Source organism: Vulpes vulpes, chromosome 3, assembly GCF_048418805.1.
Source record: "Vulpes vulpes isolate BD-2025 chromosome 3, VulVul3, whole genome shotgun sequence".
NCBI lineage: Eukaryota > Metazoa > Chordata > Mammalia > Carnivora > Canidae > Vulpes > Vulpes vulpes.
The window spans coordinates 15329967-15594855 of NC_132782.1; the positions used below are offsets into that span (position 1 = coordinate 15329967).

Consider the following 264889-nt stretch of genomic DNA (forward strand, 5'->3'; position numbering starts at 1 on the left):
GTCCTCTCCGACGTCAGAGGTCATCTCAGAGCAGAATTCCTCCAGACGTTCTTTGTATTCAAATAATTGTTTTATTTTCATTACGGAGTAAGCAGACAGGACGAACCCGGGGAAGCAAAGACGGGGTCCCCAGCCGCCCTACCTGCAATGTGCGGCCTGGTTGGATACTGTTCTAGAAGCAGCTTGGGCTTTTCGAATCCATCCACTTGTTGCAGGCGACTTTCTAGTTCCTTAAGCTTTAATTTCTTCATTGTTTTCAAAGTGTGAGTTCGCAGGACTTAATGGCACTGGATCTGCAGAGAAACCCAATGAACCTGCATCTGGCATTTTCTGCACCGCCCCCCACCCCGCACCCCTACCCCCACCCCGTTTCCCGGCTGGGGGGGCAGCGAGCCGACGGCACACCTAGCCCAGGCGGGTGCCTGCTTTCCTCCCAGCTCCGGCAGCAGGCGGAGTCCCCCGCCAGCCTCCGACCCGCCTCCAGGGTCCCCCGCGCCGACCTCGCGCTTCCCCGATGCCCGCACAGGCGCCCGCCCAGGACCCGGAGGTCGACGCACGACTCCTCGCGCAGCGTCCGGGCTCCGGAGGACGCCGCCCGCGCCAGGAGCGGGGCCGGAAGCGCTGCCACGCACGCGCGCCCCTCTCCGCCGCGCAGCAGCCCCGCGCCGAGCTGCAACCGCGGCCCCGCGCTCGGGTTCCGCCGGCGCCCGCGGAGCGTCATCCGCCCGGGTCGCCGCCGCGTCTGCGCGACCGGTGGCGCCTCCCTTGTAGCAGCGACGGAAACGGCCCGCCCTGCGGGTCACAGGGCCCAGACCCGCTAGCACCTGCAGGCCCTGGAAGGATGGGGGAAGAAAAGAGGTGACAACGAGGGTAAAAGTCGCGGCCACTTGAGGTGAACGGCTGGTGCGGCCCTTTCTGTGTCCGGCCTCACGAGGCCCCTCTCAGGGAGTGACCTTCTCCTCTCACCTTCGTCAAGAAACACTTCTACTACCCCATCTTCTAAACCCAATTCAAATGGCTTTTTAAAAATTTTTAAAAAGATTTTATTTATTTATTCATGACAGACAGAGAGGCAGAGACACAGGCAGAGGGAGAAGCAGGCTCCATGCAGGGAGACCGACGCGGGACTTGATCCCGGGACTCCGGGGTCACGCCCTGGGCCGATGGCGGCGCTAAACCGCTGGGCTGCCCATAGGCAGGCGTTTAAGTTACACGAAAGCTAGGGGTGTCTAGGTGGCTCAGCCTGTTAGGCGTGGGACTCCTGGTCTCTGCTCAGGTCATGATTTCAGAGTCCTGGGATCGGCCCCCCAGGGCAGGCTCCACGGTCAGTGGGGAGTCTGCTTGAGATTCTCTCCCCCTCCCACCGCCCCCCCCCCCCCTACGCGGGGACGTGCCCAAGTTCTCTCTCTAAAATAAAATCCCTTTAAAAAATAACATACAAGGAGGATATTGGAAGGAGTTAGGATCCTGTGCCTAAGTAGAAAGATTGCCTTTAATCTGGAGAAGGGATGTTTTCCATTCTTACAGGAAGAAAACAAGGAATGATGGGACAAGGATCAACTACAAAAAGCAGTGTCTGAAATCCAAAGTTACCTGTTATGAAGATTAAATGAGTTAATGCATATAAAGGTCTTACTGCATAGAGCACATAATGTTGTCACATAACAAATGCCCAATAAATGTTAGTTGTTGTTGTTGGTGGTGGTGGTGGTGGTGGTCTCTGTTGAGGAGGAGGTGGCTGGAGTAAGGAGATGGAGCCATATGGACGATGGAAACTAGCCAGGTTTACTGAAGGATAGTGAATTCGTCTGGAGTTGAAGGCAATTTTTTTCTATCTTTTTTAAGATAAAGATTTATTTAGAGATAATTATAAATCCATATGTAACTATAAAAAAATAGTGTATCTTTTCCCCAGTTTCCCCCAATAATTGCATTCTGCAAAACTCTAGTATAATATCACACCTAGAATATTGACACTGATACAGGGAAGATAAGCATTTCCATCACCACGAATATCCATGATATTACACTTTTGTAGCCATACCTACCTAATTCATTCTAGCCCTGACTCCCTCCCTAACCTCCATCAGCTACTAATCTGTTCTGCATTTCTAGAATCTTATCATTTCAAGAACTTCATATAAATGGAGGCATACAGTATGTAAACTTTTGGGAATGGCTTTTTTTTTTCACTCACCATAATTTTCTGGACATCCTTCTAAGTTGTGTATATTAACAATCTGTTCCTTTTTATTGCTATGGCATGGATGTGCTAGATTTATTTGAACATTCACCCACTGAAGAACATCTGGGTTGCTTCAAATTTTTGTCTATTACAAATTAAGCATGTACAGTTTTTGTATGAACATAAGTTTTAATTTCTCTGGGATAATTTAATTGCCCAGAAGCACAATACCTGGGTCATATGGTAAATCTATGTTTAGTTTTTTTTTTTTTTAACATTTTATTTATTCATTCACGAGACACACACACACACACACACACACACACACAGAGGCAGAGACACAGGCAGAGGGAGAAGCAGGATCCACGCTGGGAGCCTGATGTGGGACTGGATCCCGGGACCCCGGATCACGGCCTGGGCTGAAGACGGCGCTAAACCGCTGAGCCACCTGGGCTGCCCTAGTCAGTTTTTTTGTTTGTTTTTTTTTTTTTTTTTAAAGAAACTCCAAGCTTGTCCATAGTGGCTACACTGTTTTCTTTCTTTCTTTTTTTTTTTTTTTTTTTTGCTACAGTTTTCAATTCCCATCAGTCACATATGAGTGACCCAGTTTCTCTGTACCTAGTGAACATTTAGTGTTGCCACAATTTTTCATTTTAGCTATTCAGATAGGTGTGTAGATGGCTCATTGAAGTTTTCATTTGCATATCCTTGATGGCTAATGATGTTAAACACTTTTTCATGTGCTTATTTGCCATCTGTATATCCTTTTTGCTGAAATATCTGTTCATTTCTTTTGCCTATTTTCTAATTGAATTTTTTTACTGTTGAGTTTTTGAGATATCTTAATATATTCTAATTACTAGTCATCAGATATGTGGTTTCCAAATATTTTCTCTCAGTCTGCAGCTTGTCTTTTCATCCTCTTAACCATCTTTTGCAGAATAAGTTTTCAATTTTGATAAAGTCCAGTTTGTCAACTTTTCATAGATCAATCCTTTGACATCAAGTCTAAGAACTCTTTGGCCCTAAAACTCAAAACTATTTGCTCCTATGTTTTCTTTGTAAAGATTTTATAGCTTTCCATTTGATTTATTTATTTATTTATTTATTTTTTATTTTCAATGACGCTTTTATCTATTTTTTTAATTTTTATTTATTTATGATAGTCACAGAGAGAGAGAGAGAGGCAGAGACACAAGCAGAGGGAGGAGCAGGCTCCATGCACCGGGAGCCCGACGTGGGACTAGATCTCGGGTCTCCAGGATCACGTCCTGGGCCAAAGGCAGGCGCCAAACCGCTGCACCACCCAGGGATCCCTTTCCATTTAATTTTTAATCTGTAAATCCATATCAAATTGTTGTATAAAGTTTGAAGTTTTGGTGGAGGTTTTTTTCCCCCTATGAATGCCCAATTTGCTATAGCACCATTCATTGAAAAGATTATACAGTCTCCATTATTGCTTTTGCACCTTAGTCAAAAATCAGTTGAGTCTGGATCAATTTCTGGATTTTTTACTCTGTTCTATCAGCTTGTATGTCTATACATCCTCCATTACCACACAGTCTTGATTACTGAAGCTATAAAATAAATCTTGAAATTAGGTCCTCCACTTTATTCTTTTTAAAAATTGTGTTGGGGTGGGGGTGCCTGGGTGGCTCAGTTGGTTAAGTACCTGACTCTTATCTTAGCTCAGGTCTTGATCTCAGGGTCATGAGTTCAAGCTCCACAGTGGAGTCTACTTAAAAAAAAATGTGTTGGGGTGCCTGGCTGGCTCAGTCAGTAGACCATGTGGCTCTTAATCTTGAGGTCTTGAGTTTGAGCTCCACATTAGGCATAGGGAAAAAAAAAGAAAAAAATCACTTTATTCTAATTCCTTGTCAATATTGTAGAAATGTTGGGATTTTGATAGGAATTGGGTGAAACCAATATTAGTTTTTGAAGAATTGACATCTTTACAACATTGATTCTTCCAATCCATGAATACAGTGTCTTTCCATTTACTTAGAACTTCTTCTATTTCTTTCATTAGTATTCTGTAGTTATCTGCATATAATTCCTGTACATATTTTGTTAGACTTACACTCAAGTATTTAATTTTTATTTTGAGCAAATGTAAGTGGTATTATGGTTTAAATTTCAGTGTCCAAATGTTCATTGATAACGTATAAAAATACAATATATTTATCTTGTATCCTGTAATCTTAATAAACTCACTTGTCAGTTTTAGGAAGTTTTAGTTTGATTTTGTTTGGTAGATTCCTTAGAATTTTTCTGTGTAGAAAATCATGTCATCTGAAACTAGGGACAAATTTATTCCTTTCTCATTTGTATGCCTTTTATTTCCTTCATTAGCCTACTGCACCTGACTAGAACTTCCCATGCTATGTTGAATAAGTGGTAAGAGTGGACATTTTTGCCTTGTTTTCTGTTTTAGGGAGAAACCTTTCATCCTTTCATTCCCTGTAAAGTATATTGTTAGATGTAGGTGTTCTGTAGATGTACCTCATCAAGTTGAGGGGTTCTTCTCTATTCCTGGTTTTCTGAGAGTTTTGAAAATTAGTGGGTGTCAAATTGTGTCAAATGCTTTTTCTATATCAATTCAATGATCAATATGATCATGTGATTTAATTTGATGGGAAACATTGATTGATTTTCAAATATTAAAGCAGCCTTGCATTTTTGGATTTTCAAATATTAAAACAGCCATGCATTCCTGGTCAGGATGTATAAGACCTTTTATACAGTGTTGAATTCTGTTTGTTAATATTTAGTTAAAGGTATTTACCTTTATATTTTTGAGGGATATTTATAAATTCCTTTTGTGTACTCCCTTTGTTTTTTTTTAATAAATTAATTTTTATTGGTGTTCAATTTACCAACATACAGAATAACACCCAGTCCTTTGTCTGGTTTTGTTATCAGGGTAATACTAGCTTCATAATTGGAATATGTTCCCTTCTCTTCCATTTTCTGGAAGAGATAATATACAGTTGCTGTTAATTCTTTAATGTTTGGTAAAATTCTAGAGTGAAACGATCTGGACCTGGAAAATTTTGAGGGAGGGAGTTTTTAAGTTACAAGTTTAATACTAGAAGTTAGAGGGATATTCAAATTAGTGATCTCATATTGGATGAGTTGTCGTAATTTATGTTATTTTTAAAAAGAAATTGGTCATTTTGTCTAAATTGTCAAGTTGTGTGTATAGAATTGTTAGTAGTATTTTCTTATTAATCTTTAGGGTCTGTAATGGCATCTTCTGTTATATCCCTTATTATTGTCAGAAGGGGGTGAAAGTGTGGCTCCCTATGTGGTCTCCACTGACATTTGTGGGTTGGAGGAATGGGGGAGAGCCTTGGTACAACCCGAGGAAGGTAGAAGTCTAGGCTTTGCATTGGGCTTTTGCTAGTGTGGATGTGGATGGGACCATGGTAATTTTTGTGGTGTTTGACTAGAGTAGAGCAGTTATTGTCTTAAAGTTTCCTGTCTTGCTGAGATACTTCTTCCCCTGTGTTTGTGTTCTTCCTTGGATCTTGAGATCCCTAGCTGGTCTGTCTTCTTCTCTGCATCTCCTTATGTTTGTGAGATAGTTAGACATAGATATAGATATAGATATAGATATAGATATAGATATAGATAGATAGATATAGATATATAAAGTCCAGGGTTTTCAGTTGTACTCCGGGATGAATAGGGAAATGTTCTATTCTACCTCTTTGGCAGCAGAAGGACTATAGGATGTATATAGTTTCATTTGAAAGTATAAAGTTTAGTGATTTTTAAGTACATTTACAGGGTTGTAATGACCAACAGCACTATCCAATTCTAGAACATTTTCATTACTGCATAAAGAAACCTCAAACTTAGTAGGAACTTCCCATTCCTCCTCTTCTCCTAGCACCTGACAAACCACTAACCTGCTTTCTGTTTGTATGGATTTGCCTAATTGCAAACATTCCCTATAAATGAAATGATGTGCTTTTTGTATCAGAAAATTCTAAAAAGCACAAGAATACAAAAGGACGTATTCATTAATTGTCAGAATGGTGATGTCATCATATATCATGCAGCATCTGGAAAACTCCACTGTGTGCCCCTAAAATAATAAGAGTGAAAAAAGCAAATAATGTTTTAGTATTGTCATGAAAATAATCTTGCCTTTGTAGATATCCTGAAAGGTTCTTGGGTACCCCCTGCCTGAGTTTCTGCAGACATACTTTGAGAATTGATTAATGAATATTCAAATATTGAATGTTTGGAATTTATAAGAGACTGTGTTATGTCCTGGAAAATAATTAAGATATGCTTCCTAGTTCTCAAGAAACTCAGGTTATATTATCAAATAGTATTTGATGAATTGCTCAAGTCAGTGTGATTGAAAAAGGCAGTGAGATTGAACAAGTCAGTGTGAATTGCCCAAATACAGTGCATATGTGCTGGGAGGTCAGGGGGATTCCATCAGGACTCTTGTAGTAGAAAACCTACCTTCCTGACCCTGCCCAAACATCCTTTTACAAATTCTTATTAGGGCCTTGTTCTACATATCTTACTCCCTTTCTCTTTTTACACTAGTCCAGTAATTTGATATTCTTTCCTTTTCTTCTTTTAGGGAACTCTACCTGTTTTCTGTAGCAGGCAAAAAGTACATGTTCGAGTATCTTTATGCATATGTCCTATAGGGAAGCACTGGAGACGGAAACTCTTTTTGAATTCTCATTCTGACTCTAGATCAATTGTGTTGTTATGAAATGAACTTTAAAGTTTCTCCTTCATGTGTGTGGAGGAAAGGCAGAGTTTCAGTGAAATTTAAGTGTAAACTATTATATTTTTAATATTAGAACATATACTTAAAGCATATTCTAATATTTCAATTTAAATAAACTCATAATCACATTTGACTTTTAAATTTCAAGGTTTCTTAGTCACTGGTGAAGATTCACTTATTTATTCATAAATTATTAAGTGTAAAGTATATATCTTCCTCACTAATAGTACTAATTTTAAAAAACTTAATTGATATATAACATATATAAACAAATCATAATTTGTTCATTTATAAATGAACAAGTGAATACAATAAACAAATCTGTAGAAACACCAACCAGGTCAAGAGTAAACACCATCAGCACCCCAAAAGCATCTACCTCATGCTCCCTTCTGTCACTCCCTGCCCCCGTTTCCAAAAGCAATCACTATCCTGACTTAACACTAGAGACTAATTTTGCTGATTTCTTTTTCATTTATATAAGTAGAATCATACTATGTCAGATTTCTTTTGTTCAATGTTATGTTTGTAAGATTCATCCATGTTTGCTCATTTTCATTGTTGTATAGTAGTCCATTATATGAATATACTATAATTTATTCTACTATTGATGGGTATTTAGTTTGTTTCAGATTTAAAATGAGGATTTAGTTTACATAAAATACACAAATCTTAACCGTACAGTTTGATGAAACATGAATAATATATATCATATAAACATCACCTCAAGTAGCTGATCCTAAAAATTTCCCCTATTCATCCTAATAATTTCCCTTCTACTCCTTATGAGTCATCGCACAGGCAACCACTATTCTAATTTTGATCATCATAGCTTACTTCTGCCTCTTAAAAACATCATATAAACAGAATTATGTATATGCAATTTTTGGGGGTTTTGCCTTCTTTCATTTACCATAAAGTTTTTCAGATTCATCCTTGATGTATCTTTTTATTGCTTAGTAGTATTTTACTATATGAATATACCATAATTTGTTTATATATTCATTCGTTAATGGAGATTTGAACTGTTCCTAGTTTTTGGCTGGTATGAATAATGCTACTATGAACATTCTTGTATAAATATTTTTCTGGATACATCTCTTCTTTTTTCTCTTAAATTTAATTTTTGGATTATTAAGTAGGCATATGTTCAACTTCACAAGAAACCACTGAACTCTTTCAGAGTGGCTGAACCATTTTGTACTCCTGCTGGCATTCATTGATAGTTCCAGGTGCTCAGCATCCTCACCAATATTTGGTATTATCAATCTTTTATTTTATTATTTTTAAAATATTTTATTTATTCATGACAGACACAGAGAGAGAGAGGCAGAGACACAGGCAGAAGGAGAAGCAGGCTCCATGCAAGGAGCCCTATGTGGGACTTGATCCCAGGACTCCGGGACCACGAGGTGGCTCAGTGGTTATCAATCTTTTAAATTTTAGCCCTTCTTTTGGGTGTATAGTAGACACTTAATACAATTTTGATTGGTATTTCCCAGATTACTAATGATTACTAATTTCATATGTTTATTTGCTATAATGGATATCTCCTTTATCTCCTTTTATGAAGTATCTGTTGAAGTCTCTTCTCCATTTTTCTATTGGGATGACTGTCATTTCCTTGTTGCTTTGTAGGAATTCTCTCTATATTCTAGATGCATATCCTTTTTGGGTTAGACGTGTTGCAAATATTCTCTCCAACTCTCCAACTTGCCTGTTTTACTCTTAATGTTATCTTTTTCTTTTATCAGCTTTTTTCAGATTTAATTCATCAATTTAAAGTGTACAATTCGGGATCCCTGGGTGGCGCAGCAGTTTGGCGCCTGCCTTTGGCCCAGGGCGCGATCCTGGAGACCCGGGGTCGAGTCCCACATCAGGCTCCCAGTGCATGGAGCCTGCTTCTCCCTCTGCCTGTGTCTCTGCGCCTCTCTCTCTCTCTCTCTCTGTGACTATCATAAATAAATAAAAAAATTAAAAAAAAAAATAAAGTGTACAATTCAATGGTTTTTGGTAGGTTACATTATTAATTTTAAAAATTGTGGTAAAATGGGATCCCTGGGTGGCGCAGCGGTTTGGCGCCTGCCTTTGGCCCAGGGCGCGATCCTGGGGACCCGGGATCGAATCCCACATCGGGCTCCCGGTGCATGGAGCCTGCTTCTCCCTCTGCCTGTGTCTCTGCCTCTCTCTCTCTCTCTCTCTGTGACTATCATAAATAAATAAAATTAAAAAAAAATTGTGGTAAAATATATATAATGAAGTTTGCTGTTTTATCCATTTTTAAGGGTACAATTCAGTGGCAATAATTATATTCATAATTTCATTCAACCATCATCACTATTTCCAAAACTATTTTTTTTTTTAAATTTTTTATTTATGATAGTCACACACAGAGAGAGAGAGGCAGAGACACAGGCGGAGGGAGAAGCAGGCTCCATGCACCGGGAGCCCGATGTGGGATTCGATCCCGGGTCTCCAGGATCGCGCCCCGGGCCAAAGGCAGGCGCCAAACCGCTGCGCCACCCAGGGATCCCTTTCCAAAACTATTTTATCACTTCAAACCAAAACTTTGTAACTCTTAATGGTGTTTAATGAATAGAAATTTAAAATTTTAAGTTAACCAATTTTGTCAGCCAGTCTTTTCTTTTTTTAAAAAAATATTTTATTTATTTATTCATGATAGACATAGAGAGAGAGGCAGAGACACAGGCAGAGGGAGGGAGAAGCAGGCTCCATGCCGGGAGCCCGACGTGGGACTCAATCCCGGGACTCCAGGATCATGCCCTGGGCCAAAGGCAGGCGCTAAACCACTGAGCCACCCAGAGATCCCCCAGTCTTTTCTTTTGTGGTTAGTATTTTTTGTGTCCATTAAAAAATGTTTTCTCACTCCAAGATCAGAAGTAATAATAATTATAGCAATAGTAATAATGTGTTAGATTAGGTTGTAATTTATTGTATAATTTTATCAGTCTGCAAGCTCCTTGTCAGAAGCATTTTATTCTATGTGAATGGTACCTCTGGAGCTATGCTACACCAGGCCATGACTGTGCTACATAGACCATGTTTGTTTTGTTCACAGTGATATCCTCAGCTGTTGCAGAGAGCAACTGGTAAGGGCTCAACAAATATCGAATTTGTTTTTTGCAGAAAAATGGCAGTGGGTGAAAGTTTTCTGTTCTTCATTGGAGATGCAGAGAAGGAAATGTTCCTTTGTTTTTTTTTTAAAAAAAAAAGGAGGGGAAGGAAATTAAGACAATGTGTAATGATATTAAATGAGAATGAAAGGGGCGCCTGGGTTGCTCAGTGGTTGAGCATCTGCCTTTGGCTCAGGTGGTGATCCTGGGTCCTGGGATCAAGCCCTTATAACAGACTGCCCTCGAGGAGCCTGCTTTCTCCTCTGCCAATGTCTCTGCCTCTATCTCTATGTGTCTCTCATGAATAAATAAATAAAACCTTAAAAAATGATAATGAAAAAGACTCCAGAAGATTGCTAAGTATAACTTTGGGAAAGTTGCAAGACAAATCTGTAGAGGAGCTAATATAGGTCAAACCCTTAATGCACTGTCATGCTTTTTTCCCAAAAATATTTCTAAAGCATGAGTTGAGAAACTTACTAAAAATGTCCTTCTTCAATATTAAGCAAATGAGAGAATCACAGTAAATATAGTTGCAAGATTTTAAAGGACTCATTTGGGACGCCCAGGTGGCTCAGTGGTTTAGGGCCTGCCTTTGGCCCAGGGCATACGTAGTCCTGGAGTCCTGGCATCGGGTCCCACATCAGGCTCCCTGCAGGGGGCCTGCTTCTCCCTCTGACTGTGTCTCTGCCTCTCTCTCTCTCTGTGTCTCCCATGAATAAATAAACAAAATCTTAAAAAATAATAAAGGACTCAGTTATTAAAGGAAGAAGGGAGAAAAGGCAGAGGGAGGGAAGGGAAGACAGAGGGAGAGAGAAAGGAGGGGATGGAGGGAGAGAAGCAAGAATGGCACATATATGAACAAGAAGTGATTTCTCTTCCAGGGTTTGTTCTTGCGTTTTGACACATGTGAAATAAAGAGTATCATTCTACTTATAAACTGGGGCTAATAATAATTATGTTTCAGGGTTATTATGAATCTTAAATGGCAGAGTTTCTTGGCTACAGTAGACACAATGTTTCTTATGGCATGAATTTTAGCAGTTGTGATTAGATTGGGTGAACTTGCTGTGCGCCTAGAGAAAGTCTGGTGTGTATACCTGGAAGCCAGGCAGAAATTTAGAAGTTAATATTGTGGTAGGCATCTTGTATGTTTCCAACAGGTATCTCTTCCTCTTCTGGTACTAAGGGTGGCAGGGGCCACCACCTAGGTCACTCAGAATTCTTCCTCAGGTTGTTGTTGTTTTTAAGTTTTTATTTATTTATAAAAAAGAGAGAGAGAGAGTGTGTGTGTTTGAGCATGAGCAGAGGGGAAAGCAGACTCCCTGCTGAGTCAGGAGCCCGATGAGGGGCTCCATCCCAGGATCCTTAGATCATATCTGAGGCGAAGGCAGACACTTAAGCGACTGAGCCACCCAGGTGCCCCCTTCCTCAGGGTTTTAGGTGGATCTGGCAGAGAAGAGACCCCTTTTCTCTATTGTGAAGTTGTGGAGATATGGTCTAGAGCTGGGGTTGTGGAGGCCCCATGCATAGAAGCTTTTGGAGATAATGGAGCCCATCCTGAAAGCAAAGATGAGGATGCATACGCATACAGGTTCATCTCTCTCTTCCCTCCATTGTTTATATGACCTAATATTTTCCTTTTCTCAGCTTAAGCTAGTTGAAATTGGTTTTGTTTCTTGCAACTAGGAAGTCCTGATAAAAACAAAAGCAACTTTGGAGCGTTTCCATTACGTTGTTAGTTCTCTTAAGAGTCTAATTTTGGATACAGTTGTGTTATCTATCATTTATAGCTTGTTACCTTATCTGTGTGGCTTATTTATTTATTTATTTATTTATTTATTTTAAAGATTTTATTTATTTATTCATGAGAGACACACACACACAGAGAGAGAAAGAGGCAGAGACACAGGCAGAGGGAGAAGCAGGCTCCATGCAGGGAGCCCGACACGGGACTCAATCCCAGGTCTCCAGAGCCTGAAGGCGGCGCTAAACCACTGAGCCACCAGGGCTGCCCCTGTGTGGTTTATTTTAATTTGAAAAGCCAATTTAGAAGTGTCACAAGATTATTTTTCAAATTAATTAAGATAGAATACATAAAAATACAGTATTTTAGGTTCTATTTTGTAGCTTTCTATTACAGCACTATGTAGAATTATTTATTCCTCAGTAGAGTAACAGTAACATTTTGAGGTATATCATTGAAGGAGCACAGAGTTTTCAGCTGAATTTCAATCTGGCTTTCCCTCATGGAAATATGATCCTTGTAGGAATTCCCCGTGACACAGCACAATGATTTGAGAGGTAATTTAGAAGAAGAGTTTTTATAATACACTCATGCATTGAAAGCGAAAAATGTCAGACTTCCTGAATCCAAATGATAGAAGCCCCAGACATTCTAGGAGAAGCAAATATATGAGAGCTTGTCATATTCATTTTAAAAACTAAAGCAGTAAACTAGTTTGTACCTGGACAGAAACTTGATTATTTCATTTGTCTCAAACAATAACTAATACTACTGATTACTATTAATATATATTTTAAATTATTTTATTGAGGTATAGTTTCATACCATAAAATCCACCTGTTTTTAGAGTTGAATCAATGATTTTTAGCAAATTACATAGTTGTTTAACCATCACCCCAACCAACTTTTTTTTTAAAGATTGATTGATTGATTGATTTATGAGAGAGAGAGAGAAAGAGAGGGAGAGAGAGGCAAAGACACAGGAGGAGGGAGAAGCAGGCTTCATGCTGAGAGCCTGACTCAGGACTCCATCCCGGGACTCCAGGATCGCGCCCTGGGCCAAAGGCAGGCGCTAAACTGCTGAGCCACCCAGGGATCCCCCACCCCAACCAACTTTAGAACATTTATGTCATCCTAAAAAGATCCCTTGTACCCATTTGCAGTTACTTCTTGTTCTTACCCCAGCTCCAGACAACCACTTTGTCTCCATAGGTTTGTCTTTTCTAGACATTTCATGTAAATGGAGTAATATAATAATCATTTTTTGTTCTGACTTCCTTTATTGACAAAATATTTTTAGTTGATTAATATCATAGCATGTATAATACTTCATTCTTTTTTATTGTTAAATGATATATATTTATATGAACATGCTACAGTTTGTTTTTCCATTTATTAATTCATAGGTCATTTCCAGTTTTGGGGGACTATTATGAATAATGCTGGTATGAATATTTACCTGTAAGTCTTTATGTGGATATATGGTGTAGATTCTCTTGCGTAGATTCCTAAGGGTAGAACTGCAGGGCTGTATGGTAAATTTATGTTTAATTTTTATTTTTTTAAAGTAGGCTCCATGTCCAATGTGGAGCTTGAACTCAGGACCTTGAGATCGGGAGTCACATGTTCCACCAGCTGAGATAGATATATATGTTATTAGTTTGAGTATAGTTGACACACAATGTTACATTAGTTTCAGGTGTACAAATTAGTATTTGATTCTAGTTTATACATTATGCTATGTTCACTACAGGTATAGCTACCATCTGTCCCATGACATCAGTATTACAATATTGTTGACTGTATTCCTTATGCTCTGCTTTTATTCCCATGATTTACTCATTCCATAACTGGAGGCCTGTGTCTCCCACTTTCCTTCACCTGTTTTGCCCATCCCTTCACCTCCTCCCCTCTGACAGTCATCACTTTATTCTCTGTAGTTATAGGTCTGATTCTGCTTTTTTTTTTTTTTTTTAGGTTTCACTTATGAGTGGAATCCTAATGGTATTTGTCTTTCTCAATCTGACTTATTTCACTTAGTATAATACCATCTAGGTCCATCCATGCTGTCTCAAATGGTATGCTCAACTTTTTGAGTAACTGCCAAACTGTTTTCCTGAGAGACTATACTATTTTACATCCCGATCAGTGCAGTATGAGAGTTGCTGTTTTTACATATTCTTGCCAGCATTTCTTATTGTCTATCTTTTGATGCTTGCCATTCTAGTGGGTAGTATAGTGGTATCTTATAGATGTAAATTTCCTTAATGACTGCTGAGTATCTTTTCTATGTCTATTGGCCATTTATACATCTTCTAAATGTTCACATATTTTGCCCATTTTCCAATTTGTTTACTTATATTCTTGTTATTATCAGTTATTTTTAACAGTTCTTTGATTTTTGAACTGGTCTGATATCATAACCAGAATAAGTGGGAAATCTGTATGTATACTGCAGTGTCTATGTAACTGAAGTACAGGGTAGTATTTAAATTTTGTTGTTGTACAGCAAAAAAAAAAAAAAAAAAAAAGGAAGCAGTGGTGGGATTTTGTAGACATTTGTAGAAATTTCCCAATGAAAAAAAAAAAAAAAAGAAATTTCCCAATGGCCTTAATCCATAGACATTGACTAGTGTTCTACCTTAGTTGGAAATGTTCCTGGAATTTACTTGGTTTATAATTTGGTGATTCATAAAGAGAATTATTGAGCAACTTTTGAATTATCACTGCTTAATGATCATTATGAAATGCTTTGTTAATGTAGAGATCAGAGTATGTGAAATAGTGTGTTTTAATTATGTTCAATTCATTTATAAAACAGGGTTATGGATTAGAAATACTCTTATTCTACTTCCTTGGATTATTTCTCCTACAGTATTTTCATTCTTGGTTGTCCTCTGTCATGTGTTACTAAGTTATAACACAGAGAGCTGTCTGGAAACTTTAGTAAGCTGTAGATTTTTAGTTCTGGAAGGATCAGTAATGATAATCTCCCTCAAGATTCAGATTTTGTTAGGGTAGGATTACCTCTGGAGATTTTTTATTTTTATTTTTTGATAGAGAGCAAGAGAATACAAGCAGGGGGAGTGGTAGAGAGAGGGGGAAGCAGGCTCTCCGCTGAGCAGAGAGTCCAATGTGGGGCTGTATTCCAGGACCCTGAGATCTTGACCTGAGCCAAGTGGGCTTGATCTTGACCCAACCAACTGAGCCACCCAGGTGCCCCTGCAGTCACAGGCACCCCACCTTTGGAGATTTTGATTCCTTAGGTCTGAGATGGTGCCTGGGAATCTGTTTTGTGAGAACTTCAGGTGATTCTTAGGGATCAGGTGGGTTTGGGAAATATTGATGTCGTAGTTAGGAGCAGGGTTTTTGAATCAGATGGATCTGGGTTCTAGTCATATTTCATTTAATTGTCAGCTGTGTGTTTTGGGGCACAGAAATAATCTCTTTAAGTTTGTTTCCTCTATTAACAGAATTTACCTCATAGAATTGAGAGGATTAAAAGAAATAACATATATAAAAAACAAGGCCCATAATTAATACGCAACAAACATCTAAGTATTTAACGATAATCCGATAAATATTTGAGCATTTATGGCCAATGATGAAGACTCATTTTTTGCCCTCAGGAAATTTACCAATTAGTAGTGGGGTGGAGATGAGATTTTATGATAAGACAATAGGTTACATCACCAAAGGGGGCCTGGCTGGCTCAGTTGGTGGAACATGTGACTTTTTTTTTTTAAGTTTTATTTATTTATTTGTTAATGAGAGACACAGAGAGAGGGACACAGGCAGAGGGAGAAGCAGGCTCCCTGCAAGGAGCCGGATGTGGGACTCCATCCCGGACCCAGGGATCATGACCTGAGCCAAAGGCAGATGCTCAACCGCTGAGCCCCCCAGGCCTCCTGAGCATGTGACTCTTGATCTTGGGGTGCTGAGTTCCAGCCCACTTTGGGTGCAGAGTTTAACAAAAAGTATCATAAAGTAAGTTAAGGGCCATCCTTTTGAAGAAAAGAAGTTACACAGGTAGACTGTTCCAGATTAGGCTGTGGGTGAGCAAGTGGGATGGGGTAGCGTGGGAACGAGGAACAGTAAAGATAAAGCCTCATGAAACAGTAAACAGTCCCACTGGTCTCTCTCATATGGCAAACTTGGAGTAGTATCAGGAGATAAGGATAGGAAAATAGGTGAGTTTTTGAGAGAAGATTTAAGGAGCTTGTTTTTTCCACTGAAGATTTTGAACAGGAGAATAATAGAACAGAGTGCACTGTAATAGCCTAAAAAAATGTACTTCAGATTAACTTGGTAATAGTGTGAGGGTAAGAATTAATTCAGGGGGAAAATGAGCTTGCTTCAATAGGAACAGGGATTCGGTGGTCATTGGGGTTCGTAACGCTGGGAACCTGCAGCTCAAAACGAGATGCGGATCCTTAGGCTCCATCTGGAAGATGCTGTAAGCCCTATAGTCCAGGCAAATAAAAGTCCATGTTGAAGTTGTCTCTGCCTGTCTGTCTATTCTCTGTGTATTTTTCGAGGCGGGCGGCTCTTTTCCGTACTCCCGCCTCTGGGCGCCGGGAGGCGGGGGAGCGACGGAGGAGCGCGCGGGGAGCAGGCCCGACGCCCGGGGGGCGTGTGCAGGGGCGGGGTCGCGGCGGGGACGCGGCGGCGGTGGCGGCGGCGGCGGCGGCGGCGGCGGCGCGCGGCGGTGCGGGGTATCGCGAGAGTTGGGCGGGCGGAGCGACCGCGGCAGTCGGTTCCCCCACCCTCCCGGGAGGAGCCGCCGGCCCTGGGCTCTCCAAATTCTGAGCTCTCATCATGGCGGCGGCGGCGGCCGCGGCGGCCGTCGGGGGGCCGCAGCCGCCCCAAGCCGAGCTGCCCGCGCCCGGGCCGGGCCTGGACAAGGCGGCCACCGCGGCGCACCTGAAGGCGGCCCTCAGCCGGCCGGACAACAGGGCAGGTGCTGAGGAGCTGCAGGCGCTGCTGGAGCGGGTGCTGAGCGCCGAGCGGCCGCTGGCCGCGGCTGCGGACGGCGAGGAGGCGGCGGCCGCGGGCGGCGGGGGCGGCGCGGGGGCGGCGGAGGAGGAGGCCCTGGAGTGGTGTAAGTGCCTTCTGGCGGGCGGCGGCGGCTACGACGAGTTCTGCGCGGCCGTGCGGGCCTACGACCCCGCGGCGCTCTGCGGCCTGGTCTGGACGGCCAACTTCGTGGCCTACCGCTGCCGGACGTGCGGCATCTCCCCCTGCATGTCGCTGTGCGCCGAGTGCTTCCACCAGGGCGACCACACCGGACACGACTTCAACATGTTCCGCAGCCAGGCCGGCGGGGCCTGTGACTGCGGGGACAGCAACGTGATGCGGGAGAGTGGGTGAGTGGGGCCCTGCTCCGGGGCGGGGGCGCCGCGGGCGGGCGGCCGGGCCGGGCCGGGCCGGGGCGGGGAGGGGGCGCCTGGCGGCAGGCCCCGCGCTGTCAGGGGACGCGGTGGGGGAGGGCGCAGCCGCGGGGGGTGGGGGTGGGGGTGGGGTGGGGTGGGGGTGGCTGAGCTTGAGCTGTCAGCGCCGCAGGGGGAGTGGGGACCGGGGAGCGCGGAGAGCGCGCGTACCCAGGACGGGGCAGTGGGTATTCGGGGCAGCCACGGGAGAGCCGTGCGCGGGGTGGCAGGAGGAAGGGCTGCTTGGGGAACCCGCTGCCGAGCTGTCAGTTGTGTACTTGTCGGGAAGAGCTTTAAAAGCGGCCTGGTTCTTGGGAAGGAGAGGCTGACGACGTGGTTTGGCCCGGCTGGGAGGGGGGTGGTCCTGGGGGCTGCATTGGGCCGCAGGATGCTACGAGTCGGGGAGGTGGTCCTGCGGCTGCCGGGTGGAAGGGCTGCTGAACTGTCAGTGTGTCCGTCAGCGGCGACGGAGGAGCCCGAGAGCTTGTGAGAGTTGAGGGAGGAGGGAAAGGGGAGGGGCTTGCATGAAAAGCGACTGTTGAGCTGTCAGTGGAGTATTCGGCGTGCTGGAATGACATCTAGAACCGGGCTACTGAGCAGTCGGTCGCAGAACGCGCTACGGACCAGAAGAACAAACAGAAACACTGAGCGAATGAGGAATCAAGTGTTAGGTCTTCTGCTGCAGTTAAAAGGGCACTTTATTCGTTGACTAATCTGTGAACCTCTGTCTAAGAGGAGACAGTCAACAAATGCACATTCGATAGGAGCAATGTAGCCGGGTGTTGGGACTTAGGACAAAAGGCATTTCAGAGACTGCAGCGAGTTAAAGAGTTGGTACGTTGTAGTGTCTTGGCTTGGGACGTGATATCATATCTGGGGAAGCCCTGGGAAAAGAAAGAACTTGGTGGAAGAGAGGACGTTTTGGCTGGGGCAGTAGTTGAAAGAATGTTAGCAAGTCCAGTTATTCAAGTTTTAAAATTTTCAGGTGTTGTAATTAATGGTAGAGCACACATCCTTTAGAAAGGGTCACTGTTTTTTTTTTTCCCCCCCTTTGGAGTACTTGTAGCTTACTGTTGCTATAGAATGTTCAATCTATCAGGTGCAAGCAAGGCTCCGAGGATATGCAAAATGAACAAGACATTGACCTACCCGGTTAAGCCTCTTACACTAGAGTAGAAAATGATAAATTTTTTAAATAGTCCGGGAGTTAGAGGAGCCTTCTGTGCAGAGGAAGTACGTAAAAGACTTCAGAAAGGAGGTATTTTGAGCTTGTTACTATCACTGCAACTATTAACAACAACGGCGATAGTAATTGCAGCCAACTTTTGAGACTTAAAGTGTATTCCTGACATTTAAAAAATACTTAAAAAATTAATATTTGAATAGGTAAAATATTCATGTAGCCAAAAAAAAGCAAAAGAGAAAAAATTAAAAGATGCACAGTTTGAAGTTTCCCTCCCATCCTGTCTTTCATCTGCCCAGTCCTTCCCACCATTACTACTTTCTCTTAGTACAAAAATAAACGAGGATGAATATGTATTTTGATTATTCAGTTTCTTTTTATGCAAAAAGCAACATAACATCTTGCATTTTTCACTTACCAAGAGGTCTTTTCATGTCAGTAAATCAGTGTATTAACTTTACTTAAAAAAAAATCTGTAATGTGTTCCATGCCACAAATTTGCCACTCTATTGATTTTTTTTGTTTTTGCTTTTTTTTTTTTTTTTAAAGATTTTATTTATTTATTCATGAGAGACACAGAGAGAGGCAGAGACACAGGCAGAGGGAGAAGCAGGCTCCCTGCAGGGAGCCTGACATGGGACTGGATCCTGGGACCCTAGGATCACACCCTTGGCTGAAGGCAATGCTAAATTGCTGAGCCACCAGGCTGCCCTGTTTTTGCTTTTTAAGAGAGAGAGAGAGAGTGCATGGACGGGGGAAGGGACTGAGAAAGAGAGAGAATGTTAAGCAGGCCCCCCTGCCCAGTGAAGAGCCCACTGTGAGGCTTGATCTCACAACCCTTAGATCATGACCTCAGCCAAAATCAAGCTGGGCATTTAACCGACTGAGCCACCCAGGCGCCCTGCCACTCTTCATTTGTCATCACTTTTGCTGTTTGACATTTGGGTTTCCAGTATGAAATAAAAAATGTGGTATACCTGTCTTTTCACCTATGCAAAACTATCAGGGAGATATATTCTCAACAGTGGGATTCTCAAGTTGCCCTCCCTCCATTAAGTCTGAGTACTAAGCAGAGTATCAGACTTTCTGCTTTCCAACAGCCTCATCAAAAGAGTGTTATTAACACTTTGGATTTTTATCTGTTTGGTAAATAGTGGTCAAATATTAACTGTGTTACATTATGTAACTCATTTATCTTCAACAAACCTGAGATTGTTACTGTCATTATTCTCATGATACAGAAGAGGAAAGTAGGGCATAGTTTTAAAAAACTTGCTCAGGATTATACAGGTAGTAAGTTACTGCTAGTCTGCAGGCTCCAGAGATGACAGCTCAACATTTCTCTCTACTGCCTCTACAAATAGCATTCCTATTGGATGTTTCTGTTCAATACTGTGTTTTTGTCTTTTTTTTTTTTTTTAATATGCCATTCTTATTTGGGCCTTTTTTTTTTCTTTTTAAAAACTTAAAATAAATTTTAAGAGGGATTTTAAAATGGAATTGGAACAATCCTTTACAGGTATTTAGACATTTTTACTTCTTAGACGAGGTTAGCATTTGGGATCCCTAAAGAAGGGGAAAGTAGGAAATGTATTTGATTCTTTCCTGAATTTTGGAACACAGTCATAATCATCAGGTTGATCTGGATGAGTTGTAAGTCTGATCTCTGATTGTGATGCTTCGGTGCAGGAGCGGAAATATCTCTTTATTTCTTTGAAGGTATTCGTACAGGGCACATTCTAATCTTACAGCATTTGCCTTTACTGACATCTGGTAGATTCTTATTCCTCTGGCAGCCCTCTGTGAGTTGTTGATACATAGTGTTAAATAATTATTATTGCCTTTCTGAAATGCAGAACTGTTGCCTGTAAGTGCCAGCAGTTGCCATGTCCAGTTTCATAAAGGGCAAGAGTAAACAATAAATGTGTTGTGGCCATGTGAAAATTCTGATATTTTTACAACTCTTTGGGATAGAATAATTCTGGGCTACACACCTAATCTAATGCCTGGAGAGACATAGGTGACGTTAGCCAACAATACAGGTTAAAAGGCTGCCTCTGGAACCTTTTCAGAACTGGAAATCTACAAATTATAGCAGTGTTCCTGGTGGGCAAAGCTGGACTACGCTGGCATAGAGAAAATATATTTAACTTTTTTCAGTTTTTGATACTTCTTAAAATCCTTTTAGGTTACTAAAAGTTTAAGATAAGTTGTGTTTTAGTTTGTAATTGTAACTACAATAGACATGTATAAATACCATTGTTCAGTACATTTTTAAACGATTCTATTTTCTCTGTATCTGCTTTCTTAATAAAGAGAAGAAACCCTGCTGTGCCTTAATCCTTTTCCCAAGTGTCTGTTTATGGATAGGATATTGTATTGGAGATGGGGAAGGATCTTGGATCCATCTCAACCTATATTGCCAATTAATTTTCAAATTTATAATTATGAAATTATGAGGAGAGAATTCAGTTATTTTTGATGAGTGGTATTGATATAGTGTGGCAATATTAACAGGTGTACAAACCAAAGGAAGAAAACAACAGAATTCATTTGTGGGATGAAATTACAAAAGCATGGGACGCCTGAGTGGTTTAGCAGTTGAGTATCTGCCTTTGGCTCAGGGCATGATCCTGGTCTCAGATCCAGTCCTGCATTGGGCTCCTTGCAGGGAGCCTGCTTCTCTCTCTGCCTGTGTCTCTGCCTCTCTCTCTCTGTGTCTCTCATGAATAAATAAAATCTTAAAAAAAAGAAATTTGAAATTACGAAAGCTATGGAAACTAGATATTAATAACTGTATGTATAACAGCATAATTTTGCCACTAATGAATAAAATGCACTCATTGTAACAAACGGTTGAAGGATGGGTAAATTTTTAAAAAAAGTAATGAAAAATATAAAATAAAGTCTGATTGGTTTGTGGTGCTGATGGTGCTAACCAGAAGTTGGAATTTTAAATATTTAGTTCCCAAATTTTGGTGCAGAGGATGACCATTTTCATGTTCTATCCTGTATTTATAGATTTTTTTTTGCCCCCTTGTTCTTCCTCACAGATTCTAAGCTCCTTAAAAAATAGGAACCTTATCTTGCTATATTTATCAGAGGCCAGCATAGTCTCTTGCACTTAGTAGGTGCTTAGTAAGTTGTATAAATTAAAGTACGTTGAGTTAAATTGGATAAAATAGTGGCTGTTACGCCTGAAAATTTGCCATGAGATTCCATTGGTTTAGTTATTCAGGTGGTGGCATTGATTATTAAATCCATAGCATCTTTTTTGAGATTGCTTTAGGAATAATTTCTTTCTTTTTCAATTTCAAAAGTAATACATATTGGTTACAACATAAAAATAACCAGAGGGGTGCCTGGGTGACTTAGTTAAGCTTAAGTCTGCCTTTGGCTCCGGTCATGATCCCTGGATCCTCTGGCTCTCAGGCTCCCTGCTCAGCAGGGAGTATGCTTCTCTCTTCCCTCTACCCTTCCCCAAGGCTCATGCTTTCTCTCAGATAAATAAATAAATAAAAATGGATAAAGTAAAAAGTAAGGGTTCCTTTTCCTCCGTCCCACTTCTCAGTGATAGATTTCCCTTATTTTCTTTTAAGCTTAGCCATACATTTAAAAGATGCTAGTTATAATTTACTCTGCAATTGTAGCTGTTTTGTTGTGGGAAATTTTTAGGTTTATTTGGTCTGTGGCAGTGCCAGAAATGGAGGCAGTCAATGTCTAGTTAAATAGTGTCATACTCTTCTGTAACTGGCTCTTTTTCCTTTAACACATTTCTTGGACACGGTCTCTTATTAGTGCACATAGAACCATTTCATTTTTTTTTACAGTTAAATTGTATTTCATTGCACTTTTATATTTTTTTCCTGTAATTTATGCTGTCATTTCCCTACTGATACACATTTAAATTGTTTCCAATCTTGGACTATTAAAAATGTTTGTTGCAGTCAGTATGCTTGTATACACTTTTCTGTGTATATGTGTAAGCATATGGGTGAGACAAATTCCTAGAAGTTATATCTTGGTTAAAGGAAATGTACATTTTAAACTTTGATAGAGCCTTCCAAAGACATGAATTTACACTCTACCAACAATGTATGAAAGAGCATGTTTCCCCACATCTTGGCCAATATATATAGTGTTATCAGTATTTCAATCTTTGTTAATCTGTTAAGTGAGAAGTGATACATTGTTTCATTTATTACTCCTCCCCGCACCCTTTCTTTCCAAACTTGAGTATTTTGAAGCAAATCTCAGATTTCTTATAATTTAATTTATAAATATTTAAGTATGTATCTCAGTAAAGAGATGTGAACTCTTAAGAATGAAACATAACCCAAATGTCCTTTGGCAGATGAATAGGTAAGCAAAATGTGGTTTTGTACATAAGACGGAATGTTACTTAGCCTTTAAAAGGAATGAAGTTTGGACACATGCTGCAGTAGGGATAATCCTTGAAGACATTATGCTAAGTGAAATAAGCCAGATACAAAGGACAAATATTGTATGATTCTATTTTTATGAGGTATCTGTAATAGTTTAATTTTAGAGACAGAAGATAGATTGGTAGTTGGCAGGGGCTGGAGGGAGGAGGGTAGTGGGGAGTTATTGTGTAATGGGTACAGAGTTTCAATTTAGGAGGATGAAAAAGTTCTTTAGATGGATTGTGGTGATGGCTGCACTACAGTGTGAATGTTCTTAATATACTGAACTGCACACTTAAAAAATGTTAAAATGGTAAGTTTTGTGTCATGCATATTTTATCATTAAAAGAACAACCACTGTACCCTAATCATACCTAAAATATTCACAATTCTTTTTTTTTTTTTTTTAAGATTTTATTTATTTGAGAGAGTGAGCAAGAGAGTAGGGGGAGGGAGAGGGAGAAGCAGACTCCCTGCTGAACAGGGAGCTTGACGTGGGGCTCAATCCCAGGGCCCCAAGATTATGACCTGAGCTGAAGACAGATACTTAACCGAATGAGCGACCCAGGTATCCTTTCACAATTACTTCTTAAAGTCTTCAAATATCCAGTGAATGTTCAGATTTTCCCAGTTTCATGAATGATTTCTTAGGGTTGATTTAGAATTAGGATTCAAACAAGGCCCTCATATTGCGCTTGGTTGTTACATCTCTTAGGACTCTTTTTGTTATACCTCCAACCCCCCTTTTTGGTTCTCTGCCATTTACTAGTTGAAGGAACCTGCATTCTGGGTATTACTGATTGCATCTCTGAGATGTGATGTTTAACTTGTTCCTCTGCCCATTATTTCCTGTAAACCAGTTGTTGGGATCTAGAGTCTTGATCAAATTTTATTTTTTTTTTATTTTTTTTATTTTTTATTTTTTATTTTTTTTAATTTATGATAGTCACAGAGAGAGAGAGAGAGGCAGAGACACAGGCGGAGGGAGAAGCAGGCTCCATGCACCGGGAGCCCTTCGTGGGACTTGATCCCGGGTCTCCAGGATCGCGCCCTGGGCCAAAGGCAGGCGCCAAACCGCTGAGCCACCCAGGGATCCCCCTTGATCAAATTTTAGATGCTATTTTTTAAAAAAGATTTTATTTATTTATTTATTTGACAGAGAGAGAGATGGAGAGAGCACAAGCGGGGGCAGTGGCAGAAGGAGAGGGAGAAGCAGGCTCCCCACTGAACAGGGAGCCTGACATGGACTCAATTCCAGGACTCTGGGATCATGACCTGAGCTGAATGCGGAAGCTTAATCAACTGAACCACTCAGGCACCCCTTAGATTCTTTTTTTTTTTTTGTTTTGTTTTGTTTTGTTTTGGCAAGGAAACTTACAATAGTTTTATACTTCCTGTTGAATCATATCAGGAGCTAGAGAATGTTTCCTTGTCTCTCCTTTACTAATGTTAGGGTTAATCAGTGGGCTTAGACTTGTTAGTGTGATCCATTTGTTATAAAGTTACCTATCTTGTTAAAGATTTTAGTATCTAAATTATTATTATTGTCCAGATCCATATTTTTATTAGAGATTGCAAAATGGTAATATTCTAATTTTAGTATCCTTTTATATTCTAATGAGAGTTCTTTCTAGACTACTTTTCAAGTTTCAAGGATCACGTGTACTCATATGTGGTCTCTACCTGTACTGCCAACCTTATAACCTCCATTGCAGTGGGATCCTCTGTTATTTCTTTAACTCACTGTATATATTCTTGTCCTTGAAGTTTCATGTTGTTTCTGCTCCTGCAAAGTCCAGTGGAAAGTTTTCCTTTGACTGTCAAGCTCATCTGTAGGAGCAACACTCCTGTAACATAGGTACACTGTGAAACCATATTGTAGGATTTGATTTTCTGAATTATAACAATTCTTTTGTCATCTCTAGGTTTTATCTCTACAAACTTTCAATAAAGATTTGATGATAAAGACCTGTGCCATATCTACCTCTTATTTATATCCTCTCACATATATTTAGAGTTTAGTAAATGGGTTATTTTTTAGTAAATTGTATCATATGTTGTGTTTTACTGATTTTGTAGGGAGGGTATTAGAGCTAATCTCTTAAATTATTTATTTATGTATGTATCCATGTATTTACATGTGAAATTTTCTTTCCTATGAATCTGTAATTTTCTCTACAGCAGTACCAATCTAACTTAGGTCATGAATTCAAACAAGGGAACATGACACCTCTCATGATCCAAGAACTTGGAGGAAAAATAATTGAAAAAATTTTTTTCTCATTTCTGTGTTCATTTTACTTTTTTTTTACTTTCTTTTTTTTTTGATTGCTAATTTACCAGAAATAGTATAGACTGATTCTTAATTTAGAAGAGTCTACTTGAGGTGGAAGTATAATTTCTAGTCATCTTCATTATAGTAAGGTTTAACTACAACACAGCAATTTGGAAGTCTTATTAGATTGTAATTATTTTTTCTAATCATTTTTATGTCATATAAAACCCATTAAAAAAAAACCCATTAAAACTTTTTTCAACTATGAGACATTTTCAAGATATAGAAAAGTAATATAGAAAGTATGTTTTTACTCACCACTGAGATTAATAGATGTTAACCTTTTGCCCTACTTGCTATAGAGCTTTTTTTTTTTTTTTAAAGATTTTATTTATTCATTCATGAGAGATGGAGAGGGAGAGAGAGAGAGAGGCAGAGACACAGGCAAAGGGAGAAGCAGGCTTCATGCAAGGAGCCTGATGTGGGACTCTATCTGGGGACTCCAGGATCATGGCCGGGGCAGAAGGCAGGGCTAAACCGCTGAGCCACCCAGGGATCCCTAGAGCTTTTTTCTGGGGGGGGGGGGGGGGGGGGGGTAAAAAAACTAAAGGTCATCTTCTCCCTTCCTTTATCTTTCCCTCCCGAGGGATTACCATTATCCTGAAATTCCTGTGTGAAAATCCATGCATGTTTTTTACTTTTACTACATTTAAACAATATATGGTTATTTTAGTGTTAAAATTGTGCTTAAATTAGAATTTCTTTGAAACTTGCCTTTTTCACTTACCAGGTTACTAATATAAATGAGTTTATTGGGCAACCCGGGTGACCCAGTGGTTTGGCGCCACCTTCAGTCCAGGGCGTGATCCTGGAGACCGGGGATCGAGTCCCACGTCGGGCTCCCTGCATGGAGCCTGCTCCACCCTCTGCCTGTGTCTCTGCCTCTCTCTCTCTCTCTCTCTCTGTGTGTCTCTCATGAATAAATAAATAAAAATCTTAAAAAAAAATAAATGAGTACATTTGTATCTAGATGCTAAGTATTCTGTGGTGTCTTTAAACCGTGATTTGCCAATCTATTTCTTTGCTATGGGACAATTATATGCTTTATATTTTTTCATTGTTTTTTCAGGGCTGCAGTGGACATTTTTGTATATGTCTCTTTGTGTAGGTATACTAGAATTTTTTTAGGATAGATTAGGAGAGGAACTGCTAGGTCATAGAGTGTGCTTGCTATTCTTCATATGCACGTATACAGTTTTGTGTCTTGTGTGTTAGTCTGTTGGATATAAACATATTTTTTAAATTTGCGTTTTCCTGACTACTAGGAGAGTTGAACATGTTTTCTGTTTTTAGGCCATTTGAGTTCTTCCTTTGTGAATTGCTAGTTCATATTCTTTGCCTGTTTTCTGTTTTATATTACTGAGTTTTATGACTATATATATATATATATATATATATATATATATATATATATATATATATTCTAGATACTGATCCTTAGTTATGTAGATTCCTAATTTCATCTTTCAGTCTGTGGCTTGTCTTTTCCCCTCGTTATGTATAATAGTGTGGCAAAACGCTTTAAATTAAAAATGTAATGTTTCTTCTATAGTTTGCATTATTTGTGTCTTTTTATTTATTTTATTTTATTTTTATTTATTTATTTTTTAAGATTTTATTTATTTACAAGAGAGAGAGAGAGGCAGAGACAGAGGCAGAGGGAGAAGCAGGCTCCATGCATGGAGCCTGATGTGGGACTCAATCCCGGGGCTCCAGGATCACGTCCTGGGCCGAAGTCAGGCACTAAACCACTGATCCACCCAGGGATCCCCCTATTTTTATTTTTAAAGGTTTTATTCATCCATTTGGTAGAGAAAGATAGCACAAGCAGGGAGAGTGGCTGAGGGAGGGGGAGAAGCAGACTCTCTGCTAAGTAGGGAGCCCAATGTGGGACTGGATCTCAGGACCCTTGCATCATGACCTGAGCCAAAGGCAGATGCTCAACTGACTGAGCCACCCAGGCGCCCCAATTTGTGTCTTTTCAAAGCACTCCTCTCTACCTTAGTTCATATGGCAATTTTCTGTGTGTGTCCTAAGCTTTCTGTTGTATTGGTATGTGTCTTACAACAATGTCATACTGCTTTAATTATTATAACATTATAATAAGTGTTGGTATGTCAGGATTTCCATTATTATTGTTCTTCTAAAGGATCTTAGCCATTCTTGTCCCTAACACTTTCGTTTGAATTTCAGGATCAGCTTGTCAAATTCTGTGGAAAATTTCTGTTAGATATTGATTGAAATCACATTAAATTTGAGGACATTGCATAAGGAGACATTAAACAAGGATATTCATTATAATACCATTTGAAATTGGGAAAAATTGGTAACAGAGATTAGTAAACTGTGGTTTAATCATGCAGTAGAATACTTTAGGGCAGCCCCGGTGGCGCAGCAGTTTAGCGCCGCCTGCAGCCCAGAGCGTGATCCTGGAGACCCTGGATCAAGTCCCACATCAGGCTCTCTGTATGATGCCTGCTTCTCCCTCTGCCTGTGTCTCTGCTTCTCTCTCTCTGTCTCTATGAATAAATAAATAAAATCTTAAAAAAAAAAGAATACTTTATAGTAGAAAACAAATATTGTTATCTTTATAGTATTTAGTATGCCTCTCCATGAGAGTAGTATAAATTGTTTTTGCTTCCAATAATTTTCTCCATAAGTTATATATCTTTTGTTAGATTTGTTCCGACATATTATTTTTGAAAAAAACTACTTTTTCCAATTTCTTGTTTATTGCTTTTTATCCAATATTTTATATTACAAACATTTTCAAATGCTTTTGAATTTTTTATATGGAGCATCCTTAACCAACCTTCTGAATTTTTTTTCTAAAATTAATCTGTAGATTTTCCTTTAATAAGTGCTTATTTTGGGCAGCCTGGGTGGCCCAGTGGTTTAGCGCCACCTTCAGCCCAGGGCGAGATCCTGGAGATTGGGGATCGACTCTCGCGTCTGTCTCCCTGCATGGAGCCTGCCTCTCTCTGTCTGTGTCTCTGCCTCTCTCTCTCTCTCTCTCTGTGTGTGTCTCTCTCATGAATAAATAAATAAAATCTTTGAAAAAAAAATAAGTGCTTATTTTATATCAGGCATTTACATGTATCTCATTTAACATTTTCTTTTTTTAAAAAATATTTTATTATTCATTCATTCATTCATTCATTCATTCGAGACACAGAAAGAGAGAGAGAGAGAGAGAGAGAGGCAGAGAGGCAGAGACTTAGGCAGAGGGAGAAGCAGGCTTCATGCAAGGAACCCAATGTGGGACTTGATCCTGGATCCCAGGATTATGCCCTGGGCCAAAGGCAGATGCTCAACCTTTGAGCCACCCAGGTGTCCCTCATTTAACATTTTCAACAAGCCCCTAGGTATTGATATTATCATCTACACAAGTAAAATATTGTCCTAGAGACGCAACTTGACCAAACTTACACAGCTCTTATTCACAACCATTTTTTGTCCACATCCAGAACCTGTGTACTTAACTCCTAGTGCCTCTGTTGTTACTGCATTTTAGTGAAGGTTAAGGAAAAGTTTACAGAGAATTTGAATTTGATCTGCAGGGAGGTTGGGGGGTGAGGGAGAACTTTATGGATAAAAGGAACAGAACACACAAAGCTTCACAGGCATGAAAGAACATAATGCAATCAAGTGCTAGTGTACTTTTCACCTTCTCTCTTGAATAATATTTTAACTGGGTGGAGAATTTTAGTTACATTTATTTCCCTAGCACTTGAAAATGCTATTCTGTTGTCCTCTGGTCTCTTGTTGGGAAGTATTTTAATCTAATTGTTCCTTTGTAAGTAATCTGCTTTATTCATTAGTTGCTTTTAATGTTTATTTTTTGGTGATCTGTTGTTTCCCTATGATGTGTCTAGGTGTGACTTTATTTGTTGCATTGGCTCTAGATGAGGATTGTCTCATCTCTTCTGGAAATTCTCAACCATTGTCCCTTTGATTTTCAAGTTTTTCCCATTCTTTTCTGTTTTGGGACTGCTGTAATATATTTGTTAGATCTTCTCATTCTGTCTTCTAAATACTAGACCATACTCATTTTCTATCCATTTATCTTTTGGGGGGGCTGTATTGCGGGTGATTTCCCCAGATCTGTCTTATAGATAATTCCTTCTTCAACTCTATCTCATCGTTGTTTAGCTTGCCTATTAAGTTTTTAATTTGAATACATGTATTTTTCAGTCCTAGGAAAATCTTTTCATATTGACTTGCCCTCCCATCCACCATTTTTTTTAACTTGCCCTTCTTAAACAAAAGTCTTATTCTTTAGTTAGGGTTTCAATTCCTTTTATGCTTGTAGTAATTTTATTTTTCATTTTTATTTTTTAAAAAAGATTTTATTTATTTATTTGACTGAGAGAACGCGAGAGAGCACAAGCAGGGGGAGTCGCAGGGGGTGGGGGAGAAGCAGGCTGTGGGCTCCATCCCAGGACCCTGGGATCCTGACCTGTCCCGGAGGCAGACCCTTAACTGACTGAGCCACCCAGGTGCCCTACAAATTGTACACATTTAAAATGTATTTAAGTTGTCACATATGTATACCTCTGTAAAACTATCACTGCAATCAAAATAGTAAACATAGCAATGACTCCCAAAAGGGTCCTTGTACCTTTTTGTAATCCATCCTTCCTGCCTTTTCTTGTGCCCCTTCCCCCAGCAACTACTTATCTACATTCCATTGCTATGGATTATTTGCATTTCTAGAGTTTTATATAAATGGAATTATATAATGTACATATATTTTTTGATCTGTTGTCTTTCAGCATAATTATTTTTTTTCAGCATAATTATTTTGAGGTTCATTTATAAAGTTGTGTCAAAAGTTCATTACTTTATTGCTAAATAGTATTCCATTATATGATAAACCACAATTTGTTTATCTGTGCATCTGTTGATAAACATTTGAGTAATTTCTAGTTTTGGGTTATTAAAAATAAAGCTTCTATCAACATTTGTATTCAAGTTTTTATATGGATATTAACAAATTTTTGTATGGATACTTCATTTTTTTGCGTAAATACCTAGGTATGTAATGAGTGGATCATATGGTAGAAGTATGTTTAATTTCTAAGAATTTAAAAAGCTAAAAAAAAAATTTAAAAAGCTGTGATTTTATATATATGATAAAAGTTTACATTTCAATTATTTTTAAGTGTGTAATTCAGTGCATTAATTGCATAATATTTAACTTTTAAAGAAACTTTCAAAATGTCTTCCCACGTTTTTCCATTCTATATTCTTACCAGCAATATCGGAGAATTCCAGTTCCTCTGTATCATTACTAACACTTTTATGGTCAGTTTTTTAAATTTTAGGTGTTCTAATAGGTATGTAGTAGTATCTTCTTATAGTACTAATTTGCATTTTTAATGATTTAATGATCTTTTTTAGGGGGCTTTCAAATATATTCTTTTTAAAATTTAAATTCAGTTAATTAATATATAGTATATTATTAGTTTCAGAGGTGGAGTTCAGATGACTAATCCTTTAAAGCATTTTTTTCATTTGCTGATTTGTCATCTGTATATCTTTAGTCAGGTATTGATTGGTTCAAATCTTTTTTTTTTTTTCAAGATTTTATTTATTCATGAGACACAAGGAGAGAAAGGCAGAGACACAGAGAGAAAGGCAGGCTCCCCACAGGGAGCCCCATATGGGACTCAGTCTCAGGACCCCGGGATCACAGCCTGAGCCAAAGGCAGATGCCCAACTACTGAGCCCCCCAGGAGTCCCTTGGTTCAAATCTTTTGCCTAATTTTTTCCTTACTGGTTTATTTGTTTTCTTTGTTTCTAATTATTAACTTTTTTCTAGTTATTTTATTTAATTATTTATTTTTAAAAGTAGGCTCCATGCCCAACATGGAGCTTAAACTCATGACCCTGTATAACCAAGAGTTGCATGTTCCACTGACAGACCCAGCCAGACATCCTTCTAATTATTAACTTTTGATAGTTCCTTATCTATTGTGGATAAAAGTCCTTTATCAGATATATGATTTGCAAATATTTCTTTCTGCTCTGTGACTTATCTATTGACAATATCTTTTGAAGACTAGAGGGTTTTAATTTTGGTGAAGTTCACCTTATCAATGTGTTGGTCCCTTTTGGATCCTACCTTTGATGTTAGAATTAAGAAGTATTTACCTAACTCAGCATTAGGATTTTCTTGTGGAAGGTTTATAGGTTTAAGCTTTTGAGCAGTTTTGAGTTAATTTTTACATATGGTATAAGATATAGATCAAAGTCCATTTTTTTTTTTGCATATGGAAATGTAGTTGTTGAAAATACTGTCCTTCTTCATTGAATAGCTTTGGCACCTTTAACAAAAATTAGTTGTTCCTCTATGTGTGGATCTGTTTCTGGACTTCCTTTTTTTTTTTTTAAAAAAAAAAAAAAGAGAGAGAGAGAGAGGCAGAGACACAGGAGGAAGGAGAAGCAGGCTCCATGCTGGGCGCCCGAAGCAGTACTCGATCCCAGGACTCCAGGATCGTACCCTGGGCCACAGGCAGGTGCTAAACCGCTGAGCCACCCATGGATCCCCTGTTTCTGGACTTTCTATTTTTATGCCAGTGCCTAACTATGGATTACTGTAGTAAGAATATAGTAAAATAGTATTAGCCTTCCAACTTTAATATATATATTTTAAAGATTTATTTATTATTTTAGAGGGGGATGGGACAGGAGAGGGAGAGAAAAAATCTCAAGCAGTTTCCCTGCTCAGCATGGAGCCGGTCTTGAGGCTTGATCCCTCCACCCGGAGATCGTGACCTGAGCTGAAATCAAGAGTTGGGTGCTTAACTGACTGAGCCATCCAGGTCCCTGCTAAGATTTTGACTGGGATTGTGTTGAATCTGTAGATCAGTTTGTAGATAATTGACATCCTAACATTAGTAAGTCTTCCAACTTATGGACATGGTAAATCTATTCATTTTTTAAGGTTTTCTTTAATTTCTCTCAGCAGTGTTTTGTAGTTCTCAGGGAACACATCTTGCACATTTAAAAAAAATTCAATTTCTGATTGTTGCTAGTAAATAGAAATCAATTTTTTTGTTTGGTGAAGATTATGTATTTTAGAGAGGGAGAGAGAGGGAGTGTGCATGTGCACTGCAGGGAGGGGCAAAAGGAGAGGGAAAGAGAGACTCTCAAGCTGACTCCCCACTGAGCACAGAGCATGATGTGGGGCTTCTTTCCATGACCCTGAGATCATGACTTGAGCCTAAATCAAGAATTGGATGCCTACCTGAGGCATCCAGGCACCCCTCAATTAAGTTTTGTATATTGATCTTGTATTTTGCAGCCTTGCTAAACTTACTTATTCTAGTAGCTTTTTGTAGACTCCATTATGTTTTCTATGTAGATGAGTATGCTGACTCTGAATAAAGATAGTTTTACTTCTTCCTTTCAAATCATAGTGCCACTTATTTATTTTTGATTGCATGGAACAGAATCTCCATTACACTATTGAGCAGAAGTGGTGAATGTGGACATTCTTGTACTGTTCCTGATGTTGTATTATTAAATATATTAGCTGTAGGATTTTGTTAAATGCCTTTCATCAGACTGAAGAATTTCTCTTCTTAGCTGAGAATTTTAAAAAAAATCACAAATGAGTTTTTATCAAGTGTTTTATTTTTTTGCTTCTATTGAGATAATTAGATGATTTTTCTTTTTTAATCTATAGATATGGGGAATTACATGAAATAATTTTTGAATATTGAACCACTCTTGTATTCTTGGGATAAACTCTACTTTGTCATGATGTATTATCGTCTTTTTTATGTATTGTTGGATTCAAGTTGCTAGTATTTTGATGTAAGGATTTTTGTATCTATGTTCACGAGGAATATTGTATTTCTTTTGCAGTATCTTAGTTTTCTTCTTTGGTAATATCTTTGTCTGATTTGGGTATCATGGTAAAGCTATTTACATAAAATGAGCCGGGAAAGTTTCCTTCTTCTTTTTTTTTTTTTTCAGAGTTTTTGTAGAATATAACTATTTCTCCCTCAAATGTTTGGAGGAGTTTCACAGTGAAGCAATAAGTTTGGAGTATTTACTGTTGGAATTTTTTTTAAGTTTATTTATGTATTCATCCATGAGAGACACAAAAAGAGAGGCAGAGACAGAGACAGAGGCAGAGGAAGGAGAATCAGACTCCTGCAAGGAGCCCGATGTGGGACTCGATCCTGGGAATCTGGGATGAGGCCCTGAGCTGAAGGCAACCGCTGAGCCACCCAAGTGTCCCTGTTGGAATGTTTTCGAGTACAAATGGAATTTCTTTAATGATGTAGTACTTATTCATTAAGTGTATGCTTTGGCAGTTTTAATCTTTTGAGGAATTTGTCCATTTCATCTAAACTGAATTTATGGGCAAAATGTCCTTTGTAATATTTTATTGTTCTTTCAATGTCTTTAGGGTATCTAGGGATACTGTTTTTCATTCGTCAAAATTATTGGTGTTTCCAAGAAATCAGCTTTTGGTTTTATTGATTTCTATCTTTTTTTTTTCTTTTCTATCTGTTCTTCATTGTTATGTGCTTTTTATTACTGTCTTCCTTCTTGTTTGGTTTTGTCATTTTTTTTTACAAGGTGTCATTTTAGAGCAATGCTTTGTGACCTTTTTTCTTTTCTAACATAAGTTTTTGATGTTATAAATTTCCCTCTATGTACAGTTTTAGAGGCAACCCATAGATTTTGATATATTTTTACTTTTATTCAATTTCAGCTGTTTTCTGTTTTCCATGATTTCCTCTTTGGCCCATGGGTTATTTAGAAGTTTTAGAGATTTTTCCCAGATTATGTTTTTTAGTAATTTCTAGGTGAATTCTGTTATAGTCAGAGGGTATGCGTATATATCAATTTATTTAAAAATGTTAACTTTTTTTTTAAGTTTTCCTTCATAATCCAGAATATGGTCAGTCTTTGTGAATGTTCCATGTGCATTTGAAAAAAATATGTGTTGGGCGCCTGGATGGCTCTGTTAAGTGTCTGTCTTCAACTCAGATTAGGATTATGGGATTCAGCCCCATATCAGGCCCCCCTGCACAGCAGGGAGTTTGCTACTCCCTCTGCCCCTGCTCTACTTGTGCTCGCTCTTTCTCTTTAAATCATTTTCTCTCTCTCAAATAAATAAATAAAAACTTAAACCAAAGATTTAAATCTGTCATTTTGGAATTTGCTTTTTATTTATCCCATCTATCTTTTGTTTTTTTCCCTCTCTTTTCTGCCGCCTTTTGGATTTTTTTTTTTTTGTTTCCATTTTATCTCCTTTGTTGGTTTATTATCTTCTTATTATCTTGTTATTTTACTGGTTGCTTTATGGTTTATAGTATACATCTTTAACTTTTCACAGTCCATTCTGAATTATATTATGCTAATATATATATATTATATATATATATATATATATATGGGAACCTTATGATGGTGTGTTTCTGTTTTTTTCTCTCCCAGCTTATATCCTATTGTCATGTGTTTTATTTTTATGTGCACCATAAACCACTGAATACATTGTTCTTATTTTTATTTACACAATCAATATGGGAACCTTATGATGGTGTGTTTCTGTTTTTTTCTCTCCCAGCTTATATCCTATTGTCATGTGTTTTATTTTTATGTGCACCATAAACCACTGAATACATTGTTCTTATTTTTATTTACACAATCAATAATTTTTGGAAGAGATTTAAATAATAATAATAATAACAATAATAATAATAATAAAATCTTACCCATTAGTTACTATTTGTAGTGTATTTTGTTTCATTGTGTAGGTCTGAGTTTCCATCTGGTACCATTTTCCTTCTGCTTAAATGATTTCCTTTAACATATCTGATAGTGTGAGTTTGCTAGTGATAAATTCTTTCCTTTTTTGTATGTCTGAAAATGTCTTTCATTTGTTTTTTTTTTTGCATTTGTTTTTGAAAGATAATTTCTCTGGCTCTAGGATTCTAGTACAGTTGACCCTTCAACAAACCAGGGTTTAGGGATATGACTTCTGCATAGTTGAAAATCTACTTAGTGAGGGATCCCTGGGTGGCGCAGTGGTTTGGCGCCTGCCTTTGGCCCAGGGCGCGATCCTGGAGACCCGGGATCGAATCCCACGTCGGGCTCCCGGTGCATGGAGCTTGCTTCTCCCTCTGCCTGTGTCTCTGCCTCTCTCTCTCTCTCTCTGTGACTATCATAAATAAAAAAAAAAAAAATTAAAATTAAAAAAAAATCTACTTAGTGAAAAGTTATAAGGAGATTTTCAGATTTAATAATAGTAGCCTGTTGTTGACTGGAAGCCTTCCTGATAATGTAAACAGTTGATTAATACATATTTTCTGTTATATGTATTATATGCTGTATTCTTAAAGTAAGCTAGAGCAAAGAAAATATTAAAATCAGAAGTGGGGTGCCTAGGCTCAGTCAGTTAAGCATCTGCCTTTGGCTTAGGTAATGATCTCAAGGTCCTGGGATTGAGCTCCATTTTGAGTTCCCTGCTTGGCAGGGGAGTCTGCTTCTCCCTCTCTCCCTGCCCCTCTCCCCTGCACATATTCTCTCTGTCTCCCTGGTTTTTCAAGGGCTAACTGTATATGATTGATTCTTAAACTAAGATAATTTATCATCATTTAATCAGAAGGACCATGCAGCCTGGATTCCACCCCCCTCAGCTTTATTGAAGTACAATTGACAAATAAAGTTGTATAAATTGAAGGTATATAATGTGATGATAAATGTATGTATTGCAAAACGATCACAACAATAAAATTAGCTAAGACATCCATCACCTCACATAGTTACTTTTTTTTTGTAGTAAAAACTCTTAAGATCTACATTCTTAGCAAATTTCAAGTATATGGTGTAGTATTGTTAACTATAGTCACCATGATAGATGTAAGATCCTCAGAATTTATTTACCTTGCAACGGGAAGCTTGTACCCAGTCATTAGTAATTCCTTATTTCCTCTCCAGGCTTTGACCATGAGCATTTTACTCTGTTTCTATGAGTTTAGCTTTTTAGATTTCACATATAGGTGTGGTCATACAGTATTTGTCTTTTTCTCTCTAATTTATTTCACTTAGCGTAATAATGCCTTTTTGGTTCATTCATGTTGTCACAAATGGCAGGATTGCCTTTTTTTCTTTTTGTAGCATGTTGTTTAGACTCCATATGTTTGTGTTTTTCCAGTTTTCTTCTTGTGATTGGGATTTCCTTTTTTTTTTTTAATGGCTGAATAACACTCCATTGTGTGTGTGTATCATTTTCTTTATGCATTCATTTGTCAACTGAGAGTTGTTTCTATGTTTTTGCTATTGTGATAATGCTGCCTTGAACATTGGGGTTCAGCTATCTCTTTGAGATAATGACTTAATTTCTTTTGGATATATACTCAGAAGTGGGTTTGCTGGATTGTATGCTAGTTCTATTTTTAATTTTTTTTTTTTTTTAATTTATGATAGTCACACACACACACACACAGAGAGAGGCAGAGACATAGGCAGAGGGAGAAGCAGGCTTCATGCACCAGGAGCCTGATGTGGGATTCGATCCCGGGTCTCCAGGATCGTGCCCTGGGCCAAAGGCAGGCGCCAAACCGCTGCGCCACCCAGGGATCCCCTATTTTTAATTTTTTGAGAAACTTCCGTACTGTTTTCCATAATGTACCAATTTACGTTCCTACCAACAGTAAACAGGAGTCTTTTCTTCTTATCTTTGGCAACATTTGCTAACTATTGTTTTTTTGATAAAAGGAATACTAACAGAGGTGTGGAGATTTTGGAGTGCATGGGTGGCTCAGTTGATTAAGCTTCTGCCTTTGGCTCAAGTCATGATCCCAGAATTCTGGGATGGAGACTCATCAGACTCCCTGCTCTGCGGGGAGCCTGCTTCTCCCTCTCCTCCCCCACTCATGCTGTCACTATCTCTGTCTCTGTCTTTCAAATAAAATATTAAAAAAAAATGATGTGATCTACCTCATTTTGGTTTTGGTTTACATTTCCTAATGATTATTGATGTTGAGCATGTTTTTTGTCCATTTTGTCCATTTTTATGTTGTCTTTGGAAGAATGTGTACTCTATTCCTTTACCCATTTAAAAATAAGGGTTTTTTTTTTTGCTGTTGGGTTATATGAGCTCTTAATAAATTTGAATATTGACCCTTTATCAAATAAATGGTTTGGAAACATTCCAATGCTCTAATTCCTTAGGTTGCTTTTTAATTTTGATTGCTTTCTTTGCTGTGTAGAAACCTTTATTTTTTATTTATTTATTTATTTATTTATTTTTTTTATTTATTTATGATAGTCACACAGTGAGAGAGAGAGAGAGGCAGAGACACAGGCAGAGGGAGAAGCAGGCTCCATGCACCGGGAGCCCGACATGGGATTCGATCCCGGGTCTTCAGGATCACGCCCTGGGCCAAAGGCAGGCGCCAAACCGCTGCGCCACCCAGGGATCCCGAAACCTTTATTTTGTAAAGATATTTATACTTGTTTATTTTTGCTCTATTTGCTTATATTTTTGGTATTATACCCCAAAAGTCATTGCCAAAGTCAATGTCAAGAAGCCTTTTTTTCTAGGAGTTTTATTGTGTCTGGTCTTGGAGTTAAATCTTTAATCCAGTTTGAGTTAATTTTTCTGAGTGTGTAAGGTAGGGATCCAATTTTATTTCTTTGCATGTGAATATCTAGTTTTCTCAGTGCCATTTATTTAAGAGATTATCCTTTCCATTGTTTATTCTTAGCTCCTTTGTTGAATATTAGTTGGCTATATATGCATGAGTTTATTTCTGGGGTTTCTGTTTTGTTTCATTGATCTGTGTATTTTTTTTTATGGTAGTGTCATTCTGTTTTGATTACTATAGTTTTGAAATATAGTTGGAATCAGGAAGTGTGAAGTCTCCAGCTTTGTTCTTCTTTCTTAAGGTTGCTACTTAAGGTCTTTTGTGATTTTATATGAATTTTAGGATTTTTTTCTATTTCTGTGAAAAATGCTATTGGAATTTTTATAGGGGTTACATTGATTCTATAAATCGCTTTGTCTAGTATGGACATTTTAACAATGTTAATTCTTCCTGTCCATGAACATGGGAAATCTTTCTTTTCATTTATTTATATCATCTTCAGTTTCTTTCATCAATATTTTATAGTTTACAGTGTACAGATCTTTCATTTCCTTGGTTAAATTTATTCCTACATATTTTAGTGTTTGGATACTATTGTAAATGGGATTTCTTTCCTTTTTTTTTTTTTTCAAGTAGTTCTTTGTTATTATATAAAAAGTAGTTGAGTTTTGTATGTTTTTTGCATCCTGTGTTTAGTAATATTCTAATAGTTTTTTGGTGTAGTTTTTAGGGTTTTCTGTATATAATATGTCTTCTGTAAACAGATAATTTTGCTTCTTTTTTTCTGATTTGGATGCCTTTTATTTATATTTCTTGCCTAGTTGTTGCAATTAGGACTTCAGTGCTAAGTTGAGTAGAAGTGATAATAATAGGTATTCATATATTGTTCCTGATTTTAAAGAAAATTTTTTGGGACTCCTTGGTGGCTCAGCAGTTGAGCATCTGCCTTTGGCCCAGGGTGTGATCCTGGAGTTCCAGGATCGAGTCCCATGTCGGGCTCAATTTTTCACCATTTATCATGATGTTAGCTATGGGCTTGTCATATATAACTTGTATTATGTTGAAATATATTTCATCTGTACCCAGTTTGTTGAGTTTTTATCATGAAACAGATGTTGACTTTTGTCAAGTGCTTTTCTGCTTTTCTGCAAGATTATTGTCTGATCTTCATCCTTCATTCTGTGAATGTGGTGTTATATTGATTTGCATATTTTGAACAATTTTTATATACCAGGGATAAATCCCTCTTGATTATGGTGTAAGATCTGAACTTTTCATGTGCTATTGAGTTCAGTTTGTTAGCGTTTTATTGAGAATTTTTGCATCCAAATGCATGAGTCATATTGACCTGTAATTTTCCTTTCTTTTAGTTTTGGTATCAGGGTAATGTTAGCCTTGCAAAATGAACTTGAGAGTGTTCTTTCCTCCTCAGTGTTTTTGAAGAGTTTGAGAAGGATTGGCATTAATTCTTCTTTAATGTTTGGTAGAATTCACCAGTGAAGCCATCTGTTCCTGCAATTTCTTTTGGCTGGGAGGTATTTGATTACTGATTCAGTCTCCTTAGTTGTTATTGATCTGTTCACATTTTCTATTTTTTTATTGATTCAGTCTTTAATAATTATATGTTTCTAGGAATTTATCCATTTCTTCTAGTTTTTCCAGTTTATTGGTGTATAATTGTTCAGAGTAGCCTTTTACGATCCTTTGTATTTTTCTGGTACTGGTTGTAATTTCTTCTCTTTCATTTATAATTTTATTAATTTGAGTCATATTTCTTTTTTGTTGACTATCACTCTAGCTAAAGGTCAGTTTTATTTATCTTTTCAAAAAACCAACTCTAAGTTTTGTTCTTTCTATTGGTTTTCCATCTTTATTTCATTTATTTCTGCTCTATTCTGTTTTCTTCCTACTACTAGCTTTGGGCTTAGTTTGTCCTTCCTTCCTTCCTTCCTTCCTTCCTTCCTTCCTTCCTTCCTTCCTTCCTTCCTTCCTTCCTTCCTTGATGTGCCAAGTTAGGTTGTTTAAGTTAGGTTGTGTAAGCTTTCTTTTTCCTCAATGTGTAGGCATTTATAGCTATAAATTTTCAGTTATAACTGCTTTTTTGGCATCTTACAGGTTTTGGTTTGCTGGATTTCCATTTTCATTTGTTTCAAGATACTTTTTTGATTTTCCTTTCTTCTGTGACCTATTATTGGTTGTTGAGGAGTGTATTGTTTATTTTCTCATATTTGTGAAATTCCATTTTCTCTCCTGTTTTTGATTTCTAGTTTTATAGTTTTCATTGTGTTCAGAAAATATGTAATTTCAGTCTGCTTGAATTTGTTAAGACTTGTGTAGTGGCCTAACATATGATCTTTTTGGGAGAATGTTCTGTCTTGAGATGAATGTGTATTCTGCTGCTGTTGGATGGAATGTTCTATATATGTCTGTTACATCCATTTGGTTTATAGTGTTGTTCGTATCTGCTGTTTCCTTATTAATTGCCTGTTTGGATGACTTATCCATTGTTGAGAATGGAGTATTACAGTCCCTTATTATTGTATGCTTTTTTTTTTTTCCCAGTTGTGTTACTGCTTACTTTACATATTTAGGTGCTCTGATGTTTAGGTGCATAAGTATTTATGATTGTTATATCTTCTTGATCCCTTATTATTATATAATAAGTTTCTTTTTCTTTTGTGACCATTTTTGACTTAAAGTTTATTTTATCTGATGTAAGTGCAGCCACTTAACGCTGTCTTTTTTTTTTTTTTCCAATTTTTTATTTATTAAAGAGAGAGAGTGAGCCTGCGTGGGGTGAGGGAGAGATAGACTCCTTGCTGAGTAGGGAGCCCGATGTGGGACTTGATCCCGGACCCCTGGATCATGACCTGAGCTGGAGGCAGATGATTAACTGACTGAGCCACCCAGGTGCCTCCGCTTTTGCTCTTTTAACTATCATTTGTTTGGGATATTGTTTCCATCCATTTCAGCGTATGTGTGTCCTGTAAAGCTAATGTGAACTTCTTTTTTTTTTTTTTTATATATATATATATATTTTAAATTTTTTAAAATTTATTTATGATAGTCACACACACACAGAGAGAGAGAGAGAGAGAGAGAGAGGCAGAGACACAGGCAGAGGGAGAAACAGGCTCCATGCACGGGGAGCCTGATATGGGATTCGATCCCGGGTCTCCAGGATCGCACCCTGGGCCAAAGGCAGGCGCCAAACCACTGCGCCACCCAGGGATCCCCGCTAAGGTGAACTTCTTGTTAGATTTTTAAAATCCAGTCAGCTTCTCTAGGACTTCTGATTGGAGAATTTAATCCATTTACATTTAGAATATTTGTTGATAGGTAAGGGCTTTTTGTTGCTATTTTGTTAATTGTTTTTGACTCTTAGAGTTTCTTTTTTCCTCTCTTCCTTTGGATTTGATGAGTTTTTGTGATGACATGTTTTGATTTGTTTCTCTTAACTTTTTTATATACCTACCACTTCTTCTATTGTGCTTACCATGATGATGGCATAAAGTATCTTAGAACTATTTATTTATTTATTTATTTATTTATTTATTTATTTATAAAGATTTTATTTATTTGAGAGAGCAAGAGAGAGCCAGAGTGTGCACATGAATGGCAGGGAGGGGCAAAGGAGAGGGAGAAGCAGACTCCACTGAGCAAGGAGCCCAATGTGGGACTTGATCCTAGGAACCCAGGATCATGACCTGAGCCAAAGGTAGATGCTTAACTGACTGCCTAACTGAATGAGTCACCCAGGTGCAGCCTAGAACAACCTTTTTAAAGGTAATAACAACCTAAGACCCCTGTGTTTACATTTCTCCCTCTCGCATTTAGATTATTGATACTACACTTCATATTTTTTTATATTTTAAATTATTATAGTCATTTTTAGTGTGTTCATTTTTTAACTTTTATATGGGAGTTGAAAGTGATTTGCCTACTACCTTTGCAATATTAGAGAATCTTCCTTTGTATATTTATTTTTGCTGGTGAGGTTTATGTATTCCTATATTTTCACATTTTTAATTGCCATCCTTTCATTTCAGCTTTAAGAATTCTCTTTAGGATTCCTTTTAAGTAATGTCTGGGTGTGATGAATGTTTTCAGCTTTTTTTAATTTGGGAAAATCTTTATTTCTCCTTCATTTCTTTCTCTCTTTCTGAAGATTTTATTTATTTGAGAGACAGTGAGCATGAGAGTGCATGAGCACTGGGGACGGTCAGAGGAAGAAGTAGACTCCCCACTGAGTGGGGAGCCCAAAGCGGGGTTTGATCCCAGGACCCAGGGATCATGACCTGAGAGCTAAATGGAGACACTTAACTGATTGAACCTCCCAGGCACTCCCTCCTTCATTTCTGAAGGGCAGTTTTGCTGAGCATAGTATTCTTGGTTGGCAGTTTTATTCTTTAAGTATTTTGAATATATCATCCCACTTTCTCCTGGCTTGCAAGATTTCTGCCAAGAAATTTATTTATAGACTTAATGGGGGGCTCCCTTATGTGATGAGGTATTTTCTCTTGCTGCTTTCAAATTTTTCTTTGTCTTTGACTTTTGATAATTATAATATGTCTCAGTGTAGCCCTTTTTGGGCTGAACCTATTTAGGGATTCTAAGGCTCCTGAATCTTAAGTCCATTTATTTCCCCAAATTGGGGGTGTTTTCAGCCATTATTTCTTTAAATAGACTTTTGGTCCCCTTCTCTCTCTTCGCATTTTGTGATTACTATAATGTATGTTGTTTGTGTGATATCTTAGGAGTCCTCTAGCTTTCTTCACTCTTTCTCATTCTTTTTTCCTTTTACTCCTCTGATTGGATGGTTTCAAATGACATGTCTTTGTGTTCATGAATTCTTTCTTCTTGATGAAGTCTGCAGTTGAAGAATTCTGTTGAATTTTTCAGTTAAATTATATTCTTCAGCTCTAGAATTTGTTTTTAAAATAATTTTCTTTTCTTCTTAGACTTACTTTATTGATGTATTTTCCCTCATTTTTGCTTATTTGTCTAGCTGTGTTTTCTTGTAGTTCATAGAACTTATTTAAGTGGATTATTTTAAATTCTTTGTTGTTTAGTTCAGCTCTATTTCTTCATGGTCAGTTGTTGGAACTTTATTGATTTCCTTTGATGGTGTCAGCTTACCTGATTCTTCTTGATCCTTCTGTTTTTGCATTGGTATCTGTGCATTAGAAGAAGTGGTCTCCTCTTCCAGTCTTTATAGGTTTACTTTGTGTGTGTGTGTGTTTAAAGATTTATTTATTTATTTGTTTATTTATGATAGAGAGAGAGAGGCAGAGACACAGGAGGAGGGAGAAGCAGGCTCCATGCAGGGAGCCCGACGTGGGACTTGATCCCGGGACTCCAGGATCACGCCCTGGGCCAAAGGCAGGCACTAAACCGCTGAGCCACCCAGGGATCCCCTGTGTGTTTGTTTTTAAAGATTTAATTTATTTATTCATGAGAGACACACACACATACAGAGGCAGAGACACTGGCAGAGGGAGAAGCAGGCTCCATGCAGGGAGTCCGATGTGGGACTTGATCCTGGGTCTCCAGGATCACACCCTGGGCTGAAGGTGGTGCTAAACCATTAGGCCATCAGGGCTGCCCTGTAGGTTTACTTTGGCAGGGAAAGATTTTCTTCAGTAAGCTCAGCCTGGGATTCTATATAGGCCATCTGATACTGTCCACTGGCAGGCAGCATTTGCTTTCTGAGTGTCTGGGTTGGGTGGAGCCACTGCCTGTGCTCTGAAATTGGGAGGGGTCCAATGGCTGGGTTCTACTGTCAATTGAGTCTGTATTCAGGTGGGGCTGCTGGCTGGGTTTTGTGGTCAGGCAGGGCCATTGACTGGGCTCCATAATCTCCTCTGGTTGGGTAGAGTCACAAACTGTGCTCCCTGGGTTGGTGGTGTAGCTGGTTGGACTCTGTGATTGGGTGGGGACACTTTTTAGGTCCTTAACCAGCTAGATTAGGTGGGTCCTTAGGCTGTGCTTCCTGGCCAAGTGCCAGTCTTTGCTTCCTTCTTGGTAGGATTTTTTGAATTAGCTCTGATTTTGATTTTCTCTTTGTTCAAACTATTGAAAACTATAGGAGTTACAATATTTTATTATCTTGGCTAGACTACATCTTATAGCTTATCTCTTTCACCTGGATGCTATATGAAAGTTCTTTCTTTGTGCCTTGAGAAAATGTTCTCATAGGTATCATGAAAAAGAGTGCTGGATTAGAAATTAGGGACTCCTGACTCTAATCCCTTGAAATTACTGGGGCAAATGGATATGCATTTATACTTTTGATATATTTTTACAAATTGCCCTCACTTTGGTATGTTGTTAATTTACACTGTTTCTGTTGGTACAATGAGAATATCCATTGCTTTAGTACCCAGCCAAGATAGTATATCATCAAACTTTTTGTCTTTGTGAACATGATAGGCACAAAAAAAAAATTGTCACAGGATACTTTTACTTATTCTTTGTCCATGCATTATTTACAGGTATGTTATTTAATTTTCAAATTGTAAAGATTTTTAAACCTATGTTTGGTATTGATTTCCATTTTAATTCCTTTGTGGTCTGTGAACATAGTTCACATAATTTCAATTTAAAATGCTTCAATATCATAAAGTTGATAAGATCTATATTCATTATGGGTCCATAAAATCCATATCATTCTTTGATATTTTCTGCTTGTCAGTACTGAAAAGCCATCAGTCTGGTCTGGACTAATTTCAGTGCTATCCATAAGGCTGGCTTCATTGTGTATGTAGGCAGTCATGTCCTGCTGAGGGACTATATTAGTCAGCTTGTTGTCATAGCATAATACCACAGACTGGGGAACTTAAACATCAGAAATTTGTTTTTCATGGTTCTGGAGGTTGAAAGTCCAAGATCAAGGTGCTGGCAGGTTTGGTTTCTACTGAGGTTTCTCTCCTTGGCCTGTAGATGACTGCCTTCTCCCTGTATCCTCACATGGTCTTTCCTCTGTGTACCTGTGTATCCCTGATGTCTCCTTTTCTTCTTATAAGGATACCACTTGTATAGGATTAGGGCCCCACCATATGACCTCAGTTATCAGTTAACCTTACTTACCTCCTCAAAGGTCTTATCTCCAAATATGGTTGCATTAGGGGTTAGGGCTTCAAGAAAAACATTTTTTAAAAGGATTTATTTATTTTAGAGAAAAGAGAGAGAGAAGATGCACACAAGTAGGGGGAGGGGTAGAGGGAGAGTATCTCAAGCAGAGTCTTTGCTGAGTATGGAGCCCGTCATGGGGCTCCATCTCACGATGCTGAGATTATGACCTGAGCCAGAACCAAGAGTTGGATGCTTAACCAAGTGAGCCACTCAGGCGCCCCTGGGGTTAGGGCTTAGATGTATAAATTTTCAAGGGCTACAGTTTTGTAAGAGAAGGCATTGCAGAGAGTGGGTATATCAAGGTGTATGTTGATAAACATACAGCAAAGGTTGTTTGAAAAGGTCTCTATGTTTGACTATATAATTCTGTGAGTTAAAAACATCCCAGTGCTTTTTAAAAATGGAAAAAGAACTTTATTGGGACGTATTTTATGAAGAATAGAATGAGCGTTCAGCTGTTGTACAGTGTAATGTTCTATTGTCGGTTAGGTCTAATTTGTTGATAGTATTTTCAGCAGTTATCTATCACTGTGTAACAGATCACTCTGAAACTTTGACGTTTAAGACAACAGAGATGATTATTTCATAGTTTCTGTGGACCAGAGATTTAGAAATGGCTTACCTGGGTTGTTCTGGCGTAACATCTCATCAGGTTGTAGTAACGATATTGACTAGGGTTACAGTCTTCTGAATGTTCACTGAGACTTGAAGATCCACTTCTGTGGTGGGTCACTCACATGGCTATTGACAAAAGGATCAGTTTCTTGCCATGTGGGCTTATCATAGGCTGCTTGAAAAGCTTCCTTTAATATTTCTTATAGCACAGGTAGGATAGCAGTGATTTTTCTCAGATTTTTCTGAAAAGTTTTCATTTGTCTTCATTTTTGAAGGGAATTTTCTTTGAGATGGAATTCTAGAGTCTTTGCTTGCTTGCTTCTAGCACTTTAAATGTTTCTACATTGTGTTCTCATTGTACAATTCCTGGTGAAAAGTATGCTGTCATTTGTATCTTTGTTCCTTTGTACATAATGGATCATTTTCTTCTGTTTGCTTTGAAGATTTTCTTTTTATCCCTGTTTTCAGCAGTTTGATTATGATGTGCCTTCATATGGTTTAAAAAAAAAAAAGTTTATTCTGCTTGGGGTTTGATGAGTTCTTGGATCTGTGATTTTACGGTTTTCAGCAAATTTGGAGAAATTTAAGCCATTTGTTCTATCTCCCCTCCCGTTTTTGGGTTTCTAGGGTAATGCAAGAAAGCTTGTTATTGTCCCATATCTTATTTAAATTCTGTTCATTTTCTTAGTCTCCATGCTTTATTTTAGATAGTTTCCTACTGTTAAGTCAGTTCAATCACTGATCTTTTTTTTATCTAGTGTCTACTTTACTGTTATTCTGTGTGGTGTATTTTTCATTTCCGATACTGTATTTTTCATCTGTAGAAATTCGATATGGGTCTTATTTATTTATTATGGTATAAGATGTGAGGAGATTCCTCCTTCCCTGAATCTTTACTGGTTACTCCATCTCAATACCATTTCAATGAATAAACCATGTTTTATAGATTTGAAATCCGCCATGTCATAATTAAATTCCACATGAATTTGATTCTGTTTTTGGACCCACAGTAATTAATTTGTCCATTGATATACCTTTTTATGTACCATAACCACATTGTTTTCTGCCTTCTTGCATTCAATTTATAATTTATTTACTATTTTAATAATTGAATAACTGTATATCTCTAATTTGGCTTTCAAGTCTTCTGATCTTATATGCACCCTATAATTAATTTAGGACTTACGGGTTTCATGTTTTGTTTTTGTAGTACTTTAGGTCTCACCAAATAATATTAAACCTATATTAATGGAATTTTGTTTCTTTTCTTAACTATTCATGTAAGCTAACAGTTTTAGATATGAGATGAATCTGTACCTTAAACCATACAAATTAGAAATGTAGAAACGTATATCTAGAAAAATAGCACAAGAATACATTAGATTATAGGTGAATTTGGATCTAAATTTCTGACCCAGCTACCTTTGCCTTACAGTATATTTAATTTTCATTAATATTGATATTTATCATTAACATCTATTATGCTCTAGAATATAAGATTTCTTAAAAAATCTCTAACACAGTTTTGATTATTTTAACTTTAAGTTTTAATACAGGATGAAAGTATTCTACATTCATTACTCTTATTTTTCAGAATTTTCTTAACTACTCTTACTTTTCCTTAGGAACTTCAGAATCACTTTGTTTATTTTTTATTGGTATTTTTACTGAGGTCATATTAAATATATAGATTAGTGAAGATCATATATCTTTATGGTAAGTCTTTTGTGGTCATCAGAAATTTTTTCAAAATTTTACCAGTTAGGCATGTTGTTTAGTATTTCTGAGATTTCTCCAACTGTAAGATGAAGAGAACAAATTATTTCAAGAGCTTTTAATCTGGAATGCGTGACTTTTCAGGGATCTCTGTGAATTACTTTAAATTATACGCAAAAATAATGTGTATGTATGTAATTTGTGCAAAAGTGGAAATGGGATGTATATGCCCACGCTAATTTTTAGGGGCATTTATTTTATTTTATTATTATTTTTTATTATTATTATTATTTTTTTATGATAGTCACAGAGAGAGAGAGAGAGAGAGGCAGAGACACAGGCAGAGGGAGAAGCAGGCTCCATGCATTGGGAGCCCAATGTGGGATTCGATCCCGGGTCTCCAGGATCGCGCCCTGGGCCAAAGGCAGGCGCCAAACCGCTGCGCCACCCAAGGATCCCAGGGGCATTTATTTTAGATACTTTTCTGTTTTTTGAAATATGTGGTTGGGTTATTTGAGTTGGCCTCCTCTTGCACTCCTACCCACCCCATTAACAGAACAGAATATCTACAGAACAGTTTTAGTAATGTGCAAATGGACCACCAAGAATCTTTGGTCCCTTTTCTCTCTTTCTTTTCTTTTCTTTTCTTTTCTTTTCTTTTCTTTTCTTTTCTTTTCTTTTTTTTCTTTCTTTCGAGGGAGAGATGTGGGGGAGGGGCAGAGGGAGAGGGAGACAGAAGATCTTTTTACTTATTCTATTTTTATTTTTATTTTAGAAGATAGAAAGAGTGTGCCATAGCAGGTTGGGGGTGGAGAGCAGAGAGAGAGGGAGAGAGAGAATCCCAATCAGGCTTCATGCACAGTGTGGTGCCTGTTGTGGGGCTGAATCAATCTCACAATCCTGAGATCATGACCTGATCCAAAATTGAGTTGGAGGCTTAACCAGTTGAGCCACCCAGGTGCATCCTCCCACCCCCAGGCCATTTTTCTTTCCTTCCCACTCTCCCCTCTGGTCCTGTCCATTCCCTTCCCATCCTGTCTCCTCCTCTCTCCTCCCAGAGTCCTGGAATTCTACTTTTAGTTATCTAAACTCAGTATCAGTGGAGTCTCAAGGAGAATTTCTGGGATGCAGATATTGTTTTGTTTCTTGATCTAGAGGATGGTCACATAGGTGTGTTGTTTGTCATACTTCACTGAGCTGCAGTTATTTTTTTTGGCAATTTTCTATCAGTTATACTTCAGGTTTTAAAAATTGAGGTAAAATTTGGAGAGGTCATTTTAGGTTGTAATTCTATTCAACATTTCTATTATTGCCATAACATTCTGCTCCACTAAGGAATATTTAGTCTTCTTAATTATTCAGAGCTGTAGGTTTCCTTGGAGAAAGTATTTGTGACCCACGAACTGCTATTATGAACACATTACTTCTGCCTAATTTTTTTTTTTTGGAGCCTTACTAGTTGTCTAGAAAGGCCTCTTCCTGTTCACTTGGGGAAAGATCTTTATTATTTTTATTTTTAAAGATTTTATTTATTTATTCATAAGAGACAGAGAGAGAAGCAGGCTTCTTGTGGGGAGCCTGATACAGGACTTGATCCCAGGACTCTGGGATCATGACCTGTGCCGAAGGCAGACGCTCAACCATTGAGCCACCCAGGTGCCCCAGGGAAAAGATATTTAATACCTGTTCGTATACGGTGGCCTTTGTCAGATCTCTTGACAATATACCTACAGAGCTTTGCATGCTTAACCTAGCTTCTCCATGTCATTTGGCTGGTAGCCGAAATACCACCTCTTTAGAAGGGCCTTCCATTTTAAGCCCCTTGTATAAATCATGCTGTTAGATTATTTTTGTAGAGCTTACACATATTTGTTTTTTTTGTTTTTCTTTCTCTCCTTCTAGTCCACTCCACCCCAATAGAAAGATAGCTCTATGAGAGCAAGGCCCCTGTATTCCTGGGGCCTCAGTGCCAGGCATATAGTGGTTCTTCAAAATGTAGTTAAAAAGCAGATATTATTAAGTGGATGTCTGGTTCTTTTCTGTTGTTTTTGTTCACAAGAAGCCTGGGTATTCTTTACCTGAATGCCCTTGAAATAATTTTGGTGTTTTTTTATTCTTATTAGATTCAATCTTTGTTACTCAAGTCTTTATTGAACACTTGCTATGTAATATGTAAGATGCTTTAGTTCCCACACTGTGTTTAGCCTGGAATACAAAAACCAATTTTGTTTGTCTATCTTATCATAAATTATACCTGTATTGCTTAGTACTGCATTATTTAAACTAGCTCACAGAGCTTGCTTAAGTCTTTTGGCTCTTAATTTTTTTAATCAACAGCCATCTGATATACTCCTGTAATCCCAGACCCTAGGTTGCTTAGACCACTCTTGTTCCTTGGGCATAATTCCAGGTTGAAATTTCACTCTTTGATGCTGCTGATACTCTATTCAAATTGTTCTTCACTGTCTGCCCAATAGCACTTTGGAATTCATTTCTTTTTTTTTTTATTTTTTATTTTATTTTATTTTTTTTCATTTCTTTTCTATGTGGAAAGTGTCTAAGAGTTTTCTGTGCCCTTATTTATCTAATGTTTTCTCTTTTCCTGCTTTTCAACTGGCAAGCTTTTCATTGCATCCTTTGGTGTATCTATGTTCTCATTCTTCAGGAGTTCCATTCATCTGTTTTTTGTCCTTTATATTTATGCTTGTAGATAGTGCAATTAAATTATCTTTAACCACACAATTTTTTTTTAATTTTAAAGCCTTTTAAAATAGAAGTGTTTCCTTGATTTTGCTTAGATTTTGTGTGTCACAGCTGAAAGAAGTTCTTTTTTTTTTTTTTTTTTAAATTTTTTTTTTTTTTTAATTTTTATTTATTTATGATAGTCACAGAGAGAGAGAGAGAGGCAGAGACACAGGCAGAGGGAGAAGCAGGCTCCATGAGCCGGGAGCCTGACGTGGGATTCGATCCCCGGTCTCCAGGATCGCGCCCTGGGCCAAAGGCAGGCGCCAAACCGCTGCGCCACCCAGGGATCCCTGAAAGAAGTTCTTTAATTCATATTTACCTTTATGAAGCAGGTACTTGACTGGTGCCTTAGACCACTTGGCCATCCTGACACTATATTTTCGAAAAAAGAGATTTACTTATTTATTTAGAGAGAGCATGAGCAAGAGGAGGGGGAGAGAGTGAGGGAGAGAAGCAGACTCAGTACTGAGTGCAGAACCCGATGTGGCACTTGATCTCATGACCCTGAGATCATGACCTGAGCCAAAATCAAGAGTCAGATGATTAACTGAGCCAGCCGGGCAGGTGCCCCACCATATCTATCTATCTATCTATCTATCTATCTATCTATCTATCTATCTATTTATCTATCTATCTATCTATCATCTATCATCTATCTATCTTTCTCTTTCTTTCTTTCTTTCTTTCTTTCTTTCTTTCTTTCTTTTAAAGATTTTATTTATTTATTCATGAGAGACAGACAGACGGGAGAGAGAGAGAGAGAGAGAGAGAGAGAGAGAGGCAGAGAGGCACAGACAGAGGGAGAAGCAGGCTCCATGCAGGGAGCCTGATGTGGGACTCGATCCGGGGTCTCCAGGATCATGCCCTGGGCTGAAGGCGGCACTAAATCACTGAGCCACTCGGGCTGCCTGATATTTATCTTTAAATAAAGGTTTGAACCTTAAGATATAATAGTTCCTTATCTGTTTCATAATATGATAGATGTGGAAATGTATTTGGATGGGACAGAGAGGGAACCGAGGAAGCTGCTCAGATCCTGCCTTGAAGACTAAGGAAATTCCTATATCTACACTGGAATATATTGACCTAACGTTTGGAGTCTCTGCCTTAAGGCTAGATAGACTTCAGCAATGCATAAACATTCTGAATGTTTTATTTTTTTTATGTTTATATATTTTTCTTAAGAAAGAGTTATAACTTTTGCTAGATCCTCAAAGGGGTCTATGAACCAAGAGAGGTTAATAATTAATGCTTTAAATTGTGGAACTAAAGCCAAATGAATGGCATAACTTGTTGTTTGCTTTTAATGTAAAGTTTTTTTTTGATTAAAGTTATGCATATTTGTTATACATAATTCAAACATTATAGGTAGAGTTAATGTAGATAGTGAAGTATGCTGTATCATATTCCTATTAATTTCCATGAATTTGGTATACATCTATTTGGTATAAATATTTCTTTCTTACATATATTAGCATTTTCCTTCCTATTCTTTCTCCAAAATTTTCCTTACTGAGATATTATAATATATATATATTGTTATATAGTTCTTTTCTCACTTAATTTTAGATATGATTCTATTTCAGTACTTGTTGGTCTTTCTCAAGTTTTTTAACGAAGTATTTTATGGCTCTACCATAATGTAACATTTATTACTGAACACATGAGCGGTTTCTAGTTTTTTTTTTTTTTGCATTGCAAACTGTGCCATAGTAAATATCTCTGTAGATACAGTCTTAAAAATTTAGAATTAGCTTCATTAGAAATAGAAATGTTAGAGTAGGATATGAACAATTATTAACATTTTTAAAAATAATGTTTTTATTTTAATTCCAGTATACTTAACATATGGTGTTATATTAGTTTCAGGTGTACAATATCGTGATTCAGCACTTCTGTACAATACCCAGTGCTCATCACAAGGAGTGTACTCTTTTTTATTTCTTTTAATTTTTATTTATTTATGATAGTCACACACACAGAGAGAGAGAGAGAGAGAGAGAGAGAGAGAGGCAGAGACATAGGCAGAAGGAGAAGCAGGCTCCATGCACTGGGAGCCCGACGTGGGATTCAATCCTGGGTCTCCAGGATCGCGCCCTGGGCCAAAGGCAGGTGCTAAACCGCTGCACCACCCAGGGATCCCAGGAGTGTACTCTTTAAATCTCATCCCCTATTTCCTCCATTCCCCCAGCCGTCTCACCTCTGGTAACCATCAGTGTGTGTTCTCTATAGTTAAGAGACTTTTCTTGGTTTGTCTCTCTTTTTTAAAATTTCCTTTGCTCATTTGCTTTTGAACATTTAAAGTTTTAATAGATATTGCTAAAACATCATCAAAAACTGCATCTACTTACACTTCCATGATATAAGATAACAGAAATTTCTGAATGTGCTTTCCAACAAAAAATTAGTAAAATGAATTTCCCCAGTCCTCAAGATGAAAAAATTTTTTTGTATTATCAAAATTTTCAAACATAAAACAATATGAAGACAAGAGAACATTGAACCTCCATATACCCATCACTGGATTCAACATTTATCAAGATTTTTGCCACATTTGCTTCTTATATCCTTTTTTCTCTTTTGCTAAAGTATTTTGTTGTTGTTGAAGTATTTTGAAGGAAATCCTAAACATTGTCATCTAACCCTGACTTGCTTCAGTATTTATCTTTAAAAAAGGCTAGAGGGCAGCCCTGGTGGTGCAGCGGTTTAGCGCCGCCTGCAGCCCGGGGTGTGATCCTGGAGACTGGGGATCGAGTCCCACGTTGGGCGTCCTGCGTGGAGCCTGCTTCTCCCTCTGCCTGTGTCTCTGCCTCTCTCTTGCTCTCTCTGAATGAATAAATAAATAAATCTTAAAAAAAAAAAATAAAAAACAAAAAAGGCTAGAGCAGGGGATCCCTGGGTGGCTCAGTGGTTCTGCGCCTGCCTTTGGCCCGGGGCGCGATTCTGGAGTCACAGGATCGAGTCCCGCGTCGGGCTCCCTGCATGGAGCCTGCTTCTCCCTCTGCCTGTGTCTGTGCCTCTCTCTCTCTCTCTTTCTCTGTCTCTGTCTCATGATTAAATAAATTTTTTTATATATAAAAAGGTCTAGTATTTTTAAAAAAAATTAAAAAGGCTAATATTTCCTTCCTTTAAAAAATTTTTTTAGGTTCTTAGTACAGAAAATTTCACACATACATAAAAGCAATTCACATAATGAACCCAACTACTATGATCTTTTATTAGGAAAAAAGCTCCTTCAGTGACATTTTTTTGTGTAAAGACCAACTAAAACTACAGTCTTTTTTTTTTTTTTTTTTTTAAACTACAGTCTTTTGACTTGGTGCTTTAAAAATCTGAAGGGAATACTTTATTGGCTTTGATATTGGCCCACATTTTATTTAATGAGTACAACATAGTGAAACCCTGTGTATCCATCTCCCAGTTTCAACAATTAACAACTCATAGTTGGTATACTCCTACCTATTTCAGTTCAGCCCACCAGATTATTTTGAAGCAAATTCCATACATTATAGCATTCCATTTGTAAGTATTTATATTGATGTATCTAAAAGAAAAGGCTTCATTTTTTTTGTTGATAACCGCAATGCAGCTGTTACCAACAATAACAAAATAATTCCTTAATATTATAAAAACCAATGAACCTTCTTACATAACCATACCATTATCATACCTAATAAAATTATTGAATGAACTATTACCCAGTTCATAATTATATTTTCCTGATTGTCTAAAATAATACCTTTATAAAGTTGGTTTGTTAGAATCTTTTTACACATTATATTTATTGGGTCTCTCAAGCTTTTTTACACCCAGAGTGGTCCTTCTACTTTTTTCCTCTTGCTACTGAGAGAGGGCAGAAATTGAGTCCATTATCATATATAATGGTCTGCATTCATGCTTTGTCTATTTGCTTTTTTTGTGGTGTTTTTAACTTTTCCTTTAGTACTATACTACTTATAATTGGAAATGAGCTCTAGAGACTTGGTGTCAAATTCAGCATGTTTGGTAAAAACATTTTTTTTTTTTTTTTTTTTGGTAAAAGCACTTCCTAAATGGTGCTATGTTCTTCACAAGCATCATGGTGTCTGATTTTTACTCCTCATTTTACTAAGATTGATAAGGATGTGATCATTTGATCTCAAGTGGAAAATTTCCCCATAAGCCTTTCTCTATAAGGGTTCCATTGCATGGGTCGATTATTTCAGTAGATAACACAAAATGATAATTTTCTCGTTACTCACTTTTTATTTTAATAAAATTCATTGCTTTGATTATTAGAAAACTTGAACATCTTTTCATGCATGTTTACTGGCCATTCAGCAATTTTTCTGTGACTTCTTCATGACCTTGGGTGATTTTTCTATTGAATTGTTTTCTTCTTTTTTCTTTTTCTTATCCATTTTCAAGTGCTTATAAGCAAAGATATTAATTCTTTTTCTGTTTTACCTCTTATAAATATTTTTTTTCAATTTTTAATTGTCTTCTGAATAGAAGCTTGACTTATATAGTAAATTTTTATCTTACATTTATGGCTTTTGGTTTAAAGTTTTACTTAGTTATGTCTTCTATACTTTGAGGTAATGGATGGGGGATTGTTTTTTTCCCTGGTAACTTTTTTCACTTTTGATCTGTTGGAATATTGTATATGGTGTAAGATAAGAATAAGATTTACTTTCTGCATAACAATAATCAATTGTCCTAAGGCAATTTGTTGAAAGTCATCTTTTTATATATTTAGTGTGGTTATTTTGTATTGTCACGAAATATCTTATTTGTGATTATTTGGATTGTGCATACAGAATAGTTTACTTCATTTTTGTTCAGATTCACCAATCATACTTTAAAATAAGTATAAACAAGATTAGAAGGAATGTATGTACTTATGTGTACTGTATAAACTTTTAAAATAGGCTTTAGGTATTTCTGTCACATACTCGCTAATATGATAAGTTAGAAATAGTTAAGGAATAGAAAATGTGAATTCTTAAGAAATGATCAATTTCTACTTAATGGTTTGTAAAGGGTAGAAGTAATAAAATAATATATGAAAGTAATAAGTTGCAGCTAAAAAATATTAATTCCTGTGATGAGATTTTCTTTAATATTCTAGTTGGCACCTATCTAGTATGGTCTTTTATTAGGAAGAAATCCCCCCTCAGCCACATTTTAGATTTAGACTGATTAAAACTATAGTCTTTTAACTTGGTGCCTTAAAAATCGTAGAGAAGTAATAAATTAGCTTTCATATTGGCCTGCTTTCTGTTTATGGATATTATATAAAGATATAATATGTTCCTGGTAGATTAGACATCACTGTTAATTTTTTTCTTTTTCATATTACAGGTTTTGCAAAAGGCATCAAATTAAATCAAGTTCAAATATTCCCTGTGTCCCCAAAGACTTATTGATGATGTCTGAATTTGTTCTTCCAAGATTTATTTTTTGTCTTATTCAGTACTTAAGAGAAGGCTATAATGAACCAGGTATGTTTAATCTACTCTTTGTTAGTACTCTTTTTTAAATTCCCAATTAACAGAGTTTACCATTAATAACAAGGTGAATTTTTTTCAGATAACATTTTTTTGCTTAACATGTTTTATGAGATGACTGAAATTACAGAGACTAAATAAAAGCGTATTTTAAGTATGCGTCAATTATATAATCTCATAGATACCTTGGAGTAGGGCATAGTTTGGGACTTCCTGCTCCTGAGATCATAGATGTTTAGGATCAAACTTACATGGCCTTTTGCAAATGAGGAAATAATAATTTTATGGGGTTAAGGTGACTTTATTTATAATTATAATAGAATTAAGTCCTGCCAGTGTGCAAAAAAGATAAACTGCCATTTTACCATCTCTCTCCCTCTCTCTCTCTCTCTCTCTCTTTTTTTTTTTTTGTAGATGTCTGTATTTTTATTCCCCTCAGTATATAGCAACTTACGAGAGAGGTTGCTCACTCCCATATTACAGATAGAATGTAGGGGTGTAAGCATCATGATATAATTGAAAAGAAAAACCTACAAATTATATGCTTCTTGCCTTTTATGATTTAGTCACAATCTTGATTAATGTACTTCAGTTAAATATTTTGGATTTAGATATTGTCTGTTAAAGGTATCAGTCTCACCTGATATTGTAAATTATACATACCAGTTAGTGTGGTATGAAACAAATTTATTAACGTTTTATGATCTTTTACCTTTCTGATGATACATATATATTTATCATTTAAAGAACTACATTTACTTTTAGAAGTTTTGAGTTATTTATTTACTGTAAGTAATTTTAAATCCAATTGGAAACTATGGCTCACATTTTTATCTATTCCCCCATCATTGAAGTGTGAAGAAATACAAAGCAGCTTCATCATAATTAAAAGTACCATATTATTTTTACTGTGAACAAACACTTATACTTCCTTATTTCTACATTTTAAGCAAAATATACAGTCCTTTGTTAACTGCTTCCTCTCCTCTCAGAGTATATGTCTTAAAATACAGGAAGAAATATTATTTTGATTCAGCCCCCACACTACTCTCTCTTTGGAATAAAGGAACTAGAGACCAGCTCGGTTATTCAGCTTGCCTTTGTGCTCTTTCTCATATACTAATTAATGCAGTTTTTGGCAGTTTACATTTTGTATTATAAGTGTCCTATTTTAGAAGGGTAATAAGTAGAAATCATTTATTATGAGAACTTTAAAGCCGTTAGTTTGATCAGTGTAATTCACACAAAAATGAATTGTTTATTTTTTCTTTAGTGACATTTAGCGGTTATAATAGGTAGATGATTTAAGTACATAGCTTTGATAATTATTTGTTGCCATTATCTGAAAATACAAAGGAGTGAATAGAAGCACTTTTTGTCTTAAGATGAGAGTCATGAACTTAGGTTCATCAAATTTTCCTTTCTCTATTACCACTTATGCTCAACATTCATTTCTCTTTTCTGTGCAAGAAAAGTTAATACATTACTTTGTGTAGAGATCACTGTTTAAAGGAAGGACTTGAAGTCATCTAACCTGAGGTAATAGAAGCTCGGAGATCTTGTTACTGCTAGATAACAAGCAATAACAAAGCAATAACAAAAAATAAAAAACAAAATAATAAATAACAAAAATGTATTTTTATATTTTTATATAAAATATATAAAACCAAGAACAAATGTTAAATATTTGCTATGTTACTACATAAGTCATTGGCGAGGATATAAAGATGAATAATATACAGTATTGGTTGTACACTAAGAAAGTAAGGTTTTTTTGGTTTGGTTCCCAGAACTCAGAATTATCTAGAATTTCATTCACAGATCATCTTTTAACTGGGTTGTGAGTTCCTTGGGAGTAGGAATTAGTTTTTATTTGATTTTACTTCCCAGTGCTTGTCATGTAGTAGATGCTTAATAAATGAAGTTGTTGTTCCCTTTCCTGGGCACACAGGCCCTCTGTTAGCTCCCTTATATGCATCCTTTTAGCCAGTTATGTTGGAACTCTGAATCTCATTATTCATTTCTTCCTTAAGACCTCAGTTTACTCCCCCTCTTAAATATTCTTTTTCAGTTGCTATGCAAATTTCTTTTCTCTTCTTCCAGCTCTGCTAGGCATTCTTTTCTGATATTTAAAAACTACTTTAGTAAAAACATTAATGTTTATGAAAACAGTTATTTTTCAATTTAGTTGCTTTGACCTCCAGCCAACATGAGTCTGTATTTTTAGAATATGATAGAGGATGGGTTATTTGCTACACAGATTTAAATTTAGAACTGACGTAATTTTGTTCTAATATTCTTAGACTAGTCTCAATATTATTTGATTTCTGTTGTTTTATTTTAGGAAGCGATCTTAACTTTTTCTTAAACACGATCTAATTGTGAAATGATGTTATGATTACTTTTATATATTTGAAAATATAGGACCCTCAAATTGAATGCTTTTTAACCAAATTAAATGCTTAATATTATGAAGTTACCTCTTTTTCCCATCTACCTTTCCTCAGAGGATTGAATTCCTGAGCAAGCCTATTATTCTAGGCTGGATGATGGGTGAATAACTGCTTTCCAAACTGAGTTCTTTCTTTTATTTTTTTAAAGATTTTATTTATTTATTCATGAAAGACACAGAGAAGCGGAGACAGGCAGAGGGAGAAGCAGGCTCCCTCTAGGGAGCCCCATGCAGGACTCGATCCCAGGACCCTGGAATCACGCCCTGAGCCAAAGGCAGGTGCTCAACCACTGAGCCTCAGGCATCCCTCCAGAGTTCTTATATTAATTTTTTTATTATAAAATACTGTTACCCAAGTTGCTATAATTTTAAAAGAATAAAATATTGTTACTCTTAACAAAATACTTGAGAGGAAGTTAATTACATGTTTTTCAGCAGCTGATGTACCATCAGAAAAAGACCTTAACAAAGTCCTTCAGCTTTTGGAACCTCAAATTTCCTTTTTAGAAGATCTAACTAAAATGGGAGGAGCAATGCGGTCTGTTCTTACTCAGGTTTTGACAAACCAACAAAACTACAAAGATCTGACTTCTGGTAAGTAAAATATTGGAATAGCAGAAAGTTAAAATTTACTTATGTCACTGTAATCATAAGAAATTGTGTATTTTCAAACTTAAATTAATAAAATGTAGATTTTTTTTTTCATAGAGTGCTAAAGGTGGAGGTAATTAAAAGTACTTATTATTTTATGGACGAAGAAACAGTCCTAGAAAAACTAATTGATCAGTTTAAGGCTTCACAATCAACTTGTTTTGGAGTTTGCAGTAGAATTCAGTCTCTGTTAAGATTTGGTGTGACATATTCATAATTTTACTCCACCTCTCCTTCCTCAAACAGTAGCAAAACTACTATTATGCCTTCATTTTTGGTATTCCATACTTTTTGGTTGTGGCATAGGATTTTATTATAATGTAGGGTTTAAGTTATAAAATTGTCAAGTATGTTTGTCTATGATGTACTGTTATGTAAAATAGCTTAAAATTCTTCAGTTTAGCTCAGTTTTATAGTACAACAGATACTTTAAATAGCATTATTTTTGTTGGCTCCTGAATAACATGTTTTAAAAATTGAAGTGTATTTTCTTTAGAGTGGTGAAATTTTCATGTGTATTGTGAACCATATGTTATTCAGAAATAGTCTATCTCACATTTATTTTTAAATTTTTTTTAGATTTTATTTATTTATTCACAAGAGACAGAGAGAGAGAGGGGCAGGGGGGCAGAGACACAGACACAGGCAGAGGGAGAAGCAGACTCCATGCAGGGAGCCTGATGTGGGACTTGATCCCGGATCCCTGGGATCATGTCCTGAGCTGAAGGCGGCACTGAACTGCTGAGCCACCTGGGCTGCCCAACATTTATTTTTTCAACAAATATTAAGTTCTATGTGCTATGAGCTTGGGGTAGGGAATGCAAGTACTAACCCAGGTAATCAATCCTATTTCTGTCCTTATAAAGCTAAAGGTCTAGTGAGTAGGATGGTATTAATACAACTCCCAAACAAAAAAAAACCATGTATAATTTATAGTAAATGATATGAATAAGGATAGGAAAAGTGTTTATAAAAGGGAGACTTGGTTTCACCGATGGGGAAGGTGATACTTAAACCTGATGGTTGAGAGAAAGTCATTTAGCTAGAGGGAGAGGGGAGTTGGTGGTAATGGGATGGAGTTATATCCAAGGTTGAGGACATCTGCTTTTGACTGCTGGGCTAGCCTGTATGTCATAACATAGAACTGGAGAAATATGAGGCAGCTCTTATCAGGCATTGGACAAGAGGCAGTACAAGACTATAAATCTTTGAGAGAAAAGAAGAAGCATGAGATGAACCTCACAATTGCTCTGAATCTCTGTCTAGGGATAACGTCCTGACTGTGGTACAAGAGGTGGCACTGAAACAGCGTGGTGGTCTACCTGAGCTGAGGAGGTGGAGATCACAGTTTAGAATAGCTGAAGCAGTTGGAAACTGGAATTGTTGGGGGTAGATACGAAAAGGTAGTGGGGCAGATATATGGGGGAGCCCTGAAAGTGCTTGATTGAGGACAGATATACATTTACAGAATGAGACTCAGGCTTACTAGAGAGTGACTGCTATGGGGTTAAACACAGAGTAGAAATATTAGAGGTTAAGCACTTTTCAGAGACATTGGAGTTTTCAGGCTAACCAGACTGGAGACAACTTGTTAATACCCCAGACATCTAGTTAAGAAAAGTTTAGAGATTATTTCTGTCAATTTAGAGGGCCTTTTGAGAACCTTAGGCTTTCTATAGACTTGCCCTAATTAAAAAAAAAAATTTTTTTTTTTAAATTTTTAGGGAAGGAGAGAGAGAGAAAGGCAAGGGGAAGGGAGAAAGGGAGAGAGAGAGAGGGAGAAAGGGAGAGAGAGACGGAATCCCAGGCTGACTCCATGCCCAGCGCAGGGCCTGACATGGGGCTCAATCTGACAATCCTGAGGTCATAACCTGAGCCAAAATCAAGAGCTAGATGCCTAACCACCTAGGCTCCTGTACAGACCTGCCCTTTACAAACCTTTACCAAATCTCTGTGAGTGTTTAGGTGACCAGGCTGTTAATTGAATGGTCTTCTAGAGTTAAAATGAATACTCTTTCAAGGAAGATAATAGAATCCAGAATCTTCTATAATGTGAAATTAGAACGTTCAGCATACAATAAAAACTACTAAACATACAGGAAAATAAGAAATTATACCCTATAACCAAGAAATAAGATGGTCAATAGAAATTGACCTTGAAATGACCCAGATGTTGGATTTAGCAGATATAGACATTGATACAGCTATCATGGGGGCACCTGGGTGGCTCAGTTGGTTAAAAATCTGACTTTTGATTTCCACGAAAGTGATGATCTAAGGGTTGTGGGTTTTTTTTTTTTTTAAGATTTTATTTATTTATTCATGAGAGATGAGAGATGAGAGAGAGAGAGAGAGAGAGAGAAGCAGAGACACAGGGAGAGGGAGAAGCAGGTTCCATGGAGGGAGCCTGATGTGGGACTTAATCCTGGGACTCTAGGATCACACCCTGAGACAAAGGCAGACACTCAGTCGCTGAGCCATGCAGGCATCCCTAGGGTTGTGTTAGGCTCTGTGTTAGGCTCCATACTGGGCATGGAGCCTGCTAAAGATTCTCTTTCTCCCTCTCCCCTGTACTGTCTCCCTTTCTTAAAAAATAAAATAAAATAAAAAAGCAAGTACTATAAATATGTTCAAGAAATGAAAGGAGGATCTGTTCAAGTAAATAAAAGTAAATATGATGTTGATGAATGAAGAGATAAGGAATCTTAAAAGAAATATAAACAATAACAAGCAAATTCTAGAGCTGAAAATTCATGTTGAGTGCAATAATTAAATTGAAAAAATTTACTGGATAGGCTTAGCAGCAGATTGGAGAGAATAGAAGAAAGACTTAGTGGATTTGAAGAAAGTTAATAGGTTATTCAATCTAGAAAACAGAAAACACAACAGAGTCTTAGGGATCTGATCTGTTAGTCAGAACCAGATGATTTAACATGCCTGTGATTGGAATCCCAGGAGGACAAGAGATTATGAATGTGACAGAAAAAAACATTTGAAAAAAATCATGACTAAGATTCTCCAAATGGGTGAAAAACATTGACTTATAGATGCAAGATGCTTAAGGAACCCCAAGCAGGATAAATATAAAAAATATCAATCACACCTAGATACCTCCTAGATTCCATGTTAAATATTTATGAGTGAGAATGAGCTTACTTTTTTTTTTAAGAGATTAAAAAAAGGTGTAGTGTTGAAATAAAATGAATGTAGGGTGATAGTGGCACAAATAAGGTTACCACATCAGACTAGATCTGTGGCTTTCATGGGCCATGTAATATATATATTTTTAAATATTTTATTTATTTATGAGAGAGAGAGAGAGAGAGAGAGAGAGAGATCGAGGCAGAGACACAGGCAGAGAGAGAAGCAGGCTCTATGCAGGGAGCCTGACGTGGGACTCGATCCCAGGTCTCCAGGATCAGGCCCTGGGCTGAAGGTGGCGCTAAACCGCTGAGCCACCTGGGCTCCCCGCCATGTAATATTTTATATCTTATATCTTATCTTGAATGTATTGGGAAGTTATGGAAATATTTTAAGCTTTTTTTTTTTTAAGATTTTATTTATTTATTCATGACAGACACACAGAGAGAGGCAGAGACACAGGCAGAGGGAGAAGCAGGCTCCATGTAGGGAGCTCGATGTGGGACTCGATCCCGGGACTCCAGGATCACACCCTGGGCTGAAGGCAGGCGCTAAACCACTGAGCCACCCAGGGATCCCGAAATATTTTAAGCTTAAGAGTGACGTGATTAGATACATGTTATAAAAATATGACTTGCTATTTTGCCAAAAAGAGATTGGTGGGGGCAAGAACAGAAAAGCTCAACTGAGGCCTAGGATAAAGATGATGGTAACTTGTATTTGAATTTTGGTGATAAAGCTAGAGAAAGATCAAATTATACCTGGTGGTCTGTTGTTTCTTCAAACCTTATTCAGAAACTCAGCTGTTGTGGAAGAAACCAGCACGTTGTTCTTAATTATTATAAGAACGTATACTTTAGGAGTGATTTATGGTAATTGTCTTATTTCTACAATTCCTTTTTAATTATTTCTTGAAATAAAAAACAACACAACAAAATATTTGGCTGACTTTTAGTGATGGAAATCACATTAAATTTTGGTTCAGAAGTTTAAAATTTGTAGTCTAGCTGCCCTTCTTATTACTGCTTGCTTATTCACTGACTAGCCATGTTTGTAAGCATCCATTTCTTTACTTTTAAAAATGGTGATTTTAGGGACACCTAGATGGCTCAGTCAGTTAAGGGTTCAACTCTTGATTTTGGCTCAGGTCATGATCTCAAGGTTGTGAGATTGAGCCCCCTGTTGGGCTCTGTGCTGGGGGTGGAGCCTGCTTAAGATTCTTTCTCTTCTTCCCACTCTGCCCCTACAGCCCCAGCCCCCCCCCCCAAACATTCATGTTTGTTATACATTAATTTTTCTGAGGCTTGTTGTGAGGGTTGGTAAAATATATTTTCTTATTTAAAAAGTATTATAAACTTCATCTATCATGATTGAGATAAATACATGGCTTTTATTATTTAGGAGGCATTTAGTCATTTTTATATAGGATGCTTAGAAAGCATTTTTTATAAACAAGGTGTAATTTTTATTTATTTATTTATTTTTATTTAATTTTAATTTTTCTTTTTTTTTTTTTTAATTTTAATTTTTCAAAAGATTTTATTTATTCATGAGAGACCGAGAGAGAGAGAGAAGCAGAGACACAGGCAGAGGGAGAAGCAGGCTCCATGCAGGGAACCTGATGTGGGACTCGATTCCCGTCTCCAGGATCAGGCCCTGGGCTGAAGGCGGCGCTAAACTGAGCCACCTGGGCTGCCCTGTAATTGTTTTTTAAACTAAGTGTAATTGTTTTTAATATTGGACTTAAATTGAAGGATAGATGTATTCCTGACTGTTTAATAAGTGTTTTCTTTTTTTTTTTTAAACCAGCTTGGAGAGACAGACATTTAAAAAACAAGCTGTTCTGTTGCAATTATTAGACTAGCAAAGAGAGGAAGTACAGAAAAGCTCAACAAATACTAAATAAGCTCATTTATATATTTTTATAATCAGAGAGCTTGAGACCTTAATTTAAGATATGTAATTGGCCTAGGAGGTATCAAATGCCATTGGAATTTGGCTTTCAGACAGAATAGTTTTTATTTTTAAAGAATTCTCAAAATAAATAGTAATATTTCTTTTACTATTATTCTCTTCTCCATAAATATATTAAAAAAGAAAACAAAAATTGGCAATAATTAAAAAGCTGCAATGCTAAGTGAAAGTTTAGGAGTATGTAATTCTAGAACCTAAGCTTTTTTTTTTTAATTTTATTTATTCATGAGACACAGAGAGAGGCAGAGACGCAGGCAGAGGGAGAAGCAGGCTCCATGCAGGGAGCCCGATGTGGGACTCGATTCCGGGTCTCCAGGATCACACCCTGGGCTGAAGGTGGCACTAAACCTCTGAGCTACCTGGGCTGCCTAGAACCTAAGTTTTTTGGTATTTTTTGGAATAAATTAATTTTTACTGATATTTCTATAAAAATTATGCTTTTAATTCTTTAAATGTGATGGGAAAAGTTTGATAAATCAGGAATTAAGAGTAATCTCAGTTATAATATTTGAAAATTCCACTCAGGCATTATTTTATCCAGGAAGCCTTTCCTAAGTACTTTGCTTTGGGGACGTTTACCTGCATAGTGTTATGAAGAGCACAGATTGTCAAACCAAATGGTGACGTCTGCTATACAACTGCCTTTTACCATATTATCTGCCTTTCTCTACCATGAGTTTTCAAGTTCCTTGAAGGCAGGAATCATACTATTATTAAGTTCTGTACCTCCTGTGACTTGCATGTAATCTCTGACATATTTTAGATATTCACTTACCTAGTAGATTTTATTATTCATTATAAACATGCTCTGCAATATTGTCTGAAGCTGTTTTATATTTATTTTGGGGCTCTACTGCCATTAGAATATAAAACTATATTATATATATGTTAAAATATATAATAAAGTATAAGCTCATGTATATAAAATATAAAATATATAATTATTTTGTACATATAACATTTATATAATATATAAAAATATGTATCAAATGACTTTATATATACATATAGCTATTTTATATATAAATATGTAATACTTATATAAAAACACATATATGTATATTTATTAATTACTGAGATTGCTTTACTTATATTTTCAGTGGAATATTTTTTCTGATTTTAAATTTGTTTTAAATATTAGGTCTTGGAGAAAATGCTTGTGCAAAGAAAAGTCATGAAAAGTACCTTATAGCTTTGAAGAGCTCTGGACTTACATATCCTGAGGATAAACTTGTATATGGCATACAGGAACCATCAGCTGGCACTAGCACTCTGGCAGTTCAAGGTTTGTGTATTTAATTTGAACAGTGGTAACTTTTCTGTAATAAAACAAAAAGACCCTCAAACTTGATTTATTATTGAAGAAATTTAAATACCCTGTCAATCTTTGTAAGGAAAGTAATAAAAATGTAGAAGCAAGAAAGAATAGATTGGCCAAAGAAGAGAATTCATTTTTCTTAAATGGAATTCAGTTAGTTTATTAAGGTTCTATTTCTATCTTGTGAAAAAATTGGTATTTAAGAGTAGCCCAAAACTTTAGTATCTCAATATTTTAGGCAGCCATGGTTTAAAACTGAAAAGAAAGAGATCTTTCTGAAATACCATTTGGGATGATTGAATTTAGATTTTCACTAGAGATTTCCTCTGAATTATAAACCTATTAGGCCTGAATTTATTAGATAAATGTTGAACTCGGCCAAGATAACTGTTGGAATGAGTTGTCTTAAAAACAAAACTTGGCTTTTAGTTTATGTCTCAAAATGGTTTTAAAGTAAGGCAATATGTAACAATTATGAAGGAAACTTTTTTTTCCCTTTCTAAAGGATTTTCAGGTGCAACAGGAACTTTGGGACAACTAGATTCTTCAGATGAGGTGAGATTTAAAATTTTAAAACTTTTTGAAAATAGAATTTAAAAGTTTTAGAGCTTTACAGATTTGTGGATATTAATTTCGTTTAAGTTCCTCATTTTGGAGACAAAGACACTGAAGCCTACAGTGGAATAACTTAGCCATCCAGGAGTACAGTTACTAGATTTTTACTACTTCTTTATAATTAATCTCTTTCTTCTGGGAGATAGAGATCTTTCCAAGGAAGATATCCCCACATTGACCCAAATCCTCATATATTCAATGAAATTGTTTTTAAGAAATTTAGCTAAGTCTGGAACAATGTATTAAAAGAATATAAAAGGTAACTGCTTTTCCAATCTCATAATGTAAGTTTTACCTTACATGTTATACCTTACTTAAAAAAGCAATGTACTGGCAAGTAGACTGTCAGTTTGAAATTTCAACTTTTATAATCTTTATTAGACAAATAGTAATGTTTATTAAATATTTCTGATAAATCCTTTATAGCATTCCTAATTCTATTAATATACAATCTATAAGGGAGAATTGCATTTTTGCAAATATTTGTGTATAATCTTGATGCTTATGTAAATTTCATATTTTTGTCAAGTTTAATGATTACAATTTTAAAAACCAAATTGTTACATTAAAACATACTTTTTTAATGTAACTTTTTTGAAAATGCATTTTGATAATATCACATGACCAAAGCAAAATATCCTCTTTTTGAAAATATGATTTATGTTATTGATGCCTTGTAATTGATTGAATGCCTTATATTTTAAACTTCCTACTAGTATTTTTCGCCTCTAAAAAGGCTCCCACAAAATGCAACATTTTCTGGAGTTTCTTTTTGGACAAACAGTTTTGAAGAGTTTTCAACAAACTAGAGAGGAAGTTTCATATGCTGTTTGCAAGTTTGGCTCTGAATTAGAGTGCCTGGGTTTGAAACTGGCTCTTGTACCATTTAGTAGTGTGATTTTGGGCAAACGTTTTAATTTCTTCATGCCTCAGTTTCCTCTTCTGGAAAATGGAGGTAATAATAATATTATTGCCAGGGATTATTGTGAGGATTGAATGAGTTTATATATGAAAGCACTTAGAGAACTAGTGCCTGGCATATTGTAAACATCATATATGTGTCTATTAAATAAATTAAAGTAAAATCATTAAAAAAATTACTAAAAAAAAATAAATTACCTAAAATCATTAAAAAATACTATGATTAGCTAAAACTATTGTTTATTTATTTATTTATTTATATTTATTTTTATTTATTATTATTTATGATAGTCACACACACACACACACACACACACACACACACACACAGAGGCAGAGACATAGGCAGAGGGAGAAGCAGGCTCCATGCACCGGGAGCCCAACGTGGGATTCGATCCTGGGTCTCCAGGATCGTGCCCTGGGCCAAAGGCAGGCGCTAAACCGCTGCGCCACCCAGGGATCCCAACTATTGTTTTTTTAACTTCAAAGAGTTACAATGTTGCTATAATGATGAATGGGAAAAGTTAGTATTTAAAGTAGACTTAAAAATAGACTTTAAAAAATACAAATAAATGTTATTATTCATTATTTCAACCAAAATAGTATTAATTCCATTTTGAAGCTAGGGGAGGGGAGTGATGGAGCTAAGAATACCAATTCTTTATATGTCAGAGTGGAAGAAATTTAATAATAGGCATCTGGTTTTATTTTATTTTTTTAGGATTTATGTATTTATTTTAGAGAGAGCATGCACACATGAACGAGTTGGGTGGTGGGGAAGGGTAGAGAATCCTTAAGGAGACTCCCCACTGAACGTGGAGCCTGACAAGGGGCTCGATCCTAGAACCAGACCCTAATATCATGACCTGAGCTGAAATCAAGAGCTGCACACTTGACTGTCTGAGCCACCTGAGTGCCCCTAGACATTTTTTTTTCAGATTTTATTTATTTCTTTATAGAGGGAGAGAGACAGAATCTCAAGCAGATTCCACACCAAGCAAGGAGCCTGACACGTAGTTCGATCTCATGACTGTGAGATCATAACCTCAGCGGAAATCAAGAGTCAAATGCTTAACAACTGGGCCACCCAGACACCCCTAGATATATAGTTTTAAATAACTTATTCTGCTTCATTATTATGTTTTTTCAGTGTGAGATGGGGGGGGGGGGGTGGTGGCTGGGAGGAAGAGGGCAGAGGGAGAGGGAGAAAGAGAATCTTACCCAAGCTCTATACTTATCGCAGAGCCCAGCGCAGGGCTTGATCTCACAAACCTGAGATCATGACCTGATCCAAAATCAAGTCGCTTAACTGACTGAACCACCCAGGCACCCCTATTCTGCTTTCCTTAAGGGCATTTTGTGGGGAAGCAGAATTGCCTCTCACAAGGCAAGATCTGGGAACACTTAGACATTGAATATGAGTGGGTGCACAGGCACATTTTTTGTTTAAAGCCAGCCAGACAGGAAAGGAGCCTTGTATCTGTTGTCAGTAAAAACTTAGAAAATGATTTCATAATGAAATGGTTTAGTGATGTTATAGAAGATTAGAAAAAAATAAACATCTTGATGTGATCTAGAACAATAAAAATCTATAGTTATGTTTGTTTATATTTATATGGTAGGTTAAAACCTTCATATTATTTTAGCATACTTAGCATTATGCATCTAATAGCTGTGATAACAATTTTACTTTATTGTCATGAGTTGAATCTGATTTCTGGGCATTTAGAAAGCTGATCTTCAACATAAATGCTTTCTCCTCTGTCTAGGAAAGAACCAATAGTCATTTTTGTCTTGGCCTAAACTCCCCAGATTACCTTTTAAATTGCTGGGGATTTTATGGTAGGGTGCTAGAAGGAAGTCCTTTTTTTTTTCTTTTTTCTTTAAATGATTTAATTAATTAATTTAGAGAGTGAGCTGGGCAGGAGGGGGTAGTGGGAGAGAGGGAGAGAGAGAATCTCGAGCACACTCTGTGCTGAGTGCAGAGCCTGATGAGAGGTTCACTCTTATGACCCTGAGATCATGACCTGAGCTGAAACCAAGAGTTGGATGCTTAATTGATTGAACCACTCAGCATGCCTAGAAGAAAATCCTTTTGTGTGTGTGGGAGAGAAGTAATTTCTGTGTGGATATCAGAGGATTTGAAATATGGCTTTTCTGGGGCGTTTGGGTGGCTGAGTCGGTTAAACATCTCAGGTCATGATCCCAGTGTCCTGGAATTGAGCCCTCTTTGGGCTCCTTGCTCCACAGGGAGCCTACTTCTCCCTTTCCCTTTGTCAGCTGCTCTCCCTGCTTGTGCTCTCTGTCGAATAAATAAATAAAATCTTAAAAAAAAAAAAGAAATACGTTTTCTTTGTTCATTACTGTTGCTTTTAATCTTTCTTACGTTTTTTTGTTCTGTTCCTTCCTCTTGGATTCTTTGTTTCAGCAACTTTTGTATATAATATTTTTTATAATAATTTGTTCCTTAATTATGAGTATGTCTCAGTATGAATATCATCTTACAAACTTTTTGATGGTGACAAGTTTAAAATACTTCATTTATCCTCAAAATACATCATTTTTTGAGAGTAGCTGAGAATTATTGTTAGAGCATGTGATACATATTTAAGTTAACGTATTTAAAAATAGATTGCTCTTTGATTTTTAAAATCATTTTATAATTAAAATTTTAATATATTTAAAGGTACTTTTTATAATTTATATATTTGTTATGTTTTCTAGTTGGAATAAAAATGGGGTTGTTGGGGTGTTTGAAAACTTAAGAATTTGAAGTAGAGTTGTTTAGAGTTACTTTAAGTAGAGCTAAACAAGAAGTCGTTTGAAGGGATACCTACTTTAGTTTTTTTTTTTTTTTTTTTTTAAGATTTTACTTATTTGAGAGAGAGAGAGCAAGAGACTGAGAGATCATGAGTGGAAGGGCACAGAGAGACTCAAGCGCCCTATTGAGCAGGGGACTTATACAGGGTTCAACATGGGGCTCAGTCCAGGACTCTGGGATCATGACCTGAGCCGAAGGCAGGTGCTTAACCAATGGAGCGGAGCCACCCAGGCGCCCCAATTTTAGTTTGTCTTAAAGAGAAGCTTGAGCTTTTTAGAGTTAGGCAGACTTCAGTTTGAATTTTGTCTCATAATATTGCTGTGTTTTTTTGCCAGGTTATTTAACTTCTGAAAATCTATTTTCTCATGGAAAAATGATGATAATTCTGTTAGGATTAAATCGGATAATATATAATGTACATATAATGGATTAGACACAGATTATTATTATTATGATTATTTTTAAATAATTTATTTATTTATTCATGAGAGACATGGAGAGAGAGAGGCAGAGACACAGGCAGCAGGAGAAGCAGGCTCCATGCAGGGGCCTGATGTGGGACTCGATCCCAGGACTCCGGGATCACGACCTGGGCTGAAGGAAGGCGCTCAACCGCTGAGCCACCCAGGTGTCCCTAGACACAGATTAGACTCCATAAGTGTTTTTCTCTTAGTACTTTATATCAGAGTGATTGAGATATTTGAGTTTTTGAGCTATTGTGGGCTATTTTGAGCTATTGTGCGTCATATTATACATATTTCTACTCATCTTTCCAGAGGAAATAGTTTACTAAAACATGTTTTAAAACAATGAAGTTTATTTTTAAAAATTTAATTGAAATATTACCTAAGTAATGCACAAATACACTGTAGTTTTTGCCAGATAATTCAGATAAAATAAAAATCCTCTCTCTGCTCTCCTTAGTACCAGCTCTTCTCTGGGTAACTATAGTTAATAGTTTCGATGTCCTTGATAGACCTTCTTCTGTGGAGTTAAATAACTATGTGTTTATACAAAAGTGTTGTGTCTATGTGTGTATTTGTGAATAAAGAATATTATGCCATTCTGTGTTCTTTTATTTACTCCATAATGTGTTGTGAAGATCCATCTTTGTCAATACTTTTTTCTTTCCATTTGCTGTATAGTATTCTGAAATATGAATTAAACTACAATTTACCTAATCATTTCCTTAATTTGCAGGGTTTTTTTAATTGAAGGTTCAGTGCTTACATTTCTATTTGTGTATATGTGCAAATAGTTCTCTAAGATGTGGAATTGCTAGGTCACAGTATGCATATCTTGAATTTTATTTTATTTTATTTTTTTTCAGTATATCTTGAATTTTAATAGATTATAAAATTTCTTTCTGGTTTTAAAAATCACACATTTAAAATGAAAAGTATGGAAAATATAAAAATATGCAAAGATATAAAAAAGTATAAAAATGAAAGTACAGAAAAGTATAAAAGTAAAAACATAAAAATAAAAATGGCCATTACCTAGGGCTGATCATAGAAGGGTTTTAGTGATAAAGGAAATTTTCTGTTTTAAGATTGTGATCATAATTTTTTTATACAAAAACATATTCATTTATGGTTTATTAATTTGTGTACCACTAGGTCTTTGCTTTTTGTTTGTTTTTTTTTAAAGATTTTATTTATTTATTTAAGATAATGCGCACCGCAACACGAGGTGGGGGCAGGGGTAGAGGGAGATGGAGAAGCAGGCTCTCCACTAAGCAGGGAGCCCAACTTCAGGGCTTGACCCCCGGACCCTGGGTTCATGACCTGAGCTGAACACAGATGCCTAACTAACTGAGGCACCCCAGCTTTTTGGTTGTGAACACATTTTCGAAATCTTGAGTTAGAAATAGAAAAATTACATACTACAACAAAAACAAATACGAGAATTAGGAGGAAGCAACTTGAAGGTTATAAAAATTATGAATACTAGAGCTAAGACAGACCTTAGTATATGTGCTGCCGTAGCGAGCACCTAAGACAGACCTTAAAGTTCATTTTGCCAAATTTCTAGATGAAGAAGCTGAATTCCATGGAAATAACAGGATCACTCAAGCTAGTAAATTTCATTTACTACTTTGTGGTAGAGTGGGAAATGGACACTAGGTCTCTTACCTTGTTGGTTTAGAGTGCTTTCTGTAAAGTGAATAAATGTTTATTACTATTGCTGTGCAGTGCACTGGTCCTAAGCTTTGTTCTTTAAAATTACCTTTTTATTCTCACAACTTTATGACTTAGGAATTTGGGGCCCACAGCTGGGCATTTCTCACTTGGGTACCTTCATGTAGTTCTAGTTAGTCTTTGGCTGCCACTGCAGTCCTCTAAGGCCCAGCTGAGGTGGAAATTTAAGGTGGCTTACTGACAGTACTGATTGTTGATTGCTTACTGTCCACAAGAGCTCCATCTGGCTTTTGACCAGAGTACCTACAGGTGGCTTCTCCAGTATGGTGGTCTCAAGTTGTTGCATAGTTACTGGCTCTTGCAGATTGACTGTTGGAGAACAGAAACTGGAGAGTCTTTTTTGAGCTGTCCTTAGAAATTACATAGTGTCACTTCCAACTACATTTTATTCCTTGTGAATTGTGAAGGTGGGTGCAGATTCAGTGGGAGAGGACATAGATCCCACCTCTAGAAGGAGGAGTGACAATTTGTAAACAAATTTTAAAACTTCTATAACCAAGATGTGGCCTTTGCCATTGTTTTCCCTGGATTCACCTGATACCCAAAACGATGACTAGTGATTATAGCTAACTAACATAACAACAATTGATGATAAATTTTTCCAGCTATTTAGTGACATTTTTTGGTTGGAAAAACTATCACATGACAATGAAATAACACTGCAATCAGAAATGGCTGTTGTAGGGTTTTAATTAAAATTAGAGTTTTCCTTAAATGTAATAGTTACTATTGTACATGAAGAAAATGAAAACTTAAATTTCAGATGTAAGATTTTTTGAAAAAAGATTTATTTATTTATTCATGAGAGACAGAGAGAGAGAGAGAGAGAGAGAGAGAGAGAGGCAGAGACATAGGCAGAGGGAGGAGCAGGCTCCATGCAGGAAGCCTGATGTGGGACTCAATCCCGGGACTCCATGATCACACCCTGAGCCAAAGGCAGATGCTCAACCGCTGAGCCACCCAGGCATCCCAAGATTTTTTTTTTTTAAAGTTTATCTTTACCTTTTGAACTTTCTTTTTAACTCTGTAAAGGAGAAAGTTGATGAAGGGATAAGATAGAGAATGATAGAAGAGTACCTAGATGTAGATGTTCTTGAATAAATATATATTTATGCCATTTAAAAATGTCATTAAGGCTTTTAAAGCTGTATTGATATTTTTATAACTTTTTATGTTTTTACAGCTATAGGCACAAATAGTATGTTTGCTTTTAGTATTAATATTTGAAATTTAATGAAAACCTGGGTATGGTTAAGGATGGTAGTTTCTACACCCTTATCCTACAGGCCCATGGGATTATTGAGCTAACTCTTTTCATGATTTCTTTCTTTTTTCTTAAAAATTTTTAAAAAAAAATTTATTTGAAAGAGAGAATGCACACAAGTCGGGGGAACAGCAGAGGGAGAGGAAGAACAGGACCTCTGCTGAGCAGGGAGCCTGATATAGGGCTAGATTTCAGGACCCTGGGATCATGACCTGAGCTGAAGGCAGACACTTAACCAACTGAGCCACCCAGATACCCTTGTGATTTCATTCTTATAATTTAACAAATGATACAAAAAGGATGAGAAGAGGGCCGTTACATCTTAATTACTACTGTAGAGAAGTGATTATAACAATTAAAAAATGTTGTAAGAATTTAGAATTGGAGAGACCCTAGAGGTAATCTATTCTTTCACTTTGTTTTAAAAAAGAAGAAATGGATTTGAAACTATAATAACAAGATTTCTATTTGTAAAGAGTTTTATTTAAATGAGGGCACATACTGCAGTCTGCTTAATTTTATTCATACAAGTTGTGTCAGATATTTGTCCTCGCTGTCCCTAGTACATTATGTACTCAGCAGTGCTATTTATACACATGACATTCTTCATACTACTACTACTTATTCTTTTTTTGTATAGCTCATATGAAATAGGAGTAGAAAATGTTGTTTGTGTTGTATGGAACCAAAAAGAAAATAAGCACATTGAACTTGAACTTTACAAAGTATTTTCAGATTTATAGTTATATTAATTTTTTGTTTAGATTTATTTATAATCATCAGGTAGTTCAAAAGAAAATTATCTCTAGTATTATATGTATATTTTTCTAATTAGAGTTTTTCAGAGAAATAGGATCTTTTTTTTTTTTTTTTAAAGATTTGTTTATTTATTTATGATAGACATGGAGAGAGAGAGAGAGAGAGAGAGAGAGAGAGAGAGAGGCAGAGACACAGGCAGAGGGAGAAGCAGGCTCCATGCTGGGAACCCGATGTGGGACTCGATCCCGGGACTCCAGGATCGCGCCCTGGGCCAAAGGCAGGCGCTAAACCACTGACCCGCTGAGCCACCCAGGGATCCCCGAAATAGGATCTTTTAAATCAATATAACTTTTTAAAGAAAGGTTATATTCACTGTGGCCATTACCATACCAGTGTCCATTTATCCGTGTGTCATTAATTTCTGTGACACTGATGTACTTAGCTGTTAATACAAATGAAACATTTAAGACACTTTTCCCTATGTGAAACTATAAAAATATGAATGTCCATTGTGCAAAAATTGAAAAATAGAAAAAAAGGATAAAAAGAAACATTTACCTTCAGCCATTATTGAAATTAGAAGTTACAGTTGCTTTTCATAAATCAAGGATAAAGGAAAAGTTAGTTTTATTTTTGGAGGTATAAGACTTAATTCTAATTATAAATTATATTAATGGTTAAGAATGGGGTAGGGAATCATAGAAACTTTTGGTAGGAGGGTCTTAGAAATGTCTAATGTGTTTCTTTTCCAGTGCAGGAATTGATTTTACAATATTTCTAACAGTTGGTAAGCCTTTTCATAAACACTTCCAACAATAGGGAATTTACCTAGTTTCTGAGGCAACTTATTCTTTTGTTTGATAGCTCTAATGGGACATTCTTCTTAATGCTATGTAAAATATTATAGTTTTCACCCATTTCTTATTTTTTTCTTTAGAAAGATATTTATTAATTAAGAGATTTATTTATTTAAAAATTTTTATTTATTTTTTCATGAGAGATACAAAGAGAGAGAGAGAGAGGCAGAGACATAGACAGAGGGAGAAGTAGGCTGCAGGGAACCTGATGCAGGATTCCATCCCTGGACCCCGGAATCATGATCTGAGCCAAAGGCAGTCACTCAACCACTGAACCACGCAAGGCGTCCCAGATTTATATTTATTTTTAAATATGTATTTATTTATTAGAAAGAGTGCATGCATACACCAGGGGGGAGGGCAGGGGGGAGGGAGCAGCACACTCCCCACTGAGCAGGAAGCCAGACACAGGGCTCCGTCCTAGGATCCTGAGATCTTGACCTGAGCTAAAGGCAGATGCTTAACCGACTGAGCCACCTGAAAGATTTTTATTTTTGCTTCCATAAGACACCTCTTAAATATTTAGCTTTAGTTATTTAATATTCTCTGCTGTACATGCCTTTTCATCTATTCACTGCCTTTTAAATGTGTGATCTGATTCAATACACAGACATGGGCTATCTTTTGAGAAGCAGACTGTCAAGGTCCAAGTTTTTTGTTAGCCTTTTAGCAGCTATGCGGATGGTTGGCAGGAACCCTGTGGTCAAAAATGAAATGCCTAGGTTTTGATCCTCCCACCCCCCAGCATTGAACAGTTGACAAGTTAGAAGTTCCTCTCTGCTTTGTACTTGTAAAGTTGGTTTAAAGTAAACAATCTCAGATTATAGAAGTTTACTTAAATCTTTGTTTCATTTTATTTTTCTGGTCTTCAAGATCTTCTTTGGATTTTGTTTTTATAACCTGATATGTTAAATATTCTTTTTAGCCTTGTGTATTCTGTATTAACAGCCTTTGAGTATTATTTTAACCATCTGTGAATTTACCTGACTTCTTTTTATGAAGCTAACATTTTTTTCTTGTGTCTAGTAAGTTCATTAAAGAATATAAGACCTGGGCTGCCCTAGGATTTTTTTTTAGAAAAGAATAATATTCTTTAAACATTTGGGGAATGGGGTGCCTGGGTGGCTCAGTGGTTAAGCATCTGCCTTCAACTCAGGTCATGATCTCAGGGTCCTGGGAATGAGTCCCATGTTGGGCTCCATGCTCAGGGGGGAGCCTGCTTCTCCCTCCCTCCTTCTCCCCTGCTCATGCTCTCTCTCTCTCTCTGTGTCTCTCAGCTGATTAATAAATAAAATATATATTTTTTTAATTTTCAAAAAATTAAATCATGGAAGGGGAGGTGGGCGGGGGGTGAGGGTGACTGGGTGATGGGCACTGAGGGGGGCACTTGATGGGATGAGCACTGGGTGTTATTCTATATGTTGGCAAATTGAACACCAACAAAAAACAAATTTATAAATTAAAAAAAATTAAATCATGAAAAAAAAATAAAGAATATAAGAAAGGTTAATTTGTCTGAGAAACCATCTATAAATTTTGCAGACTGGGAATTCAAATCTAGGTTTTTGGGATCTTATCAATAATCTCATTTTGGACACTACATGTATTTTGTGCCTGAAACACATGTAGCAGTGTGTCTAGTTCCCTGCCTACAGATTAAAGTATTTCTCTGGGCTGCACAAATGCTGTCTGGATTGAAGTTGTACTTGATTTATTTCCTTCCTTGTCCTTTGGATTATGATTTTCTCCCAGGGTTCTGTACAGCTTCTTCGTGGATAAATAGGGAAGAACTACAACTTACTGTTATGGATTTGGGCTCAGGTGTGATATTGTGGTCATGATAACTGTATTTTTATCCTCTTTAATTCTTAAATTCCCACCACTGGGAGTCCTTCTGGTTGTTAAAAGTGGTGTTTTTTCTCAATATAAAAATCTGGGACTTGTAATAGATAACACGGTAATGAGTTGTCTTGAGCAGATTGTCACAGGATTGGAAATCAGAACTGTATTTAACATTTATTTATTAACTTAAAACTATAATCCATATTCATTGTTGAATAAATAGAAAATAAATATTAACAAAAACATAAAATTATATATCTATCACTTAGAGGTGGCTTATTGTAAACATCTATATTCTAACAGATTTTATATGTAGTATATTTTAATGGTTTAATGGTTTCATGTTATACATGCTATTCCATAACCTGCTTTTCTCACTAATGCCAGTTTTGAACATTATAAGGAATATATTTTAACAGTTTTTATGTGTACATTATCAATACTTAAATGGTTTCATACTTTTTATGCTATTCTATATAGCATACTTTTTTCGTTTTTAATGTTTTTTGAAGAAATACCTGGTCACAATGAAAATAGAGCTCTAGGGGATCCCTGGATGGCGCAGCGGTTTGGCGCCTGGAGACCCGGGATCAAATCCCATGTCGGGCTCCCAGTGCATGGAGCCTGCTTCTCCCTCTGCCTGTGTCTCTGCCTCTCTCTCTCTCTCTGCGTGACTATCATAAATAAAAAAAAAAAAAAAAAGAAAAAAGAAAATAGAGCTCTAGCATTGTTTTTCTTTGAGTAGAGGTATGCTATAATTTATTTACTTAATCCTCTGCTGTTGGAAGCCAGAGATTCTTTTATTTTGCTATTATAAATAACATTGTGATACATACTTGTGCATAAACTCCTTATTCACTTGTCTGTTTCTTTAGGATAAATTCCTATAACTAAAATTTCTGTTACAATGATAAATAAATATACTTAAAGGCTTTTGACATGTATTGATAAATTGCCATTCAGAAAAATTATACCACTATACCCTCACTAGTAACATACTAGAGTATGCATTTTCCCAATTTCCTATAATCTCCCTTCCTAGCTGTATTTGATAATCTATCATGGTGTGAAGCCCAACTCCCTGGTCTATTTCAAGACTTCTGTCATTGTGCTTTTTGTTCATGCTGTCTTTTCTTGGAATGGCTTTCCTCTCCTTTGCTTGGTTAATTTTACTTGTTTTTTAGACTGGAAGGTTGGGAAATTTATAGAACTTTGTTATGCCATGACCATTGCTTGATCTAGGATACTCTTTTTTTTAAGGAAGTTTATATTTAAGATTATGAAGTAATCCTAGCCTTGGTTATAAAATATTTTTTTCCAAATTTGTCTTTTTTCTCAAGATTGGGAGAACAGTTTCATAAATGGCTGTTAGCTAGATCTCATAGTTTTGAACCCTCTGGGCTCTATGTCAAGATTTTATATTCTTGTGTCTGTTTTTTTGTCTTTTAAGGCTCAAAATTTCATTTTGGCTGAGTTACTCCTAGAGAAAGTGAGCTTGGTAGAAGAGGAGGAGAGTGTAGTTTGGCTATTAGTACCACTGCCAGGTGTTAGATAGAGAGTACTGGCGGGGGGGGGGGGAGTTCATGGGGAGAGCATATGGAAGGGTTGAGGAAATGCTCATTGACTAAGCTAAGTGGTATGTTTGGAAAACCCCAGCTCTGAGGAAGGATGCTAGGTTTGACAGAAACCTGAAGTGAAGGCTGTGGTGTGTAGGCCAAGGAAGCCATACCAGTAGATAAAATGGCATGAAGCTGAGGCTGCTTTTCTGCTTTGGAGATCTGATGGGCTGTAATTGAGAAAATACCTGGGAATTTGTACCACAGTTCTAACTGCCACCACCTGCACAACACTATTGCTGGTACAACAGACTGTATACAGAATACTACCACACATATCTTTGTAATATCATTTGGCTCATAGATATTTGGAAAATAGGAAAAAGATGTCAGTATAACATGGAGGTTTGGGAATCCTATTCAGTCTTTCCTAGTTCAGAAGAACTAGGATAATGGGGTAGAATCATATCCTTTCGTTGGAAGGGGAAATACCTGATTTCTGCTGTGAAGGGAGCAGGAACTTTTCCAACAATATTTTAAAAAATTAGAAAGGAAAAAAAAATTAGAAAGGAGCACTTGCGTTCAGGGCTCCTTCCCCAAGAGGCACACCTCTAGCTTCACAATTGGTTGCACTAGGGGCAGGCTGCTGCTTCCTCTGCTCCTTTTCCTTCTTTGCTGTCTTAGCTGACTGGGTTTCCTTTCTGGTTGTGATGCTGTGTTAACATCCCTTGAGATGGCCTCAAACCACTCCAAGGGGTTTGGGCATCCAAATGATATCCCCAGGTACAGATCATTGCTTTTGTTACTTCTTGGGTTACAAACTTGAATAGGATGTCAGTGGTCTGCCCCTCATCTTTTTTCCCCTATAAGCTTTGTTATTTTTAGTGTGAGGTTTTTCAGGAATGAATATATCACTTATAAGCAGAAATGCCTATATTTCCTTCCTGAATTTTTTCCCTGAAGTATCTTAAAATTTGTTATTATTTTTAACTGTCACTTGTAGTTTGTAATACGCTATACTTATTTTTCAGAATTTGATTTCTTGAACTCATTTTTTCCTTTTAGATCCTTCAAAGCTTTTTCTCTATTCATTGTTTTAGCCCTCTTCCCCTGATCTTCTTTCTTCCTGTGTTAATCTGCTTCCTCCCCTTTATCTTCTTTGTGCATGTGATATTATAGGTTAGGAAATGTTTTTAAATAGGAAATTTTTAATTTTGGCATTTTTGATTTTTACAAGTCTTCCATTAAAAGCACAGGTTAAATTTAAGAGCTTTTGTATTTTAATACTAAGGATTTTCATTATATATTTTAATTATAATGCTAATTTAAAAATAAAAAATATATTTTATTATACTGTATGCATAGAAGTGAAATGTGTTGATTAATACTATGTAAGCGTGCCTGTGTTACATATTTAACATAATTTATAAGTATATTTATATTTAGGCAAAATGTATAAATTCATGAATAAGACTGTATATGATTTTGTTCTCTTTTTTTAATTCTCTTCCAGGAGGATCAGGATGGGAGTCAAGGTCTGGGCAAGAGAAAGAGGGTCAAACTAAGCAGTAGCACCAAAGGTATTTATATTTAATTTTTTCCTTATATAAAAAGCTAAAAATGAAAACTAAGAAACAGATTTTAACCATGGAGAACAAACTGTTGGTTACCAGAGGGAGGTCGGTGGGGGATGGGCTAAATAGGTGATGGGGATTAAGGTGGACACTTGTGATTAGTACTAGGTGATATATGGAAGTGTTGAATCACTCTCTTGTACACCCCAAACTAATATTACACTGTATGTTAACTAACTAGATTTAAATAAAAACTTAAAAAATAAGCTAAAAATGTTTACTCATTAAGAACACTTGGTGGGAAAAAAAAAAAAAAGAACACTTGGTGGGTTAGCCATTTTGAAGGGAGAGTTATGTTCTTAGATTTGTCTAATGATGGAGAAAGTATTGTTAGGGAGTGATTGTGGGGTATCCCAAAAGCAAATGAAACTCTTACTATTGGAATTTCGTTTATTGTTTTTTTCATAAGATGTGAATTATTATTATTGTTATTTTAATAATAAATTTATTTTTTATTGGTGTTCAATTTGCCAACATACAGAATAACACCCAGTGCTCATCCCGTCAAATGCCCCCCTCAGTGCCCGCCATCCAGTCACCCCCACCCTCCTCCCTTTCCACCACCCCTAGTTCATTTCCCAGAGTTAGGAGTCTTCCATGTTCTGTCTCCCTTTCTGATATTTCCTACCCATTTCTTCTCCCTTCCCCTCTATTCCCTTTCACTATTATTTATATTCCCCAAATGAATGAGACCATATAATGTTTGTCCTTCTCTGATTGAATTATTATTTTTGAGCCATAAAAAAGTAAATCTTGTCATTGATGCTTTGATCCAGTGTTTTTGGCCTAACGTTATAGTTTGATTTACATCTTTTTGTAATCTGAGATACGTAATTTCTAGAGTGAAAAGGGTGAGTATGGGAAAGAAGGTGAGAGAGAGAGGTCGGGGGGAGGAAGAGAATAAAAATGAATGGCACTTATTTAGGGTACAGTAAGGATTCAATATGTGGTTGCTCAAAGGAGGAAGTAGATATATAGTGAGGGAATAGATTAGTAATAATGAGTAATATTTATTGATCTTTTTGTATATGCTACACATTGTGCTAGGCACTTCACATATGTTGTTTCTTTTTTTTAAATTAATTAATTAATTAATTAATTAATTAATTTATGTATGATAGTCACAGAGAGAGAGAGAGGCAGAGACACAGGCAGAGGGAGAAGCAGGCTCCATGCACCGGGAGCCCGATGTGGGACTCGACCCCGCGTCTCCAGGATCGCGCCCTGGGCCAAAGGCAGGCGCCAAACTGCTGCGCCACCCAGGGATCCCTGTTGTTTCATTTAATTCTTAAAGTCATCATACAAAACAGTTATTACTATTTTATGAATGAGGAAATGGAGACATGTTAGACATCACAGCTAGTGAGAAGTAGATCCTTAATTCAAATCTCCGAGCCTCAACTGTTAATCGCTGTGTTTTCTTGACCCTCACTAGAATCTTTCCAAGAGCCCTTGTTACTAATTGACAGCCCATGCTCTGTGGATTTTTGCCATGGATTTCCAAATCTTAACACGGTCTATATCCTGGGGTAGTATGGTCTGTTAGAGTCTCCAGAAGTTAAATTATTATTTTGAATAATATTTTGAATAATAAGATTATAGTTTCTGGTACTGAGTGTGTCTTGTGGAATATTTACAACTGCTTGGAAAGGTGGAGCAAGTGGACGGTTTCAGTTGAGGCTCATTTTGTAAGTCTGTTCTGAGTTCTTTTGTGGCTGCATTTAACTTGGAGAGCCTAGTGGTGGAGACCCCTCAAGGTCCTTCTAACCAGACGAAGATGACATGAGACAGATTAACAGGAGAAAATAAAATTTAATAACGTACATATGGGGAATTCTTACAGACATAGAAATTCCTAAAACAGGTAAAATAAAACATACAGGTCATTCTGAACTAGTGAGAAGGGGGTAAATGATGTCTGGGTCTTCATAGGGAAGATACGTGGTTCACAGGAAGATGAAAAAAGGTAAATATTTGATAAACACATGATTCCTAGTCCACTTAGAAACAGTGAGAATAGAGGACTTTGATCAAACAGGTCTTGCTAGGTTCCTCCCTGCCTACTGTACTTAGTTTATATCATAATGTAGTTATCTGTAGTGATAGTTTTTTTTCCTGGAGCAGGTCCTCTATGTAAATTCTTTTTAGGCAGTTGATGGAGAGGATAAAGAGCTTTTCCTGAATCTGCTGGGTTTTGATTGCTTTTGTTTGTTTGAGTATAGTTGACACACAATGTTACATTAATTTCAGGCACACAACTTAGTGATTTGAAATTTTGTACATTATGCTGTGTTCACAAGTGTGACTATCATCACTATTACAGTATCATAGACTGTATTCCATATGGTCTGCTTTTTTTTTTCCTGTAACTTATTCCATAACTGGAGGCCTTTATCTCCTCTCTTCATTCATTTTGCTCATCTCCCTACCTGTTCTGTTCTGTTCTGGTAACCATCAGTTTGTCCTGTGTATTTACAGGCCTGATCCTGCTTTTTGTTTATTTATATATATGTACATATATTTTAGATTTCACTTATGAGTAGAATCATATGGTATTTGTCTTTCTCAGTCTGACTTACTTCACTTGGCATAATATCCTCTAGGTCTGTCATGTTGTCTCAAATGGCACAATCTTGTCCTTTTTTATGGCTGCCTAATATCCTATTGTGTATATACATCATATTTTGTTTATATATTTGTCTATTGATGGACACTTAGGTTGTTTCCATATCTTGACCATTGTAAATAATGCTGCAGTAAACATTGTAAATGATGCTGTACATAATATATCTTTATGAATTAGTGTTTTGGTTTTTTTTGGTAAATACCCTATAGTGGAATTATTGAATCACATGGTATTTCTATTTTTGATTTTTTGAGGAACCTTGTGATCTTTATGCCAAAGTGGCCCATCTTGGGGTAGCCTACTTTGGCCCCTACACTAGCAACGTTCATGAAATTTGATCTGTGGTCCAGGATGCACACGTGTACACGTGTTCCCCTTCTTCCTTGCCTAGCAGGAGAACCTATAATGCCTGAAGGAGATTAGAACTCCATATGGCTACTTGGCCCTTTGACTTACCAGAGTTGTCTGTGTATTTATCTGAATCCTTGAGACACATCTGAGCTGAAGCAGATTGTTAGGTACACACTTGAGTTTAAGCTTTAGGGATGCCAAAAAAATACCTATTATGGTGTCATTATTTTCCTTCAGCTTGGTCAAACTTTGACTGATGATACTTTTTATGGAGACTTAAGGTTGAAGCTTATTTTATACTTGATTTTTTTCATATTTAAGATTGGATTATCTTCTCCTCTTCCTCCACTGGTGGGAAGTGGTACAGAGATTTAAGATTTGATCAGTTATCATTTTGCTTTAAGTATATGCATGGAAGAAATGGCTTTTTGAATTAGTAGAATCCCTGTTTCCAAAAAAGTGATAGTTGCTTTTGAAAATATTGAAAATCCAGGGAGTGGTTTAGTTTTTGTAAGAATTTGGTTTAGCACTTTGAAAGTGAGCCGAAAATAAAATAGGTAATGATAGGCCAGAGGTTGAGGTACTGTGCTACATTCACCGTCTATTCTCAAAACCTAAATTTTAAGGATGAAGAAACTGAGGCCTACAGGGCTTTAGCCAACACGCTGAGATTATTGGAGCTCCTGAGTTACAGGGTCTAGACTCTGCTGTCTAATGAAATCTTTACCTCACTCATGCATTTGTACCACGTGCTGATTGCTCAGAAGTCTCTTTTTACAGTTTGGCTTAAGGCAGTTTAGGCATTGTAAAAATCATGACAATTTAACCCATTTTTTAAAGGTAAATATGTAGTCATATATAATTAGTGGAAACATTTCTAACCACATTTCCATAACACACAAAACACATCACACTGTGTCTTAAATATCTTGGGGAAACTGACATCACCTATTTTAAGAACAACAATGAAGACATTGTGGGGTTTTTCTTTGCTTTTTTGTCTGAAGATGAAAAAATGGAATCGTACACAACTGTAACTAATTTCATTTTCGTAGAAGCCATAGCTTTTCTGGTTCACTTGGATTGTTTTATTTATTTAAAACAAGGGGAATGTTTCTTTCTCTTTCAGGACATGATACCTAATAATTATGGTAGCTTCAGGCTTTCAGTTGGCAAATGCAGACTTGCAGAGTTGTAACTGAATTCTGAGAATACTACAAGTTCTTTTAGTTTTGTAAATAATTCTAGAAACACTTATCTGTAAGGATTTTATTTTTCGATAGTCTAAAATTTTCAATCAGTGTTAAATTGTAAGAATTAAGTTGACATCAGCAATAGGTTCTGGGTTATATTCTAATTTTGAATCATAATCCATATGTTCATGTCACCTGATTCATTTGGGCCCTAATTTTATTACTTTTTGGCATTGAATCTGTCAGTGTGTGCCTTTGAATATGTTTTACCTCATTTTTTGCAAGACTGGTTTATTTCTATTTTAAAATCATTATCATATCCTGGGAATGATCTAGTTCAGGAAGAAGAGATTTCTGTTTTACAAGTAGAAAGTTCTGAGATTTAGAAAATAAAGAATATGTTTCCACTAAGGAGATGTATAGTATAATTGTATGTATATTTTTATCTCTATTACATACTGCTTATGTATGTAAGTGCCTTTTAGTAAAAGGCACATTGAAAGGGAGTTAGGGAATTGGGACATAACTTTTGCCTCTCTGTAGTTAAAATCATAATGTCTCCAGAATAATAAAAGTGTTATTCTGAAAATAATGAGTTATTAATTATTAACAGAAAAATTTTGTTAAAGTTATGTCTGAGAAGTACTGATTCAAGCCTATTAAACTCACACTGTTTTATAGAAGAATCAGGAGAGTAATGGTATGCTTCTTGATGGCATGTTTATTGAGATTATTGTTACATTTAAAAAATATTTATTTATTTTAGACAGAGAAAGCATATGTACAAGTGCAAGCATGGGGAGGAGCAGAGGGAGAGGGACAAGCAGACTCTGTGCAGAGCCCGATATAGGGCTCTCAATCTTAGGACCCTGAGATCATGACCTGAGTCAAAATCAAGAGTCGGATGCTTAACCGACTGAGCCACCCAGGTGTCCCTATTGTTATGTTTTTAGACTGATCCATGACCTAAGGAGATGTGGTGTGATTGCATTATTCAGAGTTAGTTGAGAGTAGAGTTAGTTGAAAAAATGCTTCAGGTTACCCTGCAAAACAGTTTGAACTGTAATGTACTTAGGGCTATACCTGAGTATTTTGGTGTATGTGATACTATTTTTTAAAATCCCTCATCTAACTCTAGTCCTTCAGTAAGCATCATCTCTTAACTAGTCCGTTCACATATGACACTTGCTATATCCTCTTAAATGTCGTTATATAGACCTGATGATCCAGAGTAGCCCAAGATCATTTGCTCCAACAAAGATCAATAGTCAGAATTTTGTAGTTCTTTTTTAGGGAAAGACATTAAAGAAAGTGAGAGAAAGAAATAATAGTCAAAGTATTAAAAATAGTTCATTATATACCTGTTGAGACCTTTCTGTTGACTAAGTGTGACAAAGATGTAGAGATTAGCAGGAGACAAAGTGGACCTCAAGGAGTGGCTTAGAAATTGGCTGTTTAGTAATTTTATCCCTCTTTGAATACTTTTATTTAAAAGGGGCATCCATTTTCTGTTTTCCCTATGCATGAAGAAGGGCGGCTTGAGTCTGTTGCAAGTTAACAATTTTTATAATTTTCTTGGTATATTCTTACCAGATAAAAGTAAATTCTTCTGTAGACTAGAGTAAGCAATAGATTAGTAATTACTTCCTGCAGCAAAGTTAGTGTTTAATTTATGAAGAACAATTTTAAAGAAATAAATTATTGAATCTTATAACAATTTCCTCCCTTTCTTTAAAAACTAAAAATTAAACGATTTAATAACTTTGCTTTATGGCCTTAATATTTTGTTATTAAAGTTATTACTATTGGGGCAGCCTGGGTGGCTCAGTGGTTTAGCGCCACCTTCAGCCCAGGGCCTGATCCTGGAGACCCGGGATTGAGTCCCACGTCGGGCTCCCTGCATGGCGCCTCCTTTTCCCTCTGCCTGTGTCTCTGCCTCTCTCTCTCTCTGTGTGTCTCTCATGAATAAATAAATACAATCTTAAAAAAAATAAAGTTATTACTATTAATATTAGTACTAAGTACTGTGAATATTATTCTTGTAAGATAATTATTTTGAATCTTAGTAGAAATTTTAAACACCTTATGTTTAAGGACAAGTAATTACTTATTTTTTTAGTAACTGCTTTCTAATAAAATATAAAGTATTTTATTATTTATATATAAATATATATTTATATGTAGTATTTATTATTTATACTTATATTTATACATTATTTTATTATTTATATATTTATTATATAAATATATTTATATAAATATATTATATGTTTATATTTATATATATTTATATTTATTTATTATTTTACTATTTATATATATTTATATATTTATATCTATTATTTATATACCATTATTAATATGGTATATAAATTGATGATGTCATTATTATCATTGAATTATTGAAATGATATCCTTAATTTGTAGAAACATTCAAGTATTTGAGGTTGATAGATGATTAATTATAGTAAGGCTTAAATGAGATGAGCAACTTAAATCATTAGGTGATAAGTTTTCTTTTTTTTTTATGTAGATCAATCTATAATGGATGTTTTGAAACATAAAAGTTTTTTAGAAGAACTGTTGTTTTGGACTATAAAGTATGAATTCCCTCAGAAGATGGTAACTTTCTTACTCAACATGCTTCCAGATCAAGAGTATAAGGTATCCATATGTTTTTTCCCTTCCTTTCTGAACTTTGCTCCCCTTTCTTTGCCTTTTCATTATGAATTTTTTTGGTTTGTTTCTCAGCTGTGGCTTATTGTAGCTTTGAAGGTTGATATAACACTAATAAAAAGCATTAGCTTCTTATGCAATCAAAACAAGGTTTGCACAAAAAGCAAGGGATCATAAATCTGAAGCAAAGCAGTTTTACAAAGCAGTATTCCTAAGGGTAGTCTCTCTGCACGGAACCTGGTCCAAAGAGAATGCTGAGGGACAAACAAAAACATAATTGCAGAAATAAATATGTACAATAAAATTGTGGTAGGTTCTCCAAAGGAGAGGTACAGAGTGCTATGAGAATGTTTAAGGGGGCAGCTAAATTTAGATTGTGGGATTAGAGGGATGTCTGGCTGGCTCAGTTGGTAGAGCATACTACTCTCGATCTCGGGATTATGAGTTCAAGACCCATGTTGGGCGTAGAGATTACTTTAATAAAAGAGGATTATGTAGTTAGTCTTGGGAAAATCATAGGGTTAGTTGTTGCTGGCCATAACCGTTAAAGACAGAGCAGTTATTGACCTATATACACATGTAGATAGGTGGAGGCTCTAGTTCCAGATGGTCTGGACCCTCACCTATGACCACCATGTGGTCATGGCAAAGTGACATAACCTAGTGTATAAAAAGAAAATAAATTATGCTGTCCTTCTCCCCCCCCCCCCCCCGCCCCACTTTTTTTGACTGTAGTTCTTACAGTTTAGGTAATAAAGCCTCCTTAGGAGTTACATTTTGTTTTTTTTAGGAGTTACATTTTAATGAATAATGCCATTGTTTTGTGTCTATACCCACTTAAGGAAACAAGAAGAAATGCATATGTTACACAGCAAGAGTATTTAGTCAGATAATGGTCAGCTTTCCAATCAAATAGGAGAAGACATTTCTTTTGTAGTAATCACATTGACTCCCTTGATTTTGGAGTTATATTAAATCCTCTGATATGGTTTTTAATCAAGATCTTAGATTTTGTTGTTAAAGCAGATAGCACAAAGCAAAAAGACACCTACTTTGATGTTAGTTAATTGACATATCTGTAAGCAAAGTGAAAACTGTATTTTAAAATCATGGTATTTATAATTGTTCTAAAAGTTTAATAATTAAAAATACCTATTAAAATTTTTCTTAACTATCCAGGTATTTTGCTAAGGTTCCAAAAAAAGAACGTGACTACTATCATCATTGAAATTACTTTAAAAATTACTTTGGAAAAAAAAATAAATAAAATTACTTTGGACGTCATCATAAGCTAAGAATAGCTTTAAAATGTTAATATAATGTATTGGAAAATGTGTTCTAAAACTCAAACTAATGTGTTTCTTTCTTCCTATTTAAAAAAATTTACAGGTTGCTTTTACAAAAACTTTTGTTCAGCATTATGCTTTCATTATGAAAACACTGAAGAAAAGTCATGAATCAGATACAATGTCTAACAGAATTGTGCATATTAGTGTTCAATTGTTCAGCAATGAAGAGTTAGCCAGACAGGTAACAGAAGAATGTCAACTGCTGGATATTATGGTCACTGTGCTATTGTACATGATGGAAAGTTGCCTTATTAAAAGTGAGCTACAAGGTAAACTCAGGGTTATTTCACTAGTTTTATTATTGGTATACTTGTGTAACTAATCTTAAGAATCCTTATATGCTTAAAATAGCTTTAAAATGTTATAGTATATCTTTGTTAAAGAATTTTTTGAAAATTTTCATCTAAATTTAAGAAACTTTATTTTTTTCGAGACAAACTTTAAACTTTTAGCTTTGTTATTCACAAATAACTTGTTGAGATTTTTGGATATTTCTTTTATGTCTTTTTGCGTGATATGAGCATATTTACAGATTCAAATAATACTTTAAAAATATGCCACTGTGTTGTATGTCTTGAAAACATGTTTTTTAATGATTGCAGTATGTCATATGGCTTTACCATAATTTAACCCATTTCTTTATTAGACATGTTCCTATTTTTTTATTATAAATTTGTTATCTGCCTTAGATATTTTTATATGCCTATAGTTTAATAATTTAAAAATTGAAATCTTGCTGTTTTTTGTTTTTCCATAGTAATATCTTTAGTTTTTTTCTTTTGTGCCCACTATATGGTTGATACTCCTCAAACTGCCATAATATTTCTAGGGCTTCCTCCTGTTCTCATTTCACTGTGGTGTTTCATCTTAACTTTATCTCCTTGTAATAATTTATATGGAGTATTTGCTATGTATGGGGCACTATATTAACACTATTCATATGTTGTCTCAGTTAAACTTCTGAATAATTCTCTGAGATTGATATTATTATTGTCCTTATTATTCCCACTTTAAAGATAAGTAAATTGAGGTTTAGAGAAGTTAAGGCATTTACCATAGATAAGATAGCTAGTAAATGACAGAGCCAAGGTCTTCCTGTCATCCTGATGTCAGAATCTGCCCTTAACCATGACACAAAGCAAGCCAACATCGATAGTACTGTGTTTTCATTTGTTGGCATATGGAGCTAAACTTTAACACCAAACAATACCTGAGATTAAATCTCAGGACTTCCATTTTCTTTGGAGGAGAGATCTTGTAGTTGAGACTTTTTTGTTCCACTGTTACTTCCTTTTGCATATTAGCTACTATTTTCTTTCTATTCTGATAGTCTTGTCTATTCTCATGTGAACCATAGCCTGAAAAATAGTGTATACTCAACATAGAGTGCACTGCCTTATATATGCTAATAATAGCTAGCTAATATAATATCTGCCATCTTTTGAGCACTCACTATATGCAGTACTCTTTTCTCAGTACTTTGTATTATGTCATTTAGCCATCTGTAGATGCTGTGTTTTTTGTTTTGTTTTATTTTTTTTCCAATTTATAGGGGAGGAAACTGTGACTTAGGGAATTGAAGTTAATGATCTATGGTTTTTAGCTATAAGTAGTAAGGCTAGGTATCTGACTTAAACCTGTACTCCTATTTTTAGTATATGTGCTGCTGAAGTGAGCACTTAAACCTGTACTCCTGACCACTACGTGACTCTGTCTTTCCATTGTAGGTATAGTGGGAACATAATACATTATTTACATTAAACCATATACTTTCTCACTTTTTTAAAGGAAAACTTAAAAGCTGCTTTGTATTATATAGTTCTTTTATCTTCATGTAAGATGACCCTTTTGTTTAAAGATTCTGTATTACATGTATTGCTTATTCTTTTTTGAAATAGTATCTATCATTCAGGTATATCGGTGATTTTCTTTTATATAGAATTACATATTTAGAGAAGGATTTTTCACAAAAAGTATTTTTAATTTATAAACTGGAAAACTTTAATTTTCAAAAGTTGTTTTAAATTTTTAAAGATTTTATTTATTTGAGAGAGTGGTGAGGAGGGGCAGAGGAAGAGGGAAAGAGAGTCTTTTTAAAAAATTTTTATTGGTGTTCAATTTGCCAACATATAGAATAACACCCAGTGCTCATCCCATCAAGTGCCCCCCTCAGTGCCCATCACCCAGTCACCCCCAACCCCGCCCACCTCCCTTTCTACCACCCCTTGTTCGTTTCCCAGTTACGAGTTTCTCATGTTCTGTTTCCCTTTCTGATATTGCCCACTTATTTTTTCTCCTTTCCCCTTTATTCCCTTTCACTATTTTTTATATTCCCCAAATGAATGAGTCCATATAATGTTTGTCCTTCTCCTATTGACTTATTTCACTCAGCATAATACCCTCCAGTTCCATCCACATCGAAGCAAATGGTGGGTATTTGTCGTTTCTAATGGCTGAGTAATATTCCATTGTATACATAAACCACAGCTTCTTTATCCATTCATCTGTCCGTGGACACCAAGGCTCCTTCCACAGTTTGGCTATTGTGGACACTGCTGCTATGAACATCGGGGTGCAGGTGTCCAGGCATTTCACTGCATCTGTATCTTTAGGGTAAATCCCCAGCAGTGCAATTGCTGGGTCATAGGGCAGATCTGTTTTTAACTCTTTGAGGAACCTCCACACAGTTTTCCAAAGTGGCTGTACCAGTTCACATTCCCACCAACAGTGCAGGAGGGTTCCCCTTTCTCCACATCCTCTCCAACGTTTGTGGTTTCCTGCCTTGTTAATTTTCCCCATTCTCACTGGTGTGACGTGGTATCTCATTGTGGTTTTGATTTGTATAGGGAAAGAGTGTCTTAAGCAGACTCCATGCCAGGCTCTGTCTTAGGACTCTGAAATCATGACCTGAGCTGAAATCGAGAATCAGATACTTAACCAACTATGCCACACTGTGCCCTAAACTAGAAAACTTTTAAAATTTAGAAGTGTCTGCTCTTGTGGAAACAATCTGGAGTCTATTTTCTTGATGAAGTGGTTTAGCAATACTTATTAGTTATATATAGTTTGCACTTGATCTTCAAGGAAGAATGTTTGAGAAGATGTGTTTGAATCTGCCTCATATTTTTTTCTGTAGCCAGATTTCCTGAAAGAGTTTGTTTCCTTGCTCTTCCGTCATTCAGTAACCAACCTTAGTCTAGTGTCTACTTTCATAATTCTGTTGCTCTCCCCGAAATTGTCTATGACTCCAGTGGTCCCATGTTCTACTTTCCCCAAAATGGCTCCAAGCAATGCCTATTGTTTTTTTTTTTTTAAGATTTTATTTATTTATTTATTTATTTTATTTATTTTTTTAATTTTATTTATTTATTTATGATAGGCACACAGTGAGAGAGAGAGAGAGGCAGAGACATAGGCAGAGGGAGAAGCAGGCTCCATGCACCGGGAGCCCGACGTGGGATTCGATCCCGGGTCTCCAGGATCGCGCCCTGGGCCAAAGGCAGGCGCCAAACCGCTGCACCACCCAGGGATCCCAAGATTTTATTTATTAATGAGACACACACACACACACACCACACACAGAGGCAGAGACATAGGCAGAGGGAGAACAGGCTCCATGCAGGAAGCCTGATGTGGGACTCAGTCTCGGGACTGCAGGATCACGCCCTGAGCTGAAGGCAGACGCTCAACCACTGAGCCACCCAGGTGTCCCTCTATTGTTCTGACATAGTTATTATTTTTTTTTTTTTGACATAGTTATTTATATTCTTTTACTCTCATCAGTATCCCAGTTCATATAATAAATTATATGATCACTCTTTTCATGACATACATGATGGGGGAAAACTGTGACCACTCTTTGGAGAGTGGTCTTTCCTCTCTTTCCTGATTTTCAGTAGCATTTTACACTATTGATTGTCTATTCTTTCTGTGGCCCCAAACTCTTTTCTGATTGTCCTGTTGATGTTGGTGTTTTTTGGCACTTTGTCACTTTTCCCATATTTTCTGAAGTCATATTGCAAAGTCTTATTTAGCTTTCTGTATATACTTCCCTTCTAATGCAGGTTGTCTGTCCTAGAAATTCTTAAAAAAATTGAATTTTCCAAAAGCTAAATAGCTGTTGGTAGCATTGCTAAGATCTTTAAGTACAATTTTTTTCCAGAAGTATATCACATTATTTCTAAGCCAACGTCTAAAATTATCTTTAGCTCTCATGGTGTTTTATTCCATTTTCAAAAGTTAGCATAATGTTTCATGATACATATTTACTGGTTTTCTAAAGACACCATAAACTTATCTGTTTTTACATCAAGTTTATTAGAATGGGCTTTAAATATTTTGAACTACCTATAAGTAGCTACAGATATTACAACAGGATCTCTGTGCTTTGTTTTTATTTTTTAAACGTATTTAGCTTTTACAGAAATTTTTGTTACATAGGTCTTGAAAATTTTTTCTATATTATTAGTAAATACAGAAGCTGAGACAATGAGAATTCACATGGCCACAGCAGTAGCTAAAGATTAAAAGAAAAAAGCCTCTAGTAGTATGTAATCCCTACCTTATACTTTTACTTTGTTGTATTTATGTTTCCACACCGTATTACTTTTGTGATTCAAGACATAACTCATAACTATTCATATCCCTGAAATTTTATAATTTGTCTTATGAAACAGTCTGTATAAAATGAGAACTTAAAACCATATGTCACAGAGATGCCTAGGTGGCTCAGTCGATTAAGCATTTGACTCTTGATTTCAGCTTAAGTCATGATCTGAGGGTTGTGCACTGGGCCTGCTTAGGATTCTGTCTCCCTCTGCCCTTCTCCTGGTGTCTCTCTCTCTTTCACAAAAAAAGCCAACCCCACCCCCATCCCCAAAACCAAATGTTGCATAACATAGGAATGTTTGTATATGGTAATAATCCCAGACTGATCTATCCTGAATATGAAACTGTTTATTGAACTATACTCTTTGGATGTTTACAATACCTCAAACACACAATGTCCACACCAAAAATTCCTTCTTATGTCTTTATCAAGCCTGCTTCTCTTCAGTTATTGTGTGTGTGTGTGTATGTGTGTATGTGAGTACACAAGTGTGTGTTTTGGTACCACTGTCCAACCACTTAACACAGCTGCCCAAATTAGAAACCTAGGAGTCATTTTTGACTTTTTGCTTCTTGTAGATACAATGAACATCGCTGAGTCTGTCATTTGAACCTTCTAAACATCTTAAAAGTAGCCATTTCTCTTCATCTTTACATCTTCACGCCACCACCATAATTCAAGCCATTGTCGTCTCTAAGACCTTATACCGCTAGCCATCACCACCCTCTCTTAGTCACTTTCCACACTACACATCTGATCATGTTCCTGTCTCTCAACCCTACCCCCCCCCCCCCAAAAGCTTGTCATCCTCTTCACATGAACTCCAATCTCCTGAAGCTGATTTTTTAGGTCCTCTGGCTTCATTTGTGCCACCCTTCTTTCTCCTAGCAATTCCATTTTTTTTTTTTTTATTGCTGCCTCTACCTAGAATACCATTTTCCTCTCTCATCCCTAGTTTGTTTGGTTGATCCTAATTCCCCCTTCATTCTGTAGGTCTTAGTTTAGACATCTATTCTTCAGGAAAGTCTTTTCCTGAATTGTAGACTAACTGTATTTTTCCCTATAACTTCTTGTGCTTTGGCTATCATAGCCCTTATCACACCCAGTCTTCTTTTATTAATCTCAGTGGAGAGAGATACTATATAAGTTCTGATTGATTTACCTCCGTATTCTCAAACTTAATAGAATACCTGGCCCTCAGTAAGTGCTCAATGAATATTCGTTGCTGAGTGAGTCTCAGGGAAAAATAGAAGTCCTAGTCCTTTTATTTCACTGACGTTTCCAAAGTAGTTTTCACAAGAACAGTAGTATTTAAAGCAGTGCCAGGAAAATAATAATTTTGATTAATTGTATTCTGCATATTCATCTTCTGGTTTCAATAAAATAGAACAGTGATTTTCATGTTTAAAAAATTTTCAATTCCAGCATCACTGAGCACTGTCCCGTTAATAGCAACTGCTCATTAAGTCTGGTGGCAATAGTTGTCACTCAGAGAGGGTTTTCTAATCTTAGGTATGGGTATTTGTAAAAGTCCCAACTTCGTTCAGTTATACCTCTCATCCTATTAGAGGCACTAAAAGAGAGTATGATTAACATTGTGGGTCCTGTTCTTATATATGTTTAAAAGTTAAGAGGTGGGTAAAATAATTTCATGGACTAAAACGTAAATGTAATATATGGAAAGTAAGTGCAATAGAAGCCTCTCCACTGATGAGTTTAACAAGTAGATGGTTAGTTGAAAAAGTTGGTTAAAGTGAGGAATCATAAAAAGGATACATAGATGTATTAAACAATACACTTTAACTTAAAATACAGAGATGCATATTCATTCTCTAACCTGTTGATTTTGGGCAAAGCATTTTTAAGATATAGTTTCCTTGATTGGAGTTCTCCTTCATCTTTCTTATATGTACCACTTCTGCAAAGCATCATCTGTGATTTCCAGTTTCAGTTTCTTTAGAGTTAGAACATAAAGATCTTTGTGAAACAATCTGAGTGTAAAATTCTAGGTTTTTATGATTTTTCTCCAAGATTTTTTTAGCATTTTCTTAGGCACTTTTATTGTCTCTCAAACTTATGACCCAGTTTTTGTAATATTTGTCTTTATGTATTCATAATCATCAGTTTATGTATGTACTTATAATTTAAATTTTAAAATAAAAAGAACAATTAGCATGAACAGAAACAAAAAAAGACTCTGGATAAGTATGTATTTTGGCTTTTATGTAGTAGGGAATAGGTTAGTAGCTTTGAGCACTCTGTATACTATAAATATTAGTATGTTTTATAGTAGGAATGGGGGGCTCATTTGTCCAGTGAATCAGTTAAGTTGGAATAGGTTAAGAGAGCTAATGCATATACACTCTAATTTCTAATAGTAAAGATTTGTACATGCCTAATCTTTCACCACCCACAGTAATGTAATTAAACTTTAGGATTTTTAAAAAAGGATTAAGAAGTTTAGTTACATGTATCTTTAATTTTTGAATACTGTGTTTGCCATAAAATTATATTTATATATTCTTTGAATAGAAGAAAGCAATTATATAATCCATATCTTACAGATTTGTTTGATAAGGTGGAATGAGATTAACCTAGGGATAAAGATATTTTACTGATTGGAACTGAAGATATTACATTATGTTGTTAAAATCAAGGAAATAATAAAGTTTTATGAACATATACTTAGCTCAGTGTCATGTAGTATGTTAAACTAATGTGGTAATAATAATTTTAATAATGTAATGTTATATGTTATGTGTTATGTTAATGCTTCATTTAATTCCCTTAAGATACATGTCTTTTCCCCATTTTATGGACGGGGAAATTGATTCAGAGTCTAAGTAACACATCATATGGCTGTAGTTTGAATTCAGATATCCCTGTTTCTAATGTGTATAATGTGTATCATTGGTTTGTTTTTTTTTTTAAACTTATTACTGGGCTGTGTCTGTCTGTTTTAGATGAAGAAAATAGTTTACATGTGGTAGTGAACTGTGGAGAAGCATTACTGAAGAATAACACTTACTGGCCTCTTGTCAGTGATTTTATTAATATCCTTTCTCATCAAAGTGTGGCTAAGAGATTTTTGGAGGACCATGGTTTGTTAGTTACATGGATGAACTTTGTATCTTTCTTTCAAGGTATGAATTTTACTTTTTTGGTTAATTTTTTTTAGTTTACAAAATGCGTAATGCAAAATGATCAGATATACTAATTAAAAGATAGCACATTATTTGGGTTACATGTGAAATGTTTCATTTTAATTAAGATTTGTAAGTACTTTAATCAGGTGTTCATGAAGATATGTTAGAGTCATGCAAAATATCAAATTATTAAAAAGGAAATGAGTGTAGTATTTTAGCACTTTAAATCATTAATCCATAAATTTCTAATCTACTCAAGAAAGATTTATAGCACTTGCATAAAATTTCAAGTAGCATCAGTTAAATAGTTTTGACTTTCTTGTTTAACATATTTAGTTATATAACAGATAATTCACAAAGTGTAAAAACTTCTGAAAAGACTATTTTATTTTAAATAATTTATTTATTTTTCTAGATATTGTGTCATTTATGCTGTTTGTGCGCATCAGAGTCTTTGGTGCTAGGAAGTATTTTACTTGATTTTAATTTGAATACTTGCTCCCATTTGGCAAGGTTTATATCTGCTTTAATTTTTGCAAGGTATGAACTTAAACAAGCGAGAACTAAATGAGCATGTGGAATTTGAGTCTCAGACCTACTATGCTGCCTTTGCTGCTGAACTTGAGGCCTGTGCACAGCCAATGTGGGGGCTCTTATCCCATTGTAAAGTTAGGGTATGTTGAAAATATTTTTGTTAATTTCTGTCTTTACCTTTAAAAGAGTGATTTAAGAAAAAGATTTGTGAAAACATTGACTTGTTTACTCATATATAATAATGGGCAATGTTTAATTGTGAATTCAGTTTTGTGACAGCTGACCTCAGACAGTAATTATTATTCTCAGGCAGATTGGAGTTCATTATATTTGTCAGATCCTTGTAGTCTTCTCTTACCCTGAATAGTGTTTGGAGCTTTATTAGAAGTCTCCACATTTATCTTTGTTGCTTCATTTTATCCATTATGTTAGTTAGTTGCCTGATGCTTTTTGTCTTTCAAGGAATGAGAATAGTTCTTAATAAAGTTTATATTTTTAAGATTCCAAGCACAAAGTATACACTTCATACAACTTCCAGTTGTCTACAAAAGGAATCTTGAGTAACATAGCAACAATATTAATCTTATAATTGGTTAAGAAAATGATCACTTGTAATTGCATGTATTTGTGTCCGTATACAAATATATTTTTTTACTTTTGCATTTTAAAGTATTGGTTTGATGGGTAGTCTCCACAGTCTTGGATGATCTAGAAAAATGAAATGCCCTGACTGAGGTTTTGCTATATGGATCCTATGAAGACCAGCTGCCAACTGTATTAATAAGGATGCTGGACAAGATTTTATAGTGGAAATATTTAGAAGTCTTGGATTTTGACCTTATCTCTGCATTTTTCTACTTAAATTGCTTGGTCAACTCATTTAAAACTATTTGAACGTCTCCGTCTTTCTCCTTAGTTTTTTAGAAAACAAAGCAAAAGAAAATGGGACACTAAAGCCTGCCCTTCTTCACAGGGTTATTATGAGGCCCTCCTCCGTATATACTTTAAATATATGAATTCCTTTAAGCAGATTCATATTTTCTTTCATGAGTTCGACTATTCTCCAAATGCATGTGACTTACAACTTTGTTAGTGTAGCCAGGTTCAGATTTTCAACAGCTCTGGCTATTCATGTCTATCTCCTTAGAGGTACATTAATTTTCTCAAGCCCCTAATTAATGTATTAAATTCATCTGCCCGTACTGTGTCCTTTACATCATTTATGGTATCTGAAAATATGTAGTTATCTAATACAGAAACTTTCTCTCATGTGCCAGTTGCATTCAACCTGTAATCAGATACTATGAAATTTCGTTTCTGTTCTAGAAAGTCTTCCTCCCACTTCCTTCCTGTGTTTTAATTTATTTCTTTATATCTTTAAAATCTGGGTTGTTAAGATAATTTAACTGGTTTTCCTGCCTCTAGATTTTTTTCTACTCTAACGGGTCCAATACTTAAATTACTTTTCTAAGCTCTGTGCGTATCTCTCCTTTGCTTAAGAATCATTACAGTTCTCAACTGTCTACAGGGTAACATCTGTGTTTTCTATAGAGACATTTAAGATCCTCTATCATTTGCCCGTAACTTGTCTCTCATAATTCATCTTCCATCTCTACCCCTTTGTTTATCTATATCTTCACTGGATTAAATATCATTCTTCAACATGTGGTGTCCTCCCTTGATTCCTGTGCTTTTGTTCAAACTAGTCCCTTTTTGTATGGTCTCTCATGCTTTCTGCCTAGTCTTATGTGAGAATTATCTGGGAAGCTTTAAAAATATATATGCCTAAGCTCCACTGTCAGAAATTTTGATTTCTTTGGTGTGCAGAAGGACCTCGGCAGTGATTCTAATCAGAGTGAAGAACTACTTGTGTTAGCTCTTCAAAAATGCTACTCAGCTGATACGTAACCTGCTCATTTAAGTTCTTTCAGTCAAGTTTATGATTCTAGTTTCAATGTTTTCATAGTATTTTGTTTAATTTCTGCTGTAGCATTTATAAAAAATAAAAAACCCTGACATATGAGGTTCATTTGTTCATTCACTAAAAAAAGTATTTGTTGAATGCTATTCTTATGCTAGACACTATCTAGATACTTGGGTTTTGGGTGTTGAATTGAAGAGACACGATTCTTGTTCTCATGGGGCAGTCTAATAAAGGAGACAGATGTTAAGTGGGTAAACACACAGATTTATTTTGTAAGTGCTCTATAGGAAAACAGGTTGCTGTGAGAGTAATGAGTGTGGGGACTGATTTGTCTTGTGCTCAAAACATAAATCAGGGTTAAGGTTATAAATTTTAGACCCTTGGTAATGTAAATGATATTTATCACCAGGGGGTAAGATAAGATAAAAAAAGGAGAGAAGTGGACCCTCAAGAAAGAACTAACATTTTGACATCAGAGATAAGGATGCGGAGAAGAGCCTTAGGAACATAGTATCATAGAAGTCAACAAAAGACAGTGATGCAGCAGGGAGGTTGATAGGATATTAATATGAAAAGATCAGTATTTGAAGAGGATTATTCTGACAACTGTGTTTAGGATGAATTTTGATTATGAAATTGGGGTTATGTTTATTTCTGATAATGAGAACTCATTGTTCCTAGATAGTAGTTTAATTTTTAGCTTTGAAGGGCAAGATTGCAGTGTGTTATAGTTCCATTAGCCTAAGAAGTGAAGACAATAGAAAAAACAAGTTTATATTGTCCTGATAGAATTTGAAAGTAGTTTCTCAGTTAAGTAGTATTTAGTTCCTAAAATAAGACATTTTCTTGATGAGCACCTACATTCTGCCAGACGTTCTTTACACTATATTCTTCGCATCATATTCTTATCTAATCTTCACCTCTTATAAAGTAGATACTATCATCTCTTTCTTTCAGAAGTTAATAAGTTGCCCATGTTCACACAGCTATTAAGTAGAAGCTGAATTTGAAATCATTTGATTTCAGAAATTGTGCTCTTTCCCACTTTGCTGTAATTGTCTGTTAAAAGCAAGAATGTCTAGAACTTTTTACCAGTATTATTGTTGGATTTTAGAAATTTAGGCTACATGAAAGACTATTAAAGTAAAAAAAATTAGCTATTTTCTTGTTTCTATTCTCTAATTATCAAATACAAAACTAAAGGATTACTGATAAAAAAAACTTATGAGATAACTTAACTTTCTTTGTATGATTGCCCTTAATGCTGTTTGGTTCTTGAAAATGTTAAGGGCTAGATAAACAATTAATACCAGATTGATAACAGATATATTGAATAAAAGGATGGCACATTTCCAGAATCTTACTTTTTGCCTTCCTAACGGAACTGATAAGCTGTAAAATCTCCATCTAGTGGCAACGTTAGGTTACTGCAGACTACAGAAGTGTTTGGCCAGGACCCTTTGGAGCACTAAACTGCTTGTCACACATAGTGCTAGATAGACTACGACACAGGGCATTTTACGAACATTATTTCACCTGCTTCTTTCGCAGTGCTAGGAGGTAGATAGTACTATGTCCATTTTTACATATGGATAAACAAACTAAAAAGGTTATAAAACCAGTAAGTAGTACCAACATGCACACTGAATGTTTTTGGGTGGGTCTGTTAGTGGTGGGAGATGGGAGAGCGATGATCTGCACATGATTATTAAATATGCTGTATTTAGGAATGTAATTAACTTGTCACCTTTTTTAAAGGCCCTTGATACATGCTTTTCAAATTTTTCTCCAGAAAGCTCGTATCAGTTTATACTTGTACCAAGAGGATGTTATGATACACATTTGCCCAAACCCTTGATAAATTGGGAAAACATTTGATTTTAAATGTTTTTTTATCCAGGACTTATCTGCCACGTATTTTGGTTATGACACAGTGTTTATGGTAACTTAAAAGTGCCATTAAATTTTTTCAGTAAGAAATAAGGAAACATAATCTGTAAAATAATATTTTTGTAAAGATAAATTCATATAGGATAGATTAAAACAGTGAGACTGTTGGCAAGGAAACTAGATAAGTGATATTTGGTCTGGAGGGCAGTAGAAATAAGAGTGGATTTACATGATAATATTAAGGAAGAATTAACAGGATAAGAGACTGAGCAGGGTAAAGGAGAAGGCAGCAATGGGAGACTTTTAGCTTTCTTGAAAGGCATTGAGTAATTTATATGTACAGCTAAAGATTTTAACCTGTTGATGCTGCCTGTACTTTTATTATACATTAAGGCCCCCAAATGTCTATTTTTAAAAACTTTTAAAATTGAGATCAGATTTATACAACCTAAAATTCTCTATTTTAACCATCTTAAAGTATACAGTACAGTTGTGTAGGATAGTCACAAAGCTGTGCAACTGGTACCACAAATTCCCCACCACTAATCGCCCATCCTCTAAAGGAACCTCATACCTCCCAGTCCCAACTTCCTCTTATTCCCTGGAAACCACTGCTCTCCCATCTGTCTCTAATTTGCCTGATCGAGTCATTTTATGTAGGTGGAATCATGCACTATATAGCCTTTTGTGTTTGTCATCTCTCAATTAGCGTAATGTTTTCATGGTTCAACTATGTTATGGCCTGTATCAGTACTTCATTTCTTTTCATAGCTGAATAGTAATCCATTGCATAGATATACCACATTCTACTTCTTCATTCATGGATTAATGTCATTTTTTAGTTACTATGGATAATGCTGTTGTAAACATTTGCGCGTAAGTTTTTGTGTGAACATGTGTTTTTAATTCTCTTGGATATATGAGAGTAGAATTGTTTGGTCATATGGCAACTCTGTGTTTAACTTAAAGTGGCTGTACCATTTTACATTTCCACCAGCAATGTCTGAGAGTTCCAGTTTCTCCTCATCCTTGTCAACACGTTTTATTTTGTATTTAAGAAATTAGAACCTTCCTAATAGGTGTGAAATGATATCTAATTGTGGCTTTGATTTGTACTTTCCTAATGATTGATAGTGTTGAGCATCTTTCATGTGCTTGTTAGCTATTTGGAGATCTTTAGAGAAATGTCTATTCAGATCCTTTGCCCGTTATTGTTACTAGTATTTTTTTGAAGAGAGGCTATCATGATTTATTGTGCCATTTAACTTAATAGTTGCCTATGTCACTGGATTCATTTCTCTATACAGCATTATATTTTCTTTCAGAGTATGTTTATTTTAAGTGGCACACACTTATCCTTTCTTCTTCTTAGTTAAGCTAAGATATTCACAGGTTGCTTATAGTGCTTAAGTGTTCTGCGTTCGTTTTTTTTTGTTTGTTTGTTTTTATTTTTTATTGTGGCAAATATGCATAATGTAGAATTTAATTGTGGTTAGATGTGCGATTCATTGACATTAGATACATTTCTGTGTTGTGCAACCATCACTGGCATTCATCTCTAAGACATTTTTGTCATCTCCAAGGAAACTGTACTCATTAAATAGTTAATATTAAGGAACTTATAATATTTTTGGAATGTTTTCAAATGGAACTTGATATGCATCCCATAGAACTATTTCAGTTTTGATTCATTTTCAAGAATATTATATAAAACATAGCATGTTCTCATAATTTTCATAATTGTCACTGGTCATTACTATTGTGAAGAATTTCTTAAAATGGCAAGTGTGGTTATTTTGATAATATATATTTACCATTAAATATATAGTTTTTAGGTATTACACATAATTTTGAAGTTGAAAATATGCATATTTATGTAGTGTAAAATTTGTATAACTTACTATTTTAGGAAACTCAAGAGTACACCCGAAATGTTGTTAGATATTGTCTTGAAGCTCTTCAAGATTGGTTTGATGCTATTAACTTCGTAGATGAGGTATGTATATTTTTGACATACGTACAGATACTTAGAAAATCTCATTTAACACTGAAAATAATGAATATCTTTTCATGGGGTATGGGAAAAAAGTCAGAATGAACATAATACCATTAGGTATTCTCCTTTTTGAAAAAAGGAGAAGTGGTTTATCAGTTCTTTGATGTTTAGGAGATTCTAAAGCATACTAATCACAATTGCTATTTCCTAGGGAAGAGTATAATTTCTTTTTATAAGTGTATATGTCTCCATATTTCTCAGGAGCAAAAATTAGTTTCATTTGGAGAGGTAAAAGTGACAGTGTAAATGTGAATGGGTTAGGGGAGATTAATGGAAAGGATGTTACAGCTTCATTAATTGATCAGTTTCCTCTTGTGGGCTTGAACAAAGGTGATTCTTATTAATAATGAGCTGAGAAGAGTTGGCACAGAACATAGTCTGTATAAATTAAACAAGGGTTTGCTTGTAATTAGCCAAGTTTCCAACCAGAAGTGCCTTTTACTCCACTTATGAAGCAGGTTCAGAATATGCCATTTGCATAAGGAAGACCATGTTTCAGACAACTCCAGCTCCCCCATCTGATTTCTGAATCCTGGGGAGATGGAACTCCTGCTGTCCTTTTTTATTTTTTTAAGTTTTTAAGATTAATTAATTATTTTTAGTAAGGTAGGGGGATTTTTCGTTCTTTTTCTTTGTCTTTCTTATAAAAATTTTTTTTGATACAATCACAAACTTAGTGAAAAGCTAGAAGTGCAGTACAAAGAACTTTATTTTCTTGAACTGTTTGACTTGATGCCTTTTACTCCCAGATACTTTGGTATGTATTTCCTACAAACAAGAACATTGTCTTAACAACCAGATACAACTACAAAAATTAGGAGGTTAACATTAATATATTATTACTGCCCAGTCCTTAGAATTCCTTCATGTTTTACAGATTGTCCAGTGTTGTCCTTTATAGCAAAAGGATCCTATTCTGAATCCTATGTTACATTTAGTCATCATGTCTTTAGTCTTCTTCTGGAACAGTTTCTCATTTTGAAGAGTACAGCTAGCTCAGTTATATTGTAGAATATCCCTCGGTCTGGATTTATCCCATGGTTAGATTCAGATTATGCCTCTGTACTTTCAACTTGCTTTACTCCTTTGCCCCCTCTAGGGTTAGTCACTCAGCTGGAGCTTCTCTTATACCAGTTCTCATTGGTATTTGAAACTTATGGAGGGATTATTGAAATGGTAGCATCACTAAGACAACACTTACATAAACTTGACTGTCAGGCTCTATTCTTTGTGTGATGTGGTATGTGTGTGTATGTATATGTTTGGGAGATGGAGTAGGGAGGGATGTTCTGAGATGAAGAGAGTTGTAAGCTAGGCAGATACCACAAAGGTGTCTCACAGAGTTAGAATAGAAGCAGGGACTACCATTGAAATCTAGGCACTAAATGTTGAGGGCCTGAGCTAAGGTTACTTACGGGCAGTGTGGAAATAGAGAAGGAGGTAGATTTAAGAGATACCTAGAAAATCACCCAGAAGGAGAAGAGTAGAAAGCTGAGAATGGCATCTGACAACCACCAGTATGTATGGCAGCAGTGGAAGAAGAGTTTGGCAAGTGGCTAATCTGTGACATTAGAAAAGGAGGGGTTATGGAATGTAACACTGCAGAAGAGTGCGAGTTTAGGAAATGCTAAAGCCTTGAAAGACAAGATAAGAGTCCATGACTTTGTAGTTAATAGCACTATGTTGGGTACCATGTTAAAGATAATCCTCACAGCTATCCTGCTTATTATCCCTACTTTATAAGTCAGGCATTTGGGTACAGAGAGTTTAACTTGCTCACAGTTTATAACTAGAGGTGGCAGGGTCAGGGTTTGAGTTCATGAAAATCTAGCTTTTAGGAACCTACTCTTTTTTTGTTGTTAAGATTTTAACATTTTAATTTATTTGAGAGAGAGAAAGCAAGCATGAGAGAGAGAGCTAGTGAGCACGATCAGGAGGGACGGGCAGAGGAAGCAGCAGACTCCCCCCCTAAGCAGGGAGCCTGATGCTGGACTTGATCTCAGGACCCTGGGATCATGACCTCAGCCGAAGGCAGATGCTTAACTGGCTGAGCCATCCAGGCACCCAGGAATCTGTACTCTTAACCACTGTTCTTAATGCCTTTGGCGGAAATTGATGGAGATCTTTTTTTTTTTTTTTAAAGATTTTATTTATTTATTTGATAGAGAGCACAAGCAGGAAGGGCAGCAGGCAGAGGGAGAGGCAGAAGCAGGCTTCCTATTGAGCAGGGAGTCCCATGTGGGGCTTGATCCCAGGACCCTGGGATCATGACTTGAGCTGAAGGCAGATAGATGCTTAACCAATTGAGCCACTCAGGTACCCGAGGGAGAGTCTTATTTAGCTAGTTAGTATAAAATATGTTGCTCAAATGATTATGGTAATGGGAGCAAACTTATTTTTATTTTTAATTGTAAAATAAAAGTAACAGAATTTACCATCAACTGGGGGTGCTTGGGTGGTTCAGTTGGTTGAGTGTCTGTTTTCGGCTCAGGTCATGATCCCAGAGTCCTAGAATCGGGGATTTGCATTGGGCTCCCTGCTCCTGCTGGAAGCCTGCTTCTCTCTCTCTCCCTCACCCTCTGCCTGCTGCTCCCCTGCTTGTGCTCTGTCAAATAAATAAATGAAATCTTAAAAAAAGGGCACCCCCGGTGGCGCAGCGGTTTAGTGCGGCCTGCAGCCCCTGGTCTGATCCTGGAGACCAAGGATCGAGTCCCGTGTCAGGCTCCCTGCATGGAGCCCGCTTCTCCCTCTGCCTGTGTCTCTGCCTCTCAGTCTCTCTCTCTCTGAATAAATAAATTTAAAAAAATACTTAAAAAAAAAGAAATCTTAAAAAAATTACCATTAACCACTTTTAAGTATATAATTCAGCAGTGTTAAGTATATTCACATTGTTCTGCAGCTGATCTCCAGAACTTTTCATTTTTCAAAACGGTAACTCCTTATTTTCTCTTCCCTCCCAGCCCCTGAGAACTACCATTATATTTTCTCTCCATTATTTTGACTATTTTATGTACTTTATATAAGTGGAATCTGTATCTTTTTCTGACTGGCTTACTTCACTTAGCATAATGTCCTTTCTTAGATGATGTTGCATATATCAGAAATTCCTTCCTTTTTGTGGGAGGCATTATTTATTAGAACAAATTTCTGTGGCCATTTATTCGCATATTGAGGAGGTTGTTACTATATTTGTTTTGAAAAAACCTCAGGGATGGTGACATATTGCAGTTCTTTTAAACTCTAAATTATAAATTTATACCAATATTACATTAGCATAATTGAATGTTCTGGATAGTTTTTTTTTTAACTCTACCCGGAAAATACTTGTAAAAGTATTTAAAAACAAATAATACTTTTTTCATTTTTCTTATTTGTTTAAGAAGGACAATGGTGGTGTAGTTTTTTTGCCCTATAGTGATAGAACAATCCATGGGATTTATAGATTTAAAATACAGTTTTGTAATATTCACAAGAATGCTAAAGTTCCTTGATATATACTGGATACGGAGACTGTGTTTAGTGTGGATATGGGGAACATCTTACCCAGCTTGTGAAGGAATACAGGGAAGCCCTTCACCTGCACCCCACTTTATGACTGTGATCAGGGTCTCTTACCACTCTGAATATAACATGGAGTCCAGACTGGCTCTTCAGTTCACTATTTGTTAAATTTAGGAAGATATTTAAGTTTCTAAGCTTGAATTTCCCTACTTATAACATGAGAACATTAATAGTTTCTGTTCCATAGGGTTTTTCTGAGGATTAAATGAGGTAATATGAATAAGGTCAGCTGTGATTATTGTTCTTATTATTATCATCATGTTTGATATGCATGCTTTTGAAGATTCCCAAATAGACTACGGTAAAGGGAAATCTGTTCCATCCCTTGTTCTGTGCTAGATGCTTCAGAGAATTAAGGGTTGAGAGTATATAATTTCTTCCTTTAGAAATTTGCATTTAGATATTTAAAATGGAATTAATTTTACCTATACAGTAGTTTTTTAAACCTATATCTTCTAAAAGTTTAAGTTTGGATTAAAACTTACAGGAATAAATCAGAGTGAAAGTATGGTTTTAGCATTTTGAAACTTTTGAACTTCTGTAAAACATTCTTTGACTTGTGGATTTCGTTTGTTTATTCCAGCCAGCACCTAACCAAGTCACTTTTCATCTGCCCCTTCATCGTTACTATGCTATGTTTTTGAGTAAGGTAAGACTATAATCAAACAATTATTATTACTTTTTTAATATTGGGAAATAAGTATTGAATTAGTAATTTTTTCCCCCATAATTTTTAGGCTGTGAAATGTCAAGAACTAGATTTGGATTCTGTTTTACCTGATCAGGAAATGTTAATGAAACTCATGATTCACCCACTCCAAATTCAAGTATGTATTCAGGCTTTTAAAAAGTTTTGAATTGAATTTCTTAGTTATGTGATTCTTCTTTTATTTTATTCTTATGCCTTTACATTGTTGTTATAGCCAAAATGTTTGAAAAGTTTTTTTAAACTTAGATATTTTTGCTATATTATATTTTGGTGTTTTTTGTTCTTTGAAATTTACATTTAGCTATAATTTCCCCAGGAATTCTTTTCATTGTCTTGACTTACAGGGAAGTTTTTAACATACTATACAGCACTATTTTTTTTTTTTTTGATAGGAGACCCAGCAGATTTTTCTAGTGTTAGTACTATTTCGATTTAATTATCCATTGTTGTTTGGGGTAACTTGCCTACTTGATTCTTAGTTTTCCCATCTGGAAAATGAGGGAAAAGAGGATTTTTGTGCATAAGCACTATTGTTTCTTTCAGTTCAAGTACTATAATTTTGTGGGCCAACCTTTTATGTGTATAGAGGGACTTGCACTTCAGTTTGTTTTTCTTGGCAATTTTATTTATTTTATTTTTTAAAAAGTTTTTATTTATTTGAGTGAGAGAAGGGTGAGCACACATGAGCAGGGGGAGAGGCAGAGGGAGAAGCTGGCTCCCGGCTGAGCAGGGAGCCATACATGGGGCTCTCTCCCAGGACCCTGGGATTATGACCTGAGCCTAAGATAGTTGCTTGACCAATTGAGCCACCCAGGCATCCTCTCCTTATTTTTTAAGTAATTAAAAAAAAAGATTTTATTTATTTATTTGAAAGAAAAGAATTAAACATTAACATAATAAAACATTTTTATTTGACTTTCTTACCTGCTCATTATTTGAAAAATGGCTAGTCTGGAACAATTAGCTTTGTTTTATGCTTATTCCTGTGTTTCTTTAAGCATTATATAGGGTTTTCTTTTTTGAGAAGGAAAGTTAATATGTTATTGATTCCTCCTGAAAGATTTCATTGAAAATTGTTATGTTTCTAGGAATCATCATGGAAAACTAACGAAGGGGGATGCCTGGGTGGCTCAGCAGTTAAGCATCTGCCTTCAGCTCAGGGTGTGATCCTGGGGTTCTGGGATCGAGTCCCACATCGGGCTTCTTGAATGGAGCCTGCTTCTCCCTCTGCCTGTCTCTGCCTCTCTCCTTCTGTGTCTCTCATGAATAAATAAATAAAATCCTTAAAAAAATAAAAGAAAACTAACTCAGGTATTAAAAAAATCCCCCAAGAGAAGAGATTGTATAAAGCATAATGAGCATTTAAAAATTTCGAAGTATGTATTTGAATTGAATATTTTAAACTAACATGGGACAGAATGTTAGGCTCATGCTACAATCAGGTTATAAAAGATTTTGAAATGATTGTTCAGTCTAACATATTTTTTATAAAGATTGAAGTTAGAAAACTTCTTTGTCTAATTTATTTTTATTTTATTAGGCAAGTCTTGCTGAAATCCATAGTAATATGTGGGTAAGAAATGGTCTACAAATCAAAGGACAAGCCATGACCTATGTCCAGTCTCACTTCTGTAATTCTATGATTGACCCTGACATTTACTTACTACAGGTAAGTCAACTTGATAATGCAGATACTCTACTTTAGAAGTGTCTCATTTTTATCCACGGAATTTAGTTTATAGAGGTGACTCAATGATGACATGAAGTTAGTGCCACAGGGGAAGCATTAGATCTTGGTCAAGAGGCAGGAATAGGAGCAAGGAGAAATCCTAAAGCAGAACCTTTTTTGGCATTTGCATAGGAAGGGCAAGGCATGGCAAGGCAACAGTTTAGGATTGGTTAGTTTGAATAATAATAATAATAATAATTATTCTGGTGGACTTTGGGGCATCAAGGCTGTCCCCAGCTATCTGGTACCTGGCCCCAGTTTGGTTTAGGGCAGGGGCAATATTGCCTTGGTGTGTGAGAGTTAGATAATAGGGGTGATTGACTTGCCTGTAAGAGGTTTGCTCCTAGGTAAGTTGTTTACTGTCTTTAGGAATATCGTTAGTATTTACTGTCTTTATAGCTAAAGAGAGGGTTAGTCTCTCCCCATGTCTGTAAGGCCGCCCAGGTGTCAAAACATGGTAAGATACAGAACTCAAGCAAACCACATGATTAATACAAGAAATAAAACAATATTGAGAAATAAAGTTTCTGGGTTTTCTTTTCTTTTTTTTTTTTTTTTTTTGTCTTTTAAAGGTTTGTGCTTCTAGACTTGACCCAGATTACTTTATTTCATCTGTCTTTGAAAGGTAAGCATAATTTATTAAGACAGATATTAGGAAGTATTTGGAATTTAAGTTGATTTTGTTTTAACTTAAAAAAATCTGTCTCAAATATTTCTTATTATAGATTTAAGGTAGTGGATTTGTTGACAATGGCATCACAACATCAAAACACAGTACTTGATGCAGAGCATGAGAGATCGATGTTAGAAGGCGCTCTTACATTTCTTGTGATTCTTTTAAGTCTTCGTTTACATTTAGGTAAAAAGCACTCATACTAATGCTTGGATATTAACTATTCTCCCTGTCTTCCCCTCTCCCTGTGGTAGTAACTGGCTTATGGAAAAGAGAAAAGGATTTGGATATATTTAAACATTGTTTGAAACTCTTTACATGTTGTACAGTTGTTACTCTTTTTAGAATATCGTTTAAAAAATCCTTTACTTAAAGGGAGCTGCAAACAGCAGGTTAGTTAAACTGGTTATATTTGGGGCATTACAGTCTTTGTTCTTTAATTTTTGAAGCACCTCATTTTTGGTAAAACACCTTAATAAAAAGTATGGTAAGTTGTTTCTTTATAACTTACATATATTCAGATTTATTAATTCTCTTTTTAATTGTTATAGGGATGTCTGATGATGAAATTCTCAGGGCAGAGATGGTAGCCCAGTTGTGTATGAATGACAGGACACATAGTTCATTGCTGGACCTCATATCCTTTTAAAGTTTACTTTTCTGTTAATTATAGAATCTAAATAATAAGTAGTTTTTGCCCATTTAAAAGTATATCACTTTTGTGATTGAAGAATATTTTTGGAGTTGAAAAATAGTAAGGAAAAAGAACATCAGTTGTTCAATTCTGCATTCAGGGCTTATGGCAGATATTTTTGTCTCATTGTTAACCTCTCAGGGAGCTTGTTAGCCTTGGTTATTAGATTTCAGAACCGATGGCTCTGGGCACCTGAGGATCTGCCCTTGCCCTTCTAGGATGATATTAGTGAAAGGAAGCTGGACACTTTGTAAAAAGCAGTTAGGTCTACTTTATCTGTATACTTAGGTTGGAATTCATGGTTAAAATTTAGAGGTATACCGTAATTATTGTCAGGGTTTTAAACACTTTAAGGATTTTCTTTTTGTTTCTTAGAATTCAGTCTTAAACCAAGAGATTTTTTAAAAATTTATTTATTCATGAGACACAGAGAGAGAGAGAGAGAGAGAGGCAGAGGCAGAGACACAGGCAGAGGGAGAAGCAGGCTCCATGCACGGAGCCTGACCTGGGACTTGATCCTGGGTCTCCAGGACCACGCCCTGGGCTGAAGGTGGCGCTAAACCGCTGAGCCCCCTGGGCTGCCCAAACCAAGAGATTTTTAAGGGCAAAGACTATCATCTATGAACTTCAAAAACTGTGTTCTTTGAGACAGAGCATACAATATACACTTTATAATTTTTAAGTTATGAAAATTTTAGACAAAGATTGTGTTATTTTGTGATAAAATTTATTTTGTAAATTTTGGACTAAATTTACTTTGTATGTTATGAATATGTTTGGAATAATTGGCAAAAATTTTGTGAAATAATTCCTATGGAATGCCTATTTGATAACCTTGAAGATTTTCATAAGCAGTACCAATTGATTTTATTTGATTTCATTCAACTATTATATAATATGTATCAGTGCTGTAACAGAACAAAAGTATTCCTCTGTAACTTTGAATGAAAATTAATTGATTAATTGATGTGAAATCAATGGGAAAGGATCTTTATGGTTTTCTGATTTTCCTCTTTGTAAAAATTGGTTTAGCATCTTTTTCTTTTTTCTTTGAGGATGACATTTTGTGTTTTTGGAAAAATAATCTTTGCTCATAAAAATCTTGGCTAATTTTTAGCATATTGTTTTGATTCTCTAAGGGAAAGTATAACATTTGTAAAATGATGAAAATGGAGATTAATTTTAAAAGATGTTTTCATTTTCTGAAATTTGGTTAATTTTGGTGGAAATAAACTTGGGAACTATTTTAGCATATAACTTATTAATAGGCTTCTAGATTAAATATTTTAAAAATTCACAATTAAAGTTATTATTGAACTCTTGTATTATATAGCCCTCTTGTGGTCAATTTTACATATTACAGTCAATTACTCGAAGCAAAAGTAGTAGAAACTGGAGTACCTTGGTAATTTTACGATTAAAAACTGGCTTTTTGGTATTATTTTTTTTTCTTGACACATAAATCATATTCCAGAAAACCCAAATCCCAAAAGTGGCATTATTCCAGGCAGTTATAGCTTTGAATCAGTTCTATCAGCTGTAGCTGATTTTAAGGCTCCTGTTTTTGAACCTGGAGGTTCAATGCAGCAAGGCATGTATACCCCTAAAGGTACGTTTATATACTTTAAGATACTATTTCAAAATTGGTTTTCTGAATATAAGTTGTATACACTGAAAGGAAAATGTTTTGCTTTTTATGTATTCAGCTTTGAGTTTTTTGGTATATAGTGATACTGCTTCCATTTATTTACAAATCTATGGTTTTATGTTACAGCAAGCTTTCTTAGATGACTGTTTTAGAAAAGGAACTTTATATATGAATTCTAGTTCATTTTTATAAGTGGATGAACTCTAAATGAACCAGAAATTATAAAACTATATACTTAAAGTTTTTAAAAATGTATTTGCTCTCTAAATTTCATTTTAAGATAGTTCTCACTACCCCAGATTTAACTTGATACCTTTAAAATTAAAATCTGTATAGAAGATTGATTACATTTTCTTAAATTTTTTTCCTTAAGTGGTTGGTTTTCCAAGGTTTTCTCCCTGGCTTCATAGATGATATGCTTGATAAGAGCCAGAAGTAGGTGAAGTCTTCATTCAGTCTTGTCTTTATCACTTCCAGGTGTTCACTAATCTAAGTTAAAATTTTGAAGGAAGTAGCACTTACATGCTTCTTGACTTCTTTAGCACGCATTGTGTAACTGAAAAAACTGATGCCCACATTGAAGTTGTAAATAACATATACTGTGTTTGGCAAAACAGCAGAATAAACCTGATCATGTGGGATTTTTTTCGAGGAGTCCACAAAGGTGAATTCATAGTCTCTGGTTGCAGTGTGTATTCCATTAAAGGAAAAGCACAGTGTTTATTGTAGCGAATACTTTGTATCTAAAGTTTAGTTGAATTTTTGAAGTGGAGCAGCATTCTAGTATAGTACAGCGCTTAGTAAGGTATAGTGTGAGGATTACCTCTGTCATACTCACTTGTGGTCCTTATTAAAAGCACTGGGTCCTATGCCTCAGCCTCTGCTGCTCTCATCAGGACCTCTGGGGATGAATTCTGGAAATCTGTTTTTTTTAACAAGCTCTGTAAGATGATTGTTACGCACAGTAATGCTTGAGACATTGAGATGGAGTACTGGGCTTTTGAAGATTAGAGTCAAGAAATTAGTTTTCATATTCAAATACAGCATTGAATTTTGTTAGCTAGTATTGAGAAAAGCAATTTCTTAATTTTGGATTTTACTTTTATTTGTAAAATGAAAGAGTTGGAGTAGATGAGAGTTTTTAAATTAAAGCTTTTTAAAAGTGGTTGAAATAAGACTTTAGTTTTGAGAAACTAAATCTTAAGTAAATCTGTTATATAACACCAATAAAAACACATTTGCTCTTGTTAGAGTCAATGTGGGTAGTGGACATCGCATTTCTCATCTTTTTTGTCATCTTCTTGCTCCTGAAGTGGCCCCAGTTAAACTTCTGTGGAAAACCACAGAACACTAAAGTCTGCTAAACTGGTTAATTGCTGAAGTTTTCTTCTATTGTTATGGTTTTATAATTCTGATAAAAGTATTGGCATTTTAATTGTACAAGTTAATAGATTTAAAAATGAAGGACAAGAAATCATAATAGAAATAATAACAAAGGTCTTTTTCTTTGATAAGGCCTGTCTTAAGGATCTTGTGTCATACTTATAATCGATAATTTAAGATGAATGAATAGTCTGTTACATGAAAATAGGGACAATTGTTAATTGTTTCTTACGCCAGGAAGTTGAAATTACAGTAGATGTATAGGAGGCTTAAAGTTTCTTGTTTTCTGATGTTAAGAATTTTGCTAGAATGAGTTAGGAAAAACAATCTAGGAAAGATACACTTTTTTTTTTTTTAAGATTTTATTTATTCATGTGAGGCATGGAGAGAGAGAGGCAGAGACACAGGAAGAGGGAGAAGCAGGCTCCATGCAGGGAGCCCAATGTGGGGCTGGATCCTGGGACTCCAGGATCACGCCCTGAGCCAAAGGCAGGCGCTTAACCACTGAGCCACCCAGGCGTCCCACGTACACTCGTAAAGCAATGGTTTCTAAAATTATTATTCTTAGGCCATGTTGTAGATTTTTGCCACATCTAAATAGTATCTCTATTATTATATCATAGTCTGTTGTGTTTCCTTAAATGGATTCACTTTTTTAAACTTCACCTCATGCTAAGCATGATTATTAGTGAGATCATGGGTTTTATATGCAATGTATAATTTCCTAATACATGTTAAACATGATTATATAATTATTAAAATAAAAATCTTTGTATACTTAAAATCATCTTTGTACCACCAGTTGTACACATACCACACATGGGATAATGGTTCCTAATTGTGAAGTTGGTAAGGTGATCAGTGATCAATTTTAGCAAAAAAACAGAAAATCTTTTATAAGCCAAAAATATTACAAAGTAAGACTCTTGAAAATCAATAGCTCATTAAGTTTTTAATATAGCTTTCATATTTTTATCTTTGAATATTTTCAAAGTTGTTAATGCATTGCGTTTCTTAAATTCTATTGGCACTTTACAAAAAAAGATGAACTAAACTTCTATGGTGAAGTCTTATCACATTATAATGCCTTTTTTTCATTGTTAATAGTTTTTGCTCACTAGTTCTTACTGAACTTAAAAGAACATTCATCATGATGAAGTTATGATTTTTGAATTAGGAAAGTAGTTATAATATCAAGCTTATTAAAGCAAACATGTAATCATCAAATCAAACTATCCCATATATGAATTTAAAATATACTTAAATGTAATTAGTCATCAAATATTGACTTTATTCCTAAGATGTCAGTGTTTTGTTTCTACTTTCTTTTGAATAATAGCTGAAGTCTGGGATCAGGAGTTTGACCCTGTCATGGTCATTCTTCGAACAGTTTACCGTAGAGATGTGCAGTCTGCAATGGACAGATACACAGCATTGTAAGTCTGTTATATTAGTATAATGATGTTTTGTCTTTATGTCGAAAAATTTCAATTATAACACAAATGTGATAAGCTATCATTAAAGTATACTCTTAGTCTTTAGGGCAGAAAATAATATTTTGAAATTTTAAAAAATCTGCCATATATATTTGTTCTCAATATCCTTGATCCAGAATCTTATAAATTTTATAAAATGTCAGAAATAGACATAAATAAAAAAATAACAAACTTATTTGGTTGCTATTGACCAGTGAAATGCCAAACCTAGTTTTTAAGTTGTTCTGCTTTTAAACCAGTAGAGGAGGCACAAGTTAAGAGAATGAAATTGTCTGTTATCAGAGGTGATGGGTACCTAAAAAAAGTGTGGTAATGTTGCTGTGTTTTTCACAACTGGGAAAATAGCTGAAGCAAATTGAATTTTACTTGTAAATATTTAACAAAATGGTTTAAAATGTTGATTGCAGAAAAAAGTTTTGAAGAATATCTTTTCAGTGAAGAATTCATTTTTCTTTGCTGTTACAGACTATTTTTTAAATATTGTATTGCTGAATATCATATATCTTTTATCTGCTTTCTAAAGTATGTGTTAAATATTTTATTTTATTTATTTATTTTTATGTTAAATATTTTAAAACATGTTTTAAATGATACTGATGTCTTAGCTCTTTTATTCCCCCCCGATGTCTTAGATCTTAAGAAAATATTTGTCTATCAAAGTATAAATATAAATATTGGGTATAACTGAAACTTTTTATTTGCCATGACATTGCACTAATACGTTGAATTTATGATCTATCACAGAAATATTTGAAATAGTTTGTAGTGTAGAATTTTAGCATACTTCTCCTTCACCCAAAAAAACGAAAACAAAAAACAAAGCCTAGTTCAGCCATCAGCATCTCTACCTTTCTCTAAAACTCTTGGAGAGATAGTTTGAAGTTCTTTGTACTGTACTTTTTTTTTTTTTTTTTAAGATTTTATTGTTTTATTTATTAGAGAGAGAGAACATGCATGAGCAGGGAAGAGGGGAAGAGGGAAAGAGAAACAGACTTCCCCGAGGGAGCTCGACCTGGGGCCCTGTTGCAGGACTCCAGGATCACGACCTGGGCTGAAGGCGGCACTAAACCACTAAGCCACCCAGGCTGCCCGTGATCCTTTTCTATTTGTAAGAAAACAACAAAAAATCCTTTTGAACAATTATGGTGAAAAATGATTGGATAAATTAACAGTTGTTTCTTCAAAGTCTAGCTCGGGGCTAGGCACTTCATTAGGTAATTTGTAATTGCTAAATTAATGAAAAGTAAATTTCTTAAATTTTTATGCTGAGTGTTTAAGTGAAAATAAGCTATTTGCTGTATGTAATGTTTAGATGTGTAGAATCTTAGGATCGTGTTGTCAGAAAAGGCCTTCAAAATATACTATCCAGGTTCCATTGAAGTATCTCTGAGGGCCAGAGCAACAGCTGTTGTTAGGCAACAGCAAGAGAAGACAGAGGTGGCCTGTACTGCTTTCCTCACTCTCAAGTACCCTTTAGTAGGCAGTTCAACTTTTAAAAGGAAAACAAAAACAAGACTACAACAATAAGGAACAAAACAATAGTTGGAAGACCATCCATTTAATTCAATATTATATTTTATATATGAAGACATTGTGGCCCAGAGAAGTTTAGTGAAAATGTTTGTTAATGAAACTTTTGTTTAGGCCATTTCCAACATGCAGATGTGATTTTTATATAGTGACTGTTTTAAATTCTGCTGGAAAGTAAGTTTTTTCAACTATAATTTTGATATTTCTGTTGCTTCCTGTCTCCCATCTTGAAGGTTAACGACTGCCGGGCCACGTTTGAAAAGTATGGTGTATGAGTTTATGTACATTTTTGTCTCAAATTAGTCAATATTTATTTAAGTGTTGGTTTGAATCACTGAAAAATTTTTGCTCTCGTGTAGCTTTTCATTTGCATTATCCTACTAATGCTTTTGAAAAGAGCAGTCAGAATGATGTATCATTTGCTACCTTGAACTAATATATAAACTTTATTTTGGAATACTTCATTACTCTAGGTGCTGCATATTTAGGGGCTAGTGCTTAAAGCAAACAAACAAAATAGGCACTGAAAATGCTTATTTATGCTAGTAGGATAGTTGAAATATTTTATCATAAGCTGTTGGGGTTTTGAAAAATATGCTTGTATACAAATACTACAGTATTATGCAGAAACCAATTTGTTTTCTTATTTATTTTTTAAAAGATTTAATTTATTTATTCATGAGAGACACAGAAAGAGAAGCAGAGACATAGGCAGAGGGAGAAGCAGGCTACTCACAGGGAGCCTGATGTGGAACTTGATCCCAGACCTTGGGATCACTCCCTGAGCCACCCAGGCATCCGATCAATTTATTTTTTATTTTTATTTTTTTAAAGATTTATTTATTCATAAGAAAGAGAGAGAGAGAGAGGAGAGGGTGGGTGGAGAGATTCTTTTAGCAGAGAGAGGCAGAGACACAGGCAGAGGGAGAAGCAGGTTCCATGCAGGAAGCCTGATGTGAGACTCGATCCCGGGACTCCAGGATTACACCCTGGGCCAGGGCGCTAAACCGCTGAGCCACCCAGGGATCCCCTATGTTTGTATGTATGTATGTATGTATGTATGTATGTATGTATGTATGTATGTATTTATTTAAAAGAATTTTTTTATTGGAGTTCAATTTGCCAAAATTTAGCATAACACCCAGCGCTCATCCCGCCACGTGTCCCCCTTGGTGCCCATCACCCAGTCACCCCAACCCCCTGCCCACCTCCCCTTCCACTACCCCCTTGTTCATTTCCCAGAGTTAGGTGTCTCTCATGTTTTGTCACCCTCACTGATATTTTCACTCCTTTTCTCTCCTTCCCCTATTTTTTTTTTTTTAAGATTTTATTTATGATAGAGAGAGAGAGAGGCAGAGACACAGGCAGAGGGAGAGGCAGGCTCCACGCTGGGGACTTGATCCCGGGGCTCCAGGATCGCTCCCTGGGCCAAAGGCAGGCGCCAAACCGCTGAGCCACCCAGGGATCCCCCTTCCCCTATGTTTTTGTTTTTATTTTTATTTATTATTATTATTATTATTATTTTTAGATTTTATTTATTTATTCATGAGAGACACAGGGAGAGGGAGAAGCTGGCTCCATGCAGAGAGCCCCAAGTGGGACTCGATCCTGGGTCTCCAGGATCATGCCCTGGGCGGAAGGCAGCACTAAACCACTGAGCCACCCGGGCTGCCCCTCCCCACAGAAACTTAGTTTTATGGTATTCTTGAATCATAGATGCAATTCATTTCTCTGGAATCTTAATGGTAATTTTTTAATTTTAATTTTTTAAAAAGGATTTTTATTTAAAAAGGATATTTATTTTTATTTTAGGGAAAGGGAGTCTGTGCACATGTGCTTGTGAATGAGGAGTGGGGAGGGGGAGAGAGAGAGAGAGGGAGAGAATCTTAAGTAGGCTTCATACCTAGGGAGGAGCCTAGGTATGCAGGCCTTGATCTCACAACCCTGAGATCACAACCTGAACTGGAACCAAGATTTGGATGCTTAGCTAATGGAGCCACCCAGGTGCCAGATAATTTTTTTTTATTTTTAAGATTCTCCCCCTCCCTTACAAATATATTTCCTCTAAATTAAGTTTTTGGTTTTTTGTTTGTTTTGCTTGTTCTCTGGCTTCCATGTTAGAGGCATTTTTTTTTTTTTTTGGTTTGTTTTATTTTGTTTTGATATTTTGGCTATTCTCGATACTTTGTGGGTTTTTTTTTTAAGTTATTTATTTATTTATTTGAGAGAGCACAAGCAGGGGGAGCAGCAGAGGGAGCAGAAGCAGACTTTTTGCTGAGTAGGGAGCCCAATGGGGGGCTTGATTCTAGGACTCTGGGATCATGACCTGAGCGGAAGGCAGATACTTCGATAAGCTTCTTTCCGTCATGAGCTATAATGCTGTTGACTTGAGTTCAGTGGTAATGAATCAATAGAATGGTACATCCAGAAAGAGGTAGAGGAAATTCACTGATCTATGCATGAGGTCATTCCAAAAAGTACTGAAATAGCAATTGTAGTGTGTGATGAAGCTATGGAAAGGTTAAAAGCTAAATTTGTGGACTTTTGAGATGATGACTGATAAAAAATGCTATACGCATAAAGAAATTCCTGTCACATTTAGCAAGGGTCAGGAAAATGTTAAACTTTTTTCCACTAGTGCTGGCTGGCTTGCATGTTTCAAAAAATAATATAATGTGAAAATTTTTAAATTTTCAGGCAAGGCAGGTTCTATAGATCCTGAGGTAGAAGAATTTTAAAAATACTTGCTAAGAGTTATACAGAAAAGGGTCATGTGAAAGAGCAGGTTTTCATTGTTGATAGGACTGTCTTGATTTACAAGGACATTGGCAAATATAATGCAAATGGAATTTTGATTAACAAAATGACCCAGACTTGCAGGAACCTAATCTTGTATTTCTCCTAGGAGCAATGATTTTGTTTGTGGTGACTTTATAGAACATAACTACTTGAATAAAGGCAGTTGACTGTATCAGGTATCTGTATATATAGATCTGTTTCTCTTCTGTTCATTCTGTAAATTAATCCCATACTATCACAAATATTGTTGTTTCTCTCTCACCTTTCTCCACATCCTCTTTTCTTCCTTCTTCTCCCTCTCTTCTTTCTTCTATTTATAATATTTATTCTTGGCTCTTTGCCTAGAACTTTATGATGACCATGTAAACTTAATGATGAAACATGTTGGATTTTGATTGAAATTGTGCTGATTGAAATTAATTAACAGCATCTAGATTAATTTAGTAGAAATGCCATCTTAAAAAAAAATATTTTTGTTTATTCATTTGACAGCACAAGTAAGGGGAGTGGCAGGCAGAGAGAGAGGGAGAAGCCAGGCTCGGTCCCAGGACCCTGGGATCACAACCCAAGCTGAAGCCTGATGCCTAACCAACTGAGCCACCCAGACTCCCTGAAATGCCATCTTTTTAAGTTTTTATTTTAATTCCAGTTAACATACAATGTCCTATTAGTTTCAGGTGTACCATATAGTGATTCAGCAATTCCATACATCACCAGGTCCTCATCACAACAAATGCACTCCTTAGTCCCTATGACTCATTTAACCCATGTCCTTCCACAGTTACCAGAGGGGATGGGTTAAATGAATGATAGACCTGAAAAGCATTCTTGTCTCGTTTCTAACACCTTTCAAATGTGTCACCAATATATATAATGTTTACTTTAGTGGTTTTGTATCAGATTGAGGAAGATTTTTTTTAGTGCAGCCCTACTAGGAATTTTTATTATGATTGAGTTTTTAATTTTATCAAATGCTTTTCTTGCATCTGTGTAGATGATGGTTTGCAATCCAGATATCTTTGCATTATTGGGGAAACCCAATCTTGTGATAATGTACTTTTAAAAAATATTGCTTGTTATGGTTTACTCATTAAAATATTTTTCCCCATTATACTCAGAGGAATATAGTCTTAGAAATTTTTTGTATCATGTTGTCTTTATATTGGTAACAATGTATATTAGCATCAGGAATTATTTATGTATCTTTTACCTTTTTGCTATTTTCTAAAATGTATCTCAGGAGATTAAGATTATTTATTTTTGAAATTTTTTTAAGCAGCTTTATTTAGATATAATTCACCTACAATACAATTCACCCATTTAAAGTGGACAATTTAGTAGGTAGTTTTTAGTATATTCACAGAATTGTGCTATCACTATAATAATTTCTTTTTTTAAAGATTTTATTTATTCATGAGAGACACAGAGAGAGAGAGAGAGACAGAGAGAGAGACAGAGACAGAGAGAGACAGAAATACAGGCAGAGGAAGAAGCAGGCTCCATGCAGGGAGCATGACGTGGGACTTGAGCCCGGGTCTCCAGGGTCAGGCCCTGGGCTGAAGGTGGCGCAAAACCACTGAGCCACCTGGGCTGCCCCACTATAATAATTTCAAAACATTTTCCTTACTCTAAATTAAGAAACCCCATATTCATTTTCAATTAATTATGCATTTTCCCCAGCCCTCCAGTTGTAGATAACTATCAATCTGCTTTCTGTTTCTATGGATTTACCTATTTTGGACATTTCATATACATAGAATCAAATGCATTCTTTTGTGACTAGCTTCTTTTACTTAGCATAATGCTTTCAAGGTTCATCTACATTCTAGCATGTATCAGAACCATTTTTTTTTTTTATTGCCAAACAGTACTCCTATAGTGAGGATATCCCACTTTTATTTATCCATTCATCAGTTAATGGATACTTGGGTTCTTTTCCCTTTGGGGTTATTTTGAATAATGTTACTATGACCATCAGTGTATAAATTTTTATATGATTATATTTCATTTCTCTTGAGAATATGCCTATGAGTGGAAATGCTAGGTCATATGGTAACTCTATGTTTAATTGTTAAAGGAACTACCAGATTGTTTACCAAGGCAGCTTCAGCTTTATAAATTCCTGTGAGCAGTGTATGAGGTTCCAGTTTCTTCTTCTCCTTACTAACACTTATATTCTGTCTTTTTGATTACAGCCATCCTTGTGGGTATGAACTGGTATCTCATTGTAGTTTTGATTTGCATTTCCCTGATGGCTAATGATGTTGAGCATATTTTCATGTGTTTATTAGCCGTTTGTGTATCATCTTTGGAGAACTACCGAGATTTTTTGCCCATTTTTAAAAAAATTTTTATTTATTTATTCATAGAGACACAGAGAGAGAGAGAGAGAGAGAGGCAGAGACACAGGCAGAGGGAAAGCAGGCACCATACGGAGAACCTGACGTGGGACTCGATCGGGGTCTCCAGGATCATGCCCTGGGCTGCAGGCGGCGCTAAACCGCTGCGCCACCGGGGCTGCCCTTTTTGCCCATTTTTAATTGGATTAACTTTTTGTTACTGAATTTAAAGAGCTCTATATATTATGAATACTAACATCAGGCATATGATTCATAAATATTTTTGCTATTCTGTCATCTGTGGGTTCCTAGAAAAATAAGGTATCATTATTTTTGATAATGATATCACTTTTTGAGTATCTCTTGATGCACAAAAGTTAACTTTAATGAAGTTCAATTTATCTAGTTTTTTCTTTTGTTGCTTGTGCTTCTGGTATCTTATCTATTGCTTAATCCAGGGTTACAAAGACTTAAGCCTATGTTTTCTTCTAAGAGTTTTATAGTTTTAGCTCTTATATTTCAGTTTTTGATACATTTTCAGGTAATTTTTACAGATGATGTAAGGTGGTGGTCCAACTTCATTCTTATTTATGTGGATATTTCTTGAAGATTTGATAACTTTCCTATTTAACTACCTGGGCCTCATGTAATTTCATTTATTCATTCATTCATTCATTCATTCATTCATTCATTCATTTATTTATGTGAGAGGAGTGTTATTTATTTATTTTATTTTTTTAGGAGTGTAATTTAAAACTAACTCACTTTTTTAAAAGCTTATAGCCTTACTTGGGATTTTTATTTCTTTTTGAGAAGGACAGTCAAGTTTTATTTTTCTAGGAAAGATTTTATATTGTCTCAAGTAAAGAATAATAAAAAATTATCTTTGCCTTTTTATTCCTATTATTTATTAGTTTGCTGTTTCTTATTCTTGATTAGTTTTCTCAGAGGACAGCCAGTTTTACTATTTTTTTTTTAAGAATAAACCTTGATTTTGTTGTTTCTTTTCTTCCTTGTTTTCTATTTTGTACCTTTTTCTTCTTTATTATTATCTTCTTTCAATTTAATTTGGATTTTCTCCCTTAGACACTTAGTTTTTTTTTTTTTTTTTTTTAAGATTTGACTTATTTATTCATGATAGAGACACAGAGAGAGGCAGAGACAGGCAGAGGGAGAAGCAGGCTCCATGCAGGGAGCCCGACGTGGGACTCGATCCCGGGTCTCCAGGATCACGCCCTGGGCCAAAGGCAGGCGCTAAACTGCTGAGCCACCAGGGATCCCGACACTTAGTTTTTGACTTTTTACAAAAACACATGCATTTAATACTGGGGTTTTCCCACGTACAGCTTTAGTTGTATTCCACAAGTGTTTCTATATAGTTTAGGTTCTGAATTTAAAATTCTATTATTATAATTCTGTATGAATTTCTAAGAACATCATGTTATAAAATGTCTACATGTCTGAAGTTTTGCATTATCATTTAGTGGATTTCTAGTTTTATTTATTTTGTGACAAGTGGTCAAGGCCCATATATCCATCCATTTTTGGGGTATTTTTTGAAATTTACTTTCAATCTTAGTATTTTTAAAATTTTCATAAATATTCTAAGTGCGTTTAAAATTATATGTATTTTCTAATTATGGGATGTTCTTTATTTGTCTTTTGGTTCAAGCTTATTAATTATGTTGTTAAAAATCTTCAAAATCCAGGGGCTCCTGTGTAGTTCAGTCAGTGAAGTGTCTGACTCTTGATTTTGGCTCTGGTCATGGTCTCAGGATTATGGAATTGAGCCCTGTGTTGGGCCCCATGCTCAATGGGGAGTCTGCTTGAGATTCTCTTTCCCTCTGTCCACCCCCTCATACACGTTCTGTCTTTCTCTAAAATAAATAAATCTTTAAGAAATCATCAAAGTCTTTAGCAATTTTTTTTTCCTTGGGCTTTCTGTTAGAAATGTGTTAATATCTTCTGTTATGATTGTGAATTTGTCAGTTTCTCTGTGTAATTCTCTCAAATTTTACCTTTTGTGTTTTGAGTCTGCTTTTACTTGTACATAAGTTCATTATCATTATCTTCCTGGGGAGCCTGTTGTTCTTGCACCACAGAAGAGACAGATAAGCTTTCTTATTTTTCCTTGTGAATTATCCTTTCACTGAGGGTGAAGCTCTTCAAAGGTGCCAGCTTTATGTGAGATCTCATTCCATCTCTAAGCCTTGTGTGAGCCTCTTACTTTGAGATATACTTGTTCAAGGACTTTAAAACCATTGGTAAACCCATGTTAGTGCTTGTTGTTAATTCCTTGTTCTTTTTCTGGTAACTGGGGAACTTCACTTCCTGTTTTGTGAGTTCAAATATGCATTCAGAGGATTACATTTTATGTTTTGTCCAGCTCTCTAAGCCATTGGTAGGTGGGAGAATTTTTAGATTATCTATTTTTTTTCAATTATTGCAACTGGAAATTTCTTTGTTTAGTAGTTTACGTTGTATTCTTTGTTTCTTTCCTTTTATTAACATTTCCTATTCATATAGTTTTTTCTAGTTTTCAGCTTAGGTTTCCCTTGTTTTTATCTAATACAAAAAGAAATAATGTTTATTGTGAAAGAATAGATATGTGTTTGGCATTTTTGAGCAATTTGATTAAAAATGGTACTGCGTAGAAAAATATGACAAAATTATGTACAAATCGCTACTGTTATTTTTAAAAGATTTTATTTATTTGTTTATTTATTTATTTGAGAGAATGAGCAAGAAAGAAAATGCAAGCAGGGAGAGGAGCAGGGTGGAGAGGGAGAAGCAGACTCCCTTCCAAGCAGGGAGCCCAGCGTGGGGCTCAATCCCTGGGCTCTAGGACCATGACCTGAGCTGAAGGCAGATGCTTAACCAACTGAGCCAAACAGGCACCCCTATAAATCACTACTTAAACCACAGTTTAATCTTGAGTCTATCATCTAATTTTAGTTTTGCTTTATTTTTACAGTTTAAAACAGAGTGGAAAATTCCCTGGAAATCCCTGGCCTCCCTATAAGAAAAGGACGCCACTCCATCCCAGCTATAAAGGTCTTATGAGACTTTTGCACTGTAAAACTTTACACATTGTGCTATTCACTCTGCTTTACAAGGTACAGTAGTAATTTGAATAGAAAGACTCAGATTAGAATTTATTTCCATATTTTTCAAATAAAAATGTTAACATAATATTTATGTAAAAGTACTACTTATAAAGCAAAGTGTATTTATTCTTTTTTTTGGTATTTATATATTCTAAGTTGAAAATGGAGTAGCTACACCATTCTTTGTGGGAAACTATTCATCTTATCCAGTTTCAGATAGAAATATCTATTTATGGCTCTTATAGAACAAAAAGTGAAATACTGTAAAACTAGGAGAAATGAAATGAACAATAGGGACCAAACAGCCACCAGAATCCATTAAAAAGACCAAATTAAGCCATGAGGGCCAGTGACCTTGTGTTTCAGATTATTTTCTTCGTTTTTTTCTCTCTGATCAGAAATGTGACATGGAGGGATTTGAATGGTTTTCTATGTGTCAGTCTTAAGAATTTGCTTTAGTAAATACCTCAGAAACTTTCTGAAAAGATAGATGCTTTTATTTTTTTGCTACCTAGACTTTGTTTTATTCTTGGGTTTTCTTATTGTAGAGCTGATTTATTTATTTATTTATTTATTTATTTATTTATTTATTTATTTGACTAACATTAGCTGTGTACTCAGAAATTGCATACATAATATTGTAGAGTATATGTAAATATATAACAGGCATATTTATTATCTAACTTGGGTAAGAGATTAAAGACAAAAAAATATATAGTCGTATCATATAGATAAAATAACTATAGACATCAATAAAGTAAGTATAGACATGATAAATGTTACACAGAAAAGAAAAACTGTTTCTTATTCCTAATTACAATTAGAAAAATTAAAAGAAATTTTAAAGAGCTTATTTATTATGCAGATTTCTAATACACAGTTAGAAAAGAAAAACTATTGCTTCTTATTCCTAATTAGAATTTGAAAAATTAAAAGAAAATTTTAAAGAGCATATTTATTATGCAAATTTCTTATTTATTTATTTATTTATTTATTTATTTATTTATTTATTTATTTATTCATGAGAATACACAGAGAGGAGAGAGAGAGAGAGAGAGAGGCAGAGGGAGAAGCAGGCTCCATGCAGGGAGCCTGACGTGGGACTCGATCCCAGGTCTCCAGGATCACGCCCTGAGCTGTAGGCGACGCTAAACCGCTGAGCCACCGGGGCTGCCCTATTATGCAAATTTCTAATGGCGATATACACATTTTTTTGATTACTTAAAAAAGATACATTGCATTTAGTTAGGTAGACATTTGGTTGTTTTCTTTAATGTTTGCTTTGTAATGAAATAATACTTTTAGATTTCTGTACCCCTCATTCTTTCAGCTTTACCCCATGACCACTTTTTCATCTTACTTATAAAAGTTATTCCTGTTAAGATTTTAGACATCTGCCTCAAATTGAATTATTTTCATTAATTTCTGAGATGATTATTCAGTAAAATGAATTAAAATATTCTTCATCAAAAAAGGTAGAATTTTTTTGTTAAATAGATATTTGTATTTACAGGCTTTTTTAATTTTTTTAATTTTTTAAAGATTTTATTTTTTTTATTTATTCATGAGAGACACAGAGCGAGAGAGAGAGAGAGAGAGAGAGAGAGAGAGGCAGAGACACAGGCAGAGGGAGAAGCAGGCTCCATGAAGGGAGCCCAATGTGGGAATCCATCCCGGGTCTCCAGGATCACACCCCAGGCTGCAGGCGGCGCTAAACCGCTGCGCCACTGGGGCTGCCGTATTTACAGACATTTTTTGGATGCTTACATATACAAGATTTTTGTTTTAAATACTACTTACATACTTTGTTTAATTCTAGCAAAAATCTTCATGAGTGAAAGCTTTCTTCTTACTTACCAGACATAATTACTGAGTTTTAAAGGTTAAAAAACTAGTTCAGATGGTGAAGCTGAGTACTGTGGTAACAGTAATAAGTAATAGATCAATAATTCATGATATAAAAAATTAAAGAAGCCTTACTGCAAATAATTTGTATTCTTTTCAGTTATATTTTTCAGTCATTTCATTTGCTTAGTGTAAAAATAGTGTATTATCAAAAATAGAAAAGCAGTGTTTTAGTTGTTATAAGATTATTATGAACAATTTTTAAAAATCTCAACTTTATAATTTCTTAATTCTAGTGATAGAAAAAACTTCTCTAATTGACATTGCATTGGCAAGTCAACTTTCTAAACATTAGTGTCAGGACAGCATCTCATCTCCCATGTTTAATGTTAAAATCATTAATATAGAACATGTTAATAAAACTTAGAAAATCATTCTTAGTCAATTTTTTCCTTAGCTTTTAAGTTACTCATTTGAAACTGCAAGATGTACTGCCACAGAATTTCAAGCCAAAATTTGAGTTTAGTTAGTAATGTTTTATTTATCAAGAGGAGGCATAGTTGGGAGTCTGAAATCTGTTCTAGAATTGCTTATACTAGCGGGGTGTGTGGCCAAGCCTTAGTTTCCTTTCTGTAAAGTAGTGGATTAGAAAGGGTGAACCTCTATGGCCTCCCAGCCTTCAGTCACCTCCTCCTGCTGCATTCCTCCTACCATCTGCCTACTGTTTGTCGAACACCAATTGATAAATACTGTACTACATAAATTACAGATGTTAACTTGTGTAATCCTCACAATAATTCTGGTCTATTATTCCATTTTTTAAAAAAGATTTTATTCATTCATGAGAGCCACAGAGAGAGGCAGAGACATAGAGGCAGAGGAAGAAGCAGTCTCCCTGTGGGGAGCCTGGTGCAGCACTCAATTCCAGGATCCTGGGATCATACCCTGGGCCAAAGGCAGATGCTCAACCACTGAGCCACCCAGGTGTCCCTATTATTCCAGTTAAAGATGAAGAAAACTGAGGCCTCTGAGAATCTGTTGTTCAAGGTCAAAAATCTAGGTATATACAGAATTTGTATAAAATAGATTTTTAAAAGGTTTTTGGAGGTTTACTCTCCTCACACAAAAGATGAACAGAAAAAGAAAAGCCTTCTTAATAGTCAAAATAAACATTAGAAAGGCAGCTAACTGAAAGTGTTTATTCTTTAGTCAGAATAAATTAGCTCTTAGGTGACTAAGTCCTTTTTTAAGCCCACTCAGCCATTTGATCAGTTTCTATGAGGCCCATCCTACAGTGTCCTCTTTTGTACTCTTGACAGTCTCACCTACTGCTGGCAAGGAACCTCATCCTTTTACCCCTTCCATCATTTGGTCAGATGGCTTCCTTATAATGAGGAGAACATGATGGTTGCCAGGCGATTTTTTTCTTATGGTGTTTTAGGTATCTTCCAGTTTTTGTTGTATCATATTGAATGAATGATTGTTGTAGGCTAGTTCTGAAATCCTGCATAAGATGTGTAAAACTTGCAATGTGTAATCTATATAAGGTCAGATTTCTCGATGTTTCCTCAGAGAAGCCTCTCTTTTAGTTGCATCCCTTTTTTCTTTCTCACCCATATAAACCATATACTAACACATACATTTACTCAACTGCACAAAATACTCAGGCCAAGAATTTTAATTTTAGAGACATTTTAAGAACATTAATATTCTATAAATATTTATTGGGCTTGCAGTTACATGCCAGGTGCTATGCTAAACACATTTGCATGAATTATCCTATTTAGTACACTTATTAATCTGGTATTTTTGTCAGGAAAAGAATATCAGCAAATGAGAATGCAAAATATTCTTGTTAAATTATTTTATTAGATACTAGCATATAATAATGAATTTAGTGGACTACTTAACATGGTACCTTTAGAAATCCATGAACCCAGTATTTCTAGATATTGCTTCTAATTCTGTGTGATCTTGGGAGGGAACGTTTTCTTTTGATTATAGTTTGTCCTTTCACCAAGATGTAGCTTTACTTATTTTTTGATCATGCTGTGTGTGTGTGTGTATATATATATATATATACACACACACACACAGATATATGGTTATGTTATTTTCATCTATAACAACATGTCTTTGGATACTTAAATATATTTATTGAAAAAAGTAATTATGAGGCATTTTTTCCCTCTTTAAAGATTTTGATGGATCATCAAAATCTGTCAGAACACGTACTCTGCATGGTTTTATATCTGATCGAATTAGGACTTGAAAATTCAACTGAAGAGGAATCAGATGAAGAGGTAAGTAAATTTCTTATATTTTTAAATATTAAAGTTACAAAGTGCCTTAACAAAGGTAGTGTGTCATCTGTAAACTTATTTATGGATTCATTAAATGTGTAAGATTTTCTTAACTACTGGAAAAGGCCCTTTTTGATTTTAAATACGTATGTTTTAGAGGTTTCACTCTTATGATATTGAATTTGTGATTTGTAATTCATAATGTACAGATCTAAGAAAAATGGCTAATGCAGTTGGTGTTATGCTAAAAACATTGATTACTGATAAATAATTGTGTTAGGACTTATTATGTCTGGAAATCCTAGTAATTTTATCAGGGATTATTTTTGAGTATCAGATTCTCTCTGGAAAGGTTTTAAGTTAATGAAGTAATATTGTAATATGGGAGAATTTTTAAAGTACTTGAAAATACAAGTTGTTAATATGTTATAGGACTTTAGAAGTATCTTTTCCATAAAAGCCGTTGTTACTACAGATTGATTATACAAGTTCCCCTTTCTCCAAAAAGACAAAATACAGCACAGCACAGTAACAGCAAAAAACAAAGTAAAAAGACTAGGCAATATGTTGTCTAAGTTGAATCAACATATATTCTTTCGTAGATATTAAAAGATCATTAATATTTCTGACTAGGTCAGACTTTTGGTTGATTTTTTTTCAGACTTCCTACAAATATAATGACTCATAATATAGTCAAGATATCATTGATTGTATTATGTATTATGAGTTATTATGAATAGATGCTGAAAAATATTCTGTACTGTTAAGTATTTCTAGATTGAAAAATGTATTTTTTTTTTTCAGGATAAATTTAGTTGACTTCTGTTGAACTTACCCATATTAGTATTGAGAAATTTATTCTTATATTCTATGTTTGAATTTGGGTTTATTAGCACTTTATAATTTGAAGATGAGACTATAAAGGATTCAGAAATAAGACAAATGGTGGGTGATTATTTAGGTTAGCTACAACTCCTTTGTACATTAGACCTGACTTGGCAAGGTTTCATATTCATTATTTTCATGTTTTAGGTATCAGTATGTGGACCAGAACGTTGTCATGACAGTTGGTTTCCTGGCAGTAACTTAGTGTCAAACATGCGACACTTTATAAACTATGTTAGGGTGAGAGTTCCAGAGACTGCTCCCGAAGTAAAGAGAGACTCACCTGCAAGTACCAGCTCTGACAGCTTGAGTTCTTTACAAGTAAGTGTAGAAGAGAGAAAGATGAAAAGGAAAGTCTCCATGTCATGTTGGAATATATTGTTTAGATCATCCTATGATACTAAAAAGCAAAATGTGGTTGTACGTAACTTTAAGTTGTCTTTTGTTTTCTCTGGTACATCTAAGCAACTTTTGCCTCACACATCTTTTTCCTTTAATCTGCCAGAGTTCACGAAGGCCAAAAGTTCTTCAAAGAGAGGTAGATGTATTTGATATTTGCATTAACTAGCAATATGGCTTTAACTGGAAATCGGAAAACACTTTGAAGTATTTGTGTGTATATGTGTGTGTTTAATATGGTTAAATTTTTTAAAAAGCTTAATGTGTGTGTTTAATATAGTGATTTAGGCTTAATTTTTAAAGAAAATTCATATTGAAGTAATACTTAGTATTTAATAGTGGGTTTTTCTTAGGATTTTGGATGAATTATAAGCAACACATTTGGGTCTGTTTGCATTTAGCATTGTTACTAACATCTTAAAAGTGAATGTTTCCTAAATCAAAATAAATTTAATTGCTGGTAGCATGTCCATTTTTAGATTTTTTTTTTTTTTTTTTTTTTTTGCTTCCTATGGCAATTAACTTTGATAAAATAAGCCCACAAAATCTCAATATATTTATATTTGGATTTAGTTTGAAAACCAGCCTTTTCATTGCATGTAGCTTAATTAACTATTTTTTAAAGGCAGAAATGAAAAATCTTGAAATGACATGCCAGGTAACTAAACTTAAACATGTCTAATCCCTACAATCTATTTTGGTGAGTAGAGAGCACTGAATCAGACCTTTCTCTTAGTAGAGTCCATTTATAGGATCTTTCTTTGCCTTTAACAACATATTTTTGCTGTGAACACCATAAAGAATTTTGATCAAATTGGAATTTTAATAAGAGGCAGCTTTTGCCTCTACTGGTGGTACAGAATACTTTGAAAATCAGTTTGGATGTTAAAAAGCAGCATATACTATAATTTACCTCATAAAAGCTCAACTGATATTGGAGCACCCTTTCTATGATTGCTTAAAAAATTAAATCCGTTAAACTGACTCAGATCTTAATTAAAAGATGATTTCTATGAGCTCTGATGCAACTTGACTGCTTTGACAAAAGGCTATTTAGAAGATAAATTATTGAGGGAAATATTTTAAAAATCTGTTCAAATAAATTATAGTGATATTCAAACATGAAGAAGATCAGTTCGATTTTTTATCATTATATTTCATTTTAGTGAAACTAAAGCAAACTAAGCATTTGTTAGAAGTAATTTTCAAACTTTGAATTTCTTTAAAAATGAAATTAATTAACAGTTCAGATTCGTTAATTTAGGAAAAAATTTATAATTTACTAGAAAATGTAGCAGTCTTGTAAAAGAATTCTTTACAACTATAGAAGTATAGTTGGCACATGATGTTTTATTAGAAGAGTATAGTATTCTTGATGAATATTGAGTGAAACATCTTTTTTTCCTGTAAACTGGTGAGGAACTTAGTGTATGATTCCTCTTTAATATTGGTATTAATACTATTCAAGCTTTGTTTACTTTCTCTGGTAGATAGACCTAGGTGGGTGAGAAAAGAGGTATTATCATGGATAACCACCTTTCTCCCCAGAGTTGTTTCCAGATTGAAACTAAATGTATTTAAGAGAAGTGAAGGGACAGATTTACTTAAAGGGCAAATCTATTGAATAAATCTTCGGATGACTTTGAACATTCCCTTTGGAAAATGTAGTATTAATATGTTTTTACACTTAATACTGAATAACTTCTCTTGATTTTTCTTTCTTTTTTTAATGGTAGAATTCTGGTACAGCTCAAGTTTTCAGCTTAGTAGCAGAGCGTAGAAAGAAGTTTCAAGAGATCATCAATCGCAGTAGCAGTGAAGCTAATCAGGTGGTTCGTCCCAAAACTTCAAGTAAATGGTCTGCTCCTGGTTCAGCTCCACAATTAACTACGGCCATTTTGGAAATTAAAGAAAGCATATTGTCTTTGCTAATTAAACTTCATCATAAACTCTCAGGAAAACAGAACTCCTACTATCCTCCTTGGCTTGATGACATAGAAATTTTAATCCAACCAGAAATTCCTAAATATAATCATGGAGATGGTATAACTGCAGTAGAAAGAATTTTATTAAAAGCCGCACTGCAAAGCAGAATGAACAAACGCATCATTGAAGAGATATGTAGAAAAGTGACCCCTCCTGTACCACCAAAAAAAATCACTGCAGCAGAGAAGAAAACACTGGACAAAGAAGAAAGGTAATTTTTATTTTTCATGTTTTAAACATGTATGGTACAGTTGAAGATTTGATATATCCCCTTTTTGGCCATCTGCGGCTAATCACCAGAGTGTTTAACAGGTATAATCATAGCTGATTAGTTTGTAAGATAAAAGGAGCCAAATACAGTCAGTGCTTGTGCATGTATTATGCTGGAGTTAATTGGGGGGGGGTGAGAAGACAAGAGTTAGTGACCCCAACATTAAATTACTACCCTAAACTTGTAGGCAGGCCCCTTTACAAAATTACTACTTTTGTTACTACTGTAGGTTATCTAATTCTGCTATTTTCAAAAACTATTGTCAGTTCAACTTTAAATGAGAATAGAAAATTAAAAAATATTTCTCAGAGTAAAAATTTGATTTAGTTTTTTTGATCTTTTCCAGTCATATGTTTTCAACGTGTGATTACTATTTATTAAACAAGTAATATTTTAAAGACATACTTAGGGGGCAGCCTGGGTGGCTCAGTGGTTTAGTGCTGCCTTTGGTCCAGGGCATGATCCTGGAGACCTGGGATTGAGTCCCACATTGGGCTCCCTGCATGGAGCCTCCTTCTCCCTCTGCCTGTGTCTCTACCTCTCTCTCTCTCTCTCTCTCTCTCTGTGTTTCTCATGAATAAATAAATAAAATCTTTAATCTGTCTCTAGTTTTTGGAACTTTAAGTTTCTTTTATTTTGTTGTTAAATCATAAAGTGCTTTTAAAAATTTTAAACTAAAAAAATTTTATTTAAGTGAACTCTTAACCCTCAATGTGGGACTCAAACTCATCACCTTGAGATCAAGAGTTGCATGCTCTACTGACGTAATCATCCAGACACCACTGTTAAATCATATTTGTGAATTAAAAAAAAAAATCTTCGTTTCTGTTTACCAAGATAGGGGAGGATGGGGAGAGGATACTGGAGGACCAAGATAAGAGAGGCTTAGGCTTAGGGTTAAAGTTGATATGCCCAGTTTTGTACATTACTGAGTTTAAAGAGGACATTTGGCTGGAGATGGGTTTGAGACTTAGGGGTGAGTTCTGAGTTAGAGCTATAGATGTGGGTATACAGGTAGTAAAGGCTTACATGTGGAAGACTGTGTACAGTAAGAATTGAGAATACTTAATATAGAACTTTTATAGAATAAGAAAAACATTAAAGGAAATGATTGAGGGAGTCACCTATAAAGGTAACTGAAGAGTGATGGCTAGAGTGGAAGAGGAAGAACACTGTAGAAAGCAGTCAAGATGGTTTAGAAAGGAAGAAATGTAGTGAGATTATGCTACACAAGTTCAGATAAGGTTGGCAGTTCTCTTTGATTCAGTAGTTAGAAGGCCAACTTTTGGTAACTGTACCAGGAGCAATTTAAATCACATATACAGTTGTACTTTATTTATGATGTAATTAAATTTGTTATAGTATATGCAAAAGCCTTTAGTATATTAGGAATGTAGGAGAAGGGTGCCTGGGTGACTCAATTGGTTAAGTGTCTGCCTTCAGCTCATATCATAATTCCAGGGTCCTGGAATTGAGCCCTGCATCAGTGACTCCTTGCTCCTCAGAGAGTCTGCTTCTCCCTCTCCTTTTGCCTCTCCCCAAACTTCTGCATTCTCTTCTCAAATAAATAAATAAATCTTAGGGGAAAAAAAGAATGTAGGAGAGTTTTATTTCTTACAGTACTTCATAAATAGTTGTTATAAATAACTAACATATCATTTATGTGACAGTTCATTAATTTTGAATTAGTAATTTCCTAAGATTTAATAGATCTACTGATAAAATTAGAAGGCTGAAAACTGGGTAAAATTTTAATTTTTGTTAACCTCTTAAATTGATATTTTCTTGGTTATGGAATAATGTCTTTTTTTAAAGAAGATAAACTTTTAGTGAATCAAAGTTTATTTTATTTTGTTATTTTGGTTTGTTTTGTAATTATTACTCATACTAAATGTGATACTGGAGTAGTTCAAATGCTATTTTTATAGAGGCTCTAATGCTGTTGTAATAAATAATACTCTGAAAAAATTTAAAGGTCCCCCCTCCCCTTTTGGGCTTTGTTTCCTTTGAGTGGTGATAATGATATTGACAAGGCCTTGAAGCTAATTCTGTAGCAGAAAACTAAGGATTAAGATGAATTTATTTGAATTTCACTATGCTTCTCACAGTATCTTTTCTCAATTTATTTTGGATTTTGGATTAAGTTTCATCAAAGAGGCCAAAGAATTTATAAACATTTATTGGTGATCCATTCCCAATTACCTCATCTCTGGAAAAAGTTGGCATTACTTTTATAACAGTAACTCCATAGAAAACAAGATACAAATAGGAAACCTTTAGATGGTTTAACAATACGAGACATGGGATGCCTGGGTGGCTCAGCGGTTGAGTGTCTGCCTTCAGCTCAGGTTGTGATCCCAGTCCCAGGATCGAGTCCCACATCAGGCTCCCTGCATGGAGCCTACTTCTCCCTCTGCCTGTGTCTCTGCCTCTCACTGTGTGTTTCTCATGGATAAATAAATAAAATAAAATCTTAAAAACAAACAAACAAACAATGTGCAATGTCAGTGTCTCCACTTTTGGGAAAATAATGGAAAATTCCTGAGTTGTACTGAGTCTGGCCATAACTTCCTTGTCTTTTCATTTTTATTCACGTTTATGCCCAATTTTAGAAAATAATTACCTAAATTAATAAAAAATTCACAAGGGAAAAATAATTGACATTCTTTTTCTGCAAATCATAGAAAGTTGGTATAGAATTTTTTTGTCGTTAAGCAGCTTAAAAACAGCATTCATTTATTTACTCACATTTTCTATATGTTGAAGTGTAGGTGGGGTGTGACTGGGTTCTCTACTCAGAGTCTCACAAGGCTGAAATCAAGGTGAAAGCCATAATCATCTGGAGCTTACAGTCTTTCAAGCTCATGTGGTTGTGGGAGAGTAGACGTGCATTTTATTTTATTTTTTATTTTTATTTATTCATGAGTGAGAGAGAGAGAGGGAGGGAGGGAGGGAGGGAGAAACACAGGCAGAGGGAGAAGCAGGCTCCATGCAGGGAGCCCGATGTGGGACTCGATCCCGGGTCTTCAGGATCTCGCCCTGGGCTGCAGGCGGTGCTAAACCGCTGTGCCACCCGGGCTGCCCTAAACGTACATTTTAATGCTGGTACCAAGCAGTTACATTTGAAGTTTCCTAATGTTTGGTATATGGATTTTTTATGTGAAGTGCTCTTTTATGAATATACTTTAAATGCACATGTAGGGATCCCTGGGTGGCTCAGTGGTTTAGCCGCCTGCCTTTGGCCCAGGGCTGATCCTGGAGATCCAGGATCAAGTCCCACATTGGGCTCCCTGCATGGAGCCTGCTTTTCCCTCTTCCTGTGTCTCTGCCTCTCTCTCTCTCTGTCTCTCATGAATAAGTAAATAAAATTTAAAAAAAATAAAAATAAATGCACATGTAAAGGTGATTTATGGAGTGGCATAACTCAATGATTTAATTAAAGAAACTTAATAAAACTAAATTTACAGAGTAGTGATATAGGGGATCAAACATGTATTTTGTCAATGCTGTTGTTTCTTGTAGCATTTTTTGAGGCCCACAGAATGCTTTCAGCATCTATGGCACATTTTTGTTTCCGTTTCTTTTATGGTGGCAAATTTTTGTCCTTTGAAGATGGATTTAATTTTTTTAAAATTTAAATTCAATTAGCTAACCTATATTACATCATTAGTTTCAGATACGGAGTTAAGCAGTTCATCAGTTGCACTTAAAATGCGGTGCTCATCACATCACATGCCCTCCTTAATGCCCAACACCCAGTTACCCCACACCCCTCTTTCCCTCCAACAACTTTCAGTTTCCTCTAGTTACTAGTCTCTCATGGTTTGTCTCTCTTATTTCTTCCTTTTCAGTTTTCCCTCCCATCCCTTATGAGCCTCTGCACTATTTTTTATATTCCATATGTGAGTGAAGCCATATGATAATTGTCCTTCTCTGATTGGCTTATTTTGTTCAGCATAATACCCTCCAGTTCCATCCACATTGAGGTAAATGTGAAGATTTCATCTTTTGTGACAGCTGAGTAATATTCCATTATGTTATATACCACATCTTCTTTATCCATTCCTCTCTTCTCTGTTGATGGATACCTGGGCTCTTTCCATAGTTTGGCTGTTGTGGACATTGCTGCTATAAACATTGGGGTGCAGGTGCCCCTTCAGATCACTGCATTTGTATCTTTGGGGTAAATACTAGTGAAATTGCTGGGGTGTAGGTAGCTGTATTTTCAACTTTTTGATGAACCTCCATACTATTTTTCAGAGTGGCTGTACCAGCTTACCTTCCTACCAACAGTTGAAGAGGGTTACCCTTTCTCCACATCCTTGCCACACATTTGTTGTTTCCTGAGATGTTAATTTTAGCCATTCTGACGAATGTGAGGTGGTGTCTCATTGTGGTTTTGTATTTCCCTGATGCCTATTGATGTTGAGCATCTTTTTATGTGTCTGTTGGACATTTGTATGGCTTCTTTGGAAAAATATCTGTTCATGTCTTCTGCCATTTCTTGACTGGATTATTTGTTTTTTTGGGTGTTGAGTTTGTTAAGTTCTTTATAGATCTTGGATAAAGGATGGATTTAATTCTTAAAACCTTTTTCTTTTGAAGAAATCTCAAAGTTACTGAAATATTTCAAGGATAACACAAAGAATTTCCTAGACCATTTCAGAATAAGTTGCTTTACCTTGGAATACTTTAGTATTCTGTAGATAAAAGGACTTTTTAAAAATATATATAATCACAATCCAGCTTTCAAAATAAGATAATTAACATTTATTTGAGTATAAGATTCTTAGATCCCAAGTTTTGACAGTTGCCCAGTAATGTTTCTTCTAGCAAAAGAAATCCAGTACAGAATCACTCATTGAATTTGGTTGTTTGTCTCTGGTCTCCTTCAATTGGAATTAGTTTCTTCAGTCTTTCATTTTCTTAACCTTGTCACATTTTTGAAGAACACAAGGCAGTAACATTGTAGAATGTCCCTCCATTTGGGCTTGTCTACGTCCTCTTATGTTTAGATTCGGGTTAAGAATTGTTGTCAGGAATATCAAGGAAGTGATGCTATTTTCTTTTGATTACAGCCCTATCAGGTGTCACATGATTTCAGTTTGTTTTATTTGGGGATTAATATTGATTACTTGGTTAAGGGGTATCTGCCAGACTTCTTGACTGTCAAGTATCCCTTTTTTCTCCTTTGTAATTAATATGTAATTTGTGGAGAGGTACTTTGAGATGCTGTAATATCTGTTCTCACCAACTTTCATTTATTTCTGTCAGTTTGGATTTATGGATTCCTATTTCATTTTATGGGTTGCAATCTCATATGCTTGCTATTCATTTTGAAGCTCAAATTACTCTGGATTTGGCCTGTGTGATTGCCTTCCAGCTGTGTTCTTTTGATGTATCCCCAGAATTCTTTGAGTTTTCTTTTTTTCCTGGGGCAAGAAGATAGCCCAGCTTCATCTTGAATTTGGAACTAGACATTCTCTAAGGAGTTTTGGTTACTTTCTATCTAGAAACCACAATCCGTGTGTTCATTTTAAGGGATATAACTATTTTCAGTCGATCTTGGTAGACAGAACTAGGAAAAGATGTGTGTTTTTGTGTGTGGTGAGGGAGCGGTGGTGGAGGGAACAGGGAGAGTGGTATTAAGTTCACTGTGAGTTCACTCTGATAATTCCAATTCCAGTCCAACACCAGAGAAATCATTCTTACTTTATCTTTTTCCATACTTCTTACCCTGCTCCCACAGTGAGAAACCTGGCAACCATAATTCTCAGAAGATACTACTTTTTAAATCTGTACCCTTGTATGCTAATCAATTTTTTTTAACCTTTTCCACAAGAATGCTCTCTTACATTAGACTGTTGGATCATGGCACCAGGCGCTAGGCCATTGTCTGCACTCCACCCTCCTCCGCCCCACCAACCCCTGACCCCAGGCCTTTCAGGAAAGGAACAGAGGTCAGAAGTAGATTTAATTTTTTTTTGAAATGGCCATTGTCCTTTGAGAGTTAAGTTTGATGAATAAGGTGAATGATCAACTTGGATAAAAACACTTTGGCTCAAAAACAATGTAAAAATAAGAGTTGTAGTTATAAAATAATAAAGTAAGTTTTCTTAAGTAGACCAGATCCTAAATTATGTTTAAAGTAAATATTAGAAAAGCATTATTAAATTTTTTTTGAACATTATTGGCAAAAATATGTAATTTCTCATGGTAAGGTAGACCACAGTACTTTATACCTGTTAATGATTATCTCCACCAATTGGATGGGAACGGTATGTGAATAATCTAAAAATTATTATTAGCATTCTTATAATACTGTGTTCTATATCCTTGAATCATTTCAGGTTAATGAAGGAATTTTTTTAGGTTTCCAATAGAAATAACTTCTTAGAATCTCAGTTTAATACTATCTTTGACTATTATAGTATATCAATATAATAAATAGTCACTAAAAGACTGCTATAATGTGCTCTATCCATTATGGTTCTTTAGATTTTTTTTTATTTTTTAATTAAAAAAAGTTTTTATTTAAATTCCAGTTAATGTCCAGTATGATATTAATTTCAGGTTTCCATGATTTTTTTAATGTCCTTTGTATCACAGGCCATGATAAATCCCTTTTTGAGTTTTATTTAAGTAAAAAGTTTGTTTCTTTTGTTGAACTAATATATTACTTATATTTTTAACATTTTTCTTTTTCTTCCTCCCTTCTTGTTTTAAATTACTATTTTAACCCTTCTTTTTGGGGGGTAAAATTTTATGCTTACTAGTATTGTTAGCATCCCCAAATCTAGGGAAGCCTTTTTTCTTTATTAGTTTACTTTTATTTTCTTATTCTTATGTTTTAGTCCTTTGTATTGAGTTTTGTGCGTGTGGTTTGGTTTTTTTATTTTGTTTTGTTTTACAACCAGCCTTAAATTAAAATACACTTGGGAAGTAGGTAAAAGGTAAATAATAAGTAATTCATAATTGATGAATTAACTGAAGAGAATGTTTATGCTTAGGTTTGAAATACAATTTATTCTTTATGTTGTTTTTGAGACTCATATTTTTGTACTTGAAACAAACTTGGAATATTTTTTAGTAGAAACTAGGAAATTTACTGGCTCCTGCTTGTTCTCTTTTAGGAAAGACGCTATTCTTAATGTAACAGTAAATCTGACTATTCTTATCTTTTAGATTCTGTTTATATCCACACATCCTAGCTTCTTCTAGTAACTAGTTTGCTGTTATTTGTGCTTGGGGTTAAATTGTGAGTTCCTTGCTAAAAAAGATTTTTCTTACTCTTGCTACCAACTGACATATAATTAGGAAATTTTGTTGTTGGAAATTCAAATCTTCTATCTACTTTAATTATTTCACATTTTGGGCAGCCCCGGTGGCGCAGCGGTTTAGCGCCGCCTGCAGCCCGGGGTGTGATCCTGGAGACCCAGGATCGAGTCCCACATCGGGCTTCCTGCATGGAGCCTGCTTCTCCCTCTGCCTGTGTCTCTGCCTCTCTCTTCGCTCTATCTAAATAAATAAATAAATAAATAAATAAATAAATAAATCTTAAAAAAAATTTAATTATTTCACATTTTAAAGTAAATATTGGCTTTTTCTTACCTCTTTAAGCCAATGATCTTCAAACCATTTTAAAACAGTGGAGGGGTGCCTGGGTGATTTAGTCAGTTAAGTGTCTGACTCTTGATTTTGGCTCAGCTCATGATCTCATGGGTTGTGGGATTGAGCCCCACATGCCACTGCTGAGCGGGAGTCTGCTTGAAGATTCTCTCAGGTTGTCCTCTTCTGTATGCCAGGGACTTTTCATACAGTATATACACTCTTGAAATATAGTAAATCCTAAAGACATCTGATACTTACCACTTTATTTCTGTTTAGGCGACAAAAGGCTAGAGAGAGGCAGCAGAAATTGCTTGCAGAGTTTGCTTCACGACAGAAAAGCTTCATGGAAACTGCAATGGATGTTGGTAAGTTAAAATTTACTAGTTTAGAACTCTTATAATGACACATATTACTATAGGGATTATCTAGTTCAATTTTTACCAGTTTTTAACATTACAGACAGATGATTTCTCGTCTTTATTTAAAACAGTAGAGTGATGGGGGATCCCTGGGTGGCACAGCGGTTTAGCGCCTGCCTTTGGCCCAGGGCGCGATCCTGGAGACCCGGGATCGAATCCCACGTCGGGCTCCCGGTGCATGGAGCCTGCTTCTCCCTCTGCCTATGTCTCTGCCTCTCTCTCTCTCTCTCTCTCTCTCTCTCTCTCTCTGACTATCATAAAAATAAATAAATAAATTAATTAATTAAAACAGTAGAGTGATGGAGGAGGATCAGACTGTTATTACAGGCAGTTTATTTGGTTATTGCATAGTTGTAATTATTAGTTCTTTCGGATGGTAGCAATATGATATATCCTCTGCTATTTTCCTCTATTAGATTGTCCTTTAGATTTGTGAGGTTCACCAATATGATTTACTTCTTTTGATTTTTTTTTTCCTGTTAAATTATCCTGAGATTTTTAAAATAGCTTTCAAATACTTTTAGTGCCTCTCTTTCTGCTACCCCTTCAATATTTCTTAAAAACTGGTTCCATTTACTTTACTTCCATTAGGATTAGCGTTAGCATTTGTACAGTGAGAGGGGATGCCATTTTCCTGTATGATAGTAGATTGTTATGAGTAATTTATTTTACAAACTTTTCCTACCTCTTGCATTCCAGTGATTTTTTTCTTTTTTCTTTTCTTTTTTTTTACTTTTAGACAGAAATGCTGAAGTAAAGTTGTGTATGTAACACATATACACATATGTGCAAACATGCATACATTCTTTCACAACTTAATCTCAGAAATGACATAGTATTTCTGTACAAAATACATTCTCATGCACTTTTGTGCACATAAGCACACATAATCAACATCCAGAACATCTAGGTGTGGTAAGGGGGTTAGTCCAGATATAGTAAAATGTCTTCTAAACATCAACAGGTGAGTTTATGTTCATGACATAACTTTGATGTGTAAAGAATCTGTTAATCAGATTTAGTATCAGTTGATGTTCTCAAATGAAAGATGAGGACTTAATTCATTGATACTTTTCCTTTTTCCCCTCTTCTTTTCCTTCTTTTTAGAAATTCATAATTAATATTTTTTTCTTTACATATCAAATATAATTATAGTGTATATTAATTGTTCACCCCTATAGCCAGTTTCTTCATACCTCTTCATATAAAGTGAATTAGTAAGCACCCCTGTTTTTCTCTTCCTCATCTCTACCTTCTGCCTTTTATCAGTTATTTACTTTTAAATTGTTAGGATTGGTATCATTTTCTTTTGCAGTCATAGTCAAGTGTTCCATCCAAAGGTTGACTTTAAATGTTGAGAAATAATGACTTAAAAAATTTATTTTTTGAAAAAATTTTTAAAGATTTTACTTATGTGAGAGAGAGAGCACACATGTGTGAGCAGGAGCTGGAAGAGGAGCAGAGGGAGAAGCAGACTACACTGAGCAGGGAGCCTGACTTGGGGCTCCATCCCAGGACCCCAGGATCGTGACCTGAACCGAAGGCAGACACAACCGACTGAGCCACCAGGTGCCCTGAGAAATAATTGACTTTGAACGCTGTTGACTACAGAGCTAAATAGTGTGCTAGGATTCATTTCCTTTTTTTTTTTTTTTTTTTTTTTGAGTCTAGTGGCCTGACTCCTAGATTACTTTAAGGATATTGTATGTAAAGCATATAGCCCCATTTCTTACAGTTTCTCAATTACTAAAACCATACCACTAAACATTTCTACTTGGGCCATCACTTTGTTATACTGTTTTTTGTTTTTCCTGAAGTTTTCAACTGTTGTTTTTTTTTTTTTTTTTTTTAAACTCATGTATGCTTAAGATATCTCTGTTATTCTGCCTCCTTGTTCATACCGTCCTCGACATGTTAATTCTGTTCCAGCCTGGTCCATGGTCCAGTTGCTCTGGAGGCATGCTATATAGCCATTACCTTTAGATTTTCCTCTTGCAGAGTTTCCTCTTGCAGGGGTTTCCTGCATTTATAGCATCTCTCTTTTTTGGGTCTTGTTTTATTGGCATTTAGCTACCAGTGTATTCCTAATAATGCCTATGGATAGGATTCTAGTTTGCTCTCATGCTTGATTTTTCATTTGGATGGGTGTATAATTCTAGGTTGATACACTCTCACAATGTAAAAGTAATACTTCCTTGTTTTTTAGTATTCATTTGATGAGAAATCTGTTGGTAGTTTGATTCTTCTTCCTTTGTAGTTGAACTCCCCCCACCCCCAACACTTTTATAATTGATCCTTAGACATCTGAATTTTTTTTTAAGATTTTAATGGTTTTTAATTTTATTTTAAGTAGACTTCATGCCCAATGTGGAGTTTGATCTCACAGCCCTGAGATCAAGAGTTACATACTCTACTGACTGAGCCAGCCAGACATCCCAAGAGACCAGAAATTTTATGATTTGTATGTAGGCAGATCTTTTTTCATTTTTCTTAGTACTTAATGGGCCTTTTCAGTCTGAAGATTCATGTCTCTGAAGCTCTGAGAAAAAAAAAAATCCTTTTATTTATTTATTTCTTTTTTTATAACTAGTCATCCTCCAATATGACCATCAAATGATCCATGCCTTCTGGTATTTATGTCCTGTGTAGTCTTCTCTCACATTGCCCCAGAATTGATGTGCATGACCACTGGAATATGGCAGAAATAATACCATGTCATTTCTGAAATTAGGTTATAAAAGATATTTCAGCTTCTGTCTTAATTGTTTTCTCTCTCTCTTGAATTACTCATTCTGGAAGGAAGCCAGCTGCCATGTTGTGACCAGCCCTATGGAGAGGCCTATCTGGAAAGAGACTGAGGCCTCTGGTCAACAATCATATTAGTGAGCTTAGATGTGAAACTTCCACCTCCAGTTAAGCTTCCGATAGATTGTTAGCTTGACAACAGTATCATTAAAAATCCAGAATCAGAATCCTTTGGCTGAAATGCTGCTAGGTCCCTGATCCTCAATAACTATGTAAGATTACAAATGTTGTTGTAAGCTGCTGGTTTTGGGGGAAACTAGTTCTTACTAGTTCTCTTACTAGTTCTTAGGTAAGAACAGGACACTGAAGAGGGGACATCTAAAGCATGCAAAGTAAAAAGAACATATCATATACAAGATAAAAAATATAAAAGATTAAAATATCAATCCAGGAGTTTCAGCATTCAACTAAGAAGAATCCCATAAAAAAAAAGAATAAAAAATATATAAGGAGAAAAGTATTGTAATAGTTTTCTATTGCTGTTTTTTTTTTAATTTTTAATTTATTTATTTATGATAGTCACACACAGAGAGAGAGAGAGAGAGAGAGAGGCAGAGACACAGGCAGAGGGAGAAGCAGGCTCCATGCACCGGGAGCCTGACGTGGGATTCGATCCCGGGTCTCCAGGATCGTGCCCTGGGCCAAAGGCAGGCGCCAAACCGCTGCGCCACCCAGGGATCCCTCTATTGCTGTTTAATAGAAGTTCCCTTTTGGGTTTCTGCCCCATTTCTTCTCAGTAACTGTTAATACATATTAGATATGTTTACTTGCATCAATCCTTATTAAAATGTATCTGACCTTGACATGTTTCTCTTTCTGTTTCTCTCATGTATTTTTACCTATTTATTTAGATATGCCTCCATCTTTTAAATGTCACATATCACTTCCGTTTTTCTGGTCTTCCCAATTCCCTCTACTTATTTCTTTGTCTCTATGGACAACATCATGATTTTCATAGACTCTAAGAGTCTTTATCATAATAATATGATATTATTATTCTTGCTGTTAATGACATTAATACCAGAGGATTGCTGTTATTTTCTATAGTGGTTTTGCTTTATTAACATATATAGTCATATGTAAATGATTTCCCTACATAAATATATATTGATTATTATTATTGCTAAGATATCACTAGAATTCAAAATACAGGAGAAATAGTTTGTTCCTCTTATATCTCTTAGTAAATATTGCCATTTCCCCCTCAGGAGCTGTCATGTTATTATAAATTTCCCTCCTCAAGTGCCTCAAAAAAAAAAAAAATTAAAACCATCTCATTTCCTTTCCTTCTTTGTTTTTCAGTTTTTTAAATGTGAATGGTAAAAAACAATTTGAGGTGTATTTAACCATATAAATTAAAATCTTTTCATTATAGGGGTACCTGGGTGGCTCAAACAGTTAAGCATCTGTCTTCGGCTTGGGTCATGATCTCAGGGTCCTGAGATTGAGCCCAACATCGGGCTCTGCTCAGTGGGGAGTCTGCTTCTCCTTCTGCCTCTGCCACTTCCCCTGCTGATGTGCACATGCATGTGCACTCCTTCTCACTCTCTCAAATAAATAAATAAAATCTTTAAAAAATAAAATATCAACTGCATTTTTTTTTCTGAGTGAACATTACTTCAGCAAGGTTAATTTTTTCCAGAGTTTTATTACTACATAACTTTATTGGTATTAAAGTTGTGCTTTAATTTTTAAACTTAATTTTTTTCCCTATATTTGCAATGAAGAAAGATTTTTCTCCTGAGGAATTAAGAGCTGTAACTTTTTTTCTCCTCAGATTCTCCTGAGAATGATATTCCTATGGAGATCACAACAGCAGAACCACAAGTTTCTGAGGCAGTATATGATTGTGTTATTTGTGGACAGAGTGGCCCTTCCTCTGAAGACCGACCTACAGGATTGGTTGTACTATTACAAGCATCTTCAGGTAAAATCAAAGTAATTTTTCAGTGGAATTATTTTAGAGCCAAAGTATACACATATTAATAAATATTTGTATTAATTGGAAGTTATATCTTTGGATATAACTATAGATCTGTAACTATAGATCTGTATACAACAAGGATCAGTTTAGATCTGTATAGCAAAGTTTTTTTTTTTTTTTTTTTTTTTTTAAGCAAAGTTTTAAAATCTGGTTTTATCTGATTTTCCTGGACATGAGTGTTAGAAGAAGTGTTTAACAGAGAAGTCTCTCTGTATGTTACACAGTCTTTTTCCTTAAAGTGTGATGATGGTATAATATCATGCTAGATGGCCAAAAACAAGTTCACTTTTCTTGACAATTTAATTGTTTTAAAATTGGGAAGCCTTTTAAGCCCAGAAATATTGTCAGTTTAAATATTTTAGCTACATAAGTCACATTCACGTAGCTTTGCCTTTATTTTTTGAGCTACTAGAATCAGTAATTCTTCAAACAGCCTGCCAGATGATTTGCCAATGTATAATTTAACAATTTTTTAAAAAAGATTTTATTATTATTTTTTTAAGATTTTTATTTAGTCATGAAAGACAGAGAGAGAGAGAGAGAGAGAGAGAGAGAGGCACAGACAGAGGGAGAAGCAGGCTTCACACAGGGAGCCCAACGTGGGACTCGATTCCGGGTCTCCAGGATCTTGCCCTGGGCTGAAGATGACACTAAAACCGCTGAGCCACTGGCGTTGCCCTATTACTTCTTTTTGAGAGAGAGTGCACGTGCAGGAGCAGGGGAAGGGACAGAGAGAGGGAGAGAATCTCAAGCGGACTCTACACTGAGCATGGAGCTTGACATTGGGCTTGATCATGACCCTGAGATCATGACCTAAACCAAAATCAGGATTCAGACACTTAACTGACTGAGTTACCCGGGCACCCCTAAGAACGTTTTTGAAAAAATTTTGAAGGATTTGTCTGAGTGCTCTCCATCCTTTCCCATACTAAAATATTTTAAGGTGTGATAACTCTTACATGCTCTAGTCCCAATGAATTCAATCCATTTTAAACAGAGGAATTTGTGTGAAGCAAAGAGAAAATAAAGTTCTTACATATTTCTCCTGAGCATTTTTTTCTAGGCTGTTTATTCTCTGAATTAGTGTAGTAAAGTGGAAAGAGATATGAGACCCCCTCCAAGTTCAAATACAGGTATTGCTTGACATAATCTGGCCAAGTTTGTTGCTTTCTTTCTTTCTTTTTTTTTTTTTTAATTTATTTATGATAGTCACACACACAGAGAGAGAGAGGCAGAGACATAGGCAGAGGGAGAAGCAGGCTCCATGCACCGGGAGCCCGATGTGGGATTCGATCCCGGGTCTCCAGGATCGCGCCCTGGGCCAAAGGCAGGCGCCAAACCGCTGCGCCACCCAGGGATCCCAAGTTTGTTGCTTTCTTATGACTATAGAGATAATAGACTTCGGAGGATTGTTATGTTGGTTAAATACTGTAATATAGGCGAAAGGGTCTAATATGGTGCCTTGTAAATTAATTTCTCCTTTTGTTTCTTTTCTTGCTTAAAAATAAATTTCATGGGATCCCTGGGTGGCGCAGCGGTTTGGCACCTGCCTTTGGCCCGGGGCGCAATCCTGGAGACCCAGGATCGAATCCCATGTCGTGCTCCCGGTGCATGGAGCCTGCTTCTCCCTCTGCCTATGTCTCTGTCTCTGTCTCTCTCTCTCTCTGTGTGACTATCATAAATAAATAAAAAATAAAAATTAAAAAAAAATAAATTTCATTTGGGAAACCCCAATTGAATAGGACATTGGAGTAGAGCTGTCAAAACCAGAAATGCCTACTAAAAAGAAAATATGTGTGGCTCCTGGGTGGCTCAGTTGGTTGTGTCCAACTCTTGACTTTGGCTCAGGTCATGATTTCAGGGTCTTGAGATCAAGCCCTGTGCTCAGCGGGGAGTCTGGTTCCCTCTCCCTCTATTCCCTACTACCCTCCACCCCGCTCCCCTGCCGCAACTCCAGCTCATGCATATGTGAGCTCTCTCTAATAAATAAATAAATGTTTTTTAAAAAAATAAGACGGAAATATGTGGGAGTATTGACTGATTTTGTAGCTATATTTCTCTTTTCTACTACTGTGACAAAACTAGCTTATTAAATTATTGCCACTTAACTTTTTATAACTTCACCAAATACTTTATAATCATGAATGTAATGTTTTGTTTATTCCTTCATTCCACAAAATTTATTTATTTATTTATTTATTTATTTATTTATTTATTTATTTATTTCTACAAATATTTATTGGGAACTTAGGTGCCAGATACTGTCATAGTAAGAAAGAAAACAAAACAAAATCTCTGTCCGAATGAAGGCAGAGTTTTTGTTTTTGTTGTTTTAATCCTTATTTGTTTGTATTTTTAAAGTTGCTTTGACCAAGTTGTCACTTCATTTAATCCCCTTTTACAGTTTCGTACACTAGCTAAACTTATTAATATTAGATAATTCCACTGTATGTAACTCTTTTATCTTTTAGAGATAGAAGAAATGAATAAGAAACTAACATTAAAAGTGTTAAATCTAAAGGATGATTTTAATTGGGGACTGTAGTAGGTGAAATCTCTGGCTGTTTCCTTCCTTTCTTCCTGAGCCTCACATACCTACTTACATCTTGCATTTTACCCCTTTCTTTTTCTTACTTCTGACATCTTTCTTTATTTTGATCAGTCTCTTCTCTTTTTCTTTTATCTTTTTATGTTTGAATATGGAACATTTTAGTTTATTTTTTGTTTCAAGTTTTTATTTAAATTCCAGTTAGGTGACATATGGTGTAAAGTTAGTTTCAGGAATAGAATTTAAGGATTCATCACTTACATATAACACTCAGTGCTCAGCAAAACAAGTGCCCTCCTTAAACCCCATCATGCATTTAGTCCATTCTTCACCTACCTCCCCTCCATTCAACTCTTAGTTTGTTCTCTATAGTTAAGAGTCTCTTATGGTTTGCCTCTCTCATTTTTCCCCTTCCCCTATGTTCATCTGTTTTGTCTCTTAAGTTCCACATATAAATGAAATTATATGGTATTTGTCTTTCTCTGACTGACAGGTGTACTTATACAGCTCTTTCCACATTGTTGCAAATGGCAAGATTTCATTCTTTTTGATGACTGAGTAATATTCTATTGTGTGTTTTATATATACACATATGTATAATATGTATATTACATATACATATTACATAATATGTATATCATATATATATATATCACATCTTTTTTATCCATTCATCAGACATTTGGGCTCTTTCCATAATTTGGCTGTTGTTGCTAATGCTGGTATAAATGTGTCCCTTTGAATCAGTATTTTTTGTATCCTTTGAGTAAATACTTAGTAGTGTAATTCCTGGGTCGAAAGATAGTTCTATTTTTAACTTTTTTAGGAACCTCCGTACTGTTTTCTAGAGTGGCCCCACCAGTTTGCATTCCCACCAATACTGTAAGAAGCTTCTTTTTTCTCTGCATCCTCTCCAACACCCATTGTTTCCTGTGGTGTTCATTTCAGCCATTCTGACAGGTGTGAGGTGATATTGCATTGTAGTTTTGATTTGCATTTCCCTGAAGATGAGTGATATTGAGCATCTTTTCATGTGTCAGTTGGCCATTTGTGTATACATCTTCTTTGGGAAAATGTTGAGTCATGTCTTCTCATTTCTTAATCAGATTATTTGTTTTTGGGGTGTTGATTTTGATAAGTTCTTTATAGAATTTGGATACTAGCCCTTTATCAAATGTCATTTGCAAATAACTTCTCCCATCCCATCAGTTGCGTTTTAGTTTTATAGATTGTTTCCTTTGGTGTGCAGAGCTTTTTATCTTGTTGAGTTCCCAATAATTCATTTTTGCTTTTGTTTCCCTTGTCTCAGGAGATGTGTTTAGTAAGGAGTTGCTACAGCTAATGTTGAAGAGGTTACTGCTTGTGTTTTCCTTTAGGATTTTTTATGGTTTCAGGTCTCACATTTAGGTCTTTAATCCATTTTTTTTTTATTTTTTTAATTTATGATAGTCATACAGAGAGAAAGAGAGAGAGGCAGAGACACAGGCAGAGGGAGAAGCAGGCTCCATGCACCGGGAGCCTGATGTGGGATTCGATCCCGGGTCTCCAGGATCGCGCCCCGGGCCAAAGGCAGGCGCCAAACCGCTGCGCCACCCAGGGATCCCTTTAATCCATTTTGAATTTATTTTTGTGTGTAATGTAAGCAAGTGTTCCAGTTTCATTGTTTTGCATGTTGCTGTCCAGTTTTCCCAGCACCATTTGTTGAAGAGGCATTTACCCACTGGATATTCTTTCCTGCTTTGTTGAAGATTAATTGACCATATAGTTGTGGGTCCATTTCCAGGTTTTCTCTTATGTTCCATTGATGTATGTGTCTATTTTTGTGCCAATACATTACTGTCTTGATGACTGCAGCTTTGTAATACAGCTTGAAGTCCAGAATTGTGATGCTTCCAGTTTTGCTTTTCTTTTTCAGGATTGCTTTGGCTGTTTGAAGTCTTTTGTGGTTCCGTACAAATTTTAGGATTGTTGGTTCTAGCTCTGTGAAAAATGCTGTTGGTATTTTGATGGGGATTGTATTAAATGTGTTGATTGCTTTAGGTGGTATAGACATTTTAACAATATTTGTTCTAATCCATGAGCAATAGAATGTTTTTTCATTTCTTTGTGTCCTCTTCAATTTCTTTCATAAGCGTTCTATAGTTTTCAGAGGACAGATCTTATACCTCTTTGGTTAGGTTTGTTCCTAGATATGTTAACGATTTTTGGTGCAATTACAATGAAATTAATTCTTTGATTTCTCATTCTGCTTCATTATTGGTGCACACAAATGCAACAGATTTCTTTATGTTGATTTTGTGTCTTGTGATTTTGCTAAATTCATGTATTCTAGCAGGTTTTTTTGGTGGAGTTTTTTGGGTTTTCTGCATAGAGTATCATGTTGTCTGCCAGTAGTGAAAGCTTGATTTCTTTCCTGCCTATTTGGATGCCTTTTATTTCTCTTTGTTGTCTTATTGCTGAGGCTGGGACTTCCAGTACTATGTTAAATTACACTGGGGAGAGTGAATGTTCCTGTTTTGTTCCTGACTGTAGGGGAAAAGCTCTAATTTTTTCCCTATTGAATATAATATTAGCTGTGTGGGTTTTTTTGTTTGTTTTGTTTTGTTTTTGTATATGGCCTTTATGATGTTTAGATATGTTCCCTCTATCCCTGTTTTGTTGAGGATTTTCATCAAGAATGGAAGCTATTAAAAAAAAAGTGGAAGCTATTTTTTTCAGATGCTTTTTCTGTTTCTATTGGGAGAATCATATGGTTATCATTTCTTTTATTAATTGGCTGATATGTGGATATTGAACCACCTTGCAGCCCAGGAATAAATCCCATTTGATCATGACGAGTATGAATATGGAACATTTTAACCACATAATGAAATACAGAGACTAGTGAAATGAACTTCCATGTCTCCATCAGTCTTCAATAGTGACTAACTTGGGCTAATCTTATTTACCTTCTCTTATTTATCTTCCCCCCACACTCTGAATTATATTGAAGCACATTCCAGACATCATTTCATTTGTAAATATTTCACTTTTTCAGTTAAAAAGAAAGTTCTTGTTTTTTAAACATAACTACAGTCACCGATAAATAAACTAGTCCCTCACCTAGGGGGGGAATTGTGTTCACAATTCCCCAGTTGTTTCTTATTTACTTTTCTTAATTAATTTATAGTTATAGGGTCTCCTTGTAGTCTTTTAGTTAGTAGTTCCTTTTTCATCTCCTCTCTTCCTCTTCCCTTTTCTCAGGTAGGGGTCCTCCTACTCCCATACATTTTATTTTCTTGAAGAAATTAGGTCATTGAAGAACATTTTGGACTTTGCTGAGTACATCCCCAAGGTATTTAACTTGTTCCTGTGTCTACTATGTTTTCTCTCTTTTTGAGATATTAGTGGTGAATGATGATTATTGCCTGGATTCATCATTTCATTAGAGATCACAAATCTTCCATTTTTTTGGTTTTTTATTACTTGAAATATGTCTATAAAAGAAATATTACGGGATGCCTGGGTGGCTCAGCAGTTAAGCATCTACCTTTGGCTCATGTTGTGATCCTGGAGTCCCGGGATCGAGTCCCACGTCGGGCTCCCTGCATGGAGCCTGCTTCTCCCTCTGCCTATGTCTCTGCCTCTCTCTCTCTCTGTGTCTCCCATGAATAATAGATAAAAAAAAATCTTTAAAAAATTACTTTATTAACTATTTTGGTTGCCCTGACTTCAGGGCAACCAAATTATACATGAAAGACAGTATAAATACTATATTCTTCCCTTTATTTAATAGTGCTCAAAGTATTAAGGTAGTGGTTCTTTAGTACCTTCTCAAAATAATTAATTAGTACTTTTGGTATCATTATGATCTGTTGCAATTAATTTCTTGTTGATGATCACATTTTTCCATCTTTCTTCAGTGGGAGCATCTTCAAGCTATTCATTTCTTTTGACACAACTTACAGACTTGGGAGTTTACATTTTCTGACATGGCAAGTTACACCTTTCTAGTCCAGAAATCAGCCATTTCTCTAAGAAGCCCTAGTTTCTTTTATTGGGAAATGGTATTTAGAGACCACAGTATGGGTGCTAGTTATGCCTATTGCTCTAGACCTTTATTATAGCGACTGGTTCTTTATTGGCCTATCTTGAAACCATGAATCAAAGAAAAAAAATCCTGTGAGTTCTCCCATTAGTTTAACACTTGAGTTGTGCTGAATTAGACACTTTTGATAGAAACTCTTTAGAACACTGCTTAAGTTAAGGGCCTTTGTAGCAGTTCTATAAAGATCTAAAGGTGTTACTTCACATGCCATTTCACTATTGTGTAGAATGCCTGTTGTAAATATTATTGACATGGGAGCTTCAGTTCTCCATAGAAGGATGCAATATTATATAATCTTTTCCATTTTATTAATCACCACAGTCTTTGCAAAATTTGAGATAGTGTGTTAATCTTAGTGCTTTTAAAAAACATATATAAGGGATCCCTGGGTGGCGCAGCAGTTTGGCGGAGACCCAGGATCGAATCCCACGTCAGGCGCCCGGTGCATGGAGCCTGTTTCTCCCTCTGCCTATGTCTCTGCCTCTCTTTCTCTCTCTCTGTGTGACTATCATAAATAAATAAAAATAATAAAAAAACATATATAATAAAAATATGTAATAAGGAACTGAATCTGGAAAGAACTGCAGATTGAGATTTTTAAACCAAATATCAGTGTTCTTGTAGAAAAATGCAGAGAGTCAGGTAAAAACATGAAGGGCAAGGAGGGGAGATGAAGCTAGAAAGGAACAGAATTTTTGTATAATATTGGAAGTTGATATTAGTGTTTCCAACTTGTTAGAGAGTGAAGGTAACCATTTAAGAAAAAACTAAAAAAGAAATGAGAAGGGAATAAGTATGGTATACTAGAATATTCAATTAATCACAAAAGAAAGCAGTAATAAATTGAACATATAGAAGTAACAAAATGGCAGAATTATTTGAAATATAAATGCATTCAACTCTCCAATTCAAAGGCAGAGACTGACAGAATAGATTAAAAAATCATGAATAAATAAATAAAATCTTTTTTTTTTTTTTCTTAAAAGACGTAATACATACCAAACAGGGGGGCCTGGTTGGTACAGTCGATTATCGTCCAATTCTTGGTTTTGGCTCAGGTCATGATCTCAGGTTGTGAGATTGGGCCCCGTGTCAGGCTCCCCACTCAGTGTGGGATTCTCTCTCCCTCTCCCTCTGCCCCTCCTGCTCATGCTTGCTCTCTTTCTAATAAATAAATAATTTAAAAAAGTACATACCAAAGAGCAGAGACACAAAATATATGAAGTAAAAATTGACAGAACTAGAGAAGTAGTTTTACAATAATAATTGAGACTTCAGTGCCGCATTTTAAATAATGGATAGTAAACTAAACTAGAAGGTTAAAAAAAAGAAAACACTTTAGGGGCACCTGGGTGGCACAGTCAGTCAAGTGTCCTGATTCTTGATTTTGGCTCAGGTCATGATCTCAGGACTAGGAGATCCAGCCCCATGTTGGACTTGTGTTGGATATGGAACCTGGGAATCTCTTTCTCCCTCTCCTTCTGCCTTTTCTCCCACATTTCTCTTTCTCCCCATCTCTAAATAAAAAACTAAAGACAAAAATAAGAAAACCATTGTAACAATAGTATAAAATAGATCCAGCAAACTTACACAGAACACTTTATCCAACAAAAGTAGAATACACATTTTTCTCAATTGTACATGGAACATTTTCCAAGATAGACTATGTATTAGGCCACAAAAGAAGTTGTAATACATTTAAAAGATTGAAATCATTCAAAGTATCTTCTCTGATCATGATAGAATGAAACTATAAATCAGTAATGAAAGGAAAACTGGAAAAATCACAAATAGATGGAAATTAAAATAACACATTCTCAAACAACTGCTGGGTCCAAGAAGAGATTACAAGTGAAATTAGAAGATACTTTGAAATAAACCTAGGAAAAAATAGTACACAGAAGGAAATTTATAGCTATATAATAATGTAAATGTTTACCTTAAAGACAAAGATCCTAAATCAATAACCTAACTTTATACTTTAAGGAGCTAGAGAAGAAGAGCAAGCTAAACTCTAAGGTAGCAGATGGAAAGAATTAATAAAGCTTAGAGCATACATAAATGAAATAGAGAATAGGAGAATAGTAGAAAGAGTCAGAAAAGCAAAAGTTGGTTTCTTGAAAGTATCATCAAAATTGACAGTTTTACAACTTGACTGGCCAAGAATAAAAAAAACACACAAATAACTAAAATCAGACGTGAAAGTGGTGAACATTACCACAGTCCTTAAAGAAATAAAAGACTGTAAGAGAATATTATGAACAATATTATGTCAATGAATTTGATGTCCTGGATGAAATAGGTAAGTTCCTAGAAACATAGAAACTACCAAAACTGACTCAAGAGGAAATAAAGAATTTAAACAGACATTAAACCGGTTAAGAGAGTGAATCAAAAATCAAAAACTCAACAAATAAAGCCCAAGACCAGAAAGCTTCACTCATGATGCTACCAAACATTTAAAGAATTAACATCAGTCCTTTTCAAACTTAAAAAAAAAAAAAAAAGTCAGTACTTTCTAACTTACTAACTCATTCTATGATAACAGCCTTACCCTGATACCAAAGCCATATAAAGACATTACAAGAAAGGAAAATGATAGACTAGTATCTCTGATGAATATATATGTAGAAATCCTCAACAAAATCAAATCCAGCATTGTATTAAGAGGATTATACATCATAGCTAATTTTATTTTAGTTGCTAGCATCTCCCTGCTTCTGTTTCTTCTTTCTGCTGCTACTGTAAATCTCTTCAGAACTTAGGGCCCACATTCATATACCTGATATAAAATCTTAAATTTTTCCTTAAAAATATTCTGATAGAAAAATGAGTGTAGCTTGTGATAAATAACAGCTTTTCTTGGTGAATCATGTTGAATCAGGTAGGTTATTTAATGAGGTTTTATTTTTTTGTTGTTAATGTAGTTTTGGGGCAGTGTCGTGACAACATTGAGCCAAAAAAATTGCCTATCACTGAAGAGGAGCAGATTTACCCTTGGGATACATGTGCAGCAGTTCATGATGTGAGACTTTCATTATTACAGCGTTATTTTAAGGATGTAAGTATCCTGTTTATCATACAGTATTTTTGTCTGCCAAATTGCTGGTTACTTCTCTCCAGAGTTTTATTTTATATATTTTCTTCTATAAATTGTCATTCTGATTTAGAATCTTGAAGTTGATTAGAGAAAAAGTTAATATATGGATAGTAAACAAATGGAAATCTGTTAATAAATAAAAATTTCACGTTATAAGTGTTATGTTTTAAATTTTTATTGTGAGCTATATACATTCAGTTCAATGGAATGATACTCTATGGAAGCTTTTAGATATGGCATGAATGTTTTATGAAGATTTTTGCCGCCTTTTACTTTCATTTAAGATCTCATAATGATGCTTTTAAAATGTAAAGGAGGGACAGATTTAATTCATGGCTTCTATGGTTTCTTTCGAACTTCGTAGGTTTTTTCCCAACTCTTTGTACCTAGGAACACTATCTAGCATTCAGGTAAACAGAAGTCTTAGAAGATCAACTTAATTTAGTAGCACTTGCATTGTTAACTTCCTTGTAAAATTTCTGTACCATTTTTAATATTTTATCAGTGGATTATCAAATGATCAAATGGCGCTTCCTTTCACCTATTGTTTTTTGAATCTGCTGTTTTTTGAATTAAGAACACATATAATCAGAAGTTAAAATAGTTAAAATACAAAATGAAACATTATTTTTAGTTAGTTATATGAGGTGAATATCTTGATAAATTTCCAAATACAATTTTTTTTGTCCATAATGCACTTGATTAAATGAAAGAAACTAGTAGGAGAGGTGGAAGATAAAATAATTAGAATAAATAATAATAGGCCTAGTAATGATGCTGAGGAGAAGGATTCTGGAGGATTCTGGAGGAGATGATCACTCTAGTTAGGGAGGCATGTGTAGTGTAGAAAGAGTTCCAGGTGAGAAAAACTGGGGCTTGGTTGTAGCAATATAAACTTGCCAGATTAACAATCCAGGACTCAATTTCCTCAGCTATAAAATAGGGCTCATGTGGTCTTTCATACAGTAACCCACCAGGTTAGAAATTTCTTTAGATCACTTTACACATTATAAAGGTCAGTAAAAATATGGTGTAGCTTTTATTTTTTATTTTAAAAAAGATTTTATTTATTCAGGAGAGAGAGAGAGAGAAAGAGAGAGGGAGAGAAAGAGAGAGAGAGAGGCACAGACACAGGCAGAGGGAGAAGCAGGCTCCATGCAGGGAGCCCAACATGGGACTTGATCCCAGGTCTCCAGGATCACACCCTGGGCTGAAGGTGGCGCTAAACTGCTGAACCACCTGGGCTGCCCTATGGTGTAGTTTTTATTTATTTATTTTTTAAGATTTTATTTATTTATTCATGATAGTCACACAGAGAGAGAGAGAGAGAGAGAGGCAGAGACAGGCAAAGGGAGAAGCAGGCTCCATGTACCGGGAGCCTGACGTGGGATTCGATCCCGGGTCTCCAGGATCGCGCCCCGGGCCAAAGGCAGGCACCAAACCGCTGCGCCACCCAGGGATCCCTGGTGTAGTTTTTAAATATTCAAGCTAGACCATTCAGAGGGCTCAGGTTAGGTAGGCCTTGGAAGGTAATTTGGATTAGGTAATAAGGACCATGATTTTATATATTTTCAGAGACTCTAAAATGAAATTATTATTATTTGGAAAAAGAAGCCCATGAGTGTATATATATAAATGCATTCCTATGCACACATACACACATTTTCATGCTTTTCTCTTTATTCTGTATTGTTTCTTTGAATTTTTTGCAGCATTTATCTTATTAATCATAGACCAATAAATGTCTTCATTTTGAAGAAAATGATGAAATTGTGCTAAGTTCTGCTTTTGCAGAAATTTACTACCACCTTTATTTAGATTTTATTTTGTTGCCGTAATCCTGGTTTTAATTTTGTCATTTTTGAATCACTGTAGAGTAGATGAGTAGTGATGAATCTTAGAGCCAAACAGAAAAGCAAAACAGCTTGATTCAGTGAAAATATAACCCAAACTTAGGAGCAAAATAAGTTTGAGGGAAGGGGAGATCTAATAAAGAAGAGAAAGAGTATGGTATCTCTTTCTTAAAGCAGCCAGAATAGCTACTCATTTCTAGAAAAAAGTCTTTTTTTATAAGCACTGTAAACTGAGGACAGCCCAGCAGTTTAGTGCCGCCTTCAGCCCAGGGCCTGATCCTGGAGACCCAGGATCTAATCCCACGTCAGGCTCCCTACATAAAGCCTTCTTCTCCCTCTGCCTGTGTCTATGCCTCTCTCTCTCTCTCTCTCTCTCTGTGTCTCTCATGAATAAATAAATAAGATCTTAAAAAAATAAGTTAAAAAGTTAATAAAAAGTTAAAAAAATAGTTTAAAACTATTTAAGTTTAAAAGTTAAAAAAATAAATAAGATCTTAAAAAAAAACTGTAAACTGAAATCTGAACTGGATAGAATCTTTGTTGTGTGTTGTCTGTTAGTGATTGTGGGATTTTATTCTTAAATATATATATATTTTTTTACACAGTGCTTTTTTACTTTCATTGTGGTTTCTTAAGTATATCTGGCATGCTCCCTGGACTGTATTCCTCTACAGGTATAGGGCCATTCTTATATTGGTTGTATTGTTCCCTCAGGGCTTAGCATGTGCTATGTGTGTTGTAGATGCTTACTGAATTTGTTACTGAATTACTCTAGGATAGAGTACCAGAGTTTCATAAGCAGGCAGACTGTATACAGCAGAAGAGTTACTATTAATGGGTATTGATTTTGATTATAGAATTGAACTGTGTAAACTCTATTCTCTTCACATCAGTTCCATGCATTTTACAGACAGTACTGTTACTGAAACTGGGAGTGTTAGATATGAGAGAGAGGACACAATAGGGAGAGAACCTGAGCTATGGAGTCAGATAGACTTGGGTTTGAACTGGGGCTCTGCCGTTTATAACTGTGTGATCTTGGTAAACTTTATATCTTTTTTCTAAGATTTTTTTTTGGAAGGTTTAAATAAATATTGAGGTTGTGAAGATTCAGTGTTAAGCAATTCCTAGCACAGTGCTGAACACATTGTTGAGGTCTTCCTAAAATATTAGTGTCATGTTAGTCAATGTTTCTTGCCTTTTTAAAAAATCTTATCTGATTCAAATAAGAAATAGATGATGTACTGATTTTATTTTATTTTTTTAAAGATTTATTTATTTGAGAGAGAGTGTGGGGAGATGGGGCAGAGAGAGAGAGGGAAAGAAAGTCTTAGGCAGACTTCGTGCTGAGTACGGAGCCCTATGTGGGGCCTGAACTCAAGACTCAGATCATGACCTAAGCCAGAACCAAGAGTCAGACACTCAGCTGACTGTGCCACCCAGGTGCCCCCTGATTTAGTTTTAAAAACTAACTACTTTTATTAAAAAGAAAGATTAATTACATTTTTATAGTACATTACCAAAGAGAGCAGCTTGGTTATTAACTGGCTACCAACCATTCTAAAATGATCTAAATCTGCTTCTACTTCAAGTGGCTCCAAAGCGTAAAACAGAGATGAGCAGGTCTCCTGTTGCTTTTCTGATTTGTAACAATAGGAGCTAGCTCACCTGCTGTGAGTATTTGATTTGTGCTGTTACACATCTTAAATCAACTGGGAAGACATTTTGCACTGTGTATTATTTTTCAACTTTCAAATACTCATGAAGAGTCTTGATTTAACATTGGAATTTTGTGTATTGTGTAAAGATTATTTGGTCATCTTACATTATAATGTAAAAATTTCATTCCAATATAAAAATAAAATTTAATGGTGTACTCCATTTTAATGGCTTTCAAATCTTTCATCAAGTACTTTCATTCATGATAGACCACATTCCTAATATTGTTTTGGGATGGCCATGTGTTTACTACAGACTCTAGAGGGTAAACTTAAGTTCAGGCCCAAGTGCTATTTGACAGAGGCCAAATGAAAATTCAAAGAAAACTATTTTAGATGGAAAAGTCTAAGCCTGTTTATGATGAAGGGAAGGAATTAGTAGAGAAGAAGAGGAGAAGTTGAAGATGTAAGAGAAAGAAGAGATAAAAGCAATTAACTTTTAGAATAGATTACAAAAGGGTATTGTAGTTGCTTATATAATCTAGGTCCCTTCCCTATTGCATATTATATTAAATCTTTATAAATGTTAAGGTCCCTTATGGGGTTATGACCAAATTTTAGTCTAGAAAGATGTATGGAGGGCGATGCATTATGCAGAGAAGAAATTGGAGTCAGGGAGACCAGTTAAGAAACTTTATTGAAGAGACACCTGGGTGGCTTGGTTGATTAGGTGACTGAGTCTTGATTTCAGCTGAAGTTATGTTCTCAGGGTTGTGAGGTCAAGCCCCATGTGGACTCCCCACTGACTGGGGAGTCTGCTTGGGATTCTCTGTTTCTCTCTCCCTTAATCCTTCAACCCCACCTGCATGCCACACGTGTATGCTCGCTATCTCTCTCTCTCAAATGAATAAATACAAAAAAAAAAAAAAAAGAATAAACACATCTTTAAAAAAAAAAACTTTATTGAAGAACCTATTCCCTCCCACACGTGTATGCTCGCTATCTCTCTCTCTCAAATGAATAAATACAAAAAAAAAAAAAAAGAATAAACACATCTTTAAAAAAAAAAAACTTTATTGAAGAACCTATTTCCCCCCCCCCCCCAACAAATGATACAGACATGAATGTTATAGTGAGAACGAAGAGGAAGGCCAAAATTACCAGTTATTTAGGAGATAGATTTTGTATGGTTCGGGATCTAATACTGTGGTGTGAAGTAAAGAGTGTGATGTAGAATAACCCTTAGCTTTCTGATTTGGTGACTAGATTGTAGAGTTTTTAAACCAAGAGGAAAAGAAAGATTCATGAAAAAAATGACAATATTTTTAAAAGGCTTTATTTCTTTATTTTAGAGAAAGAGTGCTGCGTGTGCAACTAGGGGCATGGGCAGAGGGAGAAAATCTTAAGTAGACTCTGAGCTGAGTATGGAGCCCGACATGGGGCTTAATCTTAGGACCCTAACTAAGATCATGACCTGAGCTAAAATCAAGAATCAAATGCTTAACTGAGTGACCCACCCAGGCGCCCCATGACACTTTTTAAATGTTACCTGAAGGACATCAAATTAGAGATTTCTGTTTGACAGTTGAATATTTGTATCTGTTATTGAGGCAAGTGATCAAAATTTGGAAGGTAGTTGAATTTACTGATTAAATCATTCAGGGAGAATAGTTTTAGTAAGAAGAGAGTAGCAGAAAAATATAGAACCTTGAGAAATGTAAGCTTTGAAGGGACAGGTGAAGAAAAGAGAGTCTTAAAAGGAAGCCTAAACCAAATGGTTTAAAGAGATGAGAGGAAAATCAAAAGAGAGTAGCACTATGGAAACCAGGGGAAAGTAGGCACTTTAACAAAGAAGTTGTTATTCCATTGCATATATATACCATGTCTTTATCCATTGATGTATCAATGGACATTTCGGCTGTTTTCATTATTATAATACTTCTATAAACATAGGAACACGTTTCCCTTTGAAATAGAAGTTTTGTATTTTGGGGATATATACCCAGTATTGTGATTCCTGGATCATAAGGTAGTTCTATTTTTAACTTTTTGAGGAAACTCCATGCTATTTTCCATAGCAGCTGTACCAGCTTGCATTCCCACCTTCCACATCCTTGCCAACACCTGTGGTTTCTTGTGTTTTTTACTTTAGCTGTTTTGACAAGTGTGGGGTGATATCACTGTATTTCTGATTTGCATTTACCTGATGATGGGTGATGTTGAGCATCTTTCCATGTGTCTGTTGGCCATCTGTATGTCTTCTTTGGAGAAGTGTCTGTTCATATCTTTTGCCCATTTTTAATTGGATTATTCGTTTTTTGGGTGTTGAATTGTATAAGTTCTTTATTTATTTATTTATTTATTTATTTATTTATTTATTTATTTATTTATTTATTTATACTAACCCTTTCAGCCATAGAAAAGGATGAAATCTTGCCATTTGCAACATGGATGAAGCTAGAGAGTATAATGCTAAGCAAAATAAATCTGTCAGAGAATGACCAATACCATATGATTTTACTCACATGTGGAATTTAAGAAGCAGAACAAGCAAAGGAAAAAGAGAAGAGAGACAGGACAACTTAAGAAATGGTGTCTTAACTATAGAGAATGGATGGATGGTTACCGAGAGGAAGTGGGTGGAGGATGGTTGAAATAGGTGATGGTGATTAAGGTGTGCACTTGTGATGAGCACTTGTCGTGATGAGCACCCAGTGATGTATGGAATTGTTGAATCATTATATTGTACACCTGAAACTAATATAACACTGTGTTAACTATACTGGAATTAAAAGAAAAGAAAGAAATTCTTAATGTCAGATATCACAGAAAAATTAAATACCACATAGAACAGGTAAAATAATCAACAAAAGAATAGTTTACACTGAACTGTAGTATAATATTGAGAGTTTACATTTCATGAGGTGAAGAAAGTGTAATTTATAATTATTCTCATTTACTATGAGCCTAGACATTTAGAAACTAAAACTTTATGGTATTTCAAGTTTAAAGATTTGCATTATGGCTCTCAAGTCGGGTGTTACTTTTTATCACAAAAATATAAAGTTCACATTATTATAAAAATATGAAATCAGAGGTTTATGTGGATAAATTTAAATATGTTTATATTTCTTTAAAATTAATTGTATTTTGCCTTTTTTTTTTTTTTTTAAGAGTTCTTGTCTCTTGGCAGTATCAATTGGCTGGGAAGGAGGTGTTTATGTACAAACCTGTGGCCACACGTTACATATAGATTGTCATAAATCTTACATGGAATCGTTGCGGGTAAGTTAATTTAAAGATGTATATATATTTCCAGGTATTAAATATTTTTACAGCATATACATCCCAGCTCATCTTGGGTAATTTTGATCACCATTTGAACTATCCAGTCTTGTAATTCCTTGACCTCTTTGGCTTTAGGGATTTCATTTTTTTGCTTCACTTTAGCAAATTATTTCCATGGTAGTAATTTTAAACTTTGCTACTCTAGTTCTGAAATATAAAGCTCTAATATCCCACCATATCATTTTATTATCTGATTAATTCTTCAGATTTTCTTACTTTCATTCTCATTAGTGTGTTTTGCTTCTGACATCAAGATCTCTAGTCCTTTAACCCCTTTGCATTTTTCCTAGCATTCTTGGTTCTTTCTTAGCCTCACTTTTTTGTACTATGCCTATTCTGCTCTGAGTAACAGTCATTTAATCATCCTGCCTTCATTTTAGATCCAGGCAGCTAGCCCTGCCAGAAAAAATCATAAAACTAAGTGAAGTGGTATGTCTGTAAACTTGTAGTTTCCTGTATAGTAGTGGCTTAGACTGGGGTCACCGACTGTAGATATTACATATCAATTCCTGTTTTTGATCAGTTTCCTCTCCTAGTGTCTTCAGCAGCTACTCCATATCTTATCCCAGACTCTTCACCTAAACTGTAAGATCCCTTTCCTGTCATTAGCTTCTGTCTCTTCCTTTGTCACCAGGAAAACATGTGGCTTTGTGTCACATACTAAGCTTAATTTCTTGCTTTGCTTCTCTATTCCCTGATAAATGAGTCTGCGTCCCAGTCAGTCCTTTCTTTTCTACTCTTTGAGGTAATATTCCTTCTTCTGTTCAGGAATAGTTTTTCTGTTGATGTTCTAGTATTCTTTTCTCTTCATCATCTCAGGGGCCTTGGTCTATTAGTAAGTAACCTCTTTTTCTTCTGTATGTTCAGTTTTTCTGCCTGTTGTTACCTTTCTTTTCAGTTCATAAAGATAGTCAGGTCCCTGTCATTCCAAATTTCTTCCCTTGGCTTTGTATTCCCCTGTAGCTGCAGGAGAGTGTTTTTTTTTTTTTTTTTTTTTTTTAATAAGCTTTAATTCACTTTTATTTTTCTTGTATAAAACTGTGTGGTAGCTGGAGCCTGGGTCCTCTGCACGGAGACTCTGCTGTGGGTCTTTACAAGATGGTCAGTGAATTCCTGATAGGGAGACTTGGTGAACACAGTCTCTTTCCAGAGATCAGGGGTGAGATAGCTCTAGGTCTTGGAGGTCGCATCAAAAGTAGCCTTGGCAAAGTTCCCCAGGGTGGCAGTGCAGCCCCTGGCTGAAGTGTAGCAGTCGTCAATACCAGCCATCATCAGTAGCTTCTTGGGCACAGGGCCTGAGACGATGCCAGTGCCTCTGGGGGGCAGGGATGAGACGCACCAGCACAGAACCACAGTGGCCAGTCACCTTGCATGGGACAATGCAGTTCTCAGCTTAACTTCCTAAAAGCCTGGCCTTCTCTGTTCCCCAATTCCTAACTCAGAAGCAGTAGATTCCTACTTTTTTCCTTTTTATCCTTCCCTCTCACATTCATTCACTTAGAAAATTATACTGATTCTGTTTCTTAAATCTCACTTGACTACACTCTCATTATTCTTGCTTCTATCTTTTTGTGTATTTCTTCATCTCTCATCTTGACTATTGCAGTTGCTTTCTTATCATTTTCCTTGCTCCAAGTCTAGCTTATTCACTATATTGATCATTCTAAAATGTAAATCTGATGATGTATGTCATTGGCTTAAAAATCCTTTACTGAATTCTTCCAGATGAGGTATGGTTCACTCTTTTCTGAATGATTTCAAGATACTTCGTGATCTGGCTTGCCTGTTGCTTCTGCTGTATCTTTCATCAACTCAGCATAAGCTAATTAATAGTTCCTTAAACACATTATGCATTTTTCCTACATCTTCATTCAATCATTCGTTCAACAAATATTTACTTAGTGTCTAGAGTGTTTGAGATACTGTGATAGACATTGAGGATTCAACAATGAATAAGACACAGTTCTTTTCTTCCAAGGGATTACTATGCATTGCGTGAGATAGAAATAGACAGTTGTGATATATGTGCTAAGTGTTATGAGGTATACACAGATCTTGTTGGAACATCTGCCAAATACCAGAACATTTGATGAAGTATGGTGCTTGAGTGATGAAAGAGAAGACTGGAAAAGTAATTAGGGGTCAGATCATTAAGGGCCTTGTGGCTCATGTAAGGAATTTGAACTTTATTTAGATAGGTTCTTTACAGAGAGCCATTAAAGTCATTAAAGACTTTTAAGCAGAGTTATGACATCTTCAGAACGATCATTGTGGCAATTGTGTAGATGGTAGAGGATTATTCTGGGATTTCAGTAGAGTAAGAAAGAATGTGATGATATTTGGGAGGTACAGGATGATAGTGACATGGGCTTAATTATTGCACTGGAGATGAAGAAGAGCTTAGAGATTTGAAATATATTTAGAAGAAGCGTCTTCTGGACTTGGTGAGAAATGGCAGATGGAGTGTAAGAAGGAGGAAGGAAGGAATCAAGATGAGAGAGAATTGTGATTACTGAAAGATTTTGATTGGGAATTAGAGTCTCACATTAGGTGTGTCATAGTGGCAACAGAATGATTGGGAGACTAGTTAGGAGATACTAGCAAAGAGAGTAGAAGGAAGAAAGTGGATAGAAGGACTTAATGGGATTTATTAAGTAAATAAATATTGGGGTGGAAGAAAGCAGAGACCTGAAGGAGCTGTCATGACTCTCTTCTTTTTGAGGCTGGAGGTATAGCTTTTGCTTCTAGAGTAAAGGGCAAGGCTGGAATAGGTGAAGGGACTTGACAAGTGAGGAGGTAGTTTGGAAAAACTACCTTGGAATTGAGTGAGAGAATTCTTCATAGGATGTTGGAGAAAGATTGCCAGGAAGTATTCAGGGTTCAGTTGAGGTGGAAAGAGTTGGTAGCAAGAAGTTATTGCAGTTTTCTTTAACAACACTTAATTTGAGTGCAGAATTGGAGAAGTCATACAATGGATTCATTTTATATGAAGATTTTATGTGATATGTATGATAGAAGGACAGATGGAGGGGGGAATGAGAAGTGTTAACCAAAGAGTTTTTGAAGTGGTACATCACAGTGTATAGGCGGAATAGGAAAGGCTTGATAAACTGGGAGAGAAGTGAGGAACTAAAACATAAAAGAGATAGGAATTGGCAGGCAGACTGTAAGCTGTTTGGATTTAATCTTTTCACATATGGACAATTCGGGGTCATTTTAGTATAAGGGAGTGGTCATGGTAACAGGTGCTGGAGTAGAGTAGAGGTCAGTGCCATAGGAGCTAATGAAGTCAAAGAGCTGATGGACTAAGATATAAGATTGGTTATCCCCACATATGCTGAAGTAACATAGGAGGGTGGTAGGACTTGGAGCTATGAGGAAAACTCATGTAGGTACCAAAGTCATCAGTGATTTGAGGGCAGTAGATGACAGTAAAAAGAAAAGAAAATGGGTAATATCCCTAGATGACATGAGACACAAAGATGGGGGAATGCAAGAGTAAAGATCGCAAGCCAGCAGATGAGAAGGATACTGAGGTGTGAGGGTGTGGGAGAATGAGCAGTGCCTACCTGAGGAAGCTTCTGGGGAGGCTTCAGGAAAAATCCTATTTTCAGTTAAGGCAAGGAGGGAGATCTAGTATTCTTTAAAATTAAGGCTGTGGGGGAACTTATGATAGAATGTCCTTCAATCACCCCAACCTTCTATATGCTCTTCTTCTATATCTTTGAAACTTAGCTCCCAAGTCTCTGAGAAGCCTTCTCTGTTGTATTTTTCACATTATTATTATAATTTATTTGTTTCTGTTTGCTTTTATATTATTAGTACCTTAAGTCTTTATGCTATCACCTGGCACAGCGTTTGACACATGATAGAAGCTTTAGTAAATATTTGTAGAATTGGATTTAAGAACACGTGGTGTTACATTTTTAAGAACTGGAAAAAATAAATGTCAAAAAGTAAAAAATAGAACTTGATTCTTTTAGCTAACGTATTTGAGATCTGAGATATTGTGAAATGAGCACTAAATTAAGAGTGGGGAAACTTAAATTGATCTTGACATTGTCATTACCTTTGTAACCATAGGCAAATTGATTTTCTTCTCTTGGTATCCTTTTCTCCTCATTATTTTTGTCTTGTTGGTAATAATGTTCATATTGTAGCATTCACACATTTACATTAATGCATTAAAACATACTTTGAGATAAAGCATTAAGTTAGTGGCAGAGTAAGAAAGAGACTGCTGGGAAAAAGAGCAATATAGTGGTTAGGACTGCACAATTATAATGGCCTAAAAGAGCAAAATGGCTGTTTGTGGTGGTGTCAGGCAAAAGAAAGGAACAAATATAACAGTCTGGATTCCTGCCTTAAATCTTCTGGTTAGATAGCATATGTAGCAGTCTCTCATGAGCAAGAATTTCCTCCTAGGCACATATGCTTATGTATCTGTGTTTAAAAAATTTGGTTTCCTCCTCTTCCTATCAGAAACATCTAAAGGAAAGAATGTTAAATTAATTCCCTTCCTACCACACTTACATTCTAAGTACTCGTACTAAATCTTTCCCCTATCCATTAAACCTAAACAGATTCACTGCATGAAGTCCAGTCAGTTGTGTTTGGCAGTTAGACAAAGACACATCACATTTTTTAGGCTTGATTTATTCTCAAAAGTTGTCTGTTCTCCATCAAAGAACGTGGGCACTGAATCTTCCCACTGGTCACCTACAGTTTGTAGAAATAGGGGCATAGAGGTAGGAGAAGGTGATCCACTGTAATGTGGCCTACTTTTTAAGTTATTCTTTATCTTGAATCCCTATTATGCATCACTTGCATCGTTATCTGAATGTTTCATACTAAGGAAAGAGTAAGATACTTAAGCAGTTCTTGGTGGTAGCAAGCGTTGCATGATTGCCATGTTGAAAGCAGTGATTTGATAAGCTTCAACAGTCAAATGAGAGATTTTGTTTATGGGTTTTTTTTTTTTTTCAAGAAACATCTTTTTTTAAAATTTAGATTCAGGGATCCCTGGGTGGCGCAGCGGTTTGGCACCTGCCTTTGACCCAGGGCGTGATCCTGGAGACCCCGGATCGAATCCCACTCGAGCTCCCGGTGCATGGAGCCTGCTTCTCCCTTAGCCTGTGTCTCTGCCTCTCTCTCTCTCTCTCTCTCTCTCTGTGTGTGTGTGACTATCATAAATAAATAAAAATAAAAATAAAATAAAATAAATAAAATTTAGATTCAATTAACATATAGTGTATTATTAGTTTCAGAGGTAAAGTTTAGTAATTGATCAGTTGCATATAACACCCAATGCTCATTACATCAAGAGACTATGTTTATGTTTTTATGATATATATTAGAGATGTCTTTTTTTTGGCATGGTTCATTTGTTTACTATAAAATGTAATGGTATAAATTTTTGTTTTCTGTAAAGGCATGCATTATAAATCTGTATGTTTATTTCATCTTTTAGAATGACCAGGTTCTTCAGGGCTTCTCAGTGGACAAAGGAGAATTCACCTGTCCTCTCTGTAGGCAATTTGCTAACAGTGTTCTTCCTTGTTATCCTGGGAGCAACGTGGAAAGTAACCTTTGGCAACGTCCTAGTAACAAAAGCATACAAGATCTCATAAAGGAAGTAGAGGAGCTGCAGGGACGGCCGGGAGCTTTCCCAGTAAGCATCAGTGTAAGACAGAAATATCCTAGTAAACTCAGCTCTGCTTTCAACTCTCATTTTCATTCCTTTCATTTTCATTCCATTTCTAAATTACTCTGGACCTTTAAACATTTAAAAGCAATTGCTTTTAGATGTTTTTCTCTTCTGTTTGTGGCTACTAAAAACAAAAATGGGAATAATGGAACAAATTATTACCAATGGGTATACCTTTCCTTAGTCTAAATTGTTATAGTTTTAATATACATCTTCCAGATCATGAAATCTATAAGCTTACATATGGTTAGACTCTTTTAAGATGTTGAAATCTTTAAAAGCAAAGCCAAACAAATAAACAAATTACATATATATGTATCTTGCAATGTAAAGCACAGTCTAATCATTTAAAAATATGCCCATTAGGTATATTAGGATTAAAATGATACATTTACATACACACACTTTCTATATGTGTAATTATAGATTTACATACATTTTATGTGTGGTGTATTAGATAAAGTATCATACACTTAATTGAACTATTCACTGTACTTCAGACTATTTTATTGTGGGATTTGGTGTAAGTGAACCCATCTTTTATCCCATCCAGTAGGATTTATTTTTTTGATTTAAATATTTAAATATTTCACCTTCATTATAGATTTATGATATGGTCTTGGAAAGAAGTGATAGCTGTGCCTAGTTTAAGCAGTAAATTTATGAAAATATTAATTGACTTTTGAAACAAATTCATAGTTAAAAGCTACTCAAAGATTTATCTTCCCGCAGTTTCTTTTCTCAGTTGAAGACTAATTATTAAGTCTGTGGTTTTTTTCTTTTCTAAATCTAAATTTTTATGTGTTTAAGATATCCTTAAAGCAAGGGACATTAGGGATGCCTGGTTGGCTCAGTGGTTGAGCATCTAGCTTCAACTCAGGTCGTGATTCCAGGGTCCTGGGGTCAAATCCCACATCAGGCTTCTCGCAGGGAGTCTGCTTCTCACTCTGCCTATGTCTCTGCTTCTCTCTGTTTCTCTCATGAATAAGTAAATAAAATCTTTAAAAAAAAAAAAACCAGGGACATTAATATTAGTTTTTATGATATGAAGTTAAATGAAAGGTTGTTTATGAACATGGAAACTGTTCTAAAATATTATTTTAATGACATCTCATTTATTTGTTTAGAATATAAGTTTGTGATTAGTTCACAGATTATAGGCTAACCAATCACAATATGGAATTAGGATAAAATAAGAGAAAATATTTCAGATCTGTTTTATCTTTGTGCGCTAAGTATATTTATAGTGGATAGCTAAAGTACATCTGTTTTAACTTTTTAACTTTAATTTCCTAGTATATTCATATGATAAACATTGTAGTGTTAAGACTATATTAGAAAAAATGAATATGAATAAACTTTATTTGTATGTTTGCATTTTTTACAGTCAGAAACCAACTTAAGTAAAGAAATGGAATCTGTAATGAAAGATATCAAAAATACCACTCAGAAAAAATATAGAGACTATAGCAAGACTCCAGGTTCACCAGACAATGATTTTCTCTTTATGTATTCTGTTGCTAGGTAGGTATACATGGTATATACTTAAAATTTACTTATTATTAATAGTTGGTTTTTTGTTTTATTTATGCCATTCATATTTATTTGAGTAAAGGATGTGTATTTTTATGGTGGTTGAAATTATGGCTAGTTTTAGAACCTACTCAAAGGATCATAAAAATGTAGGTTTCCTTCATTTTCTGAAGTTTTTATCTTAATGAAGTATTGGGTGAAGTATTATTATCTATTATAGAATATGTGGGAAAAGTGTATTATTAACATTTTGTGACTGATGTCTACCTCAAAGCATGTGGCTAAACGGTATTGTTAAGAAATCACTGTTTAAGTCCTGTCAAAAGTGATGATACTAAAAACAAAAACATTGTATGTAATATGTTAAATACTTTCAATTTTTTTTAAATTTGTAAATAAGAAGATCTTATTTTGTTTGTTTTAAGCTAGTAAAATATCTGGTAATATCCTATAGTGGTTTAGAAAATCAGATAAGGGAGACAGAGCAAGAGATCAGGCATGTCTAAGCCTCTATTAGTAGCTGGCAGGGGGCTCAAGAAAACAGAGGTAAATACTTCTCATCTTTCAAATTAGGTAGGATTATTTTAATTGATTGAGTAGGCGTTCAATACCTAAGAAATAGTTCCAGATAGGAATTTTAGAAAACTTAATTGAATGAAAATGGAGAACCATAAAAACGTAAATAGGGAAGAACTTGTAAACACATTCTGCCAGAATTGATGCTGTAGACTCCTGGATATCCCTAGAGGCATACTTTGTATTTTGTCCCAAATAATACTATAATAGTATTAGATTTAGATTTAGAGATTATATTTAGATTTAGAGAAATAATATAACTTGAATGTCAATGTCTGTAATATATCTAATATGACTTGAGTGTCTAATACAATAATATTAGATTTAGATTTAGATTAATAATATATTTAGAGAACTAATATAACTTGAATGTCATGCAGCAAATTAGTGACACACAGGAGTAGAACTCAGATCTTTGAGTCAAGGTTTCAATAGCTGTCCTTTTTCCTTCCCTGTATTCATCTTTTATAGGTCATATGAGCATGCAGTTCACCAGGGCCAATCCCTCTGCCCCATTCATGGAGCAGAGGATAACAAGAGTAAAGGAAGTATATGTAGTCTTTAGAACACAAGAAAAAAGGAACCAGAAGTGGGAAAATTGCAAGCAAGTTAGAGCTCAAGATAAGGAAACACTAGTCTTTAAGAATGCAAATGTTGGACATGGCTTAATGTAAAAGGATCTAATGGATTGGGAAGTAACTTTCTAGTCTGCACATTCCTAAACTATTGTTATTTATCTGGAATACTTCAGGAGAAGAAATAACAATTCAACATTTTGTGTCTGGAGAGTTACCAGCTGCATACTGTAATAAAATACATTTTTTTGTGAAAACTAAATTGAATATGATTTAATTTTACCCTGGTTTCAAGGTTTTAAAAAGCTTCTTTACTATATTGTGATAATGTAGAAAACTGAGATGAATGTAGACCAAGTCAGTTATGCCATGTGTATATGTGTGTGTACATATTTATGTGTATATATGTGTGTGTTTATATAGATCTGTATATGAGTGTGTATATATGTACATGTGTGTAAATACTATGTTTATGTTGCTTATGTGTTTATGCTTTTTATTTTCTTAGGATCTTATAAGAAAATTCTGGTTGAATAGGAATGATTTGTCTATGGGATTTGTCTGTAGTATGATAAATCAAATAACTTGATTTAAATTAGTTTAGTGGAAGTTTTAGATTCCTGTTTTTTGAAAGTATAAATTCGTATTTTCTTAAATATATAAGTAACTTATATAGCTTGCTGTGGTTAATAGACTTCTCAGGCCAACGTATTTTGGTTTTTCTCTTTTTATAGAGAAGCAGGTACTGATATCAGATGTTATTTACTCTGGGTATATATAGAGAATCAAAAGATATGTTCTCTCCTCTCATTTTTCTCTGATTGCTAATGATAAACTCTAAAGCAACAAGATAATGCTTCTGAAAATGAAAGTATATAACCCTTAAAAAACTCATTATCCTTTGGTTAAAATTGCTCAGGCCATTGCAAAGTTCTCACACTGAGATTGCATTCCTTCTATAAGTTTTACTTAGTCATGAAAAATAAAATAAAACAAAACAAATTAACTAAAAATTAATAAAAATATGAACTTAGGGAAAAAAGTATGTTGCATCCTATTTGAATAGAATTTGATTTTCTCAAGGAAGAAATCAGGCCTTTATATATATCTTGTGCCTAGTATATAACCTTATTTCATAACTATGTTTGATTACAGATTATGATTATTTTCATGCCTAAAAGGTAGGCATTAAAATATTTGGTAATATTTAAAATGCTTAAATGTTTAAGTGAAATATTTAGAAGTAAATTTATTTTGAGTTATTTAACTTTTAAATTAAATATTGTGATTCTTAAATGTACAATTCATCAGAATGTGCACATTTATTTGTATTTGATATTAGTAATTTGAGTGGAATACAACCCTTATTTCCAAGAGCTGAATTTCTCCTGACTGTGAATGAGTAATTTAGTTTGCTTTTTAGGGAACTTAAATTTTTTGATGTTTAGGAATAAAATATTTCTAATGGTTAAGTAGCTTATTATAAAGCTGTTAATTTTAATAATTGTTTTAGAGGGGTTGGTTTGGGTTTTTTTGGGGGGTGGTTATTTTGTTTTGTTTTTGTAGGGCAATACAGTATTTCTTTGTTTTTCATTTTATTTGCATGGTGAAGCCTTGGAGGATTTTTTGAGGGCAGCAGAGAAGAAATTGTTGAATAATATCTTTCTATAAAATTAATCAAAATTACTATATTCAAGTTTTATTGTATTTCCAAAAAAAATGTCTGTTGCAAATATCAGTCATTCAGATGGATTTTGGAAGGTTAATTGGGGGAGGAAAGCTTTCTTCACCTAAATACCAATTCATTATTTCTTTATTGAAACAATAAATGACATTAATTTTAGTAATTGATTTTTCCAAGGATTTGGGCTCAGGTTACATATAGGCTAGAGGTATTGATGAGTGGCACTTGGCCAGTATAAGGTGAGAAACATGGAAACAGATAAAAAAATGAAACATAAGTAACTGAGATGTAGATGGAGAGACATCTTTAAGTCACAGTGGGCAAACTGCTCAGTAGAGTGAGTGAAACTTACTTTATACATTAGTTGCATTGTACATTTAAACTTTATAAACTAAGTATGTTCAAAATAAAAGGAATGCTTGCTAAAATACCAAATTATGAATCCTTTTAAAAACCAAGAAATTCTTTGATAAAGCACCTCCCCTTTCCCCTTTTTTTGTTTCACTGCTGGATTTAAGGGAATAGAAGGGTCGAGTCAAGAAAAGAAAGAGAATAAGCTACAAGGACTAAAAAGAATCTTATCATTGATTTCATACTCAAACAGATTGCCAGTTCCTAAGGTGCTTTTGAGCACTTTTGCTATGTACCATCAGGGATTTAGAAGCTTTATCTGAAATGGTACCTGCTCTCCAGGAATTTACAGTTTAGTTGGAGAGACAAAGCCAATATATATCAATCTGTATAAAACAGAATGTGGTTTGTTTTAAAAAGATCATATTGAAAAAAAGTGCTATAGAACTTTAAAAGGGAAGATGAACAAATTGAAATACAAAGTATGTGGGAATGTTTCTTTACTGTCTCAAGAAAAGGGAATTAGTTCTAACTCTTGGAAGAGTTAGAGCTTGAGCTGAGTTTTATGTAATATAGGCTATGGTATGGGCAAAGATATTTTTTCTTTCTGAGATATTGAGTAACTTGCTCAACCAGTAGACCCGGGCCTTAAACCCACTAATACCAGTGTGTGTTTGAGTGTCTTTGTATGTACATGTGTATACACATAATTTGTTTTTTAAATTATAGCTCTAAAAATAGAAGTTCATACCAGAGGAGGGTAGGGGGGAGTAGAAGGGAAAGCAGACCTTAGTCATGCAAAAAGAAGCTGGAGCATAATTGGAGGAATTTTTATATGGCATATGTTGATGGGCACCAAGATAGACTTTAAGCAGTCTTTCTCATTATTGTTTCAATTACAGAGGTTTTTTAATTCTTTTTTTTCTTTCCAAACTAATTTGAATGGATTTGTGTTAGAAATATAAAAAGTAGAGTATGCTTTTCTCAGAGAACAATCTTCATTTTTATATCCATTCAGGAGAGCAGAAACAGAATATCATGTTGGAATTTTCTACAGTGAGGGAAGATCAGACATGGGGGCATATGATGCTTTGTATGTTCTTTTCTCTAGCAAGTCTCAAAGGGCCAATTTTGATGTAAATGAAATAAGGAAAAGTTGAGGGTTAGGGCTTCTGACATTGATATTTTAAAGTCCTGAATTATTACATGATACTAACCCTTTGGATAGGTAGGGTTTTTGTTTTGGGGGTTTTTTTGTTTCGTTTTTTTTAATGTCAGAAGGAATGTTTTTCAGGAGATTTTCTAACCATAATCTGAAATAATTAATTAGATTTAGTAGTTTTCTTTCCAGTATTCTTTAAAATCAAATTCCTGATAACATGTTTGTCATCCTTTAACGTATTTTATTTGCTGATTGAATAAACAGAATTGTTCATGCATTTATATTTTAATGAATATTTTTGCAAACTGTGCTAAAATAAAAAGTTGACATTCTGGTTCTGACATTTGTTTGTGAGAATTGATCATGTTTCTGGTTAGCTCTTTTAAAAGTACAATCTAGGAAATCTTAGTTTTTATAAGAGAATATAGCCGTTAATTTTTTTCTACAGATTAGGCAACAGAAGATTTGTGAAAACAAAATATATTGATCTCATTTATATTCCCTTGATGAAGGAACACATGCTGGTCTCCGCTCGCTTTCTGTCCACTAATATGAAATCCTTGTCCCTGCTTCCTTGCTGGTAGGTTTTTAGAAGTTCAGTGAGCAATGCAAATCGCCTGAAGGGTGGAAAATTCCCTTGTCACACAGATGCCCTTATCAGCAGCAACCAGATGGAGCTCTGAGCAGGAACATTAGCAATGTTAAATTGCTTTTCCCCCACCCCAGTAGAGAGGATTAAAGCATTCCTTTAGAAATGGGTGGCGAATGTACAGACCTAAGAATATTAATTTTGTTAACACTTTGCTTGTATAAGTAAATACGAAATATATTGTATAAGTAAATATATGAAAATAATGTTTCAAAACATTTTATATTAAAAATACAACCCAAACCAGTTAAATTGTTTTAAGTAACACAGGATAATATTTTTCCTTGAATTCATTTGCAGAATAAGCTTGAAATTTTGCCTTTTCTTTTTTTTAAGGTGAGGATATCTCACTGTTAGTGTCAAATGCATATCTTGGTTATAAATTAGTTTATTCAGTTTTAGTTGTGGCAAAAAAGGTGTGTTAAGTTTATTAATATTGTTGAAATAAAAATACAAGCATTTTATCACTTAGAATTCTCATGTATTCTGGCAAAATTCATTGGCTATTTTACTTCATTGTTTATAAGTAAATCTTTAGATTTTGCATCAATTTGATTTTTAAAATGTCAGTTTACTAATTATTACTAATCTGTAAGCTAATGATTGCTAAATATATTATAATTTCAAATCTATGTGAACTTTATTGATGTTTAGCAATGTCAGTGGTTACACGGTCTACTTTAATAAAACTAATTTTAGAAGTCTATAGAAGAGACTACTACTGTTAATGATAATGTGTTTTTCATAGCTATTTTGATGTTAGTGATTTTGTGTAATATTGATTTCTAGTTACCATTTAAGCTCCAGTGAGTGATAACCATTTCTCTGATAGAAAGTTGGTATGCCCTTGTATTTTATATGACAGTAACCACTCAATGGCTAACATTTGGGTATAAACTCTTTCATCAGATTCATGTGCAGGTTTATGAAATGTGTTGCTGTTCTTTTCCTTAAGGCCCAGTTTTTAGTATTTGCCAACATTTGGGATTGTGCAACAATTATATCATGATGTGCAGTTTTGCAGGTTATAATATGAACATATAATATGAACGTATAAGGTTATAATATGAACATATATTTATTTCTAAATATTAGATAAAATATTATTACAGATATTATGTAAGCTATTCATAAAGCTCTTCAACTTTATTATTTAGGTTGACTCAGACATATCAGTAACAGGAATTAAAAGGTATTGCTTCAGCCTAATTGAGATATATTTAAATGCTTTACTTACAGAACCAATTTGGAACTTGAATTAATTCATCGGGGAGGCAATTTGTGTTCAGGTGGTGCAAGCACAGCTGGCAAAAGGTCTTGTTTAAGTAAGTAGTAAACAGTGCTAAATTTATAACATTTTTATTTTAAAAACATTTTTAATTATGTCATTTTTGAAAGCCTATACAGGCAAAGTGATCTTTTGATGTAGTTTCAAATCTATTTATGTTATAAATATTCAGTTTTAATGGTGATTAATGTGTTTTATGGTTAATCTTATACTTCATAGAATCATATGAATATTTAGCTCTTTCTATACTATGATTACTCAGTGTAAATAAATTCCATACCAATAGATCAGATTTACATGGGCTCAAAATTAAACAATATAGTATTCTTAGCTATAAAAAGTTACCTTCAAACTTAAATTCTTTTAGAAAAGTTGTACATTGGATTTAAGAAAATCTTTTTATAAATAATTTTTGTTGCCTACAGATTCCTGTAATAGATACAGTGCTGTTGTTATTAATGAAGGTATTTGTGCTGTATTTTGATGTGAGCATTAAAATATATTAAAACTATGGATGTTTGCTTTTATTAATGAATATACTTTATATTGTAAAATGAGCATGTTCTTTAATACTTTTTGTAAGTTTGAGAGAAGTTTTATTTGGAACTTAATGTAGATTTTTCTTTTTTTTTTTTTTTAATGTAGATTTTTCATGAGCATGATTTTGAAGCTATCACTATTTAGCCAACAAGAAAATTAATGTGAATACTAGGGGTAATGTTACTTAATGTCAGGTATAGCTAGTTATTGGTCCCAAATCACTAGAGTTAAAATGTTACCTTAACATAATTGGTACAGGAAATAAAAATTGTTTAAAATACATAATATTTTCTTCTGAAAAATGATTATATTTTCTTAAATGCTAAAAATATTAGTAATTAAAAATTACCAACATACAGATTTTTCAAAAATATTCGTATTATTGTGAGAATATGTATGTGATTTTAGGATGATTTCAAAGCAAAGCTCTGAAGTACTTATTTTACTTTATTTCTATTTTTAATTAATTAATTTTTAAGTGAGCTCCATGCTTTTCAGTGGGCATGGAGTCCAGCATGGGGCTTGAACTCATGACTAAGATTGAGACCTGTGTTGAGATCAGAAGTTGGATGCTAAACTGACTGAACTACCCAGATACCTTTTTTTGAAATTTTTAATGTTAAGGTACAAACTTATGTGAAGTTTCAACCGAGTTACTTTTAAAATTCTTACTAGTTGCATTAGATTTTGATATTTTATTTTGGGTTATCACTTGATTCCTAGAAATGTAAGGTTTTGGAAGTTATTTTTTACTGAATATTTAGTATTTACTGACTTTTGTATATCCTGAAACCATACATATACTCAGTCATTTAGTATTGTTTTAAGGGAGAAGTTGTTGATACAAAGGAGTTTTAGCTTCTATACTGTGTGAATTAGCAAAAACTGTAAGTTCACTTATTTAAGTTACTTTTTCTTATTAATTTATTCTTAATTGTTGTTTGGCATTGGCTATTAATATTCCAGAAACTGTTATATTAGAAAGCATTTAGTAAAGGAATTTCAGTTTTATGTTAAAAAACTCTACTTCATTTTTTTTTCCTCTGAGGTACTTAAATTTATCCAGAGACTTGTAAATAATGAATTTATAGAGAATCTTAAAAATAGTAGTAAAAAATTCTAGCAGCAACTACTTCAATTATCATCCTTAATTTTAATTTCAATTATTAAATTGTTACTTCCACTTTCTTTTTATTTTCCTCTTTATGAATAAGCAATCATAATGTGCCGGTATAGAAAAGATCCTGATGAAGATCATCCTAAATCTAAATTTAATATGATTTTCAGTTTTCTTTTTCTTATGATTTATGTTAGTCCTTTTTTCCCCCAACCTTATTGAAGTATGATTGACATATATAGTTGTATATATTTAGGTTGTACAACATGATGGTTTTTATTTTTATTTTCCATATGATTTATTATTGTTCAATTGCTTATACATTATCCTAATGTAGAATATATGTTGTATAAAATCCCACTGTTTTGCAAATGTAGAAATAAACTTAATATATTTGTTATTTACATAAGCCTAACTCAAACCTGATTTGTTGAAACCAGAACTTAAATTGATGGTGTGTCTTAGGACCTTAAATCAAATATTTCATTTTTTCCATCTTCTAGTAGAACTTTAATGATATTATTAAACAAAATTTCTCTCTTTTCTCTAGAGACTCCTCATAGGTCAGTATTTTCCTGTTTCTATTTATTGCTCTCTGTTTCCTCTTAAATATCTCATTTTTAAAGTCTTTTTATCTTTTCATAATATTTTGAGGAAAGAGTAAGAAAATGTTCCACTAATTAAGCCATTGATATGGAACTTACACTTTGGAGTAATGTTCCATTACAACTTCGTGATAAAATTGAAGGTTAGTCAAGAAAACATAAATTTTGTCAAGAATGGCTTGAATAATGCCTGATAGATCCTTATGGATAGACACATATGTACACACACATACAGGGAGAGGGGGAGAAGATTGCTCTTTCTATAACAATGAAAGCGAAAAATATTACTGGCCAAATTTATATTGAAAAATAAAATTGTAGTAGAACAGTGTCATTCAGCACTTACATGTTCAAATTTTTTAAGAATTGAAGTAAAGTGACCAGTATCCAATCATAATAAAAGTTTATTCCTAAATATGTATCTGGGAAATCTTCCAAAGTAAAAAATGAGTAAAAGTAAAAAAGCAGCATACTATGGTATTTTAATAATACCTTACATTTGTAGTTTTAAAGTTTGTGAAGTACTTTCACATAAATTATTTAGTCTTCGAAACGACCATGTGAAATAGGTGTTATCTCTTTTTCATGGAACAGGAAACTGAAGCTCAGAGTGATTGCCTTGCCAAGTCATACAACTGGAAAATATCAGAGCTTGCACTTGAACCCAGCCCTTCTGACTGTAAATTCAGTTATGTAAGACATATCCCTTGCCCTTAAGTATCCCAAAGGACATAAATTTTTAAGACATTTTATCCATGGACTTAGTAAAAAACATCTTACTATATACTGTTGCCTTGGGATCTTTCCAGGCTATACCCACTAACACTCCTATGATTTTATATTTTCTTTTGTTAACCTTTCACTGAGTTTCCTATTTTTGTTTTGGGGCACTCCTTCAGATATTTTCTCAAGTCCTGATTCCTTCTTTCTTGAATACCAGTTGGGTTTCCTTTTATTTTTCACTAGTATACGACTGGTTCCCCCTTGTTTGAGATCATATTTAGCTGGTAAAATCAGTAAGGCTTTTGAACATGACTATAAAAGATAAGTGAGTTTAGGATTTTTGTTGCAAATTGGTATATACACTAAAAAATACCACCAATTTTGTTAGCAATAGATGTAGGACAAAACAGATACAAAAATTGAAGGCATGACCTTTTAATAAGAATAATGTTTTATTAAAATTAGTTAATTTCTTTATTTAAGTGATTTGAAGGTAGATATGGAGCACCATAGATTCCAATGAAGTTAACAGGCTTTCAACACTTTTTTGCCATGATGATCCTAGTGTATTTCTCAAGTAGAAATTGTTGAAAACAGTGGCTGTGGTAGGAGTGGAGGGAAGAGATGTCATTTGATAAATTGTTAATATTGAGGATAGTTTTTAAAAAAATATCTGTCTTTAGGTAAACAACATCTTTATGTATCTTTGGTTCTGAGGCTATCTGCATATTACTGTAGTTTAAGAAGCGACAGTTCACATTACAAATGAATTTCATGATTTTATAGAGAGATTAAAAATCAAACTTTAGTCGAGAGGTTATGGCAGACCTTTCCTTTGACATTTTCATTGCGGGGCTCTAACTTAATTTTGATATAATTTATGATCTCATCAAGAAATGATGCATGTGGTGAATAACTGCCCCTATTTGTTATTTATAGGAAGCAATCCAGCTTAGATATATGCAGGCAATTTAAAATAATTTTAATTGCTTGAAGAATGAATTTTGGTTGATTTCAGAGTTAGAAGTACTATTTGATGTTGACTTCATCCTACTGTAAGACTGCATGAAGATACTGTTGAGTAGGATCACAAAATTCCTTCTAAGTAGTTTGACCATGTTCTCTAACAGTGGTAAAATTCTGATATCTATGGTTTATTAAGGTCTATTATTAGATTTAAAAATTATGAATCCTACAAATGAGTTGAATCACAATTTTGTTCTATTCTTTTTGTTACCCCGTAAAATTTGGTGGAAAATTTGGCCACCAAATCATTATAATAGTCAAAATGTGTAAATTAATATAAAAAATATAGAAATTGCCTTCTGATTGTATTCTTTATGAATAGGCAGATGATTTGGGAGCAAGTTGTTTTGCCTCATGGATTCTCTCTTCCTTGTACCCAACCAAAAGATTGTTGTAAGAACTCAGTGTCAGGTCTTCATACCTTATAAATTTTGATGTTACTATTTCTACTATTTCAACACTACCTTTATCAAATTTGTGTACAGATATGTGTGGGTAAGGAGACCAGATGCAAGATAAAAGTTAATTTTTAGTTCAGCCTTTTTTAAAAGGGCTTAACAGATGTTCTATTGACCTGTTCAGAGATGAGGTGAGATCAGAATGGGATTTATTCCCAAAGATTGATATAGTTTATCTATTGGGAGCAAAATACATTGTTAATTTGGGGAAGCCTGGATTAGAGGGATAAGGGTATGTCTTAAAAATCTGAGCTAAAAGAAGTGGCTTTCTTCTTTAAAGCCATTCTGACGTTTCTATGTTTTGTGGCCAGGTAGCCAAACCTTCCTTAGTTTATGATTTGTATATTCCAGGAACTAGGTACCACAGTTAATAATTTTCACTATCAGGGCATGGGGGTCCTCAGATCTTCTTAGGTTTAGGGCAGGGCATCTCCTTTCTTCTGGACTATGATTAGAACTCCTGCTCCTCAGTTTTAAATGAGGTACTCAAATAAGAACTGGATTCATGGAGTGTGTCCTTTTTGGCAAGGAGGAAATTGGGATTCCTAAGAACCAATGTTTTCTTTACCTTTCCTATTACTACCTATGTGTAAAAGTAGATTTGTACCTCTCCCCATATTGTTCCAAGCAATGTTATAAATGTAAAGTGGTAGGGTGCCAGTCATTTAAACCTTAAAAGTAGAAGGAAAACAGTTCCATGAAATTAATACTAATGCTATGATACCTGAGGTGACCAGAGAGTGATAGCATAGTGTGCCTGGGAATAGAGACATAGGAACTCGGGGAGGCAGGAGAAGAAAACAGCATGGAAAGCAGGAAGGTACTAAAGATAGCGTTTTCCTTTCACATTTTCCCATACTCACATGGGGGAATAAAACATCTTCTAAGCAAAGCTCTGCTTTTTTTTTTTTTTTTTTTTTTTTTTTTAGCTCTGCTTATTTATCCCCAATCTTGTATGTGCCTTCATTGACTAGAAGCAACATAGGATACAGTGCTGGAAGGAGCATTGAGTTGTAAGATCTGGATTTAGTCCTGTTTGTTATCTTTTGGACTTTAGGAAAGTCACCTAATTTTTTACCTTATTGTGAAAATGGGGATGATGATAGCTGTGCTGACTATCTGACATAACTATCGTGGTTAACTTAAGAAATTAAATGGTAAAAAATAAAACAAAAGTATATATACACATCTATGTACATACATTAACATCTAGTTTATATATGAAACTGAAGTATTTTATATATATTATTTTCTTATTACCAAATTTTTTCTTGACCCTTCAAAATTCCTACCATGATTGATACTTTCTTCCCTGCTCTGCCTTACATGGAGTGATGAGGAATGGAATGGGGCAAGATGAGTCAGCTCCTGTCGCCCCATGACGTGAACTTTCTGTTTCTTGGGAACCAGAGCTGCAGATCTTCCTTTCTTCTTAGAGTTGTTCCCAGACTTTATTTGAGGAGCCTTTTCCTATCTTTCTGTAGCTAATTTCTTGGGTGTGTAGAGGAACTAGGGTTAGCTGACTCAGCTCTAAAAGGAGTATACCTACACCTAGTGTATTCACCTTGGATAAATTGGTCAGAACCATTTCCTTACTTTGATTGGTAATTTATAGAGAAATTGATAGTTTTTTTCACCCCTGTGGTAGTTCAGAGAATCATTTGGCTAATTGTTTTTTTCATTGACAGTTATTTAATCAGGGATAACTGCACTGATAGGACTAAAATCTTGAATGATCTGAAACACAGACGCAGTTAAGGTTTACTATAAGTAAATTTTAACAGTGGTACAATTTAACATGGAACCAACTTATGAAAGTCTTTAGGACAACTCCTTAATATATATTTCTGTCTTAATGACATGAGTTCTACTAAGAAGTAATCTACCAGTTTTAGATTGCTGGTTATTTTAATATTGATAAAGATTGAAGGAATTGTTAAAACTTACCTTTTTCTTCCAGCTAAGAGTTCTTATAATTAAGTCATAGGGTGTTTTTTTTTGTTTGTTTGTTTTTTGTTTTTTGTTTTGTTTTTTTAAGGACAAACCAGTCTTTCAGTGGTGTTTTCTGTTTTAGTAAGGACATGTCTGTCTTGTGATGAAGCACATTGTAATGCTTTAGATTTGTCACAGTTATAAAGAAGTTGATTTGGTATTACAGAAAATAGAATTCTTTGTCCCAAGTGAGTTGTCAGAACAACCAACAGGGGGAAGAAGATGGTGGGAGCAAATAGGTCAAGCACTGCTCTAGTTGTTAGAGTTGAGAGCTTAGTCTCTTTGGGGCAATAAAATTAGAGCTGATTAATTGGCCTACTTCTTGGTTACTGAGCCAGTGTGTCATTATGACAGAAAAGGAAGAGTATAAATCCTTCATGAATTTTATGCTTATATTGTATGATTTTTTTTTATAGGATTGCTGATTTATTCATAATATTCAGCATACTTAAACAAAATCCTGCTATATACCAAGCACTACGCTAGCCTAGGAAGTACAAAAGAGGAAAGGACACAATAGTCTTCTTCAGGGAGCTCTCACCATTAATGGGAAAGAAAAACCTGTGAAAATAATTACAGGACTATATAAGAAGTGATAAAATAGGATTAACTCAAGGTATAGATAATGTATAAAGCAAGGAATGGTTACATCTGTCTCAGTTATGGTATTAGTGAAAACTTTACAGAGGACCATTTGAACTAGCTCTTGAAAGATGAATCAAGTTTGCCTGGAGAATAAGAATGTACTATTCTAGGCTGAGAGAACAGCTTGCAGAGACAGAGTGAGACAACATGACACACTGGGGAATACTTGGAAAGAAGAGGAAAGAAGGTTAAGAAATAAAAGTTAGAGGTTAGCTCACGAAGAGCTTTCAAAATCTGTTCCTTCAGTGGTTTTTACCAGCCAGTTATGAGATAATGTGATGGACTTACTGTTTCCAAGGATTGGGAGAGAGTGAAATGAAAGGCCTGAAGCTGAATGAGCATTCTTGAGTAATCCAGTTGAGAAATGATGTAGCGGTGGAGTGAAGCAGAAGAGGGTGGATCATAGGAGGTAGAACCTATGGGATTGATAATCAGTTTTCTTTGGAGGGCAAGGATGTTGGATTTGAGTTCCCAAGTATTTTGTTTTGTTTTGCTTGTTGGTTTTGGGTTTTGTTTGTTTGTTTGTTTGTTTGTTTGGTGTTTGTAAGGGCAGTGATATCATTACCCCAAATAGGAACTATAAGAAGAACTGAACTTTGCATCCCAGATAACATTGGGCTATATAATCAGTTTATTTTTGGATATATTGATTTTGTGGTGCCTTTTGAACATTGAAGAGCTAGAGAAATTTGTGAATTGTAAACATAAGTAGACATGGAAGTTAAATTTGTTGAAGTAGTATGTGCAGAATGAGAGGGAAAGAGAACCAAAGAAGGGCTCCTTTTTCTTTCCTTGTGGAGAATGTTACCTTTTAACGTTTAACAGAGGAAGAACACATAAAAGTAACTGAGAAGCAACTAGGGTAGAACCAGGGACGAGTAGTACCAAAAGTTCAGGGGAAGAGAGAGAAGAGACTTAAAAATATATATATTAATATTTTTTGTGGAGTAGTTTTATGTGGAGACCTGATATTTGTAATGCCATAATTTCTGATTTTAATTGTGATATCTCAAGTTTAGAAATATTAAATTTATTATTTGGAATTTATTCTTGCAAACTTTATATATATATATATATATATGCACATATATATATATATGTAAGCACACCTATCTACACACTACAGATATATGCTATTACTATAACTATTATTGCTATATAACAGGCCAGAAAGGTGGTATTATTCCTGTTTTACAGATAATAAAACTAAGGTTTTTTTGTCCAAGAACATATGATCAGTATAGAGCTTGGATTCTTGCCTCCTATACACATGTTGAAATCTAGCACACCTCTAAATAAATTTAGTGATGTTTCTCATTTCTGAAATGCTTTTATAAATGTGGTTCTAGAATTTTAAAACATGTTGTTCCGGAAAAGAAGTTATCTATTTTTTTTTTTTTTTTACTGTTGTTATTCAAGATTTAATAATATGATTTCTTGATATAATTATTTTTCAACTTTTAAAATATCATACAAACAGTTGATATTTTAGATGTTTTTGGGGGTGCCTGGCTGGCTCAGTCGGAAGAGCATGCAACTCTTGATCTTGGGGTTGTGAGCTTGAGCCCCGTGTGGATGTAGAGATTACTTAAAGAAATAAAACTTTAAGAAATGTTTTCCCATTAGTTTTAGTTTTTAACTTTTTGATTATGACATAGGTTCTCCTTATCCTATATCTACTACTGTCAATATTTGTTTTAGTATAAGAAATATTTTTACTGCTAAGTGAGAATTTATTCTTATTGATAGATAGCCCTCAGACTAAATTTTGAAAACATAGAATAAATAATGAAAGGTATTGATTGTTATTTGGCCAATTCTCTGTTTCCTACTGAAGTTACTTGCAATTTCTAGCATTGTTTTTCAAAGATAGATGTACCTCATTAGATATTCTTCAGCTCTAAAGTCAGCAAAAGACTCTTGTTATATATTGTATTAATAACTTTAGAAGATACTTCATGGTTACAGCATCAGTTTTCCATAACAGTGGAAAGGGATGTGTTCGTGTTAGGAAAGGAATTTTGCGTTTTTCTTTCAATCATAAAACCCCCAAGGAGAACGAGAGTGGTAGAAATAGCAAGGAAGTAGCAAATCTTCAACTGTATTCTTAGCTTTTCCAGTAAGTAATAAGGTGATCAGGCAAGGTTATTCTTCCTTTCTTTGGGTCTTTTTCCTCATCTGCAGAAATGAGGACATAGAAGAGATGAAAAAGTTTCCTTCAACGTTTGTATTTCTTTAATTATGGTAGAGGTCAGGAAAATAGATAAATTGCAGCATTTTTTTTCTATGCCACCATAGTTTCAATGCAAAACAAGTTAGTAAAATTGCAACTTATATGCTTTTGATTAAATCAGAAAAACTCCCTGATAATTGACTTTCATCATGAAAGGAAATACTAAAAACAGCTCTTTAATTCATTTAATACCTGTGTAAAAAAATCTAAAACTCTTCACCTTGCAATTTGAGTTAATATTTTTCCATTCAAGGAATTCATGTCGTTTTTTTGTTTTTGTTTTTGTTTTTTAAAAAACACTTTCAGGTTTTAGAGACTTTTGCTATAAATTATGTACTTGGGAGAAACAATCTTTTATGTGGAATTGAATTGAAATAAAATGACCAGTATATCTTTCATCATTTTATTTCTCTGCTGAAAACATTCCTGTTGTCAGTGGTATTAGTTGAACCAGTTTACTGAAAAACTGGAAATCTGGGAAACTTAACTGTTCTCAAAACTGGGGATAACAATATTACCTACCTGGTAGAATTTTTGTGAAAAGTAATTGAGGTAATCTATATTAAATGATTTCAAAATAGCGCTTGACATGTAACAAATACTCAGCTAATGTGGACTATTAGTAGGATGAAGAAATTTTAAGAAAGGCTTTATACTGTACGTTGACTTGCTGCATGAGGTGAAGCAGGTTAAGGTATTTACATTCTATTTGTTATAGAGAGATGAGATTGAAACTTACAGTTATGTCCAGTGTTAAGATTCAGTTCCCCTGCCCACCTCCTATTTTCTCTACCTGCTCCAGAGTGGAATACTTACTTTGTTCATCTTATAGCACTCATATGTCTTACAAAAGCTTCCCAAAACTACAGCTACTACTACTATTACCCCTTCTATTGCTATACGACCCCACACAAAAATCATATTGGTGGATCTTAAATTAATCTAAAATATATTGATTTCTAAGTTAGTTGCCTTGAGAAGTAAAACCTTGTTTTGTTTTGATTATTTTAATTTAGAGAATAAGTGACAATATACTTGTGTTATTTGGCTTTTTTTCTGTCTGATTATAAGAGTTAATTTTAGTCATATGTCAGAAAGTATTATCTGACTTTCTAAAAAATGACTTTTTGAGTCACATATGTTTTTGAATATTTGTGACAGGATAATCTAATCCATTCCTTATCATTTTTGCCACCAAAAAAGGACATGTGATATGAAAGTAAAATTTAGGATTTTCTTCTGAATGACTTAAAAAAAATTTTTTTAAGGTTTTATTTATTTATTCATAGAGACAGAGAGAGAGAGAGAGGCAGAGACATAGGCAGGAGGAGAAGCAGGCTCCATGGAAGGAGCCCGACATGGGACTCGATCCAGGGTCTCCAGGATCATGCCCTGGGCTGCAGGCGGCGCCAAAGCACCGCGCCACCGGGGCTGCCTTGATTTTAAAATTTTAAAGAAAAAGTCTTTTTTCCCCAAATGTCATGAACAGAATTTTGTTGAAAGCTAAGACTTGGGACCAAGCTGGGTGGCTTGGCTCAGGGCGTGATCCCGGGGTACCAGGATCGAGTCCCACATTGAGCTCCCCGCGAGGAGCCTGCTTCTCTCTCTGCTTATGTCTCTGCTTCTCTCTGTGTGTCTCTCATGAATAAATAAATAAAATCTTAAAAAAGAAAAAGTTAAGACTTGTAGATTATTATAGTTTAGACAGAAGAAATGAAAACAGCTGGAATAATTGTTAAGTAATATTGTTTTATTTCAGTTTTTTTCTTCATGTTGAATCAAAAGATAGTGAAGTCACAATTCAGTCTAAAGAGGATACAGGGGAAGATATTACATAAAGAATTTCATCTAACAGTGATTTATGTCGATGTCATTGTCAGTATCACTCAGATTAGAGTATTGATAATAGTAAATCTTCGTTAGGAGATGGCCACAAGAGTGCCAATTGTCAAATCTGATGCATAAAGCCAAGGAAAAGTAGGTCTGTGACAGGAGACGAGGAAGACAAACCATTCCAGTATTAAGATTGAGCATAAGGTTAGTCCAGATTCCAGTAGAAATTATTTGGATATATATTTCAGAATTTACCTTAAAAGAAAGTGTGAAGTAGTTGATACTTAAACTTGGTGAATTATAATTAGGAGGATGGAAAATATTTCCATGTGAATTAGCTAGAAATTTTGTCTGAATTTTGCTCTGGAAGGATTACGTGAACTTTCTAATTACCCTTTTTTCATTTTGTTTAGATCAGCTGTTCCATGTATTAGCCTTGCACATGCGACTTTATAGCATTGATTCTGAGTATAACCCTTGGAGAAAGCTTACGCAATTAGTAGAAGAGGTGAACTCACAGTAAGTATTATTGAGAGATTAAAGTCAATTAAAACTGTTTTTGAGAAACAGGTCAAGTATTAAAATAGTAAAATTCTTTATGAATGTGTGAATTTTCCTTATTAAACACAGAAATATATTAAAAAATAAAAAATGTTTACCATTATACTTTCTGTAAAAATTGCCTAACAATTCATACCATCTGAGAAAATGTTTAAAAGAATCCCATTAATTTTTATGCAGTTAAAAAGTTTGAATGGAGGTGCACAATGGCTGATTGCCCTTCTTTTTATGTCAGAATTGATCAGTGGGTTCAGGTAACCTTAGTCTGATCCCTTTACTGTAAAGTTCCCCATCAGTCACACCCAGTATTGTAACCCCTGATGATTCATTCCTGCCTAAATCTGGTATTTCATTAGATACTTGAAAAGAGTGATTTAAAACAAAACAAAACAAAACAAAACAAAATCTCACTTCTGATTTATTAGCTAGGAATGATTTTTTAATTTATGGGAAAACTTCCCCATATCATCTATTTGGTTACCCTGAAGTATAGTTTGGTAGGATGAATGCTTGATTTTTCCCAGTTTATAAATTTTCAAAGAAATGAATTGATGCTGTAGCAACTTCCAGTGGTGACCAAAAAGTCATGGTTATTTATTTGATGATCTTATCATTTTTATGTATTTGATGTGTTCACTCCATTTTTGCCATTCTTCTTTCCAGTGCAAATTGTCCTACTTTATTATTTTTATTGAAGGATAATTGCATCAAAACTATGCGTATATCATAGACATTCAGTATTTTTGTACGTTACAAAATGATCTCCACCATAAGTCTAGTTACCATCTGCCGCTATACAAAGTTACTGCAATATTGACTATAGTCCCTATGTTGTATATCCCCATGACTTATTTTATAACTAGAAGTTTGTACCTCTTACTCCCCTTCACCTATTTCACCTATCCTCAACTTCTTTCCACTTTAGTAACCATCAGTCTGTTTCCTCTGTGAGTCTATTTCTGTTTTGTTTTGTCCGCTTGCTTGTTTTGTTTTTTAGATTCCAAATAAGTGAGACCATACAGGATTTGTCCATCTGACTTAACTTCACTTAGTGTAATACCTTCTAGGTCCATCCATGTTGTCACAAATGGCATGATTTCATTCTTTTTTTTTTTTTTTTATTTCATTCTTTTTTATGGTTGCGTGTGTGTGTGTGTGTGTGTGTGTGTGTGTACACATATTTGACATCTTTTATCCATTCATCTATCGATGGACACTTAGGTTGCTTCCATGTCTTGCTATTGTAAATAATGCTGCAGTGAACCAGGGGTGCATAAATCTCTTCACTAGTGCTGGCGAGATTGTGGAGAAAAGGGAACCCTTACACATTGCTAGTGTAGCCACTATGGAGGTTCTTCAGAAAATTAAAAATAGAACTACTGCCGTACGATCCAACAATTCTGCTTCTAGGTATTTACCCAAAGAAAGTAAAAACACCAATTCGAAGATGTGTATATTGCTCCCTTTTAGGTTAGTGAGAATCCCTGTGTATTTTTACATGATCCAAGTAGTCTTTGATAATATCCCTGCTTTCTGGCACAATAAGTTAATGTAGGCTTATTTTGTACATTTTGCACTCTCTACCTGGCATCAGCCATTTTTCTGTGTAGTTCCTTTTAATGGGAAATGGTATTTAGAGATCACAATCAGGATGATAAGGGGTATTTATAGCTATTGTATTATCATAATTATTTTTAGGCTTGTAGGCCATTCCAGTGGACAGAGCTAGGATCTCTCTCTCTCTCTCTCTCTCTCTTAAAAAGATTTATTTATTTTTAGAGAGAGAGACAGAGAGCAGACAAGAGGAGAGACAGAGGGGGAGGGAGAATGACAAGCTGACTCTGTACTGAGTGTGGAGCCAGATACACAGGGCTTGATCTCAGCATCAAGATCATGACCTGAGCTGAAATCAAGAGTTGGTCACTTAACCAACTGAGCCACAGATGCCCCAGAAATCAGTCTCTTTCTCTTTCTCTCTTTTTTAGTGAGAAAAAGATCTTTAGTTCTTACTGGTATTTGTAATTCAAATGGAAGATTGCAAAGTTATATTTTATTTCTTAACTTTTTTGTCATGTGCATCTTTTTTCTCTTATTTTGAAAATCTAGGTTCACAATGATACTAACTCTATTATTACTTCCATCACCTACAGTATAACTATAATTATTTTTAAAATGCTATTACTACTGACTCTTAAGTTCTTTTGACCTAGAATATAGGGATATACAGGCAAAATACTGTTTTTAAGTCATTTGAAGTAACTTTTATTCTTGTGTTGTTATGCCATCAACTTGATTTATAGTGAGACTCATTTGCCTCAGTATTTAAAGATTGCCTTTTTCCCCCTTGATTCGTTAACCTTAATTTTATAAAACTTAAATTTTTCCTAATGAAAAACTATGTGATCAATTCAGAGACCTCTATCTTACATTCATGCCTGTTTGCATTTCTTTTAGGGAACTTTTTATCTGTTGCCCACTTCTAAACATTGAGTTTTTAGTCTTTTTCCTCTTCATTTAAAAAACATGTTTATGGATTATAGATATTAGCCCTTTGTATTATAAGTTGCAAATATATTTCATTAGATTGTCAAATGTGTTTTTACTTTATGATTTTTTGCCATCCAGTTTTTAAAATATATTAATCTTTTCAATTATTAATTCTGCCATTTGACTTACCTTCACTCAGGTCTTACCCCACTCCCTGATTATAAGGAAATTCACTTAGGTTTTCTTTTCCTATCCCTTTTTTTAATTGAGATACAATTGATGTACATTATGTTAGTTTCAGGTATAATGAAACTAATTACAACATAATGATATATTTGTATATGTTGTGAAATGATCACCATAGTATGTCTAGTTAACATCCGTCACTGCACATAATTACAAACCTTTTTCTAATGATGAAAATTTTTAAGATTTATTCTCTTAGCAATTTTTAAAAAAGATTTATTTATTTATTCATGAGAGACACACAGAGGCAGAGGGAGAAGCAGGGAGCCCCATGAGGTTCTTGATCCCAGATCCCAGGATCACGCCTTGAGCCAAAGGCAGACACTCAACCACTGAGCCACCCAGGTGTCCCTCTCTTAGCAACTTCTAAATTTACAACACACTATTATTAACTATAGTCACCATGCCATACACTATACCCCCATGACTTATTTATTTTAACCTGGAAGTTGATACTATTTGACTACCTTCACCCATTTTGCTCACTTACCATCGACCATCTTTGACAACCACCAATTTGTTCTTTGTATCTGTGAGTTCATTTCTTAAAAAATATTCCACCTGTAAGTGAAGTCATATGATATTCGTCTTTCTTTGTCTGATTTATTTCACTTAGCGTAATGCCCTCAGGGTCCATCCTTATTGTCAGAATGATAGGGTTTCCTTCTTTTTATGGCTGAATAATATTCCTCCGTGTGTGTGTGTGTGTGTGTGTGTGTGATATTTGCATTATCCATTCATCCATTGATTGATACTTAGATTGGTTTCCATGTCTTGGTGATTGTAAATAATGCTGTAGTGAACATGAGGGTGCATATATTTTTTTGAGTTAGTCTTATTTCCTTTTGATAAATATCCAGAAGTGGAATTGCTGGATCATTTGGTAGTTGTATTTTTAACTTTTTGAGGAACCTCCATACTATTTGCTATAATGGCTGTACTAGTTTACCTTTCCACCAACAGTGCACAAAGGTTCCTTTTCTCCACATTCTTGTCAATACCTAGTTTTTCTTTTTGATAATAGCCATGTTAACAGTAGTGAAGTTATATCTCATTGTGGTTTTGATTTGCATTTCCCTGATGATTAGTGATGCTGAACACCTTTTTAATACCTGCGGGTCATCTATGTCTTCTTTGGGAGAATGTCTGTTCAGATCCTCTGCCCATTTTTTAATTGACTTGGTTTTTTTGCTATTGAGTTGTATGAATTCCTTGTATATTTTGGATATTTACCTCTTATCAGATGTACGATTCTTCTAATACATCTATGACTTCAGTTTTTACATTTAGATCTCTATTTGGAATTTATCATATCTGATAGAGAAATGGATCCAATTTTATTTTTTTCCATATAGCTACCAGATGTTTATTGCTTTGCCTCCCCTACAATAGTATATTAAAAAAAAAAAAAAAAACTATCAAAAAAAAAAAAAGGAAAGGAAAGAAAGGTGAGAAAACACTTTGTTTTCTGGTGTGGAAAGATCTGCATCAAAGTACAATGTTAAGAGATAAATACAGGAGAAAAAAATGTGTACATTATGCCACTACTTGTATAACCAAGTAGGGCTCAGAAAATTCATTTGTATTTGCTTATTAAAGCAAACCAGACCCATACATGGCTGGATAGTGAATTTATAGCAAGCATAAATGGCACCAAGGAACAGTAAGGGAAGCATAGACTTTATAATAAATAATGCTGGGTTAATTGGATAGTTTTATGAGAAGTAATTAATATTGACCCCTATCTTCATACAGAAGCTACTCACATGTTGCCCATTGTTTCAGAAATGTCCTAGAAATGTAAATGCAGTGCACAGAAAATTCAAGATTGTGCTTGAGTTTATTATAATTTAATGAATTCATAAACTATAAAAATGAGATCAAATATGAGGGGGAAAAATCAGGTGTCATATCTCTTTAATTTCCTTTAATCTAAAATTGCTCCCAACTTTTTCTTTGTCTTTCATGACATTGACTTTTTTTTTTTTTTAAAGAGTTCAGGCCAATTATTTTGTAGAATCCTTCAATTAATTTCTGTTCAGTAGTTCTTATGGTTAGATTCAGGTTATGAACTTTTGGCAGAAATACCACAGAAGTAATCTTTTTAGTGTATCATATTAGGAGGTACAAGCTGTTGATTTGTGTTGTTATTGACGATAATGACTCTGATCACTTGATTAATGTGGTATCTGCCGGGTTTTGCCACTGTAAAGTTACTGTTTTGTCCTTTGTAATTAGTAATTACCTTTTTTTTCTGGAGAGATACTTTGAGGTTATGAATATGTTTTGTGTGTATGTTTTGTGTTTATAGACAAAATTAGCAAGCTATGAGTATTTTGTATGTTATGGCTAAGGAAAGTCACTTTTCTTGACAGTCGCTAGTAATTTTCTTTTCTAGATAGACCTGCATACTCAAGGGCAGTAATGGTGTGCAAGTAAAGTATCAGAAGACCTAATTCTGAGTCTAAAGATGTTTGGCAATCCAAAGATTTCCTAAGTGTAGTATTGATGAATTAAAAGTTTTAAAGACTAGACATAGGTACTGTGCTTTCAATAATACTTTTTGTCAGATGTGTTCTTATCAACCTCTAAGATTTAATATCCACTAGGTTAGTTAGTAAATGCTATGAAAACTTATCCAGTGATTATTTTATGCTAGATATTTTGGTGTTTTGCATATATATAATCTCATTTAATCATCACCATAATTGTATATACTAGGTACCATTGTTATCCCATGTTTTACAGATGAAGAACCTGAGGTTTAGAAAATTAATTGGGGTGCCTGTGTGGCTCAGTTGGTTAAGCATCCGACTTTTTTTTTTTTTTTTTTTTTAAGATTTTATTTATTTTTTCATGAGAGACACACAGAGAGAGGCAGAGACACAGGCAGGGGGAGAAGCAGGCTCCATGCAGGGAGCCTGATGTGGGACTTGATCCCGGGACTCCAGGATCACGCCCTGGGCCGAAGGCAGGTGCTAAACCGCTGAGCCACCCAGGGATCCCCAGCATCCTACTCTTGATCTCAACTCAGGTCTTGATCTCAAGTTCATGACTTCAGGCTCCACACTGGGCTGCACTCTGGGTATGGAGTCTAGGAAAGAAAGGAAAGAAAAAAGAAAAAAGAAAAGAAAAGAAAAGAAAAAAAGAAAGGAGGGAAGGAGGGAAGGGAAGGAAGGGAAGGAAGGAAGGAGAAAGAAGAAAAGAAAGAAAGGAAGGAAAGAAAGAAAGAAAGAGGAAGGAAGGAAGGAAGGAAGGAAGAAAAGGAAGAAAAGAAAAGGAAGAAAAGGAAGAAAAAAGGAAGAAAAGGAAGAAAAAAGAAAGAAATTAACATGGTTTTTAGGTGCACACAACTGTTAAGGAATAGAGTTGGCATTTGAATCCGCATCTTTCTGATTCAAGGGCCTAAGTTCTTAACTATTACTCTTTGTTTCCTTTCTTTGTAGTAAGAGATCTGAGCAATTTCTGAAAAATGTGGTTGATTTTTTCCCTCCTATATTTGTTCTCATTTTATGGTTCCTTAATAGAATGTAGAATGAACTATTAATTTATAATATTATAGTTTGTTATAATATGACATTGTGTTTATTAGCTATAAGATTTTTTAATATTCTATTTTCTCACTTTTAATACTTTCCCAACATAAAATTTTACGTCTAATGATATGGGTTTCTCATATATACTTTTCCCTATAACCCTCTTGAAAGTTATTTTTTCATTTCCTTTTAACCTCATTGTGTTGATAATTACTTTGGTTTTTAAAAAAAAATGGAAAATCAAGGTATTAACTCTAACCCACCTGTTTCTTCTTATCCATAGAGTTAATAGTGATATACAGTTTCTATAATTTGGATTTTAAAGATTATTTTAAAACTTTAAGAAATAGAAACAATTATTTTAAGATTTTCTTGTATTTTAAAATATTAAACATTAAAAGGATAGTTATCACAATGATGGCATTAAACCCCACACTCAGAATTTTTGGTTTTCTTTCTACAATGACGTATATTCATTCATTCACTCATTCATTCTGATTATGTGCCTGCTGTGTGCCAGCAAAAATCCATTTCTGTGTCTTCAGAATGATTGTTGTTGTCTTAGCAGGCTACAAACTCCAGGCTATTATTATTTTTGTAATTTTTTTCTGATTATAAAAATTACATTTATTTTACAGTGTTTGGAATGTGCAAAAATGGTGAGAAAAAATGAAAGAATCTAAAATCTTATAACCCATGTTATATATATAGTTTATTACAATTTAATGAATTCATGAAATATAAAAATGAGATCAGATATGAGGGGGGAAATCAGTCCTGTTTTCTGGGAATTCTTCTAACATTGGTAGCATTGGAGACATTTATTTCCAGTTTCTTTTTTTCTTTAGATATATTACGAATTTTAAAGTATCATTTGAATCATGCTGTTTTAGAATCTGCTTTTTAAAATTAACACAAAACAACCAAATTCCCACATCATTAAAAATTCTTTGACATACCTAGTTTATTTATTCTTTCCTATTGTTAATCTTTTAACTTGTTTCTTCTTTTCTACCATAACATCAGATGATATGTTAAGCCATTCTTGACATGTCAGATATAATCCCAGAACTCTAGAATAACATGAAAGTATATAATATTTTATGTTTTTAGTCATTTATTTGATACTCACTGCGTGTCAGGCACTGTGTTACATATCACAGCACTGCTTTTTAGAAAGATTGTACCTATATAAGCTTTCACTGGCAATGTCGAGATGTTTCCATTTCTGTTAATCTTGGGTATTATCACTTTAAAAACATATTTTGAGCTAGTTTGATAGATTAAAAAAATGGGATCTCAAAGTAATAGAAATTTGTTTAATTTCTGGTAGAGTTAACTTCGTATAAATATTTCACGTTTATTAGCTATTTGTATACATTCTTTGTGAATTATATGTTGAGAACATCAGTCCATTTTTCTGTTGGCATCTTATTTTTAAAAAATTATTACAAAATAGATGAATGTATAGAAGGGAAGGAAAAACAAAATAAGATGAAAATAGGGAGACAAACAGTAAGAGATGCTGAGCTCTAACAAACAGGGTTGTTGGAGGGGAAGTGAGTGGGGAGAAGAGGTAATTAGGTGATGGGCATTAAGGAGGGCACTTGATGTACTGAGCACTGGGTGTTATATACAACTGATGAATCACTAAATTCTACACCTGAAACTAAAAAATACAAAATCTGTTAACTAAGTTGAATTTAAATAAAGAATTAAAAAATTATCTCAGTGATTCTTTACAGCTTAAAATAGTAAACCTTATTTTTCCATAGACTTTGAAACATTTTTTCCAAAATATGTTTTGCCTTTTGATTTTGTATTACTTTTCTTGATATATTAAGGTTTTAAAATTTCATGTAGCCAAACCAATCATGCCTTACATTTCTTATTTTTTCTGGTTACTTTCATACTTAGAGTACCTGCCTCGCCTATCCAAGTTCTAGTGTTTACCTTTATAACCTGTATTGCAATGTGTTTCTTGTCTTAGAGTGTGCAATACCTATTGATACATTCTTTGTAGAATTTTCTTATGGGATGATTTTTTTTTAAATCTTGGCATTTATTTTCATCAGTAGTAATGGGTGAAGATTTAAAATTTATTTTCAAGTAACTAGCTAATTTTTTAGAAATTTTACATCCCATTTATTATATACTAAATGTACATTATGGTCCTGATTAAGGACTTTACATTGTTCTATTGACCTGCAAGCTTATTTGTGATAGAACTATTCTGGTTTACTTACTGAGGAGCTATGTTATGTGTATGTCTCTGGTTAGATTAGGCTTTTCTCATTTCTTCTATCTCCTTGCCCCTGTCCTGTCCCATCCCATCCCCTACTTCCCAATTTTTGTTTACTGTTCTCACCTGCATATTCTTCCAGATGATCTTTAGAACCATTTTCTAAGTCCTTTCCTTCACTTGTGATTTTGATTAGAATTATTTTAAACTCATAAATTAATGTTGGGAAAATAGGTATCTTTGTAGTAGACAGTTTCCTCAATTAAGAACATTCCCCATTTTTAAAAAAGCAATTATTTAGCCCAGTGTAGGGCTTGAACTCATGACCCAGAGATCAGCAGTCGCATGTTCTACCAACTGATCCAGCCAGGTACCCCAGAACATTCTCGCTTGATTTATTTATTTATTTATTTATTTATTTATTTATTTATTTATTTATTTATTATTTATGAATGATAGTCACAGAGAGAGAGAGAGAGAGAGAGAGAGAGAGAGGCAGAGACACAGGCAGAGGGAGAAGCAGGCTCCATGCACCGGGAGTCCGATGTGGGATTCAATCCCGGGTCCCCAGGATCGCGCCCTGGGCCAAAGGCAGGCGCCAAACCACTGCGCCACCCAGGGATCCCCCATTCTCGTTTTTTTTAAATTCATTTTTGTATCATTGTAGTTTTGAAACATCTCTTAATTATACATTCTCAATTTAATATATAAAGATTGCTGAATTTTTATCAAGTATATATGATAGAGGATGTAATCTGAAGTATAGTTTTCTATGCATGTGAAGATTTAGACTGATTTTAAATAATATTTGAAGGTCACTGCAATAATAATAATAAGCAATTAAGTAATAACAAAAGGTAATTAACCTCTAAATTTGAGAAAGATTGCTTCTATTATAAAAAAATTATTGACACATAACATAATAAAATAAATGAGAATCTAGACTTATATTTGCCCTTTAAACTTTCCAGTTGCTTATAATATCCCTATTTTAATATTTAACTTACTCATTTGGAGATACTTTTATTTTCTGTATCTAAAAGCTCTGTAATTTGTTAGTCTTTAGATCATGACAGAAGAAGTTCTCAAGCCTCTTTGGTTTTTGTCCAGTAAAATGTATCTTTGCATAGGACTGAGATTGGCCTAGCATATAAAATTCCTTTGAATTCTGAGTGTGAGTCTTTTGTTAGTTAGATTTAATGCAGCAGTTTGATAATCCAAAATCATTTTTATTCTAAATAACTTTTAACAGACCTGTTTCTTACCACTTTCTTTTTTATCCATAGGACAGTAAGGATTTTTCAGTGTATTTTCCTCTTTAGGAACAGATTTTATCCTCTGCATATTTCCTTTTGAGTCATTTTGTTCATTTCACTAAAGAACTGTGATAAAACCACAGAAATACAAATAGTGGGATTTATAGACCCTAATCTCATCAAGTTTGTAATTTACTATTATGTTTCTTCCCTCAGTGCATTTTATCTCTATGCTCAGGAGTCTTAGCTCTCTAGTTTTTGTCTCTTTGCTGCCTGTTTGTCCATCCATCCGCCATCCGTCCATCCATTCATTTTTCATTTTTTTATTTATTCAGCTGGCTTTTATTAACTTTTAATCTAGGCATCAGGGAAATTATGGTAAACAAGAGATAGTTCCTATAGAAAGTTTTTTTTTTTTTTTCCAGGGCACTTAACAATATAGAGGATGAATTGGGAGAACATATAATTGGGGGATATGGAATAGTGAGAAGGCAGTGGCCATAGAGATGACAAGAATAAAGATAGTTGGGGATCCCTGGGTGGCGCAGTGGTTTGGCGCTTGCCTTTGGCCCAGGGCGCGATCCTGGAGACCCGGGATCGAATCCCACATCAGGCTCCCGGTGCATGGAGCCTGCTTCTCCCTCTGCCTATGTCTCTGCCTTTCTCTCTGTCTCTCTGTGACTATCATAAATAAATAAAAATTAAAAAAAAATTTTTAGAATAAAGATAGTTGTTAGGACTTACTGACAATTAAATATGGAGTGAGTTAGAGAAGATAGGTTCAGGAAATCCCCAAGATCCTACCTTATTTATTTATTATATTTTTATTGTGTGTATATTATATTCAGACATTGTGCTAAATGCTAGAGGATATAATAAATAAGCCACATCAAGACTAAGAACATAGAAGGGAGAGTACGTTGGTTATGGGTAGGGGGGTTTGTTTGTGTGGAATTGAATAGAATGATCTTGAATTCAGTTTCAGGCATGCTCAGGTCGAGCTGCCCATTAGATGTACAAGTGGAGAGAGTAAATATTCAGATAGTCCTAGCCAAAGATACAGACTTGAGAGTCATCAGTGTATAGTTGGAGATTGGAGTCATGGATTAGGAGGTCTTTCAAAAAGAGTCCTTTATATTAAAAGAGAGTGGGAATTGAGCCTTGGGAAATAGCGCCATTTTTAGGTTAGTCAAAGGAGGAAGAAATTGTCCAAAATACTAGCATAATCAGGGACACCTGGGTGGCTCAGTTGATAGTCTGTCTGCCTTGGGCTCGAATCCACATCGGGCTCCCTACAGGGAGCCTGCTTCTCCCTCTGCCAGGGTTTCTGTGTCTCTCATGAATGAATAAATAAAATCTCAAAAAAAAAAAAAAAATCTAGAGTAATCAGAGATTACTGATCTCCCAGGGAACCTGGGAGAGTGTTTCACAAAAGCCAAGAGAAGTTTCCAGACAAAAGTGTTCAACTGTATGCAGAATTAAAGGTCAATGAAATAAGGATTGAAAAATGCCTACTAGAGTTTGTAAATAGGAGATCATTGTTGGCCATGTGGAAACCATTCGGCAGGCGGGAGGAGGGAGTGAATTTAAATAATAGGTGGACAAATGATGAGACCCCTAATTTTTTTAAAAAAGGAACTTTGGGCTTGTATAAAAGAGAGACTGGAGAGACAAATAGTAGGTTTCATAGCATTAATGGAAAGTTAGCTTTGGAGAGGGAGACAAGTAAATTAAAGGGATATTTATAGAGAATGGAGACACTTAAAGAACTGACTTCCTCTGGCAATTAGAAGCTTCAGAACAGCAGGCATTCATTTATTCACCATTGTGTCCAGTGCCTGACATATTGTAAATAATCAATATTTGTTGGTAAAAGAGTTGAACAACTTTTGTTCATCCTAAATCTAGACTGAATTATACTTTCAAAATTTAGACAATTCTAGAATTGTCTAATTAAGACAATTAAGATTTGATTGTGTTTTCTTATAATAAAAATTAAACCTGTGATCAAAAAATGTGTCCTTCTACACGGTTTTAAAAATTCTTATAAATCTGGAATGAGATCTGCTTTAGAATATATTTTGTTTCTCATAGTACTACACATTCCTAAGGTTTACTACTTTGTCTTTTATAGTGTTTTAGGTTCTGCTTTGGCTATCATTATCTTTTTTTGAAACCTTGAAAATGTTAAAGATTTAAAAAAAATTTTTATGATAGTCATAAAATTGAAATAACAAAAATGTAAATCATACCTTTTCAATATAACTTGTTTGTGAATTATACCTGTTCTTTTTAAATAATGTGAACATTTATTCTGTAGTGCAAAGTCTGTGATAGCAAGTATCCTATATCTACTCCATTTATAGTGAAACTAATCCTCTAAATTCCAGTTAATCCTTCATTTGATTTCTGTAATCAATCAAGAGATCAGAAAGACTCATAATCAAGTTAATGTATCCCACTTGTTTATTTAAGAAGATCTAATAAATTCTCCATGTAATTTATTCATATTAGGCAGAATCAAGAGAATATATGAATACAAAAGATTATATTTTTAAGCAAAAAATATGGCCCTTTTTCTTTTGAGATTTCTCAGTTGTTTATAAAAGTTTGATTTCTGTTCCATAGACATATATGTGAAATATGAAATGAATTAGAAAAGATATATATTATCATCTAAAGTGATTATGTGTTTTTCTTTTAGGCAGGGAAATGAAGAACAACAGCCTGAGGTCCCAATTCTTTATCATGATGTTACATCCCTTTTGCTTATCCAGATCTTAATGATGCCACAACCCTTACGCAAAGGTATGTCTTTATAATTCCGATTCTTAGATTATATAGTATACATAATACTCTAAAAATTGTGGGGACAAATATTTAGTCTGTTGGAAGTGTTTTGAAGTCAATGCTTTTATTATTATTTTTATTAAGTAGTAAATAGTAATCATATATCTAAAAGATGACAATGAAATAAAGGACTTTTTTTCATTTATGGGTCTGTTCTTTTCAGCTGTTTAGTCAATAATAAGGTAAAGGGGAAATCACTCTGAAAACCCTCATTTTAAAAAAATTTAAAGTGATAATACAAAATATGAAAAAAAAGAGCAAACTGTGAGCCTTAATGCCTCAACCTTATATGTATAAATATTTTATATAGTAGTAATCGTAGAGTTATTCAAAATGTGATATCCCATCATTTTTAGAGTTAATATACTATTTTGATATTAACAGCCTAAATACTATGATAATAATAGCATTAATGATACATTTGCAGTGTTTTAATTATTGTTCCATAGTCAGTAGTTTTCATTTAAAGACATTTAAAATATTCTGTTAAATAATTAACTATTCTCTGGGACAACTGGGTGGCTCAGTCAGTTAAGCATCTGCCTTTGGCTCAGGTCATGAGCCCATGGTCCTGGGATCGAGCCCCACATCAGGCTGCCTGCTCAGTAGAGAGCCTGTTCCTCTTCCTGCTCTTTCCCTTTCTTGTGCTCTCTCTCTCTCTGTCAAATAAGTAAAATCTAAAAAAAATTTAGTCATTCTCTTTTGGTGAAAAGTTTTGTTTTTGTGTTGTTAAGAATTACTTGAAAGAACATCTGTAAATGTATAAAGGCCTTATTACTGGAGATGATATCTTTTGCGTGTACTTCAACTTGATCTTTGATAAAATTTTTTACTTAAGGGTATGAAGTGATCATTTATCTAACATAAACAAATTGATATTTTATGCAAATTATTATATTTTCTGAGGAGTTAAATATCATTAATAAACAAGCATAATATTTTATACTTGAACTGTGAATTTTGGATTTTTTTTTAAGTTTTTATTTTAATCACCTAGTGTTCATCAAGGCAAATCCACTCCTTAATCCCCATCATCTATTTCATCCATAACCCACCAACCTCCCCTCTGGTAGCCATCAGTGTGTTGTTCTCTATAGTTAAGAGTCTGTTTCTTGGTTTGCCTCTCTCTCTGTTCCTTTTGCTTATTTGTTTTGTTTCTTCAATTTTACACATGAATGAAATCATGTGATATTTGTCTTCCTTTGACTGAGCATAATACTCTCTAGCTCCATCTATGTCATTATGGATGGCAAAATTTCATTCTTTTTATATATATACATATATACATATATATGCACATATATGTATTTATACACACACATATATATCACATCTTTATCTGTTCATCAATCGATGGATACTTGGTCTGATTCTGTATCTTGGCTATTGTAAATAATGCTGTTATAAATATAGGGGTGCATGTATCCCTTTGAATTAGAATTTTGTATTCTTTGGATAAGTATCCAGTAGTGCGATTGCTGGATCATAGGGTTGTTCTATTTTTAACTTTTTGAGGAAGCTCCATACTGTTTTCCACAGTGGCTGCACCAGTTTTCATTCCCACTAACAGTGCAAGAAGGTTCCTTTTTCTCCAGATTCATTCTAACACTTGTTTCATGTGTTTTTGATATTAGCCATTCTGGCAGGTGTGAGGTAACATCTCATTATAGTTTTGATTTGCGTTTCCCTGATATTGAGTAAGCGTCTTTTCATGTGTTTGTTGGCTATCTGGAAGTCTTCTTTGGGAAAATGTTGATTCATGTCTTTTTTAATTGGATTATTTGCCTTTTGGGTGTTGAGTTGTATAAATTCTTTATAGATTTTGGATTTGGATCCTTTATTCAGGTTTGTCCTTTGCAATAGCTTCTCCTGTTCTATAGGTTGTCTTTCAGTTTAGTTGATTCTTTCCTTTGCTGTGCAGGAGGTTTATATTGATGATGTCCAAATAGTTTATTTTTGCTTTTGTTTCTCTTGCCTCAGGAGACGTGTAGAAAGAAATTGCTTTGGCTGATGTCAAAGAAGTTACTGCCTGTGTTCTCTTCTAGAATTTTTATGGTTTCAGGTCTCACATTTAGGACTTTAATCCATTTTGAATTTATTTTTGTGTATGGTGTAAGAAAGTAGTCCAGTTTCATTCTTTTGCATGTTGCTGTCCAATTTTCCCAATACCATTTGTTGAAGAGGCTGTCTTTTTTCTATTAAATATTCTCTCCTGCTTTGTCAAAGATTAACTGATCATATAATTGTGGGTTCATTTTTGGGTTTTCTGTTTTGTTCTGTTGATCTAAGTGTTTTTGTGCCAGTATCATACTGTTTGAATACTATAGCTTTGTAATATAACCTGAAATCTGGAATTGTGATGCTTCCACCTTTGCTTTTCCTTTTCAAGATTGCTTTGACTATTTGGGATCTTTTGTAGTTCCATACAAATGCTGTTGGCATTTTGATAGAGATGCATTAAATGTGTAGATTGCCTTCGGTAGTATGGATATTTAACAATATTTATTCTTCAAATCCATAAGCGTGAACTATCTTTCCATTTCTTTGTGTCATCTTCAATTTCTTTGATTAGTGTTTACATTTTCAGAGTACAGGTCTTTCACTTCTTTGGTTAGAGTTATTCCGAGGTATCTTACTATTTTTGGTGCAGTTATAAATGGGATTATTTTTTTAAATTATCTTTCTGCTGCTTCATTATTGATATATAGAGATGCCACAAAATAATTCCACAGATTTCTGAACACTGATTTTGTATCCTCAGACTTTACTGAATTCATTTATCAATTCTAGAAGTTCTTTGGTGAAATCTCTCAGGTTTTCTATATATAATATCATGTCATCTGCAAATAGTGAAAGTTGTACTTCTTCCTTACTGATATGAATGCCTTTTATTTCTTTCTGTTGTCTGATTGCTGAGGCCCTAGTACTATGTTGAATACAAGTGGTGAAGGTGGACATCTTTGTCTTGTTTCTGACCTTAGAGGAAAGGCTCTCAGTTTTTCCCCATTGAGGATGATATTAGCTGTGGGTTTTTCATTGAGGGCCTTTATTATGTTCCCTTTGAACCTATGTTATTGAGGGTTTTTATCATGAATAGATGCCACTTGATTGTGGTGAATGATTTTTTTAATGCATTGTTGGATTTGGTTTGCTGATGTTTTCTTGAGGATTTTTGTATCTATATTCATCAGAGATATTAGCCTGTAGGAGTTTTTGGTGTGGTTTTTTATTTGTATTTATTTTTATTTTTATTATTATTTTTTTTTGTGGTGGTATCTTTATCTGGTTTTGGTATCAGGGTAATGGTGGCCTCATTGAATGAATTTGGAAGCCATGTGGTCCTTTACTTGTTTGTTGTGAGTTTTTTGATAACTGATTCAGTTTCTTTGCTGGTAATCAGTCTGTTCAAAATTTGTTTCTTCCTGTTTCAGTTTTTGTAGGTTATATACTTCTACGAATTTATCCATTTCTTTTAGGTTGTCTAGTTTTGTTGGCATATAGCTTTTCATAGTATTCTCTTAAAATTGTACTTCTGTGATATTGGTTCACTAGTGATTTTATTTAGTTGAGTCCTTTCGCTTTTTTTCTTGATAAAGTTTGGCTAGAGGTTAATCAATTTTACTGATTTTTTTTTTCCAGTGATCCAGTCCGGTTTTTATTGATCTGTTCTATTGGATTTTTTTTTTTAGTTTCATTTATTTCTGTTTAATCTTTTTTTTTTTTTTAAGATTTTATTTATTTATTCACAAGAGACACACACAGAGAGAGAGAGAGAGAGAGAGAGAGAGGCAGAGACACAGGCAGAGAGAGAAGCAGGCTCCATGCAGGGAGCCCGACATGGGACTCGATCCCGGGACTCCAGGATCACGGCCTGGGCCGAAGGCAGGCGCTAAACCGCTGAGCCACCCAGGGATCCCTATTTCTGTTTAATCTTTATTGTTTCTTTCCTTGTGCTGGTTTTAGGTTTTGCTTATTGTTCTTTTTGTAGCTTCTTTAGGTGTAAGGTTAGATTGTTTATTTGAGATGTTTTTCTTGCCTCTTGAGATAGGCCTATATTGTTATAAGGTTCCCTTGTAGAAACACTTTGCGGTGTCCATAGTTTTTGAACCATTGTGTTTTCATTTTCATTTGTGTCCATGTTCTTTTTAATTTCTTCTTTTATTTCCTGGTTGATGCATTCATTGTTTAGTAGCATGTTATATAACCTCCATGTGTTTGTGGGCTTTCCAGGTTTTTTCTTGTGGTTGACATGTAATTTCATAGCATTGTATCAGAAAAGATGCATGCTATGACTTTGATCTTTTTGAATTTGTTGAGGCTTGTTTTGTGGCCTAATATGTGATCGATTTTGGAGAATGTCCCATATGCACTTGAATATTATTCTGTTGTTTTAGAATGAAATGTTCTGAGTATATTTGCTAAATCCATCTGGTAATTTTGGATTGTTTTTAAAGATCAAATTTATGAAACATAAAGTTCACAGGGTGCCTGGGTGGCTCAGTTGGTTATTGACTCTTAATTTTGGCTCAGATTATGATCTCAGGATCCTGGGATTGAGCTCTGCATTGGGCTCCACACACAGCATCGAGTCTGCTGCATTTTCTCTCTCCTCCCTCTGCCCGTCCCCCAGCTTGTATGTGCTCTTTCTCTCTCAAGTAAATCGTTTTTTTTAAATTCATAAAATTCACCTTTCTAACAATTTTAAAGTGTATAAATGCAGTACATTCATCACTATGTTGTGCAACCATCACTGTTATCTAAATCCAGAACATTTTCATCAGCCCAGAGGAAACTTTGTATCCATTAAGAAATCACTCCTATTTCCTTCTTTCCCCACCCCTTAGGAAACCACTAATCTGCTTGATTTCTCTATGGATTTGCCTGTACTAGATATTCCATATTAATAAAATTATATAATATGTGGCATTTTGTGTCCAGCTGCCTTCACTGAATATTTTCAGGGTTCATCCATGTTGTAGTATGTGTTGTACTTCATTTCTCTTCATGGCTCAGTAATATTTCATTGTAGGGCTATGCCACATTTTGTTTATCCAGTCATCATTTGATAGACATTTCAGTTGTTTTTACCACTTGGCTCTTATGAGTAGTGCTACTGTTATATTTGTGTACAGTTTTTGTTTGAATACCTGTACATAGCCAAAAGTGGGTTTGCTGGGTCATGGCCATTCTGTTTAACTTCTTGAGGAACTGCCAAATTTCAGATATTTTTGAATGCTACTTTTTTGAGGTTTGGCTATCTATATGAATTTCATTATTTATTTTACAGACTTTACAAAATATACTTGTTAAATAGCCTTATTGAATTTCATCTCTTCAAAATTAGTTATAAGCTGTCTAGGTTTTCTGTGTTACTTTGGTTAGTTTTTTTATTTTAGGGAAATAGTTGCTTTGGAGTTAGGTTGATTTGCCCTGACTGTGCTCTTGTAATTATACTAGTAATACTACATTTTGAAATGTAAACAATTTTATTTTGTTTTATAAAGTCTTCAAAATAAGGATGCCTGGGTAGCTCAGATGGTTAAGCATCTACCTTTGGCACAGGTCATGATCTTCAGCTCCTAGGATCGAGCCCCATGTTTGGCTCCTGGCTCCATAGGAGCCTGCTTCTCCCTCTCCCTCTGCCTCTCCCTCTCCTCCTGCTCCTGCTCTCTCTCTCTGTATCACTCTGTCTCAAATGAGTAAATAAAATCTTTAAAAAAAATTAAAAATTTTTTCAAAATAGATTTTTTATTTTTTAAAGATATTATATTTAAATATACATTTTATGTATGTGCATAATTATTACATAAACCTTTGAAAAGCTAAAATGAAGGAAACTTGATATATAGAAATAAACTGATTTCCATAATTAATGTTTATCTAAATTGAAAATAGTTCAGTTAAGGGATCCCTGGGTGGTGCAGCGGTTTGGCGCCTGCCTTTGGCCCAGGGCGCGATCCTGGAGACTCGGGATCGAATCTCATGTCGGGCTCCCAGTGCATGGAGCCTGCTTCTCCCTCTGCCTGTGTCTCTGCCTCTCTCTCTCTCTGTGTGCCTATCATAAATAAATAAAAATTAAAAAAAAAAAAAAAGAAAGTTCAGTTAATTGTAAAGGACCTACTGTATTAGTGTCTGAGAGCTGTAACTGGTGCATTTCCCTTATCATGAGATGACAATTGTTAGCACTAGCCCTCAATAGAAAGTGAAATTAATGCCAAAAGAGGATGTAATATATTGAATTAATTGAACATGGTAAATTACATTCAGTGGAAACATATTCTAAATTTGTTTACCAAAATTTGAGTCAAGAACATTGATCTACTTAATAATAGCTAGATGAATAGAATAGATTCAGGAAAACATCTATGTAAATATTTATAATACTGTTAGTAACTGTATCTTAATATTGTTAAAGAAGTGTTTGGTGGACAAATTTAATCAATAGATGCTTGTTTAGTATTTAGTTGTAAAAGTCATTACCTGATTTAGTTCAAGAAATATTTAATGAGGGATGCCTGGGTAGCTCAGCAGTTAAGCGTCTGCGTTCAGCTCAGAGCGTGATCCTGGAGTCCTGGGATCGAGTCCCACATCGGACTCCCTGCATGGAACCTGCTTCTCCCTCTATGTAGGTCTCTGCCTCTCTCTCTCTCTCTCTCTCTCTCTCTCTCTCTGTCTCTCATGAATAATAAATAGAATATTTAAAAAGAAACAAAAAAAATTTAATGAGTACCTGCTAATGTGCCAGGTTGCTGTACTTCTTTGCATAGCATGGATATGCAAAGATGAATAAAACATGGACTTTACTTTTGGAGAACCAGAGAGCTAAGTATTTAGTCATTAACTTTAGTTAGAATTGCTTTTAAAAATATATTTTTTAAAACTTCATAATAATTCAAGGTTGATTATCTGCACTGTTTTTATAATACAGCTTCAAAGATATTAGATATGTTGCTCACTGTCATTGTAGTCATAAATTCCTCTTAGAATTTAGGGCCAGAAAAAAATTTGCCATTCTTTGTTAATTTTTTTTAGTTTGTCACTCATTGAGAACTAAATAGAGACCTTTATTTGAATTTTATGTATAACCGGATACAGACCTTTATTTAATTGCTAGGAAGTTTGGAGCCTCATAATAGTAAGTTACTTGAATTTTTTTTAGATAGTTTTTTTTTTTTTTTGAAGATGGGAAGTTGTAGAGTAGGAGAGGTAGAGTTGTTAATATAATTTTTCTTTTGTACTCCCTGTTGACATAGGGTTAACAAGCAGTGATCTTTATTGTATTTGTGTTTTTTATATAATAATATGTATTCATGTACCTCTTTAGTTACTGGTTGTTACTAGAAGAAAGGAAAGTGAGGAAATATTACTGTTTGTATGTGCTAGAATGTTAAATGATCCCACAATTTTATCTTGAAAATAGGTGATGCAGAAACTTACCTTTAGCTTTGTAGTGTTTAGCACCGTGTTCAGGTTAAAAGACTTTTTTTTACACCAGTTGTCTCTTCAGAAGCTTGAGTTAATATATTAAAGACATGTGCTTATTTTCCTTTTATCTCTTTTCATGTCCTTTTATCTTCTCCATTATTATACCCATTATACCATTGGCCTCTAAAAAATAAGCTTAAAAGTAACTTATGTTGCTATTTTCAGGTATTCTTGCTTAGTTCCTTTATAACTTAGGATCAGGTTTGGCTGTATGTAACAGAGGAGAAACCCCAAATGACACAGTAGCTTAACTAAGACAGGTTTATTTTTATTTTTTCATGTAGAAGGAAGTCTGAAGGTAGGCAGCTCAGGTCTTTCAACTTCACAACACTCCAGTTGTATGATGTGACTCTCATCTTTGTTATTTTAAGGAAGTTGCAGCAGTTGCTATCATCAGGGTTTTGTTTAATAAGGCAGCAGTATGGAAAGTTGAGGGAAGAACTTTATCCTCTTGAAAGGTTCCACACAAAACTTACCTTACATATCTTTGGCTAAAGTTTTCCTTCTTTTTGAACCCCTGGGATTTAAAACATAAAACTATTATCTTTTTTTAGGAAGGGTCAGTTACTCAGATTTCGATCATGTTGTTCATTCCCATGATAGTTATTGAGGAGTATCATAATTCTGTTTAATCATGCCTTACAGGTTAGAGACTCCAGGATTCGGTGGGACATCTAGTACTAGTGATTATACACCATCTTCTGCATCCAGCATCCAGAGATAGAAGGTTGTTTATTATTTCCCATTCACTTTAAGAAAGAAGTATTTCAGTCTTGCTTTGTTACAAACCAAGGCTGTGTAAAAATAAACTGTTTATTTTAGAATAATTCAACCATATATAACAATACAGAGCAGAGTTTAGTGAACCTCCATGTACCCACCAATTAGCAATTCATGGCCAATCTTATTTATACCCCCTCCTATTCAATCCTCCCTCTTACCCTGGGTTATTTTAAAGCAACTCCCAGACATCCTATCATTTCATCTATGTAGTCTTTAGTATGTATCTCTAAAAGATAAAGATTTGTTCAATAAACATAATCACAATACTATAAGCCCACTTTTAAATGGGTAATTTTGCCTTAATATCATTAGATACCAAGTCAGTGTTCATGTTTCTGTAAGTTTCAGAAATGGTTTCTTATAGTTGGTTTATTTGACTTGGGATCCAAACAAAGTCTACACATTGAATTTGGTGGTTATTTCTCTTTTAACTCTATGGGTTTCCCCCCCTCCCCTTATATTTTATTCATTGAAGAATCTGGATCTTTTGTCTGTACTTTAATTGCATCCTCACGGCATCCTTTAATAATAGGTTCTATTCCCATGTGTTCCCTGCAAACAAACTGGCACCTAGATTCAGTTTCTTATTTCTTTTTATTTTTGCAAAAATACTTCATGGATGATGTAACATATTTTTCATCACAAGACAATTTCCAGGTTATCTCTCTTTTTGTAACATAGAGGCTGTTCATGGTTGCCTAGATTGTTTTGGTTGTTTTTGTTCTTTAAAGATCTTATTTTTAAGTAATCTCTACACCCAATGTAGAACTCACAACCCTGAGGTCGAGAGTTGCATGCTCTACTGACAGCCAGCAAGACACCCCTATTGAGTGCTTTTTTTTTTTTAGCATCCTCCAAAGATGATTGCTTTTTGTTTTTTAGTATTGTTATGATGCATAGGATTTTTTTTAAAGATTTAAATAATTTCTTTATTACAGAGAGATTGAGAGCCTGACATGGAACTCGATCCTAGGATCTGATATTATAATGTGAGCTGAAGGCAAACACTTAGCTGACTGAGCCACCAAGGCGCCCTTGAATGCATAGATTTTAATAAAGTTGATGTCTTTTATTCCCAGTGTAGAATAATAACTGTTTAAATACTTGTGTTTGGTTTGTGTTGGCTTATGTTCTGATCATATGATCCCAATCATCCCATGTGATTTGATAGCTTTTTCAGACCAAAGCTTTTTTGATTTGTGATTTAAGAGTTCATTAGTAGGAATCCGTGAATCTCCTAAAATGATATAGGAGATTTTTAAAAGATTTATTATATGTGTGTGTATATATATATATATATATATATATATATATATTTATTTATTTATTTATGAATGAGAGAGAGAGAGAGAGAAAGTGAGGCAGAGACAAGGAGGAGGGAGAAGCAGGCTCCATGCCAGGAGCCCGACATGGCACTTGATCCCAGGACTCCAGGATCGTGCCCTGGGCCAAAGGCAGGCGCTAAAACCATTGAGCCACCCTGGGATCCCCTGTATAGGAGATTTTTATATGTATATATGCAGTTTTTTCCCGAGAAGTTCCATAGCCCATAACCAGGTTTTCAAAAGGATTTTGACCCCTAAAGATGTGTTAGCTATAAATTCTCCTCAGGACTCCTAGTTATATACAGTAATGAGGAATCATAGTAAGGAAGTTGCTTTTGTGTAGTTGGAGAATCAGAAGAAGATTATAGTGAGATGAGAAATGGGAGGGCAATAAGAAAATGGCAGAGAGAACTGTCAAGAATGAATGTGGGGAAAGAGCACAAGCTATATGTGGATATAGTCAAAGGAGTTTTGTTTTTTAAAGATTGGAGAGTTTTGAGCATGTTTTAATGTTCGCCATTTCTCCATTATTTACTCCTGGTGTGGTACTCTTACCTTGTTACTTTCTCCTGAAAAACTTGCACTTAAATGGGCATTTTTTCCCCTTTCCCATAATAACTCATCTGTAGTTCTGTTTTGACACTTGTCTCGTTGTTATAATGGTAGATTTTCTTTTAATATCTCCTTCTCTAAGCTATCAGCTCCTCAAGAATTTGAATCATTTTACATATATCCCTAGTGCCTACTTGCTACATAATATGCTGTAAATGTTCATATAATGGATATGTTAAATATCCAATTGTCTTATTTTCTGGTAAATGGCGTATTTTCTGTTTTGAAATTCAAGAAAGTTATTGCTTTGGTTTAAATCTTTATATCTCATATTGTGATCATTTCTATATAATGTTCTTTGAGGATGTAGGCAGTTTATTAACCACAATTGCCATGAAGTATACCCAAGGGAACAGCTTTAACTACCTTATTAGTTGTTAGATGAACTTATAATCTTTTCTGAGTTCTGTTGATCAAGACAAAGAAAGTCTTATTAAACTATTTGGGTTCTTCACTCATCAAAGAGAAAATGGAGTTGAGCTTATTATGCAAAACATCACAAATTGATTTTTGTTGTAGACTAGACTTTTTCAAGAGAGTCAGAGCATGTGTAATTAGAAACTCAGATCATAAAAGAGAAGACTGAGAAGATTTGATATTTGTATGGATATGTGCAAAGAGCTTTATGGAGGCAGTGAAATAGTGTATCTTTACAGAAATTTTTCATGGTAATTTTAGGAAAACATTAAAATGTCTGATACCATCTTTAGATTGTATCTTTTTTACATGATTTTACCCTTAAGGTTTTATTATTTTACATATATTATACCTTGTCATAAAAGAAACTTGGAGCATTTTGTATTACCTTAACTCTAAAATAGTTTATGGGAAAGGAATTTCTGCAGACATCTGAATCCCGTTTGTCTTCTTGTTTTATCACTTACTCTAAGAATGGTACCTGCAAGCCAGCCAGTAAATTATCTTCCCAGAAGACTATAGATTTCTTGGATTACTTTTACAGAACCCAGCACAAATGCCATTGCATAGAGATGGTACTTACTAAATACTGAATTGTCTCATTTTTAAAATTTCTCATTATGTCTTCATGTATTACTCACTGAAGAAAATCTGGTTTACTCAGATTTTAATGATATCATTACAGAGTCAAGGGGTTGTCTCAGTTATGTCAGTACCCTTTGAACCATTCTTTGAACTATCCCTGTTTTTTAAAGATTTTATCTTGATGAAATTAAGTCAAATACAGGCAAAGATTTACACATGTTATCTATTTAAAATGTTTTAATTTAATGAGGTATGAAGTTCAAGATTTTTTAAAATGATGAACTGAATATAAATAACAAAACTGATGACTTCATGTTCTCAAATAGTATAATGAGGTAGATGTGGCACCTCTCCAAGATTTCAGAAGCTTCAGTTCACAGGGGTGCCTGAGTGGCTTAGTCAGCTGGGCATATGACTCTTGCATGCTCTTCAGTTCGTGATCTCAGGGTCAAGAAATCGAGCCCTGTGTCTGGCTGCATGCTGGGCTTAGAGCCTGCTTAAGATTCTCTCTCCCTCTTTCCCCTGCCCCTCCCCCCGAAAAAGAAACTTCAGTTCACAGACATTTGGAATAGGAAATAAGGAATATAATTTTCATTGTTGATTCTAAGGAAAAATTCACTTTTTAAAGAGCTCTAGGCTAACATATCTTCCATACTACACTCTTGTATTTTTTATGGTCAGTTTTTCATTATTGAGCAGCCTTTGCAGCACCATGGTCCCCCACCCCTTTTTCTTATCATGCAGTAGCACTATAAAGTTTATAGTCTGTGCCGTGGTGCACAGTCTGCTTGCACAGGCATTTCAAGGAAGTAATGATCTTCCTTTGTTCACCTTCAGGTGGTTTGGTAGTTAGGGTTCTGGTTTGGAGCTTTTAAAAAGCATATTGGCTGAGAGAGTAAATGTCCAATTTCCTTTTCCTTTTAAAATGTTGATAATTGGATTTGAAGGCTTTGTTCTCTTTTGCAACCTTAGAAAGTAACAACCTGTGGACCCAATGTACATCTTATGTGAGTGATAGCTTGTTTTCTTCCAAGTCCCTAAAAACCACTGATTTCACGTGGTAAGCATTTAGTAAATATTTGTTAGATAAATGAGTAAATGTGAGAACTTAAGCATAAGCTGTGACTTTAAACTGCCATTTGAAATACTTGAAAAATGATAATAATCAAGATAGATAAAATGACTGAAACCCAAACTAGTACTTTGCTACATTGAAAAGCTAAGATTATGCTTATAGTAGCTGTTATTTTCCTTAAATATATTACTTCTTGTTAAGCAAAAATATATATATATATGTATATATATATATATATGTATATATATATATATATATATATATATATACACACACACACACACACACACACAGTTTAAAATGAGAAGAAATTATATATGAGTGGTATTTCTGGGTAACATAAATGACTTCCTTCATTTTGTTGTGTATAGTAGACAAATTCTATAATGTTCATCATTCTATTAAGACATTCAGTTAAGTCATGAAATATTCTTTTCTCGACTTTGATGATACCATTGTATTCTGGTTCTCCTCCTATCTATTTTTCACTCATTTTCAATGCTCCTTTTCATTCATCTCTTCCTCTCACCATTCTTGGAGTTGTTCCTTAGTTCCTGCCCCTTCTCAGTTTTATTTTCTTTCCCATGACTTCTACTCACCTATTGTCTGATGATTCCCAAATCTCTAGCTCCAGGTGACAACCTCCTGGTGAGCTCCAGACCCAAGTTCTAATGCATACTACAAACAGCATATATAACATTAATTAATTTTCTCCCCCGTTCAAACTTGCCCTCTTTCTCTGTTTTAGTCGTTCCATTTTAGTCCTACCACTAAACTTTGTTGTACAGTGAGAGAGTACCATCATTCTGCCTCCAGAGGGCTACTGAATCCTGTCATTTTTAATATTTAAATCATTATTCTTCCTTAGTTCAGGTTGTCTAATTTCTCATTTGTGATATTTTTGCTGTCTGCTAATAGGTTGTCTTGCCTCTAGTCTTGCCTTGTTTCAGTCCCTTTCTCCCAAGAAGCAGTAGTGAATGTTTTAGATGAGTCGTGTTCTTTCTATCCATTCTGAAATACACTGTGTCTTTCATTTGGAGCACTTAGTCCCTTTACAATCAGTGATTATTGATAGATACAAATTTAGTGCCATTGTATTACCTGTAAAATTGGTGCTTTTGGAGATGCTCTCTGTTCCTTTCTAGTCTTTGATGCTTTAGTCTTTTACTTCGCCCCACTTGAAGAGTCCTGTTTAATATCTTCTCTTGCAGGGCTGGTTTAGTGGTAATTAATTCTTTTAGTTTTTGTTTGTCTGAAAAACTCTTATCTGTCCTTCTATTCTGAATGATGTAAAATTTATTGGTTACGTGTTTTTCCCACTCAGCATGTTGAATATATTCTGCCACTCTCTTCTGGCCTGCCAAGTTTCTTTGGACAGATCTGCTGTGAACCTGATCTGTCTTCCCTTGTAGGTTAAGGACTTTTTCCCCCTTGCTGCTTTCAGGATTCTTTCTTGTCTGTGTATTTTGTGAATTTTACTGTGATATGTCTTGGTGATGGCCACCTATTGTTGAATTTAATGGAAGTTCTCTGTGCTTCTTGGATTTCAATGTCTCTTTCCTTCCCCAGATTAGGAAAAGTTTTCAACTATAATTTGCTCAAATAAACTTTCCGCCCCTTTTTCTCTATCTTCATCTTCTGGGACTCCTATGATACTGTTATTACACTTTAAGGAGTTGCTGAGTTCCCTAAGTCTACATTTGTGATTCAGTACCTTTCTTTCCCTCTTCTTTTCAGTTTCATTATTTTCCATAATTTTATCTTCTATATCACTGATTGATTCCTCTGCTTTGTCCATCTTCATTGTCATGGGATCCATTCAGATTTACATCTCAGTTATAGCATTTTTAATTTTGGCCTGACTAGGTTTTAGTTCTTTTATCTCTGTAGTAAGGGATTCTCTAGTGTCTTCTATACTGTTCTTGAAGTCCAGCTAGTATCCTTATAATTGTTTCAAATTCTGGCTCAGACATCTTACTTATATCTGTTTTGGTTAAATCCCTGGCTATCACTTCTGTTTTTTCCTTTTGAGATGAATGCCTCCATCTTGTCATTTTGGTGGTCAAAATAAAATAAAATTAAAATAAAGAAGCTAGATCCAAGGTGCATTTTGGTCTGCTTATTAAGAGAACCTGGGAACCCTGGGTGGTGCAGCGGTTTAGCGCCTGCCTTTGGCCCAGGGCGCGATCCTGGAGACCCGGGATCGAATCCCATGTCGGGCTCCCGGTGCATGGAGCCTGCTTCTCCCTCTGCCTGTGTCTCTACCTCTCTCTCTCTTTCTCTCTCTCTGCGTGTGACTATCATAAATAAATTTAAAAAAAAATTAAAAAAAAAAAAGAGAACCTTAAACTAAAAAATAAATTAATTGCTTTTTCTATCTCAAAAACAAAAAAGAAAACCAAAAACCCCAAAGGAAATTAGATCTGGTTTCCTCTAAAGCTGAAACTTTATAGCACTCTATGATCGGTAGACTTGCTACAGACAAGGGATTTGTGCTGGTCTTCTGGGGGAGGGGCCTGCTGCTCTGATTTTCAGGTAGACTTCCCCGTAGAGATGCACCTACAGGGTGGAGGGGGGCAGGGTTTGGTGTAAGCAGCTCTGACTTCCATTTGATAGTGCTTTTTATTTACTGAAGTTGGTCAGTGTTGATGGGGAGCAGGATGGGAAGGGGAATTGCTTCAACCCACTCTCTTGCCTCACGACTGGGAGCTCATGGCCACCACTCCTCAGGAAGCCCTCCCAGACGAGCAAATGGTCACCTGTCCTATTTCCCCAGCTTCAGTCCCCTGCCTTTACCCTGTCTGTGTCTGAACTGTCCATCTGGTACAGTACCCCTGTATTTTGTCTCAGGCATGGCTAGGTTTCAAAACTCCAAACTTCAGGGGCACCTGTGGTTGGACCTGCACTGATTCTCTGGGGGAGGATCTCACTGCACTGTGGCCAGGGCCAGCTGGGCCCAGAAAATGGTCATGTGGCTGCACAGCAATTTGGAGATTATGGTAAATAATAGCACAAAGTTGCTGCTAAGGTTTGCTATCCTCAGCTGGCTTCTTTGTTCTTATGCTGGTGAAGAGGCCAGTTCAATGGCACCTGCCGGGTCTTTTGCCCCAGAGAGGCCATATCACCACTACCAAATGCACTCCAAGCAGGGGAACTGTTTCTCTCTAATGGGACCCAGGGCTCCTCAGACCATACTGCCGCTCCCCGATCTCTACCCTTCTTCCCCACAGGAGCACCACTAAGGCCACCAGGTATGACCCTGGCATGGCGCTGACCTTTGAAACTTCAGACTCTACATTCCACTGTTTATAAAAAATTGCAGTTTTTAAACCTTCTCCTTTTCCCAGTCAGTGATTTTGGGGAAGAATTTTCTGGTGCAATCCCCTGTATGTGTTTTTCCTCTTTTTTTTCACTCTTTCTCTCTCTCTCCCTGTCAATCTCACTCCTCTCTCTGAGATCAGGGTTCCCTCCCCTCTGCAGCTCCCATGAGTTTTTTCTCTCCCAAATCAATTCTCTGCAGCTCCTACCTTCCATGAGGTGGCTGTTTTTCTTCTTGTAGACCTGCAGCTTTCTCTCAGTCCTCAGATCAATTTTTTGGGTATTCTGAATGATTTGATATTTATCTAGCTGTTTTTGAGGGAAGAGGAAAGCTTAGGGTCACCCTACTCCTCTACCATCTTAACACCCTATACCAACAGTGAATATTTTAAAATGCAGATCTGATATTTTTAGTCTCAAAGTTCTCCAGTGGCTTAAAGTTCTCCAGTGGCTTCTCATTGGCCAGTCTAGGTGCTATAAATACAATGCCTATAAATAAACAAGTAACATAAATACTAATATTAATAACAGAAATTTACTGATTGCCATTGCTATTTACTATTTTAAGCATTTAAGTATAAACCTTTTATCACTTAATCCTTTTAAGGTAGGTGAGATTATTATCTCCATTAAATTGATGAGGAAACAAAAGCAAGAATGTATTACTAACCTGCCTCAGATCTAAAGAGTCAGAATTTAGATCTAGACAATTTGGCTTCATAGCCTAAGTCTATTGTTTTTTTGTTTTTTGTTTTTAGTCTATTGTTAATAATAATGTTATTTATTGACTCCTTGTGAAACAGCCTTTGGTTTGATATAATCAGGAGTGGGAGACTGACAATTCTCTAGAATGTATGCTTGGCTGAAGAGGACAGTTATCACTCAGCTCCAGATCACTGTTGGCATGTAAGAATATAAGCCCAGGATTGTCAGATCTTCCTGTTTTTTTGAGAATAAGGGGAATTCTGGGATTTTATAAGAAATATACTATAATTAAATGTTAGTTACTAAAAACTAAACAGGGTAAAGGTAAAACAAACATCTCTGTAAGCTGCAGTTAGGTAGCCTATAGGTCACAACCTTTTATCTTTAGCATGAATATTGCTTTTTGAGCTTCATCTCTCAAAAATCACTACTTGATTCTAGTTACAATGGACAATTTATAGTTCTTGTAAACCTTTGGCTTTTTCTGTGCTCTCATAAAAATGGCTTCATCGGCCTAGAATCCCCCTTTCTTTCCTTTCCCTGCCATTGCCTTCCTCATTAAGGCTTTGTCATTCAAGACTTAACTTTCCTGCTTGGTACAGGAGGCTTTATTTTTTATTTTTTTCATGTCCTGCCCTTTATCTTCATTAGTTCATCCTCTTATCTTCTACCAGTATACCACATGCATATATCTAGCCATCTGTCTCTCTCTTTCTGTCTACACAGATTATAAGTTTTTATTGTCTGTATCCTGGCATATGGTAACCACATAGGTGTTAGGACATTTAGAAAATCATTTAGAGCTAGCTTATAAGCACAGAAGAACACTGATGGACTCACATTATCAAACTTTAACAGTTGAGAGTAGTCTTGGGAATTACCAGAACCAGGGCTTTGGATGCTGGCAGGGTGTTTGCCATCTTGGATCTCTCCTCTCTGTGGATCTGCTTCATTCAGTGTTACTTTAGACAGTCTCTGCCGTAAACCAAGGAGGATGACCTCTGACACTTCCAGACTTATATCTTTACCTCCATTAGAAAAATCCCAGATAGGTACTCTGACTAGCTCAGCTATGTCAAGTTCCCACCCCAGCCCATCAACATGAGGAAGAGATGGTGCTCACGTGTGTATGCATGTACACACCCACTCACTCACTTTAGACTCAGGAAAGATTTTCTTTTTTTTTTTTTAATTTTTTTTTTAAATTTTATTTATTTATGATAGGCACACAGTGAGAGAGAGAGAAGCAGAGACATAGGCAGAGGGAGAAGCAGGCTCCATGCACCGGGAGCCTGACGTGGGATTCGATCCCGGGTCTCCAGGATCGCGCCCCGGGCCAAAGGCAGGCGCCAAACCGCTGCGCCACCCAGGGATCCCAGGAAAGATTTTCCTTAGGAAGTGACCTTAAGGTGTCATCTAATTTAAGAGTTAACCAGGTTATCAGGAAGGAAAGAATGTTGCAACTTGTACAAAGATCCAGTAGAAGGATGCCAAATATTTCCTTTAGAAATATCAGTCTGCCTGTAATAGAAAGAAAGAAAGAAAGAAAGAAAGAAAGAAAGAAAGAAAGAAAGAAAGAAAGAAAGAAAAAGAGAAAAGGTTGCAAGAGGCTAAGAGGTGATGCACATAAATCACTCACTGTGGAGGAAAGAATTAACATAGAAGGCCTGACTTAACTTTTGAAAGGCCTTGACAGGCATTTGGGAACTTTGTTTTGGGGCGGGTCTCCACAATTTCCCCCCGTCCACAGAACTGATGAGAGTGGCTCACTCTGTCTAAACTGTACAAACAATGATTTATGCTGAACACACCTGCTTTCCTCCTGGGAGTTTAGGACTTTGCTATGTGCTAGGTAGAGGGTGCCTATGTGACCTAACCTCAATAAAAACCTTGGGCACTGAATTTCTTAATGAACTTACCTGACATGAGTTTCTCACATGCTTTTACAATTTGTTAGAGGAATTAAGCATGCTCTGTGTTATTCTACTGGTAGAGAACTCTGGAAGTTTCACCTGGATTATGCCCAATGTGCCTTTTGCCTTCTATGATTTTACCTTATATCTCTTGCTGTAATAATAAATCATAGGACTATAGTGTAAGTCTTGTGAGTCCTCCTGGTGAATCATCAGCTTGGAAGTGGTCTCAGGGACCCCCAACACAACTAATTAAGCTGTTGTAGGCAAGAAAGGACAGAAGCATGGTCCGGGATGTTGGAACTGACTTGAGATAGTTATACTGAATCTGCAATAAAATAATCTATATGGATTCAAGTTCAGACCTGGGTGCTTTGTATCAGAGGCACTTCCTTTTGAAGCTCAGATGTCCATTGAGACTGTTATGAAGATTAAATGAGACATTTGAGGAAATTTTCTAAGCTATTAGATCAGTTTAAATATTAATTATGATTTTTAAGCTACCACTTATGAAGTATCTAATATGTGCTAGAAGTATCAGATATGTGCTAGAAGCTACCAGGCATTTTATTTTATGTACTGTTACTACTATTTTTGCATTATTATAGTTTTAAATCAAATTTTCAAACTCAATTGGAGTGCCTAAAATATTAGTATTTCTTTTTTTTAACTTTAGAAGTTCTATATTATATATTATATTCTTTATAAGGTTCATATCACACTGAAGTAGATGAAGTGTTGGTTTTAAACACTGGCTCCTAGATGTTGTTGTTAAGCACATAATGTCCAGTAAGGGGATTTGCCAACATTACACAACTATTCCAAGATTGAGTGGCATTAGCACTCTGGTCTTTTAAAACAGAGCACACATTATGCTGTGCTAACTGCCTCTCATTTATATGTTCTGTGGATGAATAATAGAATTTTGCTTTCATGATTTCAGGTCCATTGGGTAGCAAATATAATACTACATTATAATCTCATTTTTTTAAACTACTTAAATGTTGAACAAAAACCAATAACATGTTCAAGGAAAGGTATATATATTGTGCACAAAATATTTAGCTTCCAAAGAAATAATGATCTTCTCTTTCTCTTACAGACCACTTCACCTGCATTGTGAAGGTGCTTTTTACCCTACTATACACACAAGCTCTTGTGGCACTTTCAGTTAAATGCAATGAGGAAGATAGGTCGGCCTGGAAACACACAGGAGCTCTCAAAAAGGTTAGTGTCTTGTCTGAATTTATTTATTAGTTCGGTGAACTCCTTTAAGTTGGGGATATGAGTGAATGAGATTAGGTGTTTGAAAGGCAAAATGACGCACCTTTAGGTTAAAAAAGTTAAAAATGTTGAAATGGAGCACCTTTAGGTTAAAAAAGTTAAAAATGTTTCCTTGATAAATAAGGTCTTCTGCATCTACCTCTAAACCTTGACCTTTTTCCCTTTTTGTTTGAGCAGTTTTATTTTGCCTTTGCTTGCAAACCTTAAACTTAGAAAAGTTATAAAAAAAAAAAAAGAAAAGTTATAAAATTTGTGCCAACAACAGTGAGCAAGTAATAAAATATCTACAGACTTACCTATTTTACTTGTCATATTTTCTTCTCCTTGCTCCTATTTCCAGTCCATCCAAAGATGGCTTTTGACTCATCACTTATGAGTTTAAAAATCCTAGCCTTTTCTTAATTATTATTCTTTAAATAAAAAAAATAGAAAAGTGGGACACCCAGGGGGCTCAGTCAGTTAAGCATTTTGACATAGGTCATGATCTCAGGGTTGTGGGATTAAGCCCTGGGTTGGGCTCCATTCTGGGCTTGGAGTCTGCTTAAGATTCTGTCGCTCTCTCCCTGCTCTTCCCTCCTCCCCTCTTAAAAAAAAAAATACATAAGTTCTTAGCAAATTTAAAGTTTTCCAGTTAAAATTACATAAATAATTTGGAAAAATTGTGCAAGTTTAGTTAAACCTAAGTATTTTCAGTGACTTCGGAACAAAAATGATACTATAGAACCAAAGAACTGAGTTAGATGGTTTGGCTGAGAGGTAGGTAAAATAAATTACTTCTGTGTTTTATTTGGGGAAGTTGGTAGGAAAAAATAGTAACTGTGGTATTAATTGAACCTATTGATTGATTTATAGAGTCTTGAGGAGGTTTTGAACCTTAATGAAAAGTTTGTATTAAAATCATATCTACTTATGTTGGTAAATTGAACACCAATAAAAAATAAATTTATTAAAAAAATAAAAATAAAATCATATCTACTTATATCAAAAGAGAGAGAAGCAATTATAAATACATGAAATCTAGTCAATATAATCTTCACTTTTATCACTAGTTTACTCCCAAACCATGAATATGTGTACAAAAATTTAATATAGTATCATCACCAAGTTCATTATGTTTTAATTAGGAATATTAGTTGTTGGCCTGAATACCAGGCTGAGCTCCTGCCACTAAATAGCTCATTCTTGGATAATTTTGCTTTCTGCAATTATCTTTCTTTTTTCTAAATACGCTTTTCATATCTCTGCACTATGATCTGATATTTGGATTGTTAATATTCAAATCAGGTATATTCGATTTCTATGCTGTGTTATTGTTTAAATATATTTCCTTAATAAGATGTCTAAACAGTACACTAATTTAAAACATTTTCTGATATAATTTAGGTCTAAATCTATTCATCTGGTTTTTGCTAAAATGAAACCTAATAACAGAAAATCAGACAATTGTAAATCTATGATGGAACTAATTTCGGTAACTGTTCTGTCAATTTTCTTTCTCAATTTGATAATTGTTAGCTATTTTTAAAAGTAGTTAATGAAACATTTAATGTAAGGCAGATTCTTATCAGAACCTGTATTAGAAGGTTATAGCCATATAAATTGCTTTTAGTGAATGGAAACAAAAAAATTATGGTATTCTGTTGGTTGGTTTGCCACATGTTGCTAGCTTATTCTGTAATAAACTGAAACATTTAGATATATAGCAGATTATAAATAATAGCAACAAAATTTATAAGTAATGAAATAAGTCATTGTGATTTTTGTAACTATTCTGCATCATTCATTCCTCTTCTTTTTCCTTCCTTCTTCCTTTACTTCTTCCTTCTTTCCCTCACCCCCTTCTTCTTTCCTTACTGCATTGAGTCTCACTTACTCATTCCATCCCTCATTTTCTTATCCTCAAATATGACAGTTCCAATGAAAACAGATTTTTTGCCAGCCCTAATCTGGTCCAGGGCAATAAAAATACAGGTATTACATATTTGTAAAGGAAAATGAGGCTTAGTTATGCTAGAAAAATCATTATTACAGTTGGTATAAGTTGTGTTCTTTTGGTTAGTGGAATTTCTATTAAAAGACTGTACCAGTATTTCATAACCTGAGGTCCTATCCTTTCCTTTTCCTTTTCCTTTTCCTTTCCTTTTTCATTTTGTATTTTGTTTTGTTTTGTTTTGTTTTGTTTTGTTTTGTTTTGTTTTGGAGTAGGACCATAGCATCCAACATATATTCAAAGGGCCTGTCACCCCCCAAATTTGAAGAACTACTATTACTTAGATAAAGCATCTGCCCCACACATAACTGTTGAATCTCTCAACCCCTGATCCTTTTCTTTATTTAACCCACATACCTTTGCCATCTCTCCCATTAGATTCTTTTGATCTTGATTCTAGGTCTTTCATCCATGGTCTTAGAAATCCTCTTCTTAAGCTTTACAACCCTACTTGTAAAATTCAAATAGTGCTTACATAAAAATATGCTTTCCTGAGACTTCTTACATATGAAATAAAATTATTTTCTTATCTAATAAATCTTCTCATCAGAAGTTCTCCATACAAGAGTGAATATTACATTATATTTGCTTTCTGATCTGATATAGTACCTGCCATGTATAAAAGAAGTGCTTAAGATATGTTTTGGTAATAATGACTTAAAAGCTGATTATCACTCAGTAACTTACTTGAATGATCTGAACATCATTTGTTTTTATTGAAGGGTATTTTCCCCATAAATTAGAAAGTATTATAACTTGAAATACTTTGCTGTTGTTATACTCTGTAAATCTTTTACTCAAGGGTATATTGAATTCAGGAAGCTTTTAGGCTGAATTGTATATTTTCAGAAACCTTAATATATCACATTGATTAATAAGCAGCAAAATCATGGTAATATTTTCTCTTGAGTCTTCTGCATTTTGAGTTTAAGTGAACTCTGCCTATTTAAAAACTACTCTGATTAAATTAATTTTGGAAACATAATGTGTTGTTGTTTTGATATTTAGTAGGATATTGATTTTTGTTGATTGGCAGGTGATCATCCTTTTGGCTAATTAGTCAAGGGTAGAGAGGGTCACCTGATTAAAGAGTGCACTTGTAGAGTCAGGGCTGTTTTTGTAGTTTAGAATCAGGACATGATAACACAATATAGTGAAATAGCTGAATGATATGACAGAAAGCAGAGGAGTAATTTAAAAATAATGCAAAGAATTGATTATCTATACAAGTTCCAAGGTCAAAAACTCCAACATTACCAAAATAAATTCTATCAGTACCTATTTATTGCTCAGATTTTTGTTATGCAAAAGGATACATATAAAATACAAAGTATAATTCCTGACACTTTGGAATTTAGGCTGTAGGTGAAAAGAACACAACAACACATGAGAAACAATGGAAAGACTAAGTATCATCAAATAACAAGCTTTGTAGTCCAGCTGATTCATGCTTATCAGACTGTCAGGATAACGTATATCCCATAGTGTTTACTCAAGTTTTATATTTTGCTATTTAAAAAGTATAGTTAATAGAATAAATGCTGTCATAGCAAAGTTATTACTTTAGCCCAGTTTACACTTCACGGAACCTCTAATACCTCAGTGAATATAAAAAGAGGCACATTTGTTTATGTGTAAAAGACACATTGACAGGGGTGCCTGGATGGCTCAGTAGGTTAAGCATCTGACTCCTGATTCGGCTCTGGTCATGATCTCAGAGTTGTGAGATCAAATCCTGTGTTGGGGCTCCCATGTTGGGCTTGGAACTTGCTTAAGACTCTCTCCCTTTCCCTCTGCCCCTCCCCCAACCCCACCCCACTGCATATGTTCTCTTTCTTTCTCTCGCTTAAAACAAGAAAACCTTATTGACATAAATTTGAATTTATAAATAGCCATTATTTTCCCTTTCTTATAAAAATATAGCATCATTAAGCTTAATTTATAAATTGTTACTTAATATATCTATACATTCTTTAATAAACATATTGTTCTCTATTATTTTTACATTAAATTGTCTTAAATCCTATTCAGGGAATTGTAAAAGAAAAAAATTGTGGTCTGTGTTTCTATTTCATGCATGTATGATTTTATCATTATAATGAATGTATGTATATACTGCTTCTATTGGCACTTTCACATCATATTATGAACATTATTTCATACAACTCAAATTTGTCATATTCGCTGCCTATAAAATATTCTGTTGAGTTGATATGGCATAATTTCGGTAACTGCTTCACTTCTGTTGGTTGTTTCTAGTTTTTCATTATTATAGTGATGCACTGAATGTCTTGGGTGTATAGTTATCTTTTTCTTTTAGATAATTTCCCTAGGAAGAATTTCCAGGATAGAAATCACTGGGTCAAAGATATGATTTATATATGTTCATTTACACATACATTATGTCATTTACATCTGTCTTTTAAAGAAGTATTGGAGGGATCCCTGGGTGGCTCAGCGGTTTAGTGCCTGCCTTTGGCCCAGGATGCGATCCGGGAGTCCCAGGATCGAGTCCCATGTTGGGCTCCCGGCATGGAGCCTGCTTCTCCCTCCTCCTGTGTCTCTGCCTCTCTCTCTCTCTCTCTCTCTCTCTCTTCTCTCTCTCTCTCATAAATAAATAAATCTTAAAATAAAATAAAGAAGTATTGGAATAGTTTTAATGACATACCCAGTTTCATAGAGAATCCAGGGGTGTACTATTAACAGATTTTGAGGAATTGAAGTTTACATGTGTGAAAAAAATGTAGTCACAATTATACCTCTAATTATTAAAAAGTATTCTTTCCAATGTAATTTTTTCAGTGACCGATGGAACTAATTTTTAAATTTTTTCCCAGAATACATGTGATACTGAAAAGTCTTATGAAGTGTTACTGAGCTTTGTGATAAGTGAACTCTCTAAAGGAAAGTTATACCATGAAGAAGGAACTCAGGAATCTGCAATGGTATGTTCCAGATATAGTAATTTGTTAAAAATTTAGGTATTATTGCCATTATGAATATAATTTTTAAACTATATCTATTATAGAATGAATTGTTGAGATTCTCTTTTTTTAACTTTAGGTTAGCCCTATTTCTTGGTCTCCTGAATCCATGGAAAAATACTTACAGGACTTCTGTTTACCTTTCCTCAGAATCACCAGCCTTCTTCAGCATCATCTTTTTGGGGAAGATTTACCTAGCTGCCAGGTATAATTTGTGGTAGAGAATAGGAAGTCTTGGTTTACAGTTAATTTTTTGAAATATACTGACAAATAGTAAAATATTTATATGTATACAGAACTGTCATGCAGGTATATGTTAGTCTAACTCAAAGGAATAAACATTTAGAATATTTACTGTTGTTTTTTTGTATTTGCTAGCATCTACTCACTTTTATGATATTACTAATATTTAATATTTGAGCATTTTTGTATGAGATCAATGCTAATAAATGCCCAGTACTTGAGCAGGATCAGTTTTCATACGGATACATTTATCATTATTTTTATCATATTGATATATTAATCACTGATCATTATCTGCTTTTACTATCCTATTAAAAGTTATGTTGTCAGAAAGCTGGTTATCTGAAGACATGATGGCATTTATATAATTTTAGGACAGGAAAATGTTCAGTTTGTAAACAGTTATGTTAAAAATTTGGATGCATGAATTATCACTGGTTTAATCTATTTCATAAAACTAAGTTGATGTGAGTAGGCAAGAAAGTGACAGAGTAGAGAACCAGAAGGTAAGTAAACCAAACTGCTTATAGGATTATAATCCTGACATTATCTGTCATCTGTTTCCAGGGAATTCGATATGGAAATTAAGACATTTATCATATATATATGGTCTTCAAAGCCTGCAGTATATCAGAATTAAGCAGTTGATTGTTCTTTTTTTAAGTAATTGATCATTACATTAAATAGTTTAGATTCTTTGGTGTTTTTTTTTTTCAAGTGATTCAAGATAAACTCTGCACATTTGTCCTCAGACATTTAAAGTATATGGATATTGAATAAATTTTAAATGTTCATCCACTAGATAATTTTCTTTCATAGTTATTTATTTTAAAATTTCACCTTAAAAGTATTTCCTCTGACATATAGTAGTTTCCCTTATCTGCAGGGGATATGTTTTAAAACCCCCAGTGGATGCCTAAAACTAGTGCTTGTATTGAACTCTGTATATACTAGGTTTTTTTCCTATGGAAAAAGGATACCTATGATAAAGTTTAATTTATAAATTAGGTAGAGTAAGAGATTAACAATAATAATGGAATATTTATAACAATATGTTATAAAAAAAAGTTATGTGAATACAGTCTCTGTTAAAATATCTTACTGTATTGTACTCACCCTTCCTGTGATGATGAGATGATAAAATTCCTACATGATGAAATGAAATGAATGATATGTAGGCATTGTAATAGACTACTGTTGACCTTCTGATTATATGTCAGAAGATGAATCATATATTTCTAAACCACAGTTGACCACCAGTAAATGAAACCAGACAAGGTGAAACTGTGATAAGGTGGGGGACTTACTTACTGTATGAGCATCCTCAAGCATGGATATTAATAGAAAAAAACCTATTTCATTCATCAGCTTTTTTTCCTTCACATTTAAAGGCCATAGGCTGTGGTTCTTTGTATGCTTATTACTTTATGGTTTATTTTATCATTTGTTTTTACTGGAAGGTATTTTTCTTCCATGAGTTGGAAATTATCTGGAAGCAGAAGCTCTTGACCTCGGCATTGAAAGCTGGTTGGGGTTGGCTGTACAGTGATGCTTGTGATAGAGCACCAGGCATATGCATAGGACAGGGAAGAAATGATTCAATTAGCACAGAAAGGAACAATGCTACATAGTGTTAGAAATACATTGTGGTGAAGTTGTAATGGATCTTGAATTTCACATGAAGGAATTTGGACCATTGAAAGATTTGGGACAAAAATGTAACATAATTCAAATTTTATTTTAGGATAAAATCTCATTCTAATAATATAAGATTTGGGGGTGTGAGGAATGGAAGAATTGGGAACAGAAAAGCTAGTTGGCGAATGACATAGTATAGAAATAGAAGAGGATAGGAAGATATTAAAGATTTCATAGATGGAATAGTCAAGATTTTAGTTGAACATGTGGGAGTCAAGGGAGAAGAGTCATACTGTATGTGGGTTTTGGACCTGGGAGACTTGAACCTTTCTGATACAATTAATAGAAGGAGGAAATGTGAAGTAAGTCTGTGGGGCCCGAATGAAAGTACTTTGCATATATTCAAGTTGAGGGATTGGTTGGATGTGGATATATTCAACTGAAGCGAGAAAAGTTAAGTTACAACTTTAGATAGAAGTTTGGTCTCTCTTTGTTTAGATTTCTGTCATTTATGTAATCTCACTTGCAGATTTCACTTTTTTTTTTTTAAGGATTTTATTTACTTATTCATGAGAGACACAGAGAGAGAGAGAGAGAGGGAGAGAGAGAGAGAGGCAGAGACACAGGCTGAGGGAGAAGCAGGCTCCATGCAGGGAGCCCAGTGTGGGACTTGATCCCGGATCTCCAGGATCAGGCTCTGGGCTGAAGGCGGCGCTAAACCACTGAGCCACCCGGGCTGCCCCACGTTGTTTTTTTTTTTTTTTTTTGTCGTTTTCATTTAGAATAATTTTTCTGGTTAGCTATACGTGGACATTTATTTTCATAAATAATTTTATAATCAATTTGTAAATTTTCTTCCCAAATCCTCCAGGATATTAGATGAGAATTGCCTTGAACATGTAGTTTTAAAAGCATTTAGCATAGTTTATATATAAAGTCCATTCATTCAGTTCTCTTTTAATACTTTTCATAGAATTGTAAAATTGTCACTTTAAATTCTAGAGCATTGTATATAAAGAGAATCCTAGGTTTCTACGCTTTATGGTTTTAGTTTCTATCTAAATGATACCTTCTTTCCGTGACACACTGATTGCTCCTTGCTGGTACGGAATAATACTATTGATTTTTAGTGTGTTCTTGTGACTGGCCACTTGCTGATTTCTCTTATTAGTTCTAATAATTTGTCTGTTGATTCTTTTAGCTGGTTTATGTAATTATGACCATGTCATCTGAAAATAAGGAGAAAATTGTCCTTTTCCTTCAAATCTTTATTTTTGTCTTGTCTTAATACATGTCCAGTTAGGATTCTGAGCAGTGGGAATAACAGGCAGCATCCTTTTGTATTCTGCTGCATCCCAAAGAGAATTCTAAAATGTCCTGTGCGTGTTTTTTGTTTGTTTTTAGTTATAAATGGAATCATTTAGAATTATATTTTCTAATATGTTGCTAAAATGGTGAAATCCAATTGGAAGTTTTGAACATTAATCATCCACATTTACCACATTGCTAATAGTTTGAGTGGTTATTTCTAAAAGCCAGGAGACTCTTGAGCTTAACAATTTTTTCAGGATTTTTAGACATTCCGGTAAGCATTACTGCTCATGAGGAGTGGTGCCCAGTACATGTCCCGACACAACATTTTGCTCTTCACAGTGATCTGTTAGACTTTCCTAATTTAGTTAAATGTCTTAATCTGACACTTTCTACTACCATAATAGGGCTAATTATAGTGACCTGTATGGTTCTGTTACATTTTCTCCTATTTAAATGCATCTTCTTTTATTTATCCTTTAACTCTGGAATTCTTATACAGGGACTTCAGGAATTTTTGAATTCCATGGCATTGTTTGTAAAATGTTTGTGTATGTGTAGTTTTCTTGGAAGAAAATGATTATCAGACTCTTATAGGAGACCATGATTATTGCCTGCCCCAATTTGAAAACTAGTGTTCTGATATATCTCCTTTAATCCTTTTTTCTTTCTTCTATTTAATTCTCTTTTCTTTGTTCTGTCAACAATAGTTTTGCCATAAATAATTACAATGATAGCTAGCATTATTGTATATTGACACATGCTAAGCACTGATTTAAGTGCATTGCATTTAAATTCATTTAAGTTGGGGATCCCTGGGTGGCTCAGCGGTTTGGCGCCTGCCTTTGGCCCAGGGGGCGCAATCCTGGAGTCCCAGGATCGAGTCCCAGGATCGAGTCCCACGTCGGGCTCCCATGTCGGGCTCCCGGCATGGAGCCTGCTTCTCCCTCCTCCTGTATCTCTGTACCTCTCTGTCTCTCTCTATGTCTATCATAAATAAATAAATAAATCTTAAAAAAAAATTCATTTAAGTTTCCCAACAACTATGAAATAGCTGTTATAATCCTCACTTTGCAGACAAGGAAACAGACACAGAGAGTGAATAAGTTGCTCAGGATTCACAGCTAGTATTTAAAGCAGCCAGGATTTGAACACATTTAGTCTGGATGCCAAATCCGCACTGTTAACATCTGAGCTGTGCTGCTGCTTGCAACACAAAGCATTTTTTGAGGAATACAGGTAATTTTCTTCTACTATTAAGTCTGTAAAAACCACTAAAATATTGCATATTATATTCTATTTCAATCTCATGTAATTATGACTGTACTCCACCTATAGATGTCTCTTATAGTACAATAATAGGGTAATCAATTTATTGATAGCTGAATAGACATACTGAAATGGCAAAAAAAATTAAAACATCTCAAATATCGATCAATGGGAACTTGGTTAAGTAAATTGTAGTTTATTCATACAATGGAATACTCTACAGAAAAGAAAAGGTTTTCTATGTACTAATGTGGAAAAATCTCAAAGATACATTAAGTAACCAAAGGCAAGGCATGCTTGTATTAAATGGCAGATAGGGGAGAGATAGTGGTATTTATATTTGCTTATGTATATAATCCCCATCACCTCTTTGACTCATCCCCCTCATCTACCTACCCTCTGGTAACCATCAGTTTGTTGTCCTTTTTAAGAGTCTGTTTCTTAGTTTGCTTCTTTTCTCCCCACTATGACCCCTTGTTATGTTTCTTAAATTCCGCATATGAGTGAAATCATGTGGTATTTGTCTTTCTCTGACTTATTTCACTTAGCATAATACTCTCTAGCTCCACCCATGGCCTTGCACATGGCAAGATTTCATTCTTTTTATGGCTGAGTAATATTCCATTACACACACACACACACACACACACACATATACATATATACATACAGACCACATCTTCTTTACCATTCATCAGTCATTGGACACTTGGGCTGTTTCCATAATTTGGCTATTGTAGATAATGCTGCTATAGACATCAGGGTGTATGTATCCCCTTGAATCAATATTTTCATTTTTTTAGGTAAATACTTAGTAGTATAATTGCTGGATCATAGCGTAGTTCTCTTTTTAACTTTTTGAAGAATGTCATACTGTTTTCCAGAGCAGCTTTACCAGTTTGCATTCCTACCAGCAGTACAAGAGGGTTCCCCTTTCTCCAAATCCTTGCCAATACTTGCTGTTTGTTTCTTTCTTTTTTAAGTTTTTATTTATTTAGTTGACAGAAGAAGAAAGAAAGTATAAGCAGGGGGAGCAGCAGAGGGAGAGGAAGAAGCATGTTCTCTGCTGAGCAGGGAGCCTTGATCCCAGGACCCCTTGGATCATGACTTGAGCCAAATGCAGACACTCAACTGACTGAGCCATCCAGACACCCTGCCAATACCTGTTGTTTCTTGTGTTGTTGATTTCAGCCATTCTGACAGGTGTGAGGTGATATATCATTCTGATTTTGACTTGTATTTCCCTGATGATGAGTGATGTTGAGCGTCGTTTTGTGTGTCTGTTGGACATCTGGGTGTCTTTTTTGGGAAAATACCAATCCATGTCTTCTGCCAATTTTTTAATTGGACTGTTTGTTTTTTGGGTGTTGAGTTGTATGAATTCTTTATAGATTTTGGATTTAGACCCTTTATCAGATAGGTCATTTGCAAATCTTCTCCCTTTATGTAGATTGCCTTTTTTGTTTTGTTGATTATTTTCTTTGCTGTGCAGGAGATTTATATTAATGAAGTGTCCCAATAGTTTATTTTTGCTTTTGTTTCCCTTGTCTTGGGAGATACAGCTAGGAAGAAGTTGCTGTTGTTGATGTCATTTATGTAGATCTTTGTTAATTTTTATTCATTGTTGGATTTCCTATCATAAAGTTGAAAAATATTGCTATTTTTCTACCGTTGGTACTCCTTTTTTCTCAGATTATTTTTGTGCCTTACATAGAAATAAATGCCCTCTCTCAATACAGCAGGAGATATAGCATTTAAAAATATATGTGCATAAAACCCCAAATTGCATAAATAGAAATTGACAGAATTGAAAGAATAGACAAATCAACAGGTATAGCTGGAGACATCAGTGTTCTTTCTTACTAGTCACTAATAAGGAGACACAGTATAAATGAAACCTGAACAATACTATCAATCAAGATGGTGCCATTAACATCTGTAGAATACTTAACCAGACAATAGCAGAATGCATATTTTTTTTACAAGCACACTGAATGTTCATGAGAATATATCATATACCAAGCCATAATACAAGTATCAATAAATTTATAAGAGTTGAAATCATAAAACATATTTTCTGACCACATAAAAATTAAATTAAAATCAATAATAAAAAATATGGAAATTCCCAAATGTGTGGGAATTAGGCAACATACTTTTGAATAAGTTATATATCGAAGCAGAAATCCTGAGGAAATTAGAAAATACTTAAACTGAGTGAAAATGAAAACAGCATAGCAAAAAAGTGGAATGCCACTAAGTTCTTGAAGAGATATAGCTTCAAGTGCTTATATTTAAAAAGAAGAAAGCTCTCAAGTCATTCATTTAAATTCCTACTTTATGAAGCTAGAAATAGGGCAAGTTGGACCAAAGCAAGTAAAAGAAAGGAAATTTTAAAATCAGAACAGAAGTCAATGAAGTAGTTATGTAGAAATAGAGAAAATCAATGTCTGGTTTTTTGCAAAGATCAGTAAAATAGGTAAACCTAAACGTTAGGAGCTCAGCTGAACTGGAAGAGAGAGAGCTGAGTTACTAGGTGTAGGTGTCAGAGTAGCTGATTAAAGTAACAAGCCAAAAGTGAGAGAGTTGAGTCTCTAATCACTTACTGTCATGGTATAAGTAAGAGGCTAAAACCAGGGAAGATGCCAGTTCCTCCTGTTCCATCTACCCTCGTGGAATGAAATGGCACACCAACTGAGGATCAAGTGGATCAGCACAGATGTGGGGAGATGTTAAAGGAGCCCCCAAATAAAAGGCTTTGGTAGTTTATGGGCTCTGAGGTATAAAAAGGTCAGGGGAAGGGATAAGAGTAGAAGAAACTCCTTCCCAAGGCTTCAGATAAAGAAGCCTAGGAATAAAGGTACCAGGGCTAGGAATGTAAATATGTGAAATAATGTGACTGAGGGAGGTGGTCCTGAGATCCTAACTATAAATTCCTTCAGAGACTTCAATGCATTGGTTATGTATTGAGTCTGATGTAGGGAGGGCAGTTTCAACCCACAAAGCCTGTGAAGTAAAAACTTTGTAAATTGTCTATAGTTAGGCCTGAAAAAAATCACACAGATTTTTAACCAGGAGCCAGACTCCTCACTAGATGGATAAGAAAAAAAGAGAGAAGGTACAAATTATCAATATCAGGAATGAAGGAGGAAACATCCCTACAGAACCATAAGAGAATATTATGAATAACATTTGCCAACAAATTTGATCATGTAGATAAAATGGACAAATTTCTTGAAAAATGAAAATTACTAAAACTGCCTCAAGAAGAAATAGAAAATCTTGGCTAGATCTGTATCAAGTAAGAAAGTTTAATTAGCTTATTAAGCTTCTTTGATTATTATCCTTCCAAAAAAGAAAAATCAACAACTTTATACCAACAAAGATAACATCATGGTGAATTCTGTGAATATATAAGGAAGAAATTGTATCCATACATACAAACCTTCAGAAAACAGAGAAAGAAGGAACAATCCAAATTTTATTAGGCCAATTTTATCCTGATACCCAAACCAGGAATCATGAGAAAACTACCAACCCAGATCTTCCATGAACATAGAAGCAAAAGCTTTAAAAGTATATTACCAATAGAAAAGGATAATACGGGCAGCCTGGGTGGCTCAGCGGTTTAGTGCCGCCTTTGGCCCAGGGTGTGATCCTGGAGACCTGGGATCGAGTCCAACGTCAGGTTCCCTGCATGGAGCCTGCTTCTCCCTCTGCCTGTGTCTCTGCCTCTCTCTCTGTGTGTTTCTCATGAATAAATAAATAAAATCTTAAAAAAAAAAAGAAAGAAAGAAAAGGATAATACACCATAGCCAAATGGATTTATCCTAGGAGTGTATAATTGGTTCAGCAACAAAAATATTGTTAATTTAATTCACATTATTATAATAAAGTTGATTTTTTTAAAAGCATATGATCATCTCAGTAGTCAAAAAATGTTTGACAAAATTCAACACCTGATCTTGGTAAAAACACTAAAAAAACAAGGAACAGAAAGGAATTTTTTCAACCTGATAAAGGGCATGTATGGAAAAAACTATAGCTAACATCATAATACTGAAGGATAGAAAGCTTGCCCTCTAAGATCAGGAACAAGACAAGGATGGCTGCCCTTATCGCTTTTTAACGTTGAATTAGAAGCTCTAGAAAGAGCAGTTAGGCTAGAAAAAGGAATAAACGGCATCTAGATTGGAAAAGAACAGGTAAAATAATGTCTATTTGCAAATTAGATGATCTTATATGTGGAAAATTAGAAGGGATCTCCAAAAAATTATTAGAGCTAATAAGTTCAGGAAGTTTGTAGCATATATGATCTATGTACAAAAAAGTCTATTTTATTTCTTTGTACTAGTGATGAGCAATCTGAAAATAAAATTTTAAAAGATTCCATTTAGAATAGGGTGATGAAAATATTCTGGAATTAGTTTGTGATGGTTGCACAATTTTGTGATATACTAAATTATACATGTTTAAGTTAATTTTATAGTATACAAAAAAAATCTCAATTTAAAAATATATTGAAAAATAACATATATATTGAAAAAGGCTTATATCCAGAATATATCAAGATTATAATTCAATAAGAAAACAAAAAACATGAAGTGAGCATAAAATTTGAACAAGCACTTCTCTTATAAGAATATATATAAATGACCCACAAGTACATGAAAATGTGTTCACCATCATTGTTGATTAGAAGAGTACAAATTAATGTCACAGTCATTGATGAGAATTTGGGGTACCTGGAACTCTGAGTCATTGCTGGTAATAATGCAAAATGGTATAGTCAAATTTGAAAAAAGTTTGGCAATTTCTTTAAAAAGCGGAGCATGCACTTACTATACAACCCAACGATTCTACTTCTAGGTATCTACCAAAAGAAATGAGAACATATGTTCACATAAAGACTTTTACATAAATGTTTAAAACAGTTTAATTTGTGGTCGTTAAAAAGTGTAAACCCAGAATTCATCAGCAAGTGAATATGTGAACAAATGTTGGTATATCCATACACTGGAATACTACTCAGCAGTAAAAAGGAATGGACTGCTGATACAATAACATGAATGAATCTCAAAATATTATGCTAAGTAAAAGCAGGCCAGGCACAAATATAGATATAAATACACACACATATACACATATACTGTTTGATTATATTAATATGAAAGCTTTTAAAAATCCAAAACTATAATGACGCAGGATTAGTGATTGCTTGGGGCTGGAATTGATTGCATATAGGCACAAGCAAAATTTTGGGAGGGCATGGAATAGTTCTAAAGTTTTATTGTAGTAGTAGTTCCCTGACTATACATTTGCTGAAATTAATTGAACTACACTTAAAAGTATGTGAATTTTATGGTATATATACTGCGTCTCAGTAAAGTTGCTTTTTAAAAAGCCTTCTTTATGTAGCTGTATAAGTAGGAGATGTATAACCTTATTTCTAGAGATTATAAAAATTTACATTTTTTTCAGCCTGCATATTATTTTTTTCTCTTTGTAGCACCATTTAGAATTTTGTACTTAATCTACATAATTAGTTCAGTTTTACAAACAGATGTTTTTAGAATGTCTATAATGTGTGAAGAACTGGGAGGACAGAGCCCTTACCCCCAGGGACTACTCGTACAGTTTTACAATAAATGCTAATTTATTTTTAAATTAATAGAAAATATAAACACAAGTAGAGAAGTGTTTACAAAGTATGGAAGGATTAACTTTATCTGAATGGAGCGGAGTGATCTAAGGTACTATTAGGTTTGATCAGGAAAGGATTCCCTGGGGAACTGGAATTTGAAGGATGATAGGAATTGATCCAGTAGACCAGGGGAAGTAAACATATTAGCCTCCTAAATAGTCTTTTAGTTGAATAAAGAAGGGCTGGGAAGTATATTTTAGTGTTTATAAGACTAACAAACTCCTTTAAAACTCAGGAAATGAGTCCTTGGCTCACTGATTTTTTTTGGTTATTTCTGTTGTTATTACTGAATAGAACTTCAGCTTAGCTGGTATTTACATCTCTCAAATTCTTAGAAAGTCCACCCTCTTTTAAAAAATGATTTTGTTTCACACTCATTAAGGGTCTAGGCAAATTGTTTTGTACTGCATCTTGTGAATTCCATGTTTTTACTGTTCTTCATCCACACTGACAGCCTGTGTCTTTTTAACCAGAAGTCACTCTCCCTTTGCCACAAAAACATTTGTTCTTATAGAGTGGTTAGATTCTGTAGACTGTATTCATGAGAAATATGACAACACTATTTAAAAAATAAATATATAGAAGAAGCAGATGCTATGGCATTTAAGACTTAAATTTCAAAGAGAAATACTATGGGGATATTTGGATATACGGCTGAGAACCTATTCTCTCTACTTTGCCTCTTCTACTCTCTTTACTTTCCTTTAGTTGACTCAGGTAAGAAAATTTTCTTACTGTCCAAAAGTAATCAATGAAGATGTATTTAAATTATCTATAATGCAAAATGTTCTTTACGAAATGCCTTGAGAATTTTCTATTTCATGTCTAAAAGGAAGAAGAAGAATTTTCAGTTCTTTCCAGCTGCTTGGGACTTCTGCCAACGTTTTACCAAACAGAACATCCATTCATCAGTGCCTCCTGTCTGGATTGGCCAGTTCCAGCATTTGATATTATATCTCAGTGGTGTTTTGAGATAAATTCATTTACTGAAAGACATGCAGAACAAGGAAAGGTATGTAAAAAGAGTAGTATTACCTACTTTGTCACAGTGGTGATATGCTAATAGGGTAAGAGAATAATGAAGAATTATAAATTTCAGGTCGTCTATTCTTGGCAGCATTTATTAAACTAATTATATTGAAAAAATGGTTTACTTATATTTATAAGTGTAAAAGCAAAAATATTTCAGTTAACAAAGCTAAGTTATTAATCTACTTTTGGCTTGTTTTAGGTCATCAGGTTTTATTGAATGTCTTAAACAATCTTAGACTTGAAAGACCACTAGACTTGAAAGATACAGAGGAATTTTAAGATAGACAAGGAACTTGTAACTTATTGGAAAGAGAGCTGTCACATAAAAATCAAAGATTTGGAGTAGCAGATTTAAAAGGCCAGTCTTTAACTGTAAAAGTTGCGTGCCTGTGCTGCCAGCTGGGCCCATGAAAGGTTTTATATTAGAGATGAGCGAATTGGAAAGGTAGGGTGGAGGCAGTGGGAGGTGGCTATGAATGCCATGGTTTGATGCTCAGATTTTCCTCTATAGGTAGAACTATGGTCTTTGAAAAATTGAATAATGTGATGATAGTGTTTTAGGGAGGTAATTTAGATAGCTTTTTATTTTTTTTTTATTATTTTTTTTTTAATTTTTTTTAAAAAAATTTTTTTTATTTATTTATGATAGTCACAGAGAGATAGAGAGAGAAGCAGAGACACAGGCAGAGGGAGAAGCAGGCTCCATGCACCGGGAGCCCGACGTGGGATTCGATCCCGGGTCTCCAGGATTGCGCCCTGGGCCAAAGGCAGGCGCCAAACCGCTGCGCCACCCAGGGATCCCTAGATAGCTTTTTAGTAGTTAAATTGAAGTAAGGAGAGAGGGAAGCCAGAAATTATTTACGTGGTGAAGAAAATCTGGCCTATTATTCTGATAGTAGAAATTAGACAGAATATAACCAATGCAAGAGACATCTGAGAAAAATATATAGAACTTGATGACCAGATGTACTTGACTTTAAGATCTGAACTCAAAGCATTAAAAGAATAGTAACTAGTAGACATAGTTCTGATAGAAATGTGATCCTGCTTAAAACACCATTGAGGGGAGCCCCCGTGGCCCAGTGATTTAGTGCTGCCTTCAGGGGTGTGATCCTGGAGACCCGGGATTGAGTCCCATGTTCAGCCTCTCTGTATGGAGCCTGCTTCTCCCTCTGCCTGTGTTTCTGCCTCTCTCTCTCTCTCTCTGTGTCGGTCATTAATAAATAAATAAAATCTTAAAAAATTAATAAAAAATAAAAAATAATAAAACACCATTGATAGTGCCCCATTGCCTATGGAAGTCTTTGCGTGGCATTCAGGGATTTTCACCATCTGGCTTGCCTTTCTAACCTCATCCAAACCACTCCCCTACTATCACCTTGGTCAAACCACAGAAGAATGTTTTTTAGGTGTGCTGTATATTTTTAAACATCTATGTTATTGCTTATTGCTGTTACTTTTATCTAAAGCAATTTTCCTACCCTTCTCCTGTTGAATTAATCACTCATCAAGGCTATGATAAATGTACCTTTTCTATAAAGGTCTGGCTGATAATCCATCTTCTTTTAGTTCTAATCCGCTCCCTCTGTTGTGTGCTGTATGACAGTATTTTTGCGATGACCTATAATAGTCACCATATTTATCACTTTTTTTTTTGTTTAATATGTCTGAGTGGAGGCTCCAAAAGCAAAAATTGTTCCTGATTTTTCCTTGAGTTCTTAGTTCCTAGAAAGTACCAATATAGAATAGTCACCTAATAAATATTTGTGGAATGGTTAACTGGTGGAATGATCTCATAGATAGAAATAGAACTGGTGAAAGAAGAGCCATGTTTCAGGGAAAATGAGAATTTTAATTTTAACATCAAGAGACAATAAAAGATTAGTATTTTAGGTAGAGATGTCAGACTAGACTTAATCTTTAAGACAGTGAATAATAAAGGCAAGGTAAGCATAAATAATAAGTGTTTCTGCTTTTGTTCATTTCCGTTTTTTATTAAAATCCTTAAGGAGATAGTATCTCATTTTATACCGCTCCTTTTTTTGAAGGAAAGACAGTATCAAGACCTTAATCGAACTTTGTATATTATGTATAAAAATCTTTTCCTATCTAGTAATTTCTTTATTTTCAGATTATAACTGGAATCTGAAGTTAGATATTGATATCTGAAAACCTATAAGGAATGACTAGGCATAAGAGATGGGTATAATTGTAGAACCAGGACAGGAGAAAGTGATGAGTGTCCTTAAAGTTTTTGTCTTCATAGGAGTCATGGGTTAAGCAGTAAATACACATTAACTCATTTGATAGTGTAATAACAAGTTTACATGTTAGATGTATGATTAGTATGGATATTGATGGAAAATAAGAATTTATCGTTTTAAAATAACTAATCGTTTTGTAAAATTGAGTGATAAGGATCTGTTTTATAGCCATAACAGTAGTCATTTATTTATTTCTACTTATGCAGAATTTTTACCAGTTATTTGAATGCACTCCCATCTGACCTGCATCCCTACTCTTGTCCCTGCTCCACTCTGTTCTATCTCTAATCCTCACTCTGACCAGGCCAACCTGATTTTCTTTACTTGGAATTTTAAATTTGAACAAGATATAAACAGTGACTGGAGCTGAATAGTCCAACAAAAATAACCTTGAAAAATTGAGTTACTGCTTCTAACTTTTTGTATCAGCTAAGATTCTTTGGTCACAGACATACAGTTGGATTGCACAGACAGTTTTGGTGTGTTTTCTCTGAAGTGCTACCACTGGATAACTGCACCTTAACCACTTTCCTTTCTTCCATGTGGTGCTCAAGATTGATATTCCTGGGAGGAAGGATCCAGTTGGCATAATTTGCATCCTATGTACACCCTTGTGATGAGGCAAGATCTTGTGATAGGGCGGTCCTATCAAACCTGATGGAACCAGAAAGGAGATTATTTTCCAAAAATACTTGTAATACTGTTAATAATATAAAAAGGCAGATAAGGGGGCAGCCTGGGTGGCTCAGCGGTTTAGCACCGCCTTCAGCCTGGCTTGTGATCCTGGGGTTCGAGGATCGAGTCCAGTGTTGGGCTCCCTGCGTGGAGCCTGCTTCTTCCTCTGCCTGTGCCTCTGCCTCTCTCTCTCTGTGTGTCTCTCATGAATAAATAAATAAAATCTAAAAAAAAAAAAAAGCAGATAAGGTTGATAGACAAATTGAAAAACATAAATAACCAACACTGTCTTCATATCTTACCTGTTAGCACATAGACATTCTTATGCTCATTCACAGTTTCACTTCTTCCCCTGTTCAAAATGATGTAACCATTCCATTCGTAATCACAAATGCATCTACCACTTTCCCAAGTACGCAACCTGAAATCACACCCAACAGTTAGATTACCAGACCTCTCTGAATTCAGAGGCTCTGAGAGATGTCCATTCTTTCTGTGATTTGTTGTATTTACACCCTGGTGGCCTGGAAAATTTTAATTAGCAGCTTGTCACCCTGAATTCCATAGTTAAGTGAAAGAAGAAGAGAATGGAACATATTGCAAGAATAAATACCACCTAAGCAAGAACATTTACAAGTGGTCATAAAGCTGTAGCTAATATATAGTCAAATATATGACTTTCTTCTTAGACCTTCTTTGACCAGAACCTTGACAGCTTATATTTATTTGACCAAGTATGTGAACTAGACTTTATTCTGAGATGTCTGAGCTTCTGGTGATTTGGCTCTATCTTGCTTATATTAAGGCATAATAGTTTTGTATTAAATTTTTTCCTTTCAAGCTTTGGGACATGGTGAGTGATGGGTGGATCTCTAAGTTCAAAATATACTGCTGCTAATTGTAGAGCAGTATTTCTTTTCTTCTTGATAGTTAGGGTCAGTCCCTCCAGACAATGCTATAAACCATTCCATTCTTCTCCTAGTGATATGGGGAACCTAAAAATGGCCAGATGATGTTTAGTTTCCAATTCAGTAAAACTATTATCCTATCCTCTGATGGAGGATAATACGCAACTTTTTTAGGATGGTCCTAAAACCACAGAACAATCCAGAATAGCGGGAAACAGAAATAAAAAACTGAATTCTTAGGTGTAGTCATGAGATGTGCCAAACCACTTTGCACTCCCTGGTTTCTAGGTTTCTAAACTGATGAATTTCATCTGTGAGAAAGTGATCACCCATATATACTGGTTGCTAGTTTAGACCATGTACTTCATTCTGTCGGAACATATACCTCATTTTATAGTTATTTTCTCCCAGCTGGTACCATCTAAAAATTTATCAGCAAAGTAGTTCATCATTTAAAAGATCAACAGTTTTGTCAGATGTTTGAATATATGTTAGGAACAGTTAATTCCATAGACATCCACCTATTGCCTTATATCTCTCTTAACGAAGAAAATTCTTTAAGACCATGTGGTGTGAGCTACTGGGTAATTTACAACCTAATCTAGATAGAGATCAAGTTCAGTGAGGACAAACTGCTGTTCCTTCCACTAATGGAAGATTGCAGTATAATCAACCCATTACAGAATATGCAATCTTTGCAGTCTGGTTTGGGCACTGAATACAGGCAAATAGCATATTGTAAGCCCATATATTGTCCTTATCCTTGCTTCCATGGCCACTTTGTCCATGAACTTATTGATAAACGCCAAGCTGACTACTTAACTACTACATCAATTTAAATAGATTATGGTTGTAGGTAATGTGAAATGATCACCACATGAGTTGCCTGATATCTATACAGTTTCTTGAGCTAATAGATTCATACTACATTTTATCTATTTTAAGTGTTAATGGAGAGGCATTTAGTGCTATTACCAGTATTTTTGTACAACTGCAAATAATGAATTTAGTATATTCTACAGGGAAACTTAACTAATTTGGCATTGTTTTCATACTTGTAGCAGAAAATTTATGAAGAGTTGTAGCCTTAGCACATATGGATACAAAAGGCCTTAACAGATTGTGGTATGAGAAGATTTTACATTTTCTAAGAAGGAGAATCTAAATTATAAAATATTGAGATAAAAATAATGGGCTATAACTATGACATTACCTTAAGAAAGGCCAGTAAAATTTTTTTATCCAAGAAAGATCAAAACTTGATTTTTAAAAGTGTTTATTTAAAATTTTACATTAAGCATATTTAAAAACAAGTACATCTAGATATATTTCCCATGCATTCTTATTTATGTTTAGTATTTTTCTCTTAGGGTAACGACAAGTTTAAATGTTTCAGGGTGCTTAGTCTGAAAACTGACATCATATTGTAATTGGAAACTACATTAAAATAGAGATTGGTAATTATTGAAGTACTATATAAGTCATTTGTAAAATGGAAATGAGAGATTTAATAAAGAAAATAAGTCACATACTTAGAGACAGATGTTTCTTCCTTATAAAGACAAAAGGCCTTTAAAATACAAGCATTTTGTGTTAGTGACTTAAGTATATAGGACTAATGAATATTTTTGGATTTTATTTTAGGCCTTGCTTATCCAAGAGGCAAGATGGAAATTACCACACCTGCTCCAGTTGCCTGAGAATTATAACACCATTTTTCAGTACTACCATAGAAAAACCTGTAGTGTCTGCACTAAGGTTCCTAAAGATCCTGCTGTTTGCCTTGTTTGTGGTACTTTTGTGTGCCTGAAAGGACTTTGCTGCAAGCAACAAAGTTACTGTGAATGTGTATTGGTAAGCAGTAGTAAATAATATAAAATTTATGAAGCCCAAATCTACTATCACATTGAAATGTGGTATATGTAGTTAAGCCAGCTCTTCACATTAACTATTCTTTGAAGTAAATACACAGTACACAAGGATTTCATTCTTGTTCTTTTGTTCTTTTTAATCCAATAGAAGGGTTTAAAAAAACAAAAAGAAAAAAAAACACCCGGGGCTTTATTTAAGTGAGTAAAACTTTTCTTAAGTACAAAACTTTTCTTAAGCCATTGCATGGGCTTTTAAATGTTGGGCAATGAAACAATAGTCAAACCTGCTATTGTGGATGCCAGCCTCTGAATCTGGTTTACGTTGGCTCTTAATTGCTTTCCTAGATAATCCTTACCCACATTCCTCCTAATGTATTATTAATCTAGTGTTAAGAATGAAATTGTAAGTTTAACTTAGATGAAATCTTATTAAAAACTTAAAAGTTTTCAGTATTATTTAGATGATATTTAACTAAGGCATTCTTGATTTTCTTATGAAGTCCATTTGATTATGAATATCATTGCTGTATTTTTAATTTTTTAGCATTCTCAGAACTGTGGTGCTGGAACGGGGATTTTCCTTTTGATCAATGCATCAGTGATTATCATCATTAGAGGCCACCGCTTCTGCCTCTGGGGTTCTGTGTATTTGGATGCTCATGGAGAAGAAGATCGAGATCTTAGGTTAGATACGCATGCATATGTTTGAATGTTTATTGAAGTTTGATTAGAGGACAATGCTCCATTCCTGGCTTTGTAATTGTAATAATATTTTTTTATATTAAGAAATTCTGACAGTCATTAATTTTAAGCTCTTTTTAGTTTTTGAGATAGTTTCCACATCCACATGCTAAGGAAATATGAAATAAACCAAACCACTGTGTGAAATTTTTGTCATTAAGAATCTGTTTTGTACAAGTATGTGTGAAATATTCATTGGATTAAATAACTTTTAACACCTTTCTTTCCTTTTTATTTTAGGCGAGGCAAACCACTCTACATTTGTAAGGAAAGATACAAAGTTCTTGAGCAACAGTGGATTTCTCATACTTTTGATCACATCAATAAAAGATGGGGTCCACATTACAATGGACTGTGACTCACCACCTCAGCATTGCATTATATCATTTTCATTAAGAATTTATCAACAATAAGCTTTACTTAATTTGGAGGATTAACGCTTTTGCTGAAGGAGAAAAAGAAAACATATAAAGCCTTTCCAAAATTAGGTGCTTGGTAATCACATTAATGGTATAATAAAAATTTTTTAAATATCTGGAGAACGTAACAACAAGTTAAATCATTCTTTAGTGGTCCTTTTTTTTTTTTAAGTCCACAATTAATAAGAAGCACAACTTGTTGACAAAATCATTTAAAAATGATTCTCCCAGCAATGCATATCAGCTATTCATTGATACTTAGAGTGGGTGTGATTTATTTAAAGTTTTACTGCTTCTTTATATCTGTGTGTTTTAATTTGCATCTGCTAAACACAATGCATCCTTTCCCTCTCCCATTCTTGTGTTGATTTGAGATTTTTGCTGTATGTAATTAGAAAAAAATGTAAAACATGATTTATGTGAAATATTGTATAGTAAAAGTTGGTCTAATAGTAGGACTTTAAAATTTTTTCTTATTGTGAGGAATCTGTTAAAAGTTTAAGGCTTTGCTGAAAACTTAATTCATTCTCAGGAATTTCATAAATATTCTCCCCAGGTAAATAATTGAAATAGTTGTAAAATAAGTAGATAGCTGCTGTTAATATAATACAGTACATTTTGGGGGACATATGTGTGGTTGGGGAAAGGAGTCGTTAAAAATCAAAATTTGCCATTTCAGTCGGTGAATTACTTGAGGTATTAATACACAAATAGTTTTGCCGTAAAATCAGAAGTTTTAAGAGCATTCACGTGGCAGATTTTGATTTTGTGCATGCCCACCTTTTATTAACAACCAAGTTTTTGTTTAAATGATTGAGTTGGAAATGCTTATTAGACTTACCCACAAATGAAGCTTAGTTTTGGAACTTTCCTGTCAGCTCAAGAGGTTCATCTATATTGTATTTGTGCAGCATAATCACTGCTATTTCTGCTTGGTTTCCTAAAAGGAAAAAAGAGGCTCAGTGGTGATGACCCTCACGAATGAGCCATGCATCTGCATTCTTCTTAGAAGCTGCTGAGAAAAGCAATTTATGTTTTTTGAGTTTTTTTAATCAGTAAGAATGGGAATGATTGAGCTAAAAACCCACTCTATAAATAGAGAAGGAAGATTACAGAAAAGCATGTTATATATTGCTAACAAGATTTTTCTTCCAAATGATTTAGTAATTTGATGATTATTTAATATATAGTGTTATCAAGCAATTCCTGGTACTTTGGACTTCCATGGCTTGTTATATAAAATTACATTTTTACATGTAAAATAAACTAAAAAAACATCTAATGATAAAATACAAAAATAAAGTCAGATCTATGTTCTAAAAATTATTGAATGACATGACATTACAGAATGTGAAAATGGACATTAAATGATGGCCTTGCATTAAAATAGAGCAGAACAGTACATATTCAAATGTGTTTAAAACATCAAAAAATTACCTATAGCTCTACAATAAAATACATGGAAATAGCTTGCTATTTTTATATACATTTCCAAAATATTAAGATAACTTTCTGAAAGACAAGACTGATTCTGTTTAACTAAATAGTTGTCCTTTCCAACACATTGCTACTTTTTTAAATACTGTATCATAAGTTCAGCCTGTCATATTTTTTGCATCGGTCATTCTGAATACCAGACCATTTGTAAGTGTGGTTGAAGAGCAAAATGCTAATTTAAATCTCTAGTAAATACTGTTACAGGATTCATGAACTTGAATAATTCTACAGTTTGAAACTCTGATGCTATATATACATGGTATAATGTATTCAGACTTTGATTACTACATATTTAAAATGGAATGTTTTATGATTGTGCATATGGATGTGAAGTGAAAATATTAGCCTTAACATTAAAATTTGGGTATTTGATAGTGTTTATTTTGATATTGGTGAATTAGTCACCAGTAAATTTTTAAAAAGCACTTGGTTGAAAATTGTACTTGAATTACATACATGCATGCTGCTAAACTAGAACTTTAATTTTTTTCCCCATAACTTTTATAAGTCCCATTTATAAGCCCACTTTTAAAAATAACAGGTCCAAGCTAGAGTGATGTGTGTATATTATTCAAAAAAAAATGTACTGGTGTGATATCTTGTATGAATGATCATTTAAATACAGTACATTACTGTAGAGGTTAAATCAATCTTTATAATTAAGCAGAGATTACAAAACTAGGAATAATCAACATTGTAAGATATGTTAATAAAAACCTACTGTCATTTGGTTTGTGAAAGGTCCTTAAAATGTTTAATTCTTATACATGTTTTTCTTTTTTTTTAAAAGGTATTGACAACAATATATCTAAGTGAGCATAGCAGGAAAGTTGCTTTAAGGTGGAGTTAAATATAAAAGGTTTGCTTTCCCTTATATCTTTTATTTACAGAGGTAGTTCCTGTTTCTTCTATCCTTGTCTTAAAATGGATGCAAAGCTTTTTGCTAAGTATGTGTGTGTGTTCTTGGAAGTTGGGGAGAAGGAAATGAGCTTGCAGATCTGAGGAACACTGCTATAATCCTTGCTGCTTTCTGAAAATTCCAGTTAGACTTCAGAATTCTAAAGGACTTTATGATAATGTTTATTTTGGGTGATGTGTGATTTTATTGGAATTGACAGTGTTCATCCCTGCTCTTCCATACTGAAGCTCACCAGGCAGTTATCAGCTAGGAATCCATTTGTGTTCACAAACCTTTTTTTTTTTTTCTGTTTTATGTATTTTGGTATTTATTGATTTCTGTAACTTAGAAAGATGCTTTTCTGAAGGGTTGGCGGTGACAAATAGTATGAGAGGATATATAAAGCAAGAGTCTACTATCTCCAGGATTGTAAATGCTGACTCCCAAGTTCTTATTGTTGGCTTATCGTTGTGGTCCTGTTAAACAGCAACAAAAACAAAGCACAACATTATTTTAACCATAATTATAATCAAATCACCAAGACAAGATAAATTCCCTGGGGGTTATTTATGACATGATGGTTGGTGGGAGGGCAGAAGACTTATGCCTATCTGAGTCCCATTCACAGCACATAGTTCTTTTCCTTTATGATCTGGCTGGATGAGCTGGAGTGGGCAGAAGGATGCCAACATGATCACTTCTTGATTTGTGACACTTCAAGTTCCCCTTGATAATGAAGCATATCAAATATGGAAGAGCTATTACCATCCTATGCCGTATGCCGTAATCAAATAGCAGTGGAGTGAATGTGACTCCAGCTGATGCAACAAAATGAAAAGGTGTAAGGGACCTTATGTAGAGCTGCAATGTAAGATGTGGCAATAACAAAATTAATGTGGCAGAGCCCAAGAGCAAGCCAGAAAAGTAGGGTCAAGGGAAAAGGACAAGAGAAAGGAAAAACTTTAGAGCAAACTAAGAGGATACGTATCTGATTCCCTCTTATGTTGGTGCAAGATGATCTTGAGAGTGAGCAGGCCTAGCATATCTGGGGTTCTGAGTTAAGTGGTAGGATTTAGATATATGCTAGGAGCGAATAGGCTCCTATAAGGAGAAGCACCACAGAAGTCATTGAGAGCCCAATGGTGTTAGAAGCCATAACATTTCAATGGAGCCAGTTAGAAAGGTTTTATGAATTTTTTTTTAAGATTTTATTTATTTATTCATAGACACACAGAGAGAGAGAGAGGCAGAGACACAGGCAGAGGGAGAAGCAGGCTCCATGCAGGGAGCCCAATGTGGGACTTGATCCCGAGTCTCCAGGATCACACCCAAGGCTGCAGGTGGCGCCAAACCGCTGCGCCACCAGGGCTGCCCGGTTTTATGAATTTTTAGAGCCCCTGAGATCAGCAGTCCAGAACCTGAAGGGTAGAAATTAGACTGCTAAATTAATTCATAATTTGGGGATTCAAGAGGTGGGGGGCATCAGGTGGTAAGAGAAATAGAAGTACTGGTTGAAATAAGTGTGGGGTCAATGCTGGGTATAGGATTGGAATTCATGATGAGGCTTAATGAGCAGATGTAGTGCAAGTTTTCAAAGTTTTCATTTGGAATTAGGACAAATTGCTTTTCTACTGAAGCATTTTAATTCATTCAGTAAATATCTATTGAGCTCCTCTTATGAGCCAGCAGTGATGAATACTGGAAGTGCAATGAAAAGGAAACCAGATAGTCCCTTCTCTCATATAGCTTTCTGTGTAACTAATGCTACAAATGGTGTGTGTGTTGAGGGGTCAGGGGGCTGGCTGGGAGGAGAATGGAATATAAGGTACTATTGAAGGGACCTCTAAATCAGACTTCAGAGGTATGAGGAGGCTTCCAGGGGATAGAGATGCCTTTGCTGATTCCGAATACTATGTAGGAGATACCTGGGAGAAAGTGGAGGTGTGGGGAGTAGAGTTTCAGGCAGGTAAAGGGAATACTATTTGCAAAGACTCAGGGTTGAGAGAGAACTTGTAGTTACAGACCTGAAAGAGATCTTTCTGACTCTAACATAGGTGCTTTTGAGATATAGAATCTAAATTATAAAGGGTTTTTATAGGCCTTCTAAGGGTTTTAGACTTTGTTCAGAGAGCATGGAAAGCCATTTTAGGACTTTAGACAGGAGGGTGACATTTGCATCTGATTTGCATCTTAGAAAAATCAATCAGGCTATACTCTAGAAGAAAAATCCAGAGTGGGAAGACCTGTTAGATAACTATCAAAAGAGCCAAGACATGATGGTTGGCTCAACTAGGTGAATCATAGTAGAAACGGAAGTGGAAAGAATCATGAGATTTGACAATTCAGTGAGTGAGGGAGAGCAATGACTAGGTATTAAGCACCTACTATATTCCAAATACTGAGCTAAAGATCAGGTATATCACATTGAACAAGGCAGAAAGAGTTAGTATTTGCTTACCATCTAATGGAAAACACCACTAAATGTGTAATTACAAGTAAATAGATATTATCAGCAAGTTAGAGGGTTGTGGGAACCAGTGGACTCATGTATTTTGGGAAGTTCACAGAAGCCTACATGGAGGAAGTGATGTTTAAGTTCAAGACCTGAAGAAAGGGGCAGATGTGAGCTAACTGAAGGAGGAAGTAGGGGAAGGGCATTCTAAAGGCCCTGGAATTACATATAGCACATGGGCTCTAAAATTAGCAAGTGCAGGAGACACTCACCAAACTGAAAGAAATGCAGTACAGCTGAAGCATTGGAAGCAGAAGGTAGTAGAGTATGTAACAAGAGATTATGCAGGAAAGGTAGGCAGGAATCAGATTATGGCCTCTTGAGCCATGTTATGGATTTTGGGTTTTATCCTAAACGTAGAAGGAAGTCATTGTAAGAGATTAGGGCAGATTGCAATGTTAAAAAGAACATTACGGCTTTAATTTAGAGCAGAGGTCAGCTAGCATGTTCTATAAAGGGCCAGACCGTTTCTGTCACAACTATTCAATTCTGCCATTACAATGCAGACCACATCCATTGATCTGTATAAGTGTGAATAGGCATGGCTGCGTTCCAGTAGAACTACTTATAAAAACAGGCTATGGGCCAGAGTTTGCCAAGCTTCGTTTTGGTGAAGTGGTAGAGGTAGAAGCCAAAGTATAGCTGCTGGAGGTGAGAAAGTAGAAAGTTGATAGTGAAGTGGAGGAGTAGAACACAATTTTCAAATCTCCCTAGTATGGCCAGACCATATCCCTGTCTGCAGGATGGCGGGGTGTTTGCATTAAAACCTCCTTTCTGATAGTTTATGCTTTTATTCAGATGGTGTGTTTTACCATCTGAGTCTAGGGCTTGAAGTCAGCAGACCTGGGTTTGAATGACCTCGCTTCACCTCAGTATATTAGTTAGGAATGTGCCCTGTTTCAAACAAAAAACCTGACTAAGCAACGGCTTGAAGAAGAGGGTTTATTAGTTTCAAGTAAAAGGAAGTTAGGCAGACGGGGAAGGAGAAGCTGCACAAGGAAATCATTATGGATCTAGACCCCTAGTGTTTCTCTTTTCTACATTGTTAGGTTATAGTTTTCATCCTCATAGCTGTATACAAGACAGCTGTTAATCTCCAGGCTACTATGAGGATGAAAAGCAAGATGGCTGCTAACCTTGTTTTCCAGGGAGGACAAAAAGCCAGAGGCTTCTTCCTAAGGCATTGTCCACGTTCAGCAAGAGAAGACTCCTTCCAGTGCACTTTTACATACATCTCAGTCAGTACTGTCAGATGGACACTATTAAATGCAAAAAATCTGGGAAGGTAAGCGTTTTAGCTTTTGAGCCTCTCTGCTAGGGAAATACAGGGTGGATAAAAGGGATTGCAAGTGACTTCTCAATGGTTAATTCAATGTAAGAAACACTTTGGTTTCTCATCTGTGCAATAGAGACAATAGCTAATATGACTGAACATAGACACTTCTGGCTTCTGTTAACATCAGATTAAGTGATTCAGACTACATTAGTTATCAGTTTACACAAGAGTTTAAGAATCAGGAGGTGGAGATCATTAGGGGCCCATCTTACTGAAGAAAACTTTAAAAGACAAATGAGTAGACAAAAGCTGAAGAAGCAACAGTATTTGTGTAGTCTCAAAGTTTGCCTCTTAAAATGTTAATTAACCACAAAGGGTAAGATAGTAACTTTATAGTAGAGAAACTTGGTAGACACCACTTTATTTTTATTTTTTTAAACAATTTTTAAAAGATTTTTATTTTTGTGAGAGAGCATATGTGCATGAGTGGTAAAGAGGGTAGGGGCAGAGGGAGAAGCAGACACCTGCTGAGCAGGGAGACTGATGTAAGACTCGATCTCAAGATACTAGGATCATGACCATGAGTTGACTAGGAAGACTTCAAAAAGACCAATGGAGTAGGGGCTTCCTGGGTGGCTCAATCGGTTAAGTGTCAGACTCTTGATTTTGGCTCAGGTCATGATCTCAGGGTCCTGGGATTGAGCCCTCTGTCAGGCTCCCTGCTCAGCATGGAGTCTGCTTGTTTCCCTCTCCCTCTGCATGCTCTCTCTCACAAATAAATAAATCTTAAAAAAAAAAAAAAAAAAGATGGATGGATGGATGGAATGAAGGGAGTAATTCTAGCTCTAAAAAAAAGTCTTGGTCATAAACTACTAATGCTTTCCAGTGACTAGCAAAAAGAACATCCTGTCTGGAAAATATCCAAATTATTTCTGAAAATATTTCAAATAAAGTGAAGGAACATGATGAGACAATATATATAAACCAGAATCAACAGAAAAATAATAGTAGTGGGCCACAAGGTCTCTTGATACTAAAAGTGTTATTTTTTTTTAATTTGAGAAAGAGCCAATTAGAAATTCTGGCAGTGAAAAAAATTAACTCAATGGAGCTGTTTAATATCATTTGAGACACAGTTAAAGACTTGGTAAACTGGATTATAAGTCAGAAGAGTCTAAAAAATGGAAAGTGGGTAAGAGAGGTAAAAGTTATAGAGGGCATTGTGAAAATGTCAAATACATTTGGATTCCAGGAAGATAGGGGAGAAAGAATGTGTCAGGGACAATATTGAAAGAGATAATAGCTGAGATTTTCAAAAGTGATGAAAGACATTGAGCCATAAATTCAAGAAGTCAGTAGATCCCAAGTAGGATAACTACAAAAGAATCCTTATTTAGACACATCATAGTGAAGTTGGGAAAAAAAAAAAAAAGAAAAGAAATCTTAAAAGCTTCGCACTGGAAAAAGAACTACCTTAAAAAGATTTCTGATTTCTCAGTAGTATATTGGAAACAAATAGACAGTAGAAAAATATCTTCAAAGTATTGAAAGAAAATGACTCTCAACCAAGGATTCTCTACACAACAGAAATATTTTCCATGAATGAAGGCAAAATAAAGACATTAAAATAAAAATTGATAGAATTTAATGCAACATATCCTCCCTAAGAAAGGAAACTCTCTCTCTCCCCCTTCTTGAGACAAAAGGAAAAGAACCCTGGTGGAAAATTAAATTTCAGTAAGAAACAAAAAAACAAAAATTGTGGTAAATATATAACTTAATGAACATATTGCATACAATGATTATGATAATGTACTATATGGGATTTCAATATGTATGTATGTATTTGAAAAAGAATGTAAGCTACAGGGATAAATGAAATGTCTCAAATTTCTTACATTGTCTCAGAAAAGGGTAAAGGTAATATTACTTAGAAGAAAACAGTTACAAATCTTTGTGACTTGGGATGAGGCAGTGGTTTCTTAGCTATGACACCTAAAGCACAAACAACCCTTAGCCCCTCAAAAAAAAAAAGATAAATTGTACTCCATCCATATTAAAAACTTCTCCTTCAAAGAACACTATCATGAAAGTGAAAACTCACAGAATAGGAAAAAAATATTTGTTAATCATATGTATGGTAAGGCTTACTATACCGAATATATAAAGAACTCCTGCAATTCAACAATCAAAAGACCACTCAATTAAAAAATGGACAAGGGACTTGAATAAACTTTCTCCAAAGAAGATACATAAGTGGCAAATAAGCACTATTAATAAGATGCTCAGCATCATTAGCCATTAGGGAAATGTAGATCAAAACCAGAGTATGGGGATGCTTGGATGGCTCAGCAGTTGAGCCTCTGCCTTTGGCTCGGGCTGTGATCCCAGGGCCCATGATCAAGTCCCACATCGGGCTCCCTGTGAGGAGCCTGCTTCTCCCTCTCTCTCTGTCTCTGCCTCTCTCTCCGTGTGTCTCATGAATAAATAAATAAATAAATAAATAAATAAATAAATAAATAAATAAATAAATAACAGTATAATAGTACTTCATGTCCACTAGGATGACTATAGTCAGAACAAGGGACAATAAGTGCTGACAGTGTGGAAATATTGGAATCTTCGTATTCTGGTGGGAACGTAAAGTAACGTTGCTGTGTTTGACAGTTCTTCAAAAAGTTGAACATGACCCAGCAGTTAACACTCCTAATTACATACCCAAGAGAACAAAAAATACATTCATACAAAAACTTGTACACAAATGTTTACAGCAGCATTATCCACAATAGTCAAAAATGTTACCAACCAATGATGGATAAACAAAATGTAGTATATCCATACGATGGACTCTATTACTCAACCACAAAAGGAGTGGAGCACTAATATATGTTACCACATGGATAAGCCTTGAAAACATGCTAAATGAAAGAAGCCAAAGGCTGCACACAAAAGCTGGGATACCCAGGATAGGCAAAGCCATAGGGACAGAGAGTAGAGATTGCCAAAGTTCTGGGGGAAGAGGAAATGGGAATGGTTGCTAATAGAGGACTTCTTCTGGGGGAGATGAAAATATTCTGGAATTAGATAGTACTGATGGTTGTACAGCTTTATGAATATGATAAAAGACACTGAACCATACACTTTAAAAAGATGAATTTTGGGGCACCTGGGTGGCTCCGATGGCTATGCATCTGACTCAGTTTCAGCTCAGATCATGATCTCAGGGTCGTGAGTCACATCAGGCTCAGTGAGGAGCCTGAGATTCTCTCTCTCTGTTCCTCCACCCCCCTATAAATAAATAAATAAAACATTAATTTTATGATATGTGAACTGCATCTCGACAAACTGACAGTCATGTACTCTTAAGGTATTAATACATACACATTATAATTTCTCTAGCCTTCATTTTGACAAATCCTTCCATGTAATAGGGTTGAAAAAATTATAAGCATTAGAGACAGGCAGATCTGTATACGAATCCAGCCCACCACTCACTAGATGTGTGATTGTGGGAAAATCAATTTCACTGAAATAACTGATTGGATGATAATACTTCACTGCAAATTTGTGAGGATAGATATAATGTGTAGAATGATACTTATAAAGATCCAGAGTATCTGGATCCTTTGAAATGATGACCAAAACCAAAAAATTAATATGTAAAAAAGATGTAATAGACTGCTGACAATCTCAACAATAAGCATATGAAATGTTTAGGTCTTTTTATAAGCACATGGTATTTACATAGTGAAAAAAAGCAGTAGTCTGAACTTCGGAGACCTAGAGATTCTTCAAAAGGAAAATAAAGGGACTGACTTGGGCTCTCAAGGACCAGACTGCTTGCTCATTTCAACTCCATGGTTTTTTACGTCACCATGGAGGTACTCAGTACTTTTTGGTAAATGAACTAAGATTAATATTGGAAAGTAAATTTCTAGGGCAATTTTTAAAATATTTCATATAGAGGGGTACTTGGGTGGCTCAGTGGTTGAGCATCTGCCTTTGGCTCAGGTCGTGATCCCGGGGTCCTGGGATCAAGTCCTGCATCAGGCTCCCAATAGGGAGCATGCTCCTCCCTCTGACTATGTCTCTGGCTCTCTGTCTATGACTCTCATGAATAAATAAAATCTTTATAAATAAATAAAATGTTTCAAATAGAAAAAGAGAGTAAAACTTCCAAACTAATATGGGAGTGGAGAATGGAATAATTAAAAAACCAATAAAAAAATAACATAAGAAAGGAGTGAAAAAGAAATGTACCAGTAAAGAGAAGCAAAATTACATAAGAAGGTAGTCATTTGAATTTATACTTACAGAAATTACATTAAATGTAAATAGTTTGAATTTCTCTGTAAGAAAAAGTTGTCAGACTAGTTTTAACAGAAAACCAACACTTGATGTTTACCAGAGACACATCCAAAACAATTATGGCTGTATTTTGAAAAAGAATTCTAGAGACATATACTGATGTATATATAGTAATATAATGTCTGGAGTTTGCCTTAAAATAATCTGAGGTGAGGGTGGGAAATGGGAATATAGATAAAGGAAGGCTGATTATGTATTAATTATTGAAGCTGGACGATGGGTACGTGGGAATTTTTATATTATCTCAATTTTTACATAGTTTGAAAATTTCCAAATTATGACCAAGTTGATTATCTCTCAAATAACGGGAGGATTATTTAACACTAAAATACCAATCAATGTAATTTGCTACATTAACAAATAAAGAAGAAAATGCTAAGATCAGTTGATCCAAAAAAAATCGTGACAAAAATCTAACATACAATCAGTTAAAATTGTTAATAAATTAGGAATAGAAAATAATTTCCTTAATCTCATAAAGGTTGGAGAGCAAAAAAAAAAAAAAAAAAAGAAGAAAGAAAGAAAAAACCAACCTACTGCAAAGATCATATATAATGATGAAACATTGAAAACTTTCCCTTTGAGATTGGGAAAAAGACCAGATGTCTTATATAGCTACTCTGTTCAACATCATACTAATGTCCTAATAATGATTGTAGAGGAAGAAATAAAGTCAGTATTCAGATTCAGTAATGATGTGATGGTACACAGAAGTCCAAAAGAGGAGCACCTGGGTGGCTCAGTCGGTTAAGCATCTGCCTTCAGCTCAAGTCATGGTCTCAGGGTCCTGGGATTGAGCCCTGCATTGGGCCCCCTGCTCCTCAAGGAGCCTGCTTCTCCCTCTCCTCCTGCCCCTCCTCGCTGCTCATGCTCTCTCTCTCTCTCTCAAATAAATAAATAAAATCTTTTTTTAAAACAGTCCAAAATAATCTATAGATAAATTATTCCAATTAGGGTTTAGGTAGGTTACTAGAAATAAAATCAATATAGAAAAATCAATTACTTTTTTTTCCAAAAAAACATTTTTAGAACATACCATCTACAAAAGCACACAAGTATCCAGTACCTATGAGCTAATCTAATAAAAGATTTGTAAGACTTCTCTATTTTTTAAGATGATTGATTGATTGATAAAAGACACAGAGAGGCAGAGACACAGGCAGAAGGAGAAGCAAGCTCCCTGTGGGGAGCCCAATATTGGACTAGATCCCCAGGATTACAACCTGAGCCAAAGGCAGATGCTCAACCACTGAGCCACCCAGGTGCCCCTGTAAGACTTCTTTGGTTAAAATTATATCAATGAGAAAAATCAAAGATATTAAAAAGATAAATCTAAACAGATTTACATGTTATAAAAGTGTAGGCTCATTATTTGTAAAGATATTTTTCCTTACATTGCCCACCAATCAAAATGCAAAGATATGCTGACTCTGGGTTTTACCTAGAAATGCAGAGATCCAAGTTAAGCCAAGACATTCTTAAAGAAGAACAGTGTTCTACTAGATAAGACTTGTCCTGTCTGTTATGAAGACTTAGTAATAGTTCAACAAGAATTAAGGTAATGTGTAGCTGGGTAAGGATAGATAAGTAGAAAGAAACAGAGTACAGACCCCAGAAACAGAGCCATGCATATATGAACACTTTGTTTTTAACAAGGGTCGCAACTGCCTAGGAGTGGGAAGGGTATGGATTTTTCAGTAAATGATACTGGTGTCTATAATGGATCCCATCACACCATACCAATATCTGTACCAGATACATGCTGCCCTAAATGTGAAAAGGGACGTATTAAAGATATTGGAGGTTGTAATAATAATTAATGCCATCCACCAAATATTTTCTAGTTCATATTCAGGTTCATGTGAACTCATGTAACTTGCTTCAGTCAATGTAATATAACTAGAAGTGATGTGTGCTTCCTTGTAGAACCTTTAAAATCCAGTAAATGATTCACTCTGTGGTTTTTCCCATTGTGGCAACTGGTGACGCTCCAGGTGGTGGTTACTCCCAGAGTACTATTGGGTCTCAGTTTGAAAACAACCCAACTCTGCGCTGGATAAGCAAAACAAACATGAACAAAAATAAACCTAGTGTTTTAATATGATGAGGCTCTTGTAGTTGGTTATTACTGCAATATGATCTAGATTATCCCGACTGATTGCTATGAGGAATGGCATTTTTTGTGACAAAAAATAATAAAATATATGTCAGTGGTTCAAGAGTTGATGGTAGATAGCAAGAAAGCTGATATTGAAGGATGAAGAGGAGAGCTATGTTATCCAGGGGTAAAATATTTGTTAAGCTGTTGTCTACAATAAGTTATAAGATGAAGAACATACTAATGAACTTATAGCCTTAAGAGAAAGGGTTGGAAAACAGAATGCATTACCCGCTGTTGGCTGCATTATAACAATGTATTACAAGAGGAGATGAGTTTGGAAAAGAATTGACGATTTTGTAGCAGGAATTAAAACACAGTCCAGAAATTTGGGGAATTGAAGAGTTGTAAAACACAACTTCTCTCAATTGCACTTACTAAGAGATAAAACTGAGTAAGTTTTGAATAACAAAAAAACTCAGTCTTCTGGCCAAGATGAAATGAGGTTATGGTCTTGACATCATTGTTAAAACCTCTGATAAGCCTTTGTGAAAGTCCTTGCTTCAGGGTAAAGCTCAAACTAAGGGTGTGGCATGCAATATATCCTTCAGCCAGACAAAATGGTTTATGGAAGAGAGACTAAAAACGTGGCTCTCCCACTGAGGTCTGGTAAGTCTAACCTACCTACAAACAAGCAGAGAGTCATGAAAGCCAGAAAGCAATGATACAGAGCAAATCTAAGAAGAATGTCTAGAAAAGAAATGTTGCTAGAGCTTCTGAAAACTGGAAATGACACCAATATATAAAAAGTCTACTATGTTTTTAAGAGTTAAATTAAAGAAACCATGAATCAGGGTATTAGAAATCTGTGACTCTTGGGGCACCTGAGTGGCTCAGTCGATTATGCATCTGACTCCTGATTTCTGCTCAGGTCAGGATTTCATGGAATCAAGTCCCATGTCACGTTCCCCACTGGGCACAGAGCGTGCTTGGGATGCCCTCTCCCTCCCCCTCTCCCCCTCCCACCTCATACGTTCTCTCTCTCTCTCTCTCTCTCTCAAAGAAAAAAGAAGAAGCAGGAAAGAAATCTGTGACTTTTCAGGACGTAAAATGACTTTGTAAGCACATACTGAAAAAAGTGGGCTGAGAGCTGTGCAGCTCCCAAGGAGACACATTCTCTTCAGTGTGGACAAGTAGTACAACAGATAAAGAACTTATTCCCAGAGCATGGAGCCATAGGCCACAAAGACAATGGACAAAGGACATCCTCTCAAGAAGCAGAATCTGGACCTAATCAAGAAATACTATACACCCATCAGATAAAGGGCTTTCAAAATGTCTTGCCAGGCGTACTTCAAAATTGCTATGAATCAATGACTGCTGTATTTCTTTAATTTTTCCACTTTCTAAGTAGAAGTGTTTACTAGAGTCATTAGTCCCTTATTATATATTTACATTTTGCTTTTCTATGTAATTAGACATTTTAACTAAAAATGTTTTTCTCTGTAACACGTTTTTATTTGTTTTCATTTTTTTATTTTAAAGATTTTATTTATTCATGAGAGACTCAGAGAGAGAGGCAGAGACACAGGAAGAGGGAGAAGCAGGCTCCATGCAGGAGGCCTGATGTGGGAATTGATTCCAGGACTCTAGGATTGCACCCTGAGCCGAAGGCAAACGCTCAACCACTGAGCCATCCAGGCATCCTGTAACCGTTTTTTAATAAACACTAATTCTTAAAATGTATACGAAATCACTTTATGTTATTAAAGAGTTCTAAAGAAAACTAATCTTAAGATAAAAACCCCAGGGATTACAGACTTTAGATGTAAAGGAGCAGATGTCAAAGTTAAGTAAAATATTTTGGTTGAAAGGATTATGATTGTTGTAAGTAAAATACATATAACCAAATAATAAAGGTCAATGAGGAGAACATTTAGATGGAATGAAATTAAATGCTTTTGCCCTAAAAAGCATTTGAGAATTTCTGAGGTAAAATATTTTATTTCAGTAACTATGTTACTGAGTTACTTATACTGATCCATATATTGACTCATATATTCTAGTTTGTTTCCTTCAAAAACAAGCCATCTACTTGCTAGTAAATTTTCTTTGTTGTCCAAACTAGTTGTATCACTGGATGCTTAAAAGAATCATAATTATGTAACTTTATCTTCAGGGTTTTCTTTCCTTATATGACATTTGGGATTTTTAAAGGTTATATTTTTTCAATGACCTTTACATTTCTTCAGATCAATGCCCTTCACTGTAGTTTTTCCAAAGGGGTAATCCGTGATGAATGATTATGTAGAGGTAATTTCATCACTTTGGAGACCTAGATCTACACAGATTGGTTGCTTGCCTGGAATGGACTTTATAGGCAAGCAATTTCTCCTAAATGTTGTTTATTTAAAGGAAGAGTTGCTTAAAAAAATTACTTTCTCTGTAATTTTTCACTATTAATTATTTATAAAATAAGAACCTATGGGACCGCTTGGGTGGCTCAGTGGTGAGTGTCTGCCTTTGGCTCATGTTGTGATCCCGGGTTCCCGGGATTGAGTCCTGCATCATGCTCCCTTCAGGGAGCCTGCTTCTCCCTCTGCCTATATCTCTGCCCCTCTCTCTCTGTCTGTCGTGAATAAATAATTTTTTTAAAAAAGAACCTGTGGTTCTCATCTATGATACTATATTACCATATAGTATATTACCATATATATACTATATTATATATATATAGTATATATACATTTATATGTTACCATATAATATATACTATATTACCATTTAATAACTCTGCCACCATAAAATTTGTCACACATAATTTGATTTCTCTCAAAGATGATATAAATAGTAAAGTTCTTTCAAATCATTGGGGAAATGATACTCTTGGTTTTTCTATGTCTTTTCTCCTATTTGGTGCTTCAGGATATCAATTTAGTTTTAGAGAGGAAAATAAATAAGACAAATCCCAGACTGCATGGTAGCTAGCAGGTGGGTCTACTGTCATATACATGTCATTAGGCATTTCTCATACCTGTTTTGTAAGCTCACTGATATTTAATCTGGTAGGTTAGGAGATATTTTTTTTAATAATTTACTATTGAAGTGCACTTCCCATAGCTCAACTATACCATAATTCATTTTACCAACTCTACTTAGATGGTACAATAGAGAGAGCATGTTATACTAAGACCCTGAATTCGTGGAGAGGAAAGCTAAGCCTGTCAACTAATTATCCTTGTGATTGAGAAAAGCATTTGTGAAAATACTTGTTCTTATTGCAAAAATCTGAAATGGATGAATACCGAGAATTGAGTGGAATGTCCACTTCTCAGCATTTCTGATAACCTAGAGAGAGAGGAGAATATGGACACAATTTGAATAGATGCCTCAAAGTTGAAATTGATTGTATTATTACTCTTGGTATTTATTAGGAGGTCACACACACACACACACACACACACACACACACAGCCTTCCTCCTGGCCCCTACCTTATTAGATATTATTTCCCCATTTTACTTAGGAAGAAATTTGGCTCACAAAAGCTAATTGGTGCAATGTCACACAGTCAGCAAAGGAGCTGGAATTCAAACCCTAGTTTAATTTTAAAACCCATTATCTTCAAGATTTTGCTGTATCGAAAATGACTGAGATTATTACAATGTTAGGATGTTCATAAACCATATTTCTAGGCAGACTTAAGTAATTGTTAGAATGAAGTGCCATAGGGGTGCCAAGGAGGATTGATTCCATCTGGGAGGTCAAAGGAGGTCAAAGAAGCTCAGCGAAGAAGATGGCTTTGAATGTAGCCTTGAAGAACGCATAGAATTTCATTAAACAGGTAAAAGGGACAGTGAAGGAGCAGCAGAAGCAGGTGGCTCTAGAGCATACACTGTATGTAGGGAATGGAGGCAACAAGCTATCCCAGGAGTTTGAAGGGAGGAGTGATGTTCTCCATCCCAAGTTTTGAGGGAAAGAGCACTGCAGCACATGAAGGAGAGTCAAATTATTTTAGTGGTACACGTGAGAAGTAATCAGGGCCCGAGGGAAATGCAAGAAGAACTAGGGAACCACAAAAAGGTGCTCAAAAGCCCAGGCTATTGGATGCTGGAGGTGAGAGAGATGAGAGAATTAAAGGTTCCCGAGGCTCCTAGACTAGATGACCGGGAGAGTAATGATTCTAGTTACCACAAGAGGGAGCCTGGTCGAGGAAAGTTTTCCTGGATTAATGGAGTTGAGTTTTTGGTGCTAGTGCCAGGCACGTGGAGCTACCTCAGAGAAAGTTGTCTGCAACTAAACTCGTCAACTGCTCTGAATTCCATGGGGCCATGAGGATAAGACACAATAAGAGAGGTCAGAGCACAGAGTCCTGGGAATACCTCCATTTATAAGCATAATGGGGGGGTGGGGGATGGTTACCTGGGGTAGGTGGTGGCACTCGTTACAGTAGGCAGGCCAGGGTCTGCTGGAGGGATTTGAGGAGTGGGTGCAACTCTTAGTGGAAGAGAAGCCAGAGAAGGAGTGAATGGACCAGGTTGGGGAGATGGGGGGCAAGAGATGAAGTTGTGCACACTGAGGGTGATGTAGCAGGAACAATTTTAATCTCTTTCTACTTAAGAGTTTGTCGCTCAGGGAGGTCACGAGCAATGATGGGAGATCCCCAACCACGAATCCCTAACACTCTGGAGAGTCTGGCTATAGTGATAATTTCCTTTCATTTACTATCTCCAGACACACCTGAATGGGCTCCCAGTCCGGGCTCTTAATGCGCTCTTATTACCTTCCTTAAGAGCAACTGAACTATAAAGGGGAGCAAGAGGGAGATTTTTGTGGGATGGGATGGTTCTGTATTTGATTGCAGTAGTGGTTATGCAAATTCACACAGGATAAAACAGCAGAACCTCACCCATATTTTACCAAAGTTCCTTAGTTTTGATGTCTGACTATGGTTCTATAAGATATAAGCACTGGGGGAACTGGGTGAAGGATATAGGGTTGTCTCTGTACTATCTTTACAACTTCCGGAAAATCTGTAATTATTTCAAAATGTACAGTTCTTTTTGAAAAAGGCAAATGATTCTGTATAGTTGATCTCTCATTGATATCTTTGTTTTTGACCTGTTGTCTGACAACAAATTGGGGACTTTCTTAATATCCCTTTAATTGTTTTTATCAACCTCGAAGTTTATTGTATGCCCCTTGGTTTTAGTTCTACTTGCTTCTAAATCTGTCTGGCTTGCAATTCCAATAATACTCTGTCGCCCCCATTACATATATTTTACTATTTTGAAAAGGATAGAAAGATATACTATAAATTAGATATAACTGCATATGTTCGCATATATAGATTTATAGGATATAGCTTCATCAATCAAGGGGTTTAACAATGACCAGATGGGGGTTTTTTGTTGTTGTTTTTTTAACTCACCATCCACAGGACACCTGGATGGCTCAGTGATTGAGTGCCTTTGGCTCAGGGCGTGATTCTGGATTCCCTGAATCGAGTCCCACGTCAGGCTCCCTGCATGGAGCTTGCTTCTCCTTCTACCTGTGTCTCTGCCTCTCTCTCTCTCTCTCTCTCTGTCTCTCATGAATAAATAAATAAAATCTTAAAATAAACTCACCATCCACATGTTTACATAGGCTTTATATTCTTGTATTATTCTGTCCAAAAGACCCTGGAGCATACAATCTTCCACATTTTACCAATAAGAAAACTAAAACAGTATCAGAAATAATTGCCCTAAGGTGATTCAACCAGTGAATGGTCGGGCCAAAGGTGGACGTCAATCTTTCAACTCTTCAATTGTTAACTGTTTACTTAATTAACCACTTAAAAAAAAGAAAGAAAAACAAGCTATGTACTAATCATAAGCAGCAAAAGGAAATCAGGCAGTATGCCTAAAAGACACATGAAACATTTTTATCTTCCATTCTCTGTGGAAATTGATGACAGAAAGTAAGATAGAGGAAGATAGAGGTGTCTTGTGTATTTATTTATTTTAAAGCAGCCTATATGTCTTGAAGGCCTTAAATTCAAGACCCTATGTTGCTTGTTCCTAGCAATACAAAGAATTAAAATGTCATGTACTCAGGGGGGTTATACTGTAGCTGGTGAGACATTAATTTACCTATAAACTCAGAATCGAAATTATAGTGTGAACCACAATTGGCTAGTATAATAAAATTATAAACATAGTATAGTGAAAAAAAATCTACAAAAACTTCCTAGAATTGAAGGCATTGATGTTATTGAGGAGTATGGACCTTGGGTGAACAGGAAAGGAAAGAAGAGATACAAGAGAAGGTGGGCAATTGGAAGACTGGTGTTCTCAATCTGCTGGAAGGAAAAGAAGGAAACTGTTATGAGCATAGACTTTTCTTCTGCTTACTTTGGGCTAAATTTTCTCTTCTTCCAGTTTCTGAAGATAGAAACTTAGATTATTAATTTTAGATCTTTCTTCTTTTCTTTTCTTTTTTTAAAGATTTATTTATTTATTTTAGAGAGAGAGAGCAAGCACAGTGAGGGAGAGAGAGAATCTCAAGCCACTTCCCCAATGAGTATGGAACCCAATGTGAGGCTCGATCTCATGACCCTGAGATCATGACCTGAGCTGAAACCAAGAGTCAGTCACTTTAACCACTTGTGTCACCCGGGTGCCCAGAGAACTTTCTTTTTTTCTAAGAGATGCATCCAATGCTATAAATTTCCCTCTAGGCACTACTTACACTGCATCTCACAAATTTTGATAAGTTGTGTTTTCATTTTCAAAATATTTTAAAATTTCTCTTGAGATTTCTTTGACCCATGTGTGATTTAGAAGTGTTTTCTTCAATCTCCAATTATTTTGGAGTTTTCCAGTTATCTTTGTGTTATTGATTTCTGGCCTAATTCCCTGTGGTCTGAGAGCAAACATTGTATGATTTCTGTTCTTCTAAATTTGTGAAGGTGTGTTTTATAGCCCAGAATGTGGATTTTCCTGGTGACTGTTTCTTGTGAGCTTGAGAAAACTGTGTATTCTGATGTTGGATGAAGTACACTGTGTGTGTGTCAATTACATTACCCACTTGATTGATAGTTGCTCAGTTCGGCTGTGTTCTTACTGATTTTCTGCCTGCTGGATCTACAATTTCTGAAAGGGGGGTGTTGAAGTCTCCAACCATGATTGTGGATTCACCCGTTTTTCCTAGCAGTTCTATCAGTTTTGCCTCACATAATTTGATAGTCTCTTGTGAGGCACATACAGAATTGTGATGGCTTGTTTGCAAATTCACCCCTTTATCACCATCGAGTGCTCTTACTTATCCCTGATAACTTTCCTCAGTTCAAAGTCTGCTTTGTCTGAAATGAACTACTCCTGTTTTCTTCTGATTAGTGTTAGCACGGTATATTTTCTCCATCCATTTACTTCAATCTAGAGGTGCTTTTATATTTCAAGAGGGTGTCTTACAGACAACATCATGTTTTTTGATCCACTCAGATAATCTCTCATTTAATTGCTGCATTTAGATCATTGATATTTAAAGTGATTATTGATATAGCTGGGTTAATAGCTACCATATGTCTTTTTATTTTAATTTTTATTTATTTATTCATGAGAGACACAGGGAGAGAGAGAGAGGCAGAGACCCAGGCAGAGGGAGAAGCAGGCTCCATGCAGGGAGCCCGACGTGGGACTTGATCCCAGATCTCCAGGATCAGGCTCTGGGCCGAAGGCGGTGCTAAACCGCTGAGCCACCGGGGCTACCCAATAGCTACCATATTTCTTACTGTTTTCTATTGGTTGGACTTGATCTTTGTTCCTATTTTTGTCTTCTATTTTTTCCTTGTCTTTTTTTTTTTTGGTTTTAATTAAACATTATATATAATTCCATTTTCTCTCCTTTCTTAGCATACAGTTCTTCTCCTCTCCTTCTCCTCTTCCTCTTTTTCTTACTTTTTAAAATGATTGTCCCAGAGTTTGTGATATACATTTACAATAAATTCAAGTCCACTTTCAAATAACACTATACCACTTCATGGATGGTGTGAGTAACTTATAATAGCAAAATAACCCTAATTCCTTCTTCCCATCCTTTAGACCATTGTTGTCTTTCATTTCACTTAGATATAAATATACAAAAACATATATAGGTATGTATACACACACAAAATATATATACAAGAATACATAATCCAACTATTGTTGCTATTATTATTTTGAAGAAATTGTTATCTGTTAGATCAATTAAGAAAAATTTAAAGAAAATTTTAAAGATTTTATTTCTTTATTTGAGAGAGACAGAGATAGTAAGAGATAACGCAACAGGGGGAGTGGCAGAGGGAGAGGGAGAAGCAGACTTCCCTCTAAGCAGGGAGCCCCATGTGGGACTCAATCCCAGGACCCCAGGATCATGACCTGAGCTAAAGGCAGACACTCAACCACTGAGCCACCCAGGTGCCCCCAGATGTAATTCTTACCTTTCTTCCTCTTTAGGTAGCTCTTTCCTCTCTGGGTTTTTGCTTTATCTTTGATTTTCTGTAGTTTGAGGATGATGTGCTTCGGTGTATTTATTATTGTTAGTTTTCCTGCTTGGTGTTCTTAAGCTTATTGGATCTATGGTTTGGTGTCTGATACTTATTTGGAAAAATTCTCAGTCGTTATTGATTCAAATATTTCTTCTTTTACATTGTCTTTCTTCTCTTTCTTATATTCCCATTATGTGTATGTTTCACCTTTTGTAGTTGTCCTACAGCTCTTGGATATTTTGTTCTGCTTTATTTTTTTTTTTCAGTCGTTGTTCTTTTCGCTTTTCAGTGTTTGAGGTTTCTATCGAGATATTCTTTAGCTCTGAGATTTCCTTCACCTGTGTCCAGTCTACTAGTAACCCCATCAAGGGCATTCTTTTATTTCTGTTAAGAGTTTCTGATCTCTAGCATTTCTTTCTGGTGCTTTCTTAGGATTTCTATCTCTCTGCTTACTTTGCCCATCTGATTTCCCATGCTGTCTACTTATTCCATTAAAGCTCTTAGCATATTAATCATAGTTACTTTAAATTCCTGATCTGATAATTGCAACATCCCTGCCATACCTGGTTCTGATGCTTGCTGTGTCTTTTCATATTGTGTTCTTACCTCTCGGTTTTAATTTTTTTCTTGATAGCCAGACATGATGTACCAGGAAAAAGAAGCTGCTGTAAATAGGTCTTTAGTAACATGATGATACGGTGTTGGGCGAGGGTAAGTGTTCTATAGTTTTATGATTAGGACTCAGTCTTTTGAGCCTGTGCCTCTGGGTTATGAACTTCAGAGGCATTTCTCAATATTTTTCTCCCTCTTATCTGGGACAAAATGGCTAGAGCTGGTATTTCCCTTCCCCAGGTCAATGAGGCTCAAAAGTTACCCCAGCAGGTTCAGCTCTGCTTAACTGGTTTCCCCTGAGGGCAGGCCTTGATAAGAAGAACACTGTGCTCTGGTGCATTTCAAAATGGCATCTTTTCCCTTCCTGCTGCCAGAAACGTGAGGGATTTTTCTTTGATACTGTGGGCACCTGATCAAGCTTCTGGAAGTAAGTCTCATAATATTGTGGGCTCCCCTCAGGCCCAGGTTCTCCTGGAGTTTTTAACTCTCAGACTTGTCCACACTGAGCCTCCAGCAAATTGTCAATTCTAGTTCAGGTTTTCTACCCCAGCACTGGTTCCCATTCGTTTTTCTCCTCCTGAGTCTCTGCTTTAGTCAGCTGCTCCTCCCTACAGCTGCCTGTCTGTCCAGTCTTGGGGGGCACTGGTTTGCCTTGTGTCCTCCCCTCTCTTATGGATCCAAGAAGAGTTGTTGATATTTCAGTCCGTTCAGCTTTTTACTTGTTATTGATGGAGTGATGACTTTCAAGCTTCTCTATGGAAAGGAAAAGCAGAAGTCCCAGGGCATAGACTTTAAAAATCAGATAATCTTCTAATTAGTTATTGGATAATGGGTAAGCTGTTTAATCTCTCTGGTCTCAGTTTTCTCATCTATAAAATGGGTTATAAAGGCACTGACTTCTATGCTCTTTGGGAGGATTAAGTAAATTAGAATGGAGATTGCTGTGATGTTTTAGATGCTGCAAATATCTTCCCATATTTGGTTATCTGTGTGAACTTTGAATTCTGCCTAGACTGTTATTTATGGAAGAAAAATGTTTAATGTTTGATGTCAAATTGTTTACTTTGCACTTTGGGGAGGACTTGTTTAAATCAGTAAAGAGTATTTGGAGACCTAGATGAAAGATGAGCAAAGGATATGAACAGACAATTCACTGATCCAGTAATCTCAATGACTAGTATATCTATGAAAGAAACTCTAGGGACACCTGGGTGGCTCAGTGGTTGAGCATCTGCCTTCAGCTCAGGTCCTGATCCCAGCATCCTGGGATCAAGTCCCACATCAGGCTCCTCTAGGGGAGACTGCTTATCCCTCTATGTCTTTATTATTTATGTCTTTATTTATTAGCCTCTCTTTGTCTCTCATGAATAAATAAAATAAATCTTAAAAGAGAGAAAAAAGAAAAAGAAAGAAAGAAAGAAAGCAAGCAAGCAGAAAGAAATGCTCTAACAATCAGGGAAATACAAATTAAGAGCACAATGAGGGATCCCTGGGTGGCGCAGCAGTTTGGCGCCTGCCTTTGGCCCAGGGTGCGATCCTGGAGACCCGGGATCGAGTCCTGCGTCGGGCTCCCTGCGTGGAGACTGCTTCTCCCTCTGCCTGTGTCTCTGCCTCTCTCTCTCTCTCTCTGTGTGACTATCATGAATAAATAAATAAAATCTTTAAAAAAAAATAAGAGCATAATGAGATACTATTCTAGAAAGCTGCATTTTGGCAGTACCTAGCTAAGATAAATGTGCATACTTGTTGATCCAGCTATCCCAACCCTGGATATATATTCCAGAGAAACATTCTGCACAGGAGATGGATAGGAGGTATGCAGTGTTTTTTTATTGTTCATCACCGAAGAAAAAGATGGATAAAAAGTAGAAGATATACATTGAATAAACTCTGCAACAGTTAGAAATAATGAACTAGATGTCCACACAGCATGACAGAGAATTGTTCAAAACCATGGTGTCAGGTGGAAAAAGAAGAATAAAATCTATGGCATAAATAATTTGTATAAATTAAAATTTTATACAGGTAAAAAACTATATAATTTTC

General features: G+C 35.3%; 2 protein-coding genes across 12 annotated transcripts in view; one reads left to right on the top strand and one right to left on the bottom strand.

Moving 5' to 3' along the window:
* Window positions 1-620, bottom strand: part of METTL5 (methyltransferase 5, N6-adenosine) — a 7061-nt gene extending 6441 nt beyond the window's left edge. For 5 of the 6 annotated variants that reach the window (XR_012000309.1, XM_072751889.1, XM_072751888.1 and 2 more), the window contains exons 1-2: window positions 406-620; window positions 143-293 (exon numbers count right to left, since the gene is read on the bottom strand). Coding sequence is in view for 5 of the 6 variants with exons in the window: in XM_072751889.1 (XP_072607990.1) it covers window positions 143-251 (109 nt within the window). In the remaining variant the exon portion in view is untranslated. The remainder of the gene's footprint in view (window positions 1-142; window positions 294-405) is intronic. The other variant, XM_072751887.1, reaches the window with a different exon arrangement.
* A 15988-nt stretch (window positions 621-16608) lies between these two features.
* UBR3 (ubiquitin protein ligase E3 component n-recognin 3) lies at window positions 16609-243308 on the top strand. 6 transcript variants are annotated; one of them, XM_072751893.1, is made up of 40 exons: window positions 16609-17194; window positions 55370-55509; window positions 58406-58561; window positions 64875-65018; window positions 65557-65606; window positions 79401-79467; window positions 86225-86355; window positions 87757-87985; window positions 95289-95468; window positions 96012-96145; window positions 101729-101815; window positions 106020-106085; window positions 106174-106263; window positions 107686-107814; window positions 108447-108499; window positions 108600-108733; window positions 109099-109184; window positions 110709-110850; window positions 113612-113708; window positions 123411-123552; window positions 127587-127691; window positions 128724-128897; window positions 129082-129114; window positions 130712-131172; window positions 139120-139208; window positions 143845-143994; window positions 153614-153747; window positions 160472-160582; window positions 166116-166328; window positions 167740-167876; window positions 174122-174207; window positions 185756-185861; window positions 198375-198478; window positions 217841-217965; window positions 222850-222957; window positions 223076-223201; window positions 233994-234173; window positions 239685-239894; window positions 240456-240595; window positions 240893-243308. In XM_072751893.1, the coding sequence occupies exons 1-40, from the start codon at window positions 16647-16649 to the stop codon at window positions 241008-241010; spliced, it is 5715 nt and encodes a 1904-aa protein (XP_072607994.1). In that variant the 5' UTR covers window positions 16609-16646; the 3' UTR covers window positions 241011-243308. The 6 variants fall into 6 exon arrangements, with proteins under 6 accessions (XP_072607994.1, XP_072607992.1, XP_072607995.1 ...); XM_072751891.1 differs by having other exon boundaries at window positions 16610-17194; window positions 58403-58561; XM_072751894.1 differs by having other exon boundaries at window positions 16610-17194; window positions 58403-58561; window positions 166116-166316.
* The last annotated feature ends 21581 nt before the right edge of the window (window positions 243309-264889 follow it).

Excerpts from the sequence above, each read along its gene's own strand:
- UBR3 (XM_072751891.1), top strand. The coding sequence starts at position 16,647 with ATGGCGGCGGCGGCGGCCGCGGCGGCCGTCGGGGGGCCGCAGCCGCCC. Across the intron at positions 222,958-223,075 it reads GAACTCAGGAATCTGCAATG|GTTAGCCCTATTTCTTGGTC; the intron begins GTATGTTCCAGA and ends TTTTAACTTTAG. Across the intron at positions 234,174-239,684 it reads GACATGCAGAACAAGGAAAG|GCCTTGCTTATCCAAGAGGC; the intron begins GTATGTAAAAAG and ends ATTTTATTTTAG.